Raw genomic sequence first — 253,441 nt, forward strand, 5'->3', positions numbered from 1 at the left:
GCAACGTACTCTGGCAAGCACCTCAGTGTACCTCTCTCTCCAGTGTTGTCCGGAGGATAAGAAAGGGAATATAATGATCTAGCAACAGAGTAAATGAACATCAAGCCCAGACTTTGGCTGCCAGAGTGACGTGGGGAGAGATGACGAGATGGAGAGGGAGAGAGAGACAGAGAGAGGGCGAGAGAGACAGAAAGAGGGGGCGAGGAAGAGAGAGGAGAGAGAGAGGGAAAGAGAGAGAGGAGAGAGGGGGGGGGCGGGAGCAAAAGATAGAGAAGGGGAGGATGAACACAGCTCATATCAGTGGCTGGGAGCAGAGATTACCTGAAACACAAGTGCAACCCAACAAGGCATCTTGAATGACAATAACACTAGGAGTGAAAAGAGTGATTACAAAGCACTCACCATGTAAATACATCATAAATACACAGAGAAGTTGGATTTAGGTCACATCATACCAGGGATTTGATACCTCCTTTTCATTAATATTAAATGGCGATCATTCGGGTACTTAAATGCTCATGTTATAGGACTTTTCAAAGATATTGACTCAAATGCTGTCACTGCGGTTCAATGGTATTTGAACATGTTGAACATTTTACTGTTTGTGTATCTATTCATTGGTTTATTTCCCCTATGTGACAGCTTCATCACAACATTGGCATGATCTATCTTCTGTCCACCTTATCTAAGTATTTCAACACATACTGTAGCAAATTGCAAATATCTATATAGATGTCAAATTAGTCCACTTTACAAAGTTCTCAAAATTCATACCTTGATAAGCTGCAACAGTTAACAAGTAAAACAAAAACACAGACTCAGCATAAAAAGGGAATAGTCAATCATTTCTGCTTTAAGATTTACTATCAAAAAATGTTTTTTGAGGGACTGATTGCCCTCTTGTCCCAGTGAGCAACGCCGGAGGAGGGAGCCCCTAGATGAGAGCTATTGTAAGAGCTGCTAATACGAACCAGATGTTAAACTTGTGTCCTCAAAATGAATGGGCCTATTGGGAAACCAAAGGCGGGTCTCACGGGACATTCCAGTGAAAGCTAAGCTGATTGGTTCATATTGAAACAACATGGCCAAGATAAACGAAAGATTTTCAAGAAAGTGGGTCTCTGGACTCTGAATCTAAAATAAATCGTTAGGGCTAAAGGAGGAGCTTAGCTCATCCTCTAAGGAAAACAGAGCATTTTGCAAGTGACTGACACACATGATGACTGTGGCGCCAGGGAACCTAGGTCTAGGGCCCAGTTGTGCAGCCTGGTCTCATAGACTAGAAGTAACATAATAAAAGTAAATCCGAGATACTCAAATGAGTGTGATATGTTACATTTGATATGGTTACATAAGACAGAAGGTTACTTAAGGCAAAAGGGTGGATGGGTGGGCAGTTAATGCGAACATCTAGCAGCACAAAGGTTGCATGTTCGAATCTCATCGCGGAAAACTGTATAATTTTAGCAACTTTGCAACTACTTAACATGTTAGCTAACCCTTCCCCTAACCCTAAACCCTTTAGCCTAACTTCTAACCCTAACCCCTAACCCAGCTAACGTTAGCATTAGCCATCTAGCTAATGTTAGCCACAACAAATTGGAATTCGGAGCATTCATACGTTTTGCAAGTTCGTAACATATTGTAAGAATTGCAATTCATAACATATCATACGAATTGAAATGTGTAACATATCATACGAAATGAATGATGGACATCCACAAATTAATCCATACCCATACGATACGTAACATATCATACTAATTGGAGTGTTCCGGATTCACTTTTACTATGTTACGTCTTACCTTGAGTCCAGGTTGCAGCCAGAAGTTGTGGGCTGCTGCCTGGGCTGCATGGGAAGTGGGGATCATCGGCCAGGGCCGTGCTTCCTTTATGCTGATGTCACATAGCATCGAGGCTACAAGACTGCAGGGTATTACTTTTTCCAAATTGTTATATTTATTTTCCCCTCGCGACTTGGATTGTTTTTGGAAGAGTACAGAGCTCAGCACAACTGAAATGGTCTTGTAGCAGCAGCATAATACTTTTGTTTATTCAATCTGATAGAAAAGCTTTCTAAAGCTGTAATACATAGCATAAGTATCACAGCTTATCTGATGACACATCTTCCCTTTATCTGTTTATTTTCCAACCCAAATCCAGACAGTATGTGAAAAAACGGCAATGGTGTCATAGGGTCGAAATTCTAATAAAACCATTAACTAAGATTACTTTTGTTTTACAGTTTAATCTCCATTTTTGCCAACATATCATCACCTATTTCAATACTAATTTTGTGAATATTCTTTTTAAAAATGTGCATAATAATATTAAGTAATATAATTATACTAGCAGCTATATATTTTCTAGGATCATGGGCAACAAACTTTGAGATATTAACAGACCCTGAAGGCTTCAGTAGGATTTATTTTTTGAATCTGTGTTTGTGGAGCCTCTCTCCAGCCCATTGGCAACAGGAGTCTGGAGAAGCATTTCGACACAGGAAGCAGCTCTGTGACCACAGTTTGCCCCCCTACTATCTCCATCAGACAACAGTCCTCCCCCTTTCACCTACATTGAGGTTGTCGACATAAGCGTTTATGAAATGCTTATATACAGCTTATGGATGTGTTATGTATAAGTTAGGTCTTCATGTAGGTACCCTTCAAATAAAGTGTTACCTAATTCTCACTGTGATATTACAGAAAAGCGTTCTGCTCCAGTGAGCTAGGGCAGTAATTGTACTGTACCATGTTAAAAATAATAAAGTCAAGGTCTAATAGTGACATGGTAATTAACTTAAGGCAGGCATGTAGCTACAGTAGGTGAGGTAGTTATCAGTGCCATGTCTCTTCCGGCTCTCAGAGCTGTGTCGGTGCTTAACTGTACAAAGGTGAGGTTCTAAAAAGAGAAGCACACTTCTACACAATAGCTGGAAAGCAGGAGTGCTGCGGTGCTTTCCTCTGTCAGTGGGCCGCCAGCCTGTTTTGTAAGCACTTCCATCCTGTGAAAGCCCCTGGTAGACCTCCACCTGCTAGTTAGCCCAGGGAGGGAGGGAAGGAGAGAGGGAGGGAGAGAGAGGGAAGGAGGGATGGAGGCGCCTCCAAAGCCAGCCTCTCCCCCTCATTTCACTGGCGCCAGCTCTCAATGGGCCCTGCACTTTGATTATTTGTGTTAACAGTTAATTTAGCACCACAGACACATGTGTAAAAGCTGGCTTCACTTCCTCATGCATCACCAACAAATGGGACTTTTATGAGTTCTTTTTCACAGGGCCACCCCCCTCTCTTCCCCTCACTCTCTCTCTCTCTAACCCTCCACAGAGTAGTAGAGTGACACTCCGCCACTCTCCACCTCCACCCCTAACTCCCTCCACCCTTCTTTTCAACCCCCGCCTCCACTTGCTGCTTGGTTCAGTCCTAATCTCTTCCACATCTTGCATGAGAGAGTTATTTCTGGCTCCTCTGTTCCCAATGGTTGCATTATCAGGAATACATTTCATGTCAATTTATGGTTGGTTAATACCACAGAGAGACTCTTTGTTATTGAGATTTGCTCTCGATCCAGTTGAAAAGCAAAAGCTCAACCCCCAACCCCCTGAAAAAAAAGGTTTCTGCCACATTTTCTAAACGTTTTCCCCCATTTGGATCATGCAGGGCTCACAAAAATAACTGCAGGAAGAATTCAAAGAATAAGTTTTTCATAAGCCCTAATTATAGTCACAATTACAGGCAGTAAAAGTAGAGACAGTTTATTGAAACAGTTGACTCCTGAGTTTTATAAGTAATCATAAGGACTCCCAAGCCCTTGAGTACCACTGTCATCTGAGGACCAATGTTTAAAACCTAATTTTGAATAAATATCTTGATAAAGCTTATACTCTGGCTGCACATGTTCAGTTTCAGCGTATGGAATAACTATGTAGGCTATGATGTCCTCTCACAAAACAATCCCCACCCTGGGCTCTCAGTGGAACAACACTCCCAAGGGTGTTTCAGGGGGAGTGAGTGAGAGTGAGTGAGTGAGTGACTAGGGAAGAAAAGCATCTTGGATGATAATGTAGATGGCTAGTTGAGCTAAGACACTGATAGTTATAGGAAGGGAACAGTGCTGAGAGAGCACAAACTAGCCACAGCACACATGGGCTCATGCCCGAAGTATGCTAGCAGAAGGCCACAGGAGCCATGGAAATATTTGGAAATCTTTTTTTGCTCCCTCTGCTTGTCTGCGATGTAACCAACTGCATCATTTTTTGTGGTTGAGAGGCACGTTTTCATGTGGCTTGAGGGAGGCAGAGCGTTCAGAAGTTTTTTTGGCCTCTCTTGTTTTTCTTGCATTTGAACCGCTCAACATGAGAAAAATGTGACCCAGCATCCCAGTTTGTCCCATAAGGCTGACGCATATGTCATCCAAATCATGATGCCATGTCCTTTCTTAACTGTGAATATGAACATTGATTCATCATATACCACAATGTTCCACAATGAAATAACAGTAAAGAGCTATAAATTGTAAACATGATTTCCGTTTGGCAGCTAGCTGTATAAGGTCACTGTTTGATCTTGTTTGATGTGCTCTAGAGGTTAGAGACTCCAGCCATAATTGGTTATCAACGCATGAGAATTATTTTGACGTAATCCACTTTGCCCCCTTCTGTGGCAGATGGGGTCTGGTCTGACCGGGCACGCCACTCCTCTGAGCACATGAGAGTACCATGAAAATCAGGCCTCCGTGTAGGTCTCATCTCCTTAGTACTGTGACAAGCCGGGTAATGCTGCAGATTTGACAGATATGGGCCTGTTGAATGACAGGTGAATTCCATTGAAGAGAACAACAACAATGCGATGATGTCAGCTCTGTGTCAATGCTTTGGAAAATACTGTTTTGAAAAGAATAAAGCAAACCAAACGCTGAAATATTAATCAAAGACGTTGGCACGAACCAGAGACAGAAGACTTCATTATCATTCACAGAGCATGCAACAAGAGACTGATGAATGCTGACCAAGCTCACTCAAGCCAAGCCCCGGGGACAGTGAGGAGTCATTCATATAATAAAAAGCTCTTCTCCTCTTTTCCCTTCTCCTCCTATCCTCTGTTCACTCTTCTCTTTTCTTCTTCTCTTCAAGAGGACCCGGGGGACAGTGAGTGAGGAGCAGAGGAGGCTGGTAGGTGGAGCTATAGGAGGATGGGCTTATTGTAATGGCTGTAATATAATAAATGGAACTAAGTCAAACATCTGGTTTACATATGTTTGATGTGTTTGATACCGTTCCATTCATTCCATACCAGCCATTACAATGAGCCTGTTCTCCCATAGCTCCTCCCACCAGCCACCACTGGTGAGGAGTCATTATGGGGGGGAGGCTCCTCTCTTCAAGACAACCAGGGCTGATGATGACCACCAGGCTCCATCTAACACAAAGCCTAGGATTCCCTCCTCTTCCTTCCCAGCATTGTTTGACATCCTGCAAGGCCAGGGTCCCAGCTCTCTGTGGTCCTGTAGCCGCTGCCTGCCACAATAGCACCAACCAACTAATCAGCCAATGCCCTAGGCCCTGGGCATGGAAGTGTGACAACGGGGACAGACAGCAGCAGTCAGCTCAGCTTTATGGGATGTGACCAATGACTGCTGGGGATGTGACACACTTATTTTCCTCAACAATTAACTACATTACAAAGCAAAACGCCTGACACGACATGAAAGTCTAACGTGACATTAAAGTCATGATGGACTCTGTCTGACAGATAGTTTGTCGTGATAGGCCTATTTTACTATCTATCACGCAGTATGTAAAAGTGAACTTATACGGTTAGATGCACTACATGACCAAAAGTATGTGGACACCTGCTCGTCAAACATCTCATTGCAAAATCATGGCCATTAATATGGAGTTATGGAGGTCCCCCCTCTGCTGCTATAACAGTCTCCACTCTTCTGAGAAGGCTTTCCACTAGATGTTGGAACAGTGCTGCTGTGACTTGCTTCCATTCAGCCACAAGAGCAATAGTGAGGTCGGGCACTGATGTTGGCCGATTAGGACTGGCTTGCAGTCGGCGTTCCAATTCATCCCAAAGCTTTTCGATGGAGTTGAGGTCAGGGCGCTATGCAGGCCAGTCAAGTTCTTCCACACCGATCTCGATAAACCATTTCTGTATGGACCTCGCTTTGTGCACGGGGGCATTGTTATGCTGAAACAGGAAAGGGCTTCCCCAAACTGTTGCCACAAAGTTGGAAGCACAGAATCGTCTAGAATGTCATTGTATGAGGTAGCGTTAAGATTTCCCTTCACTGGAACTAAGGGGCCTATCCCAAACCATGAAAAACAGCCCAGACTATTATTCCTCCTCCACCAAACTTTACAGTTGGCACTATGCATTCGGGCAGGTAGCGTTCTCCTGACATCCCCCGAAAACCCAGATTCGTCTGTCGGAATGCCAGATCTTGAAGCGTGATTCATCACTCCAGAGAACGTATTTCCACTGCTCTCAATGGCGGGAAGCTTGACACCACTCCAGCCGACACTTGGGATTGTGCATGGTGATCTTAGGCTTGTGTGCGGCTGCTCTGCCATGGAAACCCATTTCATGAAGCTCCCAACGAACAGTTCTTGTGCTGACGTTGCTTCCAGAGGCAGTTTGGTGAATGTTGCAACCGAGGACAGGCGATTTTTACGCGCTACGCACTTCAGCACTTGGAGGGTCTCGTTCTGTGAGCTTGTGTGGCCTAACACTTTGTGGCTGAGCCGTTGTTGCTCCTAGACGTTTCCACTTCACAATAACAGCACCTACAGTTGACCGGGGCTACTCTAGCAGGGCAGAAATTTGATGAACTTACTTGTTGGAAAGGTGGCATCCTATGAAGGTGCCACGTTGAAAGTCACTGAGCTCTTCAGTAAGGCCATTCTACTGCCAATGTCTGTCTATGGAGATTGCATGGCTGTGTGCTCGTATTTATACAGCTGTCAGCAACGGGTGTGGCTGAAATAGCCGAATCCACTAATTTGAAGGGGTGTCCACATGCTTTTGTATATAGAGTGTATTTTGGCTCTGAATATGAACAGAATGCGCTCGTCACAGGTCAATACGGACACAGAATATCATCCAAATGTTATATTATACATAGACTGCCTTATATAACACTGGGGGAAATTACGTGATGGACTGAAACACCTCAACATGTTGCACATTCCATATGGCCGTAGGGCTAAGAGCAAAGCAGGCTGGACATTCTGACTCCTCCAGAGTTTGCAGTCCTCTGCTCAATATTAATAATAATGTTACTGATGGCATCGCACTGAGAGCAGGATTAGTGATTAAACTGCTGGATGAGAGTCGCCGGCCGGCCGCAGCGGTCCCTGCTTTGGCTGCCATACACATGGGATTTGACTTGACTTTCTTAAACATCAGAAAAATGGGAAGGCAACAATCTTTTTCATTTAAGAGCAATTAAGTGGATCCCAGTCAGAATCACTGGCTCCAGCGTGCTGCGGCGCGAGGGAGGTTTTTTTGGGGGGGAGGGGGGGTTTATTACCCATTTCCTTTCCCCTTGCGACAGCAGCAGGAATGCTCACTTTTCTTTCACTAAAAGCCACATTCCAAATGCCAGAAACACATATACAAGGACCACCATGGGCCAGTGCTTCCCTAAACATGCGAAGAGGCATTATAAGGGCCCTCTAACACTGGAGAAGTGTTGTGTTCCAACATTTATAGTGAGGTAATTAGAAACATCCAGACGTAATTTAATAGTTCCCGCAGAGTAGAGACATGAAGTCTACTAACTTTTCTCTCCTCTGTATAAATAACTTGGAATGCAATAAGTACACAGCTTATTTGTTCATATTTTTTTCTTTACCTCCTTTCTCAACATTCAGTCAGTTGATGTGAGGCCCTCTTTAATATCACACTGGCCACATATTAAGTGGCAATAAATAGGCTATTTGAATTGATGTTTCAGATAGTATGTTTATTATCATCATACAACATCAGCCATAAGATATCAGCGAACTTCCCCTTGACTAACTGATATATCGTTCTATGGATCTTGGATTCCAATAGCCGTGAGCACAACGGGCCATAAGTATAAACAGGCTGACTGAAGCCTAGCTATGTGCATGAGTATTGCACTTTGTCTGTGAAGTGCCTGTCAATATCCCTGGGAAACAAGAGTGCAAGCAGACATGTGGTTTCAATATGTCCCTTTTCTCACAATGAGAAGAGGCCATTCATGTACTAGCTCACCACTGTAAATACAGCACTTGAATGTGTGAGCAAATCCCCCCTTCAGGAGAAAGCAATGCCTTTTTCTGTTATCATCAACATCAACAAATTTTCATCTATAGATAAGTAACAAGCCTAATAGTGAGAAATATCTTGTTCTCTGTAGTTCCAGGTTACCATTGTTGTAATACAGTGTGTGCATCCTTTCTTTGAAAATGGGCCTCAAATTGCTTCAATCTCAGAACAAGTAAATTATCTTTATCTTTTTGTTTTGTTTATCGACTTCAACTAGGCCTATTACAGTGCCTACAGAAAGTTAATTTTCTTTTGCGTTACAAATTGGGATTGAAATAGGGATTGAAATATATTTAATTTAAAAAAATTGTCATTGATCTACACAAAATACGCCATAATGTCAAAGTGAAAAGAAAATTCTACCCATTTCTACAAATTAATACAATGTAAATAACTAAAATATAGTCATTGCATAAGTATTCAACCCCTTTGTTTAGGCATGCCTAAATTAGTTCAGAAGTAAAATTTGGCTTAACAAATCGTAATAAGTTATATGGATTTTTGAATGACTACCCCTTCTTCTGTCCCCCATACATACAACATCTTGTCACGCCCTGATCTGTTTCACCTGTCCTTGCGATTGTCTCCACCCCCTCCAGGTGTCACTGATTTTCCCCACTGTATTTATCCCTGTCTCTCTGTGCCAGTTTGTCTTGTATGTTTTTCCAAGTCAACCAGTGGTTTTCCGTTCTCCTGCTTTTTGCTCTTCTCCTTTTTCTAGTCCTCCTGGTTTTGACCCTTGCCTGTTTCTGGACTTTGTACCTGCCTGCCTGACCATTCTGCCTGCCTTGACCACGAGCCTGTCTGCCACTCTGTACCTCATGGACTCTGATCTGGTTTTGAACTTTTGCCTGTCCACGACCATTCTCTTGCCTACTCCTTTTGGATTAATAAACATTATAAGACTCCAACCATCTGCATCTTGTGTGTGCATCTGGGTCTCACCTTGTGTCATGATAACATCAGTAAGGTCCCTCAGTCAAGTATTGAGTTTCAAGCACAGATTCAACTACGAAGACCAGGGAGCTTTTCGAAAGCCTCATAAAGAAGGGCAGTGATTGGTAGATGGGTAACAATAACAAACATTATTGAATAATAACAATAACAAACATCAGACATTGAATTTACTGTATCCTTAAGCATGGTCAAGTTAATAATTATGCTGTGGGTGATGTATTAAACCACCCAGACACATCAAAGATGCAGTCGTCCTTCTGAACTGAGCTGCAGGACAGGAAGGAAACTGCTTAGGGATGTTACCACGAGGCCATTGGTGATTTTAAAGCAACTACAAGAGTTCTATGGCTGTGATAGAAAACTGAAGATGGATCAACAATATTGTAGTGACTCCACAATAATATATATTTTATTTAACCTTTATTTAACTAGGCAAGTCAGTTAAGAACAAATTCTTATTTACAATGATGGTCTACACCGGCCAAACCCGAATGATGCTGGGCCAATTGTGCGCCGCCCTATGGGACTCCCAATCACAGCCGGATGTGATCCAGCCTGGATTCAAACCAGGGACTGCAGTGACACCTCTTGCACTGAGATGCAGTGCCTTAGGGCAGCGCACAATTGGCCCAGCATCGGCCGGTGTAGACCGTCATTGTAAATAAGAATTTGTTCTTAACTGACTTGCCTAGTTAAATAAAGGTTAAATAAAAAAATAAAAAAATATGTTTGTGGCAAATCCAATACAACATATCACTGAGTAACTGCCTCCTTATTTTCAAGCATGGTGGTGGCTGCATCATGCTATGAGTATGCTTGACATCTGCAAAGACTGTGGAGTTTTACAGGATGACAAGAAACAGGATGAAGCTAAGCACAGGTAAAATCCTAGAGGAAAACCTGCTTCAGTCTGCTTTACACCAGACACTGGGAGAAAAATTCATCTTTCAGCAGGACAATGACCTACAATACAAAGACTAATCTACACTGGAGTTGCTAACCAAGATAGTGAATGTTCCTGAGTGACCAAGCTACAGTTTTGAGTTAAATCTGTTTGAAAATCTATGGCCAGACTTGAAAATGTCTGTCTAGCCATGATCTCCAACACCTTGACAGAGCTTGAAGACAGAGCTTGAAAATAAGAATGGATAAAATATTGCATAGTATAGGTGTGCAAAAGCTCTTATGAGACTTCCCTAAGAAGACTCACAGCTGAAATTGCTGCCAAAGGAGTTTCTAACATTATTTAACATTAATCTAAAAAAAAATATATATATATACAGTTGAAGTCAGAAGTTTACATACACCTTAGCCAAATACGTTTAAACTCAGTTTTTCACAATTCCTGACATTAAATCCTAGTAACAATTCCCTGTCTTAGGTCAGTTAGGATCACCACTTTATTTTAAGAATGTGAAATGTCAGAATAATAGTAGAGAGAATGATTATTTCAGCTTTTATTTCTTTCATCACATTCCCAGTGGGTCAGAAGTTGACATACACTCAATTAGTATTTGGTAGTATTGCCTTTAAATTGTTTAACTTGGCTCAAACGTTTCGGGTAGCCTTCCACAAGCTTCCCACAATAAGTTGGGTGAATTTTGGCCCATTCCTCCTGACAGAGCTGGTGTAACTCAGTCAGGTTTGAAAGTCGCCTTGCTCGCACACGCTTTTTCAGTTCTGCCCACACATTTTCTATAGGATTGATGTCTTGAGATGTTGCTTCAATAGTTCCACATAATTTTCCTGCTTCATGATGCCATCTATTTTGTGAAGTGCATCAGTCCCTCCTGCAGCAAAGCACCCCCACAACATGATGCTGCCACCCCCATGCTTCACGGTTGGGATGGTGTTCTTCGGCTTGCAAGCCTCCCCCTTTTTCCTCCAAACATAACGATGGTTTTCTGGAATTTTCCAAGCTGTTTAAAGGCACAGTCAATTTAGCGTATGTAAACTTCTGACCCACCGGAATTGTGATACAGTGAAATAATCTGTCTGTAAACAATTGTTGGAAAAATGACTTGTGTCATGCACAAAGTAGATGTCCTAACCGACTTGCCAAAACTATAGTTTGTTAACAAGAAATTTGTGGAGTGGTTGAAAAACGAGTTTTAATGACTCCAACCTAAGTGTATGTAAACTTCCGACTTCAACTGTACATTGATTCCACCTTGACAGAAGAGTATTTGTTTTGTAGATCGTTGACAAAAAAAAAGACAATTAAATCAATTTTAATCACACTTTTTAACACAATAAAATATGAAGACATCCAAGGGGGGTGTAGACTTTCTAGGCACTGTATATGTTCACTCTCAATTTGCACAAGCTCAGACAATCACTGGGGTAAATCCTGTGAAATGTATGCGAAAATGTTTTTGCGATAGACACATTCTCCACTCATTCCTCCTGTCCTGTGGGCTGTAAAAAGAGACAAAGCTTTTTACAGTACGGACAGACAGAAGACGTGACCTTTTGGCCCTGGGGGGCAGAAGGTGAGAGCTCTGGGAATCCACTAAGGAGGGCTGGCTCCAGCAGCCAGTCTGTAGACTAGCATCATGTCCTCCTCACCACATTCCTTCCCAACTTAGATCACTGAAACGCTCGCAGGCTACATTCAGCTCAGTCACTCAAACCCAAAGCAACATTTACTAATTTCACACGTTTTCGAAAGGTGGGAGACTGGTTGCCTGACTGCATGGGTAGAGAGCTGAGCGTGAGAGGACAGAGGATGTAAAAAGTGAAACAATGTCAGTATAAGCCTCCATTTGAGCTTCCTGCAGAGGGAGAGAGCCTTGAGAAAATAAGAAAAAGGATTAAATTGAAGTCTTTATTGAGGTGTTCAGAGTTGAAATTCAGATTAGCGTGACGGTGCTGGAGGTTAAACAGTCAGGTGTGGATTTGCTGCTCCTATTGTTAAGATGAATCTCTCTCAGGTTAAATACTTTATTATGTGGAGAGAAGTCTATATAAGACAGCCTTTTCAGTAAACACATTCTGTTAGAATGCAATAATATACACTGAGTGTACAAAACATTACAAACACCTTCCTAATATTGATTTGCACCCCCTTTTGCCCTCGGAACAGCCTCAATTTGTCAGGACATGGACTACAGGGTGTTGAAAGCGTTCCACAGGAATGCTGGTCCATGTTGACTCCAATTCTTTCCACAGTTGTGTCAAGTTGGCTGGATGCCCTTTGGGTGGCGGACCATTCTTGACACTTCTGAAATTGTGAAACGGATGATAATGCCCTTTTAGTGTAAGAGCTGTTTGAAAAGGCCGCCTGAAATTTCGGCCTATTTAAGAGAGTTCCAAACCTCTCTGCCAATAACAGCACATTTTCCATTTTCCCCTCCACACTCAAACCACCCCAACAGTCCATTCTTGCTTGAGAAATTACTCTTTGCTAAGAAGCGATTTTAGTTTATTTTTAACCATTTTAAATGAAAACCGCTACATTGGACCTTTTATAACAGCCCCTACATTATCTCCAGACATACACTGAGTTCTTGACACACTTAAACCGGCGCACCTACTACCATACCCCGTTCAAGGGCACTTACATTTTTTGGCTTGCCAATTCACCCTCTGAATGGCTTAAAAATCCTTCTTTAACCGCCTGTCTCCTCCCGTTCATCTACACTGATTGAAGTGGATTTAACAGGTGACATGAATAAGGAATCATAGCATTCATCTGGATTTACCTGTTCAGTCTGTCATAGAGAGAGCGGGTGTTCCTAATGTTTTGCACACTCAGTGTATTTCCTCTGTGTGTAACTGGGAATTGGGAAGGTTCATCAAATTTGGGTAAAGTAAATCAGAGCTCTACTAAAGACTTCAAATGGATTACTTGCAGTAAATGCATGGTTATTGTGGTCAAAATGAAAAAGTATGTTGGATGTCGTTACCTCTCACTCCTATTTAGAAAAAACAAAATCCTCGTCATCCAACCTCTGCAGCAGGTACTTTATTGCATGTTCTGAGACCAGACTCAAGAACTTATCGAGAAGATTGTGTTGTATTGACTAGTAAAAATGCACATTGACCTTACTCCACGTTCTTGTGATAATTAACCCATACACCACCCAATAGCATATAATAGCCAACCCACAGGGCTACTGGCTTGGGGCTTTGCACGTAGGGAACTCCATATCACATCAGGTCACATCAAGTCAGAAGTTATACTAGCAATACTTCCAGTATGTTATCATACTTCTAATATATTGTAACATACTGTATTTCTCTCGTTTTCAGGTGAAACCATCTATTTATACAAAACCCTGGTAAAATATATCAGCACGCAGACAATAACTACATTCAAAGGCTCCTGACAAATGATGGAATAATTGTGTTCTCTATCTGGTTGCTTTTAAGTCTCCAAGAGAGGACATCTTGTGAGAGAAATAATCACTTGCGGGTGTCCAGAATGATGCCTTAATTACATAAATTAATCATTCATAGTTGGTGCTTTGCTTTGGACACCAATTCAAAAGCACAATGAAGACACATGGTGAACGCCGGCTAACAGGCAGCACTGCACAGCACGAGTAGCTAGTGAAAATATTTGTATTTTTTATTTTACCATTATTTAACCAGGAAGGCCAGTTGAGAACAAGTTCTCATTTACAACTGCGACCTGGCCAAGATAAAGCAAAGCAGTGCGACACAAACAACAACACAGAGTTACACATGGAATAAACAAACGTACAGCCAATAACACAATAGAAAAGACTATATACAGTGTGTGCAAATGAAGTAAGATTAGGGAGGTAAGGCAATAAATAAGCCATAGTGGCGAAATAATTGCAATTATCCGTACGACATTGGGTGAGGCGGGTTGCAGGAAAGTATATTTCATTCGTAGATAGAAAGTGAGATTAAGATATATCCGAAAAAGACTGGCTATTTACAAGGGATAGGACACGGGATAAGACAAAGACAGATATACACGTCCTACTGCGCTGCCATCTTGGAACAAGATCATACATATCATTCTTCCCTTTGGTGAGCAGCTCTGTCTAAAGCATCTCTTTCTAAAGAGTAATGTAAACATGCAGCAATGGAGGCACTGGAGACAAACCTAAGCAGCATCATACTGCTGCCCCTGCCTTTCAGAACAGTTATGACCCCTAGAGTAGAAACCCCAGCTAGAATAGAAAGCGCTGAGAACACCCAGTAGTGTGAACTCACGGGCATATAGCTCCCTCTAGGGGATGATTTCAGAGCTGATTAATTATAGAATGGCTGAAGCTTGATAACAAGACAGGGTGAATCTCAATCCTATTTCCTTGATTCCTCATGGAGAATATCAATTGTATTTAGTTGATTCCTCATTGAGCTCCTTCTCAAATCACATTGGAGGTCCAGGATGGAGAGGACACAAGGAATCAAGGAAATACTATTTAGATTCAGTGGTGTAAAGTTAAGTAAACATACCCCAAAAAACTACTTAAGTAGTAATTTAAAGTATCTGTACTCTACTATTTATATTTTGGACAACTTTTACTTCATTACATTCCAAAATAAAATAAATCACTTTTTACTCCATACATTTTCCCTGGCACCCAAAAGTACTCCCTAAATCATGTCTGGCTGGGTGTTGGAGTGTGCCCCTGGCTATCTGTAAATTAAAACAAAAAACACAAGAACTGTGCCGTCTGGTTTGCTTAATATAAGGAATTTGAAATAATATACTTTTACTTTTGATACATAAGTATATTTTAGCATTTATATTTACTTTTTATACTTAAGTATATTTAAAACAAAATACTTTTAGACTTTTACTCAAGTAGTATTTTACTGGGTGACTCACTTTTACTTTAGACATTTTCTATTAAGGTGTCTTTACTTTTCCTCAAGTATGAAAACTGGGTACTTTTTCCACCACTGTTTTGATTTAGTCCACCAGGGAAGATATCCTCCACCAACTCTTCCCACAACCACTCTCTTCAAAGATGGTTTCCTCCCAGCATCTGTACATATGAATAAGCATATTTTTACTGTGTGCTTTCGAGTAGATGCTTCCTTTGTATATTTAGGTTGTTTTAATGAGTTATTCTGCTGTTATTAAGATGGCCATGCTGGTGCATAGGTCAACGCCAGTGTTATTTACAATACAGAAAATATTTGGATATGGGATATGGCTTTGTTGTCCTTTTCGTCTTTTGGGATACCATTTATCCTGTGTTTTTCTGTTGAGAATATACCCTTTGTTTATGTAAACCTATCAGCTTGAGATGAGATCTATACACAAATACAGCAGAGAGAATGAATGAACACATCTAACAAAGGAAATGTTTCTGTGGCTATGCTGACAATGAGCTCTCCCATACTGAGGTTATATAGTGTGTGTGCGATGTGGTGTCCAGTCCACAGCGACGTGTGCGGTCTACTAGTCTGCAGTGAATGTGATGCTCAGCCCCAAGACAGTCAAGCTGCTCTGTGTCAGGCCACTGCAGTGGGAGAGATATATGGTGGTCAGGCCATGCCGAGGACTGGCATGGTGGCCTTACAGTCACTTACCATTAGTCTATCACCCTGAGTGTCACATCACACAATCCTCTGTAACATGAAAGCAGTACTGTACTGTTCTAGGATATTGACTCCTGCAACCCAGAGTTCTGACAGACAGTATATGGAAAAAAAAGTGTATAATTACTGTCCAAAATCATGATTTATCAGTATTATTCATCAAAGTTAATGGCCTTTTGCACATAACTCAACTGTATGAAGAAAAAGGGACTGAAAACAAGCTAACGGATCATTTTCTAATTATCTGCTATGGCTTGGCAAATGGCTATTAAACACTGTCCAAATGGCCTGATATCACCACTGTAATTGTTTTGGTGCCAATTGCTAGTGGTTAATCCCTGAACCCCATTTAAAGCATTAAAGCAATTGTATATCAAGGCTAACAAGATCTATGAAATATTATATATAAACTACCGTTCAAAAGTTTGGGGTCACTTAGAAATTCTTGTTTTTGACAGAAAAGCCACATTTTTTTGGTCCATTAAAATAACATCAAATTGATCAGAAATACAGTGTAGACATTGTTAATGTTGTAAATGACTATTGTTGCTGGAAACGGCAGATTTATGGAATATCTACATAGGCGTACAGAGACCCATTATCAGCAACCATCACTCCTGTGTTCCAATGGCACGTTGTGTTAGCTAATCCAAGTTTATCGTTTTGAAAGGCTAATAATTGATCATTAGAAAACCCTTTTGCAATTATGTTAGCACAGCTGAAAACTGTTCTGATGAAAGAAGCAATACAACTGGCCTTCTTTAGACTAGTTGAGTATCTGGAGCATCAGCATTTGTGGGATCGATTACATCTATGTAGATATTCCATAAAAAAATCTGCCGTTTCCAACTACAATAGTCAATTACAACATTAACAATGTCTACACTATTTCTGATCAATTTGATGTTATGTTAAATGGACAAAAAATGTGTTTTTCTTTCAAAAACATTTCTAAGTGACCCCAAACTTTTGAACAGTAGTGTATATATCGCATCACAGATGGACATAAGCTAAAAAATATTTTATTTATTTATGAGAATCGTTGATAGTGTTGATAATCTGGCTGTTAGACAGGTCAGTACAAGACATTCAGAATTTATTTCATTTTATAAACTGGGTGGTTCGAGCCCTGAATGCTGATACCACGGGTATGACCCCAAAAAGTATTTGGAATGCTCTAATTACGTTGGAAACCAGTTTATAATAGTAAATAAGGGTGTTTGTGGTATATCAAATCAATTTTTATTTGTCACATGCACCGAATACAACAGGTATTACAGGGAAATGCTTAACCAACAATGCAGTTAAGAAAAATAAGTTAAGTAAAAAATAAAAATAATAGTTAAAGAGCAGCAGTAAAATAACAGTAGCGAGGCTATATTCAGGGGGTACCGGGACAGAGTCAATGTGCGGGGGCACAGGTTAGTCGAGGTAATATGTACATGTAGGTATAGTTAAAGTGACTACGCATAGATAACCAGAGAGTAGCATCAGCATAAAAAAGAGGGTGGGGGGGGGACAATGCAAATAGTCTGGGTAGCCATTTGATTAGCTGTTCAGGAGTGTTATGGCTTGAGGGTAGAAGCTGCTATGAAGCCTTTTGGACCTAGACTTGGCGCTCCGGTACCGCTTGCCGTATATGGCTAATATACCACGAATAAGGGCTGTATACAGGCACTCCGCGTTTCGTTGTGTTAAGAACTGCCCTTAGCCGTGGTATATTGGCCATTTACCCCACCACCTCAGTCCTTATTGCTTAAATAACTGTTACAGTATAATATTCAACAGATATTTCATAATAGATTGAGTAAAAATGTATCCAGTTTGCAACATTTTTCAGATAGTGATTTTAATGTCAGAAAAATCAATGTCATACATACACTTGTCATTTTCACTAAAAGTTAAATGCAAGGGGTATTTTTTCAGAACCAAACAGGCTTTAAGGTCTGTTACAAGTCAAAAAGCTGCAGAACAGAAACATTGGCATTGTGTAAAATAAAAAATATAAAACAAATCCTTCACACCCGGTGACACTACTTCTGGCCTACAGCCACATTTTAATCTTCATAATATTTCAATGTACCTACAAATTACAACTTGTGCCTTTCTTAGTTGGAGCATGCCATCATACACACATCTCAATTCTTCATTTCAGTGACCTGCCATTCGAAAGATAAATTGTTTGACTTGGGTATCCACTTGGTGCCATGCTTCTCTTGGGAAGCCAACTTGATACATCTCTTGATCAGAAAGTGAATGGTAACACTAACTTCAATAGAAGAGAAATAACTGTTCACCTGTGTTCTTAAAAACATAATTTCACTGTGGGAACATTCTAGAATGAGCTAACTAGAAGGAATGTCCAATTTTAGGAATATCCAACCTTGCTCTCAGTCTAAATTCTTGGAATGGTGGAGGGAATATTTTATAAGAGAATAAGGTTTAAGACAATAGGGGTCAAAAGTAAATAATCAGTGAACAATTAATTGCTGTAGGTTTGTCCTTCTGGTGGTTGTGGAAGCTTCATATTCTCCTTGGACATCATTAGACGCCTTAACTCTTGAAGAACAACTTTAATGCTATAAGAATTTTGCCATTTAGATAGAATTGGTATGCTTCGTGTATCCACCTGATAGAGAGAGAGCGGCAAATCAGTGAACATCCTTTGAAGAGCACTACATTTACCAGAACATATATACACTAATAATTTAACAGATTTAGGTCAATATCATTTGTACGAGCAAAAATTTTAATGTAATGTAACTTACCATCCCATTGGAATTATTTATCCCATTCATGCAAATTTTTGTTACAAATCTAACGATCGGTGGTGATTCAGGATATTTTGGACCACATTCCACTTTCAGACTGTATATCCTGTTTTCATAATTAGTCTGGAAAACAAAACAAACATTGCTTGGTCAGGGTAAAGGTGATCAGTTATGTACATTACAATGCCTGTTTTGACTTACTGGTTATTTTTCAAGAATTTAACACAATTCAGCCACAGTGTGGTCTTAAACACACATATTCCACTTCCCTGGTGGAAACACATTTAGAGGTGCTTATGTTACAGAGGTGACATAAGAGGTGACAAAAGAGGAAGCAAGACATCCCACTCGCTATTTCTGTTTCATATACAGTCAAACTAAGCAGACCAGACCCAGCTGCTAATGCAATGGTGCCTATGGGAGTGCCACCCCCTTAAAAAGCAACTGCCCCTAAAAAACAACTTCTCATTTAGAAAATCAATATGAGTCAAACATTTATTCTACTGTAAAAATTGACTACAAAGTGTAAATAGGATACTTTTGGTCATGAAGTCAGTCTTGTCCAAAACAGAGTTTTGTGAGATTTGTGGTCGTGACTACATCACTAAATAAATGTTGGGTTTGTTTCAATCCTGCCCACATGCCCACAGCTGGCAGCACACAAGTAATCATCAATTTGGAGTGCAGTTGCACGCAACCCAATAGTAATGCCCGTGGTAAATTTGAATTGACTTTGGATATCCCTATGGGGCTAGTTAGGGATCTTTGGTAAATTACACAATGTACATGGGACAATGTTTAAATTCCAAAAGCTCCAATTTAACTATTTAAAAACCTCCAACAACTATAAAATTGTAGAAATATATATACATATATTCAAAGTATTATGAGAACCTAAAGATGTTCTACATTAAAATATTGTGTAATTTATTGACGGTCCTTAAATAGCCAAACTAGTCAAACCAACTGCCACGGTCAGACACCAGCCGGCTGAAGCTAATTCGCGAAATAATTTGGATAACTCTTCTACCTGCAAACATACACAAGAGACACCCACATCAAACCACACCACGAAACCAACTCATGTTTGAATTCAGTCTTGGCCCCTAGCATTTCTTAATTAACCAAATCTAAAATTAGGGCAAAACAGGAAGTACAGAGCCTCCTGAAGGGAGAAGCAGTCTAAAGCACTGCATCGCAGTGTTGCGGCATCACTACAGCCTGGGGTTCGATCTCAGGCTGTGTCACTACCGGCCGTGATCAGCTTGCAGGCACCCAGCGTCGTCCGGGTTAGGGGAGGGTTTGCCTGGGGGGGGGGGGCTTTAGTTGGCTCATCGCACTCTAGCGACTCCTTGTGGCAGGCCAGGTGCCTGCAGGCTGACTTTGATCTTCAGGTGAACAGTGTTTCCTCAGACACATTGGTGCAGCTGGCTTCCGGGTTTAGTGTGTGGGTGAAGCGCGGTTTGGCGGGTCATGTTTAGGAGGACGCATGACTCGACCTTCGCCTCTCCCGAGCCCTTTGGGGAGTTGCAGCGATGAGACAAGTTTGTAATCACGAAATTGGGGAGAAAAGGGGGTAAAAAGAAATGGAAAAAAAAGGAAGTGCAGTCACCCATTAACCTCTCTAGGGTAAGTGAGACGGTAGCGTCCCACCTCTTCAACAGCCAGTGAAACTGCAGGGCGCCAAATTCAAAACAGAAAACTCATAATTCAAATTCAAATTCCTCAAACATACATGTATTTTACACCATTTTAAAGATACACTTGTTGTAAATCCAGCCACAGTGTCCGACACAGTGTAAATCCAGCCAAGGCTTTACGACGAAAGCAAACGAAACGATTATGTTAGGTGAGTGCCTATTCACAGAATAGCACAGCCATTTTTCCAGCCAAAGAGAGGATTCACAAAAAGCAGAAATATAGATAAAATGAATCACTAACCTTTGATGATCTTCATCAGATGACACTCATATGACTTCATGTTACACAATACATGTATGTTTTGTTTGGTAAAGTTCATATGTCTATCCAAAAATCTGAGTTTACATTGGCGCCTTACGTTCAGAAGTCACAAAAATCCTTTGATTTTGCAGAGAGCCACATCAATTTACAGGAATACTCATAATAAACATTGCTAAAAGATACAACTGTTATGCATGGAATTTTAGATGCACTTCTCCTTAATGCAACCGCTGTGTCAGATTTCCAAAAAGCTTTACGAAAAAAGCAAACTATGCAATAATCTGAGTCGGCACTCAGAGCCCAATCAAGACACAAATATAGCCGCCATATTATGCAGTCAACAGAAGTCAGAAGTAACATTATAAACATTCACTTACCTTTGATGATGATCTTCATCAGAATGCACTCCCAGAAATCCCAGTTCCACAATAAATGTTTGTTTTGTTCGATAATGTCCGTCATTTATGTCCAAATTCCTCCTTGTTGTTCTAGCGTTCAGTACACTTTTCAAACTCACGACGCGCGGGCAGGTCCAGCGGAAAGTACGGACGAAAAGTTAAAAAAGTTATATTACAGTCCGTAAAAACATGACAAACGAAGTATTGAATCAATCTTTACGATGTTTTTAACATTCTTCAATAATGTTCCAACCGGAGTATTCCTGTGTCTTCAGAATTGCGATGGAACAGAGCTCGCTCTCACGTGAACGCGCATGGTCACCTCATGGCAGACCTGACTAATTCCTCTCTCCTTCGGCCCCACTAAACAGTAGAGGCATCAGACAAGGTTCTAACGACTGTTGACATCTAGTGGAAGCCTTAGGAAGTGCAACATTACCAATATCCCACTGTATCTTCAATAGGAGCTGAGTTGAAAATCAAGCAACCTCAGATTTCCCACTTCCTGGTTGGATTTTTTTCTCAGGTCTTTGCCTGCCTGATGTGTTATGTTATACTCACAGACATCATTCAAACAGTTTTTAGAAACTTCAGAGTGTTTTCTATCCAAATCTACTAATAATATGCATATTATAGCTTTTATGGCTTTGTAGCAGGCCGTTTACTCTGGGCATGCTTTTCATCCGGACGTGAAAATACTGCCCCCTACCCCAAAGAAGTTAAAGGTCAACTGCACTTCCTGATTTGGCCTCGTTTTTCATCAATGCTCATTAACAAACACCATGACAGAAGGCAAATGAGAGTTGTCTTGGGGGTGTGGTTTGATGTGGGCATTTCTTGGTTGTGTCTTATCCATTCAATCACAACAAACAAAGACAGTGGCTAGCCAGTTTGAGTTTAAACATTAATGAAAGAAAGCTGCATCAAACATGTCGTCGGGTTAGCTTGATTATGAGAACTAGCTTGCTAACATTAGTTAGTAGGGATCAAACCTGTCTTCAGGTGCAACATTAGCTATGCAAATCTTCCTCTCACATTACATGTAAGGGAGAGGCTATGTATTTAGGCTATGCCGCTATGATACTAGGCTATCAAATAATGACATAATGCTATTAGCTAACAAAATGTAGCTACATACTAACCAACAACACACCTGTCTGAGGTTTGACGGTTGACAGCCCAAGCAGAAGCTCATCGGACTTAATCCATATCCTTGGCATTCGGCCAAGATTGTTGAACAACTTTATAGAAGCCCGTTTTCCCTAGAGTAGGTATTTCCTGACCATGGGCAAGTACTAACCACTGTCTGGGGAAGACGTTCCAGTGTGCGAGTTTGTTTTGCATGACTCGGTGCCCCGGGTGGCGGGGTTTGCTCATGGTCCTGCTAAGGAAAGGTCTCCGCCCACCCGGGGCACCGGACCATGCAAAGCATACTTGCCCGTTCTTTTCCCAAAGAACACTTTGGGAAAAGGGGGAATGAATTGTTGACAATGTTAATCCAAACCTAACATTCATTTACTCGTAAAATCAGGTTCCAAAATCTGTTTGACGTAACTGACTTCATGCCCAAAATTATATTTACAATTTGTAGTCAATTTTAAAACTACAATAAATATTTCTGACTCAATGCCACAGACTGTTTTCAAAGGGTTTAGTTGTATTTTTAGGGGCAGTCTGTCACGTTCCTGACCTGTTTTCCTTGTTTTTGTATGTGTTTAGTTGGTCAGGGTGTGAGTTGGGGTGGGCATTCTATGTTATGTGTTTCTATGTTGGGTTAAATGTGTTGCCTGATATGGTTCTCAATTAGAGGCAGGTGTTTGACGTTTCCTCTGATTGAGAACCATATTAAGGTAGGCTGTTCTCACTGTTTGTTTGTGGGTGATTGTTCCTGTGTCTGTGTCTGTCGCACCACACGGGACTGTTTCGTTTTCGTTCGTTTGGTTAGTCTTTTCCTGTTCGTGCGTTCTTCGTGTTTTATTTGTAAGTTCACATGTTCAGGTCTGTCTACGTTGTTTTGTAATCTATTCAAGTGTTCTTCGTATTTTCGTCTTGTTTAAATAAATTCTTTATGTCTGCATGCAACGCTGTGTTTTGGTCCAATCCCTACTCCTTCTCCTCGACCGAGGAGGAGGAAGATTATGACAACCGTTACACAGTCATTCTTTAAGCAGACGGGATTTTTTCCCCCAAAAGGTAAACAGTCTGAGTGGACATCTTCATTTATCCACCATCTGATCAAACATTAAATGCTGTGTAACCTTGCCTGAGACTTTTGTTACTTTAGCTCAGCTGACTTACACAGTAATGTGGCGCGTAGACAACTTTTACTTACTCCTGCTGCAGTCACACTTACTCGTGCCGGTCCGATGATCATGCCCGTCCACCGCGTTAGCATTATATCTTCATCGTCTTCAAGGCCCCAGCTGACTGTCCCATCTCCAACACCTTTCTGACCCTCTTCAAGCTCTTCCAACAAGCGAAAATTACGTGGAACTTTAACTCCTGAAATAAAAACAATACAAGATAAAAAACTAGAAGACAGGTTATCCTGGGGCGGGTTTGTCCATGCTACCAACTGCTCAGGCCGCAACACTGCACAACAAAACCATATAAAACTGCTGACTCAACAAGTTATCTGCAACTACTTCTTGAACTTAGTATTTGCTAGTGGCTGAAAACAGGCAACCAACTATCACTGTCATCATCCCTTGTGCTGTAAGTCACTGGAATGAACACTTCCTTCTAATGGGTAAATGCGATGTCAGTGTAGGTTACCATTTTAACTGTACACTGATGGCAAAGTATCAAATTCTGACCTGCTTATGGTGAAAACAGGCACAAACCAAACAGCCAACGGTGAAAGCAGTGTTTCCCCTATATTCAATCATTGCTGCCACTCCCAAAAAATCTGATTCAAATTCTGCCAATTTTAAAGCTGCAATATGTAACTTTTTGAGCGACCCGACCAAAATCTGTCACTCATTGAAAGCAAGTCTAAGAAGTGGTAGATCTGTTCTTTGTGCACTATTTCTATGCTTCCCGTGCATAAGTTTCGCTTTTGTGTCTTTTACTTTCGGTTTTGTAACTAGCTTCAAACTGCAAAAAATACATTTTCTGGTTACTGAAAATATATTTCAGTGGTTTACATGGTACAATGATTCTCTACACTGCTTGTTTTGTCACAAACTGTTATTGAAATTAGACAAACTATTAGAATTTTAGCAACCAAGAAATGGCGGAGCGACTTCTGCATATTGCACCTTAACTTTTAAATCCCCCACTCACCGGCCAGTTTATTAGGTACACTATCACGGAAATGGATCGCTCCTAGACAGTGAGTCACGTGGCCGTGGCTTGCTATGTAAAGCAGTTAGACAGGCATTGAGGCATTCAGTTACTGATCGATTGAACTTTAGACGAATGGGCAAAATGAGTAACCTAAGCGACTTTGGGTATGGTATGATCGTTCGGTACCAGGAGTACCAGATCTAGTATCTCAGAAACAAACACCCCCCTGGGCTTCACGCACGACAGTGTCTACGGTTTACCGAGAATGGTGCAACAAACAAAAAACATCCTGTCAGCGGCAATCCTGTGGCGAAAACAGCTTGTTGATGAGAGCAGTCGAAGGAGAATGGCAGAAATCGTGCAAGCGAACAGGCTGGCTACAAACAGACAAATAACGGCGCAGTACAACAGTGGTGTGCAGAACGACATCTCGAAACTCACAACTCGTCGATCCTTGTCACGGATGGGCTATTGCAGCAGACAACCACACATGGTTTCACTCCTATCAGCTAAAAACAAGAAGTGTCTCCAGTTGGCACACAGTCACAAGCACTGGACAATTGAAGGGTGGAAAAACATGGCCTGATTAATCCCGGTACCTGTTGCGTCAGGCTGATGGCAGAGTCAAGATTTGGTGTAAGCAGCATGAGTCCACAGCCACATCCTGCCTGGTGTCAACGGTATAGGCTGGTGATGTAATGGTGTGGGGAATGTTTTCCTGGCACACGTTATGTCCCTTCATTCAAATTGGAAAGGGGGATACCTAGTCAATTGTACAACTGAAACGTGTCTTCCGCATTTAACCCAACCCCTCTGAATCAGAGAGGTGCGGGGGGCTGCATTAATCAACATCCACGTCATCGCTGCCAAACTGCCTTGCTCAGGGGCAGAATGACAGAGAATGTCATCTCGGGTTGAATAACGTTTCCATGCGCTGAATAATTCAGGCTGTTCTGGAAGTAAAGGGGGGGTCCAATCTTTGTAATTGCACCATCAAATTACACCTGTGAACGGCTGATCTCACCAGCTAATAAAAACGGAAATCTACTCCTATGAAAGAGTCTCGCAACTCTCGCAATGAAATGCATGCAAAATGCTCATAAGATGTCTGAGTAAATGTTCTAAGTATAGTCACTTGAAATGGTAATGTGACATAAGAGACATTAGGCAAAGCACATATTTTATAATGTACTTTCTAAAAAGCAAGATAAATTGGTCTCCTTGGGCAGTCCTAATCACTGCTTATACTGAACAAAAATATAAACGCAACATGCAACAGTATCAAAAATGTTACTGAGTTGCAATTCATATAAGGAAATCAGTCAATTGAAATAATTTAATTAGGCCCTAATCTATGGATTTCACAAGACTGGGCAGGGGCACAGCCATGGGTTGGCATAGGCCCACTCACTTTGAGCCAGTCCCACGCACTGGGGAGCCAGGCCCAGCCATTCAGAATTAGTTTTTCCCCAACTAAAGGGCTATATTACAGTCAGACATACTCTTCAGTTTCATCTCGGATGCCTCGTCTCAGACTATCCCGCAGGGGAAGAAGCCGGATGTGGAGGTCCTGGGTTGGCGTAGTTACATGTGGTCTGCGGTTGTGAGGCTGGTTGGACGTACTGTCAAATTCTTTAAAACAAATGGGGGATACGAGTGTTTTGGATAAAATATGGAAAGCAGACTGAACCAGGTTTTCCTCTAGGATTTTGCCTGCGCTTAGCTCATACCGTTTCTTTTTAATCCTGAAAAACTCCCCAGTCCTTAACGATTACAAGCATACCCAGAACATGATGCAGTCACTATGCTTGAAAATATGGAGTGTGGTACTCAGTAATGTGTTGTATTGGATTTGCCCAAACCTAACACTTTGTATTCTGGACAAAAAGTGAATTGCTTTGTCAGATTTTTTTGCAGTTGTATGTTAGTGGAATATGTTTTAATTCTGTACAGGCTTCGTTTTCATTATGTCAATTAGGTTAGTATTGTGGAGTAACTACAATGCTGTTGATCCATCCTCAGTTCTCTTATCACAGCCATTAAACCTCTTAAATGTAATTGCATAATCCCCAAAATGTATTATTTATCATGAAAGGGCCATAAACAATAACTAGTAATGCTGCATAATCCAAGAAAGGTTCAAATCTAACCTTTCTGGTAAAAATAGTTATAAATTGCTGAGGTGTGGTAATTTTTGAAGACAAAAGCTCATGTACACATTACAATTGTTAAAATATGAAATTTTATGATGTATTTCTTATTCAACAAAACTGTATAAGGGTTGAAATGACTTATATTTGTTCTAAATATAGTATAATCAATTTATAAAATGACTAACTATAAGATTTCAACTTCCTTACAACTGTAAAATACATGTGTATTTAGTGTTAGAGAAAATTTGCATCTTTTCATTGCTGTGAACATCTCACTGAGCTCTAGCTTGGCTTCCTGAACTCGTTAGGAACTCACCTTTCATCTCATTAATATTCTGTCCATTTTATTATTAAGAAAATACTGAACCTTTATTTAACTAGGCAAGTCAGTTAAGAACAAATTCTTATTTACAATGACGGCCTACCCCAGCTAAACCTGGACGATGCTGGGCCAATTGTGCACCGTCCTATGGGACTCCCAATCACGGCCGGATGTGATACATTCTGGATGTAATAATGAGTACGGTTTGTCTACGACAAACAGAAAATTGTGTTTGTTTAAAATCTATTAATTATTTTAGATTACTGGCTATAAATCAATCTATTAATGTGCTACAGCGACAACCATCTCCTGCTGCGTTACGATGTGTTATTGTTTGTGACGTAGGGTTCAGACAGGAGTTGATAGACAGTCGGAAGAGGGGGAAAAAATGTTAAACACTATTGTTAAACACTGTTATTGCACACAGAGTCCTTGCAACGTATTATGTGACTCGTTAAGCACATTTTTAATTCTGAACTTATATTTTGACTTATCATAACAAAAGGATACTTTAATATTTTAATAATTTCCAAAAACATTCCACTTTGACATTATGGGATATTGTGTGTAGACCAGTGACAAAATTAAATGAATACATTTTTAATTCAGGATGTAACAACAAAATGTGGAAAAAGTCAAGAGGTGTGAATACTTTCTGAAGGCACTGATTGTTACACCAGATAATGTGATTTGAACCAAACAGTTTTGGTATCCATTACTGGGAGTTTCAGGTTAGGTACAGTTTGGTGTAGCACAGAGAATTTTCGACCAATCTTAACTTGGCGATACTATCTTTGTACTCTTTTCGGCAAAACATACTGTATCTTCTAAATGTTCTGCGTCCAGTTGCTGGTGGTGCGTTTGAATTCAGAAAATGCTCAGTTTTTAAAATAAATACTTTTTTGTGGTCCATGAAGTAATCAAACAATGAGTACGATTACATGCACACAATAATGTGATTATTGTGGACAGTTACAGTTGAAGTCGGAAGTTTATATACACTTAGGATGGAGTCATTAAAACTAGTTTTTCAACCACTCCACAAATTTCTTGTTAACAAACTATAGTTTTGGCAAGTTGGTAGGACAAGTAGGACATCTACTTTGTGCATGACAAGTCATTTTTCCAACAATTGTTTACAGACAGATTATTTCACTTATAATTCCAGTGGGTCAGAAGTCTACATACACTAAATTGACTGTGCCTATAAACAGCTTGGATAACTCCAGAAAATTATGTCATGGCTTTAGAAGCTTCTGGTAGGCTAATTGACATCATTTGAGTCAATTGGATGTGTATCTGGATGTATTGCAAGGCCTACCTTCAAACTCAGTGCCGCTTTGCTTGGGAAAATCAAAAGAAATCAGCCAAGACCTCAGAATTTATTTTAGACCTCCACAAGTCAGGTTCATCCTTGGGAGCAATTTCCAAACGCCTGAAGGTACCACGTTCATCTGTACAAACAATAGTACGCAAGTATAAACACCATGAGACCACGCAGCCGTCATACCGCTCAGGAAGGAGACGCGTTCTGTCTCCTAGAGATGAACGTACTTTGGTGCGAAAAGTGCAAATCAAACCCAGAACACCAGCAAAGGACCTTGTGAAGATGCTGGAGGAAACGGGTGCAAAAGTATCTATATTCAGAGTAAAACGAGTCCTATTTCCTAGATCGTACTTTTTGGAGAAATGTCCTCTGGTCTGATGAAACAAAAATAGAACTGTTTGGTCACAATGACCATCGTTATGTTTGGAGGAAAAAGGGGGAGGCTTGCAAGCTGAAGAACACCATTCCAACCGTGAAACACGGGGGTGGCAGCATCATGCTGTGGGGGTGCTTTGCTGCAGGAGGGACTGGTGCACTTCACAAAATAGATGGCATCACGAGGCAGGAAAATTATGTGGATATATTGAAGCAACATCAAGACATCAGCCAGGAAGTTAAAGCTGGTCGCAAATGGGTCTTCCAAATGGACAATGACCCCAAGCATACTTCCAAAGTTGTGGCAAAATGGCTTAAGGACAACAAAGTCGAGGTATTGAAGTGGCCATCACAAAGCCCAGACCTCAATCCCATAGGAAATTTGTAGGCAGAACTAAAAAAGCGTGTGTGAGCAAGGCGGCCTACAAACCTGACTCAGTTACACCAGCTCTGTCAGGGAGGAATGGGCCAAAATTCACCCAACTTATTGTGGGAAGCTTGTGGAAGGCTACCCAAAACATTTGACCCAAGTTTAGCAATTTAAAGGCAATGCTACCAAATACTAATTGAGTGTATGTAAACTTCTGACCCACTGGGAATGTGATGAAAGAAATAAATGCTGAAATAAATCACTCTACTATTATTCTGACATTTCACATTCTTAAAATAAAGTGGTGATCCTAACTGACCTAAGACAGGGAATTGTTACTAGGATTAAATGTCAGGAATTGTGAAAAACTGAGTTTAAATGTATTTGGCTAAGGTGTATGTAGATTAATATAATAGTTTGATTAAAATGTTTACATGCTTTGCAAGAAGAACAATTTCCCTAATAATCCTGTTTACATGGACACATCTGAAATCAGGCTACCTGATGGCACTCTGATAAATGCAGAAAATGGCCAATCAAAATAAACTTTCAACCACAGCAACTGTTATTTTTGGGAAGCATATTTGATTGTGAGTTTGGACGTAAAGTTTGTATGTGAAAACGACTTCTCAGACGAATACATTCAGTTGTTCCTAACTCACTTCACTTGCGCTGAAGAGGGAGGCTCGCTTGGCTGGTGCTAACACAGGCACAGATCAAATACGTCGGAACGCAGATTAAGGTGTTTACATGTCTTAATTCAAAAGATTTCTCAGAAAACCGGGTGTTTTAATTTGTGTATGCTTACTTTAATTTTGACCTCATGCCGATTTAAGGTAAGAGTAAGGTGTTTACATGACTATTGCATAATCTGCCCACTGTCCTAATCAGTTTAATATCGAAATATTACTGTGCATGTAAACCTACTCAATGTGTACGCTGCCATCTTGTCCATTTAAAATCTTATTTCATTGATCGAAACAGCTGTGCAGTATGTCATCACGACATGCGGTACATCAGAACGGCGATCGCTCACCTCTCGCCTGGATGAGAATGTTGTCTTTAATGATTAGGACGCGAAGGATATACTGCACTTCCTGGATCAGGCCCAAGTCCCCGTCATTCGTATGAAGAGGAGACACTGTCACTGAGGTCGAAGAGCCGGATGCCTGGCAAGACTGTCGGCGTGTGAATAATCTGCCTTTACCCTCCGTTCTACTGGCGAACATGCAATCACTGGAGAATAAACTGGATGTGCTCCGTTCAAGACTATCCTATCAACGGGACATTAAAAACTGTAATATCCTATGTTTCACCGAGTCGTGGCTAAACAAGGACATGGATAATATACAGTTAGTTGGGTTTTCCATGCAAGACAGAAAAGCAATTTCCCAGGACATAGACATATCTGATATTGGCAGAAAGCTTAAATTCTTGTTAATCTAACGGCACTGTCCAATTTACAGTAGCTATTACAGTGAAAGAATACCATGCTATTGTTTGAGGAGAGTGCACCATTTTGAACATGAATAGTTATAATATACAAATTAGGCACATTTGGGCAGACTTGATACAAAATGTTGAACAGATATGCAATGGTTCATTGGATCAGTCTAAAACTTTGAGCTAAATGCTTTCTATGCTCGCAACACTAAACTATGCATGAGAGCACCAGCTGTTCCGGATGACTGCATGATCACGCTACTCGTAGCCAATGTGAATAAGACCTTTAAACAGGTTAACATTCACAATCCTGCAGGGCCAGACATATTACCAGAAGGATTACTCAGAGCATGCGGAGAGCAAGTGTCTTCACTGAAATGTTCAACCTCTCCCTGACCCAGTCTGTAATACCTACATGTTTCAAGCAGACCACTGTAGTCCCTTTGCCCAAGAACACCAAGGTAACCTGCCTAAATGATTACCACCCTGTAGCACTCACATATGTAGCCATTAAATGCTTTGAAAGCCTGGTCATGGCTCACATCAACACCATCATCCCAGAACCCACTCCAATTCACATACCGCCCCAACAGATCAACAGATGACACAATCTCTATTGTACCCCACACTGCCCTTTCCCACCTGGACAAAAGGAAGACCTACGTGAGAATGCTGTTCATTCACTACAGTTCAGCATTCATCACCCTAGTGCCTTCCAATCTCATCACTAAGTTAAGGACCCTGGAACTGAACAATTCCCTCTGCAACACATTCGCCACGCTGACCCTCAACACAGGGCCCCCCTCAGCGGTGCGTGCTTAGTCCCCTCCTTTACTCCCTGTTAACTTCTTATGGCTGCAGGGGCAGTATTGAGTAGCTTGGATGAAAGGTGCCCAGAGGTGCCCATAGTAAACTGCCTGCTCCTCAGTCCCAGTTGCTAATATATGCATATTATTAGTAGATTGGATAGAAAACACTCTGAAGTTTCTAAAACTGTTTGAATGATGTCTGTGAGTATAACAGAACTCATATGGCAGGCAAAAACCTGAGAAAAAATTCAAACAGGAAGTGGGAAATCTGAGGTTGGTCGATTTTCAACCAAGCCCCTATTGAATACACAGTGGGATATGGATGAGTTTGCACTTCCTACGGCTTTCACTAGATGTCAACAGTCTGTAGAACCTTGTCTGATGCCTCTACTGTGAAGTGGGGCCGAAGGAGACAGGAATTAGTCAGGTCTATCATGACCTGACCATGCTCTGACCATGCGGGTTCACATGAGGGAGCTCTGTTCCATCGCACATCTGAAGTCAATGTAATTCTCCGGTTGAAACGTTACTGAAGATTTATGTTAAAAACATTCTAAAGATTGATTCAATACATCGTTTGACATGTTTCTACTGACTGTTACGGAACTTTTTGACATTTCGTCTGCTTTTAGTGAACGTGCTTCCTGACTTTGGATTTGTTTACCAAACACGCTAACAAAAATAGTTATTTGGACATAAATGATGGACATTACCAAACAAACATTTCTTGTGGGAGTCCTGGGAGTGCATTCCGACGAAGATCAGCAAAGGTAAGTGAAGATTTATAATGTTTTTATGAGTTTTGTTGACTGCACAATTTGGCGGGTAACTGTATTGCTTCCTTTTGTGGCTGAACGCTGTTCTCAGATTATTGAATATTGTGCTTTTGCCGTAAAGCTTTTTGAAATCTGACACAGCGGTTGCATTAAGAACAAGTGTATCTTTAATTCTATGTAAAACATGTATCTTTCATCAAAGTTTATGATGAGTATTTATGTTATTTGACGTGGCTCTCTGCAATTTCTTCGGATATTGGAGGCATTTATGAACATGGCACCAATGTAAACTGAGGTTTTTGGATATAAATATGCACATTATATAACAAAACATATATCTATTGTGTAACATGAAGTCCTATGAGTGTCATCTGATGAAGATCAAAGGTTAGTGATTTTATCTCTTTCTGCTTTTGGTGACTCCTGTCTTTGGCTGGAAAAATGACTTTTTCTGTGATTTTGCAGTGACCTAATAATCGTTTGTGGCGCTTTCGCTGTAAAGCCTTTTTGAAATCGGACACTTTGGTGGGATTAACAACAAGATTACCTTTAAAATGGTATAAGATACATGTATGTTTGAGGAATTTTAATTATGAGATCTGTTGTTTGAATTTGGCGCCCTGCACTTTCACTGGCTGTTGTCATATCATCCCGTTAACTTCTTATGGCTGCAATCCCGTTAACGCACGACTCTAACACCATCATTTAGTTTGCAGGCGACACGGCGGTGGTAGGCCAGATCGCCGATGAGACAGCATTGAGGGGGGGGGGTCACAGACCTGGCAGTGTGGTGCCAGGACAACAACCTCACCCTCAATGTGAGCAATACATAAGGAGCTGATCGTGGACTGCAGGAAAAGGAGGGCAGAGCATGCCCCCATTCACACCATAGGGGCTTTAGTGGAGCGGGTCGAGAGCTTCAAGTTCCTTGGTGTCCAGATCACTAAGGACCTATCATGGTCCAAACACACCAACACAGTCGTGAAGAGGACACAACACCCATTCCCCCTCAGGAGGCTGAAAAGATTTGGCATGGGACCGCAGATCCTCAAAAGGATTTATACAACTGCACCATCGAGAGCATCCTGACTGGTTGCATCCCCGCTTGGTATGGCAACTGCTCAACATCTGACCGCAAGGCGCTAGAGGGTAGTGCGTACGGCCCAGTACATCACTGGGGCTGTGCGTCCTGCCATCCAGGACCTCTATACCAGGCGTGTGAGAGGAAGGCCTTAAAAGTTGTCAAAGACTCCTTCCACCCAAGTCATAGACTGTTCTCTCTGCTACCATACGTCAAGCGGTATCGGAGTGGCAAGTCTGGGACCAAAAGGCTTCTTAAAACCTCTTGAAGCTAGGGGGCAGAATTTTTATGTTTGGAAAAAATAACGTTCCCAATGTAAGCTGCCTATGTCTCAGGCCCAGATGCTAGAATATAATTGACAGATGAGGATAGAAAACACTCTAAAGTTTCAGTAGAACAGAGTAGAACAGAACTGATTTTGCAGGCGAAAACCTGAGGAAATCCAACCCGGAAGTGCCTCTTATTTAGAAAAATCCCTGTTCCATTGCCTGCCTTTCCTCCATTTTAAAAGGGATATCAACCAGATTCATTTTCCAATGGCTTCCACAGGGTGTGAACAGTCTGTAGACATAGTTTCAAGCTTTATTCTGAAAAATGAGCGAGATTTATCAAAACGCGTCAGTGGATAGCTGAATGTCCTTCGATTAGTTCATGCACGCGAAACTTGTAGCTCGACATTTTCTTTCTCTTTTATTGAATAGTTTACTGTCCGGTTGAAATATTATCGATTATTTATGTTACAAACAACCTGAGGATTGATTATAAAAAACGTTTGACATGTTTCTACGAACTTTACGGATACTATTTGGAATTTTCGTCTGCCCTTCATGACCGCTCGAGTCTGTTGATTTCTGAACATAATGCGCCAAACAAATTGAGTTTTTTTTATATAAAAATAATCTTTATCGAACAAAAGGAACATTTATTGTGTAACTGGGAGTCTCGTGAGTCCGAAGATCAAAGGTAAGCGATTAATTTGATTGCTTTTCTGACTTTAGTGACAATCTACATTGCTGCTATCTGTTCGTAATGTTTTGTCTAGTGATCAATAAACTCAAAAACGCTTGGATTGCTTTCGCTGTAAAGCATATTTTCAAAATCTGACACGATAGGTGGATTAACAACAAGCTAAGCTGTGTTTTGGTATATTGCACTTAAAAATATATATATTTTTTGTTTATTTTAAATTTGGCGCTCTAAAATGATCCCGTTAAAGGGATCTGTGCGCCAAGAGGTTAACAGGTTTTACCCCCAAGCCATAAGACTTCAGAACAGTTAACGAAGTCAGCGTAGCGCTGACTATTTCCATTGCCCCCTTATTGTATTCTTATTGTATTCTTATTTTTGCACCGACTCTCTTGCACAGGCTCAATGGACTCTCACTGGACTCTAACCGCACATACTACACTGACACTCCAACACACACGCACACTGACGCCCCACACACAAACTCAGCAAAAAAAGAAACGTCCCTTTTTCAGGACCCTGTCTTTCAAAGATAATTCGAAAAAATCCAAATAACTTCCCAGATCTTCATTGTAAAAGGTTTAACGTGGAACGGTTGTTAAGACACTAACAGCTTACAGACGGTAGGCAATTAAGGTCACAGTTATGAAAACGTAGGACACTAAAGAGGCCTTTCTACAGACTCTGAAAAACACCAAAAGAAAGATGCCCAGGGTCCCTGCTTATCTGCGTGAACGTGCCTAAGGCATGCTGCAAGGAGGCATGAGAACTGCCGATGTGGCCAGGGCAATAAATTGCAATGTTCGTACTGTGAGAAGCCTAAGAGCGCTAAAGGGAGACAGGACAGACAGCTGATCGTCCTTGCAGTGGCAGACCACGTAACAACACCTGCACAGGATCGGTACATCCGAACATCACACTTGAGGGACAGGTACAGGATGACATCAACTGCCCGAGTTACACCAGGAACGCAAAATCCATCAGTGCTCAGACTGTCCGCAATAGGCTGAGAGAGGCTGAACTGAGGGCTTGTAGGCCTGATGTAAGGCAGGTCCTCACCAGACATCACCGGCAACAACGGCGCCTATGGGCACAAACCCACTGTCGCTGGACCAGACAGGACTGGCAAGAAGTGCTCTTCACTGACGAGTCGCGGTTTTGTCTCACCAGGGGTGATGGTCGGAATCGCGTTTATAGTCAAAAGGAATGAGCGATACACCGAGGCCTGTACTCTGGAGCGGGATCGATTTGGAGGTGGAGGGTCCATCATGGTCTGGGGCGGTGTGTCACAGCATCATCGGACTGAGCTTGTTATCATTGCAGGCATTCTCAACGCTGTGCGTTACAGGAAGACATCCTCCTCCCTCATGTGGTACCCTTCCTGCACGCTCATCCATACATGACCCTCCAGCATGACAATGCCACCAGCCATACTGCTCGTTCTGTGCGTGATTTCCTGCAAGACAGGAATGTCAGTGTTCTGCCATGGCAAGCGAAGATCTCAATCTCATTGAGCATGTCTGGGACCTGTTGGATCGGAGGGTGAAGTCTAGGGCCATTCCCCTCAAATGTTCGGGAACTTGCAGGTGCCTTGGTGGAATCAAATCAATTGTATTTATATAGCCCTTCTTACATCAGCTGATATCTCAAGACTGGGGTAACATCTCACAGCAAGAACTGGCAAATTTGGTGCAGTCCATGAGAGATGCACTGCAGTACTTAATGCAGCTGATGGCCACGCCAGATACTGACTTACTTTTGTTCAAGGACATATGATTCCATTTCTGTTAGTCACATGTCTGTGGAACTTGTTCAGTTTATGTCTCAGTTGCTGCATCTTATGTTCATACAAATATTTACACATGTTAAGTTTCCTGAAAATAAAGTTGACACAGTTGACAGTGAGAGGATGTTTATTTTTTATATATATTACCACAATTAGCTTGACTAACCCGTACCCACTTACTCGGTACCGATACCCCTTGCATATAGCCTCAATGTTATTGTTACTATTTTTCCATTTGTTTATTTAACACATTTTTCGTGCTTAAAAAAAATGCATTGTTGGTTAAGGGCTTGTACATAAAAGTCACGGGAATGTGTATGTTGTATTTGGTGTATGTGAATTTGTATTAGACCCACCTGTCTCAATCAATGAGAGAAGATTTGAAATTGACAAGATGGAGTACACACTGCTGGATTACTTCCTGAAGAGAAATATATTTATTTTAATAATGGAACATTTTCTAAATACAAACCTACCACATGCAACTGGACACGGCCATTTTAGAAGACACATGTTTGGCAGCTCGAGAACGAAGATAATGTTGCCAAGTTAAGGTTGGTCTAGAATTGTCGGTGCTACACCAAACCGTTAGTGGAATGCTCAATTCCGTTCTCTTATATTGAGGCGGAGTTGAGTTTTTATAACCGGTCGTGCGATTTGAGTCACCATCAACAACATTGAGTCACCACCAGTCAATAACGTTACTTGTAAAAATGTCAATTCTGAAAACTGTACCTACAATATGATTATAGCCGCGGGAAGTAGGGGTGCTGCAGCAATCTCTGAAAAATCAGAATAAAAATTGCATATAGCTAAACAAAAGTAATGCTGTGGGGCCTTTAGTCCTGTATTAACGGACCAATATACCATGGCTAAGCCCGTTTGTCGTGTACAACCGCGGTCTTTCTGAGGAGTGCTTTAATCCAGACTAAATAAAAATTTATTGAATACAACCACTGACTTTTTCCTGATTTGTGTTGCTCAACTCTGCGCCAATTGATTCTCAATTTACATACTCAAGGCCGCTATGTCTACAGTTGAGCAACACAAATTATTAAAAAGTCAATGGTTATATTCGATAAATGTTATTAAAAGGTATGAATTTCAGCAAAAGGACCACGGTTGTACAGGACAAACATAGGTAGAGGTACGCGTTTTCATAATTTATATGTTTACAAGTATCGATTGAATTGAACGTTCCTCAGCTAACCAGTAATAATGGATACCAACAATATTTTGTTCAATCACATCTATCATTATGTAGCTAGTAGATGCACGCGCGTGTGGAGAAACGTTAGCTAGCAAATTATGAAAACCAGTGGTCTATTCTGAAATAGGGCAAATTTTGTTTCCTTTTAACTAGCAAGCTAATTGTAACATCCATGATCCAAGTTAGCTATTTAACTAACGTTACTAACTGTATCAAAGAGACGCTATGTTACTTGGTAGTAGGCTAGGTTGACCTATCAAACCATTATGCTAGTTTGTGACCAACTTAATATAATGAAATACACATCTTATCAGATAAATCTGGTGGCTGTTAGCAAAACAGTTTGTTACTAGCTAACCTTCGCCAATAATTGCGGATAGCTAGCTTGCTGCAAGCATTTCAGACCCCCGGCATATCTTTCAGATTGTGTTCAAGTAAATACATACTATGACTCACAGCTACAAATAATATTTAGAATCTTTACATATTTCCCTGTGTAGCAGACAAACCTGAGGCCGCCGCCATCTTCTTCAGCCAAATCCAGAAGCACAGTGACATCACGATTATTTGACCGCAGTCTATGAAATAGGGGTGTTGGGCCTCAGGCATGTTTGCAGAAACCGCTCCCACTTGCTGGTTCTTTCCATGTATTCGAGTATACTACTATTTAGGGGGTTAAGGGTGGGGGTTGGACAAGATTCAATTAAAGCCAACAGTCATACCAAGAATGTGGCTGACAAGGTGGTCTTGCATTGGGACAATCAGGAGGGGCACATTACACCAACTGCATAGCTACTAAATAAGCTTGAGAATGCTATGAACATACAGTACCGCAAACTGGTACAGCCAGATCTCCTCCCCTGTTCCTCTTTAGGTTTCTACCTGCTAGGGAGTTTTTCCTGGCTACTATGCTTTTGCTATGCTTGCTCTTTTTGGTCTAGGCTGGGTAACACACAGTCTTAAGTGCACACTGCCTGTAATCATGGCACACCTTGTCATAGTGTTGCATTGTAGCCCTGGCATCAGCATTCTTCCAAACCTGAAACATCCCAAATGACATACAAAAGCATTTCTTTATTGCTCACCAAAACATCAAAGCCACCAAGCACTATCAGTAATCATGAAGCATACAATGTTAGTCCTGACTGAGACATTAACATTAATGTGGTCAAACATTCTTCACAGATCAGTATTCTGTAGAGAGAAAGCTGCTGGTCCAGGGAAATAAGTGCAAATTCAATGACTGTACAAGGTAAGAGGAGACGCGAGTTTCTTTACAGCAGGCGAACAGTCTTTCCAGTGACAGTCAGATAGTCTTCATCTGCCAGGGCTCGCAGAGCCTCTTCAAACATGTCCTTTGTTATTGCCTGAAAGTTAACAAATTGTAAGAAACACATTAGGGGACAGAAACACTATTCAGAAGATTGATATGCTTACCATCCAATTAAAATGTTTTAAGGTAATTGTGATGACTGTTTTCCTTGATAGTTCTCATCACCAGGAAAAGAAAAGCAGAGCTGGGAGGTACTACTTACAGCTTCAGACTGTCCTCGGAGGTCATCAAACAGCTGCTGGTACTTCATGGCAGGGGACTTTCCCTTGGACTGGATCATTTTCTTCAAGGCCTGGGTCAATTCCTCCTTACGCTTACGGGCCGTGGCACTCATTCCTGGGTTGATTAAAAAACAAAAAGATAATACTTGCACCATATTGCACATTATCAAAGATACTGACATATACAAATTCATAACATGGTTGGGTTCGCACATCCAACCAATCAAAAAACATATTTGAAATATTTAACATGGCAGACATCGGAAGAGCTGTCATAGTAAGTAACTACAAATAGACTAAATCCTCCATACCGGTTGTGAGGATGGAGATGTCGACAAAGCCAGTCCTGGGGTCTGTAGCGGACTGCTTGAGGGCTTCGCGATGCAGTCTCTTGGCCTCCTCCACGTCGATGGTCTCCACCTTGTCAGAGAAGCGCACCTTGGCATGGGCCTCAGCCAGGCGGATCAGAGACTCCAGCTGCCTGGGGTAGGCAGACACCATCCCCCGCCCGCTGCCAATCTTCCTCATGTCCACGTAGGCCTGGAGGAAAGATACCCATACAATCAATCCAATTTATTTATAAAATCTTTACACTGTTGAATGCTACTGCAGGATATTTTTGTGCATTGTGTTGACCAGGACTTCGGCTGGCTTAATATAGCCTAAACCTGGAACCAGCACAGAACTTGTTACATTCAGGGCCTGAAACAAACCTAGCCAGCCACTTAATACTTTTTTTTACCAGCATTTGGTGCTGTCAGGTCCTGAAGTTACATCTACATCACAACCCCTTTCAACTTAGAGCATTTGTTATTATTATATGTCTATATCGTACCTCAATGAGTGCCTGGCTGGCTTCTTCGTTCAATCTGGGGTTGATGTAAGTGCGAGCGTATGCAATGTAGTCCTTCAGCACAGCCATGTCCAGGAACTCTTCTTCAATCTGCTCCTCGCTCTGGTAGTAGAGCGCTACCAGGTGGTGAGCCAGGCGACGGTCATAAGCCTCGTCTTGAGGATCCAGCATCAGGAAGATCAGATCAAATCTGTAGGGGAAAAATAGCATTTCATTTCCTTTTTTATATATATTATGTTTAATGCCTCACATACTCTATTTTTATTTATAGCAGGTCATATGCATGTAGTGAGTTATTTTATATATTTTTTGGCAACAAGGTGCATTTAGTTACAGTGGAGAAGTCATTGTTTGGGGTTCAGTGACCCTAAGGATATTATTGACAATCAATAAGAGTGTCCAGGGCAGTTGACCTATTGGGTAATATTTACCTTGAGAGCAGTGTGTGAGGGAGCTGGATGTTCTCAATGGTCGTCTTCTTGGGGTTCCACTGAGACTCCACAGGATTGGCTGCTGCCAGGACGGAGGTGCGTGCATTGAGCTGGCAAATGATTCCTGCCTGGACAAAAATAAAGAGAGAGAGCTTTGTAAGAAACTACCCTGTAGTTCACCGTTACTAACAGACTACTTAAAAACAGAAAACAAAATTATAATGCTTCTACAGTAGTGAAACTATTTAATCATTCGATGTTACCAACACCACATTTAACATTAAAATTCAAGATAAGCCTATACGTTTCTGTGAAGTGCATCGTTTCTGTGAATAGTCTTGAACCTAGTGCTGAAACTTAAACATCAGTAAACTTTATTTATTTAACCTTTAACTAGGAAAGTTTATCCCCATATCTTGTTTTGTTCTTCTTTTTTTTTTTAACCCACCTTGGCGATGGAGAGAGTCTGCTGCTCCATGACCTCATGTAGCACAGAGCGCGTGCTGTCGCTCATCTTGTCAAACTCATCAATACAACATATCCCGTTATCACTGAGCACCAGGGCCCCCGTCTGCAGCACTAGCTGCTTGGTCTCTGGGTCCTTCATCACATAGGCTGTGAGGCCCACGGCGCTGGAGCCCTTCCCAGACGTGTACTGACCGCGGGGCACCAGATTGAACACGTACTGCAGCAGCTGGGACTTGGAGGTGCCGGGGTCTCCACAGAGCAGGATGTTTACCTCGGCACGGAAGTTACCGCGGCCTGTCTGGCTGAAGTCTTTACGGGTGCCCCCGAATAGCTGGAGAAGAATACCCTTGGGAAAAGAAGAGAAAGTTTAGAGTACTGTGCATTTTGAATGGAAGTGAAATCTAAACTCAGTCAAAAATCAAACTGCTGCAGCAAAATGCCCTGGGAAAAGAATGACAAACTTTATAGTACTGTTCATAGATGTTGAATGAAAGCAAAATCCACTGTAATCTGACAGACAGCAGTTCCACATCCCTGGCAGCAGAGGACCCCACATTAATTTGATGAGAAAACGGTCCCGTGGTGAGTTTCCCAAAAGCGTAGCACAAACATCTTAATTACACAGCAGGCAATATAGAAAATATCTTTGTGCTACAACTTTGCTTTCACTGACCTTCTTGATGTCCTCGTGTTCATAGATGCTGGGGGCCAGGGCGGAGGAGAGACGATCGTATACATCTGGTTTGGAGGCCAGCTCCTTCAGTGTCTGGACGCGCTCTTCAGTGAAAAGCTTCTGGTCTGAATCCTCATCCAGTCCGTGAAGGCGCTTCTCATCAGTCTTGCGGAAATGGATGACATCAATGTGGGTCTTGTACACAGACTTCACGTTGCTCTGGCGAGGGTTCTCACGCATAGGAACCGCTCTATAGATACCTGTGGGAGAGTTGAGGAGTTTCGTCACGACAATAGGACAATTTTCTGTTTACCATCAAACGTCAACATTCCAGTGATGCACTTGCATCCCAACATCAAAAAGCTCTGTAGCAGGATAGCTAACACTGATGTCGGGAGTCTCGGGACCGTGAGAAATTTAACAGTGAGTGAGTGATGACCATGAACACACAAGACTGATGGCTATTGCTATGCAGGGATGGAACCAACATTTTTCTCCAATTGTTTAGTTCTGAACAGAACCATAATTTTTTTAGTTCCGTTACACTGTTCCAACCAGCAAAATAAAGTTCTGAACCGTTTTGAACCAAAAAAATGTAACGTTTATATTGTTCATTTCTATTCCATTTTAAACCTTTTTACATTCAACTCGACATTAAATTACTTCACCAATGGATACGGGAGCTTGCTATGGAGCAGGCAAGCTACAGACAAATGTAGGGTGCGACATGTGAATGAAATTCTGTGTGTGAGGAGAGCACTGGGCATGAAGCGCTGGGCAACTTGTTGATATGACATACATAATTATACCTACGGAGGAGTGACTTCTATGAAGGAACTGAACTTCAGAGAGTTGACTTAACATTGGACCAGAGCTAGCCCTGGATCATGACTCATTTTATTTAACCTGTTATCTTTACTGCTCCAGATCACTTTTATTCTCGGTTCTGTTTCTTAAAAAATGTTCGGTCTTACCCGGTTTTCGGTTCCCTGAACAGGTTCCAACTTGTTTCTAATGTTCAACAAGTATATTATTCTTATGGCTTTATCTAGCTTTATTTGTGATATTTTCCCTTGCCTTGTTGGCTTGCTAGGTTATCAATCCTCTGACATCTGCGTTGTTGACGATAACCATCTGATTACGTGTTGTTGTTTTTTTACTTGCACGAGCTGCATTTGAAGTTGCACACTCAACTTCTCATGACGTAGCTGGGAAATGAGTCCATAGAACCATGTCGTCTTATTCAAACTCTAGTAAGGCACAGCAGCAGTATGCATGACTACAGCTAATTGTTTTTCCTTACCACGTGACCTGACCAGAAAAACTAAGCCCATGGTTATAGGCAAAAAAAAGAAAAAAGAGGGGCAAACAGCAGTTGAAACAAACAAAGCATTATTGACCACCAAAATATCACAATTAAGCATATTTTAAGTCTATACAGTGTTTGTTACTAACATGGGATACCGTAGTTGAACTAAGTGCATGAGGCACTTACAAGTTATATTGTGGCGAAATCCTGCACGGAGCCTTCACCGTGCGCTGCCACTAAGAGCGCATCAGCAGTAAGGAAGGAGGAAAAAAAGACAGCTCGTTCAGCTCTTTGGGGAGGAGCTCTTGGGTGGCGCGACAGTTTGATTGTGTGTGCTATGCTGCAGAAGTTTTATTTTCAGCGTGTGTAGTTTATAAAGTATTTAACTCAATCATCGGTGTGACCGGTCGTGGTTGTTTTCGTTTGGGACCGCGCCGGTTATGGATCGCATGGATTAGTAGCAACATTGGTGCGAAGCTTTGGCATATAAACCAACAAACCATCGGACGGTCAAACAGTACACCGGCACGCCTGAAGACCACAGCTAAGATCTCTTGTTTGCTTTCTCTCTTTCTCTTCCCTCTATCGTTCCAGTGCTTTACCATGCAACAGACTTTCTATTTTTCAAATGCACTTCCCATTGAAGTTCATTAGAGCTGGACTATTATTGCCCTGCCAGAAGTATTTGGGTGGACATTTTAGTTAAAAGGGAGGTTGCTTGCAAGTTGTGTATTATTTGAACTGTATTGAGGGGGGGTGTACTAAGGACATGTGGCCGAGAAGATTGTGGACATTTATAAGGCCTTTGTTGTGTCTATGAACACCCCCCACATTCATACCCTCTGCACTCCTCCACTGGAAGATAATACATATTACTGCAAATCCTCTGTTGATGACTGGGTTCTTTCTTGTATGAAGTTGCTGTTCAATTGCTCTGCCATTATTGTATGAGGTATTCTTGGTGGGGTTACCCCTGTGCTGTGATATGGGTTTTATAGGGTGTGTATTCTCTTTTCTCTCTACTGACTATCTGGTAAACAGGCTACACTCTAGGCAGTCTCTTCTGCTGATGTGTGTGGGTCTGGTAGTGGTACTCTCTCTATTCTACTCTTTTCCTTTAGGCATGGTTAATACCTGCCTGGCGCCCGAACAAAATCGTTATCTTTACCCCTCTCTAATAAATACCGCTACAATATTCTACAAGAAATCACTGAATATCATTTCTTTATTAGTCCAAAAACAGATGTGGCAACTTCAGATTGCCCCTTTAACTAGAGCACACTTTTTTGAAAGCACTTTATAGCCTGTTACAGAATCCTCTTGCCGAGGGCACTACATCATTGTGTGCGCATTTGTTTATTTGCTTTCTGGAGCCGTGCTGTCTGGCTCTCACTCATCCTCACCTTTTCTCCCCCTCGCATGAGAGATTGAACATCTCCAACTCGTGGCTTCAGCCAACTAGACAATAGCCGTGCACGCTCTAGCCATGCAGTCTCTCCGAGCCCTGATTGGCTGACCAGCCTGACCCATACTCCCCAAGGGAGTAAATATGGCCCGTACCCGAACGGTCTTTTCCCCAGTTTCCCAGTCTGTGAGCATGGGTGGACCGGTGTATATGGGGATGCGTGTTATGCCTGTTGGACGCGTTTACCACATGTGCTCCAAGCAGAGATGAACTCTTCTTGACATTTATGTTGCCTATTTGTATAGCTTCAGTGTTCATTGAATGTTATTAGGTAACATGTTTATTGTTAGCATGAGTGCTAGTTGTGACTCGGGTTACTACAGTTGAAGTCAGAAGTTTACATACACTTAGGTTGGAGTCCTTAAAACTTGTTTTTCAACCACTCCACAAATTTCTTGTTAACAAACTATAGTTTTGGCAAGTCGGTTAGGACATCTACTTTGTGCATGACACAAATTTTTCCAACAATTGTTTACAGACAGATTATTTCACTTATAATTCCAGTGGGTCAGAAGTCTACATACACTAAATTGACTGTGCTTTTAAACAGCTTGGAAATTTCCAGAAAATTGTCATGGAATTAGAAGCTTCTGATAAGCTAATTGACATAATTTGAGTCAATTGGAGGTGTACCTGTGGATGTATTTCAAGGCCTACCTGCCTCTTTGCTTGACATCATGGGAAAATCAAAAGAAATCAGCCAAGACCTCAGAATGTATTTTTGAGACCTCCACAAGTCTGGTTCACCCTTGGGAGCAATTTCCAAATGCATGAAGGATACCACGTTCATCTGTACAAACAATAGTAGGCAAGTACAAACGCCATGGAACCACACAGCCGTCATATTGCTCAGGAAGGAGACGTGTTCTGTCTCCTAGAGATGAACGTACTTTGGTGCGAAAAGTGCAAATCAATCCCAGAACAGCAGAAAAGGACCTTGTGAAGATGCTGGAGGAAACAGGTACAAAAGTATCTATATCCACCATAAAACGAGTCCTATTTCGACATAACCTGAAAGGCCGCTCAGCAAGGAAGAAGCCACTGCTCCAAAACCGCCATAAAAAAGCCAGCCGAAGAACACCATCCCAACCGTGAAGCACGGGGGTGGCAGTACCATGTTGTGGGGGTGCTTTGCTGCAGGAGGGACTGGTGCACTTCACAAAATAGATGGCATCATGAGGCAGGAAAAATATGTGGATATATTGAAGCAACATCTCAAGACATCAGTCAGGAAGTTAAAGCTTGGTCGCAAATGGGTCTTCCAAATGGACAATGACCCCAAGCATACTTCCAAAGTTGTGGCAAAATGGCTTAAGAACAACAAAGTCAAGGTATTGGAGTGGCCATCACAAAGCCCTGACCTCAATCCCATTAAAAATTTGTGGGCAGAACTGAAAAAGCGTGTGCGAGCAAGGAGGCCTACAAACCTGACTCAGTTACACCAGCTCTGTCAGCAGGAATGGGCCAAAATTCACCCAACTTATTGTGGGAAGCTACCTGAAACATTTGACCCAAGTTAAACAATTTAAAAGGCAATGCTACCAAATACTAATTGAGTGTTTGTAAACTTCTGACCCACTGTGAATGTGATGAAAGATACTATACTATATGTTACATTTCACATTCTTAAAATAAAGTGGTGATCTAACTGACCTAAAACAGGTCATTTTTACTAAGATTAAATGTCAGGAATTGTGAAAAACTGCATTTAAATGTATTTGGCTAAGGTGTATGTAAACTTCGACTTCAACTCCAACTCAATTCTGTAATATATGGTTATTAGATAGTCCTTTGCTCCAGTTGTATTCATCATCATTCCTTCATACATAGCTTCTCCCATTATATTGCACTCTGCACATATCTATGCAGTGTATTTATATCCTGTATAGCATATTCATTTTCTCTCTGTACCTTTACAGGTCCATCCCCATGTTCATCTTCCTCGGGGTGTTTAAATAAAGTTCCTGTGTGTTAACTCTTGGGCTGCTTTATTCCCCTCTAACCGGGGGCGGCGTCAGTGGGTCACAAACCAGTAAAATACGTAGAGCCGGGTTGCTCTCTTCCACATACCATATCCAACAGCAAAGCTATACATTATCGCTTCACAACCAGTTCTTCTACGGGGAAAACAGCTCACCAGTGATGTTGATGCGGTCTCCTGGCTGTACTTTGTCGACCAGGTCGTTGTGAGCATACACTATGGTGGTGTGAGGGGTCTGCCCAGCAGGCATGTCATCAGGAGACTCCTGCACTTTGATCTGAAAAGGAGAAAAAAAAGGAATCAGAGTGAGAGCTGGAGTTCTGCTTCTTCAGAGTTGTGTCTGGAAATACACTATTGGATTTGTGTTCTAACCCAGGAAGACAAGCTTTTATGGACTAACGGGTATCTGAACTAAACCACTACCCTCAGTTTTCTGTTCAGCAACATCCAAACAAATGGTATCTTCCATTTAAAGTAAGCAGACTGTCTTAAAGTATAACAGCCCCCTGCATGATCTTGACCTACTTAAAAAAACGCTTTCACCCCATCTCTCACCATCTGTTTGTCGGAGAAGGCTGAGCGGTTGTGGATGAGGGCCAGACTGTGGGTGGTGTTGCAGTTGCGGCACACGGCGGGCTCTGCGATGCGGCCGCGGTCCACCTCCACACGGGTAGAAAAGGCACAAACCTGGCACTGGAAGAAGGCCTCCTGCATCTCTGGGATCAGCTGGGAGGTCCTGATCACCATGCCGCTGATGGTGATCATTTGGTCAATGTCTGGAAGGAGAGGGACAGAGGAAGATTGTATTAAGTACTGAGCACTATAGCACCAGATATGGCTTCATACATTTTAGATATGCTAGACTGAGCTTGCCCGGGGCAAATGGAATCAATGTAAGCCCCAAAAGTACAAATCATCTGGCACTCTAGGCCGCAGGCTCATTCAAACGCTCAATTTTGAAAGAAAATCTATGTTTAATTGAGTATAATTCACTCTTCATATGGTTTATAGTGCAATAGATGTTCATCCATTGTTCAGGGAAGCTAGACATCCATCAGATGATATGGTCTATTACTAGGACAACAGAAAGGAAAACGCCGCACAATGCTGCTCATGCTCCCAGGTGATTTTTATTTTTAACAACGTTTTGACCCGTAGGTCTTCATTAGACTGATGTAGCTGGATGTGCGTATGTTCTTCAGCTTTTGTACTATTACTAGGACAGTCACGTTTACCGTATTGCCACCACAACGGAAGTCACGAGTCATGACTGCAGTCAAATGACATGACCGATGAGTCACGGCTACTAGACTTCCCCCAAACGGCGCTCTGATGCCGCTGATGGTCATTAGTAGCCTAGCAAACTTACTAATGGCCAGTCGCTAATACCCTGGTACTAAGCGCTCTATTGTCCCTCTAATCACTTGTCCCTGTCAAACACTTCATGAGAGCCCTGGCATTCAGAGTTTGAGTGGAATAGGATCACCTGTTGCACAGTGAGAGCCAGCTCCTCATAGCTACAAGACCATGGTGCTTACCTATGGCTATGCTCAAACCCTACACCCCAATCCGAGCACTCCGTTCTCCCACCCCTACGGGAGGACAGCTCGTCTCTGTCCTGGCACCCCATTGGTGGAACCAGCTTCCCCCTGAAGCTAGAACAGCAGTCTCTGCCGATCTTCCAAAAACATCTAAAACCCTACTTCTTCAAACAGTATTTGAATTAATCCTACTCACCTCGACCCCCCCCTCCCATTATTATTATATATATTATTTTAAATAAACACTTAACCAGCACTTGCACTTGACCACCTCTTCTAGCTCTGACTCTACTGACAGCTACTTTAAAGAAAAAATGTACTTTCTATGCCTGTGATATGTGGTTGTCCCACCTAGCTATCTTAAGATGAATGCACTAACTGTAAGTCGCTCTGGATAAGAGTGTCTGCTAAATGACTAAAATGTAAATAGCTGGTTGATGCATGGAATGAAGTAAGTTTTCCTATTAGCCAATGTTGCGCAACATTTCTATAGGCTATGCAATTGCGTGAGAACTGAGTTGATGGCCTCTTAAAAAGAGGGATACTATACTTTTTCTATAGGCTAGGTCTACTATATTTATCTTAAAATCCCTCATTAAGCACATTGCTTCGCTTACAACCGGAGTAGTCTACCCGGCTGGCATGAAAAAAGAACCGTGTGAAAATGTTCTCCATTCGCTATTTAAATGCATACGGATGACCTTTTTTCCCCGACCCTGTTCCGACAGGTGCATGATAATGGCCCTAAATCAAAACTAATTTCACACATACAGTACCAGTCAAAAGTTTGGACACACCTCATTTCAGGGGTTTTCTTTGTTTTTTACTATTTTGTACATTGTAGAATAATAGTGAAGACATCTAAACTATGGAATCATGTAGTAACCAAAAAAGTTTTAGATTTGAGATTCTTCAAAGTAGGCACCCTTTGCCTTAATGACAGCTTTGCACACTCTTGGCATTCTCTCAACCAGCTTCATGAGGTAGTCACCTGGAATGCATTTCAATTAACAGGTGTGCCTTGTTAAAAGTTAATTTGTGGAATTAATGTCCTTAATGCATTTGAGCCAATCAGTTGTGTTGTGACAAGGTAGGGGTGGTACACAGAAGATAGCCCAATTTGGTAAAAGACCAAGTCCATATTATGGCAAGAACAGCTCAAATATGCAAAGAAACGACAGTCCATTACTTCAAGACATGAAGGTCAGTCACTCCGGACAATTTCAAGAACTTGAACGTTTCTTCAAGTGCAGTAGCAAAAACCATCAAGCACTATGATGAAACTGGCTCTCATGAGGACCGCCACAGGAAAGGAAGACCGAGAGTTACCTCTACTGCAGAGGATAAGTTCATTAAGAGTTACCTCTGCTGTAGAGGATAAGTTCATTAAGAGTTACCAGCCTCAGAAATTGCAGCCAAAATAAATGTAAAAGACACATCAACCTCAACTGTTCAGAGGAGACTGCGCGAATCAGGCCTTCAACTTAAGGACACCAATAAGAAGAGACTTGCTTGGGGCAAGAAACACAAGCAAAGGACATTAGACCGGTGCAAATCTGTCCTTTGGTCTGATGAGTACAAATTTGAGGTTTTTGGTTCCAACCGTTGTGTCTTTGAGACGCAGAGTAGATGAACGGATGATCTCTGCATGTGTGGTTGCCACCTTGAAGCATGGAGGTGGTGTGATGGTGCTTTGCTGGGGATACTGTCTGATTTATTTAGAATTCAAGGCACACTTAACCAGCATGGCTACCACAGCATTCTGCAGCGATACGCAGCATATGATATGCAGCGATCTGGTTTGCGCTTAGTGGGACTATCATTTGTTTTTCAACAGGACAATGACCCAAAACACACCTCCAGGCTGTGTAAGGGCTATTTGACCAAGGAGAGTGATGGAGTGCTGCATCAGATTAACTAGTGTCCACAATCACCCAGACCCCATCCAATTGAGATGGTTTGGGATGAGTTAGACCGCAGAGTGAAGGAAAAGCAGCCAACAAGTGCTCAGCATGTGTGGGAACTCCTTCAAGACTTTTGGAAAAGCATTCCTCGTGAAGCTGGTTGAGAGAATGCCAAGAGTGTGCAAAGCTGTCATCAAGGCAAAGGGTGGCTACTTTGAAGAATTTCAAATATATTTTCATTTGTTTAAATACTTTTTAGGTTACTACATGAGTCCATGTGTTATTTCATAGTTTTGATGTCTTCATTATTATTCTACAATGTAGGAAATAGTAAAAATAAAGAAAAACCCTGGAATGAGTATGTGTCCAAATTTGATTGGTAAATTATTATATTATTTAGTATATGCATAGACAAGATTACATTGAGAATAGCCTGATGGGTGAGATTATCACCAGTTGTGAATGACGTTCAGCATGTGCAGTCTAGGCAAGAAACCATAGTCACATGCATCATGCCTACTACCTAGCCCAAAGGCCTATATGTTTTGATATGGTTTGTATCAACTAAAGTGGCCACATAACTAAGCATAGCCTATAGGCCTAGGACCCCTGGAACATGGTTGGAGAGCCTATAGCCTAAAGAGCCTCATGAAACGTGTTCTTATAAGCCCAGTCATTGCGCAATCACATGTGAAAACAGTTGACTGGCCACTATTTAAAAAGAGGTTCAAGCTTTCTTTATTGCTAAATTCTTAAAATGAAGCACATTAATTTACTTTACAACCGATGTAGCCAACCTGGCATATTAAAAACGGAACCGCGGGAAGCGCTTCCGCCATTCGCTATTCCAGTGCAGGCTAAGGATAACATGTTTTTTTGTGGGCCACTCTAAATCAAATAATCACACACATGTTAGTAGGCTATATGCAAAAAAATAGATTAAATTCAGAATAGTCTGATGGATGAGAATACTGCTGAGTGCTTGTCAAATTGTGAATAAGAGAAAGATGTGTGCAGCCTGTACAAGAAACATGCTACTTTTGTCAAACCATCATTAGTGTCGCATCATGCAGCCTTACAAACCTTAGGGTATATGTTTTGATTTCTATCACAACTAAAGTTGCATAAATAACTAAATTTAAACATATAGGACATGTTTTAAATTATCACTTTGTTAACCAATCAACAGAATAGCAGCATGCATGTGCGCACTCCCGTCAGAAAAATATCCTTTCTATTTTATTCAGCTATGTTCAATTGTATTCTTCTTACTATAACATAATATAAAATGCCACAGGATTTATAAGCAAATCTTGTCTGCTAAATGAACTAGTGTATCGAACAGCCACATGGCATAGCCAGATCAGGGCCTAACATGACTTAGAATATGCTATTCGGTTCTTTTCTCCATATGATGTTTCTTTAGAAATGACTAAAATAAATAATGGATTTATTGTGTTGGTGTAGGCTATATTAAATTGATTTATTAGCCTATTTTTAAAAAGTGTATGTTCCAGAGGTCCACATCAGTGCCTTGTAGGCTATGTGTGGAAGTCCGGAGATGTTAAACGCGTTTATGTTAATTAACGGTGAATAACAGTGAGACCGGCAGTTATTTGCATGACAGTTACCGGCTGACAAAATGTAATTACCGCCACAGTCCTATTACCTTCAGGGTTCAGGCTCCTCATGTTCCTAGTCTTCAGGGCGTTGTACGGCCGCACCTGGATCTGGTGCTCCAAGATGGAGTCTGGGAAACGCTCAAAGAACAGCTCATTGACAGCCATGTCAAATGTGGGGATGACTTCCTGTGAAAGAGATATAGGAAAAACAACATTATGAATCACCATTCTTATTGGTATGCTACACATAATTAAATATCTCTATGCCCATGGTAATAAATGGTCAAAAAATATTTAGCAGACAAATATTACACCAACCCACCTTTGCTAGCTGTCATACGGGAAACATTTTAAGTTAGCATTCATAGCCCATTATCTCCCATTAATATTAGAGAGGTCCTAAAGCTAGAAATCAAATATCTAAATGACCCTTGGTATGTCCATCTTAAAACAATTCCATATGTTAGCTTAGTAGAACTTACACTTCGACTCGAGAGGGTTCATATGTGAGACCGTCTGGTGCGTGCGTGTTTACCTGGGGGTAGGAGATGAGCTGCCTGTACAGGTCTGCGTCAAAGGACTGCACATGGCCGCAGTTGACGTTCAGCACAGGCTCACCAACCACACTGATCTAGAGGGACAACACAAATAGAAAATTATCACTGCAAAAGAATAAGTGCAATACTAGTCTCAAGACAAGATGTAAATGGTTGATCACTGTTATTGGTGTCACATGGTGCTAGGAGGAGGGGGACCCTACCTCCTCCAGCTTCTGCATGTAGAGAGGCTCGTTCAGGTCCAAACCAGCATTCTCATCCTCGTTGGAAGTCGGGTCAATGAACCTCTGCAGGAATCTCTGGGGAAAATGAACAATAATAGCATTCAGATAAAATGAACTAACAGATTGAACTCACATTTTTTCTTATCAATTTGATTTGTATTATTTATTTTTCTACACCGATGAAAGCAAAGCCCTAAGGTTAATTTCCATACCTGGAACTTCTCCTTGCACGTTCCCACGTTGACATCAGTGCCCCAGATAACAAGCTTCTGACCCACTGCCTGCTCACTGGCTACTGCACCATCTGCACTTGGCTGGTAGAGAACAAAAATGGCATTAGCTGTTATAGATTTCCTAACAATGTAATTCTATATAGCATAAGCCGTTAGCAAATCTCTAACGCCATCTTTCTAAAATAAATAGCATTAGCTGTTACAGATTTGCTAACAATATCATTCTATATCTATATAGCATTAGCGGTTATACATTTCCTGATTATCATTCTCTATCTTTCTCCATATAGGAGTTCCTCTACTCACCGGCTCAGAGTGAAGGTCCACCTGGGGGGCCTTCCTGATGGAGCCCAGGTCAGGGCGCTGTCTGGCTGGGGTGCCACGCACACCACTACGGGGGGTGCCCTCCACCCTGGAGCTAGGAGTCCCGTACATCAGAGGGGAGCTCATGTCCACCTCACTGGGGAGAACTGAGGAGAAGACATTGACTTAACATTCCGAGTGACATCACAGGGTCAAAATCTCAGTTCTTTTAGGTCCAGTTTATTTTTTGCAGTTGTGCTGCACAAATGATCTGGGCCCATCTCCACAAAGCATCTCAGAGTAGGAGTGCTGATCTTGGATCTGTCCATATAAATCATATCAAACTTTTTGTCACATGCGCCGAATACAACAAGTGTTGACCTTACCGTGAAATGCTTACTTACAAGCCCTTAACCAACAATGCAGTTCAAGAAGAGTTAAGAAAATATTTACCAAATAAACTAAAAAGTAAAAAAAAAGAAATAAAAAGTAACACAATAACGAAGTTATATACAGGGGGTACCGGTACCAAGTCAGTGTGCGGGGGTACAGGTTAGTTGAGGTAATTGTACATGTAGGTAAGGGTGAAGTGACTATGCATGTGGGTCAATGTAAATAGTTCAGAGGCCATTTGATTAATTGTTCAGCAGTCTATTGTCTTGGGGGTAGAAGCTGTTAAGGAGCCTTTTGGACCTAGACTTGGCGCTCCGGTACCACTTGCTGTGCGGTAGCAGAGAAAACAGTCTATGACTTGGGTGACTGGAGTCGCTGACAATTTTATGGGCTTTCCTCTGACACCCCCTATTATATAAGTCCTGGATGGCACGAAGCTTGGCCCCAGTGATGTACTGGGCCGTACGCACTACCCTCTGTAGCGCCTTATGGTCAGATGCCGAGCTCCTTTCCCCATCTCCTGAGGGGGAAAAGGTTTTGTCGTGCCCTCCTCACAACTGTCTTGGTGTTTGGACCATGATAGTTTGTTGGTGATGTGGACACCAAGGAACTTGAAACTCTCGACCCGCTCCACTACAGCCCCGTTGATGTTAATCGGGGCCTGTTCAGCCCGCCTTTTCCTGTAGTCCACGACCAGCTCCTTTGTCTTGATCACATTGAGGGAGGGGTTGTTGTCCTCCCTATAGGCTGTCATCATTGTCGGTGATCAGGCCTACCACTGTTGTGTCGTCAGCAAACTTAATGATGGTGTTGAAGTCGTGCCTGGCCGTGCAGTCATGAGTGAACAGGGAGTACAGCTGGGGACTAAGTACACACCCCTGAGGGGCCACAGTGTTGAGGATCAGCATGGCAGACATGTTATTGCCTACCCTTACCACCTGGAGCAGCCCGTCAGAAAATTCAGGATCCAGTTGCAGAGGGAGGTGTTTAGTCCCAGGGTCTTTAGCTTAGTGATGAGATTGGAAGGCACTATGATGTTGACAGCTGAGCTGTAGTCAATGAATATCATTCTCACATAGGTTTTCCTTTTGTCCAGGTGGGAAAGGGCAGTGTAGAGTGCAAAAGAGATTGCATCATCTGTGATCGGTTGGGGAGGTATGTGAATTGGAGTGGGTCTAGGGTATCCGGGAGGATGCTGTTGATGTGAGCCATGACCAGCCTTTCAAAGCACTTCATGGCTACCGACGTGAATGCTACAGGGCGGTAATCATTTAGGCAGGTTACCTTCGCTGCCTTGGGCACAGGGACAATAATAATTAGTGATGCACCGATATGACATTTTTGGCTGATACCAATATCAGATATTTTCCCTGACAAAAATAAATAAATAAATTACTGCGGCCTATTAAGCATTCTAGTACAGTTAAATAGACTGCTGCGTCTGCGTGTGTGTGAACTAAGGCACTGCATCTCAGTGCAAGCGGTGTCACTACAGTCCTTGGTTTTAATCCAGGCTGTATCACATCAAGAACTTTCAAAGTTTCTTCAAGTGCAGTCACAAAAAACATCAAACTGGCTCTTATGAGGACCGCCACAGGAAAAGAAGACGCAGAGTTGCCTCTGCTGCAGAGGATAAGTTCATTAAGAGTTACCAGCCTCAGCATTGGGCAATTAACTGCACCTAAGATTGCAGCCCAAATAAATGCTTCACAGAGTTCAAGTAACAGACACATCTGAACATCAACTGTTCAGAGGACACTGTGGGAAATCAGGCCTTCATGGTCGAATTGCTGCATAGAAACCACTACTAAAGGACACCAATAAGAAGAGACTTGCTTGGGCCAAGAAACACAAGCAAAGGACATTAGACCGGTGGAAATCTGTCCTTTGATCTGATGAGTCCAAATTGGAGATTTTTGGTTCCAACCGCCGTGTCTTTGTGAGATGCAGAGTAGGTGAACGGATGATTTCTGCATGTGTGGTTCCCACTGTGAAGCATGGAGGTGGTGTGATGGTGCTTTGCTGGGGACACTGTCTGTGATTTATTTAGAATTCAAGGCACACTTAACCAGCATGGCTACCACAGCATTCTGCAGCGATACGCCACCCCATCTGGTTTGTGCTTAGTGGGACTATCATTGATTTTTCAACAGGACAATGACCCAAAACAAACCTCCAAGCTGTGTAAGGGCTATTTGACCAAGGAGAGTGATGGAGTGCTGCATCAGATGATCTGGCCTCCACAATCACCCAACCCAATTGAGATGGTTTGGGATGAGTTGGACAGCAGAGTGAAGGAAAGGACCCAACAAGTGCTCAGCATATGTGGGGACTCCTTCAAGACTGTTGGAAAAGCATTCCTCATGAAGCTGGTTGAGAGAATGCCAAGAGTGTGCAAAGCTGTCAAAGCAAAGGGTGGCTACTTTGAAGAATATAACATCTATTTTAATTTGTTTAACGTTTTGGTTACTACATGATTCCATGTGTGTTATTTAATAGTGTTGATGTCTTCACTACTATTCTACAGTGTGTAAAATAAAGAAAAACCCTTGAATGAGTATGTGTCCAAACTTTTGACTGGTACTGTATATTTATGTGACTGCAAAAAAAAGACTAACTTAAACAGCATCATTCTGTGTGTCAATGCTGGAGAGGCAGTTACCTGAGCGGCGTGGGCTGGAGAACAGAGAGGTGTCATGGACAGCAGGGCTGGCAATGTCTGTGGCTGGAGATGTGGGCATGCCCGGCAGATCCCCGTTGGAGGAGTCCTGACCTCTCCGCCGCTGGGAAGGAGGGGAGACCAGGCCATCACTACCAGCTAGAGACAGAAAAATACATAGTTGGTTAGACTGCTTCCTTTCATGTGATTTATATGTCCTTAAGTGTTATATTAAATTAAAAACAGAATATCACTGTACAAAATCAAACTGTAAATATAGTTTATGGTACTCAGAACCTTTTGCTGTCAACTTACAAGTGGCTGGAATGTCATCCCTGTTGCGCTTGCGTCTACCGGGAGTTGATGTTGGTGAAGACATTCTGAATGATCACAGGTCCTAGAAAAGAAATCTGGTTAAATAACGTTAAATGTATTCGTCTTCGACTCGTAAAATAACAATGCAACCAGTAAGTAACACATAGCGGAGTTGAGCTTGAATTAACTAACTACAGGCTTTGTTATTAGCTATGTCAATAGCTAACTAGTAAATTGTTGGTAGCTACTTGCATTCTTTTCGACGTGTAATGAAACAATGCATCCTAGCCAGTTAGCTAGCTGGGAAGTCAACTAAACTTCCCGAAAGAGCTTGTCAACTAAAAATAAAATATTGATTGTAAATCCTTAACTAGGTACATTCTCTAATTATATATTCCTAATCATTTATCAAATACTTTGATGGCTGGCATGTTCAAGACAATTGTAAAACAGTAGCTAGCTAGTGCAAGTTAACAATTTAAAAATTCCGGTGAACACGCCCAAACACATAAATTAGATCTAACATAAAACATTTAATAAACAACGACCTAGTTAATTTAGCCTTTGATAACCTTAAAAATAGCTAGCTACAGTATCTTAAAATTACTTTTCTTACCTACTACGTAGTGCTACTGCAATGAATTTGGCGCGAAATCGTGGGTGTGACGTTTTAGTCCCGGGAAACTTTGCACCAATAGCGAAGCTATACTACGTGTGCGCTCCCTATTAGCATTTGCACATCAAGGGGATTCCGGAGTGTCTTACAATCAGTACGGTTAACATTTTAAATTGAATACATTAATACTCTTATTTTTGTAAGTATTTCATTATTATTTCAGGAGTAGACCAATTATTTGCATTGTAATAATTGTGTTCAACTAAAGGTCTGGGTAATCCGCCCATCATCTGATATCGTTTCTCCCGACATATTCCACTCAGGGGCGCTAGTGTAAACCTTTACCACAAGGTGGCGTATGTGCCATGAGAAATGTGTCAACATTTTTCGACTATCACTCAAAATACAGAATACATATCTTTAGGTTTTCATAGAATTTATGGGAATGGCATGAAACAAATTCCAGGAACACATCAGAATTGCTCTTACCATAAGTAATTACTCTGCATTCTTCTATATAGTAACAATGCCTTTATATCAAATTAATAACCATGATAACCTACTGTAATGAAACAGCAGGGAGCGGGTCTCGAACCCTCGACCTTCTAGCCCGAGGTCCGGCGCGCTATCGACTGTGCCGCAAAAGCATGCTCAAGCGGCAGAGTCGATTTCCGCGCTTATAAACCCAGGGTCGTTACACTACTCCCTCCTTTCAAAGAGCGCGTCCTCGCGCTAGCTTGCGACTTTACGTCTTACAGGAACGCGCTCACCGGCCAAGCACACGCACTGTCGTGGATGCGAGGTCCGATCCCACTTCTGACACCAGTGTAATGAAACAGCAGGGAGCGGGTCTCGAACCCTCGACCTTCTAGCCCGAGGTCCGGCGCGCTATCGACTGTGCCGCAAAAGCATGCTCGAGCGGCAGAGTCGATTTCCGCGCTTATAAACCCAGGGTCGTTACACTACTTTCCAGGGCCATCATGGACATTTCATTTATTTTATAGACAACGGCACATACTGTACACAAATCTGTGAATATAAAATATTGCTCATTATGTAACATTTCCACTGCCCACAATGTCATATGACCAGAGACGTGCACTTGACAGTTTACATCAATGGTTCCCAACCAAGGGTACTTGGCCTACCCACAGTGGGTACTTGAGAAGACTCATGAGACCATAGGCCTACTGGTAAAAACTACATGAGGGGGTACTTTAGGGGTACCAACGGTTGGGAACCACTGGTTTACACAATGATGCCTATAAAAACTCTGGCTCCACATACGCAGCATGAACTTGTGCGCTTGTCAGTTAGGGAATTCGATTCACCTGGCCCGGGCGCCTTGGCGTGTTTTGCCCTGGGTGAAAGTTGATTGCATTCGTTTTGGAACCGGGCTCTCTCCCGGGCGTGAGCCAGGTTCGCCGTTTAAAGCCCACGGCGTAGTCGCCTCAAAACTAAAGTTAAGTAATTAAGCATGTGGCATAATGAGTAGGATTCTATGTTTTCACATGCAAGTGACCGCTTTGAGAAAAACACTAACTACCTTTCCAATGAAAACTAGATTGAAAATTCAAACATATATTTATGGAAAAGTGATGTGTTTCTGGACAATGCACCATGCTGCATCGTTGACATGGCAGAGCGGCGCAGATTATTGTTCGATTTGAAAGGGCGCTGCTACCTCATCGCTTTTGCCTGTTGACCTCACAGGTCATAGACCGGTGCCCCGCGGTTCAGCATAATCGAATCGCCCCAATACACTCGTAGTATAGAAAGAGGGTGGCATGTGCGCACACCCTTCTCTCCTCAAATGGGAGCTAGGGAGACCACGTGATTCAAACTAGACTCTACTGGCTTGTCAAAGGGGGAGGTAAACCTTTGACGTAAGCAGAGGAAAGATACAAAATACACTCCGCGAAATACAGAGACTTCAGAGAAGTTACAGACCTTAATATACCGCCACTATTTTAGAATAAACCTAAACACCACTTAAAAGAAGCAACGTTGGGGAAAGGGAAGAAGAAGCTCCAGTAATACAGAGTGAGCGTGATACATTGTATCAAGCTTGTTCCAACTACCTGGCTACTAAGTAACGAAATCTATTGACGTCCGATCCCACGAGGGCAGAAAGCAGAGTTCATGTGTGATATATACAGCCTGGATTCTCAGTGCGTGTCTCCACAATGCAACATGAGTTGGGCGATGGAGCCTACAAACTTCTACGACAATAAGCTGAGCAGCGGTCTTCAGGGGGTCTGCAAACCCGGGAGAAGTGATCATGGCACGGGCGAGGACACAACCATGGCCGAGCTGAACACAGCCCCTGCAATGTACGACGACGAGAGTGCCATCGACTTCAGCTCCTACATAGAGTCGATGACAGCAGTACCACACCTGGAACTCTGCAACGATGAACTTTTCCTTGACTTATTCAACACTGTGAAGCAAGAGAAGACAGACTTCTACATGCCAAGCTCGACTACGTCGTCCAGCAATATGCAGCTGCTGTCAAACTGTTCAACCAACGCATACGCAGTTGGAAGCCAAAAAGAGTTCGAGAGGAAGCTCAAGGGTGGATTTGACAACAAGGGGGTCTTCAGTGCACCGATCAAACAGGAATCGGACTGGAGCGACAATGACATGTCCTCGTCGTTACCTTCCCAGATCAAAAACTGCGCGCAGACCTCCGTGAGCCTTCCCATGGGACAACCAACGCCACCATCAACCCCAGAGCCTCTCTCAAGCCAATCAGCCCACTCCTCTCCTCGAAAGGTCGGCAAGGAGAAAGGGAAAAAGAATTTTGACAGGTATAGCCAAGAGTACCGCCAGAGACGTGAGAGGAATAACGTTGCAGTGAGGAAAAGTAGGGACAAAGCAAAGCAACGCAACGTGGAAATGCAGCAAAAAATGCTTGAACTGGGTTCAGAGAATGACAGATTACACAAAACAATCGATCAACTAACCAGTGAGCTCACTGGCCTGAGAGATTTCTTCAAGCAGCTTCCCAATCACAACTCCTCGTTTTTGGGGACCACGGGTGGGGCTAGACGGTGACCAATTAATCTTACTTTCTAATTAACTGAACTTTTGAAATACATACCTCAACACAGACTTACCATCTGTAACAGATGCATTATAAACAAGCTTACATTTATGGCACTGGAAATGTACTGGAAACGTAGGCTTCCTCCCATATTGTTGCCATAATCTTTTTGGGGGATTTTTTTCTCTATATTAAATTATTTTACTACTTCATTTAGTTGTTGTTATACCAGATATGGTACATGTTTTATAATTCCAAACTTTGTAAGAACAAGAGCATGTTTGAATTTTATATAGTTTATATTAAAAAAACGTTAAATATTTGTCTTATGGAATCTCTAATAAAAGTGCTGAAAAGTCATACAAATCAACATTGTCTATGAGTGTGTTTGGGAGTAACATATGTGATTATAAATTACTTGGCATGGTTAAAGTATGTTTTATATGGATTTGCTGGGGCCAAGAATCTACCTCAGTTGGAGTTGGGCCACTTCTCGAGAATAACATTTTCACAGCTAGTGGAAGAAAGTACAGAAAAAGGTAAACAAATACACTAACATATAATACAAGGTTTATTGACACAGTATAAGCACCATTCATCTTCAGAGAGAGATTAGAAGGTAGATATTCAAGGGAACACTTTGAAAGAAACGTGCGGCTATATACAGCATACAGGCATATTTTACAGTCACCATTTGGACCCACGTGACAAAGTCTGACATATGTTACTCCTCTCTGGTCCTTCAGTTCTAACCTTGGGCTGTCAGCTCCAGGGTCCTAACATATCAGTAACACACAAACAGATCTATTTTTTCCACCCTAACTATTCATGCTCTGTACAGAGCCTGGGCCTGGCTGGGCTGAGGAGGCCTCCTAGTCCTACAGATTGATTTCACGGGATCTCAGAGGCAGATCTCTTCCAGGCCGATCGACGGTGCAGGTTTCCTGGTGACCACGCGGACATAAGCGCTGAGGGGGCCCACCTCCTTCCCCAACACATTTTCCACCTCGTAACCTGGGAACTGCAGCACATGAACAATCAACCTAACCATGGATCTATAGGCATAGGTTAGTCTACGAGTAAGACTTACAGTTTAAGTAGGAAGTTTAAATGTATTTGGCTAAGGTGTATGTAAACTCAGTTTTTCACAATTCCTGACATTTAATCCTAGAAAAATTCCCTGTCGTAGGTCAGTTAGGATCACCACTTTATTTTAAGAATGTGAAATGTCAGAATAATAGAGAGAATGATTTATTTCAGCTTTTATTTCTTTCATCACATTCCTAGTGGGTCAGAGGTTTACATACACTCAATTAGTATTTGGTAGCATTACCTTTAAATTGTTTAACTTGGGTCAAACGTTTCAGGTAGCCTTCCACAAGCTTCCCACAATAAGTTTGGTGAATTTTGGCCCATTCCTCCTGACAGAGATGGTGTAACTGAGCCAGGTTTGTAGGCCTCCATGCTCGCACACGCCTTTTCAGTTCTGCCCACACATTTTCTATGGGATTGAGGTCAGGGCTTTGTGATGGCCACTCCAATACCTTGACTTTGTTGTCCTTAAGCCATTTTGCCACAACTTTGGAAGTATGCTTGGGGTCATTGTCCATTTGGAAGACCCATTTGCGACCAAGCTTTAACTTCCTGACTGATGTCTTGAGATGTTGCTTCAATATATCTACATCATTTTCCTGCCTCATGATGCCATCTATTTTGTGAAGAGCACCAGTCTCTCCTGCAGCAAAGCACCCCCACAACATGATGCTGCCACCCCCATGCTTCACGGTTGGGATGGTGTTCTTCGGCTTGCAAGCCTCCCCCTTTTTCCTCCAAACATTAAGATGGTCATTATGGCCAAACAATTACATTTTTGTTTCATCAGACCAGAGGACATTTCTCCAAAAAGTACGATCTTCGTCCCCATGTGCAGTTGAAAACCGTAGTCTGGCTTTTTTAATGGCGGTTTTGGAGCAGTGGCTTCTTCCTTGCTGAGCAGCCTTTCAGGTTTTGTCGATGTAGGACTCGTTTAACTGTGGATATAGATACTTTTGTACCCGTTTCCTCCAGAATCTTCACAAGGTCCCTTGCTGTTGTTCTGGGATTGATTTTCACTTTTCGCACCAAAGTACATTCATCTCTAGGAGACAGAACGCGTCTCCTTCCTGAGCGGTATGACGGCTGCGTGGTCCCATGGTGTTTATACTTGCGTACTATTGTTTGTACAGATGAAAGTGGTACCTTCAGGCGTTTGGAAATTGCTCCCAAGGATGAACCAGACCTGTGGAGGTTTACAATTTTTTTTTCTGAGGTCTTGACTGATTTCTTTTGATTTTCCCATGATGTCAAGCAAAGAGGCACTGAGTTTGAAGGTAGGCCTTGAAATACATCTACAGGTACAACTCCAATTGACTCAAATTATGTCAATTAGCCTATCATAAGCTTCTAAAGCCATGACATAATTTTCTGGATTTTTCCAAGCTGTATAAAGGCACAGTCAACTTCGTGTATGTACTTCTGACCCACTGGAATTGTGATACAGTGAATTATAAGTGAAATAATCTGTAAATAGTCTGTTAACAATTGTTGGAAAAATTACTTGTGTCATGCACAAAGTAAATGTCCTAACCGACTGGCCAAAACTATAGTTTGTTAACAAGACATTTGTGGAGTGTTTGAAAAACTAGTTTTAATGACTCCAACCTAAGTGTATGTAAACTTCCGACTTCAACTGCAGTAACCCGAGTCACAACTAGCACTCATGCTAACAATAAACATGTTACCAAATAACATCCAATAAACATTGTGAAGCTATACAAATAGGCAACATAAATGTCAAGAAGAGCGTAACCTATGTGTATGTAAACTTCCGATTTCAACTGTATATACAAGTTAGACATGCTCAATGAGAACAAAAGTTGGATACACTCTATAATATAATTTATAATGACAAAGTATTGTTATTAGATTGGAGGGAACACATCCAGTGCAAAAACTCAATAGAAAATATTTGTATTGGGTATGTGGTGCTGATCCACCTCAATTAACCTGGATTGTTGGTTTGCCCTGATTCTCAATAATGGATGTAAGCCAGGTTGTCAACAATATCCATTCTAGAATGCTGGATGATACAGTGCATTCAGAAAGTATTCAGGTCCCTAGACTTTTTCCATATTTTGTTACGTTACAGCCTATTTCTAAAATATATTAAATAGTTCCCCCCCCCCTCAATCTACACACAATACCCCATAATGACAAACAATTAAAAGGTTGACATTTTTGCTAATTTATAAAAAATAAAAATAAACTAATATCACATATTTACATAAGTGTTCAGACTCTTTACTGAGTACTTTCTTAAGGCACCTTTGGGAGAGATCACAGCCTTGAGTCTTCTTGGGTATGACGCTACAAGCTTGACACACCAGTATTTGGGGAGTTTCTCCCATTCTTCTCTGCAGATTCTCTCAAGCTCTGTCAGGCTGGATGGGGAGCGCCGTTACACAGCTATTTTCAGGTCACTTCAGAGATGTTCGATCGGGTTCATGTCCGGGCTCTGGCTGGGCCACTCAAGGACATCCAGAAACTTGTCCCGAAGCCAGTCCTGTGTTTTCTTGACTGTGTGCCAAGGGTCGTTGTCTTGTTGGAAGGCAAACCTTCACCCCAGTCTGAGGTCCTGAGCGCTCTGGAGCAGGTTTTCATCAAGGATCGCTCTGTACTTTGCTCCATTCATCTTTCCCTCAATCCAGACTAGTCTTCCAGTCCCTGCCACTGAAAAACATCCCCACAGCATGATGCTGCCACCACCATGCTTCACCGTAGGGATGGCGCCAGGTTTCCTCCAGACGTGACGCTTGGCATTCAGGCCAAAGAGCTAAATCTTGGTTTCATCAGACCAGAGAATCTTGTTTTGCATGGTCAGAGTCCTTTAGATGCCTTTTGGCAAACTCCAAGCGGGCTGTCATGTGCCTTTTACTGAGGAGTGGCTTCCGTCTGGCCACTCTACCATAAAGGCTTGATTGGTGGAGTGCTGCAGAGATGGTTTTCCTTCTGGAAGGTACTACCATCTCCACAGAGGAACTCTGGAGCTCTGTCAGAGTGAACATCGGGTTATTGGTCAACTCCCTGACCAAGGCCCTTCTCCCCCGATTGCTCAGTTTGGCCAGGCAGCCAGCTCTAGGAAGAGACTTGGTGGTTCCGAACTTCTTCCGTTTAAGAATGATGGAGGCCACTGTGTTCTTGGGACCTTCAAAGCTGCAGAAATGTTTTGGTACCCTTCCCCAGATCTGTGCCTTGACACAATCCTGTCTCAGAGTTCTATGGACAATTCCTTCAACCTCATGGCTTGGTTTTTGCTCTGACATGCACTATCAACTATGGGACCTTATGTAGACAAGTGTGTGCCTTTCCAAATCATGACCAATCAATTTAATTTAACACAGGCGGACTCCAATCAAGTTGTAGACACATCAAGGATGATCAATGGAAACAAGATACACTAAGCTCAATTTCAAGTCATATAGCTAAAGGTCTGAATATTACAGTACCAGTCAAAAGTTTAGACACACCTACTCATTTAGTTGATTTATTTTTACTATTTTCTACATAGTAGAATAGTAGTGAAGACATCACAATTATAAAGTAACACATATGGAATCATGTAGTAACCAAAAAAGTGTTAAACAAATCAAAATATATTTTATATTTGAGATTCTTCAAAGTTGCCACCCTTTGCCTTGATGACAGCTTTGCACACTCTTGGCATTCTCTCAATCAGCTTAACAAAAAGTTAATTAACTTCTTTGGGGTAGGGGGCAGTATTTTCACGTCCGGATGAAAAGTATGCCCAGAGTAAACGGCCTGCTTCAAAGCCATAAAAGCTAGAAAATGCATAGTATTAGTATATTTGGATAGAAAACACTCTGAAGTTTCTAAAACTGTTTGAATGATGTATGTGAGTATAACAGAACTCATATGGCAGGCAAAAACCTGAGAAAATATCCAACCAGGAAGTGGGAAATCTGAGGTTGGTCGATTTTCAACTCAGCTCCTATTGAAGATACAGTGAGATATTGGTAAGGTTGCACTTCCTAAGGCTTCCACTAGATGTCAACAGTCGTTAGAACCTTGTCTGATGCTTCTACTGTGAAGTGGGGCCGAAGGAGAGAGGAATGAGTCAGGTCTATCATGACCTAAACATGCCCTGACCATGCGCGTTCACGTGAGAGCGAGCTCTGTTCCATCGCACTTCTGAAGACAATGGAATACTCCGGTTGGAACATTATTGAAGAATTATGTTATACTTCGTTTGTCATGTTTTTATGGACTGTAATATAATTTTTTTAACTTTTCGTCCGTACTTTCCGCTGGACCTGCCCGCGCGTCGTGAGTTTGGAAAGTGTACTGAACGCTAGAACAACAAGGAGGAATTTGGACATAAATGATGGACATTATCGAACAAAACAAACATTTATTGTGGAACTGGGATTTCTGGGAGTGCATTCTGATGAAGATCATCAAAGGTAAGTGAATGTTTATAATGTTACTTCTGACTTCTGTTGACTGCATAATATGGCGGCTATATTTGTGTCTTGATTGGGCTCTGAGTGCCGACTCAGATTATTGCATGGTTTGCTTTTTCCGTAAAGCTTTTTGGAAATCTGACACAGCGGTTGCATTAACTTCTTATGGCTGCATCCCGCTAACGGGATCGATATGACAACAGCCAGTGAAAGTGCAGGGCGCCAAATTCAAACAACAGAAATCTCATAATTAAAATTCCTCAAACATACATGTGTCTTATATCATTTTAAAGGTAATCTTGTTGTTAATCCCACCAAAGTGTCCGATTTCAAATATGCTTTTCAGCGAAAGCACTACAAAACGATTATGTTAGGTCACCACCAAACCACAATAAGCACAGCCATTTTTCCAGCGAAAGATAGCAGTCAGAAAAAGCAGAAAGAGATAAAATTAATCACTAACCTTTGATTATCTTCATCAGATGACACTCATAGGATTTCATGTTACACAATACATGCATGTTTTGTTTGATAAAGTTCATATTTATAACAAAAAATCTGAGTTTACATTGGCGCGTTACATTCACTAGTTCCAAAAACATCAAGTGATTTTGCATAGCCACATCGTTTCAACAGAAATACTCATCATAAATGTAGATAATAATACAAGTTATACACATGGAATTATAGATATACATCTCCTTAATGCAACCGCTGTGTCAGATTTCAAAAACTTTACGGAAAAAGCAAATCATGCAATAATCTGAGACGGAGCTCAGAACAATAGCCAAATTAGCCGCCATGTTTGGGTCAACAGAAACCAGAAAACACATGATAAATGTTTCCTTACCTTTGATCAACTTCATCAGAATGCAGTCCTAGGAATCCCAGGTCCACAATAAATGCTTGATTTGTTCGATAATGTCCGTTATTTATGTCCAATTAGCTACTTTGGTTAGCGCTTTTGGTAAACAATTCCAAAGTCACAAAGCGCGTCCACTATAACGTGACGAAATGTCCAAAAGTTCCGTAACAGTCAGTAGAAACATGTCGAACGATGTACTGAATCAATCTTTAGAATGTTCAAACAGGAAGTGTTCAAACAGGAAGTGGAACTTCTCAGGTTTTTGCCTGCCATATGAGTTCTGTTATACTCACAGACATCATTCAAACAGTTTTAGAAACTTCAGAGTGTTTTCTATCCAATACGAATAATAATATGCATATATTATCAACTGGGACTGAGGAGCAGGCAGTTTACTATGGGCACCTCTGTGCACCTTTCATCCAAGCTACTCAATACTGCCCCTGCAGCCATAAGAAGTTAAGGAGAAGTGCATCTAAAATTCCATGCATAACAGTTGTATCTTTTAGCAATGTTTATTATGAGTATTCCTGTAAATTGATGTGGCTCTCTGCAAAATCAAAGGATGTTTTGGAACTTCTGAACGTAAGGCGCCAATGTAAACTCAGATTTTTGGATATAAATATGAACTTTACCGAACAAAACATACATGTATTGTGTAACATGAAGTCCTATGAGTGTCATCTGATGAAGATCATCAAAGGTTAGTGATTCATTTTATCTATATTTCTGCTTTTTGTGAATCCTCTCTTTGGCTGGAAAAATGGCTGTGTAATTCTGTGAATAGGCACTCACCTAACATAATCGTTTCGTTTGCTTTCGTCGTAAAGCCTTTTTGAAATCGGACACTGTGGCTGGATTTACAACAAGTGTATCTTTAAAATGCTGTAAAATACATGTATGTTTGAGGAATTTTAATTATGGGATTTCTGTTGTTTTGAATTTGGCGCCCTGCAGTTTCACTGGCTGTTGAAGAGGTGGGACGCTACCGTCTCACGTACCCTAGAGAGGTTAAGTTAATTTGTGGAATTTCTTTCCTTCTTAATGCGTGAGCCAAGCAGTTGTGTTGTGACAAGGTAGGGGTGATATTTGGACTCATCAGACCAAAATACAGATTTCCACCGGTTTAATGACCATTGCTCGTGTTTCTTGGCCCAAGCAAGTCTCTTCTTCTTATTGGTGTCCTTAGTAGTGGTTTCTTTGCAGCAATTCGGCCATGAAGGCCTAATTCACACAGTCTCCTCTGAACAGTTGATGTTGAGATGTGTCTGTTACTTGAACTCTGAAGTATTTATTTGGGATGAAGTCTGAGGTGCAGTTAACTCTAATGAACTTATCCTCTGCAGCAGAGGTAACTCTAGGTCTTCCTTTCCTGTGGCGGTCGTCATGAGAGCCAGTTTCATCATAGCTCGATGGTTTTTGCGACTGTACTTGAAGAAACTTTCAAAGTTCTTGAAAGGTTCCGGATTTACTGACCTTCATGTCTTAAAGTAATGGGCTGTCATTTCTCTTTGCTTATTTGAGCTGTTATTGCCATAATATGGACTTGGTCCTTTACCATATAGGGCTATCTTCTGTATACCAACCCTACCTTGTCACAACACAACTGATTGGTTCACGCATTAAGGAAATAAATTGCACAAATTAACTTTTAACCAGGCACACCTGTTAATTGAAATGCATTTCAGATGACTACCTCATGAAGCTGGTTGAGAGAATGCCGAGAGTGTGCAAAGCTGTCATCAAGGCAAAGGGTGGCTATTTTGAAGAATCTCAAATATTACATATATTTTGATTTGTTTAACACTTATTTGGTTACTACATGATTCCATATGTCTTAGTTGATGTCTCACTATTATTCTACAACGTAGAAAATGTAAAAAAATAAAGAAAAACCCTTGAGTGGGTGTGTCTAAACTTTGGACTGGTACTGTATGCAAATAAGGTATTTCTGTTTATAGTTTTTAATACATTTGCAAACATTTCTAAAAACCCGTTTTCACTTTGTCATTATGGGGTATTTTGTGTAGATTGATGAGGATTTTTATTTATCGAATCAGTTTTAGAATAAGGCTGTAACGTTACAAAATGTGGAAAAAGGGAAGGGGTCTGAATACTTTCCGAATGCACTGTATATGGTGGTCAGAGCCATATATTTAGATGTCAGAGCCTTATATTTAAATATTTGGCTCTGATGGTGGTATGTGGGTGATACCAGTGTTTGTAGATTAGAAGGAAATATAGATCCAACTCTAGCGATACTAGTATCATCTGGCTCCTCTTACAGTATTGATCTGTGTGAGTAAGTCCAGCCATTGTTCTAAACAGATCTCTTAACACAGTCTAACTATGGGATATTAGACAGATGACAATGATGTCACTTTCAGCAAACATACTGACAGTCTGACACACAGGAGGATCAAAATGCTATATCAGTGCACTAAACTGAGAGGTAAGTGCTGTCTGCATAAAAAGGCAGGTACAGCGTATTACATAACATGTGAGAGAGAGAGAGAGCTCACCTCATGGCCAGAGGCTGCACAGTTCAACACAGACATGATGGTGCTCTGCTGGAGCTAGAAAACAGTAGAGAGAATAGTCACCATACTAGTTGAATAAATGGTCTGGACTGGACTGTCAAACTAGACTTCTTCATATTAGCGGTTTTATTAAATTATACCATATTACATTACAGCACATACCTTATAATAACATAATAAGCTGTTATGAGCATTGACTTTGTCATAGCGTTTTCAACAGTTTCATGTTACCATTAATGATACAATCTAAGACTATATTTGACAGTGACACTAAAAGTGAAAAGATTTGAGACCACATCTTGATTAAGATTAGATCAACCTTCCTTTAATATTACTTTATGCTTATGCACTGCTATGTTACACATTGAAAATACAGACATTTGCCAACACACAACCTAAACTCAAAATCTTGTCTCACCTTTACTTTCACAGTGAAGTCTCTTAGTGTAGAACAATTCATGAACACTTCAAGCTGCATGTTCATGGTTGGTTGGTCAACCAGTGAATCACAAGCAACACAAAGGAATGCTTGACTGGGGACAACAGACATAATGCAGATATTGACATCACATTTCAACCATAATAAAGAAGTTCCCTTTGCGAAAAATTTGAGTTATTCTATTGGTAAACCAATAAGATTCAATCAGTTAATTAGGCGTATCCCCTATAGGTCATCAGCAGGTGAATTGAAGACTTACGGCTTTTGGGGTGTCATCTCCAAGAGGTCGCTCCCACACAGGCTGCAGACTGGCCAGGAGTAGGCCGTGTCCTCATCCACACCAACTATCACACCTGCCATCACCAACACAACCATCAGCACTAGCCAGAGAGACAAACCTTATAGGGCACCACACTGACTAAACTGGTAAGCAACATGGGTGGAAACTGGGACTGAGCAGTGTAACAATTGTATCAATATTCTTGAGGCCACTGTAGTAAGGATTAAAAAAGGAAAGATAAAACAAGCTCAGTAAGAAGATAAGAATGACATTTTAGGGTCAAAAGAAGGGAGAAAAAAAAGTTTGCAGCCCCATATATTCTTATCTGTGAGTTAAAATGGATAGCAATTGTTTACTCCCTTAAAGAACTGACGCAATCATAGTTAACAACCAGAGATATGCCCAACTCACAGCTCATGTAAAATATATACATAATTACCAACCAATAAAAAGAAAATTCTGCCTTCACACAGAGCCAGGCAAACTGCCATAAGTTAGAACTTGCTTACGAGTGCAGATAAAGACACATTATATGGCAGGTAGCCTAGTGGTTAGAGCGTTGGACGAGTAACCGAAAGGTTGCAAGATCAAATCCCCGAGCCGACAAAGTACAACTCTGTCGTTCTGCCCCTGAACAAGGCAGTCATTGAAAATAAGAATAGAAATTGAGAAAAAATACCCTATTCTACACTACAGAGCCAAGAACAACTGTACCATGCTGGCCTGGTTATGCATCTACCATAGCGTCTGGAGCCATGCTGGAAATGACCATTTGAAAATAAACTATCTGAGCCAGCAAAGCACGGGTTCAGCACAGCATTCGGGTTGGCGTGAATAGTGTGAATCAGGCATTGGTGTTTGTTGTTTTATTCAGCCAGCTGATCCAACATGGAAGACGAGTGGGAGAGACCTGAACTAATCCAAAGGGTTCACAGTTTCACCTTTGATCTCTCCTGTGACACAGGGTGCTAACAGATGCAACTTATCGTGACTTACTCAACTTTCCCTGCGATGCATATAAAATAGACTGTAGACAGACAGTGAATGCATTTTGTGCCAGTATCTTAAGGGCTTAAGATACTCTGTAGTTTGATTGGATCCCTTAATCAGATTCATACCATTATCACTGAGGTTAGGATAACAGTATCACCTCTTAATTACAGATAGATAGTCCACAGCTAGTTACATTGGTGGGCCTTGAAAGGTTGTCACAACCAGTGGCTCAACCGCTTGAGGGAAACTGTGAATGAGAGTGGAAGAACACAATGCCTTTGACTAAACACAAGAAGGCCTCTCTGTCTCGCACAAAGTAACAAATACAAACAGGCAACAGCCACAAAACACTCAAAACCATTTGTCCGTCTGTCTAATAAAACAATTATCCGGGCTAACCCTGAAAAACAATTGATCAAGGAGGAGAGCGTGACTGACCCGAGAATGTGCAGAGGGAGTTGGGTGGTGTTTCCGGACCCAGGGGATCCAGCGTCACAGGCTGTGGTAAGGCCTGAGGAAGGACATGGGGCTGGGCTTGAGGTAGGGGCTGAGGTAAGGACTTTGCCTGGGACAATGACAGTGACCCTGGGCCCAGCGTGCTCTCGGTATGTGGGCAGCACACTGATACCAGAGGCAGCAGCTGCACAACTGACTGCTCCACACACAGGATCCCACCTGGAGAGAAATCATGGCATAGCGTCATAAAACAGTAGTTTGACCTGACATTGGAGGTGCTTCCATTATTAATAGTTTTGGGGAAGCAGTAGCCACGTGACTTCAGATGTCCTACAGTATACAATACATAGTGGCTAATGCAATATACACTATATAGTGACAGACTAGATGAAAAACACCAGGTTTGCATCCCAAATGGAACCCTATTCCATATGAAGTGCACTACATAGGGAATAGGGTGCCATTTGGGGAGCAGACCATTATATTGCAATAAAACAGTACCATGCTCTCTGACTGCGTCCCTGAATGACAAGCGGCAGGCGCTGGGGGTGGGGGTGCTTATTGCCTTGGCGACAGAGGAAGTGAGCACACAGGAAGTGGTCACACACACAGCCAGCGTTCGTCTGCATGGTGTCCCACCGGACTGCTGCTCCTCCTGCAAACTGGGATCAGTCACCACCAGCCAAACCTCCCCTGGGCTCCGATCACTACTCTGAGACTGGAGGGGAGAGAGATGGGGGGACAGACAAAGATGGTGGGGGCTATCATTCATATCAACCAAGATGATAATAAAAAGAGGAAGAGAAAGAGGGGATCAGTCGTTAGTGTAGATTATTAGAGAGACAAGGCGAGAGAGACAAGGCGAGAGAGACAACGAGAGACAGAGACAACGAGAGAGAGTGACAGAACGAGAGAGAGAAATGGCGTCAGAGACTATGAGCTTACTTGGAAAGTACAATTCTAAGTGTCTTAGTGAATAAACACCTTTCTGTCTGTATCTGTATGTGCATCAAATAAAAAGCATGAGTCTCTGCTGGCTCAGTCTGGTTGCTCAGAATCATCCATTTGATGACTGACATGACAAACAGAGTGGTATAGACAGAAAGCGTTGGACTTCACCACTCGCTTTGTTCCGGGCCTGTTATCTCCCTCCCGGTGGTCAAAGTGTAAAGGTTTCACTGTTCAACAGTAAAAATCAACAGTAAATCAACAGTAAAAAAAAACACCTGGTAGATAATGTAGGTTAGTATGCATACAGATGGTGAAGGCAGTTTGCCTCGTCTTGTCAACACAGCAAGTTCAACTTGATTCCCCACTGTCCACCACAGCAGGATGTGATCATGTTCCTGTCAACTCTAACTATGTTGTGTTACATCTACCCGTCTCTAATAAGATAGATATCACAGATAACAGTTTCTCAGTCACACTATACATTCTCATTGAAATCCAAGGAAGCATTTGAAAGTACCTGCGTTCTCTTGTAGATGACAGTGGCGGCAAAGCTACAACGATGGCTGTTGAGCTCACACTGAAATAGATATGACAGGCCGTTACAACAATTCATATTTGATCAATTGCCACTGGCTGAGTGAAGGAAAAATGTGTCATCTGGTCTCAACAACTCGAATTATGGGGAGGAATAGTTGGGGAGGTAAACAGAGAGTTAGAATTCAGTTCTCGCTCTCTCTATGTGTCACTAGTTACCTGCAGTATGTCTCTGAGGGTTTGTTCTGTAGGAGGCAGGTATAGAGAGGATAAAGGCTGTCCCTCTACAGGCTCCACAGAGCCCTCTTGGCATGACAGCAGGTAACAGAAGCTTGGGGCTGGGCCTTTGTGTATGCTGTCCTACAAACAAAACACACGGAATCAAGATTATAATCCACTACGTGCAGACAGTATTCATAGCCAGTTTCTTATTCTAACATAAATTAACCATAATAACATGGGTTCTCAATATCAAATGGAAATACTGTATATACATTGTTCACGTAATTGAGTTTCAAATGCGGGAAAAGGCAAGGTATGATTCACAACGGAATATTGAATAACCTACACCTTGACAGCTCTGGTTTTCTCCAAGTACTTTGAAGGGCATCACTGGTGGCCAGAGGCTGTCTATCAGGCTGAAGAGTCTGGTCCACCTGTGAGAGCGAGAGCAGAAGAAAGTGAGAGAGGGGGTGGAAAGGGAAAAGACAGTGAACGACAGGGTATACAGAGAGGGAGGTGCAACAATATCAGTTGGTTTCCCTTTTACGGAATGACAGATCTGTTAAGACAGGGCACTTTTTAGCTTTCACAGAATCAACAGAAAGCATGCCGAGACTGGTGCGACAGACACACTCTCGCGCTCTCGCTCACACCTCTTTATCACTAGCAATCTGACTGCTGAAAAGACAAGCCGTCTCCCTGCATAGACCTGCAGCGTAGACACTTTTTGCAAACAGCCTATATGCACCTTAGAGATGATTTGCACTGACTACTCACACATCCAACCCTTACACACAAACACCCATAAACAAAACACACCCCCACTCAGAACTCACACTGCTGCTGTTATTTTATATACTATTGATTCCACTACCCACTTTATATTTGTAAATACAGCCCATTATTACTATGCATACCAATTTGTCTATTACTTCTACTACTTGTTATTTTGACTCTTTTCATCGCTATTATTGATTAATGTACTGCATTGTTGAGGGAGCTATCACATAAGCATTTCGCTGCACCTTTTTCACCCGCTGTAAACTGTGTATGTGAAGAAAACATTTGATTCTTACACACACCAAAACATTTAACAGAGCAAACACCTTATGTAGGGTGTCCAATCAAAAACACATATTTAGACCAATGAGTAAAATCATGTTAATTGTGTAGATATTCCTCTAAGAAAATGAATGGTTCCAACCTTGTCTCGATCATAATCCATTCAAAGGTTATTGTAGTTACTACCCTGGCCAAAATTAGGGTGACTAAATCAATGGAGGCCAGAGAAAAAAAAAGTGGTAATAAATCTGGAAAATAGCATTGCATCAGCTAGCACAGATGCTGTGCGAGAATTTAGACTAACTGACAGGCTCACCGTTGAACTTGTCTTTCTTCTCAAATCCGGAGGACATAAAACTACATAGAGGTGAGATAGATATCGATTGTGAGACGTGACACTAAACATTTTCATAAGCTTTTCATATTAATGCAACAGTTTTAAAAGATTTCTCACAAAAACAAGCGTCTCTCTGAAATGTCAACGGAGCACTGAGCGTACCGCAAACTTTTTATTGTCAAAGCCTTTAACAATTCATTCAGTTCGGGGCAACAGAGCCCAGTACTTATTATCGGATGTATTATGTTACGAAATCCGACTTCTTGGATATAATGTTAATGACATGTTAGAGAAAGACCCCACTGAACGATTCAGAACATGAAGAATCATATTTGTCTTGGTAAAATTTATTTTATAACATAATGAAGTGAAATTCCATCACCAAAGCACATTTTCACCCGCTCTACGTAAATCACACACAAAAACAAGTCTGGCTTCTATTGGTTTCAATTGCTGGTTTCAACTGACAATTTTGACACCTGAGGGCCTGGGTGTTGCTTTGAGGTGCCCCGTCTAGAAAATCAAACTAGGGGACCAACAGAGGAAGACCGAAAATAGCGATGCTTCAACCCCAACCTAAATGCCCAGAAACAAAATAAATTAAACCTGTCCTTGAGTTCAGGGCCACCAGTTAGTCAGTGTGTGAGTGAGTGAGTGAGTGAGTGAGTGAGTGAGTGAGTGAGTGAGTGAGTGAGTGAGTGAGTGAGTGAGTGAGTGAGTGAGTGAGTGAGTGAGTGAGTGAGTGAGTGAGTGAGTGAGAGAGAGAGAGAGAGAGAGAGCGAGAGGTTGGGTTGATGTCATTACTATTCCTCCTCTTTGGTGCTGTTACTCAGTCTGTCTCATTGGTTGTTAAAAACCGGTTCCACAGGGTGTCTGTGTACAGAACTGGCTCTGCACCCCGGGCTGGTCCAACAGGTCAGGATGAAGAATGAGCTCACCTCACACAACACTGACTTTGTTACCGAGACCTTTCTGTAGCTTTATTGTAACATTGTACAAGTGGGCTGATTTGCCTACTGAAGAATACTATTTAAGTACAGTAGTATGTGAGTACTGACAAGAGGGAGTCAAGGACTCAGTGACAACACTAACATTTATCAAAAACTGATTTGACATGATTACAGTAACATGATCTAATTGTCGATTTAATGATGATTAAAATTGAGGTTTTTAAGTGCCAACACATCAAAAACACTTGTTTAAGCTTTGATAAAGGCTTATTAAAAGATCAAGCCCCAGCTACTGTATATGCAGGGTTCTACAGTGCTACCTGGAATTTTAATTTAGGAGCACCAGTCCGCCAAGAAGAATTAAGGATTCTAGCTTTAATACCTCAAATATTTTTCATTGTGCTCCTACATTTCTTTGTGTGCGCATACATTTTTCAACTTAGTGTTCCTTGTAAAAAAAAAAAAAAAAAATGTTTAAGTCAGCATAGAGCCCTAATATGGCAGGAATGTTTTGTTTTGCACAGAGTATAAAATGGTGGCTACATGCGTTTGGACCAATCCCAAATTGACACCTAAACTACGCACTTCAGGAAATCGGAGAGGATTTTACAGGTGTAAAAGGTTTGTTTTGTTTCCTCTCAAAATATCAACATTTCCTGTCTTTTTCTGCTCACTTTGAAAACATCTAGTCCTATTGATCTGATTGGTTACTAATCTGATTGGTTACTAATAATATCATTTAAAATCCCTCAAATTGTGTCCCATATGTGTTTAGACACGGCGACCATTTACGGTGACGATATCAGTTATCGCACCACCTTGACCTCAAGTGCATAGGGCATAGAGGTTAGGTCTTTGTGCTTGCTCCTGAAGGGGATATATCCATCATGGCGGACTGTAGACAACAACCCCCCACCACCACCACATTATGGGATGCTTTCTGGCACACAGAGACTATTCCTTAGAAATAAATGAAGCTGTAAACACACTAACCCCTCCTCTAAATGTCCCCACACCAGTTCTCCAAACTGTTTCTAATCTGAGCTCCTGACTGTGGAAAGTAAATCATAGGTCCAGTGCGAGCACCAATGATGTATCACTTTACATGTAAACATGGGACAGTGACATGGCAGGATGATCAGCGTGTGGCCATCTTGAACGCAGGTTGTGTTCTTGAACGAAAGTTAAGAGAGTTAGAGTGTATTCGGAAGGTATTCAGACCCCTCCACTTTTACCACATTTTGTTACGTTGACTTATTCTAAAATGGATTACATTGTTTCCCCCCCCTCAAATCTACACACAACACCCCATAATGACAAACCAAAAAAATACAAAAACTGAAATATCACATTTACATAAGTATTCAGACGCTTTACTATGTACTTTGTGGAAGCAGCTTGAGCAGAAATGATAGCCTCGAGTCTTCTTGGGTATGATGCTAGAAGCTTGGCACACCTGTACTTGGGGAGTTTCTCTCATTCTTCTCTGCAGATCCTCTCAAGCTCTGTCAGGTTGGATTGGGAGCGTCGCTGCACAGCTTTTTTAAGGTCTCTCCAGAGATTTTCGGGTTCAAGGCCAGGCTCTGGCTGAGTCGCTCAAGGACATTCAAAGACTTGTCCCGAAGCCACTCCTGCGTTGTCTTGGCTGTGTGCTTAAGGACGTTGTCCTGTCGACAGGGGTGAACCTTCATCCCAGTCTGAGATCCTAAGCTCTCTGGAGCAGGTTTCCATCAAGGATCGCTCTGTACTTTGCTCCCTTCATCTTTCTCTTGATCCTTACTAGTCTCCCAGTCCTTGCAGCTGAAAAACATCCCCACAGCATGATGCTGCCACCACCATGCTTCACCTTAGGGATGGTGTTAGGTTTCCTCCAGACGTGACACTTGGCATTCAGGCCAAAGAGTTCATTCTTGGTTTCATCAGACCAGAGAATCTTGTTTCTCATGGTCTGAGTCTTTTAGGTTCCTTTTTGTCAAACTCTAAACGGGCAGTCATGTGCCTTTTACTGAGGAGTGGCTTCCGTCTGGCCACTCTACCATAAAGGCCTGATTGGTGGAGTGCTGCAGAGATGGTTTTCCATCTGGAAGGTTCTCCCATCTCCACAGAGGAACTCTGGAGCTCTGTCAGTGACCATCGGGTTTTTGGTAACCTTCCTGACCAAGGCCCTTCTCCCCCAATTTCTCAGTTTGGCCGGGCAGCCAGCTCTAGGAAGAGTCTTGGTGGTTCCAAACTTCTTCCATTTAAGAATGATGGAGGCCACTGTGTTCTTGGGGACCTTAAATTCTGCAGACATTTTTTGGGACCCTTCCCCAGATCTGTGCCTCAACACAATCCTGTCTCGGAGCTCTACGAATAATTCCTTCAACCTCATGGCTTGGTTTTTTCTCTGACATGCACTGTCAATTGTGGGACCTTATATCAGGGATGCAAACTGGTGAGGGCCCAAAAAGGTGACATTTCTTTTGCACTGAAACACGCAAAAAATCCCTGCCAGGGGGATACTTTTAAATTTTATTTTTAGCTTTAAAATGCACATTTCTAGTGACTTTCAGGCTGGATCCCTTCTTGAAATGCAGGTGAACTGTACTAATTAAACAACAAAGAATATGATCTACATAATTGGTCTCTGTGTGTTAAATAAAAAGTGGTTAATGTTAACCAAACTCATAGCTAAAAATTAAGGAAAAGCAATCCAATGTTACTTGTTGCCCAGACTTTACTGCAAATTACAAGTCCAGAGAAAAAAACAATACACTAATATTGCAGTTAGTCATGACAGCCTTAATAATTGAACGCTTGTTACCACACAGATCTAAATATTGCACTTGGGGGGAAAAAATCTTAATGTAGAAATAGAATGAAACAAACAGGCATTCTATTTTTGCTCTATTCTAGTAGCCAGTATAGTAGACATCGATTAAGTGCACAAGGCTACATGTGTGCAAAAAGAAAGCTCACTGGGTAAAAAATAAAAGAATTCCCCCTCACCCGCACAAAAGTGTTACAGTATGTCAAGTTCAACACAACAAAAGTAATATCTTTGGGCTACACTGCATGTTATTACATTGTACTATTTGTGCCTGTGAACATCTGTTCTACAATGTGCCAGCAGCAGAGCATGAGACCCTTTGATGGCATAATTGATCTCTCAGGTAGAGTACACCTGGCATACCCCTTTTTACACCTTACTGAAAAAAAGGGAAAGTGTGTGGTGTTCCTTTCACCTCTATTGGCATCCAGCTTAAGCCAGGCCCAGCTCCAGCTACACTTGATCACTGAATGCACTTGTTTAACGAGCAATGCCTTATTTTCACCTAATTCTTTCATTCTGAAAATTAACCACTGAGGGAAAACAGTTCAGACAGCAGATAGTTAACAATTCACATAGATTGACAGGGTCCAGTGAGCAACTAACGTTATAGCTTGATTAACGCCAATGAGTCGTAGTTAATACTATTAATAACCAGTATAACCAGTACTATAATAACCAGTTAATACTATTGCTAATTGGTTCCTTGAGCTAACGTTACTGACGTTATCTTATCTGAAGTTAAAGTTCCTCGGCGTACACATCACGGACAAACTGAAAAGGTCTACCCACACAGACAAGTGTGGGTAGGCGCAGCAGCACCTCTTCAACCTCAGGAGGCTGAAGAAATTTGTCACCTTAAACCCTCACAAACTTTTACAGATACACAATTGAGAGCATCCTGTCGGGCTGTCCTACAAAGCATTACATGGGCTTGCTCCTACCTATCTTTCCGATTTGGTCCTGCCGTACATACCTACACGTACACTACGGTCACAAGACGCAGGCCTCCTTACTGTCGCTAGAATTTCTAAGCAAACAGTTGGAGGCAGGGCTTTCTCCTAGAGCTCAATTTTTATGGAATGGTCTGACTTTCCATGTGAGAGACGCAGACTCTGTCTCGACCTTTAAGTCTTTATTGAAGACTCATCTCTTCAGTAGATCCTATGATTGAGTGTAGTCTGGCCCAGGGGTGTGAAGGTGAACGGAAAGGCACTGGAGCAACGAACCACCCTTGCTGTCTCTGCCTGGCCGGTTCCCCTCTCTCCACTGGGATTCTCTGCCTCTAACCCTATTACCGACCCCTCCTGTCTCAGCCTCCAGTATTTATGCTGCAATAGTTTGTGTCGGGGGGCTAGGGTCAGTCTGTTATATCTGGAGTATTTCTCCTGTCTTATCCGGTGTCCTGTGTGACCTTAAGTATGCTCCCTCTAATTCTCTCTTTCTCCTTCTCTCTTTCTTGGAGGACCTGAGCCCTAGGACCATGCCTCAGGACTACCTGGCCAACTCTTCTGCCTGCGGCTATGGAACACTGACCTGTTCACTGGACGTGCTACCTTGTCCCGAACCTGCTGTTTTGGACTCTCTCTCTACCGCATCTGCTCTGAATGCTCGGCTATGAAAAGCCAACTGACATTTACTCCTGAAGTGCTGACCTGTTGCACCCTCTACAACCACTGATTAGTATTATCTGACCCTGCTGGTCATCTATGAATGTTTTAACATCTTGGCCATGTTCTGTTATAATCTCCACCCGGCACAGCCAGAAGAGGACAGGCCAACCCTCAGAGCCTAGTTCCCTCTCTAGGTTTCTTCCTAGGTTCTGGCCTTTCTAGGGAGTTTTTCCTAGCCACCGTGCTTCTACATCTGCATTGCTTGCTGTTTGAGGTTTTAGGCTGGGTTTCTGTTTAGCACTTTGTGACATCGGCTGATGTAAAAAGGGCTTTATAAATACATTTGATTGATTGATTTTTTATCACCACCTGGAACGGCAAATGCACAGCCCACAACCGCAGAGCTCTCCAGAGGGTAGTGAGGTCTGCACAACGCATCACCGGGGGCAAACTACCTGCCCTCCAGGACACCTACACCACCCGATGTCACAGGAAGGCCAAAAAGATCATCAAGGACAATAACCACCCGAGCCACTGCCTGTCCACCCCGCTATCATCCAGAAGGCGAGGTCAGTACAGGTGCATCAAAGCTGGGGCCGAGAGACTGAAAAACAGCTTCTATTTCAAGGCCATCAGACTGTTAAACAGCCATCACTAACACAGAGGCTGCTGCCTACATACAGACTTGAAATCATTGGCCACTTTAATAAACGGATCACTAGTCACTTTAATAATGATGTCTTGCATTACTCATCCCATATGTATATACTGTATTTTATACCATCTACTGCATCTTGCCTATGCCGGTATGTCATTGCTCCTCCATATATTAATATGTTCATATTCTTTTTCCATCCCTTTACTTGGATTTGTGTGTATTAGGTAGTTGTTGTGGAATTGTTAGATTACTTGTTAGATATTGCTGCACTGTCCGAACTAGAAGCACAAACATTTTGCTACACTCGCAATAACATCTGCTAACCATGTGTATGTGACCAATAACATTTTATTTGATGTTGAAACGTTAGCTAGCTAACGGTCTGACTGACTTTGTTAGCCAACTAATTTTCACACCATAAACTAAATTATTTGATCAGCTAAGTTAGCTAATGTTGCTCAACATTTCTCCAACGGAGAATTCGATCCAGCTACTGTAGCAAGATACTTAACAATGCTAACAATTCTTGTTCCACCACCATTGTTCCCTCACCTCAAACTTTCCAAACGCCAGTTTTTCGGTTACAGCTCATGAAGTACGCTGCATAACCTTCTCAACTCAAGTCTCTAGGCTTCTCACCTACTTCTTCATTGTCGTTCAGGGGACGCACTAGTGTGTTGTATTTGGCAAACTGCCTTTCCACTCTCCGCTGTCTTTCCAGAGCGCGCGCTGATGCTGTAATTAGCAAGTTGGCTGTCTCTTCTCTCTGCAGTCGCGTCCTGCATTCTGTTATGTGAACGACTGGCTGAGCCCAGGCTGGAGCCTTGGATACATACAGTATTGCTCCAAACGCGCATCACTGGTTCTGCTTACAGCCATTAGTGACCCGAACCCGCCCCCCAAAATATTGACATTTACTCATCGGATCTACAGAAATCACGTAGTTAACCTATTTTGGATTAAAAACGGCGAATTTCGCCAAAAGGTGTGTAGTTTGCATCCCTGTTACATAGACAGGTGTGTGCCTTTCTAAATTGTGTCCAATCAATTGAATTCACCACAGGTGGACTCCAATCAAGTTGTAGAAACATCTCAAGGACTATCAATTGAAACAGGATGCACCTGAGCTCAATTTCGAGTCTCATAGCAAAGAGTCTGAATACTTATGTAAATAAGTTATTTCCGTTTAGATTTTTTTGATACATTTGCTAACATTTCTAAAAACCTGTTTTCGCTTTGTCATTATGGGGTATTGTGTGTAGATTGATGGGGGGGAAATAATAAATTTCATCCAATAAGGCTGTAACGTAACAAAATATGGAAAAAGTGAAGGGGCCTGAAAACTTTCCGAATGCACTGTAGGTTAAATGATGGCAGTGGAAACTGGCCATGGATTTCATATCAGGGACACGAATGGTAGCTATCTAACGTTCACAGTTCACACCTTTTTTTGTAGCTTTAGCCTCAGGCCTAAGCCCAGGACTACGTTGGCCTTGTTCGGGACCTAGAACAGATAACCTCACGAATAATCATCAAAATCTTAATACATATTTTAATTTTAATCTTAATACAGGAAAATACATACCTCTGGCTAACAATAGTCTGTAGCCCTGGGTTGAAGTTCAAATGAAAGGCCTCAGTGTGTGTGTGTGACTCTCTCACCTTTCCCGAGTGACCCGCTGCACCACTTTGATGGCTCGCAGGACGCAGGTCCGGCCCTCCCACTTCCTGGTGTAGAGGTGGAGAGGGTCCTCAGACGGCAGAGGGTGGAGCTGGACCATGCTGAACATCCCATAGCCGTCCTGGACCAGCGCACACAGCCTGGAACACACAAACACAGGGAGAACGTAACACACAGCCTGGGCCTCATAGAAACAGGTAAAATTTTGTGAAATAAACTGAGGGTTGCAAGACAAGTTAGTCATTTGCCAGTCCATTGACTATTATTTAAAATCTGTATTGGTATATTAATGTGTGTTGGTGAGGGTGTAAGAATATAACATTAACTGAACAAACATTATGAACCAAACCCAAAGCTTTGTGATTTGGGCTTGTATTGACATTTTAAAGTTGAGGTGTTGGAGGTTGGTTTGACAGGCTGGCTGCTGAGATTGAGAGCCGTTGGCCTAGTAAACAAGATGTGCTGTTCTGCCACAGAACTCTGCTGCTCTCATCAACCAAGGAAGAGAAGGAGATAGCAGAAGGAATTACTAGGAGATAGCAGAAGGAGTTACTAGGAGGTATCAGAAGGAGTTCAAACGAAATTGTATTTGTCACATGCGCCGAATACAACAGGTGTAGACCTAACAGTGAAACGCTTACTTACAAGCCCCTAACCAACGATGCAGATTTAAGAAAATACCACACAAAAAAAAAATATGAGATAAGAATAACAAATAATTAAAGAGCAGCAGTAAATAACAATAGCGGGCCTATATACAGGGGGTACCGGAACAGAGTCAATGTGCGGGGGCACTGGTGTCGAGGTAATTGAGGTAATATGTACACGTAGGTAGAGTTATTACAGTGACTATACATAGATAATAACTGAGAGTAGCAGCAGCGTAGAAGAGGGTGGCTGTAGTGCCTTGCGGTCGGAGGCCGAGCAGTTGCCATACCAGGCAGTGATGCAACCCGTCAGGATGCTCTCGGTGGTGCAGCTGTAAAACCGGTATCATAAGGAGTTTCTAGAAGGTGTCAGAAGGAGTTACTAGAAGTAGTCAGAAGGAGTTACTAGGACTAACAGAGGGATATCAGAGGGAGTCAACAGGAGGAGTTAATATGAGTTAGCAAGAGACTTTGGCAGAAGGAGATAGCAGAAAAAGACAGGAGTTCAAGTCAGCCCTTCAAGTCCAGACACAGCCTCTGTACTGTACCAGTCCTTAGAGGGTAAACAGTGCTGTTCATAAATCCAAGTTAAAAGATACCAGAGGGGGGAGTGGACTCTTAGTGCTCTATACCCTCCGTCAGGAGAGGGGGAGGAAAAACAGTGGGAGGAGTAGGAAGGAGAGGTGTGTAACAGACGAAAGTTCAAGGCTAACCATGCATTTGCATTTCCCAGACACTAGGAACGTTTTGAGTCTGTTAGTTTCCATTCCAGCCACCTGCTTGGCTATATAAACTGTGTTGGTAAACATTGGTCTGTGTTTATTTCTCATCTACATCATACCACGTTGCTAGGGAACAGTACAGTGTTTTATTGTTGACAATTACCAATCCATAACCTACTTACAGGTTATCAAAGAAGAAACATTCTTCTACACTATAAGGCAAAGTTTTAATCACTCAATAAGGCAAAGTTTTGTTTTCAGTTAAATTATGGAACTGCATACATGGGAGGTCCATGGGGAATGTCTGAAAAAGTCTGAATATGTGGATCATGATGTATTTCATGGCAATATACAGAGAGCATACAAAACATTTAGAACTGATCATGTGAATTACGGTGAATGCTATGATCCCTTATTTATGTCACTTGTTAATTAAATCAACTCCAAAATCAGTGTAGATGAAGGGGAGGAGACAAGTTAAATAAGGATTTTTAAGTATTGAGACATGCATTGTGTGTGCTATTCAGAGGGTGAATTGGCAAGACAAAAGTGACTTTGAACGGGGTATGGTCGTAGGTGCCAGGCGCACCGGTTTGTGTCAAGAACTGCAATGCTGCTGGTTTCTCACGCTCAACCGTTTCCCATGTGTATCAAGAATGGTCCACCACCCAAAGGACATCCAGCAAACTTGACAACTGTGGAAAGCATTGGAGTCAACATGAGCCAGCATCCCTGTGGAACGCTTTCGACACCTTGTAGAGTCCATGCCCCGACGAATTGAGGCTGTTCTCATGGCAAAGGGGAGGTGCGACTCATTATTAGGAAATTGTTCCAAAGGTTTGATATACTCAGTGTATCTCCATTAACAACATACAGATTTTAGGGAAAACAATTTGTCAGGTAATTCATCTAACGATGACCTAAGGGGAGTAATTGAACTTTTGCGTGGTAAATATTATCCTCTGCTGTCAATCAGATCAAGCCAAAACACTGCTCTTGGGTGAAGCAATCTAAAGTTATCCTAATCAGAATACTGATCGTGACTAAACACCGTTTAAGACACGGGGCATCTATCAATCAGTGCATTTGGAAAGTATTCAGACCTAGACTTTTTCCACATTTTGTTAGGTTACAGCTTTATTCTAAAATGTATTAAATTGTTTTCCCCCCCTCATCAATCTACACACAATAACATTTTTTAGCAAATAAATTATAAAAAATGTATCTCTGCACAGCTTTATTCAGATCAATCCTGAGATTTTCAATCCTGTTCAACTCCAGGCTCTGGCTGGGCCGCTCAAGGACATTCAGAGACACTCCTGCGTTGTCTTGGCTGTGTGCTTATGGTCGTTGTCCTGTTGGAAGGTGAACCTTCACCCCAGTCGGAGGTCTTGAGCACTCTGGAGCAGGTTTTCATCAAGGATCTCTGTACTTTGCTCCGTTCATCTTTCCCTCGATCCTGACCAGTCTTCCAGTCCCTGCCGCTGAAAAACATCCCCACAGCATGATGCTGCCACCACCATGCTTCACAGTAGGGATGGTGCCATGTTTCCACCAGACGTGACACTTGGAATTCAGGCAAAATACTTCAATCTTAGGTTTCATCAGACCAGAGAATCTTGTTTCTCATGGTCCGAGAGTCCTTCAGGTGCCTTTTGGCAAACTTCAAGTAGGCCGTCGTGTGCGTTTTACTGAGGAGTGGCTTCCGTCTGATCACTCTACCATAAAGGCCTGATTGGTGGAGTGCTGCAGAGATGGTTTTCCTTCTAGAAGGTTCTCCCATCCCCACAGAGGATCTCTGGAGCTCTGTCAGTGACCATCGGGTTCTTGGTCACCTCCCTGACCAAAGCCCTTCTCCCCCGATTGCTCAGTTTGGCAGGGCGGCCAGCTCTAGGAGGAGTCTTGGCGGTTCCAAACTTCTTCCATTTCAGAATGATGGAGGCCACTATGTTCTTAGGATCCTTCCATGCTGCAGCCATTTTTTGGCACCCTTCCCCAGATCTGTGCCTCGACACAATCCTGTCTCATAGCTCTACGGACAATTCCTTCGACCTCATGGCTTGGTATTTGCTCTGACATGCACTGTCAAATGTGGGACCTTATATAGACAGTTGTGTGCCTTTCCAAATCATGTCCAATCAATTGAATTTACCACAGGTGGACTCCAATCAAGTTGTAGAAACATCTCAACGATGATCAATGGAAACAGGATGCACCTGAGCTCAATTTCGAGTCTCATAGCAAAGGGTCTGAATACTTAGTTACCTGCTTTTTTATTATTAATACATTTGCAAAAAAAGTCTAAAAAACTATTTTTGCTTTTTCAATTGTGTGTAGATGGATTAAAACAACAATAATCTCATCAATTTTAGAATAAGGCTGTAAAGTAACAAAACGTGGAAAAAGTCAAGGGGTCTGAATACTTTCCGACTGCACTGTAATCAGATAATCATCCTCCATGCGTAGTTATGCTGCATTCAGTTATAAGAGTGTAGTCCTATCTGTATTAAGTCTAATATGATTAATAAAACAACACAGGGAGGGACAGAGAAGCAGTTTAATATTAAATTGTTTACAGTGACACTAAATATAGTGTTGACATATGTCAGCTAGTATCTCTGTGCTCCGGTCAAGACATTTGTGCATTTGTTTATCTTAGTGCATATTTTCCACCAAATACACATTAATAGCTACATTAATTTGGGAGATGTATCATTTTTCTGACTAAACTTCTATCTTCCAAATGTTGAAAAACAACCACAGAGATCTAAAATAAGAGCATGCATAAAATAGTCTTAACTGGAATAGCTAATTTTGTCCAGTGTAAACAGTCGCTGTTTTAAAGTCAACTGCGGCACAAAACTTAGCCTACACAGGTTTCTCTTCTTTTTTTTTGACAGCAGAGCCTGTTCAAACCTGAAATCCTAAAGTGAAAGCTGATCGGTGAAGAGATAGAGAGAGTTGGGAGAAAGGAGAGAGGGAGTCTTGTGGTATTACCATCTTGACATAACCACCCATCTATCCAGCCCCTAAACTAAAACTATACCCCATTCAGCCTCTTTTTAGCCTTTTCCAGTACCACTCAGTTTCAGTCACGGGCTGATTTCAGCATTTGTTATTGTGAGCAATCACAAGAACTCTCAGCAACTCGGTGGTTCTTCCAGGAATTACGATCCATTGAGCTTGTCCAAATACACACACACACCTTCTTATATACACACACTCACACACACCACTTGGCCTCACAGTAAGTAAGAGACCCACACATTAACACAGCCGAGAGGCCTCATTGACAGGGGGCATTGAGGAGGGATTCCTTCCTCTGCACCGTCCACCAATCACGTCGCAGAGTGATAAACATGCTTGTAACAGGATCCCTGCAGCACATTGTGTTCCAAGCTCTGTGAAAATAGCCAGCCTCCTCCTCCTCTCCTTCCCCATGCTGTCCTTCTCCTCACTCCCTCCCTCTCCTTTCCCCCTCATCTTGTCTTCTCTTCTGCCTCTCCTCCTACCCCACCTTCTCTTTTCCCCACTCCCTCCCTGCAAACAGTTAATCTTCTTGTTTATTCAATTCTGAATTTACTGGAACTAAACATCTTCTAGCATAAATATAATCCTGGTTTCCTCTCTCCCCTGTGTATGTGAAAGGAACAGGCTATAAAATCGAACAACAAAAAGGACGAGAGAAAAGTGGCTACCCAGAATAGTGAGATATAAATTGGGGAGAGGGAAACAGAGGTCCATAGGTCACTCATCCTACTTCCTTTGATCACTTAATGGGGACGTTGGGCCAGTGGATTATGGACTAAGCCTACATTGCACTAACCTATATTTCTAAAAAATAAAATTAAAAAAAACTCCGCTCCCAATCCCTCAATAATGACTGCCTAAAATGAACACTAAATTAAAATAACAGAACAAAGATTTCAAATGTTGGATTACTACACCCAAAGTACACATTACTACATTATCATTTAAATTGACTAAATGGGAAGAAAAATGTTACAATTGGGCAAATTCTTATTCCTCAACAAAGTGTGCAATACGGACACTGACTAACAGACTCAAGCAGAGGCAGGCATGCGTTCATTCTGAAATTCCAGACCTCATGGCCACATCCAGGACACACCCCCACCTGAGCCAGCTCAATCTGGTTGTTGACTAGTGAGGCAGTCGGCTGAAGGCTGTGCACTGTGTTACAAAGTGTGCGTGCATGTGTTTCCTGTGAGAGGTGGTGTTTGCTTACCAGCTGTAGCAGCATGGCAGGAGCAAAGGGGACAGGAGCTGAGGTGTCAAATTACTCCTGCCGGTCAGTCAATTAGTGACAGCCTAGTCAGCTGACCAGGACTCCCCTTCTACCCTAATATACCACTCCAGTACCACCCTAAAATACCACTCCAGTCCCCACGTGCAGCTCACAGTGATCCCCCTCCACACCCTGCCTCGGATCCCATCCCTCAATAAAAGTAATTTTAAAAAGTCACCTACAGTTTGAGTGTAATAATTGTCAATGATATCTTGGATTCAATTATATGACTAATGGCTGATTAAAAGTAATAAAGCATGGCAGCAATTCAACAATATGGCTCCTAAAGAAACATAATACTTCAAATGGCAGAAGCCATGCTTGCACATCCCAGCACTTTATTCCAGTCCATCCAGTGCAATTTGTATATACACACACACCGAACAAATTCAGTTACAGTTCAAATAAGGAAATCATTCAATTGAAATAAATTAATTAGGCCCTAATTTACAGATTTTACATGACTGGGAAAACAGATATGCATCTGTTGGTCACAGACACCTTAAAAAAAAGGTAGGGGTGTAGATCAGAAAACCAGTCAGTATCTGGTGTGACCACCTTTTGCCTCATGCAGCGCAACACATCGCCTTCGACATGGAGTTGATCAGGCTGTAGATTGTGGCCTGCGGAATATTGTCCCAATCCTCTTCAATGGCTGTGCGAAGTCGCTGGATATTAGCGGGAACTAGAATACGCTGTCGTACATGTTGATCCAGAGCATCCCAAACATGCTCAATGGGTGACATGTCCGGTGAGTATGCAAGCCATGGAAAAACTGGGACATTTGTGTACTTTTGTGTACTCCAGGAATTGTGTACTTTGCTTTGCAACATGGAGCCGTGCATTAGCATGCTGAAACATGAGGTGATGGCGGCGGATGACAAGGATCACGGTATCTCTGTGCATTCAAATTGCTATCGCTAAAATGCAATTGTGTTCGTTGTCTGTATGCTATAACCCCACATCAGCAAACCGCTTGCCCACACGACGCCATACACAGTGACTGCAGTGACCATACTGCAGTAAGGTCACGACTCTGGTGAGGACGACGAGCATGCAGATAAGCTTCCCTGAGACAGTTTCTGACAATATGTGCAGAAATTCTTTGGTTGTACAAACCCACAATTTCATCAGCTGTCCGGGTGGCTGGTCTCAGAAAATTCCGCTGGTGAACAAGCCGGATGTGGAGGTCCTGGGCTGGCATGGTTTACACGTGGTCTACGGTTGTGAGGCCGGTTGGACGTACTGCCAAATTCTCTAAAATGACGTTGAAGGCGGCTTATGGTTGCGAAATGGATATTCAATGCTCTGGCAACAGCTCTGGTGGACATACCTGCAGTCAGCATGCCAATTGCACGCTCCCTCAAAATTTGAGACATCTGTGGCATTGTGTTGTGTGACAAAACTGCACATTTTAGAGTGGCCTGTTATTGTCCCCAGCACAAGGTGCAGCTGTGTAATGATGATGCTGTTTAAATCAGCTTCTGATATGCCACACCTGACAGTTGGATGAATTATCATGGCAAAAGAGAAATGCTCATTAACAGGGATGTAAACAAATTTGTGCACCATTTTTTGGGGAGAAAAGCTTTTTGTCCTTATGGCAAATTTCTGGGATATTTTATTTCACCTTATGAAACCAACACTTCACATGTTGCCTTTATATTTTTGTTCAGTATAGATGTATTTTAGTGATATATATTTGATGTTATGATTTTCATGTTTGTCTCTTGAAAACTGCCGCAAACCAATTTCCCATTGTGGGATAATAAAGGGAACTACTACTAGTACTCTCAACGACCATCCATTCTATCAAGAGCTCCAGTCCAGGTTCCATGTTCAGGCAACTGTCAAGTCTGCCTAACATAAAAACAGCTAAAAAAAAACAAGCTTTCCCCTCAAGCAAATAGCCATTCGCTCTCTGAACAAGGTAATTAAATAGAAATTGGTTTTATGTAGTCTGCTAGTCAATCAAAGGTTATTGCTGGCCCTCCTGGAAGCTATAGGTTAGGCAGCGTTGTGCCACCCTGTGGCCAGTGGGCATTACTGGGCATCCCCTCATTCCTCATCTATGGCCTTCTGCTGCAACCAGGACCCAGCAGGACCCTCCCTGGAGCTCAACAACATGTCGTCTTTTGTTCCAGAGAATTGGCCTGGTGGATCACGACAGCACAGCAGGTCTGGCTTCAATTATAAATGTTTGTTTCCTTTGTCAAGCAATGCCATATGGCTGGAGAGTAAAGAGACAGCCCTCTGTGGAGGGGGTCTGTTCAGCTAACTGTCCAGTGTTTCCAGATTTCTATGAAATATGACTTAATAATTAATAACAATATGCGTAAAATAGTTTTCCTTACAAGAAATTGTAATTAAGTACTTTAAAAAGCAGCTTATCTGTGTTGGAATGGTGTGGGCATACCACAACAAAAGAACACTGTGGGTGTATACCGTCAATAAAAATATTTGTGCGAATAGTCCGCTGATTGGCCAGCTCATCCTTCCTTGGGAGGATGACATCATCCTATGAGGAAATAGCAAGCATTTTTGAAATGGTCTGTTGATGTTAGCTTTTTTTTCTTCTCATATTTATGAGTTGGCTACAAAGGCAAATATAGGATGAGTCAACAACATTATTTGAGTATGAGTTAACAGAATATTACAGATTTATACTGGACAATTACTTTAACAATAGCTAAGAACTAAGCTGGGGCACATGATGCCACCAAGGAGAGGCAAATGTCCAAGGAGAGGAACTTGCTGCAGGAAAGAATAAACAATGGCATAAACATTGCATATGATCAAGAACCAAAATGGCATTAGAAAGTGACATAATCAAAAGAGGGAAGTATCAGCCTACAGTGGGGAGAACAAGTATTTGATACACTGCCGATTTTGCAGGTTTTCCTACTTACAAAGCATCTAGAGGTCTGTAATTTTTTATCATAGGTACACTTCAACTGTGAGACGGAATCTAAAACAAAAATCCAGAAAATCACATTGTATGATTTTTAAGTAATTAATTTGCATTTTATTGCATGACATAAGTATTTGATCACCTACCAACCAGTAAGAATTCCGGCTCTCACAGACCTGTTAGTTTTTCTTTAAGAGGCCCTCCTGTTCTCCACTCATTACCTGTATTAACTGCACCTGTTTGAACTCGTTACCTGTATAAAAGACACCTGTCCACACACTCAATCAAACAGACTCCAACCTCTCCACAATGGCCAAGACCAGAGAGCTGTGTAAGGACATCAGGGATAAAATTGTAGACCTGCACAAGGCTGGGATGGGCTACAGGACAATAGGCAAGCAGCTTGGTGAGAAGGCAACAACTGTTGGCGCAATTATTAGAAAATGGAAGAAGTTCAAGATGACGGTCAATCACCCTCGGTCTGGGGCTCCATGCAAGATCTCACCTCGTGGGGCATCAATGATCATGAGGAAGGTGAGGGATCAGCCCAGAACTACACGGCAGGACCTGGTCAATGACCTGAAGAGAGCTGGGACCACAGTCTCAAAGAAAACCATTAGTAACACACTACGCCGTCATGGATTAAAATCCTGCAGCGCACGCAAGGTCCCCCTGCTCAAGCCAGCGCATGTCCAGGCCCGTCTGAAGTTTGCCAATGACCATCTGGATGATCCAGAGGAGGAATGGGAGAAGGTCATGTGGTCTGATGAGACAAAAATAGAGCTTTTTGGTCTAAACGCCACTCGCCGTGTTTGGAGGAAGAAGAAGGATGAGTACAACCCCAAGAACACCATCCCAACCGTGAAGCATGGAGGTGGAAACATCATTCTTTGGGGATGGTTTTCTGCAAAGGGGACAGGACGACTGCACCGTATTGAGGGGAGGATGGATGGGGCCATGTATCGCAAGATCTTGGCCAACAACCTCCTTCCCTCAGTAAGAGCATTGAAGATGGGTCGTGGCTGGGTCTTCCAGCATGACAACGACCCGAAACACACAGCCAGGGCAACTAAGGAGTGGCTCCGTAAGAAGCATCTCAAGGTCCTGGAGTGGCCTAGCCAGTCTCCAGACCTGAACCCAATAGAATATCTTTGGAGGGAGCTGAAAGTCCGTATTGCCCAGCGACAGCCCCGAAACCTGAAGGATCTGGAGAAGGTCTGTATGGAGGAGTGGGCCAAAATCCCTGCTGCAGTGTGTGCAAACCTGGTCAAGAACTACAGGAAACGTATGATCTCTGTAATTGCAAACAAAGGTTTCTGTACCAAATATTAAGTTCTGCTTTTCTGATGTATCAAATACTTATGTCATGCAATAAAATGCAAATGAATTACTTAAAAATCATACAATGTGATTTTCTGGATTTTTGTTTTAGATTCCGTCTCTCACAGTTGAAGTGTACCTATGATAAAAATTACAGACCTCTACATGCTTTGTAAGTAGGAAAACCTGCAAAATCGGCAGTGTATCAAATACTTGTTCTCCCCACTGTATATAGCCAACACACAGTTTGGGCTTCAGTAAGCATAAGAAAATGGAAAGCGATTCACATCTTTCTCTGAAGTTCTCTACCATTACATTTTTACATTTACATTTTGTAATTTAGCAGGTGGCAGGTCATTAGTAAAGACTGAAAAAATGAAGGGGCCTTAAGAGCTGCCCTGGAGAATGCCTGATTCTACCTAGATTATGTTGGGGGCTTACATTAAAAAACACCCTCTGTGTCCTGTTAGACAAGTAACTCCTGTAACTCCTGTTAGACAGGTATCTCGATCCACAATATAGCAGGGGATATAAAGCCATAACACACATGTATTCCTAACAAGTCTAACAAAACAGCTCCCACAATCTTCTTATCAATTTCTCTCATCCAAAAATCAGTCATTTGTGTAAGGTTGAATGCCCTTCCCTATAAGCATGCTGAAAGTCTGTTGTTAATTTGTTTGTGAAATAGCATTGTATCCGGTTAAACACCATTTTTCCAAAAGTTTACTTAGGGTTAGTAACAGGTTGATTGGTCGGCTGTTTGAGCCAGTAAAGGGTGCGGAAAGACTTTTGCTTTCCTCCAGGCCTGAGGGCACACGATTTCCTGTAGGCTTAGATAAAAGAGAGGGGAAATAGGAGTGGCAATATAGTCCGCTATTATCCTTAGTAATTCTCCATCCAAGTCGTCAGACCCAGGCAGCATGTCATTGTTGATAATTATTTCACATTTTCCATACTCAATTTACAGAATTCAAAATTACAATGTTTGCCTTGCATAATTTGGTCAGTTATGTATGGATGTGTAGATTCAGAACTTGTTGTCATGCCTACATTTGCTAATCTTGCCAATAGAAAAATCATTAAAGTAGTAGGCAATATTCGATACCAGCCTGTATCACAACCGGCCGTGATTGGGTGTCCCATAAGGCAATGCACAATTGGTCCAGCGTTGTCTGGGTTTGGCCGACGTAGGCCGTCATCGTAAATAAGAATTTGTTCTTATTAACTGACTTTCCTAGTAAAATAAAGGTTAAATATTATTATTTTATTTATTTTTTTAAATCATCATTGCAGGAACAATAGGTATATGGAGAGCCTCATTCTGGTCCAAATTTTGGAAATGTTGTGTCCTCACAGAATCCAGGCATAAAAACGGAAATCAACAATATTAAAAAATATATTGACCTTAGTAGGGAATCAACTATATGCATTGAAAATGAATTAAATAAGCCCAAGTTTATCATAAGACATTAACAGAATGCATCTGAGATTCATATTTCCTGCAACTTTCTGAAAAGGCAATGAGAATGCCCGTCTGTGTGTGTGCGTTGTGCAGATCTTCCAATTTGTGTAGCTGTTAGCGATGATGCTAATGAAAACAGTCTTCTTGGAGATGGAAAGGCTTTCCCAAAAACCTTTTCAACTAAATGTTAACTACAAAGTAAACTATGCTTACCTGGCTAAATGATAATTATTTTCAATCCAGTGGGTATTTGTTTTGCAAACTCTACCATTGCATGTGCTACAAAAACAGCCTCAACAGCCTCTTGCTAGTAGGTGTGCACTAGAATCAAAATTTCTCAGATCTTTCCCAGACCTCAAAAGTGGTCTCCTGTTGTGGTTTAAGCATTGTTGTGAACTTAGAACATCCAATTTAGTTGTTTTCTATAAAAAAGTGATTAAGATCGAAAACCTGAAAAAAACTGTGAAAACAAAACCTTTAATTTATTTCTCAAGACAATGTGAGCTATTTACTAAATGTTTCTGTTTTAATAAAATACATAATTTGAAGAACAAACATTGTGGCAACTCATATCTTGCCGTAGAGCAGTAAACTAAACCCTAACATCGCTGAGCCTCTCAAGCGTCTTTCCTGTAGTTTTTTGTCTTGACAACCTGGTGGTGCGCACACTAAAAAATATGGCACACACATGTCACACGCTACAAGATTCTTCCCTTCGTGAGGATTCTACATACCCCGTTGTCTCGTGAAAACAATGTGATTAGATTGTTAACATAGCTAAAACGAGCCTGACTCAAAGCAGCCTCAAATGTTTCCAGTCAGAAATATCTAGCCAATACATTTTTAATTAAATAACATTACAGCTCTGAAGTTCACAAGCAACGAGACACTTTGGCTTTGGTTAAAGGCAAGTAGGCTACAAACGCATACTAGTAGTAGTCATCGCCCCTGCTCAAGTATCTCCACATTCTGGGTGATGAGATACAACGTCGTCACCTCACTGGCTTCTTATCTGAAAGCCCTCATTGGCTATTGCTGATCACCGTTCTCAAAACTTGTTGCACATCTCAAACTACGGCACGTCTGGGACAACTCAAAGACGGGATCAGTAGCCCTCAGATTGTGTCTCTGACCTGCTCACATTAAACGAGAGTAGATACGACCGCACGACCCGAGTAGGGGAATTTTGTCTCGGATCTCATAAACTTGTCTGGGACAACTAAATCGGGGCCAAAATCTTGTAGTGTACGCCCGGCTTTACAGTTAGTTTACCATGTAAACACTCACAACAGGCCATCATATTCAACCTCATGGGGACTTCATGGTAGATGAAACAAGATATCAGACAAAAGATAAGACATGTTGCTGAACTCTACCTGCTCTTGCCCTTCTGGAGAGGAGTCGGCACTCTAGGGGATCTGCCAGGAGCTCTGGACTTGAGTGAAGTCCCAGTGGAGCGCTCCCTGATAGGGGTACAGTAGACCCTCTGGACCACCACCTCCACATCCTGCCCCACTGACCCAGCCTGGCCCAGGCCCTCGATGGCCTCTAGGAGGGAGTGACACCCTCCGCTGCTGGCTGCACCTGGGCCTCCCTGGCTGCATAAAGACTGGAGGGCAGACATTTGGATAGAGGAAAAAAAACACACTTATTGGACATGGACATCATATTGTACCTGGACAAACATGGGAGAAAATTTGTGTTACTGAATTAAGATTTGAGACACTGACGACATAGCAGGTTAGCCCACACTGTACTTTACCCCACTGGTACTGATTGTGACTGTGTAGTGCAGACCCCAAAATAATAGGGCTAATCAAACCTGGGTTAACATCAATAGAATATAACTTTATTGTCCATTCTAGGTGGAATATCTGCCAGTAAATATAGTGAAACCCAACCCACCTGTTTGACCGTGCCATCTCCCTCTGGTGAAGTCTTGTTGATCTCAAGCTGGCCAAATGACCTGGTCAGAGAGTATGGGCTGCATCTCTCTACTGGGACCAGGGCTCTGGGGAGGGACATGCTGGTTTGTTTGGTGTCAGAGTAGACCTTCTGGCTGAAGTGTGTGTTGAGAATAATGCTATTATGTTGGCCCTCAATCATGAGACTTTGCCTGTAGAGAAAAAAAGGGTTAATTTTGAAATATAGAGTAGAAGTTGTGTTGTACCAAATCTCGTTTAGTAAATTGACAGAAAACTATAGATGGTATTTGACTCGGTCATCTGTCACACACGCAACATTCAGGTTAAAAGGAGTGGAAAGATTGAGTAAACTAAAAGTATAGATTTAGGGGGGCTCTGTTCTTGCATAAGACTGCAGTAGCAGGAAGGCTGAAGAAGACATATGATGAATGTCAAATGTAGATCGATTGATAAGCAGGCAGCCGCCTCCACCTCCATCGGTCTCCTCACTCTCTAAACACCCTACCCCCAGGCACGTAGCAGATTCAGGTGGGTTAGCCTGCCCCCATGCTCCATGGAAAAATACAATTGAACTGATAAGTTTGGAATCTTTCGCTGTATAGAAAGCTGCATTTTCCACAACAGTGAATTCAGACAGGCTGTTCAGGATACTGTGAAAAGCGACAAGCCTGACCAAACATGCTTCACAGTACGCTCCAAATCCCTCAGAGAAAGTGGAGCTCTGTTTTTTATATGGTTGTTAACACTTTCTTTCTTCCTGTTATTTTTTATAAACACCCTCAATTCAAATTCAGAATAGCAGCCTACGTACATTTCAGTTGGGGCTTAATAAAACTAGAAAGGAAATGTGTGCATTGCATGTCATTTGATGATCCTTTGCATGTAAAGAGGCTGATCAATGTCTATTTTTTGTTTCCCTTTTATATCAGGAGAAACCATACTCACATTAATCAAGTAGTTAGAGAAAAATACTTTAAAAAAAAAAATATGTTTTATCAACAGTCAAGCATTTCAGCTTGTTAAGAATATTCACTTCATGCCCATCTGAACAATAATTTACCAGACAATGTCCATCCTTTGAAAACAATCCATCTAATTCAGATCGCATTATTTCTCTAAGTGTTTATTATGTGGATGATACAAAGGTCTGACTCAATATTTATTTTTGATGTGACATAGGTAATAACATGGCTTATAGTTGACTCAGGGTCAACCGCAGTCTCTGTGGCTTCAGCTTACATGTCCCAGCCTGCCTCTGACTGGTGATATGATGGAGGAGCCAGGGTAATAAAATCACACTTCATACAATGTAGACTACAGTTGCTTTCAATATAACAGATTTGATATTTGAGGTAATTGAGTCAACTTAAAAAAAATATGTTATCTAATATTCAGTAGGTGCACATTTCTGGTAGTGTCAATCATCAGGAAATTATAAATAATAGCTTGTTTTAAATGTTGTCCAGAAGTGAACAAGTGCACACACTCTAGTTCCACACGTGCAATGTTTTAGTTATCATTTAGCCTAAGACTTATCAATGTTAATAAAGCCTCTGAATATAAATAGGGTGCTTCAGCACACTCAATTAGTGTCAGTATCAAGGTTTTGAAAAACCTGTTTTCTACATTTAATCTATCAGTGTCAAGGCTATCCTAAAGGAGCAACAGGAAGTGTGACCCTGCACAGTGCAGGTGACTGTTGGGAACTAGTGCACGTTCACTACGTGTCATCAGACAGGTAGTTAGGTTAAGGAGCGGCTGCTGTCGTCAGAGGCCGAGTCAGTGAGGTGAATAATGTCTGCAGGTATTTCCGCTCTGCTGCTGGCTGTCTGTGCTCTCTGCCCACTCACAAGGAGTGGGAGGCGGAAGGAGGGAGGGGCCCGGCCCACTCAGTGAAGGAGTATGGGGAGGGAACAATTCACGTGTCACACAGGAAGCTGATAGACAAAAGATCAATTTTACCAGCATCGCTAATTTGATGAATTCCTGGGTTTTTCCACTTTTGGCTGTTCTTTTTGGCTACTGTTATAGCCTCGCTACTGTGATTTTTCACTGTCTTTTTTACTGTTGTTTTTATTTATTTACTTACCTATTGTTCACCTAATACATTTTTTGCACTGTTGATTAGAGCCTGTAAGTAAGCATTTCACTGTAAGGTCTACCTGTTGTATTCGGCGCACGTAACAAATAAACTTTGATTTGAAATGTAAGAGAATGAATGGCTACGAGGTTCAGCAATAGGCAAATAAGCTAGATTAATAGTTGGTCTACATCTCATTACCAAAATATGAAATTGGGTATAAAGAGCAGATTCTGTGGGTTATACACTGGAAAAAATATATAAACGCAACATTCAACAATTTAAATGAGTTACAGTTCATATAAGGTCGGTTGGAGATACTGCCAAATTCTCTACGACATTGGAGGCGGCTTATTGTAGAGAAATTAACATTCAATTCTCTGGCAATAGCTCTGGTGGACATTCCTGCAATCAGCATGCCATTTGCACACTCCCTCAAAACTTGAGACATCTGTGACATTGCACATTTTAGAGTAGCCTTTTATTGTCCACAGCACAAGGTGCCCCTATGTAATGATTATGCTGTTTAATCAGCTTCTTGATATGCCACACCTGTCAGGTGGATGGATTATCTTGTGCCCAAAATTTGAGAGAAATACGCTTTTTGTGCATATGGAACATTTCTGAGAACTTGTATTTCAGCTAAAAAAAATACAGGACCAGCACTTTACATGTTGCGTTTATATTTTTGTTCAGTATAAATTATTTTGCTTTCAATAAGTCAGTGGGAGACTACTCTTCTCCACTGCTGGTGAAAAACAATACAGAGAAAAGAGAACTGCTATGATATTGCTAAACCACTGATACACTACACTGTGTGTGTGCGCAATAAGAGCCGCATGTGTTTTCAATCCTGTCCTCTTGACTTCTTCCACTCTGTTCCCAAATGCTCCAGAAAAAAAGCCCAGTGTTTTTTCCCGGGCCGGATTGCTGGAAATGACCTAACTACTCCACTGCCAGGAAGAGGTATCCGAAGCAGCATTCCCTTGAGCAGCTTTTGACGTCAGAGCACCGAGTAGGCCCTTGGACTTCCGCCAGGCTAGCTCAGAGCCTGGATATTCCAGAGCTGCATGCTGGACTCCCAAACTAAACCCCCAACAGCTGGAACCAGCCTCTGCCTTGCTCCCAAACAACTTCACACACCCCAACTACTCTGTGTATACACTACACCATTGCATAAGTTCCAGTAACGCATTATAACACATTTTGAAACAGAAAGTACAGGTAGGCCTATATTAGAAAATATAATTGAGATTTACATTTAACATTTTAGTCATTTAGCAAATGCTCTTATCCAGAGTGACTTACAATTAGTGTATTCATCTTAAAGGGATAGTTCACCCAAATTAACATTACAAAATGGCATTGGTTTCCTTACCATGTAAGCAGTCAATGTACAAGGTATGACAGCAATGCATGGTTTGGTTTAGTTTCCCTGGCACTGTTTTCACATGCAAATGTTTTAGCATTCAAGTCATGTGACTGTTATTAGCATTTTTCAGGCATATTCAAATCATCTACAGTGCATTCAGAAAGTATTCAGACCCCTTGACTATTTCCACATTTTGTTACATTACAGCCGTATTCTAAAATTGAATAAATCGTTTTTTCCCGTTATCAATCTACACACAATACCCCATAATAACAAAGCAAAAACAGGTAGACATTTTTAAACATTAAAAATAAGACTGGGGCCTTCTGAGTGGCACAGTGGTCTAAGGCACTGCATCGCAATGTTAGCTATGCCACTAGATATTCTGGTTTGAGTCCAGGCTCTGTTGCAGCTGGCCGCAACCGGGAGACCCATGGGGCGGCGCACAATTGGCCCAGCGTCGTCCGGGTTAGGGGAGGGTTTGGCCGGCATGGATGTTCCTATCCCATCGCGTACTAGTGACTCCTGTGGCGGGCCAGGCGCAATGCACGCTGACACGGTCGTCAGGTGTACGGTGTTTCCTCCGACACATTGGTGCGGCTGGCTTCCGGGTTAAGCGGGCGTTGTGTCAAGAAGCAGTGCGGCTTGGCTGGGTTGTGTTTCGGAGGACGCACGGCTCTCGACCTTCGCCTCTCCCGTGTCCGTACGGAAGTTGTAGCGATGGGACAAGACTGTAACTACCAATTGGATACCATGAAATTGGGGAGATTTTTTTTAATTTTTTATAAAAACTTAAATATCACATTTACATAAGTATTCAGACCCTTTACTCAGTAATTTGTTGGCAAAGATTACAGCATTGAGTCTTCTTGGGGACGCTACAAGCGTGGCACACCTGTATTTGGGGAGTTTCTCCCATTCTTCTCCGCAGATCCTCTCAGGGTACATTTGCAAACATTTCTAAAAACCTGTTTTCGCTTTGTCATTATGGGGTACTGTAGATGGATGAGGGAAATGATTTATTTAATCCATTTTAGAACAAGGCTGTAACGTAACATGTGGAAAAAGGGAAGGGGTCTGAATACTTTCCAAATGCACTGTATAAGTGACTTTGTTGAGCTTCACAATCAATTTTAGATACTTTTGGATGATTTGGACATGGTGCGTGAAAAATGCTAATATCGGTCCCATGACTTGAATGGGATTTGTGCCACAAATGCTAAAAATGTAGCATGTGGAAACAGTGCCAGGGAAACTAAACCAAAGCATGAATTGCTGTCATACCTTGTCAATAGACTGCTTACAGTGAGTACTTTTACACAATGCGAATATTGCGGATAGTCAGATTAATATAATAATTTGATTAAAACGTTTACATGCTTTGGAAGAAGAACGATTTCCCAAATAATCCTGTTTATTGTAATTATCAGCAAAGTCAGTGATAGTAGGAAAAGACAAGTGCAGGAAACAATGACTATAGTTTTGCTGCATGAGGAAGATGTGTAGATAACAATGACTTGGGCATTTCCCCTTTCAATATTAAAGTGATTACTTGACACCATAACTTTGCATTATTAACTATTGCAGACTAATGCTCTCTCACCATGGTGGGTATATATGGATGAGGTCTCGAGGCGCAGGCATGAGCTGAGCAGTCGTCTCCTTACTGAACAGTACCAGGACCCGAGCTCTGTTTGAGGTGGAGAGAAGAGGGGTGTGGTCTGTAGCAGAGGGATTGTGCTGTTCAGGTCTTGTCATAGTGGTGTTGGTGTTGAATGGAGGCCTGTGGTGGCCTGTAGCATGGGGGTGGTGTTGCTCACACAGGGCCAGCTGCATGCAGCTCTCCTCCTGGACTGACAGGACCTCCAGCACCAGCACCCCAGGCTTATCGACTGGAGGAGAGACAAGAACAACACAGATGGTGTGTGATGTGAGTGTCTATGTGGGTCACTCGCCTCACAGGGTTGGGGTCAATTCAGTTTTCAATTAAGGAAGTTAAATAGAAATTCACTTCCTGGATCTGAAAAAAGTATTCAGAACAGTTTCACTCAGTGTCACTCATAATGTAATATCTCTTATGACAGTGATTATGTGAATGAATAAAGTAGGCTATAACTATTATACTGTTATGAAATGCAGAAACTGGAAAGCTCATACATTCAATGAGGTTCTTGCAAATGCTATTGGGTCAATCTTGTGTGCCTGCCGCATCCAGCAAGCTGAGAGTGGCTCTAAAGAACAAAACATGCCCAACGTCCCAAATCAAACAAACCTGCCATAGACAAATAAGCAGAGTGTGACTTAGCTCAATGTAATGTGTGTGTGTAACACTGACCATCTATCATGCCGTTTTGTGATGTGAATCAAGACCATATCAGTGCACTCCAATTCAATGCAAGACAAAGCAACTCTACGTTGGAGTATGTGACTATCACTGATGTTTGCCTGAGGGGATTGTCAACAGGAGAGTAAATCAAAGTCAGCACTAAGTGGAAGGAATTGTTAGAACATGTATCATATCCAGAGATATGTTCCTCCATTTGGCACACAAGACATACTATAATACTAAACTGAACAAAAATATAAATGCAACAATTTCAACGATATACAGTTCATAAGGATATGTATATAAGGATATATAAATAAATTCATTAGGCCCTAATCTATGGATTTTACATGACTGGGCAGGGGTGCAGCCATGGGTGGGCATAGGCCACCCACAGGGGAACCAGGTTCCAGCCAATCAGAATTCATTTTTACCCACAAAGGGGCTTTATTACAGACAGAAATACTCCCCCACATTTCTCCAGCATGCCAGCGGCCATTGAAGGTGAGCATTTGCCTACTGAAGTCGGTTACAACGCCAAACTGTAGTCAGGTCAAGACCCTGGTGAGGACGACGAGCACGCAGATGAGCTTCCTTGAGATGGTTTCTAACAGTGTGTGCATAAAATCTTCAACAGTTTCAACAGATGTCCGGGTGGGCTGGTCTCAGACGATCCTGCAGGTGAAGAAGCCGGATGTGGAGGTCCTGGGCTAGCGTGGTTACACGTGGTCTGCGGTTGTGAAGCCGGTTGGAAATACTGCCAAATTCTCTAAAACGAAGTTGGAGGTGGCTTATGGTAGAGAAAGGAACATTAAAGTATCTGGCAACAGCTCTGGAACATTCCTGCAGTCAGCATGCCAAATGCACACTCCCACAAAAACTTGACATCTGTGGCATTGTGTTCTGACAAAACTGTGGCATTTTACTGTCCCCAGCACAAGGTGCACCTGTGTAATGATCCTGCTGTTTAATCAGTTTCTTGATATGCCACACCTGTGAGATTGATGGATTATCTTGGCAAAGGAGAAATGCTTACTAACAGGACTGTAAACAGGACTGTGAGAAATAAGCTTTTTGTATGCATGTAACATTCCTGGGATCTTTTATTTCAGCTCATGAAACATGACTTTACGTGTTGCGTTTATATTTGTGTTCAGTATATAGCAATGATAGTGAACCCTTTATTAGTGGGCAGGTGAATACAGGAAAGACTGAATGGAGTCCTCCTTCTGACCTACAATAAACTAATCAATCTAGTCGAATAGTGTGTGAAGAAATAACATCAATGACTGACGCACACAATTTTGCCAAACACACACACAGCTTATTCTCGTGAGGATGAACATGTTTGTTATAGCTGGTGCTGAGCGATTATTGGTTTTTTAGGTTGGTTCAGTTTCATTTCAATTATTTAAAAATAATTTAAATTTAAAAAACATTAAATGCACTATGCATTACATGGGTTGACTGCTGTAACACAGAATAAAACTATTAATAAAAGTCCCATGATAGTAATGACTGCTCATCACTTTGTTTAATTTGATGACTTTATTTCATTCCAAGTCATCATCTCATTTCTATAGAGCTGCTATCAGACAAAATCCATCTTACTAGTTCTTCAAAGTAAATAAGGCAAACTTTAATGACTGCCGAATACCAATTATCAGTCACTTAGATTCTGTACTTTCAGGTAGAGATACTGCACCGTGCAAAGCAACTGCTCTCGATCCCTCTTGATTGCACATTCTTGTCTCTTATGTATCGGGCAAAACAAAAACACAGATCGGATAAGTAGGCGCGCAACGGATTATAATCATTGTAGTTAATTAACATGTTTTCTGCTATGAACTATGTTGAATATTGGCCAGTTGGAAACTACGAGGCCCTACTAAATCACACAGTTTGTGCTTCATCTAAAGAAACTGCGTAATGAGCACACAATATATATATATATATTTTTTTTTTAATTAATGGAATTCAAACAATTAAACTTAAGTTTTAGTTGTTAATCGCTCAGCACTAATAATAGGTGAAGCTAGTTGTGTTGTAATAACTGCCGGTGTTATTGTTTAAGTGCAGGTGCTCGTAAATCAAGGTGAGAAAGTCAACAAACAAAAGTGCCAACACAGGTATGCAGTATAGCACAGAACATTGTTATGATCCAGGACGAGGGCCAAATACTCACACTAGATGTCAAATGATTCTAAAAATGAGGCCAAGTTAGAGCAAACTTCTTCTCCTTAACACTATCTTCTACAAGTTCTTCTCGCACTCTGATGAAAGACAATCAAGCCATCTAACTGACCTACTGACTGAACGGGAGTTGGAAAAGGTAGACTTGTTTTGGTTGTTTTTTTCCACGATCAACTGTCACATTAAAATAGTGGTTTAACCTAATTATCTAGGAGCCAATGACAATGAGGGTAGACTCGTGCTTTGGTAGTACCATGGAAAGAAAACATAAGTCAGTAAGCAGAGTGCTTCCTGTCACCTACATACTGGCCCCGACCAAACAAATTCACTGCTGTCACAATTATCAACGAGCAACCAGCATTTCCTCCACACGCTCCAGCTCCAGTCTTCACGTGACCACAGATCTGAGCAGAAAAATCACGCCTGCCTGAGAGATTGACTTCTATCTCAGAGAACGCATCAAATCAAAGTTAATGTTGAACCATTAACGGAGAATACTTAGCGTACGTAGGAATGTGTGGTAACGGTGACTAGGGATCCTTTCATAAGCCCTTCTGGGTTCCTATATTCACAGAGCACATGGTTACTTCTGCATGTCTGTTGCTGTTTCTCAGTTTTACATGTCAAATAAAAAACTCTGTAGCCTAATACCTGTGCCTATAGTGTAGTGATGGGGAGAGAAAACAATCAATACAGTAACAAATCAGGATATTATTTTTGACATTTTGATATCGTATCGTTTTGACCATCGCATTACTATTTTTCCGCTAGTTAGTTGTATCTTTACCAAAGGTCCAGTATTTTTCCTTCATAGCTTCTTCTCCATCTTTTTAAATACAGACAATTTTGTTTTGCGATCAAAACTAGTTCTCATGGCTCTCTCGTCCCTCTGCAGCAGACATACGGTGAGCAATATGTTTGGAACATCGAACATTTGCAGTGTCGAAACGGAATACATATCGGATCGTGAGAATCGCAATATATATCGTACCGGCACCAAAGTATCGTGATAATATCACATCTATTGTATCGTGAGGTCCCTGGCAACTGCCAGCCCTACTACAGTGGTGTCAAACACGGACTTGTGCGTTTTTTTGTTGTCTGTATTACCTGTGGCTGTAGTAGTAGTGTGAGAGATGGACTGGTGCCTCCAGAAGCTGATGGCTGACCTCTGTCTGCACTGGAGTCGGTTCAGTCGCTCCGCCATGCCGCCACTGTAGCAAACACACACACAACGTCAATATCCTCAAGAATACTGTATAAATAGCGCTCAATACAGGCTAAGCTACTTTAAATCGATTTATAAGAAGTGAACATTATTCTGTGCTTTGCATCCAACTGTGCAGTGCACCCAAGCCATAGATTGCTACCATCAGGCAAATGGTACCAGAGCATTGGTTCTCAGACCAACAGCCTCTGAGACAGCTTCTACCCCCAAGCCATAAGACTGCTAATTAGCCAGACTGCTAAAGAGTCAATTAAATGTCACCCAAACGACCTGCACTGACTATCTTCCACTGAAATTTCGCACACTCACTAGACCATATATATACACTGAACAAAAACATAAAAACGCAACATGGAACAATTTCAACGATTTTACAGTTCATATAAGATAAAACAGTCAATAGGAAAAAATTAGGCCCTAGTCTATGGATTTCACGACTGGGCAAGAGCGCAGACAATCAGAATTCGTTTTCCCCCCCAAAAGGGCTTTATTACAGACAGAAATACTCAGTATCATCAACTGTCCGGGTGGCTGGTCTGAGACAGTCCCGTAGGTGAAGAAGCCGGATGTGTAAGTCCTGGGCTGGAGTGGTTACACGTGGTCTGCAGTTGAACGTACTGCCAAATTCTCGAATCCGGATGAACGTACTGCCAAATTCTCGAATCCGGATGAACGTACTGCCAAATTCTCGAGGCCGGTTGAACGTACTGCCAAATTCTCGAGGCCGGTTGAACGTACTGCCAAATTCTCGAGGCCGGTTGAACGTACTGCCAAATTCTCGAGGCCGGTTGAACGTACTGCCAAATTCTCTAAAACCACTTTGGAGCGGCTTATGGTAGAGTTATTTGCATTCAAATCTCTGGCAACATTTCTGCAGTCAGCATGCCAATTGCACACTCCCTTGAGACATCTGTGGCATTGTGTTGTGTGACAAAACTGCACATTTTAGAGTCCCCAGCACAAGGTGCCCCTGTGTAATGATTATGCTGTTTAAATCAGCTTCTTGATATGCCACACCTGGCAGATGGATGGATTACATTTGCAAAGGAGAAATGCTTACTAAACAGGGATGTAAACAAATCTATCCACAATGAGAGAAAACATTTGTGCGTATAGAACATTACTGGGATCTTTTATTTCAGCTCATGAAACATGAGGCTAACACTTTACGTGTAGCGTTCATATTTTTGTTCAGTATACAGTGCATTTGGAAAGTTTTCAGACCCCTTGACTTTTTCCACATTTTGTTACTTTACAGGCTTATTCTAAAACGACTAAAATAATTTTGGGGAATAAAAAATAGAACAGAAATACCTTATTTACATAAGTATTCAGACCCTTTGCTATGAGACTTGAAATTGAGCTCAGGTGGATCCTGTTTCCATTGATCATCCTTGAGATGTTTCTACAACTTGATTTGAGTCCACCCGTGGTAAATTCAATTGATTGGATATGATTTGGAAAGGCACACACCTATCAATATAAAGGTCCCACAGTTGACAGTGCATGTCAGAGCAAAAACTAAGCCATGAGGTCGAAGGAATTGTCCGTAGAGCTACGAGACAGGATTGTGTCAAGGCACAAATCTGGGGAAGGTTACCTAAACATTTCTATAGCATTGAAGGTCCCCAAGAACACAGTGGCCTCCATCATTCTTAAAGGGAAGAAGTTTGAAATCAACAAGATCCTTCCTCGAGCTGGCCGCCCGGCCAAACTGAGCAATCGGGGGAGAAGGGCCTTGATCAGGGAGGTGACCAATAACTGATGGTCATTCTGACAGAGCTCCTCTGCGGAGATGGGAGAACCTTCAGAAGGACAACCATCTCTGCAGCACTCTACCAATCAGGCCTTTATGGTAGAGTGGCCAGATAGAAGCCACTCCTCAGCAAAAGGCACATGACAGCCTGCTTGGAGTTTGCCAAAAGGCTCCTAAAAGACTCTCAGACCATGAGAAACAAGATTCTCTGGTCTGATGAAACCAAGATTGTACTCTGGCCTGAATGCCAAGAGTCACATCTGGAGGAAACCTGGCAACATCTATACGGTGAAGCATGGTGGCAGCATCAGGCTGTGGGGATGTTTTTCAGCGGCAGGGACTGGGAGACTAGTCAGGATCGAGGGGAAAATAAACAGAGAAAAGTACAGAGAGATCCTAGATGAAAACCTGCTCCAGAGCTACCTAATAAGACCCCGAGGCTGTAATCACTGCCAAAGGTGCTTCAACAAAGTAAAGTACTGAGTAAAGGGTCTGAAAACTGTAAATGTGATACTTTTTTATTTATTTTTAATACATTTGCAAACATTTCTAAACTGTTTTTGCTTTGTCATTATGGGATATTGTGTGTCGATTGATGAGGGGGGGGGAGAAAAAAAAAATCGATCAACAAAATGTGGGAAAAAACAAGGGGTCTGAATACTTTCTGAATGCACTGTACACACACACACAGAGAGAACAAAAATTCTCTCACTCAGCAAAATACTACGTGAGTGAAAGTCTAAAATTATTTGGTTTTAAACATACCTATGGATCAAAATTAAAAGTAGAAATAATTTCAAATTCCTTATATTAAGTAACCCCAATTTTATTTACACAAAGCCAGGGGAACACTCAGACATAACTTACAAACGAAGCATGTGTGTATAGTGAGTCAGCCAGATCAGAGGCAGTAGAGATGACCAGGGATGTTGATAAGTGTGAGAATTTCACAATTTTCCTGTCCTGCTAAGCATTCAAAATGTAACAAGTACTTTTGGGTGTGAGGGAAAATGTATGTAGTAAAAAGTGCATCATTTTATTTAGAAATGTAGTGAAGTAAAAGTTGTCCAAAATATAAATAGTTTAGTACAGATTCCCAAAAAACATAGTACTTAGTAGTACTTTAAAGTATTTTTACTTAAGTACTTTACACCACTGTGTACAACTGAATAATTTCTGCACAAACTGTTAGAAACCATCTCAGGGAAACTCATCTGCGTGCTCGTCGTCCTCACCAGGGTCTTGACCTGACCACAGTTCGGTGTCGTAACCGACTTCAGTGGGCAAATGCTCACCTTCGATGGCCACTGGCACACTGGAGAAGTGAGCTCTTCACGGATGAATCCCGGTTTCAACTGTACCGGGCATACGGCAGACGTACAGGCAAGCGTTTTTTTCTGATGTCAACGTTGTTAACAGAGTGCCCCATTGTGGCGGTGGGGTTATGGTATGGACAGGTATAAGCTACATACAACGAACACAATTGCATTTTATCGATGGCAATTTGAATGCACAGAGATACTGTGATGAGATCCTGAGGCACATTGTCGAGCACTTCATCAGCCGCCATCACATCGTGTCGTAGCATGATAATGCACAGCCCCATGTCTCAAGGATCTGTACACAATTCCAGGAAGCTGAAAACGTCTCAGTTCCTCCGTGTTTGGGACGCTATGGATCGACGTGTACAACAGTGTTCCAGTTCCCGCCAATATCCAGCAACTTCACACTGCCATTGAAGAGAAGTAGGACAACATTCCACCAGGCCACAATGGGACAACATTCCACAAGGCCGCAATCTACAGCCTGATCAACTCTATGCGAAGAAGATGTGTCGCGCTGCATGAGGCAAATGGTGGTCACACCAGATACTGACTGGTTTTCTGATCCACACCCCTACCTTTTTAAAAACGGTATCTGTGACCAACAGATCCATTTCTATATTCCCAGCCATATGAAATCCATAGATTAGGGCCTAATTTATTTATTTCAATTGACTGATTTCCTTATATGAACTGTAACTCAGTAAAATCTTTGACATTTTTGCATTTATATTTTTGTTCAGAGTACAAACCACACAATACATTGACACTCCCACACACACTACATACACACAACACACGCATGCAGATTGACACCAGACACACACACACGCTAATACTCATACTTTGCTTCTGCTGCTCTGTTCTTTATTTTACTCTTAATAATAATAGTAATAATAATAATAATATCTATCCTGACGCATAGTCACTTTACCCTGCCTTCATGTACTTATCTACCTCGAACCTCATACACATTGATCTGGTACTGGTACTCCCTGTGTATACCTCCATTCTTGTGTATTTTATTTTATTCTCCGTGTTACCACTTTATTCTTATCTTTAAAAACTCTGCATTGTTGGGAAGGGCTCGTAAGCAAGCCTTTCACGGTAAAGTCTACGCCAGTTGTACTCGGCGCATTTGACAAATACAATTCTATTTGATCAACTGTAGAAATACAAAGGAATCACAAAGCAGTAGTTTGTTATGGTACTCTGTGGAGAAAGATTGTCTTATCCGAGGGTCTTAACTATGACAGTGACATTTGGCACCCACATGTCGTCACCCAGGTGGCCCTTTGATCAGCAACATCGCCCTGGAAACATCCGCAGACGGTGTGTGTGTGTGTGTATGTGACTCGCGATGATCATGATGATTATTTCCCTCGCATTGCTTCTCATTATCCAAGAGCTAACCCAGGGGTAAGCAACCCTGGTCCTGGAATGTAGCAGAGACTTAATGTTTTTGATTTACCCGACCTGGAAGATCAGGTGTGTTGAATTTAGGCAATCACAGAACTGATCAATTAGCTCAGTTGGTCGTGTGTGGTGCCTAGTTGGAACACAATCCTGCAGTACACTCCAGGAACAGGGTTGCCTACCCCTGATCGAACCTATTATGAGATCATAAATGCTTCTTAAAAAAAAAAAGTTCTTTAGTAGTCGAACCTTTGAAACGTCCTTTTCTTTTTGCTGGAGTCCTCTGGGGTCTTGGAGTTCCTGTCTGTCTGTTTCTGGGGCGTCTGCAGCGCTGCCTGAGCGGACCTGACCCAGTCACTGACTGACCTTCTGCTGCCCTCCCCTTCCCCAGCCCCAGTATGCAGAGGACACTCAGCCACAACCCCAGCCTCCAGTCTGTTCTGGCTTAGGGTGTCATGGCTCTCTCCCTCTCCATCAGACAGGTAGTCTGAGATGTCTGTGTCTGTCACCTGGGGATGAATAGTCTATTATTATGAGCTTTACACATAACATGATATCAGTGCAATATGTTAATTCCAAAAGGTCATACTTTGGCAGAAGTATTTTCCTTCATTCAAAGGAGTATGTTTTCATCTTAGTTCCAACACTTGGGTGCTAATATGTGGCATATCAGCACGTGTCATGTGTTCTGTACAATATGATCAAAAACCCTTCTTAAAAACTGTCATCAATGATGATTAAGGTACACATGTGGAACCATTAAGAGTGGGCACAAAGGAACAAGCCGTTACACTAACAATAACAGAACGCTCTGTCTCATTGGGCACACACACAGCACACCTGAGGATATCAGTTCCCATGTAGAGAAATCCAAAACACTCATGTGCAGACAAGACCAGCATACCAGCCCCCTTTCCCTGTTAGCCACCCACACCACCCCAGCCTACGCAGCAGCCGAGCAGCGTGCTCTCTTATTTGATTCAACTTGACCCTGCTAGGCGGAGTGCCAGCAGATGTCACACTAACTAGCTAGAGAGCAGGAACACGATGTTCCTGGCCCGTGCTCAAAAATGTGTTCACTCACCCTGCCTGCACGGCACTGGATGCATTGTAAGTAAATACAGAGCTCACACAGCTCTCTCTCAGCCTATGAGGGCGAGGTCCTGCCTCCTAGCTGACATGTTGTTGCTGAACCAACAGTAGTAAAAGGCTAGTTTACAACCATGATGGCACGGCGCAGATGGGGTGCAGGTTATTAACCCTGTTGGCTGCTGACATCCGAGGCAAACCTGGGTTCAAATACTATTGGAACTCATTCAAATAGTTTGAGTGATCACTTTAGCCTACAAGTGCCTGGACTGCCAACACAGGTGGGCGGAGTTTGTACTTTTGGAGACTTTTCTATTCCACTCAATCAATCACACCTATTTGAAAAATACTTCAAATAATATTAAACCCAGGTCTTGGCTTTGGAGGTTTAGCTTGAGCTTGGGTGTGGATCTGCCTTCATCTGGGAAGTGGCTAGCTGGCTATCCTCATGTACTCTTGAAATAAAGCATCAGTACGCATGCTCCTCTTCCTCGCTACCCACCACACAGTTCTAGATCAATAATAAAAATGAAATGAGTACTACGCTGGAAAACACAGATAAAGTGAGTCAGCCGAGCCATGTGTTTTGTTTCAGCTTTATACGGAACAATAAATCCCTCCTTTTGGATTGAGACCTCAAAGTCCATTTCCTGTCAGATCCAGTTTGATTTACTATTGATAGTAACCACCTCATCCTTTGCGGAGAGTGGGAAGTACTAACTCTTTCCCTTCTGACCCAAACTGTTGTCAAAGGAAAGGGAAATGGATAGCCACTGATCAGAATAGGATAGGGAAACACTAGCTTTTACACTGAACAAAAATATAAACGCAACATGTGAAGTGTTTGTCCCATGTTTCATGAGCTGACATCCCAGAAATTATCCATACGCACAAAAACCTTATTTCTCTCAAATGTTGATCATTACACAGTTGCACCTTGTGCTGAGGACAATAAAATGCCACAATTGTCACAACACAATGCCACTGGTGTCTCAAATTGAGGGAGTGTGCAATTGGCATGCTGACTGCAGGAATGTCCATCAGAGCTGTTACCAGACAATTGAAAATTAATTTCTCTACCATAAGCTGCCTCCAATGTACACTACCATTCAAAAGTTTGGGGTCACTTAGAAATGTCTTGTTTTTGAAAGAAAAGCACATTTTTTGTACATTAAAATGACATCAAATTGATCAGAAATACAGTGTAGACATTGTTAATGTTGTAAATGACTATTGTAGCTGGAAACGGTTGATTTTTGATGGAATATCTATATACAGTGGGGAGAACAAGTATTTGATACACTGCCGATTTTGCAGGTTTTCCTACTTACAAAGCATGTAGAGGTCTGTAATTTTTAATCATAGGTACACTTCAACTGTGAGAGACGGAATCTAAAATCCAGAAAATCACATTGTATGATTTTTAAGTAATTAATTTGCTTTTTTCAATGACGGCCTAGGAACAGTGGGTTAACTGCCTTGTTCAGGGGCAGAACAACATATTTTTACCTTGTCTGCTCGGGGATTTGATCATGCAACCTTTCGGTTACTAGTCCAGCGCTCTAACCACTAGTGTACCTATCAGTCAATTTAAAATAAATAGAAGGCCAGCATCCCCAGTCGCCTTCGGCGAAGGCAAGGTCAAATCCCCGAGCAGACAAGGTAAAAATATGTTGTTCTGCCCCTGAACAAGGCAGTTAACCCACTGTTCCTAGGCCGTCATTGAAAATAAGAATTGGTTCTTAACTGACTTGCCTGGTTAAATAAAGGTAAAATAAAAATAAAAAATTACAATTTCCTTATATAAACTGTAACTCAGTCAAATCCTTGAAAATGTAGTGTTAATATTTTTGTTCAGTGTAGTTTCTAAATGATTGCCTTCGTTAAATCTGCATCCATTCATGTCAAGAGTAGTTGTTATTCTGGCTGTTTATTTACCACCATAGACAGACGCTGGCACTAAGACCGCACTCAGTCAGCTGTATAAGGAAATAAGCAAACAGGAAAAACTCACCCAGAGGCGGCGCTCCTAGCGGCCGGAGACTTCAATGCAGGGAAACTTAAATCAGTTCTACCAAATTTCTATCAACATGTTAAATGTGCAACCAGAGGGAGAAAAAAAAATCTAGATCACCTGTACTCCACACAGAGACGCGTACAAAGCTCTCCCTCGCCCTCCATTTGGTAAATCCGACCACAACTCTATCCTCCTGATTCCTGCTTACAAGCAAAAATTAAAGCAGGAAGCACCAGTGACTCGGCCTATAAAAAAAGTGGTCAGATGAAGCAGATGCTAAACTACAGGACTGTTTTGCTATCACAGACTGGAACATGTTCTGGGATTCTTCCGGTGGCATTGAGGAGTACACCACATCAGTCACTGGCTTCATCAATAAGTGCATCGAGGACGTCGTCCCCACAGTGACTGTACGTACAGTCGTGGTCAAATGTTTTAAGAATGACACAAATATACATTTTCACAAAGTCTGCTGCCTCAGTTTGTATGATGGCAATTTGCATATACTTCAGAATGTTATGAAGAGTGATCAGATGAATTGCAATTAATTGCAAAATCCCTCTTTGCTATGCAAATTAACTGAATCCCCCAAAAACATTTCCACTGCATTTCAGCCCTGCCACAAAAGGACCAGCTGACATCATGTCAGTGATTCTCTCGTTAACACAGGTGTGAGTGTTGACGAGGACAAGGCTGGAGATCACTCTGTCATGCTGATTGAGTTCAAATAACAGACTGGAAGCGTCAAAAGGAGGGTGATGCTTGGAATCATTGTTCTTCCTCTGTCAATCATGGTTACCTGCAATGAAACACGTGCCATCATCATTACTTTGCACAAAAAGGGTTTCACAGGCAAGGATATTTCTGCCGGAAAGATTGCACCTAAATCAACCATTTATTAGATCATCAAGAACTTCAAGGAGAGCGGTTCAACTGTTGTGAAGAAGGCTTCAGGGCGCCCAAGAAAGTCCCTCAAGTGCCAGGACCGTCTCCTAAAGTTGATTCAGCTGCGGGATCGGGGCACCACCAGTACAGAGCTTGCTCAGGAATGGCAGCAGGCAGGTGAGTGCATCTGCACGAACAGTGAGGCGAAGACTTTGAGGATGGCCTGTTGTCAAGAAGGGCAGCAAAGAAGCCACTTCTCTCCAGGAAAAACATCATTGACCGACTGATATTTTGCAAAAGGTACAGGGATTGGACTGCTGAGGACTGGGGTAAAGTCATTTTCTCTGATAAATCCCCTTTCTGATTGTTTGGGGCATCCGGAAAAAAGCTTGTCCAGCGAAGACAAGGTGAGCGCTACCGTCAGTCCTGTGTCATGCCAACAGTAAAGCATCCTGAGACCATTCATGTGTGGGGTTGCTTCTCAGCCAAGGGAGTGGGCTCACTCACAATTTTGCCTAAGAACACAGCCATGAATAAAGAATGGTACTAACACATCCTCCGAGAGCAACTTCTCCCAACCATCCAGGAACAGTTTGGTGACGAACAATGCCTTTTCCAGCATTATGGAGCACCTTGCCATAAGGCAAAAGTGATAACTAAGTGGCTTGGGGAACAAAACATCGATATGTTGGGTCCATGGCCAGGAAACTCCCCAAAACTTAATCCCATTGAGAACTTGTGGTCAATCCACAAGAGGCGGGTGGACAAACAAAACCCCACCAATTCTGACAAACTCCAAGCATTGATTATGCATGAATGGGCTGCCATCAGTCAGATGTGGCCCAGAAGTTAATTGACAGCATGCCAGGGCGGATTGCAGAGGTCTTGAAAAAGAAGGGTGAACACTGCAAATATTGACTCTTTGCATGAACTTCATGTAATTGTCAATAAAACCCTTTGACACTTATGAAATGCTTGTAATTATACTTCAGTATTCCATAGTAACATCTGACAAAAATATCTAAAGACACTGAAGCAGCAAACTTTGTGGAAATTAATATTTTTGTCATTCTCAAAACTTTTGGCCACGAATGTACATACCCCAACCAGAAGCCATGGATTACAGGCAACATTCGCACTGAGCTAAAGGGTAGAGCTGCCGCTTTCAAGGTGCGGGACTCTAACCCGGAAGCTTACAAGAAATCCTGCTATGCCCTGCGACGAACCATCAAACAGGCAAAGCGTCAATACAGGGCTAAGATTGAATCATACTACACCGGCTCCGACAATCATCTTATGTGTCAGGGCTTGCAAACTAATACAGACTACAAAGGGAAGCACAGTCACGAGCTGCCCAGTGACACGAGCCTACCAGGCTTCGAGGCAAGCAACACTGAGGCATGCATGAGAGCATCAGCTGTTCCGGAACACTTTGTGATCACGCTCTCTGTAGCCAACGTGAGCAAGACCTTTAAACAGGTCAACATACACAAGGCTGCGGGGCCAGACGGATTACCAGGACGTGCGCTCCGGGCATGTGCTGACCAACTGGCAGGTGTCTTCACTGACATTTTCAACATGTCCCTGTCCGAGTCTGTAATACCAACATGTTTCAAGCAGACCAACATAGTCCATGTGCCCAAGAACACAAAGGCAACCTGCCTAAATTAATACAGACACGTAGCACTCACGTCCGTAGCCATGAAGTGCTTTGAAAGGTTGGCAATGGCTCACATCAACACCATTATCCCAGAAACCCTAGACCCACTCCAATTTGCATACCGCCCAAACAGATCCACAGATGATGCAATCTCTATTGCACTCCACACTGCCCTTTCCCACCTGGACAAAAGGAACACGTATGTGAGAATGCTATTCATTGACTACAGCTCAGCGTTCAACACCATAGTACCCTCAAAAGCTCATCACTAAGCTAAGGGTCCTGGGACTAAACACCTCCCTCTGCAACTGGATCCTGGACTTCCTGACGGGCCGCCCCCAGGTGGTGAGGGTAGGTAGCAACACATCTGCCACACTGATCCTCAACACTGGAGCTCCCCAGGGGTGCGTGGTAGGTCCCCTCCTGTACTCCCTGTTCACCCACGACTGCATGGCCAGGCATGACTCCAACACCATCATTAAGTTTGCAGATGACACAACAGTGGTGGGCCTGATCACCGACAACGACGAGACAGCCTATAGGGAGGAGGTCAGAGACCTGGCCGGGTGTTGCCATAATAACAACCTATCCCTCAACGTAACCAAGACTAAGGAGAAGCTTGTGGACTACAGGAAAAGGAGGACCGAGCACGCCCCCATTCTCATCGACGGGGCTGTAGTGGAGCAGGTTGAGAGCTTCAAGTTCCTTGGTGTCCACATCAACAACAAACTACAATGGTCCAAACACACCAAGACAATCGTGAAGAGGGCACGACAAAGCCTATTCCCCCTCAGGAAACTAAAAAAGATTTGGCATGGGTCCTGAGATCTTCAAAAGGTTCTACAGGTGCAACATCGAGAGCATCCTGACTGGTTGCATCACTGCCTGGTACGGCAATTGCTCGGCCTCTGACCGCAAGGCACTACAGAGGGTAGTGCGTACGGCCCAGTACATCACTGGGGCTAAGCTGCCTGCCATCCAGGACCTCTACACAAGGCGGTGTCAGAGGAAGGCCCTAAAAATTGTCAAAGACCCCAGCCACCCCAGTCATAGACTGTTCTCTCTACTACCGCATGGCAAGCGGTACCGGAGTGCCAAGTCTAGGACAAAAAGGCTTCTCAACAGTTTTCAGCCCCAAGCCATAAGACTCCTGAACAGGTAATCAAATGGCTACCTGGACTATTTGCATTGTGTGGCCCCCTCCAACCCCTCTTTTTACGCTGCTGCTATTCTCTGTTCATCATATATGCATAGTCACTTTAACCACATCTACATACTACCTCAATCAGCCTGACTAACCGGTGTCTGTATGTAGCCTCGCTACTTTTATAGCCTCGCTACTGTATATAGCCTGTCTTTTTACTGTTGTTTTATTTCTTTACTTACCTATTGTTCACCTAATACCTGTTTTGCACTATTGGTTAGAGCCTGTAAGTAAGCATTTCACTGTAAGGTCTACTACCCACACCTGTTGTATTCCCGCGCACGTGACAAATAAACGTAGATTATATTTGATTTATTCACACTAACAAATCTGTGTAAAAGCCTGAGTAATAAGCATAAATGTAAAATATAAGTAAATCCAAATTAAACCAGGGCTTCAAAGAATAGAAAAAGCTATACTGAATTTAGGACAAACCTGAGAATAACCTGTGCTATAACTCGATAACTCAAACCTTCAAGCAAATCTCCCATTGACATCGACACCCGATCTTAAGAAAAACATTCAACTTTTAATGTTTCACATGTTAGGTGGATTCAGCTTTATGAGATAATCTCTTGGTTTCTGTGAGGCCTCAGACCACAAGCATCCAGTTCAGGGAGGTTAGATAGGTAACCTTTAACTCCCAGAATGCTGATAGCAGCTGTGAAAGAGGGAAATGGCTGCACGGTCTGTGGGGGTGATGATTATCTGACTACATGCGTGAGGCTTCCTCAAGAACATAGCCTCGACTGCATTACAACTAACAGAGAACTCCTTCAGAGGCACATTCTAACTTGTCAAGACAACACATACATACAATGCAACTCCAACCCAGTGTGCATACAGCAAACAATCTCAAGCAACAGTATTCCTTTTAACATTGTCTCTGGCAACAGAACTAAGGCTAATATGTAGCTTCTCGTTGGCCATACATATTTCAGTATCTTCATTACAGTAAGTGCCTTAGTGACTTCAAAAAGTATTCACACCCCTTGACATATTCCAAATGTTGTCTCACAGCCTGAATTCAGAATGGATTTAAAAAATATATTAAATCATCCATTTTAACACAGTACCCCATAATGACAAAGTGAAAACATGTCTGACATTTTTGCAAATGTATTGAAAATTAAATACATCAAAATTAGAGTCAATGCATGCTCTGTCAAATTGGTAGTTAATCATTGCTAAACAACCATTTCCAAGCCATAGATTTTCAAGCAGATTTAAGTCAAAACTAAGTCTGACACTCAGGAACATTCACTGTCTTCTTGGTAAGAAACTCCAGTGCAGATTTGGTAGTGCTGAGCGATTAACCGCCATTTTTGTTAGTTTAGTGTAGAAAACGTGGTAATTAACTACAATGACCATAATCCAATGCACTCGGTCTGTGCGGAGCAGACTTGGTGACTGAGAGAAGAGAGAACGTGCAACCTACAGGGATAGAAAGCAGTTGCTTTGAGAGCCTGAACATACATGATCTAAGTGATTGATAGTTGGTATTCAGCAGTCAAAAGTTTATTTGAAGAACTTGAAAAAAAATGTGATTTGGTCAGACAGCATAGGTAGCAGCTCTATAGAAATGAGATGACTTGGAATAAAATTAAGTCAAACAAACCAAATATTTCTTAAAGTACTGTGAATAAATGGTTAATAAGTGATGAGCAGTAATGGGCAGTTACTACCATCATGTGACTTACTGTTTTACTCTGTGTTACATCATTCAACACACATAATAAGTGGGCACGACAAAACCTATTCCCCCTCAGGATACTGAAAATATTTGGCATGGGTCCTCAGATCTTCAAAAAGGTTCGACAACTGCACCATCAAGAGCATCCTGACTGGTTGCATCACTGCCTGGTATGGCAACTGCTCGGCCTCCGACCGCAAGGCACTACAGAGGGTAGTGCGAACGGCCCAGTACATCACCCAAGCTTCCTGCCATCCAAGACCTCTATACCAGGCGGTGTCAGAGGAAGGCCCTAAAAATTGTCAGACACCAGCCACCCTAGTCATAGACTGTTCTCTCTGCTACCGCACGGCAAGTGGTACCGGAGCGCCAAGTCAGGTCCATGAGGCTTCTAAACAGCTTCTACCCCCAAGCCTTAAGACTCCTGAACATCTAGTCAAATAGCTACTCAGACTATTTGCAATCCCCCCCCTCTCCACACCACTGCCACTCTCAGTTGTAATCTATGCAGTCACTTTAATTAACTCCACCTACATGTACATACTACCTCAACTCACCGGTGCCCCCGCACACTGACTCTGTACAGGCACCCCCCTGTAAATGTTGTTATTTTTTACTGCTGCTCTTTAATTACTTCTTACTTTTATCGCTTATTCTTATCCGTATTTTTTTAAACTGCACTGTTGGTTAGGGGCTTGTAAGTAAGCATTCCACTGTAAGGTGTTCACTGTTGCATTCGGCGCATGTGACTAATACCATTTTATTTTATTTGATAATGCATTTTAAGTAAAACAAATTATTGAAATCGAACAGACCTCAAAAAGCACTAAATCGCTCAGCATAATTTATGTTATTGTCCTGCTGAAAGGTGAATTCATCTCCCAGCATCTGATGGAAAGCAGACGGAATCAGGTTTTCCTCTAGGATTTTGCTTAGCTCTATTCCATTAGATTTAAAAAATAAAAATAAAAACTCCCCTGTCCTTTACGATTACAAGCATACCGATAACATCATGCAGCCACCACTATGCTTTAAAATATGGAGAGTGGTACTCAGTAATGTGTTGTTGGATTTGCCCAAACATATCACTTTGTATTCTGGACATACAGTTCATTTCTTTGCCATATTTTTTGCAGTTTTACTTTAGTGCCTTATTGCAAACAGAATGCATGTTTTGGAATATTTGTATTCTGTACAGGCTTCCTTCTTTCACTCAATTAGGTTAGAATTGTGGAGTAACTACAATGTTGTTGATCCATCCTCAGTTCTCCCATCACAGCCATTACACTCTGTAACAGATTTAAAGTCACCATTGGCCTCATAGTGAAATCCCTGAGTGGTTTCCTTCCTCTCCGGCAACTGAGTTCAGAAGGACGCCTGTATTTTTGTAGTGACTGGGTGTATTGATACACCATCAAAAGTGTATTCAATGCCTGCCCCCCCAAAAATGTAAACTTATTTTCTAATAGGTTGTCACGTTCCTGACCTGTTTTCTGTTGTTTGGTATGTGTTTATTGGTCAGGGCGTGAGTTTTGGGTGGGCAGTCTATGTTTTCTGTTTCTATGTTGGTTTTGGGGTTGCCTGGTATGGCTCTCAATTAGAGGCAGGTGTTTGACGTTTCCTCTGATTGAGAGTCATATTAAGGTAGGTTGTTCTCACTGTTTGTTTGTGGGTGATTGTCTTCCGTGTCAGTAGATGTTACCACACGGGACTGTTTCGGTTTGTCTGTTCCTGTTCGTGTGTTCTTCGTTTCATGTAAGTTCGTAGTTTAGGTCTGTTTAGTTCGTTTTGTTATTTTGTATTTCTAAGTGTTATTTCGTGTTTCGTCGTTTTGTTTAATAAATCATTATGAATTCACACCCCGCTGCACTTTGGTCCAATCACTACTCCTCCTCTTCGTATGAAGAGGAGGAGGAATGCCGTTACATAGGTGCCCTTCTTTGAGAGGCATTGGAAGACCTCCCTGGTCTTTGTGGTTGAAACTGCGTTTGAAATTTACTGCTTGACTTTACAGATTATTTTGTGGGGGATACAGAGATTTTTTATTTTTTACCTTTATTTGACTAGGCAAGTCAGTGAAGAACAAATTCTTATTTTCAATGACGGCCTAGGAACAGTGGGTTAACTGCCTTGTTCAGGGGCAGAACGACAGATGTTTACCTTGTCTGCTCGGGGATTTGACCTTGCAACCTTTCGGTTACTAGTCCAACGCTCTAACCACTAGGCTACCTGCTGTATGATGAGGTAGTCATTCAACAATTATGCTAAACACTATTAATGCACACAGAGTGAGTCCATGCAACTTATTATGACTTGTTAAGCACATTTTTACTCCTGAATTTATTTAGGCTTTCCATAACATTTTTTATTAATTTGTAAACACTTGTGAAAACATCATTCCACTTTGACATTATGGGGTATCGTGTATAGGCCAGTGACACAAAATCTCAAATGAATTCATTTAAAATTCAGGCTGTAACAATAAAATGTAGAAAAAGTCAAGGGGTGTGAATACTTCCTGAAGGCACTTTAATCCTTAACCTTTCTGGACTACCCATCCCGGATCCGGGATCATCCTCATCAAAAAAGCTGACTAGCATAGCCTAGCGCGACAGGGATATCATATAATATAATTTCATGAAATCACAAGTCCAATACAGCAAATGAAAGATAAACATCTTGTGAATCCAGCCATAATTTCCGATTTTTAAAATGTTTTACAGCGAAAACACAATATATATTTATATTAGCTCACCACAATAGCCAAACACACAACGCCATTTATTCACCGCCAACATAGCTTTCACAAAACCCACAAATAGAGATAAAATTAATCACTAACCTTTGAACAACTTCATCAGATGACAGTCTTATAACATCATGTTATACAATACATTTATGTTTTGTTCGAAAATGTGCATATTTAGAGGTACAAATCGTGGTTTTACATTGTGAATACGTAGCCATAATGCACCAAATTGTCCGGAGAAATTTTGGACAGTCACGTAATCTAACCAAAAAACTCATAAACTTTACTAAAAAATACATGTTGTACAGCAAATGAAAGATACACTGGTTCTTAATGCAACCGCTGTGTTAGATTTAAAAAAATAACTTTAGTACAACGTACAGCATGCAATATTGTGAGACAGCGCCCAACAATTCTCCGCCTTGTTGGAGCCAACATAAACCACAAAAATACGAAATAACATCATAAATATTCTCTTACTTTTGATGATCTTCCATCAGAATGTTGTGCAAGGAGTCCTAGTTCCAGAATAAATCGTTGTTTTGTTTTAGAATGTCCATTTCTTCTGTCGAATTAGCAACTTTGGCTAGCCATGTGGAGGGCACATGTCCAAGAACTCTTAGCGCATGGAACGAAAAATTCCAAAAGTCCCAATAAACGTCGAATAAACTGGTCAAACTCGGTTGAAAATCCAACTTTGATGTTTTTCTCATATGTATCCAATAAAATCCGAGCCGGAGCATTTCGTCGTGTATACCTAACGCATTTCAGAAGACAATGTGAGGTTCCCTGGTGCGCAGTTGAATACTGCCAATAGAGCGGACCTGTCACTCCAAAAGCTCTCATTCGGTCTCACATCAAGCTAGACACCCCATTCAACATTCTACTGCCTGTTGACATCTAGTGGAAGGCGTATGAAGTGCATACAGATCCATAAATATAAGCCAGTTGAATAGGCAGGCCCTGACACAGAGCCCCATTTTCAGAATTTTCACTTCCTGTTTGGAAGTTTGCTGCCAGATGAGTTCTGTTTTACTCACAGATATAATTCAAACAGTTTTAGAAACTTCAGAGTGTTTTCTATCCAAAGGTAATAATAATATGCATATTGTATGATCTAGAACAGAGTACGAGGCCGTTTAATTTGGGCACAATTTTTTCCCAAAGTGAAAATAGCGCCCCCCATTAAGAAGAAGTTTTAATACAACTCTAGTCGTCAAGAGGGTCAGAGTCTATTATTTCCATCCTTACCTTCTAAGCTTTAACCAAACAATGATTTAATTGATCAATCAAATGTCATGGTGGGCGGGGACCAGTACAGACCACAGGTTGGCCGCTAGTTGAACAATCCCAAAGCCACATAGTAGAATATTCTAGAACTTTGGAAAACATCGGAGTGAACAGAACACCACTCCTTGTACATTCTCAAGGTGCCTGGCCAACCTTTAACAAACACCGCTGAATGACTTCCGAAGACTGACATAATGCAAGCCTCCACTGTACAACACATGACATAAAGGCACCCTTCTGTTCAATCACTACATGTGAGCAGGTAGGCTAAAGATAAACATATTTCCGCCATAAAATATAATAGATTGACTTATGTCAAACATTAACAATGTTGAATGCAAAATATAATGTGTCATCTAATAGGCTGTTTGTATCTCATGATGTAAATAACATAACCTAGGTCAGGAAGCACAAAATAGCCCCCTTGCCACAATTAAATATAGACAACTTTAGAGGCCCAAAAAATTCTACCTTCCATAAAAATTTGGTTAAACATGTGTATATTACCTGAAATAGATTTGAGTTTATTGATACATGGACATTGGTTAAGTGGCTGCTGGCCGTTTTGGAACGTGCCCTACTCTCTCCCCACATAGACAGTGCTCCATTCAGCAACACCACTTGGGGTCAACTTATGAACTGTAACAATTTAGAACATGACCTGAACTTATAATATACACCACTGAGTGTACAAAACATTAGAAACATGTTCCTTATATTGAATCGCACGCCCTTTTGCCCTCAGAACAGCCTCAATTCGTAAGGGCAGGGACTCTACAAGGTGTCGAAAGAAAGCTTTCCACAGGGATGCTCCAATGCTTCCCACAGTTCCCACATGAGTCAAGTTGGCTGGAAGTCCTTAGGGTGGTGGACCAGTCTTGATACACACGGGAAATTGTGGAGCATGAAAAACCCAGCAGCGTTGTGGTTCTTGACACACTTAAACCGGTGCGCCTGGCACCTGATATCATACCCCGTTCAAAGGCTCTTAAATATTTTGTCTTGTCCATTCAACCTCTGAATGGCACACATACACAATCCATATCTCAATTGTCTCAAGGCTTAAAAATCCTGGATTTAACCAGTGACATAAATAAGAGATCATAGCTTTAACCTTGTCAGTCTATGTCATGGAAAGAGCAGATGTTCATAATGTTATTCAAAGCAACTTAGTAGTGCATGCATACATTTTACGTACAGATGGTCCTGGAAATCGAACCCACTATCCTGGCATAGTAAGCGCCATGCTCTACCAACTGAGCTACAGAGGAAAGTGCACTGCATTGTACTGTGTTGGTATTGGCCTGCCAGACCTATTCTGTCAGTTTATTTTTGAATACTCCACCTAGTGGTAGAATATCTAAAAAGGTATATCATAAAAATATAACTAACTAGACCTTGTTGATGTTCAGATAGTGCTATAAAATAGTAATGTTGCATTCAAATGTATATATGTGAAGTCATGTTTCCTTAAATGTATATTACATAGTGTTGTGTTGACATGCGTCATGAGATGAGTGGGAAGGGCATATTCCAGATTTGTATCAGGTGTAGCCTAATGGGCAAACCATGTGGCCCTGCGGACATACTGACTGACAGGTGTTATGGGAAACCACCATGACGCTATTGACATGTTGCTATACACGTGCATATATTTACCTTTACGCTCATACTGAGTGAAGGGAGGTTAGATTAAACTGGGGGTAGACAATCGTAAACACAGCACTGTCATATAAAGGCAGAGGGAACAAAACAATGCACTGTAAGGTGCATAGCACCACCTAGTGTCATTCAACATGGCTGAAACTCTTATAATGCCATAGCTGTTAATTTGCATCTGTACATTTTTGTAGATCGTAAAGTATTGTTTGTGTCCAGTATTTTAGCAATAGTATATTTGTCTTAAGCAATGTGAAATGTCTGAGTTTTTATTTATTTCAATAAAGATTATAATTTTTGTTTAGTATTTCTAGATGTGATTATACATACAGTATTTTATCTTGTTTTTTGTAGTATTGGTAAAGTGTGAGTAAACCTCTAGTTTACTCACAGTTGTAGGTTTAGGTGATGATTCTTTCGGTTCCCGAGCGCAGGGCTCCGACTCACAGTCAGAGATCTCCCCCACACCGTCCTCCTTCTTTCCCTGATCATCTTCAGCCTCATCCACATCCACATCGCTATCCGTGTCTATCGTCGGAAGCTCATCTAAAAAAATATATATATTTTTTACAAGTGTCCAGTGAAAATCTCCCTTTTAAAAGTTCATTTTCTGTTAACTCAAACCCAAATGATGTAGTTGACTCTTTCCTATACTCGTTCGTACGTGGTCTAAGCAAACAGGCCGCTTCAAACAAACAGGCCGCTTCAAACAGGCCGCTTCAAAAATGCTTGCCATTTCCTCATAGAACATGTCATCCTCCTGAGGAGGCTTAGCTGGCTAATCAGCGGTCTTCTCACATTAATATTTGTAATTACCGGTATACGCCGACAACATTCTGTTGTTGGGTTGGGCCCACACCATTCAAACACAGAAAAGCTGCTTTGAAACATAAATAATTTAAAAAATGTGGAAAGAGATCTGGAAACACTGGACAGTTACTTGTATCATATGCGGCTGATAACATAATGAACAGAATATTAGGGTTGTTAATTGATGGGGACATCACAATATGATATCACGATACTTAGATACCGATTCAATATGTATTGCGATTGTATGCATCACGACTCTATATGTATTGTGATTCGATACTGCGAATTTACTGAGATTTAATGTTCCAAACATATTTATCACTGTCTGCTGAAGAGTGAAAAGAGAGCCATGAGAAACGAGTTTGAGATAAGTGCCCAAAACATGTTGGCTCACCATTTAAAACATTAAAGAAGAAGATGGAGAACAAGCTATAGGATGAGAAATACTAGAGTTTTGACCTTCATGAGCAGTCATTTCTATGAACTGTTCGGTCAGAAGTTGGGTCCCATGCCACTGATTAACATTGCGGACCGCTGCCCTGATGTTGCCCACAGTATAAGACAATGAGGACACCCCCTCATGTTAGGGTACAAGGAACAATATTACAATTATTACTTACCATTGAACTAGTTAAAATGATATTGCCTATGATCCAGGCCATTTAGACAGTGATGGAGAAAAAAAAAGCCAATTCATGAACAATATATGGAGGTGTCATACATACTGGGACAGCTTTCCTGTGTGGCTTCAGCGCATTGAATCCATTTGGGCTGACTAAATATGGCAATATAAGTTGGTAGCTATTCCCCTACAAATTGTTTTAGATAGATTTTTTGCTACTGACAAGGAGAGATGGCCAGTCCAATATAGGATACTGAATGTATCTTCCAGGGAGGACGTGCCCTACAGGCAATGGTGAACTATTACATACAATCTCGAGGATATACTTCTTTTCACACATACCTTCTTTCTTTGTTCTTTTTTTTTAAGGGAGGCCACATTTATGTTTAAAGGTCATTCAAATCATATTGCTAATAATAAATGCAGATAATGGATTAAGTGCTATTGCTTCTACAGCTATCATATTTTTGTCTGTTTATTCATTAGACTTGCATATCGCTCATCTTTTTGTTTCCATTTTCTGACAACAACTGTAAAGGTCTGAATTGGTTAATTATTTAATGTTTTATTATTATTATTATAATATAGCAAACATTAGGAACACAATGGCAAGACTAGCTATTCTCTAGTGATATTAGAAAGGCCTTAATAGTCCTATCAAATGTTCCAGCTGTCTTGATATTCTAGCAAGAACCCATATTGACATAGCAATGCTCCAAGAAACCCATCCGCTCCAAAACGACGCACATAGAACAGAGAACCATTTGTACAAACTGGTAGACTTGGGTGGTATACCGTATACCGTGGTATTTGGGAAAAAGCCACAGGATGGTTTTTCAATACTGTTTAAACAATTTATTTTATGTTTAAGACATTTGAATATTTGTAGCTACTTATGTAAATACCTGCAGTCAACTTGTGTAATAAGTTAGGAGGTAAAGAACATTGCGTTCTTCACTTCACCTATCACATTATTATGAAGCTTACGGTAGTCCCCAATCACATATTGTTTGTTACAAGCAAACAAAGGAGAGACCGGAGCCTTGTGAGTCATTCACTGTTGTGCAGCATGCGCCAGATTATCTACTTACAGTATGAAATGCACAACTAAATGTTTGCCAGCTACACTGAATAAAAATATAAACGCAACATGTGAAGTTTTGGTCCCATGTTTCATGAGCTGAAATAAAAAGATCCCAGAAATGTTCCATACGCACAAAAAAGCTTATTTCTCTCAAAATGTGTTTACATCACTGTTGGTGAGCATTTCTCCTTTGTAAAGATAATCCATCCAGCTGACAGGTGTGGTATATCAAGAAGCTGATTAAACAGCACTTTTTATTTGTATAACTTTCAAAGCCTGTATTCACAGATGCATCTTATTCTAAATAAATGTAGCCTAGGCTACAATATTCTGTTGTGTGCATTAAACTTATTTACACTAATTTATTTGGTTAATTTTATACTTATTTTGTTTGCTTTATTTATTTTGTCATTTTTAGCATATACAAATGTGGGTTATTCTTTTCATAGGAAACATTTATTATTTGTTCCCGCTTATAAGCACTGTGGGAGCTTACGTAACGCATGTTACGCAAATCAAGGATATGAATAAACACTTCCACAATAATATAAATATCTGTTTAGAAGTTTAACTTGTACATGTTTACTGCAAATTTTATTGACAGTAGTCTAGTGTAGGTGTATATTATTGGCTCTCCAATACTCCCATGGTACACATCCCATTTGTTTACTGGCCAACAAGCTAGGGAGTAATGATCAATTAGCGGATATTGCAACCATTGAATCTGAAATCAGGTGAATTACTATCAGAACCCAATTTAAATCAACCAAAGATTCTCCGGTTTCTATAAAGAATTAAACACCTCTGATTGTAAATCCACACCAAGCCAGATTGAGTCCTTTTTAAAAGATAAGAACAATTCTTCTCTCAACATGAACTCAACAGGGCATTGGATAGCATGAAAAAAGGCAAATCACCTGTTTGGAAAGGATTTCCTCCTGAGGTCCATTTAATATTTTGGAACCATTTAGGTCCACTATTACTCAAAAAGATTTTTCTAAAATTCTGTCATCCCGTCTCGAAACTTACTTAACCAAAATGGGATATCCAGACCATTGCGGGTTTGTTCAAAATCGATTCTCCTCAGATAACCTCCGTCATCTATTACATATCTAACATGCTTCATCAGAAACCAAAGCTCTTTGAGCAGTTCTCTCTCTGGACACAGAACAAGCTTTTGATAGGCAAGAATGGTCACATCTTTGGTCGGTTTCAGAACATATGGGACTTAGCTCCAAATTCATTAATATGATTAAAATACTAAAAGGTTAATCCCTCAACCATCCTGTTCAGAATAAATATAAGTAGCAGGAAAGGTGATCCCATCTCACCTGCACTATTTCACATGTCTATGGAGCCCCTTGCCAAGGCAAATTACACCAATATCTTTAAAGTCTACAGATCACGTCATCTCATTATACGCAGACGACATCTTACTTTATCTAGACAATGTATCTCAATCTCTCCCAAACGCTTTGAAGATCATAGACAAATTCAGCTCCATCTCGTGTTTAAAAATAAATCTAACCCTACTCCCTCCCACTCAAGAGCCTGACAGAGAACCCCACATGTACTTATGGAATCTAGGGCTGTCCCCGACTAAAAACTATTTTGGTCGACCGAGAGTCATCTGTTCTTTCGACCAGTCAATTGGCCAACATTTTTAAGTGTATTTATCCATATATAGTGCATTCGGAAAAATATTCCGACCGCTTCCCTTTTCCCACATTTTGTTATGTTTCAGCCTTATTCTAAAATGGATTAAATTTAAAAAAACAGGTTAAGACATTTTGGAAAATGTATTAAAAACAAAAAACAGAAATGCCTTATTTGCAATATTGGCACAATTAATATTGGCACCATTAGTAAATATGAGCAAAACGGGCTGTGAAAAAAAATGGCTTTGCTGTTTACCCTGTGAAGACTTACAGAAAACATTTGACCTCTGTCATTGCCAACAAAGGGTATATAACAAAGTATTGAGATAAACTTTTGTTATTGACCAAATACTTATTTTCCACCATAATTTGCAAATAAATTCATTAAAAATCCTACAATGTGATTTTCTGGATTTTTTTTCTCATTTTGTCTGTCATAGTTGAAGTGTACCTATGATGAAAATTACAGGCCTCTCTCATCTTTTTAAGTGGGAGAACTTACACAATTGGTGGCTGACTAAATACTTTTTTGCCCCACTGTATATACAAGGAACTTGAAACATTGTATCAACTATTAACTTGGTCCAACCCAAAGGCTGTGCTAGCAAACTTGCAACATTGTATAAAATATTTTGGACCCTCAGTTTCATCAGCCAGTGATCTCCGGACAGACAGAGTTGTAGGCTATTTGCGCAAGGGATAAGAAGTAATCAGGTAGGCCTATTTTATTACGTTTCCACCGGATCAGAGCATGACATTTTTTCCCCTTTCATGCTGAGTAGTTATCGAAACGGAGAAAGTTGGAAAGATTTTTCAAATAAGCTACGTTTAGGAACTTGTCGTTCTCAAGGATGTAAAAACAGACTTTCACTTGCTGTTTGAGGCAAATAAATGTTTTATCTGAGAAGCTTAACAGTGATTGTGAGTTAAGACATTCAGAAATAGTATCAGATCCCCAAATCAGCACATTTATAGGCCTACATTTGCACACAGGCCGGGTAGCCTAGACCTACTTCTATGCGTAATCAGGTGTGTCCTTACTCAAGATTGACAGAAGCGCTCCAAACAAAGACAATAAATAAATTGAAAACTAGTAAATGGAATGAAATAAACCAAAACTTTTCTCAAATGTGTAGCCTAGGTTATGCGCTCCGCAAAAACAACTTGTCCACTCGTACAAGGACAATACTAATACTGTAATAATATATTGAATGCATTAACATTAACAGAAATTACTGTAACCTACTCAAATAAATTCAATCAGACCTCAGTAGATGGAATAACATCCCAGTCGCTCTAACCAGAAGAATTTCTATTGTGAAAATGAATATATTGCCTCGGTTTAATTTTGTGAGCTCAGTGCTTCCCATGTCTCACCCTTCCGGATCTTGGGATAAAATCCACAGTGCGTTTTCAAAATGTATATGGAAAGGTAAGAGATAGGGATGCACATTTCGGTCAATTTTGCTGCCGACTAACTGACCCTCGTTAACTGGTCAACAAAGGGTAAAAAAAAAATCATACCAGTAAAATGACGTGACCAACAGAAAATAATTTTTTTTTTATATAACCTTTACATTTACATTTAAGTCATTTAGCAGACGCTCTTATCCAGAGCGACTTACAAGTACATACATTCATACTTTTTTGTACTGGCCCCCCGTGGGAATCGAACCCACAACCCTGGCGTTGCAAGCGCCATGCTCTACCAACTGAGCCACACGGGACCATTATTTAACTAGGCAAGTCAGTTAAGAAAAATGTATTATTTACAATGACGGCCTACCCAGGCCAAACCCGGACGACGCTGGGCCAATTGTGCGCTGCCCTTTGGAACTCGCAATAACAGCCGGATGTGATACAGCCTGGAATCGAACCAGGGACTGTAGTAACGCCTCTTGCACGGAGATGCAGTGCCTTAGACCGCTGCTCCACAATAAAAGCTATCGCCCATTATTGAACATGTAACTCCTGTATTGAAGCAGCTAATAAAACGTAATTTGTAAACATTTGCCAAAATGCAATTCGCAGAAAAAAGTTCTAAACTGCGCACCTAATGCAAGCGGTTCCATATGTGACAGATGAAAATCTCCGTTAGAAACTTAGAAAGAGTGAGAAACTTAGAAAGAGTGGGAATCTAATAGCAACAACTAGCATGGGTTGCTAATAAGACTAGGATTGTGCCTTTGGCTTCTGGACAACGAACTAAAGTTGATTGGAAAACTAATATAAACAGGAGAGAAATGCTGTTTAATGGCATGAGGAAGTCTCTATAAAAAATTTCCTCCACGTTTCTATGGATGGATTTTCAAAAGGCTACTTTGAAACAAGGTAAGAAATGCCTCATTAATGGATTTAAAGTAAAATGTTCAGGTTTCAAACAATTATGCTGCCTCAAACTCAAGTTGTAAAGTGGTGGGTGATGCGTTGATTGTCAACGGGAGGCTGGCTATAGCCTATGCATCCGAATGGCGAAAGGGAGGCATGATTTACAAATTGAGATTGAGAAAAAAAATAGCTCCTTTCTAAATCGTGGTCTCCAAAGTTTAACATGCGGTTGCATTTAAAATCTTTGCGCTTTGGCCCTATAATTTCTCACACAATTTCTATTAGGCGCAAAATTGAAAAACTATGCAACTAGGAAACAAAATGGCATGCCATGACTTCTATATTTAACAATAACACATTGCAATCAGAAGGACGGCCTTTCATATCGCCCCAATGGCCAAATGAGGTATCCGTACCCTTGCCGATATCATGGATAGTAATAGTTTGAAGACATTCCAAGATCTGAAAGAAGCATTTATATTACAAGGTTACTCTTTTTTTCTTTATCTCCAATTTAGGTCAGCTAGGATGGCCTATGGAGTCCCATGGTAAACCCAGCTGTCGAACCATCCAATTACGTAATTTGTAAACAGATTATCTGGTCTCCCGAAATACATAATCTCTGTAATACTTAAACAACTACTGTAAAACTCATACTCTGAGCTAACCGTTCGCTAAATCAGGTAGGCACATTCCTTCACATGATGCGGGAGTGCCCTGCAGTTAAATGCTTTTTGAGGGTTCTCTGGTCGTTATTGGGGGGGTAAGGGGAAGCAACCTTGGTTACTGGGTGGGACGGAAAGAGGTGGGATGCATGCTTTCTTCAGTTTGTGGAGTTCGATGAAGATGCGGGAGGATGGGGGCTAGGCGGGGTGGGAAACCCGGTTACCGGGTGGGGAGGGAGAATGCAGACAGGTGGATGGGGACTGAGGGGAGGAATGGGTTGGGGGGGGCTTTGTTTATTTTCCTTGCATACAAAATAATACAAAACTGTTGATACTGTTCTTTATTTGCATTTCTCATATTTCTGTTTTGTTTTTGTGGCAGCCCACAGGTATAAGAAAATATCAAAATGCAAAAATATATGAATATATCTGAATGAATATTACTTTGGATGTTATACCTGTACCCCCCTTCTGAAAAGATTACAAACTAAATAAAAGTTGGTCACAAAAAAAAAACATTTTTGGTGCAGGTACAGCCGACTATAGTGTTAGCTAACATTAACTACCCAGGAAAAAAAGTATCACAGTATCGATATAAAATCTGCTAAAATAATATTGCAATACTCTACTAAATCGATTTTTCCCCCATCCCTACAGTATATTCAATTCATAATTAAACCTTTTCGACTGCAGTTTTTGCACTGATGAGGCATTGATGAATATTCTCTGAATGCCATTTAAAGACCAATACATATTGAAATCAAAATACCAACCACAGATTGTGTCATACAATGCAAGCTGAATGCAAACAGAGCACTAAACATTGCACCCGTCTCAAGTACCTGTTTCAGTGCTGAGAATGCGCTGGGCTCGGCTGTAGGACTGGATGGGGGTTCCTGGTCTCCGCGGCCCGCGGTGCACCTGAGCTACAATGTTGCTGGGGGGAGTTGGAGGAGGCTGCTGGCCTTGGGGCTCACTGTCAGACAGCTCACTCTCACTGGAGCTCCAGGCGATGTGCACTGGGTCCTCATCAAACCGCAGACCACTGCACTGCACTGGACACACGGGTGGACAAGGACAAAGCCAGTCAGTCTCATGCGATACAAAGTTTTAATGGATGTTCATAGATAATAATAAAGCATTTTCAGTAATAATGGATTGTCAATGACGGATGAAGATGCATTCGTATAGTTTTGCATCAGGCACTTATAGAACCTTCCAATAGGTATTTTAAATCAGTATAGTAGAACGTATTTGACAAGTTAGTTATCAGTAGACACAGACACAAATGACAAGTAAACATCATGATGCATTGTTGTTCTATTGTGATTAGGTACTCATAAAACATTGATATGCAATGGTATCGCCCCCTATTGGCCAACCAAATATTTTTGTTATTTTAAACTCAGCTTAACCACTGTTGGGCTGTAGTGTGAAATTGCATTCTACAACTAGACAAATCATGACAAAAGAGAATGTTGTTGAAACCCTGGACAGAGGCTAAGTGCAGGCAAATATTTTCTAATATTCCCTTCTGGTGAGGCAGGGAAATATTTTCTAATATTCCTTTCTGGTGGAGCTTCAGCATGAAACAAGTGTGTGCGTGTCCGTCTCCGATGAGGAACGCATTGCCTTGCCGTAGTGAGTTAGGCAAGGTTACAAATCATGGGCTGGATAAAAGCTAAAAGTCTACCGTCTTCAGAACTGGATAATATTTGCTTTATTTGAGTAATCCGCCTCGCTTAACATTGTTTAATCTCTGGATCTCTCATAAAACTGTGATTGAGAAAAGCCTATGCCTATAGACTCAAACTTTCATTCTTGTTCTTTTTGAAAGTGGCAACTTTTGGACACCTTAGGCTATTACAATATTTGGGAAATAAGCTATTGTTCATTACTTTACCTTGTCTTAAAGCTTTTATGATAGGTTTTGTAGGAGGATTTGGCCATTTGGTTTTCAACCTGGCATGGAGGAATTTTTCCGCCCTGCACGGATCATTTCCTTCTTAATAAACTTAAATTGATTAAACTTGTCATTTGATTTTTCAATAGGCTATTGATATTGTTTGTTCTTGCTAATCATTAGTTTGGCTACCTCGTGTTTTTAGGATATTCAAACTTTGAGATGTTGACTCCAATGCTTCTCACAGTTGTGTCAAGTTGGCTGGATGTCCTTCGGGTGGTGGATCATTCATGATACACGGGAAACTGTTGACCGTGAAAAACCCAGCAGCGTTGTAGTTCTTGACACAAACCGGTGCCCCTGCACCTACTACCATACCCCGTTCAAAGGCACTTGAATATTTTGTCTTGTCCATTCACCCTCTAAATGGCACAGACACAATCCATGTCTCAATTGTCTCAAGGCCTAAAAATCCTTCTTTAACCTGTCTCCACCACTTCAGCTACACTAATTGAAGTGGATTTAACAAGTGACATCAATAAGGGATCATAGTGATCACCAAAATTCACCTGGTCAGTCTATGACATGGAAATGTTTTGTACACGCAGTTTATAGAAAGTGATGGAGTGCAGCATCAGATGACCTGGCCTCCACCATCACCCAAACTCAACCCAATTAAGGTGGTTTGGGATGAGTTGGAGTGAAGGAAAATCAGCCAACAAGTGCTCAGCATATTTGGGAACTCTTCAACACTATTGGAAAAGCATTCCTCATGAAGCAGGTTCAGAGAATGCCAAGAGTGTGCAAAGCTGTCATCAAGGCAGGGTGGCTACTTTGAAGAATTTCAAATATAAAACATATTTTGATTTGTTAAAAAAAAAAATGGTTACTACAAGATTCCATATCTGTTATTTCATAGTTTTGATGTCTTCACTATTATTCTGCAATGTAGAAAATAGTAAAAATAAAGAAAAACCTTTTAAAAACTTTTGAGCATCCATTCCTGTGTCATTCTGTACATATTTATTGAAATAGGCTATAGCAGATAGGGACGCCAGTCAACTTAAAATAGGCTAAACGATCGTCTGTCACATCCCGATGTCGTCACCATCGAAGATGGCTGTCAATCGGCGATAGACCAAGAATAATAATATCTCCCAACCGTATTGTTGACTATTCAACTATTGTTTACAATACCTTGTGCCGGTGACTGTGCCAGTCGTCGTACAGCTCGCCATTTGTTCCCAGATGAACTTAGGTTCTAAAATAAATCCACAATGATATGTTTGAAACAATATGAGCAACTCAGAATCATGGAGATTAATTGGAATGACAACATGAAGTACAGTAGTTCAGACTGCTTCTAGATCATATAGTCTGTGTACATTACCCACCTTTATCACAGGAGTGTCCAAAAAGCTGTCTCCACAACTCTCCCAGGACTTGGTAGCAGAACTGTCAGTGATTGAAGGCCCTCGTCCCACTTTTCTGACACCAGCTTTGACATCAGGAAAGAACATACACTTTGTGTCCTTGGAATATCTTTTGCGCTGAAAAATAAAGTACTTCATATGTAAAATACTGCAAAGTTGATATTTATTTAAACTGTCTAGTTAGCTGGCTAGTTAGATAACTCTGGTCCATGTGCAAGCGTCGGATCTGCACTACCAGATGCATCCGCATCCCAGAAACCGCGTGGACCGAAGTTATTCTGGCGTGCTCAAAATTATTTTATTTCGTATTTTTGAGAAACGACAACCTGCACATACAGAGAAAATTGCTCTGCACTCTATCAACATTCACTTTGGTGAGTTACTAAAGTATAATGAAGCCAGTCACTAAACATGAATCGTGGGAAAAACCCTCTATGAAAGAATCAATAGAACGTTGTTGTCGTCGCGCAATTGAAACAGACTCAAAGCATTCTAAGTTAGCTAGCTAACGTTAGCTACCAAGCAGAATAGACTTAGAGAAACGTACCTTTCCTTGAAAAGGCATGTTGGCAAATGGTTACATGTCGTTTTGTATGAGTGGGTATGACATAAAATGTCCAAACATATTAAAATATTGTGATATACAGTATTTTAGCCAGTATATGAAATGACCACTAACGGTAGCTGCCTTCTCTACAACTTTTCTTCTTGGCGCGCCACTGGCGACGTTTGTTCACGTGAAGCTTTCCGGAAGTGGTCAAATCTTCTTTGGCTCCTGGGAAATGCAGTACTAAAGGTTTGTTACGCATCTGTACTCCAGTAATTTGCTTGTAGCACGGTCCTTAGATTCATCCAGGAGAAGATGCTGGAAGCAAAAAAATATAAACGCAACATGTAAAGATCCCAGAAATGTTCCATACGCACAAAATCATATTTCTCTCAAATTTTGTCCACAAATTTGTTTGCATCCCTATTAGTGAGCATTTCTCATTTGGCAAGATAATCCATCCACCTGACTGGTGTGGCATATCAAGAAGCTGATTAAACAGCACAATCAGTGCACCGTTGCAATTTGGGGACAATAATTGGCCACTCTAAAAATGTGCAGATGTCTCAAGTTTTGAGGGAGTGTGCAGTTGGCATGCTGACTGCATGAATGGCCACCAGAGCTGTTGCCAGAAAATTGAATGTTAATTTCTCTACCATATGCTGCCTCCAACGTCGTTTTATAGAATTTGCCCGTACAACGCAGTGTTTCCTCTGCATTCATTTAAGTGTGGCGCTGCGCCACAGCAGAATCATTGCCGCCGCACCAAAATAAACATCCTATTTCTACCAAACATAGTTTCAATAAAGTTATGTAAAGCACATTTGCTTTTCTTGGTAAATAGATAATCTGTCTGGGTTCAACACAGTTCTGAAGGTTATTTAGCTCTGTGAGTGGTGGCAGGCAGCCTGCAACTCAAGAAACACAGTGTGCCAGTGACCAGTGTGCGAGTGACCAGTGCTTGATAAAGACTGCATTTGAATCACTTCAGAATGCACTTGTATGGGGGGTGATACGTGCCAGAATTAAGCCTAGGCAACCGTACCACCGCGTGGCTGTCGCCTACCATTGAACATCTGACTAATATGACATGATACCAACACCTTACTAATGTCTGTGTGACGCCTGCATGTAACTAACATGTTGTCATACCAACGCCTTACTACGTCTACATGACGTGTACGTGTCACGTGACATGAACGTGCCGTGAACCCATCAGCAGTTTGACGCCTTACCAAAAAACCTTTCTCCATTGACAGTCCATGTTAATTCATGGCGGTATTTTATGGTGATAGGAAGACATTCGGTGACTTGATTAGCGGTATCAGTAGGTTCCCAATGCTTCATTCATGCACTTATCACCCCCCATACACCTGCAGAGAAACGAACGCCAGGGACCAGTGTGGGAGTGACCAGTGCGTAATACAGAAGCTCTGTGGCATGAAATAAAATTCACTTTAATCACCTCAGAGTGCAACTGCGCGAGAAACTGCAAGAAAGGTACGTTAGTTTGTTTGTTTGACTAACGTTACCTAGCCAACTAGTTAACTACATAAGCTAGCTATAACCTAAAAACTCTACTAACATCATTTAGATCTATAATATTGCTGCCACAATTGTAACGGCAATTAGCTACCCAATGTCCACAAGTATGTTGATGACAGAAACATGGTTAACTAACGTTACTAGTTTAGCAAGTTAGCTAGCTAATTCATTTGGAACTGTATCAAGTGCAAGCAAGATAGTTACATTTATCTGTCTTCGATTAACGTAAACTCGTACATCGCCTTGGTCCGTACAATTGCCCTTATTTTACGTAATACTTCCAGATCAACTGTAATGTCAATACCATTGTAAAGCACAATTTCTCCCCTTTCCAACAGAATCAATTGCATGACCTAAACGCTGCCCGTTTCTGCATAATTCAAGCAGGCAATGAGCTCCGTCAGGTCTTTTTAAAAATGGCGGGTAGGGAAGCGAAACTAATGCGTGATATTGAGAAGGAGAGATGTTGTGTGGGAAAATAGCTTTTTTTCACTCGATCTGTCCAACTTATCGCCTCTAAAATGTAAATAAAACACTATAAAGAGTTTATATAATGTGTCATTACATACCTATTTCAAGGTTTGTGTCGAATTTGAATCGGGTTTTTAGGGCGGTGCTAAAGTGATCTTAGAAGTAAACAGCGGCTTTGAGAATGATGATCGCATGCAATGATGACGCAAAAAATGACTAGGTATCCCCTCTTACCCCCGTCACTGTCCATTTCTTGTTTTTAAACAATGAGAGAAGTGCTACACCTGGTGGAGAGAGATTGTAAGACAGAAATAGTTGCTTTATGCGTGCTGTACGTTACGACATGTCACGTCACGATGTAACGGAGGGTCCGTTTTTTCAACTTTTCTCCAATACTATAGAGCCATTACCATGTCGATCAATGCTTGAATAGAAACCTAGTTCACACCCCCGATTTTGAAGTCAACACAGTCGCTACAGTCCCATTAGTTTTCTTTGTAGCCTCGTTTGAATGTTGCGGTTGCGCACATTTGTACGGAATGGGGTGAGTTTATGTTAGATTTTTTTCTTTCTCGGATGAGTTTATTGAAATATTTCCAGCCACAGCAGTGAAAGAGAAAGAGAAAGGGACAAGAGCATCAGCTAATGTTAACTTAGCTAGCTAATGTGAAATCAGCCTGAATTAAATGAAACTTTCTTTAGTTAGCTATCGTTTTTATAACAAGTGTATGGCTTACTTTACTAGACAGAGAAGAGGCAGAATCTGGGGATTGAGGTAGGGATGTATGAGGGACAGAATGGAGCAGAGGAGAAAGCCAAGAGGGGAGATGGAACGAGAAAAGGAGAGAGGAGAGCAGAGTGGAACAGAGGAAAGGCGAGAGCCAGGAGGGGAGATAAAAGGAGAGAGGAGAGCAGAGGGAAGGAGTAGATAAAAGGAGAGGAGCGAGTAGTAAGGCCAAGTGCGCACCACCGGCAATCCGGATGGGACCCAAAGTGGCTTAAAATTGACAGACTGAAGCCGTGGCTATATAATGCACCACATTGTTAGTCATATTTCCTTTAATTAGGCTAAGTGCTAAAAATGTTTCTGCATATTTAGTCTGTACTAGTCTATAGCATTATGTGTAGTGTTGTAATGCTTGCTATCTGTAATAGGTATTGCTCCAGCCACCAGTAATTCCACTAAGCTACACTCTACATAACTACATCTGGACTATATTAAACGGCACCCAGGGACAGTGTCTTGTTTTGCACACTTTGTACAAAATAATAAAATGCAGTACTACATGATATTTCTTAACGTAGTTCTTTATTAGCTAGCTATAACTGGCATGTTCACATATCGCCAACCAGGATCAAACTGACCATGACCTAACCATTTGGGTGGTCTTAACCAATCATAGCACAGTATGATATGGCGGTAAAATGCATCCAATTATAATTCAGTATGTTTACACATATGAATATTACAGACAGAGCACCACATGGAATGTAGGAGGGCTCATGCAATGCTGGCAAAAGGTGAAGATTGTTCTATTGGATCCTTCCATTTCTCAAAATGTCTTCTAATGTAAAAGATGTCTCAGGTTGTGCACTAATCGTGGCTCAATAATAATGCATTATGCCTGTTGCTGTTCGCAGGTTCCTCAGTCATGGTTGCATCAAGCCAACCACAGTGTTGAGCACGAGTGTCACGTTCCTGACCTGTTTCTGTTAGTTTTTGTATGTGTTAGTTGGTCAGGACGTGAGTTTGGGTGGGTAGTCTATGTTATGTGTTTCTATGTTGGTTAAAGGGGTGACCTGATATGGCTCTCAATTAGAGGCAGGTGGTTTTCATTTCCTCTGATTGAGAGCCATATTAAGGTAGGTGTTTTCACACTGTTTGTTTGTGGGTGGTTGTCTCCTGTGTCAGTGTCTGTGTTTGTCGCGCCACACGGGACTGTCTCGGTTTGTTTGTTCGGTTTTATGTAGTCAGTTTTCCTGTTCATGCGTTCTTCGTGTTTCATGTAAGTTCGTCGTCCAGGTCTGTCTACGTCGTTTATTGTTTTGTAGTTTGTTAAAGTGTTGTCGTGTTTTTCCGTTTTGTTAATAAATATTATGTCGAATTCAAACGCTGCATTTTGGTTCAATCCCTGCTCCTCCTCTTCGGATGAAGAGGAGGAGGAACGCCGTTACAGAACCACCCACCACACCAGAACCAAGCGGCGTGAATTCGAGCAGTGGCCTGCTACACAGGAATCCTGGACATGGGATGAAATATTGGAGGGAAAAGGACACTGGGCTCATATTGGGGAATATCGCCGCGCTCGTGAGGAGATGGAAGCAGCGAGAGCCCAGGAGCGGTGGTATGAGGAGGCAGCAAAGAGACATGGCTGGAAGCCGGAGAATCAAGCTCAAAACTGCAGATATGAAGGTACGCGGCTAGCAAGGAAGCCCGAGAAGAAACCCCAAAAATTTATTGGGGGGGGGCTAAGAGGTAGTGGGTCTAGGGCAGGTAGGAGACCTGCGCCCACTTCCCAGGCTAACCGTGGAGAGCGGGAGTACGGGCAGACACCGTGTTACGCAGTAGAGCGCACGGTGTCTCCTGTACGTGTGCATAGCCCGGTGCGGGTTATTCCACCTCCCCGCACTGGTAGGGCTAGATTGAGCATTGAGCCAAGTGCCATGAAGCCGGCTCTACATATCTGGCCACCAGTACGTCTTCTTGGGCCGGCTTACATGGCACCAGCCTTGCGCATGGTGTCCCCGGTTCGCCTACATAGCCCGGTGCGGGTTATTCCACCTCCCCGCACTGGTCAGGCGACGGGGAGCATACAACCAGGTAAGGTTGGGCAGGCTCAGTGCTCAAGGGAGCCAGTACGCCTACACGGTCCGGTATTTCCGGCGCCACCTTCCCGCCCCAGCCTAATACCACCAGTGCCTACACCACGCACCAGGCTTCCAGTGCGTTTTCAGAGCCCTGTTCCTCCTCCACGCACTCTCCCTATGGTGCGTGTCTCCAGCCCAGTGCCTCCAGTTCCGGCACCACGCACTAAGCCACCTGTGCGTCTCCAGAGCCCTGTACGCACTGTTCCTTCTCCCCGCACTCGCCCTGAGGTGCGTGCCCTTAGCCCGGTACCACCAGTGCCGGTACCACGCACCAGGCCTATAGTGCGCTTCGAGAGGTCAGTGTGCCCTGTCCCTGCTCCCCGCACTAGCCTGAAGGTGCGTGTCCTTAGCCCGGTGCCTCCAGTTCCGGCACCACGCACCAGGCCTACAGTGCGCCTCATCCGGCCAGAGTCATCCGTCTCCCCAGCGCCATCTGAGTCATCCGTCTCCCCAGCGCCATCTGAGCCATCCGTCTCCCCAGCGCCATCTGAGCCATCCGTCTCCCCAGCGCCATCTGAGCCATCCGTCTCCCCAGCGCCATCTGAGCCATCCGTCTGCCCAGTGCCGTCTGAGCCATCCGTCTGTCCCGAGCCATTAGAGCCGCCCGTCTGTCCCGAGCCGTCAGAGCCGTTAGTCAGTCAGGAGCCGCTAGAGCCATTCGTCAGTCAGGATCTGCCAGAGCCGCCAACCAGACAGGATCTGCCAGAGCCGCCAACCAGACAGGATCTGCCAGAGCCGCCAACCAGACAGGATCTGCCAGAGCCGCCAGCGAGCCATGAGCGTCCAGTGCCGTCAGCCAGCCATGAGCGTCCAGAGCCGTCAGCCAGCCATGAGCGTCCAGAGCCGTCAGCCAGCCATGAGCGTCCAGAGCCGTCAGCCAGCCATGAGCGTCCAGAGCCGTCAGCCAGCCATGAGCAGCCCCTCAGCCCGGAGCTGTCATTAATCCAGAACTGCCCCTCAGTCCAGAGCTGTCTCTCTGTCCGGAGCTGCCCTTCAGTCCGGAGTTGCCCCTCTATCCTGAGCTACCTCTCTATCCTGACCTACCTCTCTGTCTTGAGCTATCTCTCTGTTCTGCGCTACCTTATCCTGGTGCTGCCCCTTATCTTGAAGTTACCAATTAAATTAAGTAGGTGTAATAGGAGGGTGGTCATTCTAAGAGGGAGACGTAAGCTGGGATTGACTATGGTAGGGTGGGGACCTCGCCCAGAGCCTGAGCCACCACCGTGGTCAGATGCCCACCCAGACCCTCCCCTAGACTTTGTGCTGGTGCGCCCGGAGTTCGCACCTTAAGGGGGGGGTTATGTCACGTTCCTGACCTGTTTCTGTTAGTTTTTGTATGTGTTAGTTGGTCAGGACGTGAGTTTGGGTGGGTAGTCTATGTTATGTGTTTCTATTTTGGTTAAAGGGGTGACCTGATATGGCTCTCAATTAGAGGCAGGTGGTTTTCATTTCCTCTGATTGAGAGCCATATTAAGGTAGGTGTTTTCACACTGTTTGTTTGTGGGTGGTTGTCTCCTGTGTCAGTGTCTGTGTTTGTGGTGCCACACGGGACTGTCTCGGTTTGTTTGTTCGGTTTTATGTAGTCAGTTTTCCTGTTCATGCGTTCTTCGTGTTTCATGTAAGTTCGTCGTCCAGGTCTGTCTACGTCGTTTATTGTTTTGTAGTTTGTTAAAGTGTTGTCGTGTTTTTCCGTTTTGTTAATAAATATTATGTCGAATTCAAACGCTGCATTTTGGTTCAATCCCTGCTCCTCCTCTTCGGATGAAGAGGAGGAGGAACGCCGTTACAACGAGGCAGTCATTGGGGGTTTTAAATGTCTGCACCATCTAACAAAGCAGGAGCAGGCCCATCACACAAACTTCCCAGAACTGCTGTACCTTGCTGAATTGCTGGGTTGCTTGTGACTATTTCACAAAGCTCAAGGTGATTGAGTGCTCCACAATTCTGTTTTTGCTCATGTTTTCTTCACTTGATATTTAAATGTCACCAGACTTATTTCACATTGTTCTCATTTACTTAAAGATTGACAAGAACACAAACTACAGGTCTTACATAATAGTGGACGAAATGTTGAAGATTCTGGCTCAACTTGTGGAGGAGCCTATCCTCCATGTCATGACATCCAGACATCTGTAGCCATTGGCCTGGACGCTGATGAAACTACAGATATGGCAACTAATAAGCAGCTGGATTTACATGTCAGGTATTATTTCAATAAGGGTTACAAAATTATTTTTAATCGTGATATTCTACAGTCACATGACTAATAATGTGTGTGGATTTTTGAATGTTTTCCAGATACACGGACCAAGAGGTTCAACTTTACAACCAGTTCCTGGACCTGGTGTCAGTCCCTGATGGAAAGGCAGACACCATCGTTGCTGCCATCAAGGAGGTGCTGCACATCAAAAACATACCAACAGAGAGATTGTACGGCCTGGGCACTGATGGGGCTGCAGTGATGACTGGTATGGACACAACACAAGGTCTTAGAATTAAATTATTATTTTTTTTTACGGTAGGTCTTGTGATACAAATAATTTTCCTCGTCTTCGAATACGACAACATAGTGGTGTGGCAAAACAGCTAAAGGATGCCTTCCCGTGGATGGTGCCTGTGGCTTGTGCTGCCCACCGCCTTGCTCTGGCCTGTAAAGATGCATCAGCTGAGGTCCCCTATATGGACACTTTCAAGGAGCACCTGCAGCAGCTTCATAGTTCATTTGCCAAAAGCAGTAACAAGACAGAAGTCTTAAAAGCTGCTAAAAGCTGCCCTGGGCCTTCAGTACTTAAAACTGAAGGTAAGATTATGCATCACATTTCTTCACTTGGCTACTCTGGTCTCATCTTGTTTACCTACTGCATCTACACTCAAAATAAATGTATTTTGAAGAATGTTAGCTGGCTTTCCCAGCACCTGGCCGTGGCTAATTTTCAGCGAAACCTCAGCGCAGTGTTGGCTGCATAGTCTGAGGAGGTGGAGGTGAACCGGTGCCCAACTGCTTAGGGCCTCTATGCTTTCTGTGCCACGTACAGGTAGGCCTACATGTATTATAGATTATAGTGGACTCCAAATTAAATAAATGTACTATGTTGCTATTATTGCTTTCAGTGTCTCAAAACTCTTATTTGAATGGTCCACAATGTGGATTTTAAAACCTGTTTTGTACTGTCAATTGATGTATCATTGTGGTGTGAAACACTTTTTTAACTCTACAGATTTGTGGCAGCACTTTACCTGCAGGCGGACGTGCTGCCTCACCTGACGTGGCTTTCACAAGTATTCCAAAAGGAGGATGTAAACTTCCTGGCCATAAAAGAGCAGGTACATTATTTTCTATCTTCATGTTCAAATGTGTGAAAATATCTCAGTTTAACAGCACGACTCAATTAAATATTTAAGAACTACTGACACTTCATTATAATAACTTCAAGCAAAATACTTATTGTGTTGTAGGTCCCTGTGACAATGGCATCACTCCTTGCCATAAAAAAATTCTGATGATTCCCAGCCCTTGCGGTCATTTCTGAGCCAACTCCACCAGGACCTCGATGACCCAATGGGTCTGGGGGCATTCAACATCAAGGAGGAGGAGAGGAGAGGAGAGGGAGAGGCCAGGTGGAGAAGACCAAGACCAGGGAGCAGTTCTGGGCTCGGTTCAGAGACGAGGTAAAAACATTTGTTTTCAAATGCTGTGATGAAACCAATGTTACATCATGTGTGTTGGATAAACTAAAACAAACAGCTATTAATCATTTATTTTCTGTTTTGTGCTGTAATTAGGTCATGGATCCATATCTTGTTGGCCTCCAGGACAGCCTAGACCGGAGGTTCCAACACCTGGAGATTCTGGAGGCCTTCAGTGTGTTGGGACCTTAGGCTGTGTTCTCTAGTGAGAGAATAAACAACTTTAACCTGGCCCTCCTTTCCAGGCAGTTCTTGCAAGCGCCAGAGGCTGCTGTCCTGCAAGAGTGGCACTCTCACAAGCAACATGTGCTAGTTGGAGCATTAAAGGTGTGGCATGAGTGTGACAATCTTTTGAAAAGAACATTTTAGGCCAGTGTTGGCCAACCCTTTTTCCTGTTGAACTACCACTCTGTTGGCTCTTCTATAATGTTGTACGTCTTTTAGTTCTTCATGTATTTCAGGGGTTGGACCAGCTGACGACAATGACAAAGCTGGCCTCGCAGTTTGATGAGTGGGGGCAGCTCTACCCCTCTCTCGTTATCACAGGTGTGAGTGTTGACGAGGACAAGGCTGGAGATCACTCTGTCATGCTGATTGAGTTCGAATAACAGACTGGAAGCCTCAAAAGGAGGGTGGTGCTTGGAATCATTGTTCTTCCTATGTCATCCATGGTTACCTGCAAGGAAACACGTGCCGTCATCATTGCTTTGCACAAAAAGGGCTTCACAGGCAAGGATATTGCTACCGGTAAGATTGCACCTAAATCAACCATTTATCGGATCATCAAGACCTTAAAGGAGAGCAGTTCAATTGTTGTGAAGAAGGCTTCAGGGCGCCCATTGGAAAAGAACGGTCAACACTGCAAATATTGACTCTTTGCATCAACTTCATGTAATTGTCAATAAAAGCCTTTGACACTTATGAAATGCTTGTAATTATACTTCAGTATTCCATAGTAACATCTGACAAAAATATCTAAAGACACTGAGGCAGCAGACTTTGTGAAAATTAATATTTGTGTCATTCTCAACTTTTGGCCACGACTATAAATGTCTTCAGTTAATTGTGAGAGGGACTTCTCTGCAATGAAACGTGTAGGAACATTAAAATGTGAAATTAGATCCTGTATGTCTCTCTCCCTTCTCTTATTATTCTTTCTGTTATTGCAGATCAAAACAGACTTAAGGAACAGAGTGCAGGGAGAGCATCTAGCCGCCTGCATGCGGCTCTCCATCAACGGCCCTCCCATCAAGGAGCTCAATTACAGGAGGGCGTTGGAAATATTTTTCCACAAGCCCAGAATAATAAAGTGCTCTGACAAAGACTGTAAACTATGTCAGAACTAGGTTTTTGTCAGAACCTGGAAAGAGATTTCCAACTCCCTCCTTTTGGTATGAACATGAATTAGTGGGCTCTAATTCATGTTCAATCAAATGTTCCTCTGTTCATTTTGTCAAGATGATAAACTTTTTTATTTAAGAAAGAAGGTCTCCTTTGTGTTTCTTTAGATAGCTGCAGCACTCAACCTTAAATTGCATCTTGTATACTATAATAATTTTACCAATACGTTATTAAGCTCATTTCTGGGGGTGGAAATTATATTTCAGATGGTTTATTAGATTTTTTTTTCTTTCAAAAAATCACCAGAACCAAACTTTTCAGTACTTATACATATTTTAAACCCCCCCAGCTAACTTTTCCCCCACAGCTAACACATTTTCCAGAGGAAACACTGCAGTACGTCCAACCGGCCTCACAGCCTCAGACCACGTGTATGGCGTTGTGCCTGGCGAGCGGTTTGTTGATGTCAAAGTTGTGAACAGCGTGTCCCATGGTGGGGTTATGGTATGGGCAGGCATAAACTATAGACAACGAACACAATTGCATTTTATCGATGGCAATTTGAATGTACAGAGATACCGTGACGAGATCCTGAAGCCCATTGTCGTGCCATTCATCCACTGCCATCAACTCATGTTTTTTTACCTTTATTTAACTAGGCAAGTCAGTTAAGAACAAATTATTATTTTCAATGACGGCCTAGGAACAGTGGGTTAACGGCCCTGTTCAGGGGCAGAACAACAGATTTTTACCTTGTCAGCTCTGGGATTCGATCTTGCAACCTTTCGGTTACTAGTCCAACGCTCTAACCACTAGGCTGCCTTCAGCATGATAATACACTGCCCCATATTGCAAGGATCTTTACACAATTCCTGGAAGCTGAAATTGTTCCAGTTGTTCCACGGCCTGCATACACACCAGACATGTCACAGATTGAGCATGTTTGGGATGCTCTGAATCTACGTGTACAACAGCGTGTTCCAATTTCCGCCAATTTCTAGCAACTTCGCTTTACCATTGAAAAGGAGTGAGACAACATTCCACAGGCCACAATCAACAGCCTGATCAACTCTATGCGAAGGAGATGTGTCACGCTGCATGACGCAAATGGTTTTTCCCAAATATTGACTGGTTTTCTGATCCACGTCCCTACCTTTAAGGTATTTGTGATCAACAGATGCATATCTGTATTCCCAGTCATGTAAATCCATAGATTAGGGCCTAATGATTTCATTTCAATTGACTGATTTCCTTATATGAACTGACTCTGTAAAATCTTTGAAATTGTTGCATGTTGCGTTTATTTTTCTTTAGTATATTTGATGATTTATTGATGTTTAATTACTTAGCAAGTGAATAGCAAGAGGCTATTTATCTACCACCGTCTGACCTCTGAGTCTGCGGCTGATAACTTGGTAATAAACTGACAAATGTTAGAGGATTCATTGGGTCATTTTAATGACTTCAGTATACTCTACAGTGCCCTACTTTATTTAAATGCAATAGACAGGAACAGGAGCACGAGAAAGATTATACTCTTTCAACCCAAATGGAGTCAGTTCCTTCAGTAAACACACAGGTAGGCAGAGCATGTTTTAGTCATCAATACCTCTTGATTAATTCCTACATCAAAGATCAGGTGTAACGTCGACACAGGGAGTCAGGAAGCAGGTGCTGTTAGTGAGTTTAATATTAATGAACATACAATGATACAAAACAAGAGAAACGTCTGACAAGGAACGATAACCAATAATGGCTAATAACCGATAACAAAAGTGCTATATAAAGGGTAAGTAATCAGGGAGTAATGAAGTCCAGGTGTGACTGATGAGATGCAGGAGTGTGTAAAGATGGGTTGCCAGGACCGATGGTTAGTAGACCACTGACGTCGAGCACGAGTAGCGGGCCAGTCCAGACGGCGAAGGTGGAATTCTCAGGTGAGGTTGGGATCTAGGTCGTCCACCGGAACCCAGCACCACTCCTCTGGACCGTACCCCTCCCAATCCACCAGGTACTGGAGCCGACCCCCATTATGTTGGGAGTCCAGGACTGATCTGACGGCATAGGCGGGGCTCCTCTCGATGTCCAAGGGAGGCGGAGGGGTGTCGTGGGGGACGGCATCAGCCAGGGGACCAGGAACCACCGGCCTGAAGAGGGAAACATGAAAAGATGGTGAGATCCGGTAGTTAGTGGGGAGTTGTAATCTGTAAATTAGCTCGTTGACCCTCGGGAGGACCTTGAACGGCCCCACAAACCAGGAACTCAGCTTCTTACAGGGCAGGCGGAGCGGGAGGTTCCTGGTGGAGAGCCAGACGCGTTAGATTGAGGCCGGTACCCAGAAGTGAGGCTGACCGTGATCCCCAGCTTCTCCATGAAAGCCTTCCATACACGTGATGTGAATTGGGGACCACGATCGGAGACCATATCCTCCGGAAGGCCATAGTGCTGGAAGACTTGCTGGATCAATGCCTCAGCGGTAGGGAGACCAGAGAGAGGGATGAAACCGCATGATTTTGAGAATCTGTCCACAACCACCAAAATGGTGGTGAAACCATCAGAGGAGGGGAGATCAGTGACGAAATCAATGGGCAGATGAGACCAGGGACACTGAGGCACGGGAAGGGGAAGGTGTCTTCCTGCTGGAGCGTGCCAGGGAGATTTAGATCGACTACATACTGAGCATGAGTAGACATGGTGTGCAACGTCCTGCGCCAAAGTGGACAACCAGTATTTCTCAGAAAGGGATTGACTGGTGCGGGTGATACCTGGGTGTCCAGTGGTGAGGGACGTGTGTGCCCAGGTCAGCAACCGATCTCTGACCCCCATGGGAACGTAGATGCACTCCGTAGGGCAGGTGGCAGGAGCGGGATCCCTCTCCAGAGCCTGGCAGGTGTCCACATCTATGTCCCAAAACACGGGGTCAACAATACGGGAGGACCGATTGATGGGCTGGCGTACACTCACAGGTCCCTCCACTGACGTGGAACCACAGGGTGCGGGATAGCTGGTCCTCTGACATCCTGGTCCCCAGGCAGTAATCCTCCTCTCTGACCAGGAGATGGTGGGATTATGGAGTTGGAGCCACGGGAGGCCAAGGATGACTTTGTGCACGGGTGCTGAAGTGATGAGGAAGGAAAGGCTTTCCTGGTGCTTGGTTCTCACGGTGAGGGTGAGTGGAGCTGTGACGTGCGTAATAGTGCTGGATCCCAATGGTCGCATATCCAACACTTGGACCGGAAACGGAGTGGAGAACGGGTATGAGGTGAAGTGCAGGGAGGAGACAAGGGCCTGGTCAATAAAATTCCCTGCGGCACCGGAATCCACTAGAGCTATAGAAACAATAGAAGAGTGAAATCAATACTAAAAAAGGTGATGGAAAGCTCATGCCTAACATAGAGACGGATGATCACGGGGCCGTCCCTCTGCTCTCGTGGATTTGGGACATACCGGACACCGTTGAAGCTGATGCCCCTCCCGGTCGTAATAGGGACAGAGCCTTAACTGTCTCTGACAGCGACGCTCAGCCGCGGGGAGATGTGTGGCCCCTACCTTCATGGGTTCAGGCTCTGACTGTCAACGAAGGAGGGAGAGAGGCGATGGAGTTGCCGACGCTCCCGAAAAAGGTTACCCAGACGAATGGCCATCGTGATGAGTGTGTCCAAGGTTAGATTAGCATCTCAACTCCGTCTGGACCTCTTCGCACAATCCTCTTCTGAATAGGGTGCAGAGCACCGGCTCATTCCATCCGCTGGATGCTGCCACTGTCCGAAAGGTGAGTGCATACTCCGCCATGGTCTGGCCATCCTGCCGTAGTTGGAGTAGGAGCTCACCCCCCTCTCTGCCCTCCGGTGGATGGTCGAAGACCCCCCTGAACAGAGCCATGAACCCCTCATAGGAACCCAGCTCCTCCTCTCCTCTCTCTCAGATGGCCGTAGCCCACTCCAACGCCTGTCCGGTCAACAGGGAAATAACCGTGGCAACCTCAGACCTCTCCGTGGTGGGGGCTCCCATCTGATGATGAGTGAAATAGAGGGAGCACTGGAGTAGGAAGTCACAGCATTTGGAGGGAGACCCGTCATATTTGTCCGGGAGGGACAAACAGGCATCGCTGACTTGGGCAGACTGTTGGATGGGCTGGGGTGCTGGCTCGACTTGTGGTAGAGAAATGTCTGACAAGGAAACAACCAATGCTGCCTGGTAACTGATAACAAAAGAGTGCTATATAAAGGGTAAGTAATTAGGGAGTAATGAAGTCCAGGTGTGACTGATGAGACGCAGGAGTGCGTATAGATGGGTTGCCAAGACCAGTGTTTAGTAGACTGGCGACGTTGTGCGCCGGCGAGGGGGAGCGGGAGTAAAGGTTGGTTATTTGATGGATAAGACAACGTAATGAAACACTCCCTTTGACTGAAAAGGTGAAAGGTTTTATTACAGCAAATCCATCCAAATCTCAACTGTTTTAAATAGCAAGTTAAACATACAAAACACAGCTCACTTAACATAGTTGTTTTTTATTAAATATGTAAAAAGCAGGTCAAGTTATTCACAAATAAAATGCAAACATGCAACACATTTTGGGGAATGCATAATGAGTGGGACATCAGAAGAAAAACATGATCTATTTATAATTATTAACAGTACATGTTTACATTCCTTTTCATTTACACAACATACGACTAAAGTATTATGGTGCACTGCCGAGTTCAATAAGAATAAATGCAACATTAAGAAAGGGTATACAATATACGTACTTGGAATATAGTATGTCAAATTACTCAGTGAACTGACTCACAACTTTCCCTAAGACCTGTGGTTCAAAAGTCATATGAAAACATCTGAAATATACCCGACTTCCATTGAATACGACGGTGGCTAGTTGCTCTTGAAGTTTAAAAAAAAATGTTTGTGATCATACTAGTCTACACTAAAATGTGCTCCCTTTCCCTTATGATGAAGCCATACTGATGAATCAACCTTGTTTCTGTCACTGTAGCACCAAATAAGGCATTTTTGAGTACGTACTGATTATCAAAATTCTTTGAATTGCTGAAGACAGTCACATACTAGTCATAATTTGTCTAACTAACTTACTACTACTTTTCATTAATGATTCCCATGGACTGAACTGCCTCCCATCGCGTAGAGGCAATATCAAGTCTCCTTAGTTTTTTATAAATATTGTTTTTGCATTTCAATTTATAATTGTGTGAATTGTGAGAATCTATGGATAGATTGTCCATTCCAGAGTCCAATGACAGTGCAACATATGGAGGAAGGTTAAATAGGAGCTACTACCGGCCCTTCAGGGCTTTTGCTTATTGCGTTCTCCTGATTAATATGGTTGATATGTACAAGTCTTAAAATAAACAACTTTGAAACAACGTACATAATGGATGGATCATGGGACCGACCGAGGCTGGCAACATAACATGCTGTCAGATAAAAACACTGTCTACTCCATATTACAATTTCATCAAATAGAGAATTTTGAATGCCGTATTTTTTTCACCCTTTTTCAATGGCCTTGGAAACTTCTGTGATGGTCTGAGCTTTTCTGCATTTCACCGACAGTCAACAAAACACAGAATGCAGAACGACTGAGGGATATATAAAATTTAAAAAAGAGTCGTGCTTCTTTTCACGAGTTTGCTTCATGTGCTCAGTCTTCAAGAGAACAAAAAAGAAACAAACCATTAGGAAAAAATTGTAATAAAAAGAAACAAAAAAATAAAACCTGTAACAAAGTTCTCACAAAATAAAAGGGCATGGTGGTGGGGACACGGAGGGATGGCAGTCAGTACTCATCCTGCTGATCATCAGGAACCTCCTCTTCATGGACCCCTGGGTCCACGTCCTCTCCCTCTCCTGCGCCTTCCTAAGGGGACACAAGCGGTCATAGCAAAATGTTAGGGCAACAGCCGCCATAGATCTTTTCAAGTAATTAACAGCATTAGGTAACCTAAATCAATTTATCAAATAATCAAACAAAGGCCTGTGATTACAAAGAAAATATCTCCCTAGAAAAGAACAAGAATCAAAATATTTACTGTCCAATCCAGTACGAACATTCTAGAATCTAAAACAAATGTTGCACAACAACAACCCACACCCAATCCCCTTTGGGAAACTCCTATGAATAATCACTGAAGAGCCAATAACAGCCGATTGACCTGTTCGTCTGCAGAGTACAGGATCTCCATTAGCCTCTCCACGAACTGTGCGCTCTCCTGACCTTGCTCCTGTGCCAGCACTTCCACCTCCCGCAGCTTTCCAAAGTAAAAATCCCTCTCCTTCTCCACCCCCTCCAGTGCAAGTTTTAATGTGTTCACCTGCACACAACGAGACAGACAAATTGATATTCCTTTCATATCTTGTTATTTGACTTTAAACAACAAATTTGTCTGTGTGTAAACTGTTTTTGCAGTATTAATGATTTTTCTATTGTCAATCAAATCCAAATGGTCACGTGCGCCATCATAAAACTATTGCTGTTATACACTGCTGCTCCTCTGATCCCAAACTTCTTGTTTCTCGGATCCTTTTCATGTTTCTGGTAATCTAATCCTTGTAAAATCAGGATTATGGAATTATCATTCAAGGCAGTTTGTAATTACTTATCATTTTGGTTCTGCCAAAAACAATACACATCTTTCTTACAAATCTTACCAGTGAGTCCAACTTAGATATATTAAGTTATAATGACGTTGTTGTAGTAACTTGTATATATGAAATTGTTATGATGCAGTAGTAGTGGCTTTTTACCTGGTCATTGAGCAATGTGACCTGTGCTTCCAGTTCCCGCTCTCCTTTGGCCGGAGTTGTCGTTGCAACTGGGATTCTTTTGGCTGAAGAGGGTCTGGAGGATGGATGGGGGCTGCAAGGGTTTTGTTTCGGCGTTGTTGCGCTCGCCTTGGTGGCTCCTGAACACAAATATAGGTTAGTCAGTCAGTTTCCTAATCTACGTAAACAATGTCTGCTTTACAGAGGGGTATACTACAATCAATGCAGAGTTCTTCCAAAAGAATATAAGATGGGCGCTGCACTACCTTGTGGACTTGCTGCGCCACTATGTAAACTCTTTTTTTACTTTATTTGTTATCATTTAAGGCTCGAGATTGCAAAAAATGGCAATTAGAGATTTTTGCATTTTTGAACACCTGAGTCCAAAGGGGGACAGAGCCTCCTTACAGGCATCCCCCCACCTTACTCATCACTACCACCTATTTCAAAACTCCTGGAGAGCTAACTTACCAGAATGAACTACAAATGTTCTGGTTTAATAAGAAAGCTACACTTTCTTTTTGGTTGTCAAGTCAATTAGACCATACCCATTTCAAGTTGATCTTTCTCAAAAATAAACTGTTATTTCAGAGTATTTAGGCAAGTAAACTGGCTAACTCATTGATCCTGCTTTCTATTATACCCCTCAGGCGGCTGGTCTTCTTACCTGCAGTGGGGGAGCTGGCTGCGTGGTGTTGAGACTTCTTTGGCAGGTTGAAGATCTGCTCACCGGGGTCAGGTGGGGGGATGGCATCCTGACCCTGTCTGGCCTGAAGTGGGTCGTAATCTTTACCGTCGTAGTTGGCATCAAAGAACCTCTTGAACCACTGGATGAAGTCAAGGTTGTCCTGAAATCTAGCTTTCACCAGCTTTTCCACAGGAATAATCTTCATAGAGAAGTGGAAAGAAATGATCAAGAACCAAAAATTGGGGTACTCGTTTTATAATCTGCACTTCACGTGATATGACACATTCATTTAAAAATATTTTTTAGGAGCAAAGTGAGTGTGTGTGTGTGTTTGTTCAATCAAATATAGCCTGGGCTAGCCATAGTAACTAAAGAAAAGCCATATCTAATGGCAAACTGTTATAAGTAGCTACAGTAGGTCCCATCAAGACACTACTCACTCAGCCTCATTCTCTCACCTTGTCCACATTCATTCTCTTGAAGGAGGCCTGCAGCAGCTTGAAGTTGTGAATGTACTCATGCTCAAATTTAGCTTGGAACTTAACCTTCTTAAGACTGACGCAGCCAGGGAAGAGCAAATCCATGAACTGGCAGTAGGCCGCTCCTACAAGTGAATGAAAACAAAACCACGTCAAAAGATGTGACACAAAACTACAATTTGTTTCTCTTCTGATACAGGTTCGAAACTAATGATAATGAACAAATTATATTTTTCAGGCATACGCTTGATCGAAATGTTTCACAGCACTGACATTAGCCAACCTGTGCACAACACTACCTACGGCAGACCAGACACAACAGGCTTGACAGCGCTGGAAGTGACAAGCAGCTATAACCTCAAAATAGTACCATTAGCACACCTTGCTACAGGACTGTGTATGGTTCAGCAGAGATTGGATTACTTGGGGCAGCATGGCATGGTAGCCACAGCAAGTGCGCAAACTAGTTGTATTAATAGCACTATCCGTCTTCTCTGTCAGAGCAAGGATAGGTTAGGAGCAGGGTTAGGTTTACACCAGGTTTCTTTGACAATACACATTACTATACCTATTACCAGGTCATTAGCAGAAGCTTAGTGTGGAACAGAGGAAAAGCATGGACATATCTCTCCCTTCCAATACTGCATCTCTCTTCCTTTCATCCTGCATCTCCCTTTCTATGCTAGGCCTATATCCTGAGCCCATAATGAGGTCCTTGGGTCTGGAAGGAAGAACAGTTTGCGGCAAGGTTAACAGGGTAATTATTCTTACCTGAGGAGAGCTGCTCCACTTTAGTGTAGTTCAGACCGAGAAGATCGTTAACCCAGGCAGTGATGTCATGCCTGCTCATAGTCTCCTGGGTTATTGAGGTAGAATATACGTTGACCGCCATTCCCCAACTGCAAAAGACAGAAAAGGCACTAAGCAGTCAGTTACAATTCACTTTCTCCAAAACAATCTCAAAATAAGGATTTTTTTGTAATCTCTTTTACAGAATGGTTAGCCAACATGTTCTGTACACACAATTGTTGACCAACAGATAAAAGCCACCATATAATTTTCAACTACTAACATTAAATGTAAAGTGATGCGGTAGCAAAGATGACGCAAGGCAGATAACAACAATACAAACCATCAAGGAGAAACTCGACAGCAAGCCAGTAAACCTACGCCTATAAACAGAGCTACTAGTAACGAAATAAAAGCACACTGGTCTCAAATCAAATTATGTGAGATCAGTGTGTATGCTGATTTTCATTCCAACCAATTTCCACTGTCAAATTGCTTAACAACATCTATTACAATTTATCTCCATGCATATCCCATGTTAGGTTCAGTAATGTAATAACATGTTAGTAATGCGGTTATAAGATCGGGATGCCCAATTTAGCTGAAATGTATGCAGACTATCGACTCTTGTAAACACACTCATAACAGGAGTTTGAGAATGGGTGTAGCACAACATCTATATGGGATGAGGAGGAGCAGATTGAGTTTTTTTGTTTTTTTATCATCCATTTTCATAATGAAGAGTTGATATGTTATCTTCAGAAACATCAACAGAGCAAAGTGACATGAAAGTGATGACTGCCAACAAATGTTTGAAACTGTTGATCACCCTTCACAGTAAATGCAAAAATGGTCTTTATGTGTAGCCTACATTATGCAAAAGCCTTGTAAAGTGCAGCAAAAAATAACGTTTTTCGTCACTTTGGTATTTGAATATTTTCATTCTAATGATGAGGCAGGCTGGAGCATATAATGTCAAAATGTAAGACCTGAATTGCTGTTGCAACATATTATATTCTCAAATGGGTATCCGAAAAAATAACGGGCCTGGTGCTTAGGACACATGAGCCAAATGTCTACCACTATCTATCGCTCCACCATTCTAAGTGCAAACATTCAGCTAATGAGTTTAAATCGTTTGTCACTGATACGGAGGGCTGGCTATAATGCGACGGACAATGCATTTCCATTTGATAGAAATATGGTAACAGCTAACGTTAGTCTACAATTACATCAAGCGCATAGTCAACATCCTAACAGCTAAACCCTAAACATGAATGGCAAAAACTGACAAGATTTCGGTTTCCAACTATCCTCTTTCATTGATTGCGCACTGAGACAGAAAATCGGACAGCCGTTCTCGTGTCAACAAAGCGGATGTACTGCTAGCTTTGTTCGCTCATTGGCTCTACTTGACCCACACAAACGAGTTTATCATTTGAACAGCCTGGGTTTAAAACCATGTCATAAAATAAACGGAATAGCTAAAACAGTAACGGTGACCCTTTTCCCAGAACACATGATTAGGTAGCGTAGGGCCAACAAGAATATTCTAGCAGCTATTGCTATCATTACAGTCAAGACAGTGACTGTATTTGACAATGAAGCAAGCTAACTTGCTAGTTTTTTTCCACAGCGGTCCCATTTCCAACTGGCCAGACAATGTGTGTTATTTATGTTTAAATGTCACCGATTTCGCTTTGGCATTATTGTGAACTTGCAGGGGCCTCCAAGACAATTTACGCCATGGTCAAGAAACAGTCACCAAGAAGGAAATACATCCAACGTTATGCACGAGCTGATACGTTGTAACAGAATTGAAAAGGAGCGAGCCGATGGCGTGGAAAAATCCAATGCTCGTGAAACAAATGTTCAGAGTTTTGCAGCAACCTTATTATTGCTCAAAGCCTTGCTATGAAGCCACGCCAAATGCGGCATTTGCACTGATTTACCTGTAGGCGCGCTCTCCTCGCACTGTATTTTTTCTGTAAGGAATGCAGTTGGATCCGTCCGTTGGGATGATGTCGTTGTTATTCTCTCCATTTGGGGACAGTGCTTGGGTGGGACCTGGCATTGGGTCTCTAAAATATTGAACAGATTATCTGTTCTCTTTTTATGAAAGGACGATGCGATATAAAGTGCCGCACCTCGGGCTCGTTCTCCTGTCTGCTTATTCTTCACAAATCTGACTCTGGTGACGTAGGTGCACCCTAACCAACCACGTGACTGGTGATGGGGGCGCGCTTCTTGGACAGTGGACGGAGAATTCCACGAATAGAAACCGAAGGGACATAGCATACATTCATACACACATATATATATAAACCTTTATTTAACTAAGCAAGTCAGTTAAGAACAAATTCTTATTTACAATGACGGCCTACCAAAAGGCCTCATGCGGGAAGGGGGCTGGGATTAAAAATATAAATAAATTAAATAAAAATATAGGACAAAACACACATCACACAAGAGAGACAACACTACATAAAGAGAGGCCTAAGATGACAACATAGCATGGTAGCAACACATGACAACACAGCATGGTAGTAACACAACATGACAACAACATGGTAGCAACACAATATGGCAGAAGAACAAAACATGGTACAAACATTATTGGGCACAGACAGCAGCACAAAGGGCAAGAAGGTAGACAACAATACATCACGCAAAGCAGCCACAACTGTCTGTAAGAGTGTCCTTGAATGAGTCTTTGAATTTGAGTGTTTTGGTGTTTGAGTGTTTGTTGCAGCTCATTCCAGTCGCTAGCTGCAGTGAACTGAAAAGAGGAGCAACCCAGGGATGTGTGTGCTTTGGGGACTTTTAACAGAATGTGACTGGCAGAATGGGTGTTATATGTGGAGGATGAGGGCTTAAGTAGATATCTCAGATAGGGGGGAGTGAGGCCTAAGAGGGTTTTATAAATGAGCATCAACCAGTGGGGTCTTGCGAAGGGTATACAGAGATGACCAGTTTACAGAAGAGTATAGAGTGCAGTGATGTGTCCTATAAGGAGCAATGGTGGCAAATCTGATGTCCGAATGGTAAAGAACATCTAGCCGCTCGAAAGCACTCTTACCTGCCGATCTATAAATCAGGGTTAGTTTGGCAGCTGGGGTGAAAGAGGAGCGATTAAAATAGAGGAAACCAGTTCTAGATTTAACTTAAGGGGTGGCAGGTAGCCTATTGGTTAGAGCGTTGGGCCAATAACCGAAAGGTTGCTGGGTCGAATCCCCGAGCTGACAAGGTAATCTGTTGTTCTGAACAAGGCAGTTAATCCACTGTTCCCCAGTAGGATGTAATTGTAAATAAGAATTTGTTCTTAAATGACTTGCCTAGTTAAATAAAGCTTACATTTAAAACATCTTAAAAAAATATTTAGTCTTCAGCTTTGATATGTGCTGAGAGAAGGACAGTGTACCGTCTCGCCAAACACTCAAACTTTAGAGCTTGACTACCTCAAGCTCTAAACCATCAGAGGTAGTAATCACTCCTGTGGGGTGAGGGGCATTCTTCTTACCAAACCACATGGTGTTCAGAACAAGGTTTAGGGCAGAGAAAGCTTTGTTGTAGTGTTTAACACAAAATCCGGGAAGGGGCCAGTTGAGTATAATACTGTATCATCTGCATATAAATGGATGAGAGAGCTTCCTACTGCCAGAGCTATGTTGTTGATGTAAATTGAGAGGAGCGTGGGGCATATGGCCACTTTCTCACTCATACGCTAAAAATGCTTTCTTTATTTTGTGTCTCTGCTTCAATAGCTGGTCTACTTGTAGATATTTAAATGACAGGACTAAATTATAAGATTATGCATCTATTGTGCTTAGTGGCTCATTCACCTGTTTTGAGCCCCACATTTTTTAGGGTTAGGGTTAGCTTGTTTTGCATGTTATTTTGGCATTAATACATGTCACATATCAGTTTGAAAACAATGTAAAAAATATATATCATTAAGTTAATAAAGCCGCATACAAACATGGTCTCTTTTTTGTTTTCTTGAGTAACGCTTCGATCACACCAACAGCGTCATTGCATTTTGGTACACCAGAATGACATTAATTTCCAATGAAACTCTGCGCTTGCCTAGTGGTGCAAACGTTGGATTTATTGAATGTATGCGTCAAACTGTATGCGTAGACGGCTTGACAGAAATGGTAGCAGAAGGTGAATGTTGAACTTTTGTTGCATACATATTCAGATGATGCTGTGTACTATTTTGTGCAATGACGCTGTTGGTGTGTTCGAAGCGTAAGGAGGCTCCAAAATGCAGGTGTTTCAGCCTAGCTCAGTGCTTTGTGTGGTGGTGGGGCAAACCAGCGTAAAATACGGAGCGTTGCGCCTTGATTGGCTGAGTGTTCTGTCACTAATGGGGACACTATGGGTAGAGCTCGAAAAAATTCAAGCCTCTTGAGTGCTACCATAGAGTTGCATTAGAGGTGCCCATCCAAGAAGACTCAAGGTCATTGGCCACAGATAGAATGATGTCAAATCACGTTATATCTACACTAGCTTTGATTGGACTGATCATGTCAACATCACACTTTCAAAATCTTAGCTAGCAGACATCATCATGAATCAAGTCGACAATCTACTGGCAAATCCTTTTTAATCCTTGTCATATGAAGAGAAATAATGAAGAGAAATTACAGATAAAATGTATCGGTGCTCCTGGGCCATTGGACATAAACATTACACAACAAGTAGGAAATCACAAATTCAACAATGAGTGGTTTGGAAGGATTCAGTGGTTACCTGCAAGCATTGCAAAGCAATCATTAGCCTGCTATTCAGTGGAGTGGCTGTGTGGTCTCAAGTCTAAGATTAAGAGTCTCTTTTCCTAGTTTGACAGAGCGCCAGAGTTCCTCTGTGGAGATGGGAGAACCTTCCAGAAGGACACCCATCTCTGCAGCACTCCACCAATCAGGTCTTTGTGGTAGAGTGGCCAGACAGAAGCCACTCCTCATTAAAAGGCATATGACAGCCCACTTGGAGTTTGCCAAAAGGCACTTAAAGGCCTCTCAGACCATGAGAAACAGGATTCTCTGGTCTGATGAAACCAAGATTGAACTCTTTGGCCACTTCTGGAGGAAACCTGGCACCATCCCTACGGTGAAGCATGGTGGTGGCAGCATCATGCTGTGGGGATTTTTTTCAGCTGCAGGGACTGGGAGACTAGTCGGGATTGAGGCAAATATGAACGGAGCAAAGTACAGAGAGATCCTTCATGAAAACCTGCTCCAGAGCACTCAGGATCTCAGACTGGGGTGAAGGTTCACCTTCTAACAGGACAACAACCGTAAGTACACAGCCAAGACAACGCAGGAGTGGCTTCGGGACAAATCTCTGAACGTCCTTGAGTGGCCCAGCCAGAGCCCGAACTTGAACCCGATCTAACATCTCTCGTGAGACCTGAAAATAGCTGTGCAGCGACGCTCACCATCCAACCTGACAGAGCTTGAGAGGATCTGCAGAGAGAATGGGAGAAACTCCCCAAATACAGGTGTGCCAAGCTTGTAACGTCATACCCAAGATGACTCGAGGCTGTAATCGCTGCCAAAGGTGCTTCAGCAAAGTACTGAGTAAAGTGTCTGAATACTTATGTAAATGTAATATTTCAGTCTTTTATTTGTAATAAATTAGCAAAAATGTCTAAAAAACATTTTTTGCTTTGTCATTATGGGGTATTGTGTGTAAATTGATGAGGTGAAAAAACTATTTAAAGGGGTCTGAATAGTTTCTGAATGCACTGTACATAGCGGACCGCACTGGCCCCACTGACACGCCACACTGCTGGGAGCAGTAAAGGGTCAGCTGTAGGGCAGCACCTGGTTAGGCCGGGCGGGTAAAGACCTGCCTTGCTCAAGGACACAATAGTTGTAGGTTGCACCTGAGAAAGTGATGCCAGTAACCTCTGGTTGCCAGTTGACTGATTCCTGTGAATCCTGACAGATTCTCCCAGATTCAGACATTCCAACCATTCCAACGATTATTGTCATATAGAGTTAGGGTTGCAAAGCTACCAGCAATTTACTAAAATTACCGGAATCTATAGTAATTTAGGTCATTAACAGGTTATATATGGCAATCTATTGCAGTTGTAGTCATTTTTGGTCTGTTCTAACTAGAGGTCGACCGATTAATCGGAATGGCCGATTAATTAGGGCCGATTTCAAGTTTTCATAACAATTGGAAATCGGTAATTTTGGACGCCGATTTTGCAAAAAAAAATTTTTTACACCTTTATTTAACTAGGCAAGTCAGTTAAGAACACATTCTTATTTTCAATGACAGCCTAGGAACGATGGGTTAACTGCCTTGTTCAGGGGCAGAATGACAGATTTTTACCTTGTCAGCTCAGGGATTCAATCTTGCAACCTTACGGTTAACTAGTCCAACGCTCTAACCACCTGCCTCACGAGGAGCCCGCCTGTTACGCGAATGCAGTAAGAAGCCAAGGTAAGTTGCTAGCTAGCATTAAACTTATCTTGTAAAAAACAATCAATCAATCAATCATAATCACTAGTTATAACTACACATGGTTGATGATATTACTAGTTTATCTAGCGTGTCCTGCGTTGCATATAATCGATGCAGTGCGCATTCGCGAAAAAGGACTGTCGTTGCTCCAACGTGTACCTAACCATAAACATCAATGCCTTTCTTAAAATCAATACACAGAAGTATATATTTTTAAACCTGCATTATTAACCAGGTGAAATTGTGTCACTTCTCTTGCGTTCATTGCACGCAGAGTCAGGGTATATGCAACAGTTTGGGCCGCCTGGCTCATTGCGAACTAATTTGCCAGAATTCTACGTAATTATGACATAACATTGAAGGTTGTGCAATGTAACAGGAATATTTAGACTGATGGATGCCACCCGTTAGATAAAATACGGAACGGTTCTGTATTTCACTGAAAGAATAAATGTTTTGTTTTCGAGATGATAGTTTCCGGATTCGACCATATTAATGACCTAAGGCTCATATTTCTGTGTGTTATTATGTTATAATTAAGTCTATGATTTGATAGAGCAGTCTGACTGAGCGATGGTGGGCACCAGCAGGCTCGTAAGCATTCATTCAAACAGCCCTTTCGTGCGTTTTGCCAGCAGCTCTGCTGTTTATGAATTCAAGCCTATCAACTCCAGAGATTAGGCTAGTGTAACTGATGTGAAATGGCTAGCTAGTTAGCGGGGTGTGCGCTCATAGCGTTTCAAACGTCACTCGCTCTGAGACTTGGAGTAGTTGTTCCCCTTGCTCTGCATGGGTAACGCTGCTTCGAGGGTGGCTGTTGTCGATGTGTTCCTGGTTCGAGCCCAGGTAGCGGCGAGGAGAGGGATGGAAGCTATACTGTTACACTGGCAATACTAAAGTGCCTATAAGAACATCCAATAGTCAAAGGTATATGAAATACAAATCGTATAGAGAGAAATAGTCCTATAATAACTACAACCTAAAACTTCTTACCTGGGAATATTGAAGACTCATGTTAAAAGGAACCACCAGCTTTCATATGTTCTCATGTTCTGAGCAAGGAACTTAAACGTTAGCTTTCTTACATGGCACATATTGCACTTTTACTTTCTTCTCCAACACTTTGTTCTTGCATTATTGAAACCAAATTGAACATGTTTCATTATTTATTTGAGGCTAAATTGATTTTATTGATGTATTATATTAAGTTAAAATAAGTGTTCATTCAGTATTGTTGTATTGTCATTATTACAAATAAAAATAAAATAAAAATCGGCCGATTAATCGGTATCGGCTTTTTTTGGTCCTCCAATAATCGGTATCGGCGTTGAAAAATCATAATCGGTCGACCTCTAGTTGCAACACTCACTACAGAGTTCCAAACTGCCTCTGGAAGCAACGTCAGCACAAGAAATGTTTGTCGGAAGCTTCATGAAATGAGTTTCCATGGTCGAGCAGCCGCACACAAGCCTAAGATCACCATGCGCAATGCCAAGCGTCGGCTGGAGTGGTGTAAAGCTCATCACCATTGAACTCTGGAGCAGTGGAAAAGCGTTCTTTACAGTGATGAATCACGCTTCACCATCTGGCATTCCGACGGACTAATCTGGGTTTGGCGGATGCCAGGAGAACACTGCCTGCCTGAATGCATAGTGAAAACTGTAAAGTTTGGTGGAGGAGGAATAATGGTCTGGGGCTGTTTTCATGGTTCGGGCTAGGCCCCTTAGTTCCAATGAAGGGACATCTTAACGCTACAGCATACAATGACATTCTAGACGATGCTGTGCTTCCAACTTTGTGGCAACAGTTTGGTAAAGGCCTTTTCCTATTTCAACATGACAATGCCCCCAAGCACAAAGCGAGGTCCATACAGAATGGTTTGTCGAGATTGGTGTGGAAGAACTTGACTGGCCTGCACAGAGCCCTGACCTCAACCCTATCGAACGCCTTTGGGATGAATTGGAACGTCGACTGCGAGCCAGGCATAATCGCCCAACATCAGTGCCCGACCTCACTAATGCTCGTGGCTGAATGGAAGCAAGTCCCCGCAGCAATGTTCCAACATCTAGTGGAAAGCCTTCCAAGAAGAGTGAAGGCTGTTATAGCAGAAAAGAGGGGACCAACTCCTCTTGAGATGTTCGATGAGCTGGTGTCCACATACTTTTGGTCATGTAGTGTACTTTAGTTTACTAGTAAACTTCTAAAGTTTCCAGTAATATACCCTCTGTTTTGCAACCCTATGCATAATTGACATACCTTAGTGTGTGAATATAGAATGGATCTTTTGATCATCTCTGAACAATGAATTGAAACTTGTTTTGTTTTTATATATACAATTGGAATGAAATAGAAGCCAGCCTAAATTGTAATCTTCTGACAGTGCACACACTGTTTATTTTGGGTAAACTACAACACAGTGGACTATTCAGTCAGTGCACGCACACATGATTAAAACAAAAATGTCCAAAGAGATTGCATGGAATTATTATGATTTAACACATAAGTGTTCTCCATGCAAACATAATGACTGCAGAAGTCATGCCATAAGCCAAAAATGCCAAGTTGAACTGAGAATTTCAGATCTCAACATGCATTTTTTAGCAGCTGCTTTGCGGCATCAACTGTCTGGGCCACCTTGCTGGCTGCAACTGAATTGCAGCATTGATTAGCACTGTACCATTGTGGTGTCATGCTGTTGAATGTGTTAAACCCGAGCAACAGTACAATTAGGATATGACTCTGGTGGCTGAGACTTGCAATGAACTTAATAGTTTAAAGTCATTTTTTACAAGCTTTTGCTTGGTTTTCGATATCCAAGTTTGACATTCTAGCACCTTTAGCATGAGAGTTTTGGCTACAAACGTGCAGTCCCCTGTCCCGCGCACAGTGGTTTAAATGTGCATAAGTGTCAATTGTGAAAACGACACACAGACCAAAGTGAAAGTGGAGTAGTGACTGAAACTTGCTAGCTAGTTGGCCAGCTGTCAAACCAAACAGTTAGCATGTTAGCTAGCTAATCAAGGCATAACTAGTCAACATCGGCTCCGGTAGCTAGCACCAGAGGCGGAAGAGGAAGCGAGACATCACACTGCCTAATTCTTTCTGGTTCATATACTGTCAATTAACTAGCAGACCAGACCTTAGCTGCTTTAATGCATTGGTGCCCCGTTAAGATGACCGGAACTGACCACGTTTTTCTACGGTAAACGGCCAGAGTGGGACATCTTCATTTATCCACCATCTTTGCTAGTGTACTGTACACTGGACTAGCTAACCAGTTAGCAATAATTACAAACCCACTTTGACAGAAACTGGTGGCCAAGATATTTACCACATTACATCGAGTATAATTCAAAAACATAACACTGTGTGCGGCCCATACATGTCCTGAAACATATTCCACACGTTTATTATTATGAATATTTTTTTTTATCACACATTGCAACCGTAGATCTTTGACTCACCAGTGAACTCAGATCCCAGGTTACTCCGTGTTAAAAAAAACTGCTATATTTCTGAGTCACCACCTCTTTCCATTCATTGAAGGGATTCGATTAATCTGTCCCGGGTTCCCGTGCAGGAGTGTTTTGCAACGGGTGAACATTTTTCGGAAATCGGAATTAGGTAAAATCATGATGTCAGTGATCTTCAGGCCAGAAAGTGGGAGCTCTAGAAAAAAAGATGCTAGATTTTCCGACTTGGAATTCCAAGTTGGATGACCGTTTTAAAACGATTTTCCCCGTCAGAGTTTTTTCTCGAGTTCCGAGTTGTCTTGAACGCACTGAAGTCGGAAGTCTTAGATTTCCGAGTTTCCAGTTGTTCTGAACAAAAAATGGTCAGGGTGAAATCGGCTCAAAACAAAGCAATTTAATTAAGCATTGGGAGTAATGAGTAGGATTCACGTGCAAAAGTGATTGCTTTTGATAAAAATACTTTTATCTGCCTTCCCAATGAAAACTAGTTCGAAAATACAAACATAGCCTAGGTCTATATTTTATGAAAAAGAGATGTTATATGTTTCTGGACAATGCACCAAGCTGCCTTGTATACAACAGGACCCAGCATCACAGCCTCACAGATTACTGTTCGATTTGAGAATAGTGCTCCTCCCTCACCGCTTTTGCCCGGTCACGTCATGGGCCATAGACCGGTGTCACGCGGCTCAGCATAATCGAATCCACCGATTGTAGAAGCTGATGACGCCGACAACGGACACATATTTTCTTCGACAGGCGTTGCAGAAGCTAATGGGCTTGATCTGGAGTGATTTCGACCTGTCAAAACTTGATGCGTTGCTCATTGAGGACAGCTGTATGTGGGCATCGAAGTAACCTAAGCGCTAAAGTGCCTCTCCCTCTCTCCTTGTTTTGTACATGATAAATAATGCATGTGCGCATTTATTTTATTATCATACAATAACACAATGTTTACAGATAATGCAATATGTTATTTAATTTCTTAATGCTTCATGTTTTATATTTTATATTTATTTTAAATTACGCAACTATGCATCTTGTACTTCAAATGAAGGGTTTAACCTTCAAGATTCCTATTCCAAATTGGATATGATAAGTATATATAGTTTCCACATTTGCTAAATTAAGCTCTAAATCCAAACAAATGTCATGTGTTTGTTTAAATGTATCTTGTGAGGCTAGGAATACCATATAGACTGTTCTAATCATCCAAAAAATATTTCCCTTGGCATTTCTCTTAGCACACAGCAATTATATAAAGTGTCACAGAAAATCTCTCAGATATTGGTCAATCATAGTGTGCCATTTTCAAAAGTGTATACTCTTGGTCAGGGGTGCAACTTTGGTTTTAGAAGGGGGGGAACAAAAAAAAAAAGTTGCGCCCCTGCTCTTGGTGCCTGTTTCCCAGACACAGATTAAGCTCAATGGGTAATCTCCATTAAGAACGCTTTTAGTCCTTTTCAACCCTTTAGGCTTAATATATGTCTAGGAAACGGGCCATTGAGGTACTCAGGTACATATCATCACAGCGTGTGTAGCAATGTCTGTGCAGGCACTCAAGAGAACAAACAATGAAAGTGAATGACGAGTAATAATTTGTGTTGAACCCAACGACTGGTTGGACCACCGCTTGTAGGAAAGAAACACAGCTAATTGTTGTGTTGCAAACATTATTTGGTTCTGGATGCTGAGATACTTCTTCCTCTGCAGGGGGCAGGCAATCAAGTCCTTCGTAGAGAGGAGGAAGACAGATGATGGAGTGGCATGTCAAGCAAGAGCAGGGGAGCAGACACAGAGGACAGAGCTGGCAAATCAATGAGACGATGGTTTCCGCTTCATAAATCAGGAGCAAGAAAGCATGAAAAACATTAGCATTTAAGATTACCTTGGCTGAAGTGATTAGTCAAAGGCCTTTTCTTTGGCCCAAGGGATTATTTGACAGAATTTCAGATGTTCAATACCAGCTGATGCCTGCATTTTTTTCCTACTGTTTTTAATTCTTTGTATTCAAGTTGACATAATTCCCTATTTGACAGGGATCCTATCTTACTGACAATAGCCAAGAGATACACCTACTGTAAGTGGGCAGTTTTACAAAAGTATGAGTGCAATGATCTCATCTAGCAATGGTTGTCTGCTTTTTTTGTTCTAGCTGGGATGGTATGTGATGAATTAGTGAGCTGTCAGCAGTAAACTAGTGTCAGACAATAAATGTGGAGCAGTGAACCAAGCCTATGGGAATTCATAGTGCTAGCCCAGAATCCAAACTGATGTGCTCCATTTCACCATTGTTTCAGTTAATTCCAGGCTATGCAGTGCCAGGTGCCTTTCATAAGTGATGGAAAAAATAAGCAAGAAAGAGCTCATAGAGACAACATTCTCATGTTGTGTCAATTCTTTATTATGCATCATCACCAACATGCAAAATCACTGATATGAACTAGCTCAAAAATCATACTACATATATTTCACACATTTATGATTTAAAATTGGCTTGCACCACTTCTTTTAAAGTGACTGGGTAACATTTTACACACACTGAGCTCAGGTATCAAGAGTGTGACTGTGAGCGTCTTTGAGTGTATGTTTGAGAGAGATTTGTGTGTGAGTGAGCAGAAAAACGCTAATAATTTGGTCAGAACATTTAAATGACAAAGCAACTTCAAAATCTATGGTAAGACAGTAGACATTGATTCTGAAACATGGTAAACAAACAATGTTCTCCGTTCTTGCAAGTGTAAACCTTTGAATCTGAAGTGCTATGAACAATGTTTTCCATTCTATTCTTCTTTAAGGTATTGTACTTCCTACTCCAATTTCATGTCTGTCATCACATCTTTAAATCTCAAGCAGGTATTAATAAAATAAACTCAACTATAACTCTTCATCAACATATAGCTATTAGTTAACTAAATCCCTCAGTAGACAATATCACTTTCCAGCATCAGATTTATCATAGGTTCAGCTTGTTCTTCCTATACGGTCCAATTCGCTTAGTATCACCTACAGGCTCAATACACCAGGTGGAATTCAATTAAATATGCAACGTGGCAAACACAAAATACAGAAGATATAAATAACATTGTCCTTCTGCCACAAAGTTCTTACTAATAGCTAGTACTATTAACTACTAGGCAATATTTATGGGTGAATTAAACAATGTGATTTTGACAGTGATGAACATTTACATTTTAACAGTGGCAGAAACAATGTTAGCTATATGTTGCATTGAAGGTTTGTTTGTACCCCATCCAAAGGCGAGCTAGGCTAATCAGCTAAGGCAGTGCACACAATATGAGATACGTCAAAAGAAATACATTCTCTGACAAGCCACTCTTTCAATTGGTTAAAAGCAAAGATAAAAGGTCAAACAACACATACAAAAGCCAAACAACACCAGTAGTTAAAAATCCTTGGACTGGTAGGCCAACCTGGTCACAGGGGTCAGACATACTATAGCTAACCTCTAGGTTATAGACAGTTGTGCCTCAGTTTACACATCAACCAGGTTAATATTTGGATTCAAAAGCAATCTCACTGAAACACAACGGCCTGGTTTGTCCACCATACACCTACAACATATACTTGCACAATTCTTCAACAGCTCTTACCTAAACATAATATGATTCAAAATCAACAAATAATTCCCAATAAAGTTACTTGATTTTATGGCACCGGTGGTATAATAGACAGCTCTGCTGTTATATGATCTCTCCATATCAGTTCACAGTATTCACTTAAATATGCTGTTGGTTTTAAAAATAGATCTTTACATAATATAACTATGTATTCTATTGTTGGATTTAGCAGTGTCATAACTTTGATCCTTCCTTCCTGTCACTTCTTCTTCAGCTTGACTTGGAGATCATGTATGCGCGTGGACCATCATCTCCTCATAAGCCTCTCTGTGCCTTCTCTTCCCATCCATCTTCCAGTGTTTTTCTACTTTTGTTGCTTTGCATATTGTTTACCTGTTCAGAGGATAGGGAGTTAAATACTCTGCCCATCTGAGTTGGCATATAGTGTAGTGAGAAACAATATATTTCAAATTGTGAGAAGAGGTAGAAGACGACAGAGAAATTAATTAGGCTACTTACCACAAAACTGGTTCAACATGGTCATTGCTGCAATGTCACCTGTATGACACCAGGAACATAGCCAAGACGAAGAGAGAAGATTTCAAAGAATAATATAAGGAATATGTTTTGTAATGCACTACTTCCCCTCATTTTAAATATATTTAACCATAGCTCACCATACGGGTTTTCTCTTGCTCCTGTCTGTGTTTTAGTAGTTCCTCCATCTTCAGCTCATCCTCCAGCACCTGAACCAGGTCGTTCTCATAGCACTCCTCCTCAACTCCACCAGTGTTCCTGCCACCAACACTATGGAGGTAAATCCAACATTACCATACTAAAATCTACTGTATATGATTGTGCAGCCTTTATAGATTAATAGATTCCTAGATCTGCACCAGTGCTTGACGTGGACTGAAATAGGTGCCAGTACTCATTTTGGGTGCCGGTACCATTTATATTCAGGTGCAGGAACCCCTCAATACTTTTGAGCTAATATTCTATTTGAGGTGCAAGAACTCAGTTCCGGTGAGCTTCTGCCCAAGTCAAGTACTGATCTACATACTGCATACTGCATCAAATCAAACTTTATTTGTCACATGCGCTGATATACAACAAGTGTAGACCTTACCGTGAAATGCTTACTTACAAGCCCTTAACCATCACTGCAGATCAAGAAGAGTTAAGAAAATATTTACCAAATAAACTAAAGTAAAACATTTAAAATAATAAAAAGTAACACAATAACATAACAATAACGAGGCTATATACAGGGGGTACCGGTACTGAGTAAGTGTGCGAGGGTACGTACAGTTTAGTTCAGGTAATTTGTACATGTAGGCAGGGGTGAAGTGACTATGCATAGATAATAAACAGCGAGTAGCACCAGTGTACAAAACAAATGGAGGGGGGTGGGGGTCAATGTAATAGTCCGGTGGACATTTGAGAAATTGTTCAGCAGTCTTATGGCTTCGGGGTAGAAGCGACTGGAGTCTCTGAAAATTTTATGGACTTTCCTCTGACACCGCCTATTATATAGATCCTGGATTGCAGGAAGCTTGGGCTCTGAAGCGCCTTACGGTCAGACGCCGAGCAGTTGCCATACCAGGCGGTGATGCAACCGGTCAAGATGCTCTCGATGGTGCACATGTAGAACATTTTGAGGATCTGAGGACCCATGCCAAATCTTTTCAGTCTCCATAGGAGGAAAAGGTTTTGTCATGCCCTCTTCACGACTGTCTTGGTGTGTTTGGACCATGATAGTTTGTGGGTGATGTGGACACCAAGGAACTTGAAACTTTCGACCCACTCCACTACAGCCCCGTCGATGTTAATGGAGGCCTGTTTGGCCTGCCTTTTCCTGTAGTTCACGATCAGCTACTTTGTCTTGCTCACATTGAGTGAGAGGTTGTTGTCCTGACACCACACTGCCAGCTGCCAGCATGGCAGACATGTTGTTGCCTACCCTTACCAACTGGGGGCGGCACGGCAGCAAGTCCAGGATCCAGTTGCAGAGGGAGGTGTTTAGTCCCAGGGTCCTTAGCTTAGTGATGAGCTTCGTGGGCACTGTGGTGTTGAATGCTGAGCTGTAGTCAATGAACAGCATTCTCACATAGGTGTTTCTTTTGTCCAGGTGGGAAAGGACAGTGTGGAGTGCGATTGAGATTGCGTCATCTGTGGATCTGTTGGGGCGTTATGCAGATTTGAGTGGGTCTAGGGTATGCGGGAGGATGCTGTTGATGTGAGCCATGACCAGCCTTTCAAAGCACTTCATGGCTACCGAAGTGAGTACTACGGGTCGGTAATCATTTGGGCAGGTTACCTTCACTTCCTTGGGCACAGAGACTATGGTGGTCTGCTTGAAACATGTAGGTATTATAGACTCAGTCAGGGAGAGGTTGAGAATGTCAGTGAAGACACTTGACAGTTGGTCCGCGCATGCTTTGAGTACACGTCCTGGTAATCCATCTGGCCCCTCAGCTTTGGGAATGTTGCGGATGCGGATGTTGCCTGTAATCCATGGCTTCTGGTTGGGATATGTACGTACGGTCACTGTGGGGACGACGTTGTCGATGCACTTATTGATGAAGCCGATGACTGAGGTGGTGTACTCCTCAATGCCATTGGATGAATCCCGGAACATATTCCAGTCTGTGCTAGCAAAACAGTCCTGTAGCGTAGCATCAGCGTCATCTGACCACTTCCGTATTGAGTCACTAGTACTTCCTGCTTTAGTTTTTGCTTGTAAGCAGGAATCAGGAGGATATAATTATGGTCAGATTTGCCAAATGGAGGGCAGGGGAGAGCTTTGTATGCATCTCTGTGTGTGGAGTAAAAGTGGTCTAGAGTTTGTTTTCCTCTGGTTGCACATGTGACATGCTGGTAAAAATGTGGTAAAACTGATTTAAGTTTGCCTGCATTAAAGTCTCCGGTCACTAGGAGCGCCCCTTCTGGGTGAGCATTTTCTTGTTTGCTTATGGACTTATAGAGTTGGTTGAGTGTGGTCTTAGTGCCAGCATCAGTCTGTGGTGGTAAATAGACGGCTACGAATAATATAGATGAGAACTCTCTAGGTAGATAGTGTGGTCTACAGCTTATCATAAGGTACTCTACCTCAGGCGAGCAATACCTCGAGTCTTCTTTAATATTAGACAAAAAGACACACACCCCCACCCCTCGTCTTACCAGACGTAGGTTCTCTGTTCTGCCGGTGCATGGAAAATCCCGCCAGCTCTATATACAGTTCTTAATGTCCCGTTGGTAGGATAATCACAATCGTAGGTCATCAATTTTATTATCCAATGATAGCATGTTAGCAAGTAGAATTGATGGCAGTGGGAGTTTACTCGCTCGCCTATGGATTCTCAGAAGGCAGCCCGATCTGCGTCCTCTTTTACTCTGTCTTTTCTTCACGCAAATGACCGGGATCTGGGCCTGTTCCCGGGAGAGCAGTATATCCTTCTCGTCGGACTCGTTAAAGGAAAAAGCTTCTTCCAGTTCATGGTGAGTAATAGATGTTCTGATGTCCAGAAGTTATTGTTGGTCATAAGAGATGGTAGCAGCAACATTATGTACAAAATAAGTAAAAAAATAAGTTGTAAACAATGCAAAAAAACTAACAAAATAGCACAATTGGTTAGGAGCATGTAAAACGTCAGCCATCCTCTTTGGCGCCATCTATACAATGGCATACTGTATTTACCGTGGTTTAGTGGTCATCTGTGCTAGAAGATCGGAAGTGGGAGAGGAGACCAGTTCCATGTTGCTCTCTGTCTCACTTCCAGCCTCTGAGGGAGACAACACAGTGTTAAAATGTTGCAAGGATGAGCAAAGTATACTTTCAAAAGTCAGATAGAAACAGTGAGACTATAGTATCACCTGAATTGAGCTCTTTAACCAATGAAGACATGGTGTTGGTGATGGAGTCAGCAGCAACAAGAAGGTCATTTCTCAAGTTTCTCCTGGGGCCTGGAGATAGAACAGAGCCTCTGTGAAGACTGCGGCTCTCCAGAACCAGAGTAGGCCAATCCACTCTCATCTGTAAAGTGTGTGTGTGTGTGTGTGTGTGTGTGAATACATGCACGTGTGTATTACCCTGAGCGAAGGCCTCCTGCACGTCTCCTCCCACACCCATGAGTGAGTCCTGAGGGGTGTGAGTGGGTGTGGTGCCGGTAGACTCTGACTGGGTTGGCATGGGGATGGGCCGGCTGACTGCGTGGCTGGGGGATGAGCGGGGGGAGCCAGGCCCCTGAGTCTGAAACAGGAAGTAGGGGTTTAGTGTGACTCTAGGTGTCCCTTCCTATCACTGTTTCAGTGGTAGTATTAGTAGTAGTAGTAGTAGTAGTAGTAGTAGTAGTAGTAGTACACCAGTGCAGTAACAACCAGTGATTATCTTGATCAACATTGATCTATCTAATGTTGGTGGAGCTATTTTTATACTGAATGATTCCGTTATGAATCTCTATAGGTCTGTATGGGGAAATTAAAGTGGGGATTGTAGTTTTGGTCAAGAAAAACTCAAGGTCCTAATCATCATCACTGCTTAAAACCTCCAAGAAATGTATGTTATCATTCCCATATGTCAATTACAATGTTATAAGACCCAGTAATGGAGCAAAAAATCCTCAAGTTCAGACCAGCTGTGCTGAAAAAGCTGTTAGGTTATGCATATAAAAAAATATTCAAAAAAATACATCCATAATTGGTGAGCAACAAACATTGCACACATGCCATAATGAATTGTAAGTTCATTTAATAGCACTTTTCATTAAATCAAAATGATCTAAATATTTAACATGCTGTTAGTTCAACTGACTGCTGCATTTTCATTTCCAATGAGAGCTGATCACATATTGTCAGCAAAACCACAAACAAACAGAATATAATCACATTCATTTGTCCCCAAGTCTCTTCACATCTCTTTGAAAGAAGCATTAGTTATTTTTAGGTTTTACAGACAGACTTACAGCTTGCTTCCTTTCCTCCTCCTGTTAAGAAAAAATGTTATTCATTTACCGTCCCAAAAAACACACAATAGCATAATCATTCAATGAAGACAATTTCTTTCACATGTAAAAACCTATTGGGATTTTCTGCCTAGGCCTAAAGCAAGTCTGATGCTAGCATGCTAATGCTAGGTAGGGCTAACGGGATTTGCATTGATCCTTTCAGTTGAGTAATTCGATTGATAGCCTTACCACATAAGCCAGTAGAGTAAGCAGTTTATGTCAGAATTCTTAAACCCCTTTCTCTATCCATTATTGTTGTGACTGACTCTCCGGCTGAATATTATCCTATATACTGTTTTATTATGTGAAAGTGATGTTGATTGTATATTGTCAGTGGTCATAATCCACTGTCCTTGGGTAGACAGACCAGAAGAAGGTCTGTTAAATCGTATATCTTGATATCTTAACATGGAAGAAACTGGGGAACACAAAGTCATTTTTGATAAAGACAGAGTTATGGGCTATGGTCAGAGGATGAGAAGGGAAGACCTGTCAAGACCAGAGCAACGCCTCAGGATTTACTAACACCAGGGAAGTTCCTTAGTGAAAGTTGAACAAGTGCGCCCTCTAGTGGGCAAATAATGAAACGTGCATTCTATTTTCTCTCCTCCCCAGTCCCTCCAGGATTTAGCTGGAGGGATATTTGTGGGCAAAAATGCTTGATTTTGCAGCGGCTATTCTGATATTTAGCATGATAATATGCAATGATTTTGTCCAATTTGTCGCAAAAAATGCGCTGACGAGGGAACGTTTGTTGACGTTTGACTTGATTGAACCATATTGGCCCAGCGTCGTTAGGGTTTGGCCGGGGTAGGCCGTCATTGTAAATAAGAATTTGTTCTTAACTGACTTGCCTAGTTAAATAATATATATATATATTTTTTTAAATGTGGTAAATGTGCGCTGAATGGTTGAAATTGCGAGCCCTCTTTTTGTACTGCGCTGCAGGGCCAGTTTTATGCAGAAATAGTGCGGTGATTGGTCAAATTTTCAAGCCCTCGCAAATACATTTGCAAAAATGTTGCGATCACAGAATCGCGATTTCTGGAGGGGACTGAGTAGGCCTACATTATAGTAGAAATGAAACTGTATTGCATGCACAGTGCGTTTCTTACGCACCTTCAGCAGCAGCATCAGCTGCTCCAGCTGTACCATGAGTTCCCTGCGACTCTCCTGCAGAGCAGACATCCTCTGCTCCAGCTCATCTTTGCGTTGCCTGGTTGAGGAAAAACAACCATAATATATATATGTACACACTACATGACCAAAAGTATGTTAACACCTGCTCGTCGAACATCTCATTCCAAAATCATGGCCATTAATATGGAGTTGGTCCCCCCTTTGCCGCTATAACAGTCTCCACTCTTCTGGGAAGGCTTTCCACTAGATTTCGGAACATTGCTGCGGGGACTTGCTTCCATTCAGCCACAAGAACATTAATGAGGCCTGGCACTGATGTTGGGTGATTGGTTCTGGCTCGCAGTCAGCGTTCCAATTCATCCGAAAGCTGTTCGATGGGGTTGAGGTCAGGGCTCTCTGCAGGCCAGTCAAGTTCTTCCACACCGATCTCAACAAACCCTTTCTAAATGGACCTCGTTTTGTGCACGGGGGCATTGTCATGCAGAAACAGTAAAGGGCCTTCCCCAAACTGTTGGCACAAAGTTGGAAGCACAGAATCGTCTAGAATGTCATTGTATGCTTTAGCGTTAAGATTTCCCTTCACTGGAACTAAGAGGCCTAGCCCGAACCATGAAAAAGAGCCCAAGACCAAAAAGTGCTCTTCACTGAAGATTCGCAGTTTTGTCTCACCAGGGGTGATGGTCGAATTTGCGTTTATCGTCGAAGGAATGAGCTTTACACCAAGGCCTGTACTCTGGAGCGGGGTCGATTTGGAGGTGGAGGGTCCGTCATGGTCTGGGGCGGTGTGTCACAGCATCATCGGACTGACCTTGTTGTCATTGCAGGCAATCTCAACACTGTGCGTTACAGGGAAGACATCCTCCTCCCTCATGTGGTACCCTTCCTGCACGCTCATCCATACATGACCCTCCAGCATGACAATGCCACCAGCCATACTGCTCGTTCTGTGCGTGATTTCCTGCAAGACAAGAATGTCAGTGTTCTGCCATGGCCAGCGAAGAGCCCGGATCTCAATCCCATTGAGCACGTCTGGGACCTGTTGGATCGGACGGTGAGGACTAGGGCCATTCCCCCCAGAAATGTTAGGGAACTTGCAGGTGCCTTTGTGGAAGACTGGGGTAACATCTCACAGCAAGAACTGGCAAATCTGGTGCAGTCCACGAGGAGGAGATGCACTGCAGTACTTAATGCAGCTGGTGGCCACGCCAGATACTGACTGTTACTTTTGATTTTGACCACCCCTTTGTTCAGGGACACATTATTCAATTTCTGTTCGTCACATGTCTGTGGAACTTGTTCACTTTATGTCTCAGTTGTTGAATCTTGTTATGTTCATACAAATATGGACACATGTTAAGTTTGCTGAAAATAAACGCAGTTGACAGTGAGGACATTTCTTTTTTTGTTGAGTTTATATGCACACATTTAAATGTCCATTTACATGCTAAGATTTTTTTTTTTTAAAGAAACTTGATATGGGTCTACCTGAGAAGACGTAGCTCGGCCAGCAGAGTGGGGTTCTGTTGGGCGGTGCCCGTTGGCGGCTGGGAGGCCTGCTCGTGCTGCACTCGCAGGCGCTGGATCTCTTGCAAGATCTCTCTGTGATACACACGTACACACATGCCAGTTGAAGCTAGTATATCACATATGTAAACTTTCTGAAGTATAACTGAACAAAAATATAAACGCAACATGTAAAGTGTTGGTCCCATGTTTCATGAGCTGAAATAAAAGATCCCAAAATGTTCCATAAGCACAAAAAGCTTAATTCACTCAAATGTTATGCACACATTTGTTTACATCCCTGTTAGTGAACAATTCTCGTTTGCCAATATAATCCATCCACCTGACAGGTGTGGCATATCAAGAAGCTGATTAAACAGCATGATCATTACACAGGTGCACCTTGTGGTGGGGACAATAAAAGGACACTCTAAAATGTGCAGTTTTGTCACACAACACAATGCCACAGATGTCTCAGGTTTTGAGGGAGTGTGCAATTGGCATGCTGACTGCAAGAATGTCCACCAGAACTGTTGCCAGATAATTTACCATAAGCCGCCGAAACTGAGGAGGAGTATTTCTGTCTGTAATAAAGCCCGTTTGTGAGCGAAAATTCTGATTGTCTGCGCCTGGCTCCCCAGGGGGTGGGCTTGGCGCCTAAGTGGATGGGCCTATGCTCTCCCAAGCCCACCCATAGCTGCGCCCCTGCCAAGTCATGTGAAATCCATAGAATAGTGCATAGAATAATCCATAGAAATCCATAGAATTATTTATTTATTTAAATTGAATGATTTCCTTCAATGAACTGTGACTCAGGAAAATCGTTGAAATTGTTGAATGTTGCATTTATATTTTTGTTCAGTATGGTTTTGTTTTGTGCAATTCAGATGGTGTGTTTTGGCTTACAGGTGTGGTCTAGGGACGGCAGGTAACCTAGCGGTTAGAGTGTTGGGCCAGTCACCAAAAGGTTGCTTGTTTGAATCCTCTAGCTGACAAGGTGAAAAATCTGTTGATGTGCCCTTGAGCAAGGGACTTCAACCTAATTGTTCCAGGGTCGCTGTTGATAATGGCTGACCCTGGCCGTGAACCACTCTTAGGGGGAGTTGGGATATGCAAAAAACAGATTTCCAGTTCACAGATGCATATAATATACAAACTTGTACATGTGTGAAATAGGACATTTCCTAAGCACCAAATTATTATTATTATTATTAACAGCTAGCTTGACTACATTAAGTCTACCACAACCACATCAAGTAATTTGACTTGCTGTCAAATTTTTCTGGTACTACCATGAAAACAGGGCTACAGCCAAATGCTCACGGTATGATTTTCAATACCGTAGAAAAAATGTGTGGTTTGTTTTTGAATACATTTTTTAATTTGTACTTTTTAAATAAATACCTGCAGTCAACTTGTGCATTAATAGATGAAGCAAATCGCATTTTTCATTTCACCTGTTAGATAATGTTTTATCATGAAGCTTACCGGTAGTTCACCAAAACAGCTGTTGAGCCAGTCACGTGTGGTTGTTAACAAAGAAGCAAAACAGAGTCATATTCCTCTGCAGCGCAAGTTAGTGAGGTGATCAAGTTAAACTTGTATGAAATTGACTGTTTGTCAGCTATATATCTTATCGCTATTAAGTTACCAAATAACTATTTAAGATGTACCAAATAAATTCTCTCCAGCTGCGTATTTGGTTTTCTAACTTGCTAGCCAAGGGGCTAATGTTACCTTGCAAGATCAAGCTTCTAAAATCTTGGTAATAGTAGAGACAATCCGCTCCTAGCTTGACATCCCTGCCATCTTATATTTGTTTTGTGTGTGCAGCAAACTGTGAGTAAGTAGCCTTTCGAGAATCTTGAATAACTTTATGAGCTCGTTAGCATTTACCTAGCATCCACTATATACTTAGTATTTGTTAGCATCTGGTTAGCTTTTTGGTAACTGAATTCTTGGGGGCTTTTTTCCTATGCGCCCGGCCCGCCACAGGAGTCGCTAGAGTACGATGGGACAAGGAGATCCCGGCCGGCCAAACCCACCCCTAACCCGGACGACGCTTGGCCAATTGTGCGTCGCAACATGGGTCTCCCAGTCATGGCCGCCTGCAACACAGCACGGTATCGAACCAGGATCTGTGGTGATGCAGTGCCTTAGACCGCTGCGCCATTCGGGAGGCCCATTGTTTGTTTTTTTTAACATTGAAAAAAAAAAATAACACCCCATGTTGCATCACCGGTAATACCGTATACCCGGGATGGCACAGGCACGGTATGAACATGTATAATCGTGTAACCGACAATTATGGACAATAACTGAAAAAACGTCACAATCGTAATAATACATTCATTTTAAAAGAAGGGGAGTTCAACTTTATATTCAAGTAGATATAGTTTACCCAATAGCAGTTTAATTTGTACAATTGGGTAAAGTTTGGTGCCGTTCTGCTCATTTTACGAGCAGAACGGCACGGTCGGGAGGATAAGCTTAATTTCCAAAAGTTCCATGCGGTCAAAACCATTCATCAAAGCTGTGTTGTTGCATTTATTAGTGGCGTAGCTAATTTTGAAAGATGCATTACAAGTTCAAAACAATTATGATGACAATTATGATAATAACAGTGGCTATTTGCATGACAATTGACTGTTACCCAAAATTCCGTAATCGTCACAGCCCTACTACAGCCTATTAGAATAACTTGCGATCACAGCTTGTGTGAGAAGCACATTGGGTAGAACATTAAGTAAGTTATCACCATTCTTGTAATTTGGCACGATTGGCAGGGTTGGAAAAAAGAGGCGAACAGAGAGAGAAAAGCGAATTCAGAGGGAATCCATCCCTGACCTGTTTTTGCTCTCCAGCTCGGCAATAAGCTGCCTCTGCTGCTTGTTGGCGTCCAGAGAGAAAGAGATGTCGTTGGGGACCCTCTGCTGCTGTGCTTGTTGCTGTAAAACACAGAGACACGTGACATTATCATGACATTACCATAACACACAGAGACACATGACATTATCATGACATTACCATAACACACAGAGACACGTGACATTATCATGACATTACCATAACACACAGGGACACATGACATTATCATGACATTACCATAACACACAGGGACACATGACATTATCATGACATTACCATAACACACAGGGACACATGACATTATCATGACATTACCATAACACACAGGGACACATGACATTATCATGACATTACCATAACACACAGAGACACATGACATTATCATGACATTACCATAACACACAGGGACACATGACATTATCATGACATTACCATAACACACAGGGACACATGACATTATCATGACATTACCATAACACACAGAGACACATGACATTATCATGACATTACCATAACACACAGGGACACATGACATTATCTACTGTACTGAGGTTAATCCTGCTGATGTTATTTCCTTATTCAATGCTACTCATAAACCACCACATATGCTTAGGGGCACAAGTTTTTCCTGACTGGGTGACCTGACTCAGGGCCCACGCTCAACTTTTATCTTCAGAGACAGGCAATTGGAACAAAATGTGTATTTGTGTTGTGCACATAAAGATGTCAGGTGTTTTCATGGTGTTTTCATGGTGTTTTCTCCCTCTATGCCCTCAGATAGCATGTATCTCACCGCAGCGGCTGAGTCAGAGGCCAGTCTAGCAGCGTAGCGGGCGATGAGACTGTGCTCTTCATCCTGGTGGTTACTGCTCTCCAGCAAACTGTTTACAGGTGGAAAGAGGAGAGGAGACAGAGTCACACTTCCACCTACATATTTACCGCAGCCAAATATAAAAAGTAGTTCTGTACTTACTTACATTACTGTATATACATTGGGAAAGAATATTTCATGGGAATTTCCTCATGGAAATGATAATTGGAACAGTGTATCTTTATGATTGTTTAGTTAAGTATAATGCACAGTATTTACATGCAAACACTGGTAGTTTGTTTGTCAATTGGTGATGCTATTTAGGGACAAATCATAGCCATTTTGCCAAAGCCTTAAAGCAGCTAGATACCAACGCGCGCGCACACAAACACACACACACACACACACACACACACACACACACACACACACACACACACACACACACACACACACACACACACACACACACACACACACTATACGCACTAAAGAACAACATTAAGCTTATACAAATGCTAAGGAAGGTAACATGCAGTTGAAACAGTAAGTATTTTTCATCTGCAGAAAGATCTCTAAGATGATACTACTGCACAGAGTCAAGAGAGGCGGAGGCAGCAGGAGAGAGGAACAGCAAGGACTAAAGCAGATGATTCCTACAATCTTAGCACCCTTACAAAATAGTCCATTTGGATGGATACTTCAGTAAACGGTCAGTAGCTTCCACTGGATAATTTTGTTAAGGTCTGAGTTTCCTTTCAGAGAAAAGGAACAATTCCAATACTGTAGAAAACTTTGAGATGTATTGTACAGCATTTATTGCAACTCATGAACGCACTAAAGTCCAAGAATCGAAATCCAATCAAACTATTTAATGTAACGGTCCAAGTTGTTCTAATAGAGGACCAACATAAACACACAGATGTTCTCTGAAAATAACTGACTACTGCCACTTATCAAATTAAAGGAAAAGCAGCAAATTCTAAGCTGTCATCAAAAGCACATTAAAATGACAATTCTAGGGCAGTAAACTAGATTTTTACTATGTGAAGAGCAAAACAAATGCAACTTTCTACAGCCCTGTAACATCTTAATGAGCAAGACAATGTTGATTTAGCCTTCAAAAATGATTGCTAAGTAGCACAACAGCTGGCAAAAGCATTATGGTGTATGAAAAAAGTGTTACATTTTCTAATGGCTTAGCTACATTACTGTATGTCAGCTGTTAAAAGACAAGTCAATGGTTTGTGAATAGACATTCTTCATTTATTCTGCTTGACGTGAGTAGTGTATGCAGTATTAAGGCTTGTAGCTCCAATTAATAAAGGGAGAGCCGTGCCAGGGGTGGTGTAAATACAATGTGAATACAGTGGCTTCAGAAAGTATTCAAACCCCTTGACTTTTTCCACATTTTGTCGTTGCAGCCTGAATTTAAAATTGATTACAATTAGATGTTGTGTCACTGGCCAACACACAATACCCCATAATGTCAAAGTGGAATTATGTTTTTATAATTTTTTACGAATTAATTAAAAATGAAAAGCTGTTTTCAGTCAATAAGTATTCAACCCCTTTATTATAGCATTCCTAAATAAGTCCAGGAGTAAAACTTTGCTTAACAAGTCACATAATAAGTTGCATAGACTTTGTGTGCAATAATAGTGTTTCAAATTACTATATCTTTTTGGGGGGTTTACTTTTACCCCTTTTTCGTGATATACAATTGGTATTTACAGTCTTGTCCCATCGCTAGCGGCCGAAGTCAGCTTGCAGGCGCCCGGCCCACCACAAGGAGTCACTAGACCGCAATGGGACAAGGAAATCCCAGCCAGCCAAACCCTCCCCTAACCCAGACGATGCTGGGCCGATTGCGCACCGCCTCATGGGTCTCCCGGTCACAGCCGGCGGTGACACAACCTGGGATCAAACCAGGTTGACCGTTGCGCCACACGGAAGGCCCTTAACATGATTTTTGATTGACTACCTCATCTCTGTACCCCCTCAGTTGAGCAGTGAATTTCAAACACAGATTCAACCACAAAGACGAGGGAATTTTTCCAAAGGCACCCATTGGTATATGGGTAAAAAATGCAGGCATTGCATACATCCCTTTGAGCAAGGTGAAAATATTAATTACACTTTGAATAGTGTATCAATACGCTACAAAGTTACAGGCGTCATTTCTAACTCAGTTGCCGGAGAGGAAGGAAACCCCTTCAGTATTTCAGCATGAGACTAATGGTGACTTTAAAACAGTTACAGAGTTTAATGGCTGTGCAAATGGCTGTGTAAAACTATTCCAAAACATGTGTTCTGTTTGCAATAAGGCACTAAAGTAAAACTGCAAAAAATGTGGCAAAGAAATGCACTTTCTGTCCTGAATACAAACTGTTAAGTTTGGAGCAAATCCAACACAACACATCACTTAGTACCACTCTTCATATTTTCAAGCATGGTCGTGCTGCATCATGTAATGGGTATGCTTGTCATCAGCAAGGACCAGGGAGTTTTTTTTAAAGATAAAAAGAAACAGAATAGAGGTAAGCATATGCAAGGAAAACCTGGTTCAGTCTGCTTTCCAATAGACACCGGGAGACAAATTCACCTTTCAGCAGGACAATGACCTAAAACACAAGGCCAAATATACACTGGAGTTGCTTACCAAGATGACATTGAATGTTCCTGAGTGGCCTAGTTATACAGTTGAAGTCGGAGGTTTACATACACCTCAGCCAAATACATTTAAACTCAGTTTTTCACAATTCCTTACATTTAATCCTAGTAAACATTCCCTGTCTTAGGTCAGTTAGGATCACCACTTTATTTTAAGAATGCGAAATGTCAGAATAATAGTAGAGAGAATGATTTATTTCAGCTTTTATTTCTTACATCACATTCCCAGTGGGTCAGAAGTTTACATACACTCAATTAGTATTTGGTAGCATTACCTTTAAATAGTTTAACTTGGGTCAAACGTTTTGGGTAGCCTTCCACAAGCTTCCCACAATAAGTTGGGTGAATTTTGGCCCATTCCTCCTGACAGAGCTGGTGTAACTGAGTCAGGCTTGTAGGCTTCCTTGCTCGCACATGCTTTTTCAGTTCTGCCCACAATTTTTCTTTAGGCTTGAAGTTAGGGCTTTGTGATGGCCACTCCAATACCTTGACTTTGTTGTCCTTAAGCCATTTTGCCACAACTTTGGAAGTATGCTTGGGGTCACTGTCCATTTGGAAGACACATTTGCGACCTAGCTTTAACTTCCTGACTGATGTCTTGAGATGTTACTTCAATCTATCCACATAATTTTCCTGCCTCATGATGCCATCTATTTTGTGAAGTGCACCAGTCCCTCCTGCAGCAAAGCACCCCCCAACATGATGCTGCCATCCCCGTGCTTCACGGTTGGGATGGTGTTCTTCGGCTTGCAAGCCTCCCCCTTTTTCCTCCAAACATAACGATGGTCATTATGGCCAAACAGTTCTATTTTTGTTTCATCAGACCAGAGAACATTTCTCCAAAAAGTACAATCTTTGTCCCCATATGCAGTTGCAAACCGTAGTCTGGCTTTTTATGGCGGTTTTGGAGCAGTGGCTTTTTCCTTGCTGAACATCCTTTCAGGTTATGTCGATATAGGACTCGTTTCACTGTAGAAATAGATACTTTATACCTGTTTCCTCCAGCATCTTCACAAGGTCCTTTGCTGTTGTTCTGGGATTGATTTGCACTTTTCGCACCAAAGTACGTTCATCTCTAGGAGACAGAACGCGTCTCCTTCCTGAGCGGTATGAAGGCTGCGTGGTCCCATGGTGTTTATACTTGCGTACTATTGTTTTTACAGATGAACTTGGTACCTTCAGGCGTTTGGAAATTGCTCCCAAGGATGAACCAATTTGAAGGTAGGTCTTGAAATACATCCACAGGTACACCTCCAATTGACTCAAATGATGTCAATTAGCCTATCAGAAGCTTCTAAAGCCATGACATAATTTTCTGGAATTTTCCAAGCTGTTTAAAGACACAGTCAACTTAGTGTATGTACACTTCTGACCCACTGGAATTGTGATAGTGAATTATAAGTGAAATAATCTGTCTGTAAACAGTTGTTGGAAAAATTACTTATGATATGCATACAGTAGATGTCCTAACCGACTTGCCAAAACTACAGTTTGTTAACAAGAAATTTGTGGAGTGGTTGAAAAACGAGTTTTAATGACTCCAACCTAAGTGTATGTAAACTTCCGACTTCAACTGTAGTTTTGTCTTAAATTGGCTTGAAATTCTATGGCAAAACTTGAAAATGGCTGTCTAGCAATGATCAAAAAACAACTTGACAGAGCTTGAAGAATTCTAAAAAGAACGTGCAAATATTGTAAAATCAAGCTGTGCAAAGCTCTTAGAGATTTACCCAGAAAGATTCACAGCTGTAATCGCTGCCAAAGGTGATTCTAACATGTATTGACTCAGCGGTGTGAATACTTATGTAAATTAGATATTTCTGTTGTTAATTTTCAATACATTTGCTAAAATGTCTTACATTTTTTCTCTCACTTTGTCATTATGGTATATTGTGTGTAGATGGGCGAGAGAGAAAATATTTGATCCATGTTGAATTCAGGCTATAACACAACAAAATGTGGAATAAGTGAAGGGGTAAGAATATTTTCTGAAGGCACTCTAGCTAGTAGTTTCCACTGTTACTTTACAGACAGAGGAATCCAGACTAACCATGACGTAGGGTTGTGTTGTAGGAGATTCACATACAGCCCAATGAGAACATGTTCATCAGCCAGTCTATCGGCCACATCGAGACTGTAGTTTAACCTGGAACAGTGTAGGGTTTCAGAACACAAACACAAACGACACACATGATGAGAACAAGGAGAAAGGAGTACCGGACAAGAACAGGTCTGGAGAGAGACAGAATGTCTTCTCAGTCATTGAATGATCAATAGAAGAAAACACTAAACTGTGTTATGCTATCCCTGTTGTATTCTCTTTTGATACTAATACTATGGATAGGAATGTGATGCTGTACCTGTACTGCATTTTCAAATAATTTACAGTACACAGAGAGAAGAAACATGCATTTATATCTCTAATCCTGTATCATAATCCCTTTATGGGAATTTTATCTGAATAGATAGTGTTTAGGTTTTCAACTGTGAAAGTACTATAAGTAAATGAATGTCAAAACATTGATATGTCGTTCATTTGACATTTTGAAAAATGTGCTAAATAACCTATAGCTCCAAGATGCAAAGCGTAGTCATGCACTAACTGCCGCTCTGTCTGATAAAGCTAATGATTTCATTAAGATTGTCATGACAAGAATGAGTGATTTTTTTTTCAAATGACCCCATACAACCTTTACTAATCATCACATCCACTGAAGGTACATATCTTTATAAACCTGGCTCTATGAAAGGGGTCAGTGTTTAAACCAACGGAGCCTTTGTCTCTTTCCTTAGACTAGCATCAAGTACAGGTGCAGCTCCGATACATAGAGATGAGGACTCACTGACGCCAGATAACTATGCATACTATTCCTGAGTCCAAGGCTGACATTACAAGCCAGCGAAACAGAAAATAAAAGGATATAAAAAGTAAGTCAAAAGGAGTGTAGTTGTATGTTAATCATTGTAAAAGAAACTTGAGAGAGACTCCAAGCTAATATTAGTGACTTGCAGCAGTTAGTTTCACTCTCCCTGGTAACGTGGGACACGTATGAAAATGACTGTAATAGATACTCTATCCTAATGAATGGTCAATGGTCTTTATCATGCATGCACTATCTAGCATCTTTCAAATAGCCCCTTGAGTATCACTGTGTAAACCCATCTATACTGTAGGAAACCAGAAGAGTGAACGGCTCCACTGGGACAATGAGCACTACAGTGTACGCTCTATAATAACTATATCTACGTCTGACATGGCACCATATTCCCTATAATAGAGCCCCACAGGCCTGAGCATGGTCAAAAGTAATGTGCTATATAAGGAATATTGTTCCATTTCAATTAAAGCCTATATCTATCTAAATTAGTTTGTGCATGCATTTGAGTCACCAAACCATTCTCACAGGCAGTAGGCACCCTTGGGTCACTGGGTTACTTACCCCCTTCCTTTCAACAGATCTGGAGCAGCCCTAGCCAACTGTTTTCTCTGCTCAGCTTCATTATTCTTGGTATTATAAGGCAAGCTATTTACACCAGACAAAAGAGTGAGACCGCGAAAGGAGCAACACACACAAACACAACAATTGACCCAGACACACACAAACACAACTCACACACACCTCCACCAACACTCTACCCTCTACCAACCAGCCAGATATATCCATATAGGTTTACAAAAATAAGGACTGGTTAGTAGAATTCATACTGGTATATGTGGACTTTCAGGGGACTTAAGTGGATGTAGTAATCTTTAATCATGACGAATATGTACAGTCAGGTAACCTGATTCTCTTTTTGAAGATTCTGCATACGGCCTCGTTGCAGTCTTTCTGATCTCAGATACTTACTTCTTAGTGGAGTAAGGGTTCCCTGACGTGGGCATGGAGTGGGAGAGCATGAAGTCATTGGTGCTGTTCATTGGTCTGGGAGGCCTGTGCAGGAGACAAACTTTATCATGTTCAAACAGCCAACATGACAGAGAGTCTGTGTGTGTGTATGTGTGTATGTGTGTGTGTGTGTGTGTGTGTGTGTGTGTGTGTGTGTCTTTCTGATCTAGGTCTCAGAAGGCTGAAGGAGCATTGAATGGGTCTGGGGAGTCAGGGCAGTTTCTGATTGTGACAATATTGTTATGTAAACAATGCGTGGGTGTGGATTCCCTCCTCACTCATCCAAAGGTCATTAACTCCTCATAATCTTATTGTTTACATGACCTAAAAAGGTATTCACATGTGACACAAAGGACAGTTGGGATAACTGATGCAGAAATCAGTAGTAAACTGCACACAAGTAGGTTGTGCTAAAATTGAAGTGACTTTCAGGAGCTACAGGGCATAGTATACTGTATAAGGGCAAAATAATATTGCACTAGCTACTAGTAATATATTACACTACCTTCTATATTACTTGAGTTGATCTAATTAAATGTACTACAGGCATATTCTACATATTCTAGGCAAATATTCAAAGCAAACTTACCAAGTGTCTCTATTTTGCAGCAAGAAAAGAACAAAGACATTTGTTACGATCACCCATGCATGCACTACAAGGCCACAGTGAGTGGTACAACTGAATTCACTTCCACATGAAAAGGGTCTAGATGACCAAATCAATATTTGTCTGTCAGCCATTAGAATGAATTGCCACTCGTTTCCCACACTACAGATTGGGCTCAGCTTAGCTGTTAAGGGTTTGAATAAGAACGTATCAAAGACATACTGTAGTTCTAGAAGACCTTGTCTTCATATTGACTTTGTTGATTTTCCAGCAAAAAAACTGAGCAAAGATAAAACATCTGTTTTACCATTTGTGGTTATTCCTACAGCTAACATGAATTGATCATGTGCATCCGACAACTGACTGATTGTTATTACTTGAGTGTTAGAAGCATGTAGTGTAATGTATATAAGGCAATTACAAAACATGTAGATATACAGTATGTACAATTCATAACATTTCAACATTTACTTTGGGGATACGTGGCTAGTAAGGGATGATGGGATGGATATGAAATGTATTGAAATTGAAAAGGATGATTGTGGTATTGAATACATGTTTTACTATGTTACTGTAGGAATATAATAGAATACTTACACAACTTGCACCATACTTACACAATGTGGGCTAGGTTCAGAGGTTTCTCTGGCATGTCGGGAAACATAGGGTGTAAAGGTTCTCTGCTGGATGCACAGCTCAGAGACTTGCTGAGAGCATTAGATAACTTCTTAGCAGGCGATTTCTGGGAGAAACCCAAAAAGATGCTATGTCTGATTTCGGAGGGCAAGGAGAGGCACTTAAAAACAGAGTAATGACTTTCAAAAATTTGACCAAAATGTAAGAGAATCAAATCACAGTCTCATCATCATTCTCATAGCACTGCATTGGGTGAAGCAAAGCAGACTGGCTGGCTGGCCTGATGCTGTCACGCCCCCCCACCCCCTCTCCCCACCTCCCTTACCCATGAAGTGTACTCCTTCATTTGGTGCTGGTTGCTATGGGAACCGCTGGCATGACCCCTCCAGAAGCAGTCCTGACACAGCTGGTAATTATGACATTGCTGGCAGCGGTAGCGGAAGCCCATCATACTCTCACTGTGGCAGTAAGAGCACTCGACCGGGTGGAACACTGCAGGGATGGAGGGAAAGGGTTGGAGGGGGGGGGGCATGGCACACACACAAACATGTGCATGGGGATGCACGTACACACACAAACACACACACGTGCATATATATACCACACACACAGACACACACACACCAAAGGTTGTTGATACAAATACATATTTGGTGCAACCAATATCTTTATAAAAACAATGGCACTGGGATGTTTTGCAGGTCTATTAGACAGCATTCTTTTGATTTACATCAAATAAGGGAGGGTGTTCTGTGATCATCAGTGTGTGTAGGACTTTAATTCTATTGTCAGTTCCTTGTCATTCATGAGGGGTTGGGAGGTGGGCGATGGTGGAAGGCTGTGTGTGTGTGCTCGCGCTCGGGCATGGGTATGTGTGTTCCTGAGCATGTCCTGTATATCTACTGTGTAGTGACTCAATGCGATGATATGAGACAAAATTACCCATCATTCCTACCCGCCACCAACCCATGAATGTGTTAAATATGCTGTGGTGGCGGTGGTGGCTCACCATTCTCCACATTAGCCAAGCGATGCATGAGTGGTAACCACACCAGACACTGAGGAGGAGGGTCTGACATCAGCGTGTCCAGGAATGTGTTGAGGGAGACCTTTTTCTGTCAACATACAGTAGAGAACGGGGTTACACATCACATACAGGTTTGGCATATGGGGTAGTACTAGAAAGAAAATACAGTAATATGATGGATGTTTTATACACAATTACAACATCCATCCACTATACAGTATCTATACCAATAGTGTGTTGTATACAGTGCATTCAGAAACTATTCAGACCCCTTCCCTTTTTCAACATTTTGTTAAGTTACAGCCTTATTCATCAATGTACACACAATACCCCATAACGACAAAGTGAAAACTGTTTTTTAGAAAAAAACTAAAATACATTATTTACAAGTATTCAGACCCTTTGCTATGAGACTCAAAATTGAACTCAGGTGCATCCTGTTTCCATTGATTCTCCTCGAGATGTTTCTACAACTTGATTGGAGTCCACCTGTGGTAAATTCAATTGATTGGACATGATTTGGAAAGGCACACACCTGTCTATGTAAGGTCCCACAGTTGACAGTGTCATGTCAGAGCAAAAACCAAGCCATGAGGTCGAAGGGATTATCCGTAGAGCTCCGAGACAGGATTGTGTCGAGGCACAGATCTGGAGAAGGGTACCAAAAAATGTCTGCAGCATTTGAAGGTCCCCAATAACACAGTGGCCTCCATCATTCTTAAATGGAAGAAGTTTGGAACCACCAAGACTCTTCCTAGAGCTGAGGGATCGGGGGAAAGGGGCCTTGGTCAGGGAGGTGACCAAGAACCCGATGGTCACTCTGACAGAGATCCAGAGTTCAGACCAAGCTTGTAGTGTCATACCCCAAAAAACTCGAGGCTGTAATCGCTTCCAAAGGTGTTTCAACAAAGTACTGAGTAAAGGGTTTGAATACTTATGTAAATGTGATATTTCATTATTCTTTTTATACATTTGCAAAAATGTCTAAAAACCAGTTTGCTTTGTCATTATGGGGTATTGTGTGTAGACTGATGAGGAAAAAAACTAAAATAATCAATTTTAGAATAAGGCTGTAACATAACAAAATGTGGAAAAAGTCAAGGGGTCTGAATACCTTCCAAATGCACTGTACATTCAATCAACAATTTACTTGAAAATTGATGTTCATGTTTTGTGTAGATGGGACTCTCACCTGCTGTGCAAAGCAAGTTCTTGTGGCTTGCTCAGTATAGCCAAAGGAAGGTGCCTCAAAAACAGTCATTGGTAATTTGAGAACCTCCCTCAGAAACTGGTCAAATTGGGAGTACACCATTATGCCACCAGGGTCTGATATCTGTGAAAAAATATCTGGGCAGAAAATGGGGGGGAGGCATTACTCCAAAATATATAATTAATTGATCAAATTAATTGTCAGCTGTCACCATTGTTAGCTAATTGCAGCAATAGGCAGTGCAATCACTGAAACAAAAACTAAAACAAATGAGAGCTGGGTAGCAATCCATAGTAATTACCACAAAACATAAGCTAAAATGCCCTAACCCTTCATTTATTTTCCCTATGAGTAGCTGTGGCTGCTCTGCTGCAATAAATTAGTGGATTATGTAATAAGCCCTATCCTTTTTATTATAAATAATTACTTCTCCCAGCCATAAATAGTTATTTGGTATTTGTTTCATTATTTGTCCATTGTTGATATAGTCCAAACCTAATCCAAACCAATTGAGATGTTGTGGAAGGACATAAAACGAGCAGTTCATGCTTGAAAACCCCCAAATGTCGCTGAGTTAAAGCAGTTCTGCATGCAAGTGGGCCAAAATTCCTTCACAGCGATGTGAGAGATTGATTAACAACTATAGGAAGCATTTGGTTGCAGTCATTGCAGCTAAAGGTGACGCAACTAGTTTTTGAGTGTAAGGGGAAAATTACTTTTTCACACAAGGACATTGGGTGTTGCATAACTTTGTTAATTAAATAAATATAAGTAGTATATATTTTTTTGTTATTTGTAAACTCAGGTTCCATTTATCTAATATTAGGTTTTGGTTGAAGATCTGATGACATTCAGTATCAAAAATATGCTACAATTTTGAAAATCAGAAAGGGGGCAAATACTTTTTCACGGGACTGTAGGCCTATGATACGTCAAAGGAACTGTAGCCTACTGTTCAGATGGGTTAAATGGAAACTGAAATTTAGATACTGACTGTAGGTCTACAACCTCTCACATAGCCTTAATATTAACTCCCTCAGAATTAAACATTTCTTGCAGTAAAATGATACACCAAATGTGGGCTACATTTTAACTTGGGAACAGGCGTGGAGAAATGTATTTCTTTTGGCATCTTGAGAGAATGCGAATGTGCAGTTAGATATTGTCTGTGGAGGTGCTATCTTTATCAGCATCATAAAAGCTGATAATATTTCAACCACATAAAATATGCATCCAAGCCGAACTGAAATCTTATCAGAAACATGTTGGGTCGTTTTCACAGCTTTCTATTTCCTTACAACCGGTCAAGCTGATTCTAAGAAAATATTTCCCGTTTCTTTAGGGCTATTGCATTTTATCCCTGGTCCCTAAACATCTTTGCTCTATGAAAGAAGCAGAGATAACAGAGCAAACTTTACCAATCTCAACTAGATTGAAGCTTTCATTCTATCGATCTATTACATTATTCTGGTGAGCAAGGGTTTATTTTGTCTTCTAGGGCAACATACATTGAGTATACAAAACATTAAGAAATCTTTCCATGACAGACCGACCAGGTGAATCCAGGTGAAAGCTATGATCCCTTATTGATGTCACTTGTTAAATCCACTTCAATCACTGTAGATGAAGGGAAAGCGACCGGTTAAAGAAGGCTTTTTAAGCCTTGAGACAATTGAGACATGGATTGTGTATGTGTTCCATTCAGCGGGTGAATGGGAAAAACAAAAGATTTAAGTGCCTTTGAACCAGTGGAGGCTGCTGAGGAGGGAGGACGGCTCATAATAATGGCTGGAACATTGCAAATGGAATGGCATTAAACCATGTGTTGGTTTGATACCATTCCACTGATTCCGCTCCAGCCATTATCACGAGCCCGTCCTATCCAATTAAAAAGTGCCACCAGTGCTTTGAACGGGGTATGGTAGTAGGCACCAGGCACACTGGCTTGTGTCAAGAACTGCAACACTGCTAGGTTTTTCAATAATGGTCCACCACCTAAAGGACATCCAGCCAACTTGACACAACCGTAGGAAGCATTGGAGTCAACATGGGCCAGCATCCCTGTGGAACGCTTTCGACACCTTGTAGAGTCCATGCACCGACGAATTGAGGCTGTTCTGAGGGCAAAAGGTGTGGGTGCAACTCAATAATAGGAAGGTGTTCTTAATGTTTTGTACACTCAGTGTATAATAAGAGATGATAAGCTGCATGTATCTAATTATAGACAATTTGACAAACAAATAGCCTACCAAAATGTCTGAAATTATATGCACAAACATATCTAAATCAGGCAAAAATATCCTACACCCCTGTCAAAAAATCCCTCCGCTGTCTCTGACTGTAGCCTACAGGGCATTTTCTGTCTTAGCAGGTTAGGGTCGGGTGCAGGCCTCAGATTTTCACTTTATCACATATAGTCCGGCGGTTGCAGATGTGTTATTAGCATTTGCGGGCGGGTGCAGGTGCACAAACAGCTGACCCACGTACCACTAATGCCCACATCATTCCAACACAGAAAAGCTGCTTTTTAGCATACTTAATTAGCATTTCTTGGAAGGAAAACTATTTCACTAATATTGTTATTACAGTAATGTTGGGCAAATCATTCTCTGTAAATGATTAATTCATCTTCATCTTAATCTATAATCTTAAAAAAGATTAACCAAGTATCTTACATCTTAATTTATCCAAAATCTTCCCTCCGCAGATAGTTGCCAGGGCCATCTTCACAACAAAGACAGAGATTCTTCCGAGGCTTTCCCTAAAATAATAAATGTATTTAGTATTTTTTCAGATTTGTATAATTTGTGTATTTGTGAAAAAGTCAAGAATATGCAGTACAAGAATAATACCTGCAATAATCTAAACACTTTCACATTGAAGGTGCTACTCCTAGGATTCTTTTGGATTTTTGTATTATAATTTCTGAAAATGTCTATTAATATATCTGGCGCTAATAGTGTAATGATAGTGTTTCACAGTATGACTTACAGTCTTGTGAATGGTTGTGATACTCGCCTATTGATTTCTCCCACCGGTGCAGCATCTGTTGTCAAACTGGGAAAGCTGTTCTGACTTTGTGGCTGTGTTATCTAGTGGAAATCGCTCTGTCATTTCCTGGTTGCTACAATTCTACACTGTTCGCTCAATTTCAGTTTATGTGAGAAAATAAGGTCAGAACAGCTTTCCCGGTTTGACAGATGACACTGGCGGGAGAAATAAATAGACGAATATCACAGCCAATCACAACACTGGCGGGTAAGTAATACTGTGAAACAGTATTATTCCACTATTAATGCCAAATATATTATGGACATTTTCTGAAATTACAATGCAAAAATTACCAAAAATCCTATGTGTAGCATCTTTAAGTTGCTCTTATACACTTTAATTACAGCAGTAAAAACAAGCAAAAATGGTTCAACTGCATTTATCATCATCACTATGTCATTTTCACTGTTTACTTTCTCTTGTCTTTCGTCAGAACTAAAGATGTATCACTTGACACAAGACTATTGTGAGACCATTACATTGTTAAAACAACAGTCAGTCTGGATTTCGTTCTCCCATGAAAGACTGAATAATCACACATCAACAACGAAGTGGGGCACACACCACACACAAACACATGCAACACAATTGTTCCATCATCATGCTCAGTGACCGTCACACAGTGGCGCGGTCATGGTGGATACTCACGGGTCATAGGCAGCCAGCAGAAAGTTGAGCAGCATACTGATGGACTGTTCCACATTGATCTGGTGGGTGGTGGGCATGCGCTTGTTGAGCTGGTAGAAGATGGTGGAGAGTATTGCTTCCAGGCGAGCCACAGTGAACTCTGTGTTGAGGTCCATGGTGTTCAGGCCATTCTCTCTGAACGCCTCAATCACATTCCAGATGTCCACCAAATGGACTGTGGAAAGACAGAATAGAAATGCATGGACACGTTTCCCCTTTAGCCATGTGTTTTTAGAGACACAAGACAATTCCAATCAAACCTCAGACAGAGGACATCACACCATACTCACGATTGCATTTCTTCTGAACGAATCTGAGTTTGCAAGCTGTTCTATACGTGGACAATCTTATGGAATCCAACTCTTGTGCCCCTGTAGGAAAAAAATACATTTCTATGCAAGGTAATATGACAGACAGTAACACAGGAATGCTGGTGATGATAGACTTTGTGGAGCTACTGGGGAAAGAGTGTTGCTTCACACACTGTCCATGCAGAGTGCATTCATGTGGTCATTAACAATAGATTCCTGTCTATTATTGCTAATGAAAATAAGCTGTGTTGGCCTATATTGGATCCTATACTGGAATCTTTCTTTGAAGTAGCATGGTAAATGACTTGGTAAATGTCATTAATAACCTGGTGAATGTTATTATTATGTATACAACAGTTATAATACTTTGAGTGTGGTTCACTACTTTTCAGAGATCGCCCTGTACACTTACGCATCTCTGCGAAAAGTTGTCGTCTCTCCGCCATTATGTCACCACTCCTCCCACGATCTTCAATCATTCTGATCAGGAGAGGAAAACAGATGATATGAGGGAAGGTTAGTGTTAGGACATAGACAAACACACTATCCAGGACACACTTCCACACTCCATCCCCCAGGTGGCAGTGTCTAAGAGCTGAGCCAAGGCTCGATAAGCATATCAGGTACTGTCAATTAGGATTGTCAGTCAATGTCCCAGCTTGCAAGCCACGAAGCTGCTGCTTTTGCTTGGTGGCCATCAGGCTTTCCGTTTGTTTTTGAGTCTTTAGTTTGGGCATGCCTTTGGTGTTTTTCCTTTTTGTACATATTTCCGTTTTGTCATCATCTGAGCAAATAATAATCTGCTTGGACTGGCCAACCAAGAGGTCAAGAGAGACAGAGCTAGCCTTGGACCAAGGTAAGGTTGCTGTCTCCCTGGGCACATGTGCATCCAATACGGTCCTCAAACACTGATTTCTCACTATCAAGCAGCCATTCATTCAAGTAACAGACCATGTAGCTAGGCCTAATACCCCTAGACATAACGAGTGCAGCAAAATCAGTAGGATAGTTATTGGTTTCTTAAAACTACTCATGAGTAATGACTTAGCATGATTACACTCACTGGGCCATGACAGTTTGAATGAAAATAATACTTTTTTTTTTATTCTTTCAGTACTTGAGTCCTAATAGTGACACTTTTGTAATGGATCAATGATTAGGTCATTGTTGTGTGCAGACAATACAATATTGCTTCTCAGGGGGTCATTTTACAAAAACAATACATGAACGTAACACTACTAACTCAACAGCTTTAGTAGTTGTAGTATTACTCATAGTAGTGCTACTGTTCAGCCGCAACTACTATCATGTAATGTACACTACCGTTCAAAAGTTTGGGGTCACTTAGAAATGTCCTTGTTTTTGAAAGAAAAGCACATTTTTTGTCCATTAAAATAACATCAAATTGATCAGAAAAAGAGTTTAGACATTGTTAATGTTGTAAATGACTATTGTTGCTGGAATATCTGCATAGGCGTACAGAGGCTCATTATCAGTAACCATCACTCCTGTGTTCCAATGGCACGTTGTGTTAGCTAATCCAAGTTTATAATTTTAAAAGGCTAATTGATCATTAGAAAACCCTTTTGCAATTATGTTAGCACAGCTGAAAACTGTTGTGTTGATTAAAGAAGCAATAAAACTGGCCTTCTTTAGACTAGTTGAGTATCTGGAGCATCACCATTTGTGGGTTCGATTACAGGCTCAAAATGGCCAGAGACAAATAACTTTCTTCTGAAACGCATCAGTCTATTCTTGTTCTGAGAAATGAAGGCCATTCCATGCGAGAAATTGCCAAGAAACTGAAGATCTCGTACAATGCTGTGTACTACTCCCTTCACAGAACAAGGCAAACCGGCTCTAACCAGAGTAAAAAGAGGAGTGGGAGGCCCCGGTGCACAACTGAACAAGAGGACAAGTACATTCGAGTGTCTAGTTTGAGAAACAGACGACTCACAAGTCCTCAACTGACAGCTTCATTAAATAGTACCCACAAAACACCAATCTCAACTAGAGGTCGACCGATTAATCGGAATGGCCGATTAATTAGGGCCGATTTCAAGTTTTCATAACAATCGGAAATCGGTATTTTTGGATGCCGTTTTTTAATTTTTTTACATCTTTATTTAACTAGGCAAGTCAGTTAAGAACACATTCTTATTTTCAATGACGGCCTAGGAACGATGGGTTAACTGCCTTGTTCAGGGGCAGAACGACAGATTTTTACCTTGTCAGCTCAGGGATTCAATCTTGCAACCTTACGGTTAACTAGTCCAACGCTCTAACCACCTGCCTCACGAGGAGCCCGCCTGTTACGCAAATGCAGTAAGAAGCCAAGGTAAGTTGCTAGCTAGCATTAAACTTATCTTATAAAAAACAATCAATCAATCAATCATAATCACTAGTTATAACTACACATGGTTGATGATATTACTAGTTTATCTAGCGTGTCCTGCATTGCATATAATCGATGCAGTGCGCATTCGCGAAAAAGGACTGTCGTTGCTCCAACGTGTACCTAACCATAAACATCAATGCCTTTCTTAAAATCAATACACAGAGGTATATATTTTTAAACCTGCATATTTAGCTAAAAGAAATCCAGGTTAGCAGGCAATATTAACCAGGTGAAATTGTGTCACTTCTCTTGCGTTCATTTCACGCAGAGTCAGGGTATATGCAACAGTTTGGGCCATCTGGCTCATTGCGAACTAATTTGCCAGAATTCTACGTAATTATGACATAACATTGAAGGTTGTGCAATGTAACAGGAATATTTAGACTGATGGATGCCACCCGTTAGAAAAAATACAGAACGGTTCCGTATTTCACTGAAAGAATAAATGTTTTGTTTTCGAGATGATAGTTTCCGGATTCGACCATATTAATTACCTAAGGCTCGTATTTCTGTGTGTTATTATGTTATAATTAAATCTATGATTTGATAGAGCAGTCTGACTGAGCGATGGTGGGCACCAGCAGGCTCGTAAGCATTCATTCAAACAGCACTTTCGTGCGTTTTGCCAGCAGCTCTGCTGTTTATGAATTCAGGCCTATCAACTCCCGAGATTAGGCTGGTGTAACCGATGTGAAATGGCTAGCTAGTTAGCGGGGTGTGCGCTAATAGCGTTTCAAACGCTATTAGCAAATTTCACTCGCTCTGCGACTTGGAGTAGTTCCCCTTGCTCTGCATGGGTAACACTGCTTCGAGGGTGGCTGTTGTCGATGTGTTCCTGGTTCGAGCCCAGGTAGCGGCGAGGAGAGGGATGGAAGCTATACTGTTACACTGGCAATACTAAAGTGCCTATAAGAACATCCAATAGTCAAAGGTATATGAAATACAAATCGTATAGAGAGAAATAGTCCTATAATTCCTATAATAACTACAACCTAAAACTTCTTACCTGGGAATATTGAAGACTCATGTTAAAAGGAACCACCAGCTTTCATATGTTCTCATGTTCTGAGGAAGGAACTTAAACGTTAGCTTTCTTACATGGCACATATTGCACTTTTACTTTCTTCTCCAACACTTTGTTTTTGCATTATTTAAACCAAATTGAACATGTTTCATTATTTATTTGAGGCTAAATTGATTTTATTGATGTATTATATTAAGTTAAAATAAGTGTTCATTCAGTATTGTTGTAATTGTCATTATTACAAATACATTTTTAAAAATCGGACGATTAATCGGTATCGGACCCTTTTGGTCCTCCAATAATCGGTATCGGTATTGGCGTTGAAAAATCATAATCGGTCAACCTCTAGTCTCAACGTCAACAGTGAAGAGGCGACTCTGGGATGCTGGCGTTCTATGCAGAGTTGCAAAGAAAAAGCCATATCTCAGACCGACCAATAAAAATAAAAGATTAAGATGGGCAAAAGAACACAGACACTGGACAGAGGAAGATTGGAAAAAAGTGTTATGGACAGACAAATCTAAGTTTGAGGTGTTCGGATCACAAAGAAGAACATTTGTGAGATGCAGAAAAAATGAAAAGATGCTGGAGGAGTGCTTGACGCCATCTGTCAAGCATGGTGGAGGCAATGTGATGGTCTGGGGGTGCTTTGGGGATGGTAAAGTGGGAGATTTGTACAGAATAAAAGGGATCTTGAAGAAGGGAGGCTATCACTCCATTTTGGAACGCCATGCTATATACCCTGTGGACGGCGTTTAATTGGAGCCAATTTCCTCCTACAACAAGAGAATGATCCAAAGCACAGCTCCAAACTATGCAATAACTATTTAGGGAAGAAGCAGTCAGCTGGTATTCTGTCTATAATGGAGTGGCCAGCACAGTCACCGGATCTCAACCCTATTGAGCTGTTGTGGGAGCAGCTTGACCGTATGGTACGTAAGAAGTGCCCATCAAGCCAATCCAATTTGTGGGAGGTGCTTCAGGAAGCATGGGGTGAAATCTCTTCAGATTACCTCAACAAATTGACAACTAGAATGCCAAAGGTCTGCAAGGCTGTACTTGCTGCAAATGGAGGATTCTTTGACGAAAGCAAAGTTTGAAGGTCACAACGATTATTTCAATTAAAAATCATTATTTATAACCTTGTCAACGTCTTGACTATATTTTCTATTCATTTTGCAACTCATTTCATGTATGTTTTCATGGAAAACAAGGACATTTCTAAGTGACCCCACATTTTTGAACGGTAGTGTACATGCTACAGTCTCATGCATTTAGTAAGCCTTCAGTCAAACACTACAGTACTAAGTATCTGACACCCCTTCTACAACAGCAACACTACTATCCTCTTGGTTATCACCACCAATACCCTCTACGTACTGTATCACCATCCACTTGACGTCACCATCCACACTCTATTATCTCAATTCACTTCATAGCCTGAATCACCACAAGATACTGTATCATTCGTACCAAGAGTTCTTCACTAAAAATAATCTGTGATATGACTGACACAACTCAGGGTAATTTTTTTCCATCAACGCTAATAACTTTTGACCACCTCACACTGCCCATTTTCACTTGAATAAATGGCAACATGACACATAATTTCTTACCTGGTGACCGTCAGGACATATTAAATAATGAATATTTAAAAACTGTAGCTTGCGGACAGTCCCTACAGGGCATTGAAAAACTTGAGCGAGATAAGGACGAACGTTTCACAGCAGCAGAGTGGCAGAGCTAGCGAATGCTCACACTATGCCTCGCTGCACACTGTCCAAGGAAATCTAATACACCTAGTCATGTGGTAAGTTGCCATGGTAGCAAAGAACCCAGTCACTCCATTCCTAAAAAACATGGTGCAATGCCCCCCCCCCCCCCCCCCCCGCCCCCTCTCACTTTAAAAGGGACCAGATTTTGTGGAGCAAAACATCAATGACAACAAAATTATAAACGATTCAATATACTCTTTCTACTATGACTGGCCACTTTTCACTTTTTAGAAGTTAATCGAATAATTAGATAAATATGCAAATATTATGCAGTGGCCTCAGGTTACATGCAGAAACTTCCAAATGCTTCATGCCAAATGCTAATTTAAGGTACTGTACACATACACAAAAATTAAAACAATTTCTGCACAAAGACCCTTCTCTGCAGAGTAACGCCCTCTATGGTAACACTGGATCAAATTGGTAGCAAGTAGCGCATTCACTCATAGACACTGTATTCACACAATAAAGATGACTGCAAACAAACATTATCTGTCTGTAATGTCAAGTTTTAGTTTAAGTAAGTTACAACAATGTTAAACACTTTTGAGTTCATCAATCATTAATCATCCAAGCACAATCTACTTGAGTCTCATATAGTACAACAAACACATAGCAACTAACTAACTAATAATAACATTGTAGCATACTCAAACTGCCAATTCATATCACAAAGGAACAGAGCCAAGCTCTTGTGCCAAGTATTTGACCTTACGAATGCTATTCTAAATCTGTGAAATAAATAGCTAAGATTGACACAAACTACTATTCCCCTGTTGAAGATTGAAAACAACCACAAGCAACACAACTCAGGAGATAACAAACTTGTCAATGTTGAACATACCCTTCAGAATGTACCATGGTGCTCTGTTTCCTTGTCTGTCTGTGTGCTACTCCAAAGGCTTGTCATTCTTAATAACAACTGTGCAGAGTATATAAAGCCCTCTCTACCAGGCAAACATGACAACAAAAAGCAGCCAGCCCCAGTTGGAAGGGGGTTAGCTTAGCTACAGTCAGATATCTGAAATTAGAAACTATCAGGACACAGGTTGTGCTGCTGCCTCTATCTTTAACTTCAAATGAGCAGGCTCGACATTCTTGTACAGCTTTACTGGCTCTCCAGTTGCAGCCCCTTCCAACCTCTCACTTGGCGCCCACCCAGCGAGCATTACTCTTGCTCTGTGCTAGTGTCACATACACTTGCAGTATTAAAAATAACTGCCCTGAAATGAGCAAATCATCGTATACCATAAACATTGCAGATAACTTGTAACGCTCCACCCCTGCCAGAATCAAACCAAGGCTATAAAGATAAAGCCAAGATAAAGCAAAGCAGTTCGACACATACAACAACACAGAGTTACACATGGAGTAAAACAAACATACAGTCAATAATACAGTAGAAAAATAAGTCTATATACAATGTGAGCAAGTGAGGTGAGATAAGGGAGGTGAAGGCAAAAAAAGGCCATGGTGGCGAAGTAAATACAATATAGCAAGTAAAACACTGGAATGGTTGATTTGCAGTGGAAGAATGTGCAAAGTAGAGATAGAAATAATGGGGTGCAAAGGAGCAAAATAAATAAATACAGTAGGTAGTTGCATATGTGGGAACTCCTTCAAGAGTGTTGGAAAAGCATTCCAGGTTAAACTGGTTGAGCAAATGCCAAGAGTGTGCAAAGCTGTCATCAAGGCAAAGGGTGGCTACTTTGAAGAATCTCAAATATAAAATATATTTTGATTTGTTTAACACTTTTTTGGTTACTACATGATTCCAAATGTGCTATTTCATAGTTTAGATGTCATCACTATTATTCTACAATGTAGAAAAAAGTAAAAATAAAGATAAACCCTTGAATGAGTAGGTGTGTCCAAACTTTTGACTGGTACTGTATGTATTTATAGCAGCCTATATAGCCAGTTAATAAGAAGTCTCAACAATCTTGTGTTGTTTGTCAGGGAGTGTATTACACTGGGCTGCCCTGTCTCCAGTGGTGTAAAGTACTTAAGTAAAAATACTTTAAAGTACTACTTATGTAGTTTTTTGGGGTATCTGCACATTACTTTACTATTTATATATTTTTTAAACTTGTACTTTTACTCCACTACATTCCTAAAGAAAATAATGTACTTTTTACTCCATACATTTTCCCTTACACCCAAAAGTACTCATCACATTTTAAATGCTTAGCAGGACAGAAAATGGTCCAATTCACAGACTTATCAAGCGAACATCCCTGGTCATCGCTAATGCCTCTGATCTGGCGGACTCACTAAACACAAATGCTTTGTTTGTAATTGATGTCTGAGTGTTGGAGTGTGGCCCTGGCTATACATACATTTGAAAAAACAAGAAAACTGTGCCATCTGGTTTGCTTAATATAAGGATTTTTAAAAATAATTTGTACTTTTGATACTTAAGTATATTTTAGCAATTACATTTACTTTTGATACTTAAGTTTTTTTTTTTTTTTTTAAACCAAATACTTTGACTTTTACTCAAGTAGAATTTTACTGGGTGACTTTTACTTGAGTCATTTTTTAATAAGGTATCTTTTACTCAAGTATGACAATTGGGTACTTTTTTCACCACTGCCTCCCTCTGAGTTGTACTAGTCAGTGCTGTCTGCCTGTGGGGCCTCTGATCACCATGGTTCTTTGCTCCATAAGACAGAAAGCATTCTATACGTTTTTTAACATGTTTGTGGTTGTTGTTCCTGAACTGACCCTGTGTCCCAATGTGAGCTCCTTACTGGAAGAAAAAAAACTCTGATACTGGCTGCACTACAAAGGTGATTAGTGAAACTGCTTCAGGAAATTGCTGCAACAACAGAACAACTGGATCGGTGGGAATATGCTGATATATACACAATATATACAAAAGTATGTGGACACCCATTCAAATTAGTGGATTCGGTTATTTCAGCCACACCCGTTGCTGACAGGCGTATAAAATCGAGCACACTGCCATTCAATCTCCATAGGAAAACACTGGCAGTAACATGGTCTTACTGAAGAGCTCAGTGACTTTCACCGTCATAGGATGCCACCTTTCTAACAAGTCAGTTCGTCAAATTTCTGCCCTGCTAGAGCTGCCCCGGTCAGCTGTAAGTGCTTTTATTGTGAAGTGAAAAATGTCTAGGAACAACAACGGCTCAGCCAAGGAATGGTAGGCAACAAAAGCTCACAGAATGGGACCGGCGAGTGCTGAAGCGTGTAGCACGTAAAAATGATCTGTCCTCGGTTGCAACACTCACTACCAAGTTCCAAACTTCCTCTGGAAGCAATGTCAGCACAAGAACTGTTCGTCTGGAGCTTCATGAAATGGTTTTCCATGGCCGAGCAGCTGCACACAAGCCTAAGATCACCATGCGCAATGTCAAGCATCGGCAGGTGTGGTGTAAAGCTAGCCGCCATTGGACTCTGGAGCAGTGGAAACGCGTTCTCTGGAGTGATGAATCACACTTAACCATCTGGCAGTCCGACGGACGAATCTGGGTTTAGCGGATGCTAGGATAACACTACCTGCCCGAATGCATAGTACCAACTGTAAAGTTTGGTAGAGGAGGAATAATGGTCTGGGGCTGTTTTTCATGGTTCGGGCTAGGACCCTTAGTTCCAGTGAAGGGACATCTTAACGCTACAGCATACAATGTCATTCTAGACGATTCTGTGCTTCCAACTTTGTGGCAACAGTTTGGGGAAGGCCCTTTCCTGTTTCAGCATGACAATGCCCCTGTGCACAAAGCAAGGGCCATACAGAAATTGTTTGTCGAGATCGATGTGGAAGAACTTGACTGGCCTGCACAGAGCTCTGGCCTCAACCCCATCGAACACCTTTGGGATGAATTGGAATGCTGACTGCGAGCCAGAACTTATCACCAAACATCAGTGCCCGACCTCACCAATGCTCTTGTAGAACATCTTGTGGAACATCCAATGGAAAGCCTTCCCAGAAAAGTGGAGGCTGTTATAGCGGCAAAGGGGGGACCCAACTCCATATTAATGTCCATGATTTTGGAATGAGATGTTTGACAAGCAGGTGTCCACATATTTCTGGTCATGTAGTGTACCAAACTGTTGGTTGATGATGCCATAACAGTTTTACAAACGAGCCATGATAGCCATGTCAATGACTTGGTTACTTTAATTACAATGGATCCTGCTCAGCTCTGGTGTATTTCAGAAAGAACTGAGAAAAACTATGATTGACAGTGTGAAATACCAAGAGCATCATTTGTCAACATTTCTTGTCAAACACACATGATGAGTGAAGAAAGGCAACAACAGGCTGTATATGACAGATTTATATGCACATCCATTGCGATAACCTGTATCCCGTTACGACAGAGGCACTACAAATGAGGCATAATAACGGTAACCCCCAAATTGTCAATCCTTCAATTCTAACAGTTGACATGCAATTGGCCTCGGGATTAAAACAAATCTCGATCTCACTAGTTCCTATACAGTAACTTGGATTTTACACGAGTGATAATAAGGTCGTTCCAGTGCACTTGTGCTGTCTATACTTACCAGGATTTCGAGGAATAAAACTGCATTGTTTACATCCAGGATAGACGTGTCAGCCGTGTCCATAGATGTGATTACGATTAATTTAGGTCAATTGTACATTACCCCTAGAACGGTCTATTCCTGTTATTACGAACGCCTTTTGCAGTGGTGATGTGATGGAAATTTTCGAGTAGCGCAACCCAGCATTTGCCTCGAGTACGTGTGGCTTCTGCCGATGACGTAATGCGGAATCTCTTCACTTGCGTCAGTGTATTCTTTACAAATGTTGAAGTTGACAAAATAAACATACAAATACATATTGATTCAGCCATATACGTACTGTATAAACCCATGAATACAATGCACAGGAAGGATAAGTGCAGTCTGTGAAACCAAACCACATCTAAAAAAATACATTAAAAAAATGGTGAGAAACTGATGAGAGAAATCTGCATCACATCAATGTCTTTATAGTAACCTATATGGCCAGTAAATAAGAAGTCTCAACAATTTGGTGTTGTCTGTCTGGGAGTGTATTACACTGGACTGCCCTGTCTCTGAGTTGTACTAGTCAGTGCTGACTGCTTGTGGGGTCTGTAGAAACAATCCCCATCTGATATATAAAAAATTTTAATGGTGAGAAACTGATGAGAGAAATTTGCATCACATCGGAGTCAGATAGGCACAGTTTAGAAATGAACAAATAAGACAAAACATTATCCTCATGCATAGCCTGGGAAGCCGTTAGTGGGAGCTATTGATCTTCACGATCATCTGCGCTATGTGACCAGCGGGTAGTACGCTGGTGGCCCCCGTCGACCGGTTCGTACAGAAAACATCCTCCATTCAGAATGCAAAGGCATCGGTTTCCTCCTTAACTAGCTTTAATTGCGTGCCGCTGTTTGGGAAAAAACTGAAAAAATGTGCATAATGTCTTAAGAAAACACAATTTTCCACCACCATGCTAGAGTGGCTAATGCTACTTCATGATGTTGGCCACCTTGTCAACTAAGGGTAAACAACCGACTGCTGCAACCTGATTGGCTGAACGCGGTATGAAACATTCTGAAGTTGTCCAAAAATCGGAAAATGGTGGTGGAAAAGTATGTTTTATTAATACAGTACGCACATTCAAAAAGCAATCACGCGGCACACCATTAAAGCAAGTTAAGGAGGAAACCGATGTATTTGCAGCCGGAATAGAGAATGCTTTACGTACGAACCGATCGTCCAAAATCCATCTCGCTCTATTTTCTCCCACTGCCGGCCACTGGGCTTCCTACAACCACCATATTTGGTAAAGAGTGGAAACGCCAACCGGATGCTTCAGATTTATGCATCCGGTGAAACATCTGGATTGTTCTAGGCTGGGCACATTAAACCCAGACAATAGTCGAGATCCATAGCCCGCACTAGGCTGCACAGGCTACCTCACACAGATAGAGAGGATGCAGAGGACAACAAAATAACACTTTCCTCACTACAGACACCCTGGTTTGAATCCAGGCTAAATCACAACTGGCCGTGATTGGGAGTCCCATAGGGCGGCGCACAATTGGCCCAGCGTCGTCTGGGTTTGGCCCGGTGTAGGCTGTCATTGTAAATAAGAATAAGAATTTGTTCTTAACTGACTTGCCTAGTTAAATAAAGATAAAAATATAGTTTACGCTACTTTGTCACGCTCTGGCCTGTCACATCATCGGGAGAAAGCGGGGAGGGAGGAGCGCCCTTCTCAAATCTAACGTAATCTATGCAGCTTGGTCAAATTGCCGACAAGGCAACATGGGGCATCATCTTTTCCAAAAATTAAATGTTAGACTTTTCAAAATAGTTTCCATTGGGAAGGCAGATAAAGCGTTTTCATCAAAAGCAATCACTTTTGAAAACACAGAATCCTACTCATTACTACACGTGCTTAATTACGTCACTTCTGTTTTGAACCGACTTTGCAGTCGGACAGAGTGGGGCACCTGACTCACCCCCAGGAGGCAGTCCGGTTCCAAATCGAATGCAATTAACTTTCAGCCAGTGCAAAACACATCTACACGGGCGCCGGTGCGAGATTAATCAAACTCCTTCACTGGCAGCCCAATTATGGGCTGCGTTCAGAACAGAAAGGGGTTGGGTGGTGGGTTGGGAACGCTCTACTGCCCTCTAAATACCATCACTCATTGCTTCAAGCCACACCCCACCACAACCACAAAACGGAGCAAACGTACCTCAAAGTCTGTTCAAGAACGTTGAAGAACGTTTTTGTAAAATGTGTCTTTCAGTAAAACCGTCATGCAACGTAGCAAGCGATTAATCAAACTGAACACACCCCTGATTTTTTTGCCTAATTATTCGCAAAATATCTACACTGATTGGTCAAAAAAACAATTATTGGCAAAAAAATATATATAATAATTAGGCTGCCTGTGTAAATGCAGCCCTTCAGTCACATTGAATAATCCTTTTCCAGTTTCTGTGTGCTTGTAAAGTAGTAATTGTAAGTATTCTCAGTACAACCTAGTTGGTGGGTGTTTGGAGTGGACTTGGAGACAGCCAGCAGATGTAGTTCCCGGGTGACAAAAAAATGTATGTGCCACCCTCCCCCCTGCACCTGTACTGTCTCTGCCTTCTAGATGATAGCGGGGTGAACAGGCCGTGGCTCAGGTGGCTGAGGTTCTTGATGAGCTTCTTGGCCTTTCAGTGACACTGGGTGCTGTAGATGTCCTGAGGCCAGGCAGTATGCTCCCGGTGATGCGTTGGGCTGACCTAACCCCCTGAAGTCCACTATCAGCTCCTTTGTTTTGATGACGTTGAGGGAGAGGTTATTTTCCTGGCACCACTCCGCCAGGGCCCTCAACTCCTCCCTGTAGGCTGACTCGTCGTTTTTGCTAATCAGGCCTACCACTGATGTGTCGTCAGCAAACTTGATGATTGAGTTGGAGATGGGTGAAAAGTTAGTTCAGGAGAGAGCTGAGGATGCATCCTTGTGGGGCCCCCATGTTGAGGATTAGCATGGCAGAAGTGCTGTTGCCTACATTCACCACCTGGGGTCTGCCCGTCAGGACACCTTCTTTTTGACTGATGACTGACATAAGGGCTTGTATGTGATAGCCCTATCTGGCTTATATGATTATGATGGTCATAATGATTCTTGACAGTGTCATAAAGGGTATTTTCTACATGTTATTTAAATTATGATGGAAAAAAAGATGACCTTAAATAATTCCTTACAACAACAAGAAAGGACTTAAGAAACAGACTTTCAAACAAAAGGAAACTTCTTGGCAGAGAAAAAACATTTAAATAAATGTGGGTTTTGGCACTCTTATGTAGGTGTCATAACCAGCCATAAAATAACACAATATATATCACAACAGGTGTAAATATATGTGTTATGACAGTGTTATGACCATATAATGACATGTTATGACAAGTTATGTCAGCTGTTATGACATATTATGTAATGGTTATGACCATGTCATAAAGTGTTATGATGCTGGGTGTCAAGTAAAGTGTTACCGAAGTTGTAGTGGGTCTAGGGTGTCAGGTACTTACTTACTGACTTTATTGTCCCCATGGGGAAATTTTGTTGCAGTGTCATGTACACATTTAAAGTGCCGTTTAAATACAAAACAAATTGACAATGCAACTTTCATAACAGTTACATACCAATAAAAAGAGACTAGCCTGCTGGTCTTACTGGGTCGGTAGGAACATTAACCTGAGCTATTTAGGAGGGATATCACACCTGGCACAAATGATTGTCTAGTTCTGTTTTTCCTGCTGAGGGTTGCCCTATACCTGCGCCCAGAGGGGAGTAGTTCACAGTCCGGGTACAGAGGGTGGCTTGGGTCTAAAATTATTTTATGAGCTTTGCGGAGGGCCCTGACCTTAAAGATCTCATCCAGGCCTGTCTGTTTGACGCCAAGTACCTTGCTTGCTGTGGTGATAATCCTTCTCAGCATATTTCTCTGGTTGACAGTGGTATTGCCAAACCAACAAACAATAAAAAACGTTTTAAAAAAACTCTAAATGAAAGATTTGTACAACAGTCAGTATAGTACAGTCAACAGTAAAAGATCCTAGCTTTTTGAGAAAGTACAGTCTCTGTTGACTCTTTTCGTAGATCAGATCTGTACATTTACTCCACTGAAACTTGTCCAAGGGGACACCCAGATATTTGTATTCCGCTACAATCTCTATGTTCTGATCTCTGATAGATGTTGCAGAGGTAGGTGTTGTACGCTTCCTGAAATCTATCTCTTTGGTCTTGTTGGTATTAAGGACCAAGTGTGATTCGTCACACCACTCTACAAAGTAATTTAGGACCAGGCCATGGTGTTCCTCGTCATCATGCAACACGCTGATCAAGGCAGTGTCTTTAGCAAACTTAACGAGGTGTCTGTCAGGATGGGAACTAGTACAACTATTAGTGTACAAGATGTACAGGAGTGGGGACAAAACACATCCCTGAGGAGAGCCTGAGTTGGTGGTGCGCATGTCTGCCACGTGGGGACCTACTTTGACCCGCTGTGATCGCTGGCTCAGGAAGTCCAACAACCACAAGTCCATCTAAGGAGAAGTCCTGAATGAGTCTCTGAGCCAGAATGTAAGGCTGGATTGTGTTGAAGGCAGAAGAAGGTGGAGGTGATATGATCCATAACTAACCTCTCAAAGCACTTCATGATGACAGAAGTGAGTCCTTGTGTTTTATACTGTGATTTTGTCTATTAAGAGAGCGTGGACAGTTTTATGATCGTAACACTTTAGTCTGTTAAGACCTTTCATATTGATTGAATATTGCGTTGTTTGCTGTGTTGCACTGAAAATCAGTTTGCTGAAATTACACTTAATGTTTGCTGTGTTTTTTTTTTTTTTTTTGTTGCTGTGTTTGCCTTTGTAGAACTGTACAAATTCAAGTTGTAATAAAATCTATAAATGTTGTGATAATCCTGTGTTGCTTCCATACCAGTATCCAGTTGAGGTCTTTATGACCCAGGCCTATCCTAGAACATGTTATAAATCTACCAATAGTAGGCCTATATCTGCTCTTTCACTTGTAGCGCACATTGGACTTTCAAGTGGAGTTGATTGCCATAAGGACATAAGCAGGGTTGGGGTCAATACCAATTGAATTTGAAATTCCAAATTAATTATTGAATTCACTCATAAAGTGGAGAATTTACATTGAACTTAATTTGAATTCCAACAATCTTCAAGTTATGGAATTGGATTTAGACTATTTGCACTGATGGAATTGGAATTATAAAAACATTTAATCTTTGGAATTGGATTTCAAGTCAATATTTGTAAATTTCCCAGTTAATGGAATTAATGCACTTAGTATCAAACATTTACTGAAAGATTTGTTTTAAATCATTTATATTTCCATTATAGTAAGGCTGTCTGAACAGTGACATGATCAGCCTGAAAGCCTGAGGGAATTTAATTTGTGGAATTGTTTTGGATAATATTTAATTGTGAATTTAATTATTGAAATGTAGTTACCTTGGAATTGAGAGGGATTGAAATATTTCTGAATTCAAAGGCTGACCTGGAATTTGAATTGAACTATAAGAAATTCACAGAGGGAATTTAATTAGTGGAATTAACCCCAACCCTTGATATAGCTGACATTTAGGTGTTAGTATTTAATCAATGAATGATCCATAACAGATCATCTTTATTACATGAATTAATGTGTAATTGCATCTTTAGCACAAAACGTGAAAATCAGGATGAGTCTCTGTCCTTTAATTAATATGCTATCAAAACTTGCTTCGTGACTCATATTTCTACAAGCATTACCCTAATATAATCAGATGCATCTGTTATCCCTTTGACTCCTAGTCAACCAAACAATTTCACTCTAAAACTTCCAGCAACTTCAACTTCAACCAGTTGGCCTAGCGGTTAAGCGCGTTGGGCCCATAACCGAAAGGTAGCTGGTGGAAAAATCTGCAATTCCGCGCCTGAGCAAAGCATTAACCCGAAACATCTGTTCCCAGGACCACGATGACGTGGACGTCGATAAAGCGTTGAGTTTGACACCCTTGCTCAAAATGTATAGATTATTGTCTAACCTTGGTGTAACCCTCTGAATGAATACAATGCATCACGTTCCCTAATTTTGATGTCAGATGATGAGCTATGCATGTACCATGCAAAGGGCCTCGAGCAGTCGAGAACAACTACAACATTTGGCATTTTGTAAAGTGAACAAACCTCCGCTGCTACTGTTCTTGGATGCAGCCCCGTTGAGAACCTGCGTGTTGCTTAGCAACAATGTGACACGGTAGTTTACGCAACCATTCAAGGCGGAATAGAATCTTATGGGGCATTATTGTATTTTATGTAGCTGCTAGCTAGCTAGCTAGTCAGAAAATGTACTTTGTTGAACATTTCGCAGGATATATTGTTGACGGTAAAAGTAGCTGTGGTAGCTACAGTAGCGCCTAAATCAGGACGTTAATATGTAAAAAAAAAAAAAAAAAAACGAGGATATATCCATTCTGGGAACAAGTACATTTATAGCCAACTCAACTCTCTCCAGTCCAGGCTAAATTAATCACGCTTTTACCTTCCTTCATGCCACACGACACACACCTAGCCAGCTAAGATTACATTTTGCCATTAGTTTACACAGTGGCAAGATGTAGTAGGTACCAAATAATAGATTTAATTTCACTAACAATGATCCAACTAACAATTTGTTTTTGCACAGGATTGTGGGGATTGCATACTGCTACTGCCTTAAATTGAACCACTTAGATTCCCATCCAGGGAAGGGGGGCCGAATTTACTAGGTTTTAATTATATTTTGCACGAAATACCCCTCCCCACGCACACATACCTGAACACTTGAAAAGCAGTTGAAACAGAACAGAGATAGGTGGTAGCATTTTTCTACTATGGTTATACTCTGTCATCACACGTTAACTTGCTCCCAGACAATGAGAAAGGTTGGCACAACACCACCGGTGTAATGTACTGTATCAAATTACAGACCATGACAAAAGGTGAGTCACTCACTTGCTTAATAACATTTCCTATGAGCACTCCACCTGCAGTTATGTTGTACCTTGAAATCACCGGCCTAAAGTGCATGTTAGACTGGGTAGGATATCTGTTTCGATATTCTGTATTTAGGCCAGGAACTATACTGCAGCCAGATGGCGCCCTTAAACCACCAAGTCCATATTGCCACATGAGGCTCAAATTAAGCTTCCCTGGCCTGTTTACTGATGCTTACAATACGGCGATTGGTTATGAACAGTTATGGGTGATACTGGAAGGACATAAGCTCATTATGTTATTGTCATAATAAGTGCTTGACTTGGATTGAAATAGGTGCCTGTACTAATTTTGGATGCCCTTATTGATCATTTGATGTGTCAATACTCAGTTACGGTGAGCTCCTGCCCAAGTCAATCACTGGTTTTCATAGTACTAAGTCTCTTTCATACATAGTGGATTACATGTCCGATATACCATATGTACCTTTGTGTCTGATTTTAAGGGATAGACAGTTCATGTTCATTGCTTATGTTATACTGTCATACTGTTATTTGTATGTATAGTATTTATGGAAATCAGTTATGTGTTTTTGGCTTTTCATCATGCCAACCAAAAGTAAACATGATTTGGGGCATAACTCTTCAATTTATATTTACGGCTGGTAATTTCTGATATCTTTTAAGATCAGGCAGATCTTCAAGCAGTGTGCCCCAGCAGACGTCGCAGTTGTGCCCTGGTTAACACCCCCTCACTGTGTGCCAACAAAGCTGTTTGCCATATTCAGGAGCTGAAGAGGCAACTGGAGAACTGGTGTCAACAGGTAAGATGCTGACTTCATAGTGTGATCATGCAAGAGAGAGAGAACTATGGGGCAAATATCACTGATATAAAAAAAATATCCAATCTATCTAGAAATACTGTAAGGTTGGATGCATTTCTGTAATTTGTCCTGTCCCCTCTATCAGTCAGGAAATGTTCAGCATCAGATGTCTCATGAAAAACAGCAAAATAGCAAAACTTTTAGGTAAGTAGTGTCTTGTTTATCCAATGTTAGTCTTCATTCAAAGCTTTACATTTACAGCAATTAAAGGGATAGTTCACCCATATTGGTTTCCTTACCCTGTTAGCAGTCTATGTACAAGATATGACACCAATCCGTCCTTTGCTCCCTGGTAATGTTTCCAAATGCTCATATTTTAGCATTTGTGGCATAAATCCCATTCAAGTCATGGGATTGATATTAGGAAAGCTAAGGCTAGCTTTTTCAAACATAAATATGCTTCCTGTAGAACTAATTCCAAAAGGTTTGGGACACTGTAAAGTCCATGGAGAATAAGAGCACCTCCTCCCAGCTGTCCAATGCACTGAGGATAGGAAACACTGTCACCACCGATAAATCTAGGATAATCGATCATTTCAATAAGCATTTTTCAACGGCTGACCATGCTTTCCACCTGGCTACCCCTACCCCGGCCAACATCTCAGCACCCCCTGCAGCAACTTGTCCAAACCCCCTCCGCTTCTCCTTCACCCAAAGCTAGACAGCTGATGTTCTGAAAGAACTGCAAAATCTGGATCCCTACAAATCAGTTGGGCTAGACAATCTCACTTTCTAAAATTATCCGCCGAAATTGTTGCAACCCCTATTACTAGCCTATTCAACCTCTCTTTTGTATCGTCTGAGATCCCCAGAGATTGGAAAGCTGCCGCGGTCATCCCCCTCTTCAAAGGGGGAGACACTCTAGACCCAAACTGTTATAGACCTATATCCATCCTGCCCTGCCTTTCTAAAATCTTCGAAAGCCAAGTTAATAAACCGATCACTGACCATTTCGAATCCCACCGTACCTTCTCCACTATGCAATCTGGTTTCCGAGCTGGTCATTGGTGCACCTCAGCCACGCTCAAGGTCCTAAGCGATATCATAACCGCCATCGATAAAAGACAGTACTGTGCAGCCGTCTTCATCGACCTGGCCAAGGCTTTCGACTCTGTCAATCACTGCATTCTTATCGGCAGACTCAATAGCCTTGGCTTCTCAAATGACTACCTCGCCTGGTTCACCAACTACTTCTCAGATGGAGTTCAGTGTGTCAAATCGGAGGGCATGTTGTCTGGACCTCTGGCAGTCTCTATGGGGGTTCCACAGGGTTACATTTTAAGGCAGACTCTTTTCTCTGTAAATATCAATGATTGCTCTTGCTGCTGGTGATTCTCTGATCCACCTCTATGCAGAAGACACCATTCTGTATACATCTGGCCCTTCTTTGGACACTGTGCTAACAAATCTCCAAACGAGCTTCAACGCCAAACAACACTCCTTCCATAGCCTCCAACTGCTTTTAAATACTAGTAAAACTAAGTGCATGCTCTTCAACCGATTTCTGCCCGCACCCTCCCGCCCGACTAACATCACTACTCTGGACGGTTCTGACCTAGAATATGTGGACAACTACAAATACCTAGGTGTCTGGTTAGACTGTAAAATCTCCTTCCAGACTCACATTAAGCATCTCCAATCCAAAATTAAATCTAGAATCGGCTTCCTATTTCGCAACAAAGCCTCCTTAAGCCTCCTTCACTCATGCCGCCAAACATACCCTCGTAAAATTGACTATCCTACCGATCCTTGACTTCGGCAATGTAATTTACAAAATAGCCCCCAACACTCTACTCAGCAAACTGGATGTAGTCTATCACAGTGCCATCCGTTTTATCATCAAAGACCCATATACTATCCACCACTGCGACCTGTATGCTCTCGTTGGCTGGCCCTCACTACATATCCGTCGCCAAACCCACTGGCTCCAGGTTATCGATGTCTTTGCTAGGTGAAGTCCCGCCTTATCTTAGCTCACTGGTCACCATAGCACACGCTCCAGCAGGTATATTGCACTGTTCATCCCCAATGCCAACACTTCCTTTGGCAGCTTTTCCTTCCAGTTCTCTGCTGCCAATGACTGGAACGAATTGCAAAAATCTCTGAAGCTGGAGTCTTATATCTCCCTCTCTAACTTTAAGCATCAGCTGTCAGAGAAGCTTACCGATCACTGTACCTGTACACAGCCAATCTGTAAATGGCACAAGCGACTACCTCATCCCCATATTACTGCTTACCCTCTTGCTCTTTTGCACCCCAGTATCTCTACTTGCACATCATCATCTGCACATATATCACTCCAGTATTAATGCTAAATGGTAATTATTTTCGCCTCTAGGGCCTATTTATTGCCCTCCTCCCTACTCTTCTACATCTGCACACACTGTACATAGATTTTTCTATTTTTCTTTTCTTTTGTGTTATTGACTGAACCTTTGTTTTTGTGTAACTCTGTGTTCTTGTTTTTGTCTCACTCCTTTGCTTTATCTTGGCCAGGACACAGTTGTAAATGAGAACTTGTTGTCAACTGGCCTACCTGGTTAAATAAAGGTGAAATAAAATAAAATAAAATTAGCAGTTTTTGCACATCATGTTCAAATCATTTGAAAGTATCTAAAATGTCTTGTGAAGCTCAACAAAGTCACTTATAGATGGGTTAGTTGTTGAGCAACAAAACCTACGTGTGTGCAACTATGCGGCAAAACAGATGTGGTTGGCTTAGAATGTTGACAACATGTAAACTATATTTAGTCTCCTATGTTTATTGAAAACAAGTACATTTGCATAATGATCAATTGTTGTCTCTCCAATACATTGTTACAGTTGTTGATTAGCGGGCTAGTGAATTGTAGCCATTTTAGCATAGACGTGACGTCAGTCAAAACACTTGAAAACAAGACATGGTATGAAGAACAAGAGAAAACTAGCTGAAACGAGCCACCTACGATTCCCCACATGGCAGTTTCTTGTCATTGTTGCTAGCTACCTGGCCATCCAGAATCACAACATCACAAAGACTTCTGCCTCATTGAAGTGTGCGCATCGTTTTCATAACGCTGTCAGCTAACCCATTTATAGATGATTTAAACATGCTGCCAACAAATGCTAAACGTTAGCATTCGGAATCAGTGCCAGGGAAACTAAATCAAAGCATGGATAGCCCTCTTACCTTGTCCATATACTGCTTACAGGGTAAGGAAACCAATATGTCATTTTGTAATTTGCGTGAACTATCCCTTTAATGCGCCTATTTCTTCAGGTATGTGAAGAAATGTGTTCCATCTTTTTCAGATTTCATTCCAGAGAATCCAAGTCTTCAATTATGTCTACAGAGTTATACATTGAAGACATTGGGCTAAGTGCAAGAACCGAAAGAAGTGAATTATTTTTCTCAAATGAGAGGGATACAGTACACAGCCTCGTGTCACATGATGTCCATGAACACAATGGAATATTTCTAGTAACAAAAATGTCCAGTGTAATGGCATCTATAACGTGCACATTATTCTGAATCGTCCATATGCAGTACAGCCCCTATTGTTTGCAGATGCTTTCTATACAATGAGTCCGTGTATACGTATACTGTACAAACATCTTTCTTCATTCATACAGAAGGTGGACTGTTTGTCTCCGCTGTGTAAGGAATGTCCTGGTAAAGTTGGTGTATCTGATTGAACATCTAGAAGCTGATCGCCAGGATGCAGAGGAAGCTCTACAAACAGAGAAGAAGAGGAGGTGAACTTTTGGGAGAAAAATGTATACTGTTTCACTGTGGAAGCAGCCGTCCAGAAAGGTCAGTCAGTGGCATAAATGTAGCCGGCGAAAGTAAACCTAGCACAGGGCACAAACTCATTTGGGGTTGTTTATTCTGTCGAAGCGTACATTTAACATAGGACAATGTAGGACGGAAATCACTGCATGGTGGTCACCATAAAGTAAAGTTCAGTCTAAATCACAATCAAGTGAAGTAAATGTGTTGGTAAAGTGCATAAAAACAATCTGAGTATAATAAGTACAAAGAGAAATGCATAAATGGTAATGGCTCTGCTTTCTATAAAAAATACAAGAAAATACACAGACCACAATGTTCACAGTTAGAATAGACTAGAATAGACTTTCTAACATTTTTCAAATGTCTGAGTACAAGATGTCCAGAAACAAAATGACATCTTGCATGAAAAGCAAAAATACATTTAGTAATAAAACAATATGAGTACTTACAAACACACTGTCCACTTGATACCCAAACCCCACATGGAACAGTAGATCCGCATCTCACCCATACAGCACTGGGGGAAATTATATACAATATACAAAAGTATGTCACCATATAAATTAAAAAATGAAACAAAATACAACACCCTGAAGCTTTACATGAAATCAAACGTCATTCTGATAATTACTCACGCTTCAAATAATGTTATCAACTCCACAAAGTGGTTCTGAGAGCACTGGTATTCAGCTAGGTAGAAGCTAACATCCTCATGTCAATCTGAAAGTATTAACAGGCCAACATGACCATCTGGCATAAATAGTACAAAACAAACTCTTATACACTGCAGATGATGCAAAATATGATATATTCCGGTACAATGAGTAGGATAAAAAAATAAAGTAAGGTTGGACCAACGATGCATTTCAACAACTCTCCAGTGTAATTGCTTGCGTTCACTCTTACACACTGCGTATGCGCAATCCCATAATGGCTTGCACACATTATTTATGTATTGGCAGGATAGAACAGCAGCCTCTGGTAAGACAAGGGGTAGCGGTCTATGTATATTTGTAAACAACAGCTGGTGCATGATATCTAAGGAAGTCTCAAAGTTTTGCTCACCTGAGGTGTAGTATCTCATGATCAGCTGTAGACCACACTATCTACCAAGAGATCTATATTCTTCGTAGCTGTCTATTTACCACCACAAACCGATGCTGGCACTAAGACCGCCCTCAATGAGCTGTATATGGCCATAAGCAAACAGGAAAACGCTCATCCAGAGGCAGCTCTCTTAGTGGCCGGGGACTTTAATGCAGGCAAACTTAAATCCGTTTTACCTAATTTCTATCAGCCTACTAAATGTGCGAACAGAGGGGAAAAAAACTCAAGACCACCTTTACTCCACACAGAGAGACGCGTACAAAGCTCTCCCTCGCCCAAAATCTGACCATAATTCTATCCTCCTGATTCCTGATTACAAGCAAAAATGAAAGCAGGAAGCACCAGTGACTCGGTCAATAAAAAAGTGGTCAGATGAAGCAGATGCTAAGCTACAGGACTGTTTTGCTAGCACAGACTGGAATATGTTCCGGGATTCTTCCGATGGCATTGAGGAGTATGTACACCACATCAGTCACTGGCTTCATCAAAAAATGCATCGATGACGTCGTCCCCACAGTGACTGTACGTACATACCCCAACCAGAAGCCATGGATTACAGGCAACATCCACACTGAGCTAAAGGGTAGAACTGCCACTTTCAAGGAGCGGGACTCTAATCCGGAAGCTTATAAGAACTCCCGCTATACCCTCTGACAAACCATCAGACAGGCAAAGCGTCATAACAGGACTAAGATCGAATCGTACTATACCGGCTCCAACGCTCGTCAGATGTGGCAGGGCATGCAAGCTGTTACAGAGTACGAAGGGAAGCACAGCCGTGAGCTGCCCAGTGACACGAGCCTACCAGACGAGCTAAATTACTTCTATGCTCGCTTTGAGGCAAGTAACACTGAAACATGCATGATCATCAGCTGTTCCGGATGACTGTGTGATCACGCTCTCCGTAGCCAATGTGAGTAAGACCTTTAAACAGGTCAACATTCACAAGGCCGCAGGGCCAGACTGATTACCAGGATGTGTACTCCGAGCATGCGCTGACCAACTGGCAAATGTCTTCACTGATATTTTCAACCTCTCCTTGTCTGAGTCTGTAATACCAACATGTTTCAAGCAGACCACAATAGTCCCTGTGCCCAAGAATACTAAAGTAACCTGCCTAAATGACTACCTACCCGTAGCACTCACGTCTGTAGCCATGAAGTGCTTTGAAAGGCTCGTCATTGGCTCACATCAACACCATTATCCCAGAAACCGTAGACCCACTCCAATTTGCCTACCTCCCCAACAGATCCACAGATGACGCAATCTCTATTGCACTCCACACGGCCCTTTCACACCTGGACAAAAGGAACACCTATGTGAGAATGCTATTCATTGACTACAGCTCAGCGTTCAACACCATAGTGCCCTCAAGCTCATCACTAAGCTAAGGACCCTGGGATTAACCACCTCCCTCTGCAACTGGATCCTGGACTTCCTGATGGGCCGCCCCCAGGTGGTAAGGGTAGGTAACAACACATCTGCCACGCTGATCCTCAACACGGGGGCCCCTCAGGGGTGCGTGCTCAGTCCCCTCCTGTACTCCCTGTTCACTAATGACTGCATGACCAGGCATGACTCCAACACCATCATTAAGTTTGCCGATGACAACAGTGGTAGGCCTGATCACCGACAACAACGAGACAGCCTATAGGGAGGAGGTCAAAGACCTGGCCGTGTGGTTCCAGGACAACAAACTCTCCCTCAACATGATCAAGACAAAGGAGACGATTGTGGACTACAAGAAAAGGAGGATCGAGCACGCCCCCATTCTCATCGACGGGGCTGTAGTGGAGCAGGTGGAGAGGTTTAAGTTCCTTGGTGTCCACATCACCAACAAACTAACATGGTCCAAGCACACCAAGACAGTCGAGAAGAGGGCACGACAAAACCTATTGTCACTCAGGGGACTGAAAAGATTTGGCACGGGCCAGTACATCACTGGGGCCAAGCCATCCAGGACCTCTATACAGGCAGTGTCAAAGGAAGGCCCTAAAAATAGTCAAAGACTCCATCCAACCAAGTCATAGGATGTTCTCTCTGCTACCGCACAGCAAGCGGTAGCGCCAAGTCTAGGTCCAAGAGGCTTCTAAGCAGCTTCTATCCCAAAGCCATAAGACTTCTGAACATCTAATCAAATGGCTACCCAGACTATTTGCATTGCCCCCCCCCCCTTTTTACACTGCTGCTACACTCTGTTTATTGTCTATGCATAGTCACTTTAATAACTCTACCTACATGTACATATTACCTCAATTACCTTGACTAACCGGTTCCCCTGCACATTGACTCTGTACTGGTACCCTCTGTATATAGCCTCGCTATTGTTATTTTACTGCTGTTCTTTAATTATTAGTTAATTTTATTTCTTTTTTTTTAGGTATTTTTCTTAAAACTGCATTGTTTGCTAAGGGCTTGGAAGTAAGTATTTCACTGTAAGGGCTACACCTGTTGTATTCGGCGGATATGACAAATACAATTTGATGCCATCTAGTGGATATAAAGGAATACAGCTATGTGCTTTAACCGCCTGGCTACATTCTCCCCTGCTACAAAGTCAAAGTCCTCGGTGACTTAGCACAAGTTTCTAACTTCTCTTACAGCTTCTCTGAAGAACACAGTACCCAGACTGGTTATAACCTGGGACAACACTTCGGGACTGAGTGAAACTGTATTACTACAAGCTGATTTAGGAGCGTTATACGGGTTTGATTGTACCCAAGCATTTGCACTGGTACTTCTGCGTGGAGCAGGAACGGGCTCAGAAACATCTTGTTCCTCAGTAATATTTTCATGTTCCTCTCTATCGGAAAAATAACTGTCACTATCAGCATTACCAATAGGTTTGGTGTTTCCCTCTCTAGTTACCTTTGGATAGGAGACACCACACTTTACATGATTGACATACATTTTTATTTATTTAACCAGGCAAGTCAGTTAAGAACAAATTCTTATTTACAGTGCCAGCCTACACCGTTCATACCCGGACGATGCTGGGCCAATTGTGCACCGCCCTATGGGACTCCCAATCACAAACAGTTGTGATACAGCCTGGATTTGAACCAAGGTGTCTGTAGTGATGCCTCTAGCACTGAGATGCAGTGCCTTAGACCGCTGCGACACTCGGTAGCCCTAGAAAAGCTTCTCGAAAAGAAAAGGCTTCTATTAAAGAAAACCCTCTGAGTTCTATTAGATAGATAGCACTGAATCCATGATATGGCAGAGGTCAAAAAGCCATAACACAAGTTTTCTCAACAACAGCCAATAGTGTCAATGGCTGCACTGAAATCTAACAGTGCAGCTCCCACAATCCTCGTATTATCAATTTCTTTCAACCAATCATCAGTCATTTGTGTCAGTACAGGACATGTTGAGTGCCCTTCTCTATAAGCATGCTGAAAGTCTGTTGTTAATTTGTTTACAGAGAATTAGCATTGTATTTGGTCAAACACCATTTTTTACAATAGTTTGCTAAGAACTGTCAGCAAGCTGATAGGTCTGCTGTTAGAACCAGTAAAGGCCATGCACATAAGTTCCTTACTCTTTGCAAATACAATGTATATTTATTTTTTGGTCACAGGTTGTAGAGTTGAAAATATGAATCGAGGTAGAAGGTAGAACATTTTCAGAATTAAAGGAAGGGATTTCAGAGCTGCAGAAAGAAGTCCATGCAACTGTAAGTTATGTCATAGTTATGTTGACATATCATATTTTTCACAATATTTAATTTATTGCATACGATATCCTCCTAATGTTGTGTCCGGGCATATTCTAGAGACTTGCAGGTGAAGCGGCGGTCTGTCACACCGAGGAGGTGTTCCGTAAAAGAAACATCAGGATACCTTGAATCTTCATGAGGAAAACAAAGAGTATGAACTGGAGATTGAGGACTACAGCAAAAAGATCTATGAGAGGTATATCACTTCGTTCATATCACAATATTTCTATTTATCTAATACTAATCACTATGGAAAGGAATTCGTAACACCATTATACATTGCAGTATCAAGTACTTGGTCAGTGTTACTCTGATGGTGGGTCCCTCTGACGTGTGTGTGTGTGTGTGTGTGTGTACATACCTGTATGTATGTGTGTGTACCTGCGTACGAGTGTGTGTCCATCAGCGAATCAGCTTCAGAAGAACAGGAAGCACATGCAGCAGAAGTTCAGTGTGAACGAGGACCAGAGAGCAGAGGCTAAGGACGAGCTGTCCCAGATGGCTACGCTGCACGCCAATGCCAAGGTCAACTTGGAGGAGCTGGAGCAGAAGACCTTCATGGTGGAGCTTGAGGATGAGAGTATGTGTGAAAAGAGCCATGCACTTAGCTAGACATCCATGCACTCTAACCTGTAGTAAATTCATCATAAATATAGAGGTGGCATATCCTTATTGACACGTCTAATGTTTAGATTCAGCGCTTTGACCATTAGATATTGTCGATCACATAATCTGCACTAGTTGTCAGTGAAATAAGCACATACTTTTAGAGATTCATCCATGCATGGAGACTCACTACCAAGTAGGGTTTGTGAAAGGAAAGGAGCACTTGAAGATAGACGTTCAGATATGCACTAGTAGATCCATGTACAATGATGGAATGGGCTTCTTTACTAGTGTTACTGATGCAAAACATCAGTATCTCCTCAGAAAGTGACTGAGAATCCTAAGAAAGACGAGCGAGATGAAAGCCCTGGCCATTCTGAAGGTAAATCTCTTCTGTCTGTTTTCTTTACAGTTTTGAGTTTCACGGTTGGTTCTGTCGAGTATCTTTTTACTCTCAGGTGTGTTAAAAAAACAGTGTGACAAGAGACTGATATGATTCATTGTGTAGAACAGTTTCTTCAGTTTTAAACTGTATTTCAGGATAAAATAACAACTATTGAAGCAGAATTACTCCAGGAGCAAACCAACACAGAAAATACCAGATGGGATATTCATAAGGAATTTGAGAAGGCGTTGTCAGCTACAAAACAACTGGAAATTGAAACGGAAAAACTGAGAAACATTTACAATGATAAATCTGAGGTAATCTAACGTTTTATGTTCAGTTTACTGTATTTCTATTTTAGTAAGATATGTTGAGTGTTTTACATTCAACTGCTTATTAATTTCTCTGTTTCAGAAAATGTGAAGTTTAAGGGAGCAACTCAGTGATATTCTAACGGAACACAACAACACTTCAGTTTGTCTGTAAAAGGAACGGAACCTAAAACTTGCCCATCTAAATACAGTCAAGGTACGATAAAGCAAGGGTTTACACACAGTCACTTACCACTGTGTTTAATTTTCAAAATAGTGAGAAATGTAATGGATATTAGCACAACACATTCCATAACATGTATTACATCTAATAGACACGCATGATTTTCAAGTTATAAGGTCATGTATTTTGAATCAGAAGGTGGGTGGGACTTGTTGAAAGTTATTGATGTTGAAATCAGGCTGCCAATTTTCTTTGTGGCTCATGGTTCATTCATTTCAATCTCATTTATCATTGATAGGAATTACATCAAGCTGTTACCGAAGGGTTTAACCATGCCTAGAGTAGGATCGCAGACCTCAGTGCTAAGTCCAAAGAGTACAGAACAGGGTCTGACATGGAGAAAACAGCAGCCGCTATGCCAGATGTCATTGAAGAACTACAGTAAGAATCTCTCCTCTCTTCACAACCACCCTCTGTTCTGCCAATATAATATAATAGGCCTTCTACCCTATCTAGAGTATTTGGAATTTATTATCATTGTAAGCCTGTTGCACCAGAGACCCTGGAAAGCTTGAATGTATTAGTTTGATTCATGCTGTGCTCAGAGCGTGAAGCGTCACTATTAACTTTGAAGACTTTGCTTTTCCATCATTGATATCACCACAGGAATCAGCTTGGCATTATTCCAAATCAATTGATTGCCTTTCACCTGTATTTCACATTTATCAGGTTCGCCTTTGATGCCGTAGAGTTTCAAAACCAAACGGCTATGTTGATCATGAACACCTTGGAACGTGATATCACCAACTGTTAACAACGGATGGAGCCAACAGTGGAAACTCATACTACTCTGTTCACAACCAGACAGCAGAAAATGGAGGAAACCAAGGTAACAAAACACTGGGTCATTTGGTTGAATACAAGGTGGTTTGGTTTATGTTGTACTCACTGTATTTGACTTTAGTATCACTGTTATTCCTAATACAGAACATTTAGCTGGAATTGTGGATTTTATCTCTTGAGACCATGTACAATTTCGATTCCCCTGAAATGTTGACTTGCCATTTGTTTTAACGTCAGGTAGGCTGAGTGCTTGAAACGAACAATGTTTCCTTTTCAAACATGCCCGTTGGCATTTGTTTTCAGAGTGGTACTGTATATTGGTAACAAACACAAGAGAAAGTCTGAAAGGGTCTTCAGCTTATTGTGTAGTTATTTGTGGATTAGCGTCAGTAGAATTACTCACCACAATCCGTTGTGAGAAGACAACAACAGCAATTAAAATTACAAGCCAAGGCCAATCTTGTTTTTTTTAAAGGAGTCACAAATAACTGATGAAAGGTTTTAGGTCTCTCCTCTATTGATGAATCTTTCTTGGTTAGACATTTGCCGTATTCAGTTACCTGTATGTTAAAACATCATATTCATTTCAACACAAGGTTATTATTTTCAACCTCACACCATTGACAGCACAGTGATAAAACACCTTTTCATCATTCTAATATCTTTTGGTATTCACCTCAAAAAGAATATGAGTGGGAAAAAAATACTAGATTTTCTGTCTTGTACATTATTGGATATTTAAATGCTTTGTTTTAAAGCCTTATATATTGTAAGGATTTCATCTACAGCATGCAGGATAGGATGATCAGCCCAGCCAGGGCCTCGTGGCTGATGGGAGTCTCACATGGCTTATCTAATGTGAAATCGCCATGTGGTATAGAGTTTCATTAAACGGTGATCAAGAATGCATTAGTTCAAAACAAGAAAAGGCAATGGAGCTTAGGCCGCCATGCATCCGCGAGCGCAGCAACTTTAAAGAAGTTGTTGGCGTGAGACAATTTAAGAATTAGGAAGTCTTCCTTATAGATACAAGTCCCATTAGCCTGATAAAAGGCAGTCATGCAAAAAGAGCTTTAGCCTTTTTCACTTGAAAAAATAAAATGGAAACAACAATAGGCCTATAGCCTCTCTCACCAAATGAAAAGATCAAGAGTTAGAGAGAGTGTTACGTTATAAGGAAATGGGTTACTTTGATCATTAGGTTCAATATAAAGCACTCACATAATATCCACATTAGCATCACATAATAAGCACACTAAGCATTTGGGAACCGCCGTGCGTGACTCAGAGAATGGCGCACACACTGTAATGGCTGGACACATTTGAGATATGGAATTACACAGGAGAAAGATGCTTACCTCATATCATTGGAATGCCCTGGAGGTCACTATGGATGTTGACTGTTGGGATGTTAACTGTCAGGTAGAGCCAATTAGCATGGCTATCAGCTCAGAGGAGGAGTGTGTGTGTGTGTGTGTTTTTGATGGCATGCTCATCGGGTTTCCACAGCATCAACAAACATAATTCACCTCTGTTGCCTGCATATACTGTAGACACATTAATAAAGAGTAACACCGAGTCAGTTTAAATGAAATGAAATGGAATCAGCTTGTCTTGTTGTCCTGCAGGTAAACTGGCTGACATCTCCAGTCCCCAAACCCAAACATTTCCGAAGCATTTTCCCCATCAACACGGTGTCTTCCTTCGTTAAATTAATCAAGCGGTTAGCTGACGTTCGACGTAGTCACTGTGGATAAAGTAAACAATGCAAACAAACCGCAGACGCCATCAGTTTCTTCTGGGCAATGAAGTGTAATTTGTTCAATTTACACTTCAGACAACAGCACCCATCAGATGGGCTTTGTCAGTAGTGCTGCATGCCTTGCCTGCTGTAATTAAACCTGAAATCAATAGCAGGCATTTGTCATGTTTACGGCCCGTCTCTCTCCCTCTCTTTCTGCTGGGTTAAACTCATCACTTTAGTGCTGCTGCTGTTGTGTTTTACTGCAGAGACACACTTCATTATGTTCCTTCGTTCTGCAGGTACAGTATAGTACAGTGCAGTCGAGATAGGCACCAGGATACAGGGGGGAGGAGCGGAGAGAAGAGGAAAGAGAGAGAGAGATTGTTATTTATTTGCTTGATTCCCCCGGATAGTGTCCAGTTTAATTGTCTGTGTTTGTCCCTGTGTGCCCTAGTTTGTAATACTCACACGTACACCAGTATACACTTACAAGCACATACAGATACAGTCTCACAGACATGTACACGTTCCACCTCCTAAACAACCTATGACAAAATATGTTATTGGAAATCAATTGTAAGCTCGTCATAATGCTGAGTATACAGTATTTCCTAAATACATAAATCTATGACTTCACTCCCAGGCCTATGGGATCATAAGAATGCGTATCTCTCCTTTCTGTAGGCCCAGCCTGGGACAGTGATCCATATCTTTGATCACTCATATAGTATCTGACATCCTATGTGTACAGTATTATGTACAGTATAACTGCTGCTTCAGCATGTGTTGTTCTTTGGTAGAACTGTAGCAGCTCTCCTCCACTAGGGCTTGATGGAACCAACCACCATGATGGAACTCCTCAGGCATACTGTACTCACTTAGAAAACTGCAACCTGCCATGTCTCCTCAATAATTTCTGTGACCATTCTCATGAGCCCTGTCAACTGCTTGATGTGACAGGAAACCTTGTTATCAAGATATGTGAAACCTGGTTTAAAAAAAGTATAACTGAACTTGAGTTTCTCTGTGTGTATTGTAGGCTGACCTAAAGGTAGCCCTTAAAGAGAAGGTTGAGTTGGCCCATGAGTACAGAGAACATAAGAATGCCTTCATGATCGCCAAGCGGGAGGCTGTATGTGTGTTTGACGAAAGGAACCAAGCAGAGGCATTTTTTTATGACCATTGAATCAGACATTTAAATCATGATATGATATTATATGAAATTACACTCACCGGCCAGTTTATTAGGTACACTCATCTAGTACAAGGTCGGACCCCCTTTTGCCTTCAGAACAGCCTGAATTCTTCGGGTCATGGATTCTACAAGTCGGAAACGGTCCACAGGGATGTTTTATCCATGCTGACGCGATGGCATCACACAGTTACTGCAAACTGGATGGCGGTACACCACCGCCACCAGCCTGTACCGTTGACACCAAGCAGGATGGGTCCATGATGCAACAGGAACCGGGATTCATCGTACCAGGCAATGTTTTTCCACTCCTCAATGTCCACTGGAGCCGCTTCGTGTTGTTTTTAGCTGATAGGAGTGGAACCTAGTATGGTCATCTGCTGCAATAGCCCATCTGTGACAAGGATCGAAGAGTTGTGCATTCCAAGATGCCATATTGCACACCACAAATGTACTGGGTCTTCATTTGTCTGTTTGTTAGCTTGCACGATTCTTGCCATTCTCCTTCGACCTCTCTCATCAACGAGCTGTTTTCGCAGCCCTAGACAATGTCATGCGTGAAAAGCCCAGGAGGACGGCCGTTTATGAGATACTGGATCCGGCGTGCCTGGCACCGACGATCATACCACGCTCAAAGTCCCTTAGGTCACTTGTTTTGCCCATTCTAACGTTCAATCTAACAGTAACTGAATGCCTCGATGCCTGTCTGCCTGCTTTATATAGCAAGCCAAGTGACTCACTGTCTGTAGGAGCGATCATTTTTGTGATTGGGGTGGTATACCTAATAAACTGGCCATTGAGTGTATATTATATTCAGTTTGCCAGTTGATTGGAATGTTTCTTTGCATGGTCAGTTAATGTCGGATGGTTTTAGTTGGGCAACCAATGAGGAGGTTACTGCAGTAATCTGATCTCAATGCGATAACTTTAGTGTAGGAGGATTATGGATGTGATATAGTAGTATTTCTGCCAAGGGGGAGTTGAGAGAGGCGATGGGTGGATGGAATTCATGCAAACGCATAAAGACTAAGTTCACTATGCAGTCTTGAATGGGTCTCTGAATAAGGATGCATCCGAAATCGCACCCTATTCCCTTTATAGTGCACTACTTTTTCACCAGGGCCCATCGGATGCATCCTTGGTCTTTATGCGTTTGCATGAATTGTCTTTCAAGGTGTTCCAAGGTGACATGTTTCATTATGTTTATGTTACACATTAGCTTCTGTTCACTAGGTGGTCAATGGGAGAGAGAACCATAGCAAGCACAGGTAAAGAATAGAAAAAGAGAATGCACTTGCAATGCTAATACTCCCAAAGGTCTTAAATGAGAAACTACAGAACAACTTATACTCCCAAAGGTATTGAATAGTTGTGAGACTACAGAATCGTTTTGGTCTTTATGGTCCGGGACGCAATTTAACTTTGATCTTGAGAGGAATTGCAGATGACAACCATATTCTATAGCCTAACCAGGAAATAAAACATGCACTGCCCGGCACTGCACTGGCAATAAGCAATAGACATGATTTGTTTCCCAAAATGACTAATACCTTTACTTGAGCAATTCCTCATCTGACTGCATGAATGTTATCAAGTGAGAAATGCATGCAGAAATAAAATCCTGTGGACAGGATTCTCCACGCTCATGATCAAAGCCTGATTTTCTTTTACTCTGGATTCAGCCTCCCTCAACCATTTCTGTTTGTTTCAACTCTAGACAGATTTAGAATAGCACCACCGTCCCAGCTATCACGTTCTCTACCCAAAGTAAGCTTGATAATATGCCTGTAATTGACTTAAAATGACTATCATTATAGAATGAATTCTCAGTGTTGTTTAAAAAAAATCTAATCTAGATTTATTAATGTGTTCACCTAGGTAACCAAAATCATAAATTTTCTCATTAAAAATACAAAACAGATTTAAGGTAATGTAGTGAATTGTTGGTTTTTGATTGATTTGCTGATTTTCATATCCCTCTGCTAATCTCATTTCTATCTAGTTGCCATTCTCAATACACAATGTGACACGTTTTTTTTCATAGTAGCTAGCTGGCTAACAGAGAAGAAAGACTAGTTGCCAAGGACACAGCACACTGGTGGGATCATATCATGGCAGACATTGTTTGACAGCCCATAGCAATACTGTGTACAGGAATGACATGACTCCCTCCAAACATGTTACAAGTTCTCAGTTGTTTGAAGAGCCTGTAAAATGTTAGATATTCAGCAGAGGGAGCCAATGGAAGCTCCTGCTAAGGCTCTCTACTGTCTATCTGACTCATCAAACCATGGTTTACAGGCTTTGGCCTGTTATAATACAAACTTATGTAGCACCATGGTAATAAGACATTGTACTCACACAGATACCTCACACATTGTTAAGATACCTTACACATTCTGAATGTAGGCATTTGTAATTAGTTGACATAAATAGTAAGTTCATGTTAGCGTTTGGTTTATTTTTGAATCACCTGCAAATAGCTAAATGCTTCAACGCTCCAACCAAACACTTTCCTCAAGTGTTAACCTAAAAATGGTTTGTGTTATTTCTCCTCCAATAGGATCAGTTACTTTATGGTTCATGTAAGTGTCCTCTTATCACTGCATTTAAGTATTGTTTTGTTTATGTGGATGGAGTTCTCTGCACAGGTTTTTAACAGGGTACGCCATAAAGAGCATTCCTGTTATTGTCTTTCCTTCAGCAGTTGATGGCTGAGCTAATTTGCTTTAGTTTCTCTATGCACTGGGGAACACATTGCCAAGCAATGATAAGCTTTGTAGGAAGAGAAGAGAAATGGAGGGAGGAAGAAAAAGCAATGGCATCTATCAGAATTGAAAGAAACCCCTTTGCTTGAAACTGTGTTCAAATAATAAAGCGAGCAGCATGTCTTTCCAATAGACTAGGAATAATTTCTAGTTTCGGTGGGGGGTTCATGACTGTGTGTATGTGTAAAATATGTCTTGAGGGGATTGGTATAAAGTTAAACTGGGTGAAGTAGAAATATTTTACTCATCAGCTTTGCAGTCACAGAGTTTGCCTCGGCTAGAACAAAACTGCTGAAGCATTTAGAGAAAATTAACCCCCCATCCTGGCAGCCAGATGTGACTGGATTCTGATGACTGCACACGAGTGAGCAGAGAAACCAAGAGACTGTGAAATTCCTGTCAGGCCCGTGTACTGCAGAATGGGCTATTGACTGCGTTCTCTATTCCCCTCCATCATTCTTCTTGAACACTGCCATTAATTTCCTCTCCTGCCTTACCAATTCCTTTTTCTCTCTTTTCCTTTCCCTTCCTTCTTTCCTTCTTTCTCCCTGTCTCCCCCACCCTCCTAGCTTTCTTTGTTGCACAAGAGGATGCACAGAGCTGTGGTGAAATACTTCAGACAACGCAGCCTCTACAGCCTGGCTGAACTGGCCCGCTTCCAGAACCTCTCTAACGAGAACAACCAGAAAATAAAAACCATCCAGGTATGTATGTGTTTCATAGGACTTTCCCGTGTGGATCCACACCCAGACAACATTATAACCATTCAGTTTAATGGGTTTTTCTTCAATTCTTTTCTTCAATCCTGCCTAGTCCTACAGTATATTTAAAGGGTTGGGAAGATCCATGGGTTGAGTAGATGTTTTAATTGAATGGGAGTATAATAATTTATAACAGTATAAAAACTTCATGTAATGCTGAGCATGTGTGGCATCCCACATTTAAAACACGGCGAGCTGAGCGTCATGCCTTCATTTGCAAGGAACTAACCAGTGCACTAACCCACAGTAAAACATTCACCAGTCACCATGGCCCTCTGTAGTGTCATCACACTAGAGTTAAAGACGCCGCCGCCATACATCCAGTCGTCACAACACCAGCACAGTGACGTGATTGATGATGTGTCGGCGAGAGCGCCAATGGCATGCGGTGACCCGGTGTCTGAGGCTAACTCTGTCTTCTCTCCAGATAACTAAATCTATACATTCACACCGTTAGGTCACCTATTTATTCACTACATTACATTTGGCTGTGTAGCTAGCTACCTTCTGTTTTATTGTGTATAGGCTACGTTATGAGTTTACCTCATTTCTCATTCAGGCTTTGGCTCTGTTGGGTGTTACTGCTGGATACCTATCTATGGTACAACTACAACACCTCCTGTGTTCGTTGGTTGAAATACCCCAAGCTACCTTTCTCATGTTTCGCTGAAAAAGGAGTAGGCACGTATTCTGAATCTGCAGGGTTGCATGGAGAAGTGGAGATCTTCAATTACTGGATAATGGGTGGCTAATATGTGGTGGGACGTGCGAGGAGGTCAAAGCGGACAGAAGGAGAGTGATGAATCTTTATCAAATGTCCTGTCCTGTAGCACCCTCAACGACCGTCATACTGTAGCAGGCAGGTGCCATTCAACCATGGAACCATTCACATTTTCTTATAGCCATTATATATTTTATACAGAGGTGTTTACAGTTAGCATTGTTTCCTTCCCCTTGCTCTCCCGGTGTGACAACCAGCCATGTCGATCGGCTATTCCCAATCTAGCACTACTATTACCTAGGTCACAGTCCCACAGACCTAGACAATAAAACTATTGCGATTCAAATATAATTCAACTGATTTGATTCGATCAGACTTATTCCCAGATAGAATTGATCTCATTCAACATAATTTCAGACCCTCTGTTTCTATTCTTCTCTACACAGTGAGCAATAACACGTTTAGTGATGATTTTCCTCTCCATCCATTCCTTCCCCATTTTTATTGCCAACATGCTTTTTGATGGGTCTTGTCCAGCCAGACATTACAGCTAGTCAGTCATTCAGAGAGGAAGGGTGCAGTCATGTCTCCCAGGCCTAGCCCCGAGGAGCAGAGGGGAGGCCCAAGGCAGCTGAACACAGAGCAGAGCAGAGGGGAGAGCAGAGCAGAGCAGGGAGGAGTGGAGCATGGAGGATGAGGAAAAGGAGGAGGGGGAGGAGGAGGGAGGAGCTATCAGGGAGCTGCAGAGTGTGAAGGACAAAAGAGCTGGTGTATTGAAGCGCAGCGCACCGTCACCCGTCACAGCCCAGCACAGGGTCCCTCAGAGCAGAGCAGCTACTCACTTTAAACCCCCAACCCGGCTCCTCCAGACTAGAGCAGACTTTACTACGCACTACGCACAGCTTAGACTCAGGGTCCTTACTAAGAGTAATGCACAATTTAACAGAGTCCCCTTAGAATAGTCCACACTTTAACAAAAAGACATGCCGAGTTGTGCATGAGTAGTGTACACTTAAAAATAAAGACCATAAGCAATGCATACTTGTAACACAAAGACCCTCTGAGAAGTGTACACTTTAAAACCAAATCCCCTCAGAGAAACACATGCTTTATACCCAAACACCCTTCCACAGGAGTTTTCAAACTTGTCTTTCACAGGGACCCCCGCCCATGCAAATCAGCGACCCAGGGACCTACATCGTATGTTAGCTAACAATAAATAAATAATGTCTTGTCTTATCATCAGGTGAATAATAATGGCAAGTAAATGAATAGATTTGGTAGACAGTTTCATTATTCTGACCTCCCTACAGTCAATTGGAAGAGGAGTGTAAACTAATATAGAAAGGTATCTTGGTGGTAGAGAAAATGTTGCTGTTCTACAAATGATTCAATTGAACTGAGAGAACATTTAGCCGTTTTGAAGCAAATTTCCGGCAATTCTACACAGTTTGGCAATTTCCTGCAATTCTATGCATTGTTCTATCGCTAATGCTGTGTTCCTCTGCTCAAACTTTAGAACAAAGTCAATGGGCATGTGCCCTGTATGCCGTTTGTTTCTCTCCATTCTCCCTGACTGTCAAGCTTTTATTTGATTGTTAGTTCTCAAAGATGGTATTATTTAAAAATATACAGTGTCTTCGGAAAGTATTCACACCCCTTGACTTTTTCCACATTTTGTTACGTTACAGACGTATTCTAAAATGGATTAAATATACACTACCGTTCAAAAGTTTGGGGTCACTTAGAAATGTCCTTGTTTTTGAAAGAAAACACATTTTTTGTCCATTCAGATAACATCAAATTGATCAGAAATACAGTGTAGACATTGTTAATGTTGTAAATGACTATTGTAGCTGGAAATGGCTGATTTTCAATGAAATATCTACATAGGCGTACAGAGGCCCATTATCAGCAACCATCACTCCTGTGTTCCAATGGCATGTTGTGTTAGCTAATCCAAGTTGATCATTTTAAAAGGCTAATTGATCATTAGAAAACCCTTTTGCAATTATGTTAGCACAACTAGACACTCTAATGTACTTGTCTTCTTGCTCAGTTGTGCACCGGGGCCTCCCACTCCTCTTTCTATTCTGGTTAGAGCCAGTTTGCGCTGTTCTGTGAAGGGAGTAGTACATAGCGTTGTACAAGATCTTCAGTTTCTTGGCAATTTCTCGCATGGAATAGCCTTCATTTCTCAGAACAAGAATAGACTGACGAGTTTCATAAGAAAGTTCTTTGTTTCTGGCCATTTTGAGCCTGTAATCGAACTCACAAATGCTGATGCTCCAGATATTCAACTAGTCTAAAGAAGGCCAGTTTTATTGCTTCTTTAATCAGAACAACAGTTTTCAACTAAAGTAACAGATATGGACTCATGTAGTAACCAAAAAAAAATCGAAATATATTTTATATTTTATATATTTTTCAAAGTAGCCACCCATTGCCTTGATTACAGCTTTGCACACGCTTGGCATTCTCTCAACTAGCTTCATGCAGTAGTCACCTGGAATGCATTTCAATTAACAGGTGTGCCTTGTTAAAAGTTCATTTGTGGAATTTCTTTCCTTCTTAATGCGTTTGAGCCAATCAGTTGTGTTGTGACAAGGTAGGTTAAAAGACCAAGTCCATATTATGGCAAGAACAGTTCAAATAAGTAAAGAGAAACGACAGTCCATCATTACTTCAAGACATGAAGGTCAGTCAATCCGGAAAGTTGCAGGCGCAAAAACCATCAAGCACTATGATGAAACTGGCTCTCATGAGGACCGCCACAGGAAAGAAAGACCCAGAGTTACCTCTGCTGCAGAGGATAAGTTCATTAGCGTTAACTGCACCTCAGATTGCAGCCCAAATAAATGCTTCACAGAGTTCAAGTAACAGACACATCTCAACATCAACTGCAGAGGAGACTGCGTGAATCAGGCCTTCAAGGTCGAATTTCTGCAAAGAAACCACTACTAAAGGACACCAATAAGAAGAAAAGACTTGCTTGGGCCAAGAAACACAAGCAATGGACATTAAACTGGTGTAAATCTGTCCTTTGGTCTGATGAGTCCAAATTTGAGATTTTTGATTCCATCCGCCGTGTCTTTGTGAGACGCAGAGTAGGTGAAGGGATGATGCCCGCATGTGTGGTTCCCACCATGAAGCATGGAGAAGGAGGTGTGATGCTGTGGGGGTGCTTGGCTGGTGACACTGTCTTTGATTTATTTAGAATTCAAGGCAGACTTAACCAGCATGGCTACCACAGCATTCTGCAGCGATACACCATCCCATCTGGTTTGCGCTTCGTGGGACTATCATTTGTTTTTCAACAGGACAATGCCCCAAAACACACCTCCAGGGTGTGTAAGGGCTATTTGACCAAGAAGGAGAGTGATGGAGTGCTGATGACCTGGCCTCCACAATCACCAGACCTCAACCCAATTGAGATGGTTTGGGATGAGTAAAGGAAAAGAAGCCAACAAGTGCTCAGCATATGTGGGAACTCCTTCAAGACTGTTGGAAAAGCTTTTCAGGTGATGCTGGTTGAGAGAGTGCCAAGTGTGTGCAAAGCTGTCACAAGACAAAGGGTGACTACCATGAAGAATGTATTATATAAAGTATATTTAGATTTGTTTAACACTTTTTTGGTTACTACATGATTCCATTTGTGTAATTTCATAGTTTTGATGTCTTCACTATTATTCTACAATGTAGAAAATAGTAAAAATAAAGAAAAACTCCTGAATGAGTAGGTACAGTTGAAGTCGGAAGTTTACATAAACCTTACCTTTAAAACATTTCAACAAAAAAAAAATCCCTGTCTTAGGTCAGATAAGATCACCACTTTATTTTAAGAATGTGAAATGTCAGAATAATAGTAGAGAGAATGATTTATTTCAGCTTTTATTTCTTCCATCACATTCCCAGTGGGTCAGAAGTTTACATACACTCAATTAGTATTTGGTAGCATTGCCTTTAAATTGTTTAACTTGGGTCAAACATTTCGGTTAGCCTTCCACAAGCTTCCCACAATAAGTTGGGTGAATTTTGGCCCATTCCTCCTGACAGAGCTGATGTAACTGAGTCAGGTTTGTAGGCCTCCTTGCTCGCACACGCTTTTTCAGTTCTGCCCACAAATGTTCTATAGGATTGAGGTCAGGGCTTTGTGATGGCCATTCCAATACCTTGACTTTGTTGTCCTTAAGCCATTTTGCCACAACTTTGGAAGTATGCTTGGGGTCATTGTCCATTTGGAAGACCCATTTGCGACCAAGCTTTAACTTCCTGACTGATGTCTTGAGATGTTGCTTCAATATATCCACATAATTTTTCCTGCCTCATGATGCCATCTATTTTGTGAAGTGCACCAGTCCCTCCTGCAGCAAAGCACCCCCACAACATGATACTGCCACCCCTGTGATTCACGGTTGGGATAGTGTTCTTCGGCTTGCAAGCATCCCCCTTTTTCCTCCAAACATAACGATGGTCATTATGGCCAAACAGTTCTATTTGTGTTTCATCAGACCAGAGGACATTTCTCCAAAAAGTACGATCTTTGTCCCCATATGCAGTTGCAAACCGTAGTCTGGCTTTTTTATTGTGGTTTTGGAGCAGTGGCTTCTTCCTTGCTGAGCGGCCTTTCAGGTTATGTCGATATAGGACTGGTTTTACTGTGGATATAGATACTTTTGTACCTGTTTTCTCCAGCATCTTCACAAGGTCCTTTGCTGTTGTTCTGGGATTGATTTGCACTTTTCGCACCAAAGTACATTCATCTCTAGGAGACAGAATGCGTCTCCTTCCTGAGCGGTATGACAGCTGCGTGGTCCCATGGTGTTTATACTTGCGTACTATTGTTTGTACAGATGAACGTGGTACCTTCAGGCATTTGGAAATTGCTCCCAAGGATAAACCTGACTTGTGGAGGTCTACAATTTCTTTTCTGAGGTCTTGGCTGATTTCTTTTTGATTTTTCCATGATGTCATGCAAAAAGGTAGGCCTTGAAATACATCCACAGATACACCCCCCAATTAACTCAAATTATGTCAATTAGCCTATCAGAAGCTTCTAAAGCCATGACATCATTTTCTGGAATTTTCCAAGCTGTTTAAAGACACAGTCAACTTAGTGTATGTAAACTTCTGACCCACTGGATTTGTGATACAGTGAATTATACGTGAAATAATCTGTCTGTAAACAATTGTTGGAAAAATTATTGTGTCATGCACAAAGTAGATGTCCTAACCAACTTGTCAAAACTATAGTTTGTTAACAAGAAATTTGTGAAGTGGTTGAAAAACTAGTTTTAATGACTCCATCCTAAGTGTATGTAAACTTCCGACTTCAAATGTAGGTGTGTCCAAACTTTTGACTTGTATTGTACACACACACACATATATATATATATATATATATATTCCGGACTCTGACATTGCTCGTTCTTTTTATTTGAACTTTTTGGATTATGTGAGTTTTGTTTAGTATTGCTATGTTTTATTACTGCACTGTTGGAGATAAAAACGCAAGTATTTCGCTGCACCTGTGATAACATCTGCAAATCTGTGTATGCAACCAATAAACTTTGATTTTATTTTGATTCTAAACTGTATTTCAATCCCAAAAATTACCACTTAGGTGTCCCGCCTAAGAATTTTGTTTCCAGAAAAAAAACCTCCAATGACTGTAATGTCCTCCATATTAAAGGGATAGTTCGAGATTTTGGCAATGAAGCCATTTATCTACTTCCCAAGAGTTGAATGAACACGAACAGCTAGCATGCGAACTGTTCCTCTAGACTTCCAGTAATTGCGCTAACGCTTGTTAGCATTGGCTCATGAAACTACCTCTAACTTCCTTCATTACTGGGCACAGAGACATAATAATGGTATCCACTGTGATATTCTGTTGCAGCTAGCGATATTCCTTAAAATTATTATTTTTCACAAAATGTTTGTATATTTTGTATATACTGTATATTTTAATCGCAGGCCGGCCTTAAGAAATATTATTGAAAACTGCATTCTGCATACTGTAAATACTGATTATGATGGCCTCACAGACAAGGAAGCAGTGGGTGTTGGGTTGGGGAACCCAGGGAGTGTGGGATGGTGGGCGTGTGGGTGCGTTTGTGTGTGGTGGTGGGGTGGTGGAGGCGCTGTGATCCTGTAACACTGCTGGCAGAACTGGCAGTTGAATTTTTGTGTTCTGCCAGTTTTCACCAGGGATGGCATAATTGACAATGGTTAACAGCGGCAAGGCTCACAGTACAGAGTGCTTGTTGAATGGCCAGTAATGATAGCAGCAGACGAGCACTAGCCCCGGTCTCCAGAGACAGTAATCCAAAAATCCTGTTTCTGATATAATTGTTAGTCAGAGAATGTCTGCATGGCTAGGCCGGTTCAGATTCCCAAGCTGGTTGACAGTGCCAGGCAGTTTAATAGACAAACTGGATTCTGAGGTTTTTAAAACACAGGCGCACTGAACCTTTACCACGATTCAACCAGGAACCTCTCTCTCTTGTTCTCATTATTGCTCTCTCCTTCAAGACGCTGTGTGTAACCTACTCTCACTATCTCTAGACACCCTGATGAGCGAACAGCAAGTAGTGAAACAGATAGACCGAGAACCGAAAGAGTATCAAATCAACACTAGAGTTATCTGTATGTCTGTGTCTGTCGCCAAACGGCTGCTTCTCTCCTCTCTAGCCTCCTCGACTCAACGTCATCCATCGACTGTCGTCACTCTGTTTTCTTAATTAGCTGCTATTCATTGACTCTGTTTGCTCCCTCATTCAAACAGGAGGAGTTGTCAGAAGCAATCCAGCGCATCTCTGCTTTCCTGCAGTCAGTGGCAGATGACTCAACTACAGTAACAGTGATCATGCTGCGACAATAGAGACAGCAGCAGAGAACAAACAAGCAGGTCCGGATGCCATTGGATTGATCAAGAAGAAGATGCCTACAGTTCAGATAACAGTGTAATTGGACATTCACCTGGTCCCAGACAACTTACTTACCCCTGTACGCTTCACTAATTCACTATGCTCCCTCTCTCTCTCTTACCAGCAGCAGATCCATAACAATGAAACAGGTGACTTTCATGCTGCTGTCAGGACTGATCTAATTTTAGCTGGGTGAATGATTGCAATTGGCTTTGCCTCATCAGATAATTAATCTATGTCACCATTAATTGGAAAAGAGAATAATTACAGGCAGTGTTGACAGAAACTCTACGCTTCTCCAGATTTCGAGATCTAATTATGACTACTAAAACCCTCCGTGACCTTAACTAGCACTTAGTACATCACCTCGACCACCCTGACCAATGCCGAAGCAAAAAAACTTTCTCTCGGTAGACATTAAGCCCTGTTTTTGTTGTTTCATTTTTTCTCCCTCTCTCTTTTTCTCTCCCTCTCTCACTTTTTCTCTCTCACTCTGTGCTCTCCTAGAAAGCTGTCTCCCTCAATCACTTTTCAATGTTCAATCTTCATTTTGTGGAAGTTTAGCATTTTCAATGAGCTGGATATGAATGATTAATGAATAAATTTAAATGCTTCATTTTGTCCATGGATCATTAGTTAAGTCCTTTGTGTGAAGGACCTGAGAAAGGAGTAAAAATTATTGAGACATTAGCCTGGAGCAATCTAGGGGTAAATAGTGTGCACATTATAAAATAATGTTATGTAGCGAGTGCAGTATCCTACTGGCTTTCTAACTGAAGAACCCCCAGGTAACGCTGCTTTCAATTTAGGCTGAATCCCACATAGTATTTATTTGGAGGAGAAAATGTATTATTTCATCAAGCATGTTCCCATTTATTTTATAGGCCTACTAATGATGTGGCACATTAATATTTATTAAATTTAAATTTTTCTGTTTGATAAAAATTTGTGATAGAAATATTGTACGACAACATTGTTTATATTAGATTATTGTGATGACACAATTTCAACCTATGGCTGAAATTAGCTATTCGGCTATGGAGATGGCCATTGGATTTATGTATGATATTTTCTCACCAAGATGTTCTTGAACTCAACTCAACTCAACTTGAACTAGTGACAATGTGATTTCCTATTAGGTCACTCAGCCAGGTGATAGATACTGTTGGTCCATTCAGGTCTGCTGTCTTCTGGTTCGCTGTGTGGTAGATAGAGACGTTGTTTGTTTGTTGATGGCACTGAGGCCTCTCTCCCCTCCTTGCCTGCCAGCCAGGACAGAGGGGGGGAGCATGAAACAACAAGAGAGGGAGGGAGACATTGACATCACCATTGACTTTAGCAAGACAAGCTCCATTTCCTCCTTAGCATGTCCATGGCCATGCTATGTCATAGAATAGCATCTTAAAGTGTGTGTTCAATTAGATCATTTGGTCTTTTTAAATCTAAAGACAGATACAGTTAAAGTTAAAGGCCCAGTGCAGTGCAAATGTGATTTTCCTGTGATTTATATATTTCCATATTTATATATTTTATATATATTTGGAATAATACTGTGAAATTGTGAAAATGCCCTTTTGGTGTTTGAAAAGACTGCCTGAAATTTCAGCCTGTTTTGGTGGGATGGAGTTTTGACCTGCCTGGTGACATCACCAGAAGGTAAATTAGTTAATAGACCAATAAGAAATGGAGTTCCAAACCTCTCTGCCAATAACAGCTAGTCTTCAGTTTCCTCTCCCCAATCAGACCACTCCCAGAAACCTCTGGCAAGATTCTTGCTTAAGAAATTGCTTTTTGCTCCTTTGTTTCTTTTGACAATTTTAATTTAAAACAATCAAAGTAATGAGAATGGCGCCGGAGGAAATGGCTACAGTTTTATGGGCTCCTAACCAATTATGCTATTTTATGTGTTTCTTCACGTTGTTTGTAACTTATTTTGTACATATTGTTTCAGCCACCGTCTCTTATGACCGAAAAGAGCTTCTGGACATCAGAACAGCGATTACTCACCTCAAACTGGACAAAGATTTTTTCTTTAACGAGTCGGACTTGAAGGATTTACTGCTGACACCGGACCAGGCCCAAATCCCCTTCATCGCATGAAGAAGAGACGCCGATACAGGGGACACAGGTCCGGGTGCCTTGTGAGAATTAGTCGGCAAGTGCGTAACCCGCCTCTACCATCTGTCCTATTGGCCAACGTGCAATCATTGGAGAAAAAACTGGATTAGCTCCGTTCAAGACCATCCTTCCAACGGGACATTAAAAACTGCAATATCTTATGTTTCCCTGAGTCGTGGCTGAACGACGACATGGATAATATACAGCCGGCTGGGTTTCCCGTGCATCAGCAAGATAGAACAGTTGCCACCGGTAAGACAAGGGGTGGCGGTCTGTGTCTATTTGTCAATAACACCTGGTGTGCGAAATCTAATATTAAGGAAGTCTCAAGGTTTTGCTCGCCTGAGGTAGAGTATCTCATGATAAGCTGTAGACCACAATATTTACCAAGAGAGTTTTCATCTATATTTTTCGTAGCTGTCTATTTACCACCACAAACTCCTGCTGGCACTAAGACCGCACTCAATGAGCTGTATAAGGCCATAAGCAAACAAAAATGCTAATTCAGAGGCAGCGCTCCTAGTGGCCTGGGACTTTAATGCAGGGAAACTTAAATCCGTTATACTTCATTTCTACCAGCATGTTACATGTGCAACCAGAGGGAAAAAAACTAGACCACCTTTACTCCACACACAGAGATGGGTACAAAGCTCTCCCTCGCCCTCCATTTGCCAATCTGACCATAATTCTATCCTCCTGATTCATGCTTACAAACAAAAATGAAAGCAGGAAGTACCAGTGACTCGCTTAATACGGAAGTGGTCAGATGACGCAGATGCTAAGCTACAGGACTGTTTTGCTAGCACAGACTAGAATATGTTCCGGGATTAATCTGATGGCATTGAGGAGTATACCACATCAGTCACCATCTTTATCAATAAGTGCATCGATGACGTCGTCCCACAGTGACTGTACGTACATACCCAAACCAGAAGCCATGGATTACAGGCAACATCCGCACTGAGCTAAAGGGTAGAGCTGCCACTTTCAAGGAGCAGGATTCTAACCCAGACACTTCTAAGAACTCCCGCTATGTTCACCGACGAACCATTAAACAGACAAAGTGTCAATACAGGACAAAGATTGAATCATACTACACTGGCTCGACGCTCATCGGATGTGGCAGGGCTTACAAACGATTACGGACTACAAAGGGAAGCCCAGTTGCGAGCTGCCCAGTGACACAAGCCTACCAGACGAGCTAAATGACTTCTATGTGTGCTTCGAGACAAGGAACACTGAAGCATGGATGAGAGCAACAGCTGTTCCGGACGACTGTGTGATCACGCTCTCCGTAGCCGATGTGAGTAAGACCTTCAAACAGGTCAACATTCACAAGGCCGCAGGGCCAGACGGATTACCAGGACGTGTACTCCGAGCACGCGCTGACCAACTGGCAAGTATCTTCACTGACATTTTCAACCTGTCCCTGACCGAGTCTGTAATACCTACATGTTTCAGGCAGACCACCATAGTCCCTGTGCCCAAGAACACCAAGGCAACCTGCCTAAATGACTACTGACCAGTAGCACTCACGTCTGTAGCCATGACGTGCTTTGAAAGGCTGGTGATGATTCACATCAACACCATCATCCCTAAAACCGTAGACCCACTCCAATTTGCATACCGCCCCAACAGATCCACGGATGATGCAATCTCTATTGCACTCCACACTGCCCTTTCTCACCTGGACAAAAGGAACACCTATGCTATTCATTGACTACAGCTCAGCGTTCAACACCATAGTGCCCTCAAAGCTTGTCACTAAGCTAAGGACCCTGGGACTAAACATTTCCCTCTGCAATTGGATCCTGGACTTCCTGACGGTCCACCCCCAGTTGGTAAGGGTAGGCAACAACACATCTGCCACACTGATCGTCATTATGGGGGCCCCTCAGGGGTGTGTGCTTAGTCCCATCCTGTACTCCCTGTTCACCCATGACTCCAGCACCATCATTAAGTTTGCAGACCCAACAGTGATAGGCTGATCACCAACAACGATGAAACAGCCTATAGGGAGGAGGTCAGAGACCTGGCAGTTTGGTGCCAGGACAACAACCTTTCCCTCAACGTGATCAAGAGAAAGGAGATGATTGTGAACTACAGGAAAAAGAGGGCATCATAGATGGGGCTGTAGTGGAGCACATTGAGAGCTTCAAGTTCCTTGGTGTCTACATCACAAACAAACTAACATGGTCCATACACACAAAGACAATCGTGAAGAGGGCACGATTACACCTATTCCCCTTCAGGAGACTGAAAAGATTTGGCATGGGTCCTCAGATCCTCAAAAAGTTCTACAGCTGCACCATCGAGAGCATCCTGACTGGTTCTACTGGGCCGTAGTGCGTACGGTACATCACTGGGGCCAAGTACATCACAGTACATCACTGGGGCCAAGCTTCCTGCCATCCAGGACCTCTATACCAGGCGGTGTCAGAGGAAGGCCCTAAAAATTGCCAAAGCCTCTAGCCACCCTAGTCATAGACTGTTCTCTTTGCTATCGCACGGCAAGCGGTACCGGAGCGCCAAGTCTAGGTCCAAAAGGCTTCTTAACAGCTTCTTTTTACACTGCTGATACTCGCTGTTTATTATCTATGCATAGTCATTTTACCCCTACTTACATGTGCATATTACCTCGACTAACCTGTACCCCCGCACATTGACTCAGTACCGGTACCCCCTGTATATAGCCTCGTTATTGTTATTTTATTGTTGCTCTTTTATTTTTTTTACTTTGGTTTATTTTGTTAATATTTTGTTAACTCTTTTTTCCCTTAAAACTGCATTGTTGGTTAAGGGCTTGTAAGTAAGCATTTCACGGTAAGGTCTACAGCTGTTGTATTCAGCGCATGTGACAAATACTATTTTATTTTGAATTGTTACCCAGAAATGATTTAATATTGAGTCAAAAACAGCTGTGTTGGACCTTTAAAGATGTTCCTGTTCGGGGAATGAGGCACCCTAGGTGCAGTACTACTAAGTTGTGTTATTCTCATCACATGTAAAGGGTAACAATTCAATGTACTATAGATCAGGGATCATCATCTAGATTCAGCCATGGGCCGTTTTTTCTTTCTTGAGCGGATAGGCAGGGGGCCGGAAACATAATGACAAATAATTTGTAGACTGCAAATTGACCGCAAGAAGCCCAAACAGATATAATACTGTATTTGACAAAAAATATTTTTTTTTATTAAAAACAATACAATAAATACAGACAATATAAATGGCCGCTCCCACAGCGGGTGTACTGGTCAGAGGGTGCGCTCGCCCCACCCTTCTGAGACGCCGGCAAGGCTCCGCACATGGCCGAAAGGGATTTTCCACACCCGACAAAAACCAAGCCCGATGCCTGGGCAGGAAGCGAGCGCACCCATAACTACCAGGACCAGCACACACACCATTCACAGCATGAAGCCAAAACACAAAACATAAATAACGAAAAGCAAAACATACAATAATCCCATCCCCACCCTCAACATGATTGGAGGACCTCAAACACTTACACTGAGCATTTGTGTATATAATTATTCCAACACACATCAATTCCACCCTTCAGACAGCCACAGATCAACCCATCTTCCCCAATAAATCATCATTCTTCCATTTCCTCGCACCATACTCCATTCTCCATTGGTGTCTCACTAAGGACTTGAACCTTCCGATCTGCAACATTTCTGCTGAAATTGCCCCCAAAATAAAAAATTTACCCAAGAGCACAATGATATTTCAAACCTTGCTTACATTTGTATACGATCACTTATATCTCTTCATTATGCATGGGAATACTTTGGAACAGATTTCGAAATTGTAAATCACTTGGAGCGGATTTGCTGGTATTTTTGGTCTTTTATGTGCCCCCCCCAAAAAATAGAGATTTTTTTGGTCAAAGAAAATCACCCACGGGACAAATTCGGCACGGGGCCGACAGTTGAGGAACCTTGCTATATTGTTGTATTGTATCATCCGATTCCTCAACAGACATGTCTAAGACGCTTACATAGGTTAATGGTGCTAAGACCGTGTTTCAGATCAGCGTCTTACTAAGCTGGGAACCGGTTCACTCTCTAAAAGCACCTTGAGGACATGGGAGTGTTTTGAAAAATGCACTGACTGTCTGCTATCTCTTAAATATTATATGGCAATATATCAAAGGAAGGCACCGCCCCAACACATTCATCTCCTCTCCTCGCATCTAATCAATCCCCCAAAATAAATGACACTGAACCAGCGCCGGCTGTCATCACATTTGTCTGAAGGCTAGACTCAAGGTACACACACCTGAATGTTGCTACATTTTAGTGGGTGTACTGATGTAGACTTGTGTGTGCATGTGTTTGCACTACTGTAGTGTGTGGAGATATTGAGGGAAAAAAATGCTTGACAACTGAGATATACACATGTAGGCCCACTGTACAATATTTGACATTTATTACATGTTATATACACACACTGGTATTATTATGTGAAGTCTATGATGAGCAAACAAAATTAAGAGCATGTCTTGCAAACATAACATAACACAGCACAAGCATTTTTATTGTTGTAATAATTTGTGACGTGTCACAGTCCGTGAAGGGTCTTTCACTATTTCAAACAGACGGGTTGTAAAGATATGGTGGGAGGAACTGATTTACAGGTTGTCTAATACTGTCTGCCTGTTTGAGATCATGGAAAATGGGTGTCAGTTTGCCCCTTTGCCCTGTAAAGCCTTCCTCTCTGGTTGTTCATGAGAGACCAGCACTTAAAAAGAGTTGTTTCGGTGCGTGCCATTAGGCTATTTACTAAGTTTTACAGGAAGAAAAAGTGGTTATATTTTTCAACAACCTGGACTTAGGGGTAGACGTAACATAGTAAATGTAAATCCGGGCCACTCTAACTAGTATAATATGTTACATTTAGTATGGTATGTATTAATTTGTCGATGTACATCATCCATTTTCCTTTGATATGTTACGAATTACAATTCGTATGATATATTATGAATTGCAATTCGTACAATTTTGCCTTAACTTACTGTAAGTGACCTTCTGTCTTATGTAACCATACCAAACGTAACATATAATACTAATTTGAGTGTGCCGGAATTACTTTACTATGTTATGTCTAGTCTATGAGACCAAGCCAGTTTCAAAATGGCTAGAGTTGAGAGCAGTAGAGAGCTCATGGAGGCAAGGAAATAATAGAGTGGAGATGCAGCTGTGTCTAACATATCAATGAGGGAGATGCTGCCAAGTTTTAGTAGACACAACAGGAATAAGGTCTGTGCTTAACAAAGAGAGGTCCAATTGCTACTGTAGGTTCCTAGATGAACCTTTTCAGACTTTTAATTGTGTAGACAGTGCAGCCAAGCAGAGTTCTCAAGCTTTCAGGAGATATACAAGTAGGGTTGCGAAGCTACCGGTAATTTACCAAAGTTACCGGAATCTTCAGTAATTTTGGTAATTAACAGAAAATCTTTGGCAATCTATCGTAACTTTGGTAATTTATGCTTAATTAAGCTATTTTCTATCTACTAGAAACTCATGGACAATATGAATACAGATATAATAAATGAATACGATAAGAATATATACTTTTATTCATATTGTCCATGAGTTTCTAGTAGATAGAAAATAGCTTAATTAATGAAAAAATCAGCTAATCAACAATGCCACTATTTTCAATTAACTCTGCAACTCTTCCAACTATTGACTTTTTTCACCACTTCAACCAGTTTGACGGCAAAATATCGACAAGAAATACATACATACATACATAGTCAAATTAAATAAAAATGTATAAATAAAGGATATTTCTTGCTGAAACAATCATATTAAACACCAATGGTATTTTACAGCTTTGTCATTCTATTCCTTATGTTAAAATCATCTTGTTCAAGGCCACACAGAGGTCCAGAGACTATTACAGACACCTGTGATAATTTGAAGTACCCAAAAGGGCCACTAGATGTCTTGAGATAGATTACATAAAATCCTTGAAAGATAGCAAAATTCTGGTAGTTTACTGGTAAACTTCGAAAGTTTCCAATAATATACCTTTCCTCTGCAACCCTATGTCCAAGAGGGTTTTCTAAAAGGGTGGCATGTAGACTAGTGGTTGGAACGCAGGGCCAGTAACCGAAAGGTCACTGGTTCAAATACCCAAGGTGAAAAATCTGTCGACGTGCCCTTGAGCAAGGCACTTAACCCTAATTAGCTCCAGGGGTGCCGTACTACTGTGGCTGACCCATTAAAACTGCACCTAACCGCTGTATGTGACAATAAAGTAACTAACACGCCTCTATTTTCTGTCTTTCCACCATCTCAGTGGAAGACCATTTATAAGTTGTCATTTGTTGTTTTTTAGAGTAAACAACTGAAGTTTGGATAGTACATAACTTTCCATTCATTGATAACAATACCAATCTTGCATGCCTACCAATATATTAATGTTGTTAATTCTCAGTCAGACTTTGAGAAGAAATTAGAAATCTGCACATAAGGTTTCCAGGCTACTTTTGCAACGTGTGACCAACAACACGTAAAAAACATGCCAAACAAAATGTATCACGCAAATAATACTCCATGTTCCCTGTGTTTCCACACTCCCTTGATGTCCAATACATTTATCTTAACAGGATAATCATTTGTGAAAGTCTGTGACATTTGTGGCTAGCTAGCATGATAATAAATCCATGGCTCTCAATTTTGTTGTTGTTAATTAGAGTCAATCAATCCAAACTTTGCTCACTTACCGGTGTGAAACCAAAGTATAATGAGCAGAAATCAACATGGTGATTGGAAAACAACAAATTACAGCTGTTAAAGAAAAAGGCATCCACTCCTCTTTCTGTTGATGTCAAATCCTGCTGTGAGGATTTAAACATGGTGTGACATTATTTTAATGAATGTTAGAAGGGAGGGAAAAAGTGATCCACAATCATTTCAAAACCTTTCATATCCCATGGTAAAACTGCATGCCAATACTGTCAAATCATCAAATCAAAATGTATTTGTCATATGCGCCGAATACAACAGGTGTAGACTTTACCTTGAAATGCTTACTTTCGAGCGCTTTCTCAAAAATGCAGAGGTAAAAAGTAAAAACATTTGCAAATTAAAGTAGAAAATACTAACACAATAAATAACAATAATGAGGCTATATCCAAGGAGTACCAGTACAGAGTCAAAGTGCAGGGGTACGACGTAGTTGAGGTAATAAGTACATGTACAGTACCAGTCAAAAGTTTGGACACACCTACTCATTCAAGGGTTTTGTAGAATAATACATTCTACATTGTAGAATAATAGTGAAGAGATCAAAACTATGAAATAACACATGGAATCATGTAGTAAAACAAAGTGTCAAAGAAATTAAAATATATTTTATATTTGAGATTCTTCAAAGTAGCTACCCTTTGCCTTGATGACAGCTTTGCACACTCTTGGCATTCTCTCAACCAGCTTCATGAGGCAGTCACCTGGAATGCATTTCAAATAACAGGTGTGCCTTGTTAAAAAATGTTTTCCTTCTTATTGTGTTTGAGCCAATCAGTTGTGTTGTGACAAGGTAGAGGTGGTATACAGAAGATAGCCCTATTTTGTAAAATACCAAGTCCATATTATGGCAAGAACAGCTCAAATAAGCAAGGAGAAATGACAGTCCATCATTACTTCAAGACGTGAAGGTCAGTCAATCTGGAAAATTTCAAGAACTTTTTGAACGTTTCTTCAAGTGCAGACGCAAAAACCATCAAGCGCTATGATGAAACTGGCTCTCATGAGGACCGCCACAGGAAAGGAAGACCCAAAGTTACCTCTGGTGCAGAGGATAAGTTCATTAGAGTTAACTGCACCTCAGATTGCAGCCCAAATAAATACTTCAGAGTTCAAGTTACAAACACATCTCAACATCAACTGTTTAGAGGAGACTGTGTGAATCAGGCCTTCATGGTAGAATTGCTGCAAAGAAACCACTACTAAAGGACACCAAGAAGATGAAGAGACTTGCTTGGGCCAAGAAATACGAGCAATGGACATTAGACCGGTGGAAATATGTCCTTTGGTTTGATAGGTCCAAATTTGAGATTTATGGTTCCAACCGCTGTGTCTTTGTGAGACGCAGAGTAGGTTAACGGATGATCTCCGTATGTGTGGTTCCCACTGTGACGCATGGAGGAGGAGGTGTGATTGTGTGGGGGTGCTTTGCTGGTGAAACTGTCTGATTTATTTAGAATTCAAGCCACACTTAACCAGCATGGCTACCACAGTATTCTGCAGCAATACGCCATCCCATTCTGGTTTGCGCTTAGTGGAACTATAATTTGTTTTTCAACCACACAATAACCCAAAACACACCTCCAGGCTGTGTAAGGGCTATTTGATCAAGAAGGAGAGTGATGGAGTGCTGCATCAGATGACCTGGCCTTCACAATCACCCGACCTCAACCCAATTGAGATTGTTTTTAGATGAGTTGGACCGCAGAGGGAAGGAAAAGCAGCCAACAACTGCTCAGCACAAGTGGTAACTCCTTCAAGACTGTTGGAAAAGCATTCCTCATGAAGCTGGTTGAGAGAATGCCAAGAGTGTGCAAAGCTGTAATCAAGGCAAAGGGTGGCTACTTTGAAGAATCTAAAATATTAAATATATTTTGATTTGTTTAACACGTTTTTGGTTACTACATGATTCCATATGTGTTATTTCATAGTTTTGATGTCTTCACTATTATTCTACAATATAGAAATTACCCTTGAATGTGTAGGTGTGTCCAAACTTTTGACTGGTACTGTAGGTAGGGGTAAAAGTGAATAGGCAATCAGGATATATAATAAACACAGTAGCAGCAGCATATGTGGAGTGTGAAAGTGTGTGTATGTGTGTGTGTCTGTGTGTGACATCGATATGTGTGTGTGTGTGTGTGTGTGTTGGACACTGATGGAATAAGTACCTAATTGTCATACTTCAGTAAAAGTAAAGATGCCTTGATAGAAAATGACTCAAGTAAAAGTGAAAGTTACCCAGGAACAAATACTGCTTGAGTAAAAGTCTAAGAGTATTTGTTTTTAAATATACTTAAGTATCAAAAGTATATGTAATTGCTAAAAGATCAAAAGTAAAAGTATAAATTATTACACATTCCTTGAATTAAGAAAACCAGACGGCAGAACCTTCTTGTTATTTTTATTTAGCCAGGGGCACACTCCAACAAATAATTCACAAACGAGGCATTTGTGTTTAGTGAGTACACCAGATCAAAGGCAGTAGGATGACCAGAGATGTTCTCTTGATAAGTGTGTGAATTGGACTATTCTCCTGTCCTGCTAAGCATTTAAAATGTAACAAGTACTTTTGGGTCTCAGGGAAAATGTATGGAGTAAGTATGTGTGAGTGTGTGGGTAGAGTTCAGTGAGTGTGCATAGAGTCAGTGTAAGAGAGTCACTGCGTTTTTTGGTTGATCGAAGAATTCAACACATTACAAGTATTCCTTTTATAAAGGAAAAACTTGATCTGCATGAAGTGTAACGGCGACTCTTGCCAAAACCCCTCAAATTTTGTCTTGTGTGTTGTTATTGTAATTGTGTGCTTGTACCTTGAGCCTGTGTTATATTTATGTTATGTGTGTTCGTGTTGTGTCTGTGTATGCTGTGCTCTTTATGTGGGATTGTGCTACCTATGCGCCTGTATGTACAGTACCATGCCTCTGTGCTGGTCAGTGGTGACCTTGCCTGAGTTGCTGGACATCGATGCATGTCCATGATGTACAGGACAGGACAGTCTGTGCTATGAAAGGGCACTGTATGTACTGTACTGTATATTTACGGTCAGGCTGTATTCATATTGTTCCTGCCATCCACCAGAGCTACAGCGTTATCAATGTAATGGTGTGAGTAATAACCTGGTAATAACCTGATGATATTACTAAGGTCTTGTAATGGGACCTATATCCATTCTAAGGTCGGAAACCAGACTGAGCATGTCTGTCCGTCCATACTGGGGACTGTGGTGACTACATCATCAGCTATGATGACCTCACGGACTGTGTGGTGACTACATCATTAGCTATAACCTCTCATTTAGCAGGAAGTAGTATTTTCCTCTCTATTAAGAGCTCTTCTAAATGGGAGAGCTTATGTTTAGTTTATGTCCCCGGGGTTGGTCATAGCGGCTTGCCATTGTATTAATCATTGTTGGGGAATCCAAGGGGTGTAGATAATACAGAATGCACTGGTTGGTCCCCATTTGTTTCACTTGTCAGTGGAGTGAATAATTGGGAGTGCTGACAATATTAGCCACAAAGAATATTCTAAAAGATACAACTGCGAAAGTAAAAAAATGAAAAGGCATGTCTGAGAATTTTTCGAATCAATATGACATCATGTGTAAGGTCCTCGGTGCCAAGAACATTTACTATGTTTGTTATATATTATATAATTATATATCAGTTCTGTCCTGTATCACAGCCAAACTCTGCTTTATGATAGCAAATGATGCTATACATCCCCTTTCATACTACTATGGTTTTAATCAGTGTCGTAAAGTACTTAAGTAAAAATACTTTAAAGTACTACTTAAGTCGTTTTTTGGGTATCTGTACATTACTTTACTATTTCTTTTTTCCAACTTTTACTTTTACTTCACTATACATTCCTAAAGAAAATAATGTACTTTTTACTCCTTACATTTTCCCTGACACCCAAAAGTGCTTGTTACATTTTGACAGGAAAATGGTCAAACTCACACACTTATCAAGAGAACATCCCTAGTCATCCCAACTGCCTCTGATCTGGTTGACTCACTAAACACAAATCCTATTATTGTAAATAATGTCTGAGTGTGCCCCTGGCTATCCGTCAATAAAAATGTAAAAATAAAATTGTGATGTCTGGTTTGCTTAATATAAGGAATTTGAAATGGTTTATACTTTTACTTTTATTTTTGATACTTAAGTACATTTTAGCAATTCCATTTACTTTTGATCCTTAAGTATATTTAAAACCAAATACCAGTATTTTACTGGGTGACTTTCACTTTTACTTGAGTCATTTTCTATTAAGGTATCTTTACTTTTACTCAAGTATGACAATTGAGTACTTTTCCACCAATACTATAGGGACTGGACTGTATGTTCCATTTAAATGATTGATTCTATAATTTGGTTAAAAAAAACATCTTACCAAAACTGGAAATACAGCATTGGTTTTGCAGATACCACATTTTCTTTGCATCCCTTAAAAAAATACTTTCATGGCTCAACAGCATTGATACAATTTGGGGTGGGGTAGTGAGGGGTTTGCTAATACAATGGGGCTCATCTTACAATTCTCCCAAGGAATAACTATCAGTCGTGCAACAGCAGCTCCAGCGTCCCTAGGTGACCGCGCCACTGAGCCCGTGCTTGCTCCACCGCACCCCACTCCACGTCTGCTGCCACCCTGAAGGTAGATGCATCACGCGGGGGAGACTGCACATTGGCACCCCCTTACTCCCCCCAGCCTCCAGCCCTCACACACCACTCTAGTCTACACCACAGTGGCTTTGGTTGGCCCCTTTTGTCCTCCACACCTTGGTGTCCTCTCCAGTCTCCACCACACCTCTTCCTGTCCCAGTAGCCTTTCCCTAGGTGAGTCTTTCCTCCCTCCTTGTCACTTCCCGGTCCCCTCCGTCTTTCCCTCCTCTATCGCTCATCCACTCTCCTTTTGTCATTTGAGAATGCCTCGCTCTCTCTCTCTCCCTCACACACACACACACGTACGCTCCTGTGCTCACTCTGGAGGGGACACCGCCTGTTCTTCTCTCTGCTCACCTCCCGGCTGCTGGCTGATTCTGTGAGCCGTGTCTGTGTCTGTGGTGCCTACACTCCGCCATGTGTGAGGATCTGGGGGTTTCAAAAAGCAGCAGCAGGCCCTCTCCATGGTCCCAGAGTTACCAACGACAGCAGTAGAATTAATACACGGTAGACTTTAGATGAGTACTAACACTAGCTTTGCGCTGACATGAAACCTGTACTGTAGCTGTACACATATTAGAGGAGTTGATCATTTAATATACATCACAGCTTTACTTCTCCTTACAGTGACGTATTAGCAGCTGGTGCTGTACAGACAACAGCACCTTTCACTGTGTAAATGATGGACCTCCTTCCTATGGTTATGGATCATTTTCAATAACGGAGCTTACTTTTTTATAACTGGAATAGTTTGTCTCCAGCAAATTCCAACTGCTCTTTTTGTGACTAGACTGTGCAGAGTGGAGATGATTAAACTGGTAAAACTGGCGTCGGAGACAGTTAACAATGCATAAGGTTCTGGAGCAGTGAATCAAATCAAATCAAATTGTATTTGTCACATGCGCCAAATACAACAGGTGTACACCTTACCGTGAAATGCTTACTTACAAGCCCTTAACCAACAATGCAGTTTAAGAAATAGAGTTAAGAACATATTTACTAAATAAACTGAAGTAAAAAATTTAATAAATAGTAACACAATAAAATAACAATAATGATGCTATATACAGGGGGTAACTGGTACCGAGTCAATGTGTGGGGGTACAGGTTAGTCGAGGTCATTTGTACATAGGGGTAAGGAGTAAAGTGACTTTGCATAGATAATAAACAGCGAGTAGCAGCAGTGTAAAAACAAAGGGAGAGGGGGGTGGTCAATGTAAATAGTCCGGGTGGCCATTTTATTAATTGTTCAGCAGTCTTATGGCTTGGGGGTAGAAGCTGTTAAGGAGCCTTTTGGACCTAGACTTGGCACTCTGGTACCGATTGCCGTGTGGTAACAGAGAGAACAGTCTATGACTTGGGTGACTGGAGTCTTTGACAATTTTTGGGGCCTTCCTCTGACACTGCCTAGTATATAGGTCCTGGACATCAGGAAGCTTGGCCCCAGTGATGTACTGGGCTGTACGCACTACCCTCTGTAGCGCCTTACGGTCGGATGCCGAGCAGTTGCCATACCCGGAGGTGATGCAACCCGTCAGGATGCTCTCGGTGGTGCAGCTGTAGAACTTTTTGAGGATCTGGCGAACCCATGCCAAATCTTTTCAGTCTCCTGAGGGGAAAAGGCGTTGTCGTGCCCTCTTCACAACTGTCTTGGTGTGTTTGGACGATGATAGTTTGTTGGTGATGTGGACACCAAGGAACTTGAAACTCTCGACCCGCTCCACTACAGCCCTGTCGATGTGAATGGGGATGTGTTTGGCCTTCCTTACCATGAACTGTATTTGTCCCCCACTTTATCTTTAATTTCCTTTACTCACACTAATAATATCCCTTCAACAGTAGTGAAACTCTTATCAAATACAATGAAAGCCTGCAGTGATTAAATAAAGAGGAAAGTGTTTGAGTTTACAGTAGACATCAGATGCAGAGGTAATTTGAGATTACACTTGGGAAAGACTGCAGTTGCTATCGTATTGTCAATGAAAGCTGTTAAATCAATAGTAACTGATCATAAAACATTAATTGTACACATGTTATGTACAACAGACATTCTGTATGGAATTACTATTTGATGTGTATAATTTATGCACATTAAAATGGATAACGTTGGTGATCAAACACAAAAAAATTGGTGTACATACATTTTGCCACATAATGAGATTTTAGAAATGTGCTTCGCGTCGCAATATCTTCATATTTTAGTCATTTTCCAAAGATTTTTGGAGAAAGGAATATAAAGTCTTTAACCAAGAACACTTACATCGAAAATCTCTAAATTAGAACTTTCCCTCTGATCCAAGGTTGCCATACCATCACACTTAGTTAACAAAATATTTTTACAAACAAGATGATATCACCCTCTCCATGATATTAATATGATATGTTCTGTGATCTGTAAACAGCTGGTTATCTTGCTTTTCCATGATAAGAGAAAGTGCTGAGGATTTCCGGTTTGTGAGCACATTTGGGCTGAATCTTTCACACGTCACAAATTGCAGATGGGAAGCAGTGATCTTGAACAGCCGATCACATTTCCGTGACCATCTGACACCTTCCATTTAGGAAAATAATACTTTCTATCTTAGCATACCCTCTGCTGCTGCTGCTGTTGCAGCAGCCAGCAAAATGAATTATGCCTGGTAGACTTTGTTATGCTATAACTTCCAGATAGATTCTCCATGTTTTGTTTCATTGGATTGATTAGATTAAATGCTCTGATCTTTTATCTGTTCATTCTGGGCTGTAATCATTTGAGCAGTTTTGTATTATTTCGGTATTTCTCTGTATTGTTGTTGATATGCCTATCACTACAATGTTATTTCAATTATTGACATTGTAAGAGCATCGATATATTTAGTGATATCTTTCACAAAAGTAAATAGCTTAGTTCACATTTTGTCGAAATGCATAAAGCGTACCGTATTCACATTTCTTAACTATTCCTACATATTTCACACTAAATATGTTTTCTTTCTCTGCATATCCTCTATGTAGAAGAGCAGTGGGCATCAACCCTAGTCTTTGACAGCTACAGGGTGTCAGCTTTTCTTTCAGCCTACCACAAACAGAATTGATTCTGCAAATCAAGGTCCTAATAATTAGTTGATTATTTCAATCAGGTGAGCTGAGCTGGAACAAAAGCCTGCATACCCTGTGGTTCTCAATTACCAGGACTGGAAACCACTACTAGGGTTAGCCCCAGCCTTAGACCTCACACTAAACTCAAAACACATTCATATATTCCATACATAAGCAGTACATCAACAGGTCAACTCCGGTCAACAGAAGTAAGTTGATATTTGAATTATGTCTTGAGGTGGTTGTAAAAGCATTTTGCTTCTGTTTGATAACAGAGTAGAAATAGTGTTCAATCTTATTTTTCAATTACGTTCCATAAAATATATTGTAATTTCCTCTTCAAGGAATACATACGGTACAGTGTATGTAATGTGAATGTGACAGATAAATATGAGTTGGGTTAACTGGTATAGAGAGAGTTGTAAATCACTGTACTGTGATTCTCTGTCTCAACGGGTTTAATTAGTCCAGAAACTCTTCTCTTGTCTGATGATTGACCCCCCCCACACACACTTCCTCGCTCCCCCTATCCTCACTGTAACAACCTACCACCATATAAATGCCCTGCAATTTGAAGACCAGTGGCCTCAGGAGACTGAGTTGCTACAAATAGCTGAAAGAGTTGGAAATGGTCATTTCATAGCACTAGAATGGCTCGCCTGAGACTTGCGTAATGCCATCCTAATTGACTGTTGTATTTTCTTTGGCAAACATTACAGTCCCAGACATGCCACAACATGGGTTATAGCTGTAACGGAACTCTAGTTCCTCCTCCTCCTCGGACGAGGAGAGGAGAGAGGGATCGGAAGACCAATGTGCAGCGAGGTATGATGACATAATGATTTATTAACTGAAGTCAAAGACGAACACGAAAAAAACACTTGGAAAATTACAAAACAACAAACGAACGTAGACTGACCTAAAACATGTGAACTTACATATAACGAAGAACGCACGAACAGGTACACGACTACAAACAAACGATACAGTCCCGTGTGGTAACATATACGGACACAGGAGACAACCACCCACGACAAACAATGTGAAACAACCTCCCTATGTATGTCTCTCAATCAGAGGAAAACGAAAACACCTGCCTCTGATTGAGAGCCATACAAGGTCAATTAACCCTGACACTAAACAAGGAACAAACACAGAGAATGCCCACCCAGCTCACGTCCTGACCAACAAAACAAAGCTATACAAAAGGAAAACAAGGTCAGGAACGTGACAATAGCTAGGCACTAGAATGTGATTATACTGTATGTTGAGTCCTTTGGAAGGATTGAAGTATAACCAAAACGAGTGTGTTTTAACATGATAAAACACTCATTCATTTAACAATATCTAGTGATGGACATTGCTTGAAACATGTGTAGCCAAAGCACCAGATGAGTACGCAGGATGCTCAGATGGCCTGGTTCCACTTTACAAGATCAAATGGCTCTGCTAACAACATGATCTATACACCACTCTGGGTTGAGAAGTGGTCCTGTCCTGTTGTCAAACATTCAACCATCAAAAGGCATCAAGAAGGATTATCTTTGAGCAACATTATAACCCACTGTTTGTGTGGCCTGCTATTATCTGATGGTTGCCTGTGGTGTTACCCTATTTCATAGTACGTGAACAAGCCCATTTATCCCGATCTGTCATTTTCGAACTTGTGAGGAGGTATCTGTCAGTTCTCGTCCCAGGGGACAACTGGATGTGCAGGTTTTTGCTCCAATTGAGCTCTTCATTTAATTGACAGTTCAGTCCAACCTAATAAGTGCTTTAACAGATTTGAAATTGATTTGCTTGAATGCTTTGTTTTCACCGTTTACTTTGTGTGAAATACATGTTTGATTGACTTGCTTTGTTACATATAGCCCCTCAATATGGCAATTGTGATGAGGCATCAATTTTAATGCAGCATATAGTCAATTAAGAATGACAATTGAATTGTAAGTGATATGATACGGTACTACATAGTGGAAACACCAAAAAGTTGAACCAGACAGTTCTGGACATAAGATGTTACCTCCCAAGATGCGTGTAGTTTTACAACAATACTTTCAAAACAGAAATATGTATGGCATTTTAACATATTTGTATGTAACATGCTCATAACAGTGGATATGTTCAAGAGCTCCTTTATTGAGGCCTTGAAGACGGCTGACTCATTGACCCACCTGAATATGAGTTATAAAAGACCAAATATCAGACAAATATGTGGTGTGTCTTTATTAAAGATGACAGTGCATCTGTACACCAACTATAAGGTGAAATTACTTACAAATGCTGTCAAAATAGGTTGAGGTTTATTTTGTATGAGCTCATTTGTAGTGATGCGTAGGCGGAATATATAGAAAGAGTATCTACCTACATCAAACCTATCCACACAGGATGGATCATGTGAGTCCGGTTCATATTACACTCATTCCTTCTATTGTGTAGGCCTACAGTAGGACTATATCCATGCAGGACTATATCCAATTAGTCTATCAAGCTACAAGTATCTGATAGTTAACTTCTGCTTTTAGATAATAAAATAATAATATAATGGATGTTTTTATGCATAGCAATTTAAGTTGATACAATGTGGCTGGTTATTGGAATGATGGCCTTATGATTTATCAAACATAGAAAAATATGTTTTATAATTCAATTTTGACAACTATTATACATGTAATATGATACTCTAAGTTCAAATGTGATGCATATAAAGCATTAAAGTTTGTATAGAGCATCTTTTGAAGGACTAGCAAGAGCAGAATGAGATGAGGGGTTATTTTGGTGATGGAGATTAAGGCAGCCTTTTTGTCATTTGTGCGAGACAAGCCATTCATCCATCCAGTTCACAGCCAAAAAAAGGCTGGTCCCAGAAATTAGCAGTTTCAGCTCAGCAGCAAAGTCGTCGGGCTGTGAAGGCAGAGAGAAATTGACTAATTAGCAATGCGCACTAAAACTTGACGGTTCTCTCTATAACAGCGAGGGAAAGACTCGGTTTTTCTCCCCCTTTCTCTTTTCTTTCTTCCATAGATGTTTGAAATCGCAGTCATTTACGCTCGACAGTTTTTACAATAGCCTTGAGCCATAATTTTGCGAGTCTCTCCAGCATCCATACCCCTGCATGGTCTCTCTCCACCGGCCATGCACGACCGTTTCTCTCCCCAACCGTGGATTTCCTATTACTCTCGTTACGACTCACTGAGCCCCAGGCCCAAGGATAATGATGTGTTGTTTCTTGGTAGCATAATTTGTCACACGTATATTTCTTCTTCTTCTTCTCTTGCAGAAAGCACAGCTCCCTCTCACACACTCACACACTTCTTGTTAATTCAGAAGAACAAATTATCAACGTCAACAAATAACCTGAAATAGTGACTTTATGAGTTGAAATCAATCATTATTTTGAGGCACCGA

At 41.7% G+C, this 253,441-nt stretch overlaps 6 protein-coding genes across 11 annotated transcripts; 1 reads left to right on the forward strand and 5 right to left on the reverse strand.

Annotated features, from left to right (window-relative positions):
- Positions 1-17,603: 17,603 nt before the first annotated feature.
- Positions 17,604-37,461, reverse strand: LOC120020281 (ubiquitin-conjugating enzyme E2 variant 2-like). Of its 4 annotated transcripts, XM_038963835.1 has the most exons (5): positions 37,332-37,354; positions 35,969-36,033; positions 23,249-23,418; positions 18,554-18,679; positions 17,604-18,414 (listed from the first exon to the last, which is right to left on the reverse strand). In XM_038963835.1, the coding sequence occupies exons 3-5, from the start codon at positions 23,309-23,311 to the stop codon at positions 18,268-18,270; spliced, it is 336 nt and encodes a 111-aa protein (XP_038819763.1). In that variant the 5' UTR covers positions 23,312-23,418; positions 35,969-36,033; positions 37,332-37,354; the 3' UTR covers positions 17,604-18,267. The 4 variants fall into 4 exon arrangements, with proteins under 4 accessions (XP_038819763.1, XP_038819762.1, XP_038819761.1 ...); XM_038963834.1 differs by lacking the exon at positions 35,969-36,033 and having other exon boundaries at positions 23,270-23,418; positions 37,332-37,461; XM_038963833.1 differs by lacking the exon at positions 35,969-36,033 and having other exon boundaries at positions 37,332-37,461.
- Positions 37,462-37,876: 415 nt separating this feature from the next.
- LOC120019983 (DNA replication licensing factor mcm4) lies at positions 37,877-55,961 on the reverse strand. Of its 2 annotated transcripts, XM_038963398.1 has the most exons (17): positions 55,924-55,961; positions 55,308-55,389; positions 54,996-55,151; positions 51,944-52,107; positions 51,617-51,718; positions 51,384-51,479; positions 51,159-51,254; positions 50,671-50,809; positions 46,112-46,332; positions 45,713-45,833; positions 40,802-41,061; positions 40,109-40,474; positions 39,661-39,788; positions 39,212-39,419; positions 38,688-38,916; positions 38,358-38,491; positions 37,877-38,189 (listed from the first exon to the last, which is right to left on the reverse strand). In XM_038963398.1, the coding sequence occupies exons 2-17, from the start codon at positions 55,369-55,371 to the stop codon at positions 38,097-38,099; spliced, it is 2,577 nt and encodes an 858-aa protein (XP_038819326.1). In that variant the 5' UTR covers positions 55,372-55,389; positions 55,924-55,961; the 3' UTR covers positions 37,877-38,096. The 2 variants fall into 2 exon arrangements, with proteins under 2 accessions (XP_038819326.1, XP_038819327.1); XM_038963399.1 differs by lacking the exon at positions 55,924-55,961 and having other exon boundaries at positions 55,308-55,762.
- Positions 55,962-57,840: 1,879 nt separating this feature from the next.
- On the forward strand, positions 57,841-59,339 carry LOC120020283 (CCAAT/enhancer-binding protein delta-like). The gene has a single exon (XM_038963837.1). It carries the CDS (start codon positions 58,066-58,068, stop codon positions 58,978-58,980), a length of 915 nt encoding a protein of 304 aa, XP_038819765.1. The 5' UTR covers positions 57,841-58,065; the 3' UTR covers positions 58,981-59,339.
- A 183-nt stretch (positions 59,340-59,522) lies between these two features.
- spidr (scaffold protein involved in DNA repair) lies at positions 59,523-133,326 on the reverse strand. Its single transcript, XM_038963963.1, has 20 exons — positions 133,167-133,326; positions 132,581-132,736; positions 132,384-132,447; positions 130,126-130,338; positions 122,505-122,659; positions 108,117-108,376; positions 103,256-103,359; positions 99,230-99,518; positions 94,155-94,365; positions 93,626-93,858; positions 80,860-81,018; positions 72,115-72,202; positions 71,766-71,906; positions 71,530-71,589; positions 70,563-70,779; positions 70,044-70,280; positions 68,592-68,685; positions 68,312-68,426; positions 67,876-67,929; positions 59,523-59,990 (listed from the first exon to the last, which is right to left on the reverse strand). Exons 1-20 carry the CDS (start codon positions 133,182-133,184, stop codon positions 59,871-59,873), a joined length of 2,988 nt encoding a protein of 995 aa, XP_038819891.1. The 5' UTR covers positions 133,185-133,326; the 3' UTR covers positions 59,523-59,870.
- Positions 133,327-147,569: 14,243 nt separating this feature from the next.
- LOC120020284 (microtubule-associated protein RP/EB family member 2-like) lies at positions 147,570-161,797 on the reverse strand. Of its 2 annotated transcripts, none has more exons than XM_038963840.1 (7): positions 161,759-161,797; positions 151,797-151,924; positions 151,005-151,150; positions 150,526-150,745; positions 149,841-149,998; positions 149,249-149,407; positions 147,570-148,953 (listed from the first exon to the last, which is right to left on the reverse strand). In XM_038963840.1, exons 2-7 carry the CDS (start codon positions 151,915-151,917, stop codon positions 148,873-148,875), a joined length of 885 nt encoding a protein of 294 aa, XP_038819768.1. In that variant the 5' UTR covers positions 151,918-151,924; positions 161,759-161,797; the 3' UTR covers positions 147,570-148,872. The 2 variants fall into 2 exon arrangements, with proteins under 2 accessions (XP_038819768.1, XP_038819766.1); XM_038963838.1 differs by lacking the exon at positions 161,759-161,797 and adding an exon at positions 153,767-153,994.
- A 2,336-nt stretch (positions 161,798-164,133) lies between these two features.
- Positions 164,134-191,244, reverse strand: LOC120019979 (dystrobrevin alpha-like). The gene is made up of 22 exons (XM_038963393.1): positions 191,178-191,244; positions 190,745-190,825; positions 190,416-190,629; positions 189,392-189,477; positions 186,699-186,853; positions 185,489-185,594; positions 184,805-184,971; positions 184,461-184,585; positions 183,198-183,281; positions 182,790-182,873; positions 181,400-181,495; positions 176,659-176,746; positions 175,845-175,945; positions 172,980-173,093; positions 171,474-171,570; positions 170,313-170,333; positions 169,441-169,600; positions 169,225-169,314; positions 169,049-169,133; positions 166,026-166,155; positions 165,868-165,906; positions 164,134-165,741 (listed from the first exon to the last, which is right to left on the reverse strand). Exons 1-21 carry the CDS (start codon positions 191,242-191,244, stop codon positions 165,889-165,891), a joined length of 2,169 nt encoding a protein of 722 aa, XP_038819321.1. The 3' UTR covers positions 164,134-165,741; positions 165,868-165,888.
- Between the last annotated feature and the right edge of the window lie 62,197 nt (positions 191,245-253,441).

The sequence above is a fragment of the Salvelinus namaycush genome, chromosome 25, assembly GCF_016432855.1.
Source record: "Salvelinus namaycush isolate Seneca chromosome 25, SaNama_1.0, whole genome shotgun sequence".
Taxonomy (NCBI): Eukaryota; Metazoa; Chordata; class Actinopteri; order Salmoniformes; family Salmonidae; genus Salvelinus; species Salvelinus namaycush.

Excerpts from the sequence above, each read along its gene's own strand:
- LOC120020284 (XM_038963838.1), bottom strand. The coding sequence starts at position 153,888 with ATGCCAGGTCCCACCCAAGCACTGTCCCCAAATGGAGAGAATAACAAC. Across the intron at positions 151,151-151,796 it reads AGTGGAGCAGCTCTCCTCAG|GAGCGGCCTACTGCCAGTTC; the intron begins GTAAGAATAATT and ends ATTCACTTGTAG. Across the intron at positions 150,746-151,004 it reads AGAGAATGAATGTGGACAAG|ATTATTCCTGTGGAAAAGCT; the intron begins GTGAGAGAATGA and ends TTCTCTATGAAG.
- spidr (XM_038963963.1), bottom strand. Across the intron at positions 122,660-130,125 it reads CATTCTCAGCACTGAAACAG|ATGAGCTTCCGACGATAGAC; the intron begins GTACTTGAGACG and ends ATATTTTTTTAG. Across the intron at positions 103,360-108,116 it reads AAGAAAAGGACGTTTCAAAG|TGGCGGCATGGCGGAGCGAC; the intron begins GTTCGACTACTA and ends TGTTTGCTACAG.
- LOC120020281 (XM_038963833.1), bottom strand. The coding sequence starts at position 37,431 with ATGCCTGAGGCCCAACACCCCTATTTCATAGACTGCGGTCAAATAATC. Across the intron at positions 23,419-37,331 it reads GAAGATGGCGGCGGCCTCAG|GAGTTAAAGTTCCACGTAAT; the intron begins GTTTGTCTGCTA and ends TTTTTATTTCAG. Across the intron at positions 18,415-18,553 it reads TAAATAATTCCAATGGGATG|GTGGATACACGAAGCATACC; the intron begins GTAAGTTACATT and ends TCTCTCTATCAG.
- LOC120020283 (XM_038963837.1), top strand. The coding sequence starts at position 58,066 with ATGTGTGATATATACAGCCTGGATTCTCAGTGCGTGTCTCCACAATGC.
- LOC120019979 (XM_038963393.1), bottom strand. The coding sequence starts at position 191,244 with ATGATTGAAGATCGTGGGAGGAGTGGTGACATAATGGCGGAGAGACGA. Across the intron at positions 184,586-184,804 it reads TGAAGGAGTACACTTCATGG|AAATCGCCTGCTAAGAAGTT; the intron begins GTAAGGGAGGTG and ends GGTTTCTCCCAG. Across the intron at positions 166,156-169,048 it reads CAGATGACCACTAAACCACG|TGTTGGTGGCAGGAACACTG; the intron begins GTAAATACAGTA and ends TTACCTCCATAG.
- LOC120019983 (XM_038963398.1), bottom strand. The coding sequence starts at position 55,371 with ATGTCTTCACCAACATCAACTCCCGGTAGACGCAAGCGCAACAGGGAT. Across the intron at positions 40,475-40,801 it reads AACACGAGGACATCAAGAAG|GGTATTCTTCTCCAGCTATT; the intron begins GTCAGTGAAAGC and ends TCTTTTCCCAAG. Across the intron at positions 38,190-38,357 it reads TCCGAGGACAGTCTGAAGCT|GCAATAACAAAGGACATGTT; the intron begins GTAAGTAGTACC and ends GTTAACTTTCAG.